Source organism: Chaetodon auriga, chromosome 17, assembly GCF_051107435.1.
Source record: "Chaetodon auriga isolate fChaAug3 chromosome 17, fChaAug3.hap1, whole genome shotgun sequence".
Taxonomy (NCBI): Eukaryota; Metazoa; Chordata; class Actinopteri; order Chaetodontiformes; family Chaetodontidae; genus Chaetodon; species Chaetodon auriga.
Genome location: NC_135090.1, coordinates 18,131,229 through 18,375,021, shown reverse-complemented (window position 1 = coordinate 18,375,021; position 243,793 = coordinate 18,131,229). Strand labels below are relative to the sequence as shown.

The window sequence follows — 243,793 nt, the reverse complement described above, 5'->3', positions numbered from 1 at the left end:
ACCCATGTTTTGCACATGAAGTGGCGTTCAATGCCTCGTATTGTGCTGTGTGTCAACGTACTGTATGTGCATAAAAAATCGATCTCGGCTACCTTTGGTTTCTGCGCGACATTAAGAGAAAACAACGTAGGACTTAAAAAAACATTTAAGAATTGATTTCATTGTGTTCAAAAAGAGAAGGAAGTTTTTACTTTATACTGTGTATCGTCCAAAATCAATAAATCAAGAAAACAAAGAGCAGGAGCAGTGGAACCAGACCCTACTGGCCTCTTATTTGGAAGAGACTTGCGTTGGATAATGGCCAAATATCTTCACCACGTTTCATCAACAACTGCTAACAACTCTGAGCATCACATGACTTTCTGTTTGATTTCGGCGGAAAGATTCGATGATAAGGTCAGATGGCAGAGGAGTGTGTGTGTGTGTGTGTGTGTGTTTGTGTGTGTGTGTGTGTGTGTGTTCCATGTGGGTGAAATGTGCTTTGCCCAAACACCCATGAGCCCTTTCAGTTTTACGTTACCGATGTTTAATGTTGACAACACACCCTGTCTTCTTCAAACACAGACAACAGGCTTTTTGTTTTTCAAATGTGCATGTCTTTAATCACATATCAGCAGGGTTCACTGCTTGTGCTCATCTCTACATCGTCACATCTCAGTGTTTGACTTTCGGTGACAGTTATTTTTTAGTCAGCCGTGAGGGCCATATACATGGGTGTGGGGCACTGAGTAATAACACGAGGTTGTGATGCTGTAGCAATCAGCTAAATGGGTCTAAAGGTTTAACGTGTAAAGATAAAAATGGTGGTTTATATCAGCATATTAGTGAGTTCACTTTGGCAAAGAAACAAAAAAAAAAAAGATCTGCTCTCTGTGCTTGAGAGTGAAACATTTAAACCTACTGCTAATAAACTTTTATTACTGAATATCTTATTGTAAAAAATGTGTGGCAAAGGTTACACAGCAACAGTAACGAAAATGAGATCTAGCACTTGTAAAACACATCATGCTTGTTTTTTGTTACAGTAAAACAATACTAAGCAACTTTAGCCTTAACTACCGGCTAAATATGAGTAAAAATCCCCACCTTGACTACATTGTAATGTTTTGTTTTGTTTTGTTTTTTTGATAATTTTGTTTGGGAAAATGGGAACATGAACCGATAAAGCTCTCACAATATCAGCTTAAAGGAATAGTTTCATATTTTTATGGATTAAATAAACAAGAAAGAAGGCGCTAGTGGGTGGATTTTGTTACCATTTCATAGAGCTAGGCTAGCTATTTCCTCCAGCTTCTAGGCTTTGTGCTAAGCTAAGCTAACTGGCTGCTGGTTGTTATATATATTTAAAAGACAGGTGTGACTCATGTAATTCCAAAGCAGAGAGCGAGTTAGCGTATTTCCCAAAATGTTGAATTTCTCCTGTGGATTCTCCTTCATTACTTGATCCTGAGACTGACTGTTTTAAGCCAATACTGTTCTTCCATGGCACCTATTCCTTAATCTTCTTTTATAATCAAATCACCACACAGCAAACCTGGATACATGCAACATTCCAGCGTAAGGAAACTGTACACAGTGCACAGAGGGGAGGAACAGGGGTTAAAATCACAGGCCCAGCGGCTCATTTTGACCTCTAAGAAGATGAATTCAGCCATGGGTGTGAACACATGCAGTGATCTGTCATCTTAAAGACAGAGTTTGAGGTTTGTTTTGGGCTCCTCTTATTTTTGTGTGCATCTGTGCACACCAGCTAATGGCAATTCCAATTAAATGTTTTGAATTTATCTCAATTTAAATCTTTATACAACAGAGTGCCCCGAAATAGTCGAGGAGTTTCCCGTACTGTGTTCCTGAAGGTTGCTGCAGGGGAATCCCATGCAGCACAACGAGGATATTATGATTTCACTTTAATTACCTTGCCTATAACAATGGCATCATGTGAGATTTCACTCTCTTATCTCTTGTTATCTCAATTGGGTGGCCCACATTGCTAAAGCAGTAAAGCAATATAACTTCAACTTTCATTATCAAGATGATGGAGTTTTGCCAAAATGCATGTGAATATTAATCTGGGAAGTGTTTTATTTATGTTAACAGGACAGTAAATGTTGACAATAATTTCTATAATCACCTGAGACGGGGAAAAAAAAGCTTGGTTTGGGTAATTTTTGACCATTTATTGCATCAGTCAGCTCATTTCTTTATCAGAGAAGTACACACTCACATACACACACACACACACACACATACACATACGCAGCAGCTTGTGGTTGAGTAACTGGTGGATTGATTGGATTGAGCAGGCTGGTGGCACCATCGTGAGGCGGAGTAAACCACACGCATACCAAAGTGTGTCTGCCCAAGTGTGTTCTGTGCGCTTACATCAGATCTGAGTTCAGGCTGCAAACTGCAGAGAGACCACAAGATGTCTCTGTTTAGCCACAGAGGCCGCACACTGTGGAGGGAAGCACAAGATGTTTCATAAATGTGAGCCATGTAAGATACCTAATGTGCAACATGCTGCCTATTTTCACATTTGCCTAGCTTTATTATTATTAGTATTGTTATTATTAGGCACATATAAGTTGAAGTAATTGTTTGTTATCCTGAAGGTTTCCGATTTGTGTCCTTTAAGGGCTCCCGTACAGTGGAGGACAAAGCTCTACCCTTATTTTTACTTAGGTAAAGGTAGAAATACTCCATTACAAGTAATAGTCTGGAATTAAAATTCATGAAAGTGAAAGTACAGAAGTATCATGTACTCAAAGTATCAAAAGCAAAGTGTCAGAAGTAAAGAATCAAAGTAAAAGTACTCATTATGTAGAATCCTTCATCACTGCTATGCATACATGCTGCTGTCACTTTGTGTAAGCATGCACATCATCTTTAAGTAACTCTAAGTGTCAAATATACACAGCATACATGCTCCACATCTCAGAGGGAGACATTACAATTTTTATTCACCTACATTAGCTACTACTATACAAAAAACAACAAAGAAATGATGGTATACTGTTATAGGCTAAGATAAGGTAAAGATAATGAGACATAAGAATAAGATTTTAACCCCTGGGGGTAAATTCATAAGCTACCCTGTGGTATACTGTGTAAAGCCATTACTTTTGACAGCTGCAACATTAAAGTGAAGAGCACATCGGTGCCTCAGTAATTATAATCCAATAACATGACATTCATTATTCTAAAATGGGTCTCTGCATAAGGAGCACTTTCACTTTTGGTACTTTCAGTATACTTTGATGCTGATACTTTCACTTATAGGGACATGTTGACTGCGGGACTTTTTCTTACAACATCCTGATCCATTAGAATATCAAAGTAAATTAAATGAATTATTTGGATTTCATATTATGGTGGACAGCGGTGGGAGGCAGTCTGGGTTAACTCTGGGTGTTACCTGGGGGGGCGTGTCGCCACACCTGAGCTCTGCGTGCTGCGCAGAAAATGAAGCGGCTGCTGTCACCTGTCAGCAGGTCCCATCCGTGCGCTTCTCCTCCACCCCTCGACTACTCCCATCAGCCTTTAATGAGCGGATCACCAGCGGAGAAGCAGCTGCAGTGAGTCGCGTCCGTGGCAGAGATGGCGGCGAAGGGTTCACCCAAAAAGTCTCTGAAGAGTTTCTTCTCCAGGAGCGACGCCAGCACGAGCGCTCCGGCGGAGAAGAACGTGGACAAGAGTGAGGGAGAGAAGAAGAAGTTTAAACTCCTGAATTTCAAGGTGAAGTCGAAGAAACCCCCCGCCTCCGAGAAGCCGGCCGCTGAGAAGCAGGAGGTGCTCAGGTATGCTCGCAGATTGTGAACTCTCAGGCTCCTCATGCAGCCGCTTGTGACGCTTTAAAGAGGCAGAAAGCTGCAGACAGCTGCTCCAGATTTACTGCTTTAAAGCTTTTCAGTGAGCCCACACTGTTGTAGTCCAGCTGCTGGCAAACACCTATGTTACACTACCTGTGTGCATCTTGTGGGGAGTTTGGGATTGATGCTGTTTCAGTTAAGGGCTTCAGCACACTTGTGTTGAGTGAGACATCAGTGCCCTTGTAGCTCATTAAGATCAGTGTTGACATTCAGCAACAGTGTTTAATTACGTTAATGATCACTGGAAAGAGGTTTTTCCTGCACCGTGCCATATAATCTTCCTTAGATGTACCAAGACTTTGAGGATGATTCGGCTGATGGTGGTTTAGGTGGTCCACAGGGACAGTTCTGTCTAGACAACAAGTCCTTAAAGTCCAGTCCAGTCATTGTGTAATTGTGCAAAAGAGCAGATGAAATATGCAGAAATGCTCTGAAAGCTGGCAGAATCCTTCAGGGACATGCAATAAAATGCCTTATGAACACATTGCAGCACTGTTAGGCATGTGATGTTGTTTTTAATCCAAATACTTAAACTCTTCAATGTCATACATGAAGGTAAGTGTTTCCTCGAGCTAAAACAACTACTGCATTGTTTAGTCCATTAACAGAAAAGTTATCAGCAGATATTTTGATAGTCTATTAATTTTTTTTTAGCCATTTTCTGTGTTAAGGTGCCAAAAATTCTCTGGTACTTGCTTCTTAATATGAATATTTTCTTAGTCTTCTATGAGTGGCTTTGGGAAACCAGTGTTGATATTTAACATAATGAAAATGACTGTTGCCTGCGGTGCCGGTGTCAAAGAGTTTAAATGTAAATAGGGAGACAAACGAAGTGACAACAACACGTGGTTCTGGATTTTTGGGATTCTTTTCTGTTAGCAGTGAAAAATGCGATGCCATGCGCTAGAGGCAGGCTGCAGGGCGACAGAGCCATCACTCCAAACAGAGCTGGAAGCACCATCTGCTAAACTGCGATCGGCCCCTTTGTCAACAGCACAGGCTGCTCGGCAAGCTAGGCAAACAGTGAGATGATCGACTTAAGATTAGGATCCTCAAACAAAGTGTATCTGAATGACGGCCATTATATATTTGTGATTAGCCAATAATGGCAGATAGGTGAGGAAAGTGTGGGAATCAAAAGTACTGATAGACCCACTCTTCATGTTGCTTTAGTCCATCAATGCAGCTCTCAGTGGGCTGTACTGATAAAGCTGATGCATACACCAAATCCATCATTTGCTTTCAAAGCCGGCCAAAATTGTAATTCCTGTTGATATATAATGCTCGCAAGCATTGAATACAGGCATTAGAGCCACAACATTCCAGAGACCAGAGCATTATATAATATCTCTACATAAGTGGAGCATTTTCAGGACTTTCAGCATCTCAATCATCAATCATCAGCATCAATAACATACATGCCATGAATACACGTAAAATGCTTTAAAGTTTCAGTTTGGAAGCGATCAGCGCTCTCAGCATCACCGTATTGCTCTGAAATGTTTACAGAGGAGTAAGGACACAGCACCCTATTTAATCCTCATGCAATATATAAGCAAAGGAGTGTGCATAAACACACAGGCGAGGCGGTGTGTTTATACAGACCACATGCTATGACAATGTAAGCGTGTTAGTGTGGTGTGGTTGTGGAGCAGACGGAGGGACGACTGGTGTTTGCACGGGCACAAAATATAAATGACGGGCTGACACTGCGAGACCCGCCTTTGCACAAAAGAGTGGTGCACAGGGGTTTGGAGGGTACAGCTTAGCAGGGCATAGAGGAAACACATTCAGTTAGAAAGATGGCTATTGATGAACATAAAGTTTCATGTTTTCAGGATAAAAAACAGGATCAATTAAAAGGAAATGAAAAGAATTATGTCATTTCTCTTTATAGCCTCTCTGGTTGTTAATCACTCCTTGAAATGAGCTATTGGCTGTTACAGTGCATGAATGCATCCTTTAAAGGTAAATTAAGCTTGATTTTCATAAAGAACAAAACATTTATGCTCTCAAATAAAAGTAATCCCTCTCAATCGTCACTTGGGGCCCACTAGAAGTGTGTGGCGGTGTGTTTTTTGCTTGTATTTTCTTACTTTCTTCTCATTTTGCTGTGGTCAGGACGTTTCTGGGCTGCAGCCTTTGAGCAGTGGGAGTGTAGCCCCCAGACAATAACACCACCAAAGTGAGGTTTGGACTTTATAAAAAGTTACAACATAAGCAACAAGAAACCAAGAGGAAGCTACGAAAATTGGGGACACAGCGTCAAAAACTCTTTACAAACAGTAAACAGCAGTTCCTGCGTGGTATGTCTTTATCTGCTGAGGCTGTAGATGAATGTCCTAGATCAGAGTTAAATCCAGACGTGGACTAAGTCTGTTTTTGTTGTTAGTTGAGGATTTAGATTTAATCCTTATCCAGGGTTTTATCTGGCAAAGATTTGAGGATTTCAGCGTCTAAGAAACATGTCTTCAAGTTATTTTGTTTCATATAGTTGAAAGGGATGCCAAAGTCACATTGGATGTATTTGAAGCTGCCGAAGAAACACCCAGGTTCCCTTTTCAAACATGTCAAACACACCCACCGTTCGAGTATCTGGAAAGGTCTGTCAGGCTCACGACTGGAGTTGTGGATTAATAGAGGTGCTGTGGAGAAACCTGCCTCTCCACATGCCTGTTGCGTTGTCATGGAACTGCTAATCAATTACACAATTGCACACACACACACACACACACACACACACACACACACACACACACCATTGTGCCAATGGATACAGGTCAGCAACATGTTAGTCACAGCGGAAGCTCAGATGTTGCAGCTCAACTGTGTTTTAGTATCTGACCTTATTCAGGACAGTCGAGTTCAGCATGAGTCACTGTTCTGTGGAACCTGTTGTCTTAGCGTAGGAAGTGCACACACACACACACACACACACACACACACACACACACACACCTCTCAGTTGGAATACTAGATGATCCTCACAGAAAACGTTATGTTTTTTGTATTGTTACATGCCAAAAAACCTATTTACCAACTGATAGAAGATTAAAACACCACTGAATTACCTCAAGTGATGTCACTCGAGTCAGCGTCAGCGGGGGCTGAGGATGACAACTTTGAAAATGGAAAAAAAAATCCAATGATGTGAAGTTAGACATAAGTGAAGTCTATAGTCTACTTCCCCGTTCTGCTTGTGATTAGCAGCCCGAGGCAACATTAGCTGCTACTAGACACTCGAATCCTTACCATTATTACCAAATACCACTGCGGTTAATGTAGGCCTGAGGTTTTCTGGTTGTGCTGCTTTGACTGTGATCTTTTTTTTCTTCTGTTCATCATGACTGACAAAGTTACAGACTTTGCTCTTTTAGTCGATAAGCATAAGATGTGTGAGCCAAGTCATGTGTCTTAACATAAACACTTAGCATGAACCACTGTTTTCGAAAAGGATCCTTTTAGTTTCTTCTTTAATGAAATGTTCCTGAGAAATGCACTAAGCCACTCCTGTCTCCTGCAAATGACATTTATACTGTTGTCAGGCCATCACTGGCAGCTCAAGCAGCAGTAGAGGAATCCATAAAAATGGATTCAGCAAAGTTAAAGATCGATTTGACTGTAAAATCAATGGTGGACTTCAAGTGGTGACACTGGAGTTCATTCTGTATCTGTTGCATTCAGTCTGTTGTTCTCGGTTAAACAGGGGCATTGATTTCAAATGACCACAGCCTAACTCACATGATTAACTTTCAGTCACACAAAATATATAGACAAGCCCTTGTTCAGTGGAGGGATCACTTCTTTTTCTGCTAACAGGATTTAGCAATTTCTTAACATAATCGAACTGAGGTTGTGAACTAATGTGTGTCCCCTGTGCATTTCACTGACTGAGTAAAAGCAGTATTGCAGTAGCTGAAGGCAAAATATTTCATTTTCTGAGTTCTGACATGCCCTCGTCCGTCAGTTCAAAGGTCAGGAGCAGTTAGCATTCATGAGCTGTTGCTGCAGGCATGTGCTTCTGCTGCAGGGGGCGAAGGTTAAAGCGGCATCAGTCTGCCTTTTGTTGTGTGTTCGGAGTGAATAAGTCAGTAAGTGAAAGCTGTGTGTTCTTAACGATGAAAATAAATGAACGTTTACTTTAAAACACTCCTTTCGGACAATAGCACTTGATAGCAGCGCTGGTGGAAATTCAGCACAAGGGCTCTTAGTAGATAACAGCAACATAGTGATACTGAAAACTTTTAATGACATACTTTTCCTCAACAGACTGTAAGAACAAAACAGAATAGAAGTACATGTAGTCTGTCCTCTCCCTTAGGTCTTATGCATGTCTCACATGCTTGAATATCAGACATAACTATACCCACAAAGGCAGCGCAGACTGTTTACATAATGTTAAAAGTCATCCAACAGGATTTTAGAGAAAGAGTAATCCACGTTTTTGCCAAGAGCGAAATGAGAAGATGGATGCCACTGTCTTGTCTGCACAGTAATGTAGCTGGTTAGCCTAGCTTAGCATAAAGACTGGAAACAGGGGGAAACAGTTAGCCTAATCATTGCGCACCTCCAAAGCTTACATCTTGTTTGTTTAGACTTAAACCAAAGTGAACAATAAAAACAAAGAAAAACTCATTATATGGGGAGCTGAAAAAAGAAAAAAGAGAGAGATGTAATGTGGTTATAATTGAGCACATTTCCAAAAATGTTGAACTGTCCCTGTAACCTGACCGAGATGGTGCCTGTTTCATTCCATCTGCGTAGAGAAAACATGTGGTTTGGCTCCAGCAAGTGTCAGTTTGCCAGTTTGTGGCTAGAGATGCAAATATCTGAATGTCTCACAGCTCTAGGCCTCACGTTAGCTCCCCCCGCCCTCTCTCTCTCTCTCTCTCTCTCTCTCTCTCTCTCTCTCTCTCTCTATCTATCTATCTCTCTGTCTTATGCAAACAAACATTCTCTCATTTTACTGCACAGCCAGCGAATGCACAGAGGCCACTTTCATCCCTCAGCTACATCCTGTTGAACTGCGTCCAAATCAAGACATTCACGTGATTGTTTTTTTCCGAATGTCAGCTAGTGTAAGTTTACAGAGAGGAAGGCTCTCCGTGTCCTGTATCCTGTGTGTTGGCATGTAAACACAACAAAGATACGACCCGTCCTCTTATCTCTGGACATCTTTTCTTACCACGAACCACATGCTGTCTCGCATGCTGCAGTGGTTAATAGCTTGACTGGCTTGGCAGGCTGCTGTTGATGAAAAATACACATTTGGTGGCTTTTTGACTGCAAAAAATGTGCATGTGGAGGCTTGTCTGTGCGCATACATGCATCTATATGAGCCTGTCATGTTATACAACATGACACGCTTTAGGCATTTAAACATCAAAGAGGGGTAATGGTCACCTGTCTGAGTTCAGGAAAATGTCAAGTTCCTACTTGTTTAGCGCAACAGCAGATGAAATGGCATGCATGTGCTGTGCGCTCATGCGCAGGTTTTGAAGTCACAGTGGCCTATAAATGATGGCGATGCCGCTAATGTTTACTTGTTATGTGGCTTCCTGTTTGGTATCCAATTGTGCAAAGGGAAACCCCGCCTTTGTATTTAAAGCAACCTTTGTACCATTTGTTTGGTTTGATGAAAGCTCGTGATTAATGATGGAGCCTCTCTGTTGACTTTGAAGCCCCTGCAGCCTCACACTGACGCCCACGTCCCAGGACACGAGCCTGATGACCGAACGAAGCCACTGCCTGCTGCCTCGCAACAAGAACCGAATTAAGCTTAATTAGAAGCCAGTTCTTGTTTTAAGTGGCAGCTAATGTAGCTCCCAAGCAAGTTTTCATGTTTGTTAACTTTGTCCTGATGACATAATTTGCCTTTGTCACATACAAAAGTCACACTTAACGTGGAACGTTGTTCTAAGAAACACAAACTGACTCTCTGCTCAGCCGGTTCTGTTCAGCATTCCCTAAGCAGTGATTCACTGCTTTATTTTGCTAAGCAGCATATTTTCCCTCTTTTTAAAGCCACTGATTATACTGCACCATCAGAATGACATATATGTATAATATTCTGCATGAACTATAGCAGTACAGTGCTGCACATGAGTGAAGAGATCTATGAAATGAGTTTCATTTGTCTCAGAAATTCACTTTTTTTCATCTACAGTAGATCAACCAAACTGTCCCCCCACTGACTCAGTTTAATTGTACTGCTTATTAACTCATTAACTCATTTTTCTGCTGTGGGAAACATTCAAAAATGATATTATAGCTGATGTATGCTCACGTGGATTCAGTCAGTGGAGACTTTTCTAATTTTACGTTCATCTTTGCGCCCCTCAGTGCTGTCGAGTCCAGTAATGCTGCAGACGACAGAGAGGAAAGAAGCAAGAGGTCTTCTCTTTATGGCACGGCACCCAGGTCAAAGGTCAGTCAAGCTGTTTTCATTGTTGATTTCTTTTCAGAGGGAGTTACTAAACCAGACAGGGTCAAAACCTCGTATATGGTTGGGTCGTGTGTGGTCAGTGTGCTCCTGCCCACTCCTCACTTTAAAAGCACCTTGAGGGCATAATTGATGGCCGTTTGTGGCAAATTCATTCTGGAAGAGCAACGGCCAGCTGGGAAAGTCAAAAGTCAAAGAGAATGTAAGGAGCCCCTACATGTGTGTTCGCTGCCATCTGGAAACTCCAACGCTCGACCAGCCAACGCCGTAACTTCATCACTCGCTCAGTCGGTCAGAACTGTCCATCAGCCCACGTTTTTTCAGCTTTTAAGTGTTTCAGATGGTGCGGGCGAGCCAGAAAGACTGGATCTGTGTGTGTGTGTGTGTGTGTGTGTGTGTGTGTGTGTTAAGGTTTTAAAAGTGAAACAGACGCACACTCTGTAAATCACCTCGGCACTCTTTTCCCTGTCATCAAACTGGTCTGCGAATGTCTCGAGGCTGGACCAGCTGCTGAGCCCAGTTCCACTGCGCATGCTTTAAACACCAACAGTCCCATGGTGCTCTGAGACCTTGGTCTGTGCAGACTTCAGCTAATAGGCCCACTAACTGCACACCTAGCTGAGCTAACTAGCTAACAGCAGCTAGAAGCCACAGCCACCATGCTGGTGATATGCTGCCCCCTGTTGTTTGGAGTGACGTTTGACAGGTGGCCGGTACATTTTGCACTTTTAAGTAAAAAAATGTGCTGCAGGCATGAAGCCACTCATCACTCTGTCTGTGTCCCACTGTGCTGGGTGAATAGTGTGAAAGAGGAGAATAAAGTGTCTTATTTTCATAAACAAACTTGAAGAATGTTGTATTAGGTTGTTCCATCTCAAAATTCATTGTTTACACTTTGTATTTCAGTCAACAGAATCCAGTAAGTTTAATTTGTACAGACTCATCTCACCTGTTATGTCTCAATAGGCTTCATATACCCCCATCAGCACTGCTTTCAGACCAAGATATAAACAAGATAAAAGAAAACCAAAAAATATGGTAGAAACCTGTGAGGAGACATTTTCAAGAACGGTCCGTCTCCCGTCTGATGGCTGGAGAATGAAGAACTGAAGTTTGACCAGTTACATATGAACATATATGAAATACAGAAGGATAAAATTAAGTTAAAAAGGTGAAATGGCAACAGTGGAACAATAACACCTTGCAACATATTGACTGTTCAAGAACACTTTTCTATAAAATAAAGTTTTAGGAAGGGATTTAAAAGATGCTAATAATGTGGCCTGTCTGATCTCGGTAGGCAGAGTGTCTCCGGGCTCTAACAGTGAAGGTCAGGACAGCTTTGCATCTTTGTAAGCCAGGATCTGGGAATAACCAGCAGAGCCACCGATCTGTGGGAATGGTGGCATGTAGGGAGTCATAAAAATATGTTTTGTCAGCCTGGGGATCATCATTCAGTGATAAAATATGGGCTTTAATTACACAGTGCTATAACAACCACAATTATAAGTGATATAAATTTGTCATTCGTCCTGTCAAGCTTGGCAGTCAGAAGATGATGACTACTTGCCAGACTGGTAACCAGTTTTAAAACCTACTGCTTTGTCCTGCCCTGAAATGACCTCTTTGTACTGACGTATCACCAGTTTCCTCATCACTGTAAAAGCCAGTAAAATGTGTTTGGCACAAAACTGCCACCTGATTTGACTGATCCAGAAAGGCTTCGAGACAAACATGTTGAAGGACCTGGACGTACTGTCGATGAAGCGTCTGAACACTTTGTCTTGTCTTTCCGTGCTGCCTGGGAGGCTAACAGGATGACATTCCTGTTGAAACCTGATGTGAGCCCCTGTGGCGACAAATGTCCAACAAGATTTGGCAAGTTTCGGGTTAAATTCTCAATTTGCATTTGTTCCTCAGGTGTATCACATCTGTCTAATGATACGCATGGAACAGAAACCACGCAACAGAAACCACTCGGGGTGATTTATTTCTCGTAGATTCATTATTTTAGTTGGTAAAAGTAATTGTGGCAATTTGTTTTTCAGGCCAGAAAAACTTGTCTGATACACAATATTCTTGGGGCTAAATTTTGCTTGTGATGGCTGAGTTAAATTAGATATTAGATACCCGTGATTGGTGGATTCTCGCTTGGGTTCTTCATTACACAACTGTGACCCCCTTAAACTCACAAGCGCACACTCTCATATGCACTATGCAAATAAACACAATCATGTTTATCCATTGTCATTATTCAACCATACTCAGACTTAATAACCACGCTTAAAATCCAAATTCAAGCACATCCACAAAGGGACATGACTGCTGGGCTATACAGGGCTCCCCTCTAGAGGGCGCCATATCACAAAAAAAAAAACACACATACAACACAATCGAACTCCAATTCAGTCACTTGTGGCACTTTATATCCACAATGCAATGGTTTGATTTTTTGACTCTCTGGCCTTGTCTCCTATATGTGCCTGCAGAGGATATAATATATAACAAATATATAATGTATAATAAACAGAGAAACAAGTGAAATACACTAAAGGCTTTTTATTCTGTCCAGCAGAGGGCGCCAGTGCTTTACTAAGCAGCCGCAGTTATAGTGAAGATCATTTACGAGCTCTGTCTGTAGGACACACAGACTCATCCTACTCGTCTTTTTTACTTCTTAAATTGTAATTCACTGATTTGGAAGATGCTACATGCAGTATAGATGGATAGATATGATATAAACATTACGTTCAGCAGGTGAATGTGTTCAGTATATGGCGTCTGTGTGTTTAGGACCTGCCAGCTCTTACATGATGCAAACTGGGTTGCGTTATAATTTATGGCAGCTGGGTGTGTTTAGTTTACCAGTGGACCCAAACAGATGATACCTTATCAAAACTTTGTAACTGTGGAGGCAAGATTCATGAAGGTGGTTTGGGTCATTAAAAGTAATTGACTGTTCTCATTGAAACGGTTTACATTAAAATACAAGTGTGGAGATGCATACATATAAACACGTAAAGCAGGTCACTGTGCAGTCATGCAGGTTAAATACACCACCAACCCTTCAACTACAATCCTTCATCAATGGCCTTGAACACCGTGGGCATGAACTCAAATGCACCAGCAGCAGGAAAGAGCATCCCAGTTGGCTTTTGTTTAGCTGCATGATCCACTGATGGTCATCGTTTGACACCGGTGTTTATTATTCCATTCATCTTTATTATTATTATTATTATTATTATTATTATTATTATTATTTGCTATCGTCCTAAACTTTCCTTGGTTTTCTTCCTTGCATCCATCCATTGAACACACACACACACACACACACACACACACACACACACACACACACACACACACACACACCTGCACACAACAACATCAAACCAAAACAAACACACAACAGCTAACATGACCCTCTTCTGTTATTCCCCATGAAATTCAGACAGCTAACCTGCATTTACTGTATTTACTGTTCTTTTCATCCTCTTCTGTTTTGTTTTGATAAATAGATAAATAAAGACAGATCAAATTATTATTTTTTTTACTTGATCTGCCTTAGTTGTTCCACTTATGACCTCTTTGTTTCACTTGTAAGACATGACTATTATTTCTCCTTCTTTCTTCTTCTTGACTTCACGTTAAGATGGACGTGCAGAGATAAAGTACGAGCTGAGCTCAGACCAGATCCTTTGAAATGTTCAAGTCGATCAAAGTATATAGCCTGGGTGGCAAATGCTGCTCGTGGCTGTTTATCTTTGTATCGGTGTGTTTTATGATTTCTGGTTTAATTTTGTGTACTTATGCCCTGACGCCTTAATACATTGGCTTTAGAGGAGTCTAATGCAGCTGTCCACCCACTACAAACACACACTAAAACTCCACTTTGAATGTTGTCTTTGCTTCTCGTGCTTTCTAAACGATCTAGCTAGAGGGAAGAATTCGAGCAGGCACACCCAGTTAAAAGCCTGGCAGATGGCAGTGACAGACGGCCTCATGTTCCATTGTCCTTCGTCATGGCGGCTCCGCAGAACATGCGCACATCATCACCATCAGAATATCATCGCCTCCATCGCTCCAATCGTGTCAATTAATGTCATTTGCTGATGAACTGTTTCTCAGTGGCTGCGTATGCTCTCTCCTGTAAATCTATGATGCACTGTAGTCCACATGTTACAGTACACTGGAGTGATTTAAAAAGATCTGGAAGTTGCATTAACTTGTTTATTTTTACCAAGCCGTCCAAACTGAGGTGTTTGAGCCAGCAGCTACCAGCTTCAGCAGATCGTGTTCTACTAGTCTCTCATTTTTTTTAAGGGTGGAGTAACCTTTATAGCATGGAACGAAGCTGGCGTGTCAACTCTTTTTCTTGTTTCCAAGTGTAAGGAGTCACAGTCTGTGTGGCGTAATCATTTTTCATCGTGCCATATCCTCATTCTTACTCCAGTGTTTGGAGGTTTTCAATTAACTTGTCTCACAGACTTAGACTTAAAACACTTGGGTATGTTTGGGATGTATGGTATGTACAGTACCAGTGAAAAGTTTAGACACACCTTCTCCAATGGGTTTTCTTCATTATTTTTATTATTTTCTACGTTGCAGATTAATAGAAGACTCCAATTATGAAATAACACACGTGAAATTTCGTGGTACACAAAGTAAACAGAGGAAAATATGGCTTACTTTTCAGCTTCTTCAAAGTAGCCACCTTTTGCTTTGATGACAGCTTTTGCACACTGTTGGCATTCTCTCAACCAGTTTCATGAGGAAGTCACCTGGAATGGTTTTCAGTGAACAGGTGTGCCTTGTCAAAAGATGATTGGTGGACTTTCTTGCCTTCTTAATGCATCTGAGACCATCAGATGCATCATTTTGGTTCCAACCGCAATGTTTTTGTGAGACATAGAGTGAATGGATGGTATCTGCAGGTGTGGTTCCCATTGTGATGCGACCTTAGGACCATCATCATGCTGCATCAGATGACCTCCACAGTCACCTGACAGATTTTTATGCACAGCGAACCATAAACCCCCCCAATTATTAATCATAATATAGAGTATTGGTTCGGGAAATAGATTTCTAGATGCTTTTAGTGACAAGTTGTGTTTATTTTCTTGAGTTAGTATTTACCTTTTCTTTGCCTTGCTTTTTCATCCTCTCTCTCTCTCTCTCCCTTTGTCACTCTCCATCCCTCTATCCTTCTGTTCGCCTCTCAGAACAAAGAATTCAGCTACTCAGAGATGGACCTGCGCAAGCCCAAAAAGTTTGCTTCCTTTTCCCTTGGTCTAAGAAAGAGGAAGAAGACTGATGAAGACAATATCTTCAAGAGCGCTGTCATTTTTCAAAGCTCGGACATTGAAGGGCGGAAGAAGGTAACTTCATTCCCTGAGTGTTGTTTCCCTCAAATTCATGTGCGACAAATGCTGTTCAACATATACACCATCATCTGTTTTACCATTGCAGGGTTAAGCATTTGTTTTTCTGAAAAATACACCCAGAATGACCTTTAAAAAAAATTCAGCAGGTGGCCAGAAACACGGCTCAAGACTAATGATAATGTTGCCTCGTTACTGCTGGATGTCAGTGTTATGTTATTTCAGGTTCAAGGGTTTTACAAAGGCTTAAAACAGCAGTAAGTGTTGTTGAACAAGCCTTCAGGTTTGCTGATTTGTTGTTCAGAAAGACGTAAAGCTTGGCCCTGTGGCTTGATTGTGATGATAACACAAGAGAGGTACAACTGTGATTAACTAATCCATTTTTACAAGTAATTATTGTCTCTGTAAAGGTACTGAACTGCAAATTCTGACTGTAAATGGTCTTTTTCTAGACTCTCCTGGACCCCAATCAGATGGAGTTGGATCAAGCCAACAAGCAGAAGATGTTCAGTATGTCTCAGCCGGAGCTTGACACCAGCAATACAATTGACATCCCTTCTCCTGTGGCCACTACAGAGTCAGAATCATATTTCAATCTCATTAATGAGCCGCAGTCATCTGTCGCTGTAAACGGCCAACTGAAAGCAAAGGAGCCTGTGACGAACAGCTCCAATCTGTTTGATGTACACAAGGAACCGCAGAAAGCGCCGATTGCTACCATTCCTGAGCTGCAGCTGGATTATTCAGCTTCATCAGAGGAGACAAAGATCGCTCCTGTTCATGATAATACACCCAAAAGCAATCCAAATTCACCTGTCCTCATGACTCATCCAGAAACCACGTCCATTGTTGATCACCAGACTGCACCGATCCTTCCAGATAGTCAGCTTCCAGTCATGCTTGACACTTCAGATCACAAAGCAGAAGTTGTTGACTCAGTGTGCACAAGCAACGGCCCGTGCGACAGCGACAACCTCCAGCAGCCTTCCACAACAACAGGAAGCTCTCTTGCTGACTCCACCAAAGATTTACTATCACATCATCAACCTGATGCCCCTGACGCCCCTGATGATGACATGGCTGACGGCACAACTCCGAATGACACACCCTCCCTGGCAAGTGTGGACTCCAAAACTGACGGAGCAACCACCACCGCAGCCTCAGCTGTTAGCGGTGAAAATAGTACTCGTCCTGTTATAGAGCCTGCAGTTTATGGAGCGTTGTACGACTCACTTTTCCCTGAGAATTTCACCTCAGAGGTAACTTCAGCCCTCTTAAATCCTCCACCTCCAATTCGTACCAAGACAAGAAGCCCCACCGCCAAATTAGAACCTGTCATGGTTAAAACCCTGAATGAATGCCACACAGAAACTAGTGTTACATGCCCTCGCCTGTCACGTGAGTTTGACTCAGCTGCTGGCAGGGTGGATGATGCCGCAGGTGCTTTTAATAACATAAATGAAGCCCTCGGCGAGAGAGAGCTGATTTCATCTAGTGAGAGCGCCACATTTACCCCTGACCAAACTTCCAAACCAACTGACAGCAACAACATCCATTACTCAGAGTTGACCCACTCAGTTTCCGAGGTGAAGTCAGACAGTTCAAGCCTCAGTCAAGACACTGTCAGGTCAGTGCCTGTGGTTCAAAACTCTGCCCCTCCTGTTTCTGACTGTGTAACATCCCAGGGGACAGATACTCAGGTTGCAAACTCCATACGGAGAGTGATCCTAGTCAAAGAGCTAGTCACAGACGAGGCGAGCGCTGATACTGGTCGTCCCTCTCCTGTGCCTGAGAAAATGAGCGTGACGGAGGCCCACGAGTTAAAAATTGAAACGACAGCTCTGCCTGGGCCGAAGGACGGACATGAAGGCCTTGTGAGTCCAACATATCTGAGCGTAGGATCAGATGATGGCAGTGCCATAGAGATCTACTACAGCGCTGAGGAGGACAACATAGAGGACAGCTGGGATAAAGAAACGTGCACGGTGGACAAAAGAGAGGACATTTGTGTGGTAGATGGTGTGACAGAGGTCGTCGGGCTGTGTGAGGAGTTTCCTCAGCATACAGAAAGAGAGATAAGTGAGGCTCAAGTGCCGGAAACTGGAGGCTCTGAGTTTCTTGTAGGCACCGATGCAAAGAGTCAGGAGAAAGAGGTAGCAATCACAGAGTTTCCACAGGTGAAAGAAGAGGGGCAGGAGGAGAGAAAGGAGGAGTTACCGGCCACACCGGTTCAGCAGGTGAGCACACTGATGGTATGCAGCGTTGCTCCACCCTCCAGTGAGCTGCAGGGGCAGGGGGAGGGGTCAGAGGGAGATTGGACCAAATTGGAAACAGAAGACCACCCTAATGGAGAGAAGCAAATCCCAAGCCAGGAGATAGAATATCTGTCTTACAAAGACAGTCGGAGCTCTGAATGTGTACACACTGCCCCCAGTAACACAAGAGAGGAAGACGTGATCACACCCAAATCTGACGAGGCAGACGAGCAAGTTTCACTCACTGCAGAAGCAGACGAGAGAGGTGAAGTGAGCGAAGTGAGCACAGAAACCAAAAGTGCCATAACAGACGCATGTGGTGGCGCAGAGGTTGTCTCTTTGGAGCACGGCGCTGAGCTGCAATCAGATGCCACAGAGATTGAACACAATAGGGCTCTGCGGTGTAGTGAGGGGGTGGATACAGTTACTCAGGGCACAGACAGAACCTGGACGGTGCAACAACAGGTGACAGTCGAGCTGTCAACCCCAGAGGACGCGGACACACACGGTCCTGAGCTCGAAGCTGCAGACAAGCTTTCAGCGAGAGGCGAGCATCCGGCAGAAGCCAAACCTGACCTGAATCAGGGGTGAGTGGGAAGCCTTGTTATCTTAAAAAAGGAAAAGGCTGATTTCTTTTTTTGTTTAAATCCATGGCTGCAGGCTGTATGTGAATGTACGGGTGCAGAGAGTTTGCTCTCCATGGTGCAACAGGTGAGAGTTATTTTATAAATTTGTCAATGCTGTCATTTAGGAAATTACAGCTCTGCCGCGACTGCGCTGATGTGTGCAGCATGCCGCCTGAGGGGTGTGTTTGCACATAAAATAACATTGATTTATTGTTCATGTAAAGCAACGTACCTGTGCAGCCAAGACGATCAGCTTCAAACGCGTAACCTTAACTTTCTCACCTTTGCATGTCGTCATCCGATAAGGGCCTTTAATGTGTGTGATGGCGAAACATTTCCTCTGATAAGGAGGTCGGCACTGGATGAGCTGCCCTGTTTACCAACAGAGCTGCTTGCATACCTGAGTGGCTTTCAACCCACGCGTCTCAGTGCACCACATGTTCAGTGATATAACGCCCAGCATCGTGTTTTGAGCTCTGGCTGTCACATACCCTCAGCTTGGGGTGCAGTGTTGATGTGTGGGGGTGCAGCAATGCAGTTAGTTCACAGTCTGGTACAGTACACAACGCAGTGTTCACAGTTCAATTCACACTGCGTTAAGAAAACATGCAGGCTTAATGTTTGATTAATTTCATCAGATCTCAAGTTCACTGAGCTTAAGTTGATGGCTTCTTCTTTCTGACCAACTTAGGAACACTCTGAGATATTCAATTTCAAAATCACCTCTTACCAATGAACCTGTTTACCTGTGGAATGTTCTAAACAGGTAGCTTGTAGCTCTGGGTCTCACGCCAGATGGCTCATTTGCTAATTAGCATATTTATGTAACGCAGTGATGTTTTGGCATTTCAACTCTTTTATCCAAAGCTGGCCTTTGCCCAAGCATTTGGATTCACAGGAACACATGAGGCTGAAGGTGTTTTTACAAGGAAAAACACTGAACATGTTTGACGTTGCGATCACATTTGGAAAAGTTGCTGTGTTTGTTTTAGCAGGATGAGCAAGTGTTTTTGCAAGAGATGATGGAGAAGATAGATTTCTGAGCAAGACGAGATTTTCTGAGGAATCTGTGGCTCATGATTGGACAGGTGCAGATTTATCATCGCTGCTACATTATGTAAACAGCAGGATCCGAACTCAGTGTACAACACAAAGAAAAGCTTCAATCTGCACAAGATAAAGGAATCTACTGGCTTCCTGTGTGTGACTAGATGTATTATGTGTAAACAACTGCTTTCTACAGTATCTGAATGGCTGTGCAAGTTTCAGGAATGTTTATTGTCAGATTGGTTTCAGTACACTCCTAAAAATCCTGGCAGGCTTCATTACAGAGAGTAAATACATGTAGGTAAGGCATAGCAATATGAAAACACAGCATAATAATATAAAAGGTTTAAAAAGCAATAAAAGGTGCATATGCAGTTGTTAATCTGATGTAGTATGCTCCTTTTTTTATTCAGTATCACATCCTCAGAGGAATGTGCTCATGTATTTGGTTCTTGTATTTTTCAAACCACAAGATGGCAGCAAAGGCTTGTTTTTTTGCTTCAGTGGAAGCGACTGCCTCATTACTACACAGAGAAACGAGATATTGGGATTCATCAGATGTACATACAGAATGAGAAAAGTGGCTCCAACGACCCTTTTTCGGTTAATAAACAGTTCATTTTCCAAGCTCCGACTTTAACACCTTTTATTTATGTATTCAAATTAAAAGGGGTTTTATATGAAAATATGTATAAACAGGTTGAGTGAAGGTGGGGAGCTGAAATATAACACTTACATTATGGCAAATAGTGTAAGAATCTGTGTGTGTGTGTGTGTGTGTGTGTGTGTGTGTGTGTGTGTGTGTGTGTGTGCGTGTGCGTGTGCATGTGCGTGTGCATGCTTTTGTATCATCAAGTCCATAGAAGTTTTTTTTTTTTTTTTTTTATAATCTGCCAACAATCAAGTTGTTTCCTCCTACACTTCAAACACCTCTCCTGAGCAGGCATGCTGAGGCGTTTAGCCAGCCCCACCTGTCTTACAGGTAGCGTGAAGAGTCTAATGTATTGATACTGGGAAGGTCGCCCACCTCCGAGGGTCCAAAAAAAAAGAGCATTTTTTTTTTTTTGGCAGCCATTAAAATCTACTTTTGGCTGTAACATGAGTGAAGCTAAAATCACGTCTCTGTTTCCTCTTTAGTGTTTATTCTTCTGCTGAGGTCTGAGAGGTGCAGGTGTTTGGGCATGTTTGTGGTAGGATGAGATCTGAACCCAGTTGAGCCACTTGTAAATCTTTGGTCAGAACGCTGCCACTGAGCTTTTCGTCTTTTGTTTTCCTTTCATGCGTGACTGTTGTTTGACAGCTTACCTGAGACACATGTGGAATGACAAACTTGTAGAGAATTAGCTCTGTGTTAAATCACCGTCTGTCAGCGGGCCATGAGGAGGGAGCAGATCAAATCCTACTTTTTAACACGTGGCTTTCACGTAAAAAAGTCTGTTGGGATGCGCTTTTTTTTTCTTTTTACTCCATTTAGCACGTGTCTCTAATCAGATTAACAGACTCACATCAGAGTCAGCTTTAGGCTGTTGTTGGAGTCTTGATAGTTTACCAAATCGTAGGACAGGGGTTCTGAAATTGCGGCCGTGGGCCAATGATGGCCCCTGAACATGGCGTGAAACGCCTACATTATATTTCAGTACGTTCACTTTCAGTAGCCAACATTTAATAAACTACTGGGCTACTGCATCAAACTGCACCCCCTTAACAAACAAGGTCAGCTCAATGACAGAATACGTCCTTTGACTCCCATAATGACGTATATGACCATGGCTCATGTATTCATACTGGAACTGGAGTTACATCCAGTAACTATTATTTAACATCGTGAAACAGTCCTGGTCGGGTTTAGGCCACAGAAATACTTCATGGCTTGGATTACATTTTTACGTACATAAGTTCACTTATGTGTTGCATGTGATGTACATTAAGTACGTCACATCATTTTAAATAAGTCAGTGTTGACTCTTGGTTTTGGAAAGTGTTTTGTTTGACCCATCCATCCATCCATCCGTCCCAACTCCTCCACACGTGAACTTTACAGCTCTTTGTACTACGTCACCTGATTTCCTCCTTTACTCCTGCCATGATGTTTTCGTGGTTGCCCTACCTGTAACAATGATAATGACGGTGATGGGTAAACCACTCGTAAACCCTCCTCCTTGAGCTCAGTAAAGCTGCAGGGATTGCTGGTGTTTGACAGCCAGACAGATGGAACTGTAGTTTTTGCCATAATCCAAGTCACACTACTGTACACTCAGTGAACCAGTGCTTAATCCACTGAAGATGTGTAGAAAAAAGGGAGGCTAAATGAGAAAAACACGCTCGTGGGATACACATGCAGTCTTTTCCTACTCATAGACTTCCATGTAAGCTGTATATTTTTAGACGGATCCTCGACCAGATCTGAAAAGTTTATTTAGTTTTTTTTCATCCTGTAATTATGGAAGGAATCCCACCGTGCCCGCTGGCCTCTTGTGTGTCTTAGCTGCGGCCTACATGTGTTCAGCTTGAGTTTATCTATTTACGCCGAACTCCATCTGGCAACAATTCAGAATCAATATTAACAAAGGCTCCACCCTAGCTGCAATGTTGCCAGTGTTTTTCCAGTCCGGTCTTACTGTATGCTGGCAGCGCCGTGTTTTGAGTTTGCAGCAATGTTTCTGTGTTTGTGCAGTATCATAAGCATTCAGCTGTACCTTTTGTACATGCTTTTGCACATGGTTGTCATTCTAAGACCCAGATGCCTTGACAGAGGAGATTCAAAACAGCTATTGTTATTGTTTAAAGCTAAATCTCCAGAGTGTAGGTTGACTACGCCTCCAAACATCTTTCTTCGCTTAGATGATCAACACTGGAGTATTTTTAGGATGTTAATAAGTGTGTAAAGAAGAGTATTTGCTGTGAAGAAGAGTAAAACATTTAGTAAGAAATGACACGGGGGCAGATGTTATTCTTTAATCCTTAGAGCTGAATAACCGGTAAGACCGAGAGCTACAAATTATACCACACTCATACATAATTACATGGGACCTTTTGCTTTTATGTGCAACGCTCCCAAACTGAGTGTCACTCCGTGTAGCAGTACATATAAACTCAGGGTCCCCGCGGAGGCTGGTACATACTCAAGCACATATGTGTGCATGGATCCTGATTTACAGGTGTGTTTGCATACACAGTGTGCTCAAAGAATGTCCCCACGCGTGCAAAATACTATTATTAAGATAAAGATGTACCGTGTGTGCCTGCCATATACCTGTCTGCCTAATCACCTGTCTCCTCGGGTCTCAATGTGTCAAATGTGACTTAATTTGCGTGTTACAGTGAAGTCTGAGAGGAGCTGTAGGATCGCTGCCAGAATTTGCAGGTGCCCTCAGATGTAGGTGTGGCTCCGCGAGTAAAGCAGCAATGTACTCGCCATGTCCCAGTAGGAGCTCTTTCACCTGAGTGATTAAGGGTACAATGTCCGCTGGGGATGATCTCCCTTACTTTTAATACTCCAGGTTGGATTTCTGACGTAAGACTGTCTGAATATTGTTCTCTTACCTCTGAGTCTGCATTCCCCGGATGAGAGAAGATCCCAGTTGATAAAAATCACCTTCAGTTATTGCCAAACACTCGCAGCAAAGAGCTTAATGAGTGAATGCTTGCAGAATTGTTTTTTGTTCCAAGTCACCCTGCATACTTTACAGGTTGCCCCACCTTATTGGTGAAGGTTGTTGGGCTGTATGAAGCATGACAGCTATACCTGCAGACGCTGCTCAGGGCTGCATAAAATGTGCTGACGCTAGAATGGAAAGTCAGTCAGGACAGCTCCTTAGAGGAAAGATGACATTAATGGGAAAACTGAAATGATTGAGGATTAATGCATTAACAATATAGAAGTTTATATAGCATTTCAGTTTTAGGTTATACCGAAAAAGGCATTATTTGCTAGATTGAATGTTTAATGTCACTAAATGTGTATAAATAGCTGCTTCATGGTGTACCCAGCACTTCTGAAACCAAGTCTTTGCTTTTGAGAGAGTAAGAGTAACTACGCCCTGGTTTTTATGTAGATCCATTCCTGAGTTTTTGAAAAGTTACTGTAAACACTGCCTCTATTCATCACCTTTTTTTGAATCTGCAGAACCAATAGCTAGACAGTGACTCATTCTGTGTGGTCAGTGTGTGGAGAGGAGTGTTCAGGGACACTGATACTCAAATCATTTGCATCCGTGCTTCTAACGATGTTTTGCATTTCTGTGCACAGTCGCTAGGAAAGACACCTGCAGGTATTTCAGCCCATGTTTCACATGAAATTCATGGTATTTACTACTGTTACTGTACTGTACTGTACTGTACTGTACCTTTACTGTGTCCAAATGGAAAATCTGACAAAAGAAAAAATAAAAACCATATCGAGCTGTGACTTATTTGCCCACGTAAAGTAGCAGGAAATGCATTTAAGTAATTCACTTGTGCATTTATGTTCTCATGACCTTTTGAATAATCCGGTCCGGGTGTTGCGCTCATGTGTGTCACCTGTTTGATGACAGTGAGTCACCGTGGGCATTCTTTGTCTCGCTTCACAACCTTTTACCTTTACTGGTAGTCACCCACACAGTCTGACAAACCCTTTCATCATCATTTAAGAACGAAGTTTCTAATCTAACCCCTCCTTGAAACTCTCCTGCAATGTCGAGCGTAGAGCTCTGCTCAAGTATTAAAGGTCAAATGATTCACTGATGGTGTATCAACTCTAAACTATTGCTTGACATTTGACGGCTTCTTGGCATCCAAGTTAGTGTGAATTTTAGTGCAGCACCCAATACGTATATACGGTGATGAGGACGTTTTTTTATTATTGCTTTATATTTGAAAATATGCCCATGATTTTAAGGCTTTCATGTCTACAATACAATTAATATGTTTCAAGAATAGCAGTTTAATGGTGCAACTGAGGATCTTCAGGATATAACATTTAAGTTAGGATCATGTTTTCTTAAAGAAGAATTCAACTCATTTAGTATTTCATTTTCAAGTCAGGAGATTGTGAGCGAGTGGTCATAATTAAAGCAGCAGAGGCCATGATATCCACACCTTTAGTTCCTAGTATAAGTCAAACTCCAAAAACACTACAATTCCCATGATTCAACTGGGTAGTGTCTGCCATTCAAACTCTCCCTGCCTGTTAAATGTCTGCTTCTTTCAAAATGTCAATTCCAGTTTGTAACACAGATTTTCTGCAAGGAATTTGAATTCATACCCCAAACCAAACATTTTTTTATAGTTCATAAATCCTCCTGCAGAGCTGCAGATGACCTAATGTGACACTGCACGCAAGTCAAGATAGTTGAAGTTGTTTCGTGTAATTTGCATTGTTGACATTGCATAACAGCCACGCCCCGGAGGCACTGACATTAACCAATCAGACCCTGGCTTCTGTCTTTCCTGTTTTATCATCCTTGTCTGTTATTTCTTCTCCTCTGTTTTTATCCAGGACAGCTTCAAAGACACCTGCAGCATCTTCGGAAGTCTTCGCCGCAGATAATCAGACCCCTGAAGCTGACCAGGAATCAGCTGACAAAATGAGCTCAGGCTACAGCAGCCTAAGCACCAAACTGTCTGTTAAAAGCCCCTCTTCCCCTAAAGAGGATGAGTCCAAACTTCGTTTCCATAAAGTATCTCTGGTCAGCGAGGCTGATGGCACTGAGGCCAGCCAGGACACAGTGGACAAAACAAGCCCCACTGCGACTGAAGTAAATGGAGCAGATCTGAGCTCAGAGTACAGATGGAAAAATAGATTTGAGGGGGTGTCTCAGTATAAACCGTACAAAACAGAGAATTCCTCTTATTCTGATTCTCTGAGTTACAGAGGGTTTGACAGCTACTCCAGTAACAACTACTTGTCCTCCTATGCTCTCCCCGAGGCTGCAGCACACAATTATATTGGCTACGCCCTTTCCTCCCCCGCTCCACAGGAACGTATGAGACTTGGCGACAGACTGAATGACAGGACCAAAGTTTATCTGAGCCACAAGGGCGAGCCAGTGGCTGAGGAGAAAGGTGAGTGCGGGAGAAGCTCAGCGGAGCGGGAGGAGCCTGCTGCACCTGCAGTTGAAACAGAGCAACAGAGAGAGGGAGAGTCAGTGAGGATAAAGTCACGCTGGGAGTTAGTGCAGCTCCCCGAGTCCAGCCTGTCCTCAGCACAACAAACCAGCTACGACAGCACTGACAGTTCCAAAGAGGAAGGCGACGACTCATCCCGTTTTACCGGAGTGTTCCAGGCCACACTCGTGGAGCTGGTCTCCGACCCCGCAGCTCCACCCTCCACTCCCCCTGCCTCCCCAGAAATAGAAGCAGAGTCGCCCTGTCAGTTTGAAATGGACAGCCTGGTGGATACCCTGAAGAGCATGGGCCCTTCCCTGAGGCCGAGGAGCATGGGCCCGCGTGCGGCTCCACCGGCCCTCATCTCCTCCCTGCCACCAATTGTGGAGGATGCTCCCAGCACTGTAACCACTGACTCCCCTGCCTCCTTCACCAGCCCCATAAAAAAGGTGGAAGCCAAACCTACCGAGTCCCTGAACGGACTTTACACCCTGCCTGCTGACCTGGGACTGAAGAGGAGCACCGCCAGAGACACTCGTTCACCGCTGGAACTGATGAAGCAGAGCCAGCAGGTACTTTACGTTCAGACACAAATTCAGTACAGTGTCTTCTGTTTGTGCAAACCTCCAAAATGTAAACTTTTCAGAGATTTTAGCATAAATTAATGCAGTTTTCATCATTATTGCAGCCTGCAGGAAAATCCACATGGAGGTTTAGGATTTAACTGCGTTTATTTACATCATTGTTAAATGCTAGATCATTTTCAACATGGTTTTTCATTGCGTGAGGTTTGACTGGTGCTCTTTCTTCTTCTGCAGCAGGCTGGAGGATAACCTCCACCAACTGTTTATCATGATGTGTCCAACTCTTAATCATCATCATAACAGTAGTGAATGGAAATGTGCATTCATTTGAATTTGCTTTTTCTGGATATTCAGTTGAGATTTGCGTTACACCAAACTAAATGAAAAAACTAAATCGGAAAGTTGGACAAAAATGCTACAAAAAAGATAAAAGAGTCGTCGATAATTTTTTAATGCAGTTTTCCAAAGCTGTCAGCCTCATTAATATAGAACTCAACTCAGCTCCATTGCATTATGGTGGAGGCAGAACTCTTAGAGACAAATATGTCCAAGCTTGACTGGATAACTCTTCTTTATCTCTTTTTGTGTGTGTGTTCTTTTTGCAACTTAGCTGAACGAGCTCTTTAACTTATTGCTGTACCAACTGTGTTTGCTCAATCACAGCAGGACCAGAAGCCTGGAACAAGAGGTCTGAACTCGCCGCTGAGATCCTCTGCTACCAACAGTATTGTAATGAGAGCATCCTCTTCTTTTGAGGACTTACAATCGCTGCCGCTTAACGGAAACGGATCATTTCTGCCTCCCAGCGCCAGCTCTCGCCTAGACAGCAGTGTCATCTTTGGAGGCCAGAGGTCAGCATCCATAGATCAGACGCTGGAGACCAGACAGGCCCAACGCCCCCTCTTCCACACCTCCTCGCTGCCTGAAACGGGGCTTTCAAATGATCGCATGAGTGTGGGAACGAAGGAGGTTGAACTGGGCACTGGGACAGACCCACTGGTATCCCGCTTTGAGCGTTTTTCCTCCCTTTTGAACTCCTCATCCTCCACTTCTGGCTCCTTGACCGGGGCTGAAGACTACAACAATCGTATGAGTCGGCCACCACCGCTGAGCATTAGCTCGCCACCCTCCAGCAACAGCCCCACCCGCCTCCTCAGCCCCACCAGCTCCATAGACCTTCACAGGTCATTCACCCCCACAGACTCCCCCCTGTCTATGTTTGGCCAGACACAGGGGGTGGGGAAGGGTGTAGGTTCTGGAGGACCGGGCACTCCCATCCTGCAGAGGACCTTCAGTGGTGAGGGCACCGTGGGGGTCCAGCAGACATTGTTCAACACACAAAGTGTGCATGGAGGAGGGTCTCCAGGGCTCCAGAACCAAGACCCTGAGCCTGAGAAGAATTTAGCCTCAAAATACAGAGCCTTCCCTGATGCCTATGTGAGTATTACTGGAATAGGGTTATGCTTACTAAGTGTTATTATTATTGCTTGTTAACATTTAAATATCTTAGATTTCAGGTGAGAGATTACTGAATTACAACCCTGATTCCAAAAAGGTTGGAATGTGATAATTTGTTGGGACAGGATCAACTAAAGACTGGGAAAGGTGTGGAATGCTCCAAAAACACCTGTTTGGAACATTCCACAGGTAAACAGGTTGATTGGTAACAGGTGAGAGTATCATGATTGGGTCTGAAAGGGGCATCCTGGAAAGGCTCAGTCGCTCACAAGCGAGGATGGAGCGAGGTTCACCACTTTGTGAACACATGATTGGATGATGACACTTTTACACAGCATCCCAACTTTTTTGGAATCAGGGTTTTCGCTGAATGTTGCTGTGGAAAATGGGGATGTTCAGGTGAATAAGGGATCTTGCCTCTCCACCTTTATGGTGATTAGCTTGTAGAACAAATTTATGCAGGAGCAGGCCTGAGTTCTGGGAACAGACGTGTATTAATAACACTTTCTTCTGCACTCCAAGGCAAAGGTAAGTGGGAGAATGCAGTTCACACTTTGTTTAACAAAGGATAAGCCCACTGTGCACAGTATAGACACGTCTGCAGTCAGTGGATTACGTGTGAGGCCTGAAATGGTTGTTTCGTCTAAGGTAGCAAATTCAGGAAGACAATCCAGCACATACATTTCTGCCTTTGGCCTGTATCCGTGTCTGCTCATTCTGTTGGCAGCTCTTAGCCTTCTATTCTCCTTGGTGTTGTAAACAAGACGACAAGCCCAGGGTCAGCTTACAATAGGTGAGATGACTTCATGCGTGGTTTGTGGCGCACACAGGAAAAGTCCCTCTTTGTGTGGCTTGTGTTTGTGTCTGCACCTTCACACATTTATAGAGCTTCGCAGTTACGCTGCTCCCACTGAGTATCACAAAAATCACACAGAATAGGGTGTGTATCCAAATTCCCGTTCCCACACGTGTGCACTTGTTCTCACATGCAAGCATTCATGCGGGCTTAACTGATTAGAACATGCCTTAAAATTATTTTTATAGGCGAGCGAGAGAACATCGATTCACATGTTAGCTGCACACAAGGCGCCGGACGCACTCTCCCTTTCCGCTGTCGTGTTTCTCTCTGTCAGCGCACATGAACTAACTTTGGACTTCTTCATGCATCACACCTGAGCAACCAAACCGCAAATCGTTAATTGAGCGTCGTGATTAAATGCAGAAAGCGAAGTTTTGCCAACGGTTAGGAAACACAGCAACCACAGAACTGACCCCTGAGGCGAAGGCTGGGACGTTGTGACAAGTAGTAAAACTAGAACGGTGCATTCCGTTTTTAATGGTGCTGTTCTCTGCCGTATAGCATTCGTTGATCATTTTTTCCACCACTGAAGCATCATAGTGCTTAGGGCTGCAGATAAAGATTTGACTACATTAATATTATTATACTACTTGTAGGATTAGATTCCAGTGCAGGCTGTGTAGATTGTTTCTCATCCAATTTCCAGTAACTCCGGATGGATCTTTGTAAGGTCCAAAAGTCCAAATGTTGATGAAACTGTTAAGTTTTTTAGGGTGATGGTGCCATAGAATGTGACAAAAGACTTTTGAAACTCAAAAACCTCAGTTGAAGCTTCACATCCAGTACAACGCCAACAGTGCCGCTTTGCAAACACAAAACTGGTGTCAGCTACTCATTAGACTCCAGATGTCCTGTGTAGTTTAAATACAAATGTTTGCAAAGGATGTTTGTTCATCTTGAAACAATACTTCACCTGCCTCCTCAAAGTGCAGTAGTACGGCTCGAGCGGCTCCTTTTTCCAGGCCAAAGCACACAGCATGACCACAGCTCATATTACTGACCGGGCCACTGAGACAGAGACTAACTCCAGATGATTTCAGCCTCTAAAGATCCACGAGGGGAAATATTACTGCAGAGGAACTCGTTTTTCAACCAGAACAGCCGTTCTCTCGTCGAGACTTAAAGCAGGGCTAATGAAGAAGGTACGGAGAGGTGGCAGATAAATAGTGTCATCACACTTACCTTACAAAAACATTAAGTTGCATTCCTGCCTATGATTACTTCAAAGGAAGCAGCCGAGGCGCCAGTTTGATTGAAGTGGTTATGATGCTATTATTGTTCTTTAATGTAGACTGTTTAATTGTGTGGATTTTTCCACACTGATATCATCAGAGGCATGTTATCAAAGGAAAAAGTATCAAAAAAGATGGCTTGACTTTTAATAGATTCATATGATACCACATAAGTATAAACTATAGTCTTGTGCAAAGTAGAGCTGCAGCAGTTCATCGAAGTCAAAATTCTCTGATCCCTGCGTCTTAAATGTGAATGTTTTCTGGTTTCTTCAGTCCTCTGTGACAGTAAACTGAATATCTTTGGGCTGTGTGACAATACAAAACAAAGGAGGACACCATCTTGGCCTTTTGGAAACACCCATTTTTCACCACCAATTGGCACAATAATGGACAGTGAAAATCAGCTGCAGTCCTAGGTCAGTAAGGGGAGTCTGTCAGTGTCCTGTCATGACATGGGTGTGAACAGGGATGTGTTTTACAGCTCCATCCTGCTTTGCTCCTGTCAGCTGACAAACAGAAGAAGTGGGAAAGAATGGATTAGGTGTTAGAAACACGTGACATTAAGGGAAATTTGAATGCGCGGCAGGACTGATGCCTATCTCTGTTTGTCAGTGGGGTTAAATGCCATAAACTCCTTCATGCATTTAAACAATCAGCCAGCTGGCGTGAGGCCTGTCAGTCATTTAAAGCTGGCAGAAGACTTTCTGCTTCTCAGTTTTTTTCTGTTTCTGTCTCCACTGGGCTCCCCACCCATCCCAGCTATCTGCCTGTTCCTGCAGAGACACGGCCGCACCTCGCCTTTTGTGTTCATCCTCACATTTCTCTGCTCGTTTGTTTGTTGTTTGATGAAGCGGAGTTGACGGGGGGAAATTTGATGGTGAAGGTGACAAAGCGATTATCGGTTCCCTTCCACGAGGCTTCATTTGCTTTGTTTGTTCATCACAGTCGGTGCATGTTAGTGTTTTTTTTTTTTTTTTTTTGTGAATGCATCATTTGCTGAAACGGCACATTCCATCTGTGGTAACTGATTTCATGGGAGAGCAGATCTCGTGCCCAGGCTGCTGGGAGGGAAGGGAACAGAGGGAGAAAAGGGGCTGTCGGTGTTTATGTTTCAGTTGGGCATCAAGGCGACAGTGAAGGCATCGTTCCCCATGGATGATGCAGTTGTTGCTCTATAGTGAGAATGAAATGTATACATACAGAAAAAGCCCAGTTTTTGGATTGCAAGAGCAGCAAATCGAAGCCGGGGACTGTTCGATTCATTCAGCTCTTCCAGTGCTGCTCAGGGGATCTGAGGACGAGTGATTTACATGTTTAGTAACCTCAGTTCTCATTACATCAAAATGTTACACAAACATTTTAATTTATTCTTGTTTGCTTTGTTGTTTCATGTGGCTGACACTGTGATTTATATGCACTGCGGTCTCATTGTTTTAACACCTTCTGAAAACCAGCACTAGCCTGTAAGGAAAACCTGTGAGGCCGACTCCAGTGTCGCAATCAAACAGGTTATAATACCATGTCAGCCCTCCTCCATTGTCTCAGCATTCGAGCATTTGTCTGTCACCGGATCAGGTTGTTCTGCCAAAAAGCATCAACACGTCGCGCACAATACATTTTACATGCTAGAGGATTGTAAATGTTGACTTTAGCCTTTGCTGCGTCTGACAGCACGTCCCCTGGCTGCTTGTTTAGTCGAAACTGTTCCACCCATGGTTGCATTTGGATGTAAAGACGAGTGTTCAAGAAGAATTAGAAGTAATACATGTGGATTTGCTGCATGGGGGCCATTAACAGGCATTAACTGTCAGTGAAGGATGAGCGGAAAGAGGAGGGAGTGGAGTGTTTCTTTGGGGGGGGGGGGGACACACTTTACTTTCAATTCTCTGCATTTTGGCATCTTGCATAATTATCACTTACTCACCAGCAACAACAAAACAACATGATGAGGTGTGCTTTACTAAAGATGCATCAATACGTACTTCACTTTAATTACTTACTGATGACACTGCTATTGCATCATACTATGAGTCCTTTATACCGTTTATCGTTGAGGTGTGTATAACCACAGCCTCATCCACCAGCCACTGAGCAGTTAGCGAGCAGCTGTTGGGGTTAAGGGCCTCATGCCAGAGCACCTCACAGGTGGTGATCAAGGAGGGGCAAGTGCTGCTTTTTCGCTTTCTCCACCCAAACTTAACCTGCCAGTACGTGGTATCCAACCTGCAACCTTTCAGTCACAATTATAGTTATTGGTACTCATAATGTATTATAAGCCCTGTGAGTCAACCTCTAGTTTCTGACTCGTCCAGTGCACCTACAAGACACCTGAAGCTATAATTTATTATAAGCCACGTTTATAATGTTTAATGACTGATCATAAGTGCATCAGAAAGCATTATGAATGCATTATAATTCACCATGAAGGCCTTCATAATGCATTATAGATGAGCAGTTACCTATAAGATAAATCACTTAAATCAATGTTCTTTGTCCACAAAGGCATCTTGGAGCCTTTAATATTTTGCCTTTAATATTCAGGGTAATGTTAAAAAAGAGGCTTGCATCGACTAAATGTTGCAAGAACAGTTGCAGGGAATTGACAGATGGAAGGAAGCTGCTTTTGTCGTGCTGTATGGTGGGGAAACTTTTTTCTTGTTGCTGTATGATATGTCTGGGAACAGTAAGGAGTCACTCTTTTATTTACTGGGTCAGTGCTGAAAAGGCACCAGGCGGCCGTCCAGCCCCGCGGCTTGCTTTCACTCCAAGTGTAAAAAGGTGTTCTGTTGCAGTTTAGAAAAGTCCAAATGCTCGTGTGTCCTCAAAGGTTAGTTCAATTGAGCTGGGATTGGTCGCTTTTTCTCAAAGTGTACCTAATGAAAGACTTTTCCACATTGAGTTAGGGCAAGGACGAACAATAATCAGGATGAGTTGAAATAGAAGCCTCTGTCTCAGACCCTCTTTGTTGGTAACATGAGCCACGTGATAACCTGTTTCCTACAGAGCTTCCAGAGAGTAGAGACAAAGTGATACCCGAGACCATGCACACACACACACACACACACACACACGCACACACACACACACACACACACCAGCCTATCTGGTAAATCTATATGCAAATTACACAGCTCCAACCCGCTGCCACATTCCAAGTTGCACAAGTCAACATCCTAAAATTCCAGCAGCATACCAGCTGAGACTCAGAGGCCCGGAAATGACACCACACACGCCCACGCAATTCATGACTTGCTGTCCAGTTTTCAGGCAGATCCCGGGTGAGCTCATGCTGTTGTTGTCAGCGGGGGGAGTAAAGCATCAGGTTGAATAGGTACAGGGGAGGAATGTAAGCCCACCTGAAAAGGAGGCGCTTTAGCATGTCGTGAAGGATCTCCTCTGTCCTCGCTTCTCCTCTCTGATGACCCCAGAACCTGTCGAACAGGCCGACAGAAGCATCAGCAATGTTTGGATTGTCTGGCATGTGTAAATTCACAGGGTAGAAACTGGGTGTAATCCAAATGATTGCTGAGGTTGTTGCATCAAGACATTTTTTCGTGATAAATTCACTTGTGCTGCTCTGTTGTCTCCTGCACCTCCTCTGTCAGTAAAGACTACTAAGCTGATCTTAGCTTTTGTCTTGACTTTTCTTTCAGGTGGTCAGAGATGGGGAAAAAAAGCTCTGAAGAAGACAATCTTTAATGCATATATTTACTAAAATGTTGTTTTTCCTTTGTCCGTAGCTCACCAAAGAGAAGGAACATGGGAAGCTCAATCCTCGTCCTGGAAAGGTGAGTCTCCGCACACCTTCACCGTGACACTTCAGCCACATGCCGCTGATACATGTTCAAGTTCACATTCAAAGCTGACAGCTGCTTTCACTGATTAACTTCAGCCTGCGATCAGGAAGTACTCTCATCACGGCGAAGGCTGTGTTTCTGTGGAATTCGCTCTGACACCGGTTTGATGAACAATGAGCTCTTTCTCCTGCTGCGACAAATGGCACAGACGGGACACATTCTTTTTAGGGTCAGGAGAATAGAAAGGAGACGACATAGAAAACAGAAAGTGCCTCTGTTATTGTACCCATCTTAAGTTTCTGAGGCACTTGTGGCGTTCTGTAAAGACGCCTTAGCATTTGCATTTTTAGATTCCAGATTGCCATCAAATTTGGTACAAATATTCCTGATCCCCACAGGATGAATCCTACTGACTTTAATGGTCCACTTGCTTCTCATCTAATGTTATCATCAGGCCAAATTTTGGGTCTTAAATCCTTGCAAAACGCCAATCCCATCAGCCCCAGCTGTGCTGTGTATTTAAAGCTAACTGGCAAATGTTAGCATGCTAACACTCTAAGATAAGATACCTGTGAAATGTCAGCGTGGTAGCACTGTCATTGTGAGAAGTAATATTCTTCTTAAAACAATATACGTTTTAGTTTCAATACCATTTAAACTGCATCAGCATGTAACTGATGTCGCTGTAGAGTAGTTTGATGTAAGCAGACTGCACAGGTAGCTGTTGTTAGCGAGGCTTTCTGCTGGCTGTTCATGTGGTCTGGCTTTACGCCGTCACCCATTCATTCACAGCAGTACTTTGTTTTTCTTTCGGTTAACATGTCTAAGTGCTATTTCATAATCTTTTTCCAATCGACGTAACAGACTGGTTAAACCCTTTGTTCCTCACCAGATAACCAAAAACCTCTGTGGAATTTCAGGCCGTGATTGATGCCGTTAAGCCCCGTACCTACGGTGCACTTTTGCCTAGCCTAGCCCGCGTACGTTAATAGCTTTTAAATGTCAGGCCTGCTCGTGCATGCTGCTGACGAAACTACGTCTTCTCATTGAGATTGTCCATGAAGGAGCCTGAATGCTGGAGGTGGAGTTGACATTTAGTTGAGCTGGGTATTCTTCCATGCTGCAGGGCCTCAGACCTGACTGGACCAAACATGTCAGCACTGTGAACCGGTTTTATTAGGGACTGCTCCACTCAAATTCAGTCTTAAGAACTAGAGGAAGAGAACTACTCTTTTCAGACGTAGACTGATGTTTTTGTAGCATCGATCCACGTTTGAAATATAGCGAAATGTTTTTTCATGCTAATGATAAATATTAAGGACGAGTGCTTCTGTGCAACACGACTGCCATGCTGTTACTGTCTACCTTGTACAACCCCTGCATCAAATGTCTTAAGGGGATTAGCATGAGATTTAAGATACATGCTCAGATATGAAATGAGAGAATGCCACTGGGTGATATTGCTCCATTCTTTAATTTTCCATAACCATATGAAGGATTGTTTAGCAGCACACGTTGAACTCTTGCCTGCAGTAATTCTTTGTCATGACTGTAATTTTATCCAGTCTGCTGCTCCATCCTTCTCCCTGTCCTAGTAAAGGGCTTCTAATATTAAAATTCACCTTCTAATCACCAGATTTTGTTTGATGAATGTCCTCCTGCAAAGCTTTAGATCTGATTATCATTCCGCTTAAAGAACTTAAGACAAAGAAATGTCTTATTGAGGCTGCAGCACTGCGTAAAGGGCAGGGAAACGCCCTTCAGTTGCACTACCAGACGTCACACGTGCGTTGGCAAACATCCGCTGAAACGTGCAGAACAGTGAATTAATCCCCGTTATTATCTGTTCTTATGTCTGTCCACGTTTTCTCTAGATGTATATCTTCGACCGGCCAGGGATGTGCGGCCAGAGGATCGAGGTGCGCAGCGATGTCGTCGATGCCACGCCATGGGAGCTGCAGGAGACCATCTCCATCAGGGTCGTCAGAGGAGGGTGAGCGAGTGAACTTGTGTGTGGTGTCCCAAATTCAAACAATTCAAAACTGCATGCAGTATGTATGCATTATACACTACTTGTCATAGTATACATCATTTTTCTAGTTAGTATACAAAAAAATCTGTGTACTGTAGCAATCGACATGTACATGTACAATACATGAAACCAGGCTCATGTTTTCACAAATCACGGCAGTAAACAAGCACGTCTGTGTCTTCTCCTCTCGCCACCTCTACGTATTTTTCCTATTTTGAACCTGAAGCTTCCTGAAATCTATCCACTCAGAGGTAGACGGATGGCAGCTTGTTTTTCTTGATCTGTTAGATGTCTAATTAAACGCTGGTTTTTCAAAATAAACCCTTTTCTCCGGATGTACAAAACAAAACAGCTGTTGATGTGCTGCAGACTTGCAGATGCCTTCAATAGCGAACACACCCACACACAAGCTTAAATACACACTTGCCTCAGATGTGGAATGCTTCATGAACCACAGCCAACTGTGTGAACCTGCTCTAACACTGATGGTACTGCTCTGACCTGTACTACTAACACCAGGCTAACACTTGCTTGGCTTCCTATAAAGAGGTAATTATACTGTGGGCTCATGCATCACTCTCTGCACCACAGCCCAAACCACAGCTAATGCTGTAATTAAAGAGTTTCATTGTAAGTGGAGTTTGTATCCGATTAACCTCAGACTTAAGCTAAGATCTAGTTTATTTTATTACAGATTTGTCAGACAATCGCAGTGCAATTTTAAAGGTGATGGTATTTTGCTGTAGTGTTTCCATTATATGATACTTTCTACAGCATTTCAGTCGGATATTCTTTCTTTTTATTCCACTACACTACTTATTTGACTTTTTGGCTGGTGGCTCTTTGCTAAAAAATCATGTTTCAGATGTTTATGACTTATTAGCAGTTAGACCAAAGAGTGATTTCCCCTTTAAACACCTTAGACGATTTCATTTATAATTCAAGTTCTGCTGAATAGCGGCCACAGCCACGGTCACAGCTATGGCATAATGCGAAAGTGTGCAGAACAGTCACAGTCGCTGACCTGATTCAGTAATGTCAGCTGTACCTAAGGTTGTCAGCTAACACTGGCCACTTTAAGCTGCTGGTCATACCAGACCAAAATGTCATGAATTCATCAGTGGTACATTTTATTTCCTTGTAATTCAACTTTTCATTTGTAAGATGGAGAAAGTGTTCATGCATGTAGGTACGTATATATATATGTAAAATCCTCGTCTCTCTCCTCTTTCTCTAAAAGCCTTGATTTAGCAGCACAGCAGCAGCCGTGTGAAATGACAGCTCAAACAGCAGCATGATAATGACAATTGTGGAATAACAAGACACTTTTCTCCCTGTGTGTGAAAACTGCAATGTGATGCAGAACAAAACGTTATCAACACATCAACAGAGTCTGTGACTTCATACAAACATGCAGAGAAGAACACAGATCACATGTAGGAGGTTGTAACCTCGCGTCCTTTCATCGCCCCTTCCTCCCCTAGATGGGTGCTGTACGAGAAACCGAACTTCAAAGGGGATAAGATCGCTCTCGACGAGGGCGACATCGAGCTCACGTGCCCCTTCAGCCCTCCAGAGGAGCAGCAGCAGAACGGACAGAAGGAGGATGAAGAGCAGACAGGGAGCAAGCCGGCCAGGAAGTTCATCATCGGATCTGTTCGCAGAGCTGTCAGGGTAAGTCAAGTTCAGCTGCTCTGCTGTTGTCAAAAATAGCTTTCACACACCCTCCTATAAAATCTGATATGATTTGAATATTATCAGTTGTGATTAAGTATGTGGAAATCTATTTCATCATAGGTTTGAGTATTATCACCACAGGATTGTTATCTGACGCTCAATAAGAGGCTGAACAGCTCTCGCAGATGTTTTGCACTGAAGCTTTTCAGGGACTATGTGCTATTTGACTCAATAGCTCCATCTAGTGGCAAAATTAGGAGCGAGCAGCTGTTGCTCTGACCAAAGTTAAACTAAACACTCTCTTTTTTTTTTAACCGTACTTCTTCCATCTCTGCCATCCATCGTTGTGGCTGCTGTAGAGGTCACAGTTTTTAAAATCACTGAACTTTTCAACACAAAGCTTTTTGCAGGATTTATTCAAGGCTGTATGAACAGATAATTCAGTTATGTTCAGATCTCTAAGAGCTCAGTTATGTATTTCAGGTACACTCAGATTACTGATGAGTGTGGCAGTCTTCTGTTTTTAATTGAACATATTGAACATATTGAACATATCGACTTCTTTTATGGTTACATTTCAGTACGGATGTAAACAAACTAGATCCAGGCTGATAAATGAGCTGATTTTAGCTCTTCCTGTCGGCAAAAATGTCAGCTGGAACTGCAAATCATGAAGGCTGTTATGTTTATGTGAAATGAAGAATTCATTTCAGTGGATCTGTTGCTCATAATATCATGCCCTCAGCTGATAAATATCTGTATTAGCCTCAAAAATCGAGTCTTGCTTGAGCTAGAAAACAAACTTTAAACAGCATGACAATAAATGAACAAATAGTCTAATATTATTCTGTGTATTCAGAGATCTGTCAGTCAGTGTGAGGTTTAACAACAGGCTGAAATCACCTGTGTTGAATGTTTTGGATTACACGTGTCTGTAACTCTGTGTAGTTCCCACTGAGGCTGCAGCTGCATACGTAGGACTGTAGCGTTACAAACTGTTACGTTCTCCATCTCATAGCATTAATGGCCGCTCTCTGTCCTCCCACAGGACTACAGCGTCCCGGAAATCAGTCTTTTCCCAGAAGAGAACGCGGGGGGGAAGAAGGTCATCTTCAGAGATACATCTGAAGACGCCAGGATCTTTGGCTTCCCCATCAAGGCCAACTCTATCATCATTCACGCCGGCCTGTGAGTTAGGAATTATGGGAGCGTGCATGGCAGTATTATGATGACATTGTTAATAATTCAGAATTTCCCATTAGTGGTTTAAATTGTGTGATTTGAACCCCCAGATTTTTTTTTAGCACATCAGAAGTTGCTTTCATCGTGTTCGCTCATGTTACCTTCCCTCCTGCTCAGGTGGCTCGTGTACGCACATCCCTTCTTCCAGGGTGTACCACGTGTCCTGGAGGTGGGGGGCTACCCCACCCCTACAGCCTGGGGAGTGGAGCAGCCCTATGTGGGATCACTGCATCCACTCAAAGTCGTAAGTGGTGCTGTTAGAAGCATGTGCAACCTGTGTTCTTTACTAACTTTACAATTGTTTGCAGTAAGCGAATTTATTTCTTTTTGTTTATAGGGCGAACCAAGAGTGGAAAATACAAGTGAACCAAAGGTGAGAAAGCACTTTCTGCTAATAAAGTGCTGCAACTTATTGATACAGTGGATTCGCTCGTCCGACAGCGTTGATGTGATTGTAAATTACGCTCTCCGTCTCCAGATGGTGGTCTTTGACAAGCCGTACTTCAGTGGCAGATCGAGGACCATAACGACCAACATTAAAGACTTCATGACCAGAACAGACAGGCAGCAGACGGCCTTCATGTACAATGTCGGCTCCCTTAAAGTATTGGGAGGAATGTGAGTGCTGCTCTCCAATGTGCGTTCGGTGAACCTTACAAAGACGTGTTAGTGATCACTAATGAGCTCGGTTATGTGGCGCTGCCGCATACTTCAGGTGGGGTGGAAAACACGGGGCAGACAGTGTATCAAACTGCTCCCAGGTCTAACTGATCTCAGCATAATCAGATAAGTGTACTTTTTAACCACATGAACCTCTTTGTTGCTGCAGCTGGGTGGGCTACGAGAAGGAGGGCTTCCGAGGTCGCCAGTACCTGCTGGAGGAGGGAGAGTACCATGACTGGAGGGTGTGGGGAGGCTGTGATTCTGAGCTGCGCTCTGTGCGGGTGATACAGGCGGTAAGTTGCAAGGAATATTTCACTGCACTTAGTGTTTGTTATTAAGTAATAATTCAGTCTAAATGTACAATCCAAGCAAAGGTGCGGCTCCCACTGTGTGCAAACCGAGCATTAAATGGTCTGGAGATTGTTTTTTCTAGTGAGTGAAGGCTGAGTTAGAAGAGGTGCAACCTTGACTAAGCCAACAATGACATTGTTGGTTGTAAGGGAGCGTTTGTAGCTTGAATGTGCTCATGAACATCAGTCATTTTGCAGTCAGACCTCAAGTTGATGAAACAATGTGTTGACTCCTGGACTCCTGGAGTCCATTCTCACTTTAATGGCTTAATTTGATCTCATCTCGTCATTAAAGTGTTATCTAATCTCAAAGTGACTTTAAATAGCCTCTGTAAGCCTCTGTGAATAGATTTATTAGATCAATATTTGCAACGCATATACATCACAGTAATGAAAAGACAGTGGCACCTGCAGGAATGACTTGCAACATAAATTACTTAAACACTGTTCAGAAAGACGCATGTGTTATGTATTAATGGTGGCTTCTGCAGTATGTACTAACCAAATCATCTTCAACATTCAGTCGGTTTAGATTAGTTATCTTAGAATTCATGTCAAAATATGTCTGAAACAGACTCCTTCCAGCTGCCTGATGTAAAGGATTTCATCCAGAGGGGGGCTTTAGTGTGATCTCTGTTTTCTTGCTCTTCTGCAGGACCTGACAGATCCGTTGATGGTGATGTTTGAACAGCCGGAAGACCAGGAGGGCATGCAGGAGGAGAACACCTTCGAGGTGACGGAGGCCATTCCTGACGTTGAACTGTTCGGGTACAAAACCTCCTCGCGCTCCATCCACGTCCTCAGCGGGGCGTAAGTTGAAACACTCCCTTCACCGCAGTGGTTACATCACTTATTTAAGGTGTGCTGTAGGACAATAATCAAGCTTGTTCTCCCTCCAGATGGATTGCCTACTCCCATGTGGACTTCTCTGGGAACCAGTACATCTTAGAGAAAGGTTTCTACAATAACTGTGCAGACTGGGGTTCTCAGGACAATCGCATCTGCTCAGTGCAGCCCATCCTCCTGGTGAGGACCGCTGGGGAGGGGAGGACACGAGCCATCAGCAGGATTTCATGAGTGCATTGTTGTTGTGATGGTACTCACGCATTTTTGTTTGTTTCTTTAGGCTCCAAGTGACAGCTCAAGGATCAAGAATGAGGTGACTATTTTGGCTTGAGATTCTCACTTTTAAGCTCTTTAATGCACCTCAGTCAGCTCATGAGTCTGTGAAACTGTTCGTCTGATAAGTAGTGCACAGCATGCGCAGTTTTACCTCAGATGAGATATTTGCCGTACTGGGCTTTCTGCTCAGTTCAGGGAACGTATGCAGGGTTTTTAAAACAGATGCATGTGTCTAAAGCCTGCAGATGGAGTTTTATAACTTATAACCGACAGCATGGAGGAAATAATTTTCCCCGAGTTTCCCTTTTCTCTTCTCTGCCTGGCGTGTGTCACAGCACACGATGTAAAAGTTTAACTCGGCAGGAGCTGGTTCGTGTGCTGCATCTGCACTTTGCTCCATGCAGGGAAAACCACATTTGTGTTTTCTCATTTGTTCGGCACATGGACTTCTTTATTTAAATGTGGCAAGTGAAATATTAAACAGTAAGTGTCCTGGATTTTAAAGTAACCTGGAAGCAGCACTTCTGCATTCAGCGCTTAAGAGGCTAGAATAAAAAAAAAAAATAGAATCATTAAAAGAACAAAAGGCTTCAGGCTATTAATGTGTTAATGTGATCTGTGATCTATCTCTGTCTGCCAGGTGATACTGTACTCTGAGCCAGACTTCCATGGCGAATATCACATCTTTGACTGCAACCAGGAAGAAGTGGCGGAAAAGTTTGTGACCATGTCCTGCAGAGTGTCGGGGGGAAGGTGAGGAGGCCTTACCAAAGCATTACGGTTATCCAAGGAGAAAGCAAACAAGGGAAATAGAAAGAAATCAAAGAATATTGTGTAATAAGGCTGTCAAAGCAAGGATGAACATCAAAATACGCACAATGGTGAAGTACAGGTGGTTAAAGAAGCTAATATGTTATGAAACCTGATGAATTTCTCTGTGTTTCAGCTGGGTGGTCTACCAGGAGAAACAGTACTCTGGAAACCTGTTCGTCTTATCTGAAGGAAATTACCCCAATTTAACCAGCATGGGGTGTCCGCCCGACTTCACCATCCGCTCCGTCAAGGCCGTGCCAGTGGTGAGAAAGCACTCATGTAAAAACAGCGCGCTGTATTGTTCCCTCTGTCTCGCTCTGAACCTCCATCTCTCTCTGTCTAGACGTTCTCAGTTCCCTCCATCTCTCTGTTTGGCCTCGAGTGTCTGGAGGGCAGAGAGATCACCACAGAGGCCGAGATCCTCAGCATGTCTGAAGAGGGCTTCAGCGACCACATTCTGTCTGTCAGAGTCAACAGCGGCTGGTATGTGTTTGTCCCTTTGTGTCTGCGAGTGTTTGGGGAAACTGTTTGGCCCTGCACAGTTCGTGCGTTTGCATTTGCACAAGTTTATTTGCATTGATGCACGTTATGAAGTAGTGAAGCTTTCTGGTTCTCCTCATGAGCTGCAACTTCTCATCTTTCTATGACAGCGAGGTCGATAAAGTTGGGATGCTGTGGAAAACAAAAACAGAATGCGATAACTTGCTAATCCTTTTCAACATATACTCAACTGAAAACAGCACAAAGACAGTACATTTAACGTTTGACCTCACAGACTTCATTGATTTTTGTAAATATCTGGATCTGGAGGATGGAGCGAGGTTCAACACTTTGTGAACACGTGATTGGATGAAGGATGTTACTGCATGGGCTCAGGAACACTTAATGCATTCTGTTTTTATTTATGTTTTATGCAGCGTCCTAACTTTTTAAAAGCTGGGTTGCAAATAAAAACACAGTGAATTGATTGAAACTGTTAAAGCACCTTAAAAGTCAGCTGGTATAGTGGAATATTAATTTAAATAATGCCAAAATGCTTGCTTGCGATGTCTTATCTTAATCTTACTCTTTCTGTACTTCTCTCTCTCCTTCTTTGCAGTTGGGTGATATGTGAATACAGCAACTACAGGGGGCGCCAGTTCCTACTGGAACCAATTGAAATCACCAACTGGCTGAAGTTTAGTTCTCTACAGACTGTTGGCTCAATGTACCCAGTCAGACAGGTGAGTAAACATTTTTTTCTAGCCTCTTTTAACCCACATAGTCATAAAGCAGACATGTAGAAATAGAAAATATGCACCTGGCCGTCTCTGTAGTAAAATTTTATTACCGGCCAAAGCAGGAAGCACAGTGTGTACAGTGTTAGTTGATCCTGAAGAGGTTAAATTTTAACTTTAATGAAAGTTGAAGATCATTTATTTAAATGATAGAATTTGTCCTACATTTGTAGAATAGAATAAATTAAAAGGGCATAAGCTTAAAGTGCTATGATTGGCTGGCTGCACTTGGTTCCAGACCTTCTCTTGACATGATTGGTGGCTGATTAACCAAACATTCAGGCCTTATCTATAGGAAAACCAAATTTAGACTGTGAGGGAGAAGACTGGGATGTTAAATGTGATGATGAGCTTGAAGTGCCAACTTTGGATGGCTTGTCGGCAAAAGAGTGTTATTTCACCACACAAACGTGTTGGTGAGGCAGTGAAGGAGTTTCATGCTTTCACAGCACTTAATTAACATCTTGTCAGCGGCAACACTGACAAATCACATTTCCCATAATGCACTTTAAAGGTGGCAATGATGTCAAACTGTTTCAAGGGAAAAACCAAACCAGTCTTATGTGTTATTCCTTTGATATTTGAAAACATGATTTCGCTGCGTAGGACCTTCTTAAAACCTTGATATGAAAACAGCCAAGGACTCACTGATAAGCACAGAAGCTGAGAGCGGCCGCAGTTGTTATTTTTTTATTATCTGAAGATCACAAGTTAATTACTTTGTTATCATGCGAAAGCGAGATAATCAACCAGTTATCACTAGAAAACAAAATGGCATTTCCTCTCATTATAATGTTTATCAGAGATCAGGAGTGCCAGGCCAAGCTTGCATAGACGGCGTCTGTAGCAACTGACTTGAGCTAAAACAAAAGTCAGATCAAGGAGTTCCCATTGTTAATCAACACATCAGATGGATCCATTTTCATTTGAGTACACATGCCATCATGCAACAATACAGCTACGCCATAAATGTGTTGATAAAAGCCCGAGGTCACAGTCAGCAGGTTCCTGAAAAAAAGCCATTATAATGGGCTTTATTTGAACAGCTGCTGGCTGATGCAGAGAGATGGGAGTTGGTCAGCCGCTCATTATGGCTTCTATAAAACGAGATTGTCTGCTCTAATGGCATAACTCAAATGAGTCGGACTTTCGTTTTCGAGTTTCATGTTATTATTCAGTCGTTTTGAGAGATCAGCCTTTTGTTTTTTCGAGATAACAAGATAATTTCACCCGTCATCGCGAGAAAACGAGCATTGTTATCTGAAAATAACGGCGTTAAAAAGAATAGTTACAAGTACGCTCTCTGTAGATCTGTGACGTTTACGTTTTTGGTGTTCTTGCCTCCCGCAGAAGCGCCGCTTTTTCCGCATCAAGAACAAAGAGCGAGGTCACTTCATGTCCGTCCAGGGCGGCGTGGAGGAGATGAAATCAGGACGAGTGGTGGTCGCCAAAGAAGTGGAGCCAATGAGTGACATCTGGTTCTATCAGGACGGCTTTATCAAGAGCAAGGTAATGCATCACGCATGTGAGATAATGCAAGGCTGTGCTGACGCTGAGCTGGTCTAATCATGTACTGTGTGTGTGCTGTAGTTGGCCCCAACCATGAGCCTTCAGGTGATGGGCAACATAGAGCCTGCAGCCAAGGTGGTTTTGTGGACAGAGACCCGGCAGCCTATCCAGACCTGGACAGCCCAGATGAAAGGCCTCATCACCAGCCTGACTTTCCCTGGCATGGTGCTGGATGTCAAAGGTATGAGCAGAAAACGTTGACGATGAGCATCCATTCGACCACGGACTTCTCTGAATGTGCTCAGAATGAATGCAGAGACTGTTGAGGTGGACATCAGGTGGCAAGAACATCGGCAGGTCATCAGTCCTCGCTGTCAGACACCTCTGATCGCCAGGTCTTAAGAAAGGCTGGATTGGTTTTAGGGAGGCCAGACCATGTTTGAGGCATTTGATCTTCTCCCTTTAGGTCATAAAAATGCATCTTTTTGTAGATGTTATTGTCATCCTGTTACAGGTGTGCTGTTGCTGTTTATCTGTTTAGCCTTTATTTACCGACTGGTAGTGTAAAGTAACTAGTAACTATCAAATGAACAGCACTTGAGTCAATGTACTTTTGCTTTTTCTTGATGATCTCATGTTGACTCTTCCTTTTCTTCAGGTGGCAAAACTTACGACAAGGACCACGTGGTGATTTTGCCAGAGGATGGGGAGAGGCCGAGCCAACAGTGGGACATAGAGCTGCTGTAAAAACCTCACGTTTGTCTTGACTAAGCTTTCCTCAGCAGTGCATCAACAGTGCTTCTCACTACGACTTTAGAGTGCTTCCTATATATACTGGGAACCAACACTGATCCTGCCTTATGCCAGTGCCTCCACCTCATTTTAACTAACGGTAAGAATGCAATGAAGCAATACAAGCCCTGTGAAGCTGCACCAGACAGTTTAATGCTTTCCAAAGTCTTGTTAGTTTGTGCTTAAGCCGTGAAATTATTCAGTTTTCTCCAAGTCTGATATGATTTTCTGTGCGCAAGGACTACAAAGAAAGAAAACTGTTGATGTTCTGCAGTGACTGGGTTCAGCACACGAGTTGCAAATCAAGAATGAATGTATTCTTGAGGATGTAGTGAACTGCTGTGTACAAACCCAGCACCGAACCATTCATTTGTATGTGGTGTGATCTTTCCGCATCTCTGACTTTGACCTTCATCCGACGTTATCGTTTGACTATTCAAACTAGTTTGTATGATTCCAGGCTCATGCAAACGTCCTCGCTTTAGAAGCGCTGTAGTTGATGCTTTCATAACTTTGTTTACACTGGAGCAAAATCGATAGCTGCATCTGGACCGATCAACGCATAGCTACCAATGCTTTACGCCTGTCGTGGACGAATGAAGCCAAACGAGTGTGAAATGTACGAGAGATGTGTGCTCTGCTTTTTTAAGGTATTTTTTTATATGTGTGCTGTTTGCATCAGTGTTTGTTTTGTGGGAAATGTTGCCGTTATGTATGCAGTATATCACATTACATTGTGCAGTGCCATGAAAAGGGTTGTGTTTGTCCAGTTACTCGATTTCTTGTATTTTTGTCAGATTGTTACAGGAAAAAGTACGTGTTACCCGCATCAGCTGTATGTTGATATTTGATGCATAAGACATGATGTAAAATGTTCTGTAAGAGGGAGTGGTCTTAAAATATTGAATAAAATTGTTAAATAAAACAAAGCTGACTAAATTATTTCAAAAGAAGCATAAATAATATTTTCTATGTGTAAATACATCCTGTTTTCCGCTGTTTTTTTTTTTTTTTTTAACGATATCCACGCACTAAAAACCCACTCTCTACAAACTGTTATCCTATCCTAAAGTTGGGTTGAGTGACACATTTCTTATTCTAGCTTCTTAATTAGCGTGCTCACCTTCAGTGATGCAGTCTCACACTCTTTGTTCATATCATTCATAGTTTTTCTGTAATCCCAGTTTAACTTTTCATCACTATCTCTGACATTTCAACGGCTTTTTAATCTTTTAATTCAACAGCCTTCATGTCTTTCTCTACGAATGATACTCAGCACTTGCACTTTAACTGACACTTGAACTTCCTGGGGGTGGGAGGGGGTGTTGTGATGTGATGTTTGAAAAAAATGCAGCAACGGTGCCCTGTTGGATATATGTATGGTAGGTAGAACATGATAAAGCGACCTCTGTGGAGGCCCAATGTGCAAGGAAACATCATTTTTTTGGTCCTGGCCCTCAGACAGCCTGAGTCAGCGACTGACCAACAGGCAGAAGAGCTGTTATTGTAGATCAGCTTTGTTTGTAATAACCACACAGGTCTGCAGGTGAGCCGCAGGTAGAAGCTGAGGATTGAACAGGACTGGTTTCATCCTGCTCAGGTAACTGATTTCTATTGGAGATTTCTTTATCAACAGTTAGATTCTTCTATGAGACTTGACCTGTAATTAGCACCTGCTGAGCTTGAAGTGCGTGTGATACGTCTGCCTGTGTCTCTCTCTCTTTGCTTTCTGTCCTCCTGACTGAAGGAAAAGGGCGGATAACAGTTGTGGCGTATCAGATCACTATCACTGGCAGCTGAAAAGCCCTTTTGTCAGCTCTTGTGACACAATTTAGTGTCACCCCTTTGCTGACTTACAGAGATGGCTCGCGTGTTGGGTGGGTTTGTTTTGGAGATCTGCTCCATCATGTTGAAAATGAAGTGAATGAATGAATGAATGAATGAAACACTGTGGAGGCGCAACAACAATTCCTCACTCATGATTCAATTTTGGGCAAATCAGCCACAAAATCATGGTGCCACGGTCACGGCGAAGGTCACCTGTAAACAAACCGGACTGTCTGGATTCCACCTCTGCCACCAATGTCAGTATTTTACAAGTGGGCTGTCATAATAACTCCGCTGGCCAATAGAGTTGACATAGCTGTGAAGATGCTGAGCACCGATTGGTCAGGTGGTTGAACTGCAGCACAGTGTGGGTGGGACTGAGATACAAAGCGTGTTCGGTTGTAAAGAACTCCACTACCTCCACACCCTCCTACAGCTGCCACCACATACTGTCACAGGTAGGACATGTGAGTATTCTTTAAAGATTTTATAGGAAAATGCTGCACGTGTGTTTTACTTTCAGGTGTTTTGACATGTCGGGCGTTCCAGTTTCTTGTTTCTTGAAGTCATCTAACTGTCATAACAAATTTTCCCTTTTCCGCTGTTCATATCAGCAAATTGGGTGTAATTGTATTTTTATTTTGTGCCCACATGTCTGTTTGGTTTATTGTCATTTGAAGCATGTTTCTGCATGTGTTAGACTATTTATTTCTTACTCGCCTTCTTTTATTGCAGTTAAAACAAAGCCATGGACACTGAATACTTAAAATCTTTTGTAAGTAGCCTTTTTCTACCCCGTCTATGACTCTGCTTACTGAGACGTCACATTTGTAGATAATCTGGTGTCTTGGTTATCTGCATACCTTCTTACCTTATCTGAGAAAAAAAAAAAAACCACTATGTACTTGATGACTCCAGGCCTGCTGGAATGCTGCAATGTGAGCTCATGTTTCAGTTTAGACTTTAATGTAAAAAACCAGGAATTAAGAATTAAGTGACTCAACTCAGTCCTGGTGCTTCATATGATGCTTGAGACTTAGCTGTTTCCTGTTGAAGCAAAGGTTCAACACTCACGTTAAAACTTTGGATTTTTGACATTCTTTAAATTCAAACAGGATGAAAACTGACTTATAACTTCGTCGTCTTCTGCCAACATCTTCATGGCATGTTTGTGTAAACCCGTTATCACCTCGATTCTTCTCTTGTTAAACATTCCACTTGTTCCATGTCACCCACATTTTTGGTGGAGACAGTCCAGTGTCAGGTCTGATCTTCCTTCTGTCTTAGTATTTTTTTTGTCAATTTTCTTGGTGTCCCTGTCTCTCAAACAGGAGATGTGCTGGGGAACTCTTGGAACGGTGCGACGTTTCTCCAATTTCCACCCTGAGCGGGACGCTATAGAGGTCCAGGCGGCGCTGGAGAGGAAAGGTACGTCTGGTAATTTGCTGGTTTTGAAAGGTGCTGTCAACCACCAGCGTTGCATAGAGCTGCACTCAAGCCCACCATGTTAAATACTCTGTAGTGTGTCACAGTTGAAATCTTGTCGTTGTCCACCTTGTTCAGATGCCTTGACTCTGGTGAGGATCCTCACGAACCGGAACAATGCTCAGAGACAAGTGATCGCCCAGACGTTTGAAGAAATAACACAAAAGGTAAAGACACAAGTGATGGTACTGAATGTTGGGAATGTGTGTGTTTGCTCATCTTTAACTTCCAGTTGTTTGCTGATCAAACATCATTTAAACTGGTCTGGTGTGATCACACCCTTGTTGAGAGAGGGAGTAGGAACAGTATAAGCTAAAATGATGTCACAGTGTGAGGTAAGGGTGGAATTAATGGGGTGCTGTAGACTTATGTATAAACGGCAAGGGAACGTTTTCTATTTCATGGCAGGAGATCATTCTTTATGGGTTTAATGGGCATATTTTGAAAAACAAAAGCGGTTTCCTAGATACTATCTGACAGACATACTTTCACACTGTCACCCTGCGGTCACACAAAAAGGAATCTATTTTCAGTTGCATTTACACCAGAGTCTTTTAAAGGGAAACCGTCTGTAGCAGCTTCAGGGTTTATCTACCGAAGACATCAGCACAAATTAAAACTGAGGTGCAAAATGTGTAAATGATACCAGGTGACAGGATTACTTGTATGATGTGGTTCATTAAGAATCAACAGAGAAAACCAGAGACAACGTCTAAGATGAATGACAGAACGAACGTGTTTCACCAGGACATGGCAGCCGGGGTGAAGAAAGCTCTAGCTGGAGAACTGGAGACTCTACTGCTGGAGCTGCTGATGCCTCCTGTGGGGTATGAGGCTCATCGCCTGCAACAGGCCATGGCAGTGAGTCAGTGTGTGTGCATATTGTGGGAGGCTTGAAGAGGGTGTATGCATGGATCCTTTGAGAGGAGGCGGGGTCTTTACCTTGCCCGTCGGTCCTGTCCCAGAATATACAACGTGTGTGCTTGTGTGTGTGCAGGGTTTAGGCACAGATGAGGAAACACTTCTGGAGATCCTGTGCACACGATCCCGAAAGCAGCTTCAAGAAATTAGTGCTGCATACCAACATTGTAAGTCGCAGACCTTTCCAAGTCAAAAAAAGCTTTGATTGACTGTTGCGGATATTGAAACCTCAGCTGTGTCCTGATATTTGTCATATTGTTTGTTTGTCTTTCAGTGTATAAGAAGGACCTGGAGAAGGAACTGAGAGGAGAAACCAGTGGAGACTTTGCTAAGCTGGTTGTGGCTTTGCTGAATGTAATTGAGGATATACTTCCTTTAGCAGCACCTTTAAAAATGCTACTATTTGCAAACACAACCTTCAAAGTTGGCCCACCAGAAACACGCTGCAAGCTATGATTGTAGGAACGCTGCATTTGTGTATTGGACAAGCTGATACTTAAGCAAGCTAACTAAGCTAACCCCAGCACCTACCTGTCCAACAGAAACAGACCAACTCTGCAGAGTTAACTACTGCCAGGAAATCTATAGTGTGTGTGCCAGCTATGCTTCAGTACCATTGTATTTGAGAGTACTTGGGTTTTTACTTGTTTTTAGCTATATAAGTAGAAAACACAGGCAGTGGGCAGGGTGTCCACAGATAAATACACTGCCACTATGTGATGACTGAGAGCGATTAGGTTTCTGTGATTTTTAGGAAAATTTGGCCGCAAAAGTAAAGCAATTTTCCACAGCAGAATGTAAAAATAGTATTTTGGGGACTGGTGACTAGCAAATATTGCAATTTCTTATGCCTTGAAATTGTAGTTAAAAAAGTTTTCTCACTCCCAACAGAAAGAAAACGTTGCCGGTGTTGTTCAAAGAGACATTGAGGTATTTTTTTCCATGACACTTTTATACACAAATGTTGTGGTCTAGCTGGCTGTGAGCATCTAACATTAGTCTTCCAGAGCATCACTCATTTTAGCTGTTGGCCTTCTGCTATAACTTTGTGATTTCTCCCCTCTCTGATATATTGTTTTATTCTTCCAGTATCTTTCTGTGTCACTAAATGGGAAAAAAGCTGATGCTGGACCTTGGATTGACATACTGACCTCGAGAGATACAAACCATCTTGATAAGGGTAATATATTTTTCTTTCACAGCTGTTGCATATTTGCTTCTGTGAGGCAGTGCCCGCCAATCCAAATATGGGCAAAGAGGTGGAGCATGGGTGGAGCTGAGGGGGGCCAAATGAAGCTGGGTTCCTGAACCTAGTCGTGTGCATAATTACACATAACTTTAAGCCTCTATATTATTCAAATGGCTGAATTATATGAAAATTCTCCCCCTGTACAGTTGTCGTGAATGAGGAAATTAGCTATAGAGACCAAAAGAGTTTTTGTACCATGCTGTAAACACATTAGAAAATTAGGCATTTTAATATGGAGGTCTATGGGAAGCGGCTCTGAGGTTGGCGCTTTCAGATATGAATATGTTAAATCCCTGGACCTTGTGCATTACTGACAGTGCTGATGGGACTGGAGCTGGAGAGCGGACAGACGGTGGAGCAGGCTGTGGAGAAAAAGTTTACAGGAGACCTTCGACTGGGTTTGAAGGTTCTAGGTAACGACTGCTTTACATGCTGTGTGAGATATTAGCGTACACTTGTCTGTGTTGATTAGTTCCTGATGTTTCTTGATATCTGTGTCGTGACAGTACAGTGCATTCAAAACCCCTATGACTACCTCGCCAAAAGACTGACGACCATGAAGGTAGGAAGCTGTCATCAACAATTTTTCATCCTCGTTTATTCAGATTATTCCAGATTTCAAACAGAGTTGTGACAAATAAAGTGATAAATGAAGTCACTGATGATTAGATTTTTCATTATAAAGACAAGATTCTTTAGCTGTATATATACACTTCAGCTCTTGTGCTCATGACAGAGTTTTAATATGTCTAGAACACCATTTACCTGTAATTTAGGCAAAGGGTTCCTGGTTAAAACATGTCTTTATGCAGTTTTAAAAAAAAAGTTGGGACACTGTGTAAAACACAAATAAACAGAATGTGATAACTTGCTAACAATAATTCAATCCATTCATTCATTGAGCATAATTGAGTCAGCCTGCTGATTTAACCCCTGATTTTCATGTACTTTAACACGTCTTGTGAACGCAGGATTGTATGGAGGATATTACTGCATGGGCTCAGGAGCACTATGTAAAACTGCTGTTGGTAAACACAGTTAGTTTGCAAATGATTGCATTCTGTTTTTCTTTATGTTTTACGCAGCGTCCCAACCTTTTTAAAATCAGGGTTGTAACTGCAGCTATAAATGGTGCATGACCTAGTTTGCTATTGTTGCCTTGTATGTAACATGTATTTTGAAAGTCACTCTAAAGTTTATATCCAGTTCCTTTGTACATTTAAATGGCTGAAATGCATTTTGAAATTACTTCATGTATGAATTGTGCCATATAGATTCATTTGCATCGTAGACCATGGAAAAACAAATATCCAGTGTGCAGATATGCAAAGATGAATGTCCCAGTGAACGTAAACCTGCATGGAATAAGAGACATTTTATACATGTAGGAAATCCTCTAGTGTCCGACGTTAAATAACAGCTCACACAGGAAAGATTTCACTCTTTCAGACACCAATAGTGCAGGGGATTATGGTGTCTCACTGTGAGGTAGATCTGCTGAGTATCCGAGCTGCTTACCTGAAATTAACAGGCACTTCTCTCTACACTGCTCTGCAGGTGGGTCACACACATAACGCCGTGCTGTATACAAACATGTCCAAATTGAAAAGCATGTGATTATTATGTTAAAGGAAAGGGCAGTAATTTCTACATGTGAGCTTCATTTTTTTTTTCCACAGAAACAGTTCAAAGGAGATCATCTGCAGGCTCTGCTGGCCATCTGTCGCTCTGAAGATTGAACAAAAGCCCTAAATTGTGATTTATTCATTTATATTGTCCGTTCCTTTGGAAGTGCAAAAATAAACTTTATTTTCTAATGCTCCTCGGTCCCTTCTGTGAAGTGCGTTTGCATTCACTTCAGCTCAACCTCCACTTACACTCAGACACGTTGACAGATTTGATAACAAGAGTCTTTTAGCCCTTTAGGCCAGGTTTGCCTTACTTCTCAGAGAGCGTAGAGAAGCAATGACACAACAGAAAGCAGCAGAGAAGCTTTGACTTCTGAGCCTCCACTTCCTGGGGGAGTGGTTGGAGAGGTGGCTGTAGTGACGGTTGGGGAAGTGGTTGTGGTCGTTGTTGAAGGGGTGGTCATAGCATTCGTGGCAGTGGTTGGGCCAACGTTTGTAGTGATGGTCGGAGCAACAGCTGTAGAGTTGGCTGTAGTGACGGCTGGGGAAGTGGTTGTGGTCGTTGTTGAAGGGGTGGTCGTAGCATTCATGGCAGTGGTTGGGCCAACGTTTGTAGTGATGGTCGGAGCAACAGCTGTAGAGTTGGCTGTAGTGACGGCTGGGGAAGTGGTTGTGGTCGTTGTTGAAGGGGTGGTCGTAGCATTCGTGGCAGTGTTTGGGCCAACGTTTGTAGTGATGGTCGGAGCAACAGTTGTAGATGTGGCTGCGGAGGTTGTTGTTGGCAAAGTGGTTGTGGTGTTGGCCCGGGTGGTCGCAGAGACAGTTGTAGGGGTGGTTTGGGTGACATTTGTGGATGTGGTTGTAGAGGGGGTTGTAGTCGCTGGCATCGTGATGTTGGTAGAACCATCTGTGGTGTTGGCTGTATTAGCGTTTGTAGACGTGAACACTGCAGCAGCAGTTGTTCCACTGATCGAGTTGGCAGGTGTTGTGCTCATTGTTCCAAGTCCAGCACCAGAAGTAGTGGATTCTTGAGCCTGATTTGGAAAAGAATGGATCATCATTTGAATCAGTGTTAGAAACAAAAGCCATTGTGTGCTTCAGTACCATCCATCTATGAACACAATTTACCAACTTATTACATTAGAGACTACTTGGTTTTTCCTACAAAACCAGTCAAATTATAATACATGAACTTTTTTGCAACCCAGATTCCAAAAAAGTGTAGTAATCCCCTTCATCCAATCATGTGTTCACAAAGTGGTGAACCTCGCTCCATCGTCGCTTGTGAACGACTGAGCCTTTCCAGGATGCCCCTTTCATATCAATCATGACACCATCACCTGTTACCAATGAACCTGTTCACCTGTGGAATGTTCCAAACAGGTGTTTTTGGAGCATTCTACAACTTTCCCAGACTTTAGTTGCTCCTGTCCCAACTAATTTGAAACGTGTTGCTGCATCAAATTCAGAATAAGCAGATGTTTACAAAAATCAATGGAGCTGATGAGGTCAAACATCAAATATATTGTTTTTGTACTATTTTAAATTTAATGTATGTCAAAGAGGATTAGCACGTTATTACATTCTGTTTTATTTATGTTTTACACGAAACTGTTTTGGAATCAGGGTTGGAAATAGAGTTTTTAAAAACCGATTCTTCATGTTCAAATGATTTGCTCAATAAGCATCTGTGCCTATTACAGCAGTATAAAACACCATGATAAAGAAAGGCAGTAATAGTCGAAAAAAAAAAAAAAAACTTTCATTATTCTTTTCTTCAAGAGCAATTTAAAAACGTACAAGTACCTTTCCTAACGTCAGCAGAGCCAGTATGCAAATTCCCAGAGCCAGTGTGTTCATGGTGGAGAGTAAAGAGGACGCAGAGATGCACGGAAATGTTTCTGAAAATGTCCCGTTGCACAGACGGCAGGCCGATGTCTTTTATGGTGCTGCGAACGTTCTCCTTCTGTAACCTGTTCAACTTCCACTTTCTTCTGGGAAACTGAGAGGAAGCGTTTTGTTCTTTGCTTTTATACAAAAATATCACGTTTCGGGAGGGGTTAGGAGTGAATTTATGACGTGCAGTATAACCTAACCCATGATCCAGGAAGTCTTTCACAATATTTACCATTCACACTGACACACTGTTCCTGCTTCACAAAATATTAATTTGTTTCAGGTGATTACACTGGTGGGTTATAAGGAAATATGAATTCTTATAATATCATAGCAATCCTCTTTAGCTTGTCCTTCAATGACTCCTCATCTCCCCTGAACCCAAACTCAAATCCACACTTACCGTGCAAGCTTTATATATTTACTGTGTTCTGCTTTTTGGAGGGTAACAATGATGTAAATCCTCTGCTGCCTCACTGTGAGACCTGCTTTTAATGCTAAACACCCTTCCCTAAACCTATGTATTCACATATTGGTGCAGTTCTGTTAAAGCAGTTTTACAGCAGTTTTTCAGATTATTCATGAAGAGAAACTTATTCAACCTGCCTTGTTCCTCCTGGTGGATGATTGACAAATGTCAAAATAGGTTACGATACTATTTCCTTATGTGTGACTGCTTGAGTTGCTTTATTACCAGAAAAGTCCTTGAGAGCCTGATTTTCCATATCCAAGACAATCTTCTCTGCTTCTGGAAGATTTTTATCGGCTCTTTGGTTTGCACATGGCCTGATAAACAGCGCCAATAAAATGTTTGTACAACATCACACTGCACATATGTTTGTGCTTTTCACTCAAGGAAAACCCCACTTTGGCTCTTCGGCCTCCTCACAACCTTTCACAACCTTTCACAACTATTGCACATGTTTGCTGTGGACAAACATTTTGAGGCTGTAGAGGACAACAGTGTCCAGGAAGTCACAGATTTCACCTTAAGGTCAAACTCATTTCCATAATAATGCCTTTATACATGGATTTAGGTGTCATTTTTCTGCTTTTGCAAAGCTAATTGATAACATATTGTAAACCAGGCAGCTGGAGCCTCCAGTCAACCTTTATATGACCTCAAAAGACCATTGAGGAGCTATCCCCCTCATTAACACTCGTGTCAAGTAATATACAGGATACTAAACATGCAATGGAGTAAATAAGAAAAAAAAAGGGAGCTGTAGCACAAAAGCATGCAGGACACTTTTGTGAGTTAGTGATACCATCTTTGTCACTGCAGCTGCTGGCTCACTAAGTTGTAATTCATGCTGTTTAATCTTTTATCTTGTTTTTGCAGCATTAACTTAATAGGCCATCAGATTATATAATGTGTGATAGTGGTGCTTAAATCCACGTAGAAACTAGTCCAGTAATACGTAAGCTTTAAGCTGAACAGATCAAATAAAATGTTGCTGTTTTAAGGGAAATATGAGAAGAGTTGTTGTGGTTCAGTATTTGGGTGTTGGCTCAGTATTTATGTCAAATCCTCCTCATAACAGACAAAAGCTTGTGAGGAGTGTTCGAAATATTTTGTGTCAAAAATGTACGCCTTGACAGAGACAAAGAAGCTGTTTTGAATTTCATATTTCCATATATTTATTGAAATAATGCTCTCTTTATTACTGATGCATAGATATTTTGAATGGACATACTACACACTAGTAATATACAGTTAATTGTAATATTTTCCACTCTGATTATCCAGTGCTTATTGTTTTGTGGACATAACAAGCCAACCGACCACCCACATAGGACAATAAATAGGCCAACAGTATATACAAATGTAAATGTGGTTTAGGATATGCCACCTTCAAATACAGATGAGGCAGCAGTGAGCTCTTAAAATGCAGACAAACATGCTTAAAGCCATTATGATTCACAACCATCTACTTTTCCCTTCACATGCCTGTTGCCTGTAAGCCGGCTCCGTCGCTGTGAGTCGATAATCATCACTTCATAATCTCATGAACCATATTTTTGTTTCACACAGGCAACTTAAAATGCATTTGCCAGCAAATATTGTTAAATAAACTCACTTGTAACTTGTAACAGTAGTTTAAGACTCACTCCAGCTCTGAGCCTCAAGAGGGCGCTCATTGCCAAAGTGCATGGAGAGCAAATGATCCTAACAGCAGGCTGACAGAGGTGAGGATGTGGCCCTGTCCGCTCTTTGTAGTCACGGTGCTCGTGACAGTCCCGTCGGCCGTGCTCACTGTGGGTCTGGACCCTGGCTTCCTGGTCGTGGTACCGGAATTCTGGGTGTTGATGGGATTGGTTCCTGTGGAGATGTTAGTGTAGTTGGCAGTGGTGTTGTTAGAGGCTGTCCAGGTCATATTGGAGGTGCTATTGGAGGTCGGCATTGTGACACTGAGTGACGATAGATTCTGTGTGATTTGGAGAAAACCAGAGATTTATGATGCAACATGGAACTGCATTTGCAATTTTGTGCATCACATCATGAAAAATACTTCATGAATACGAGTGTCAATTTTGGCATTGGTACAAATGATGAAAATGCTTTAATAGTGAAAAAGAGCATGGTATTATAAAATGCTGAATCTGACTTACTGGAGTAAATTTGTTCACAATATGAAAGCTTTTTGTGTTAGAAGTTGGGTCATTTTTAGCATTTCACTAAAAGGAATCCATAAAATCCATCTCCTTTTCTATCTACCTGACAGCCAGTAAAGACGACTTTTACCTGTGCACAGACAAATCCCAGCAGAGCCAATGAAAACAGCCCCAGGACAAGGTACTTCATGACGGATGAGAGATGATTTCCTCTTGAGGACAAACACGCAGCTCGTGAAAACCTCCCTGTTTTTCTTAGCTATCTTTTCTTTTTGAGGTTTGGCCCCGTCACACACGCTTCCAGAGAGTCTTAGATTTGTAAAATGTGTGTTTCCAGAGACTAGCCTTTTATAAGGTATTCAGATTTTTCACCTGATACCTGTTTCCATTCAGGAAGCCGGGCCTCAGTCTCCACCCCAGATATGGACCACAAATGCAAAACCTCACACTGAGCCGATTGACATCAGTCCAGATAAGGGTGTAAGAGATGCTTCATCCTGCCGTCTTTGTTCAGCAAAGTGCCTCCAGCTACTAACAGCTGCAGCTATTTTTATCCTTTTATGGCTGTGATAGTTTGTAGAATTTAGAAAGAAATTCACTGATTAATACTTAAAGATGAACAATATCTTAAACAGCTCCACCTTGCTGCATTGCTGCATATTTAACTGTAATTTGGTTTCTACCTGAACCACTTTTAAATTATAAAACAATATTTTCCCAAAAAGATCTGCCCTATTGTGTGCCAGGCCCACTGTTCATTGACATCATACAACCTCATGCCATTCAACCCACCTTAAGACAGACTCTTCATATTCCAAATCCCCGATTTCCATCAGTTTTAGTGGAATTGCAGGATTTGTCCAGTTCTGTCAGGAACCCAAGAGGTTCCCAACATCTCCTTCCCAGTTGCTTACATGTTTTATTAGGGTCTAAATTAAGTCAGTTTTTAAAAATACATTAAAAATGCAGCTCAATTGCTTTTTTATTTGCCAAAATAAGCAGAGAAATGTCATATCCTTTGTTTGTGTTTGCTCTTTTGATTAAATTTTTGACATCTGAACGATGGATTATACATCATTTATTAAGGTTGTGTGGAACAGTCTTGGTAAAAAGTCATAAAGAGCTCAGAGCAAGCAAAGCACTTCATAGCATTAACACGATTCATGCCTGACAGCCTCAGTACGAGCCGTTAAATAAGAGAAAATCAAGTATTTCCGTTGAGGAAGGTTGAGTCAGTGATTTTTCATTTTTCTTGTTGTTGGTTGCACTCTTTCAGTCCTACGCGCCGTATATGAGAACAGAGACCAGAGGCACCAGCAGCTGACTGCAGGACCTGAACAAGGAGGCAGACCCTGACTTTGTTGTCATAGTTGAAGCAGTTTTAGTCGCAGTTGCAGGATGCCGAGTGGTGGATGCCGTCGCTCCAGAGCTCTGAGTTGGCCTGCGGGACGTCTGGGGCTGCTGTGATGAAGTCTTGGCAGCTGAGGTGGAGGAGGCGGGAGGCGCTCTGGTGGTTACAGTAGTGTGGTTGTTTGGGGCTTCGTGAGTCGAGGTGTGGCCGGACAATAGTGTGGTTGCTGTTGAATGCTGGGTGGTACCAGCTGTTTGTGCGCTGTTGTTGGTCACTGCTGTATTTGTTTCCTGTAAAAGAGGACATGAATTTGCATTGCACCAGAGATGTGATGAGAGTCAATTTCTATTTTAGTATAAGAATCATGGCCAGTGTCTGTGTATTAAAGGGTCAGTCCACTATAATAAAATTGAGCCAACTGATTTCTCACTTACTTAAAGTGCTATCCAGCCTTCTAGCTTTGATTTTATTTGCAAGAGATATGCATGATGATCATTTCCACCTCCGCCCAGTACAATGGAGGTGAATAAAAAGGCATTTTTGAAAATTATATTTAAACAACAGCAGCAGCATCTCCATGCAGCAACAAAGTCCCAGTAATCTACACAACTGTTAACAGCTAATAATCTCAATCTCAATTAATCAATTAGTTGATCAGTGTTTCCCAAAGCCCCAGCATGACGTCCTCAAATGTCTTGCTTTGTCTGCAACTGAAAGATATTCAGTTTACTGTCATAGAGGAGTAAAGGAACCACAAATATTCCTTTTTTTCATTTAAAAAAATGACTCAACCCGATTAACCAACTGTCAAAATAGTTAATGATTAATTCAATAGTCGATTACTAATCAATTAATCGTTGCAGCAAGGAAAAAGAGCACAGGCTAAATTTCCCCTCTCGGTTCTCTCCTCCACTCACTGTTTTATTTCCTGCCATAGATAAAGCTGCAGCACAGTGCATCTCTGTTGGTGACAAATCCTTCGTAGCCATCCATGCAAAGGTCAAGCACCTGCTGCTCCAGCTGAGTCCATGAGGCATGAGCACATTAATCTCACTTTGCATATTTCTGTGGTTGGTGTAGAGGCCAGGAGAACATGCCTGCCCTCCACTAATTGTTCCGTGGCTGCATTTGCATCTGTATCTTTGTTGGATTTCACTCTCCTCTGGTACAAACATGCACTTTCTTTTTCCTGATGGGTCACAACCAGTATATCTGGAAAAAGGAGCACTCCTGTGTCTCCATCCAGCAAAAGAAAGGGTTAGTGAGGGCTGACGAAGTTAAGTAGGTCTAATATGATCAGAATTATGCCAAAAAGACTCAGTTTTTAAAGTAAATTCTACAAAAAGTTAATTAAATTCACTGACTAAGCCTCACAATCGCAATTTGACATACTTTTCAAAAATCGAGTTACGCTTAATGAGACGATTTTTTTCTGTTAAAGGTTTATTAAACTAATAATGACAAAAAAAAAAGAGACAAACTCAAATCAAGTATAGTTTCTGAGGTTAAGGATGAACTTTTGATTTCCAATTTTAAGCCAGAAATGTTGGGAAATCATTAAAACACTCAAAAAAAAATCAAAAAACCAAAAAACAGAGCAGCGACATAATGGACCTTGAGATGGTGGCTGCTGCTTACTCTTAGGTGTTACAGCTGTGCAAGAGAGATCTTTTGTTCTCTGAAGAAAACAAAATCGGAACAGAAAAATGTGTTCTTGTTTACCAAAAACACAGCTTTTCAGTGTTTCTATTTACCTCCATTTGCCTGTACTTTGAGTTTCTCATTTACTTCTGACTAATTTGACTGCAGCCATACTTAAACCAGAAAAACAAAAGGCAGCTGTCCTCTGAGTTCGACTTCCAGATAAATCAGCTGTCCAACCAGCGTCCACTGATCGGGGAGACTGAACTGTTTGGTCCATCACAGTCCTCCGAATGTGGACGCAAACTCAGGTCGCTTGTCCAACAACATGTTTAGCAGCAGGAATCCAAAGTGTGCCTTACCTGAGTGCAGCCCAGCGACATGAAGGTCAAACAGACACAGAGGACGAGCATCCCTGTTTTCTCCATCGTGGTCATCAGCTGTTTCCTTCGTCCTTTATGGCCGTGCCCACCTTTCTGTGTGCCCTTTTATACCTGCCAGCCTCCGCAACACTGAAGCTGATAACTGTTAGTCGTCAGCCGAGCAGGAAAAAAATCACACTCCTCTGGAGCATTTCCAATTTGACCTGCAGTGCTCATTCTGAGAGAGAACAGACAGCTTTATTTATGTGCAACCCCGATTCCAAAAAATCTGGAACGCTGCGTGAAACATAAATGACAGAGTGTGATAAAAACACCTGTTTGGAACCTTCCACAGGTAAACAGGTTGATTGGTAACAGGTGATAGTATCACGATTGGGTATGAAAGGGGCATCCTGGAAAGGCTCAGTCGCTCACAAGCGAGGATGGAGCGAGGTTCACCACTTTGTGAACACATGATTGGATGAAGGAGATTAATACGTGGGCTCAGGAACACTTGTTGCCAGTGGACTTTTTGGAATCGGGGTCATAAATGAGATCTATGGCACGAGGAAATGCATCCACTATATTTTGTCAAAGAAAGGCTGCACTGAATGTCTTTTGTAAACTCTGGAGATTAAAACACCCTGATTAAATGATGTTAGAGGTACTGTCCCACATCATACAGTAGTGCCATATTACAGGATATATTATATTACCACATTTTTGCCAGCTTAACTTGATTGCTCAGATTCATGTTAAGAGGGCTGGGTGTGCTGCGTACGCCTTTATTTCACAGTAGTTAGGTGTAAAACTGTTTTTCATGCCCCAACATACAAAATAAATGTCCCAGGCAACAACTGACACTGACTTGAAAGTGAACATGTAATTACACTGAGTTCATTATAAAAGAATAATGATTGTGATATTATTTAATACAATGTAATCTCTGGAGCCTGTGGGAAGGTAAACATGGAGTAAGCTCAAACACAACTGAAGCACACAAAGAACTTTTTCGCTTGGCAATGAATCACAGTTCGAAGGTTAAAATTTGTCAGGACTCGACGGCCTATGTTCAAAAGACAGACCGCAGCATTTTGCATAGCGCATTTCGGTGGAAACGAAAACTGATGTTTCCTCTTCATATCGAACTTTTCACTTTCGACCACGCTCGGATAAACTCAAGGAAAGAAAAGGAAAATGATATGATAAGTTAATTCACCTAAGAATGGAATGCAGCCACAGGAACTCATCACCAAAGACTTCCAGGTTTACTGTGATTACGCAGGAATCTGATGAATGTTTTCCACCCGGGTGAACATTATTTTGCTGAACATCTGGGGAAAAAGGCACGTTTGATTTCACCATGTCTGTGACCAGCAGGTGAAGGATCTGCAGGAGCCACTGAAGCAGTCAGAAAGGAATGTGACCCTGTGATGTTTAGCTTTTGATATCAATACCCTAAACTAACATCTTATCACGTTCTATTAAACAAAGCTATGATGTGTACTGGGCTTGAAAATAATAATTTTGGTATAAGGCTTTATTTCAGCTGCCACTCAGTATTAGCAAAACAGTCGATCAATGGATACAGATGTTTGCCGTTTTAAGCGTCACAGTAAGAAAGAAACACCAGCTTGTACCTTTGTTAAATCCAATTTATCTTCCCATGAAACCTCAGCTTGTCCGTTTTTAAGGAAAAGTCAACAGACAATCCCACTCATTTGGATTTTACTAGGTTTAAGACGACAGAGGGAAGGGTGTGACAGAGAGGCTTCAAGTGATAATAAGTTACACAATTCTCACCTGGAATTATTTAAAGGTTAAGATGGACATCCGTAAATTTAACCCACAAATCCACTTCTTAACATTCATGTATACAGTATAATTAAAGGTGTTTGGACTGAGATATACTGGGACCACTTTAGCAACAATTCAGTGTAAAAGATTTAAACCATAACACATGTTTATCTGATCATCACCACACAACCTCAAGGACAGAGAAGGAAACCAACTTGTTCCTGTAACAGGTTGTTCTGGTGGCTGTGAGATCACAGGCAAGCCTTTGTGGGGCTTTATCAGCTGTGTTATCACCGTGCTTCACATTTCCTGGTATCGGTCATTTTAATGTGTCAGATAACCCGGTGCCCACTGATGACACAATCAGTGCTACTGGACACTACTGCATATTTAATTTGTGTCCCTGTGTTTGTAGGATGAGCTCAGAAGCCGTCCCTGAAGGTCAACAATTAAACATTCTGCTGTCGTCATCTTCGTCTTGCTCTCATCTATCTTATATGTTATTGACCCCTTTTGTGCGACATGTCTTATCTGATGAGTTACTGATTGCAGTAAGAGGCGTTTCATTGTTTTGCCATAAAGATGAGAGAATGGCATTACAAGACGGAGGGGAACATTCAGATCCTGTAAACTCAAAATTGCAAAACTCTCGAGTACGTTGCGACAACACTGAGCCATGGATGAACCATGACGTGAGGAAGGATCCTTCCTTTAAGTCCTCATGGGTGTGCTGCCTCTGAAGGTGAAAGGAGAACACGGATTATGTTTCATTCTGCAATATGCAACTAAACAAGCTTAAACAAGCCATTGCTGGCGGCTCCATCAGGCTGTTAGGCACGGTGGAGCTTTGAGCCGAATGCTAACATCAACATGCTAACACGCAATACATACATACGATGCTATCACACTTATTTTAGCTTCAACATTTCCTCATTAGAAAACAATCTGCATTCTTGTCCCCTCGAAACACATTTGCAGTTGCAGATTAGTTTTATATAAAGGCAATTTCTAGGAGATGGAGCTGGGTTTAATGTTTACCGTTTTAGTTTAGCATGTTAGCATGCTAACATTTGCTAATTGGTGCTACACAAAGTACAGCTGATGTTGGTGCGAAAGTTTGGGAATATAGTTTTGCAGGTTTATTTCATAAATCAAAGTACTTGATGTGAAGTTGGTGCTAGATATAAAGTCGGGGGATCACCAAAAGTTATTTAAGTATGTTCTCAGGGGACTGTGACTGCTGGCACCAAATGTCATAACAATTCATCCAACAGCTGCTGTGACATTTCACTCACAACCACAAATGTCAACCTCATGCTAGTGCTAGAGTTTAAGTCAGGGGATCACCAAAGTCAGTCAGATTCATCATCTGGGGAACAGTTGTTAGACCAGTAGAGCTACTTTTCCATCCCTAGAGCTACTGTACGCTACCAGTGTCGCTAAAAAGACAGTTCTATAGAGTAATATCAATTATTGACAGAAATCAGCTGACAGAGTGTGATCTGGCCTTATACTGTACATGCTGTAAATAATAAACGTTATCTTTAGGTCCTACACTCTTTGCACTGTTGGCCTATTTCTGAAACATCCACAATAAAAAATGTCCTTCCGGTGTTGTTTCAAACAAGCAATAAAAGCAAAGAATGCCATGAGGAAAGTAATGTTAACATTCACTGCAGTTACCTTGTATGGTATCAGTAGAATTGCATTTGGACATTATGTCTAGTGGCGAGGCTTTGTTCTGAGTATTTCTAACACAAAACCATCAAGTCAAAATGTGTTCAATGTGCATCCAACACGCTTAATTCTTTGATTGTCCCTGCAGTTCATTGCCCTCAGTGCCTCAGTAATGCCAACCTGCAAACCAAATCTCCCTCAAGACACCAGTAAAGTTCAAGTTGATGCGCTATTAGGAGCCAAATTTATGAAAATAGTGAAGTGGAAAAACAAAGTGATGGAGCAGAATAGAAACATCTCAAGAGTTCAGCGTCAAAGCAGGAGACAGACAATTTATTGCAGCGGCACAGCGCAGGGAGACGAAGAAGAACTCTGCTTCCAGCTTCACAATCAATTTAACATGTTTTTTTTTCTTGTTCTTTTTTCTGTTCTCGTCAGTTTCTCTGCGCTCTGCTTAACTTCTTTCATTCTGGCCTCGGAAGAAATTGAAAATATATGCAAATGGAGACTTTTTTCTCTTGGACACAGAAATGAAACCAAACTTCATTTAGTTTTATCTACTGATACCTATGCCGCCTTCTTACACATGTTTGTTCAGGTCAGCAAAGGGCGTTTTAGGCCATGAACTGCACCACATGACAAACAAAACATGCTTCCTTAAAACTTTGGGTCTGTCACAATGTAACCTTTGATCTTAAGTAAATATGGATTAAGTCTGTCACACTGATTTAGCCAATAAAGAAAGCAGGCATTACTGAATGTCACTGGGCTGGCTGGGCCTCAAGGAAAACAAGTCTCACTCATGTGACCTTCATTTAACCCTAAAAAGTATTATTACATGTTGGTGCAGGCTTCATTTAAAGTATTTGTACACTTTAGTCTACAAAAGAAAGTGGTTATTAGTTTCATGTAACGATACCTTAGTTGATGCAGGGAGATCTTTTATGCACTTACCTTTTAAACAGTAATATTTGCAGGATATGTGTCAGTGTCACTAACTAAAGGAGCCATACTCAATGTTATTCAGTACTTCCCATGCCATCAGTAATACAGCCTTGTAATACTATTCTAAATATACCATAAATATAAATGTGTTTTGTAATAAGCACATAAACTCAGTTCCTACTTTTATTTGAGGCACTGCAGTACATGTGCATTGCCTCAAGTACCACTAACTTGTGAATACTTCCAAGATTGGTGCGTTGTAGTAACTGAGGCGCTCTCTTTACTGAACATCTACTGTCTCCATCTAGTGGTGAGAAACGTGGCGTTCTCTGCCAGGAAGTGACGCAACGACGCAAAAACGTGCAGCACTTTTTGAAAGAAATCAGTGGAACGAGCTCAACATGTCTCATTTAAGAGAATAAATCAAACAAACGTTGTTTGTGGCAATTACTACAGCAAGCGGGAGATATTTGGACGACATTTTCACAAAGGAAGTTTATTCAGGTAAGCGGTTTTCTGCACTCGCCGCCAGCTAGCTAGCAGGCTAGTGGCTAACTAGCATGCCTCTTTTCGAGTCCTTACATTAGCTTGTTTAGGCTAGGCTGGTTAGCCGCCAGTGTTAGCTTTAGTTAGTCAGTAAAAACGCCGTGTTTCTTTAGTTCAGTACGTACAAGAATGGATGCTTTGACCTTGTGGGTTTTGCTATTGATAACAGTGTATGTATAGTTGGTGGATTGAGTATCGTTACATCTTCAGGAAATGTATGCAGTATTGTCAGTTTGAAACTCTTTCAGCTATTCTAATGAACTAACGTCAGCGTTAGTGTTAGCGCTCGTGACTTAGCCCCATTTGTGACATCATCTTAAGTCAAGTCTGGGGGACTCATGTTTATCGAACTATCACCTTTGTGTTCTTATCTCAATCTCATCCCTTAGATTTGTGTACTGATGGCAGCCTCATTACCTCAGAAGCCAGGGATGGCGGGAATGCCCCCTCAGCAGCAGCCTCACCTGCCCCCCAGCGCTGCCTCAGCCTCAGGCCAGCAGCCCATGCCCCCTCAGGGCGCCCTGAGGGAGATCTCCCCAGTGTTCCTCTGTCGGATTGGACAGGAGACCGTCCAGGACATCGTCACTCGCACCATGGAGATCTTCCAGATCACACGAGCCACACAGGTACTGGACACAAGACTGTTAGACAGCTAAAGAAAATGTTTTGAATGAACAGGTGGTGTCCCCACATCTTAAAGTGTGTATGATATTATGGTGTGACTGCCACAGAGTAGAAACTAAAGGCATTTGCAAGGTCTAAATTCTAGAGCCTATGGTTTCGTTATGCAGTTGCTTAGTTTTTCTGGACAACAAAAGGTCCAGGAATAAGTTTTTAAATGTCACAACACTGGAGAAACTGGAGAATTCAAATAATAGATATTAAAGTTGTATATTCATATTTCTTTGTTAGAAACTGTCCAGTCAGCGGTAGTTTTGTTCACCTTTATCGACATAGACCAGTGGGTCAGAATATTGGAATTCGGTACTTTAGTGCTATCATAGATCACAATTTTAGTTTGACTGTGAGGAAACTCCACTAAGTATCCTGCAGTCTTTTCTGTCCCCCATCAGGTGTGTGTGCATGTCAGTTGACTGGCTGCTGTTTTTCTAGCTTACGGGCTTCCTCTGTCGTCTGTCAGTCTGGATTTGTCCCATCCTCCCTTTTGGCGTATCTGCTTGGCATGCTTGTCAGCATCTGTCCCACACACCCTCATCCATCTCCACCTGATCTGTGTCTCTAATTGTGTCTCGCTGTGTTTCTCAGTGTGTAAGTCACCTCTTCCAGCTTGTCCTTGTTCATTAAACTCTCAGCAGCTACGTTACCATCCACATGCGCGTATATCTAATACACTACAAATATGACGGAGAGAGAGAAATTCTGGATGCTGTCTCAGAGTAGCAAACTTTTATTTAACAGAAAATTAAGATTAAACATGAAAAAACATGGTCTGCCCACCAACTATTCTGATACCTGCAAAACTGATCAGCGATGCCGTGTTTCTTTGACTTAGCTTCCTAATGGCGTGACCCAGAGCCAGGCGATGTACCAGGACCGCTTTGGGAAGCTGCAGGAACACCTGCGACAGCTCACCCTGCTGTTCAGAAAGCTCCGGCTCCTGTACGAACGCTGTGTGGAGATGACCTCTGACCTGCAGGAGGGGCCCGCAGAGGTCAGGAAGGAGCCCAAAACGTCTGTTTAGATATTAGTTTCACATGTTTGTTTCTTCAGCTGTTCAGCTTTTTTAGGAAATAAATGATAAATACTAGTTGCGACACATACTGTACTGACAAGGACTTTTAGTCTCTCTGTCGGGGCTTGATTTAATCCTTTGCCTTTTCAGCAGGTGGAACATCTCTTTCTTAATGTGTTTTGTGTCCTCAGCTTCTGCCGTATGTTGGTGAGGAGCTGGTTTCTGTGAAAGTGGAGCCGTGCAGTCCTGCTGTCAACCAGGAGAGAAAAGAGGTTCTGGAGGCAAGTTCCTCTTTGCTTTTTTTTTTTTTGGTCAAAATGTATAATTAGCTGTAACTTCACACATCTTTCTGCACTGGAGAACTGAGTGAATACAGTGACACCTCCCTATGGTGTTGTCAGATTGCAATACAAATAGTACTGCAGCAGCTAATGCACTAATAAATAAAAGGCATGCTGTGAAGTGATCCCAGATTGTCATAATATGCCTCATATTGGCAGGTATTTCAGTGATACTCAGTCTAGCAAAATATCAAGATTTAAAGTCCAACACTGCTGCAGCTTCTTAAATGATATCAATAGACTGCAGCTTAACTAATCAATACATCATTCCAATATGATGCAATATATATGGCGGCTCAGGCTGTTCCATTTTCTTGCTATTAAAAATGAAAGTGGGTCTCCCATTAGGCTTTTAAAAACACTTGAGCGTGACAAAATATTGTATTTTAGTAAACAAGTCCCATGTAAATGCCTCTAGGTGGCAGTACTGACACAGACCAAGGGTACCCTGTGGTGGGAAATGGGCTGCATGTATCCAGCTCTTTTTTAGTCTACTTTGATCACTCAAAGCGCTTTGCAACACATGCCACATTCACCCATTCACACACACACACACACACACACACACACACACACACACACACACTCTCACACACCCACACACCAGTGAGTTCAGTACGCTTCAGCATGCGGCCTGAAGGAGCCAGGGATCGAACCCCGCTCTGCCGCCTGAGCCGCCGCCCCCAATGCGTGATTTGGGTGAAACCATGCACCATGTGCAGCTTCAGTAAATGTTCACAATCAGGGTGTTGTTTTTGTAAACAGTAGAGCCAGTTTTCCTGTGGGATGAAGATTTCAGGTCGGTTAGGAAATCGCCACCAGGCAGCCAGTGGCAAATGTTGCTTGAGGCTGGTAAACCTGTGTGTTTCATCAACATCAGCAAACCAGTTAAAAGCACACATATATTTTATTTTCTCTCGAAATCCTCCAGCAGGTATCATGAATATTCTGTAAGATGTAAGGACGCTTTTAAGGAGTTTTACTAATCGGTGACACGTGTCTTTCTGCTTCACCTGCAGAAGGTACGTCAGAAGAACCAGGAGATGAAGGTTCTGATGGATCAGATGAGGAACCTGCTGTGGGATGTCAACGCCATGCTGACGCTCAGGAAATGATCCACTAGAGAGGTGGAATCCTCCACAGATGAAGGACTGCATGATGGCTAAGAGAAGGTGAAATAAGGGAATTTCTGGTGGATTTTCAATGTGGGACCCCTCACTTAGGTACACCTTCATCACTGAAACTCACAGTTCTCTCAAGAACTTCTGCTGTTTATTATGTATTCTGTTGAAGTTGTTGAGGGGGAAACTATTAATGAGATGGGATGAAAGCTAAAAAAAAAAAAAGTAATAAGCTTGTGTCAACCTGACACACTCCTGCTCCTCTTTCGGTACAAGGCAGCCGACAGCCCAGTTTGTGTTTGCCACGTGCTCTACACCTGTTACTCCGTCACCCTGTGTTTGTTCAGATAAGTTATGGACCCGTGTTCTCATCCAGTTTAATAATGAGTTGAAACCTGTAATGCCACAGTGGAAACAAAACAAAAACTTATCTTAAAACACCATATTCCCGGTGTTTTGCCCCCAGGTGCTGACTCGACACCAGGCACACTTGAATTCATTGCAGGTAATTCCTCCAGAAAGCACAGAAACTGATCTTACGGCAGTGTTTACAGCAGGAACGGTTTCCCTTATTACACTCTGCCAGTTGTAAAAACACTATGGGTTCAGAATTTAAATTAGCCCCTTGGCAGCTATGTATCTCAGGTGCTTTGTACATAAGTGTGTGTGTGTGTGTGTCTGTGTGTGTGTCTGTGTGTCTGTGTGGGCATGCGCTTAATGAGATTAGCTTCCTGAGTGTTAGACAGCACACCTGTTTACCCTGAGGGTGCTGACACTTGCTTGCCTGTGAATTTATTTTTGTAAGCTGTGGGACAAAAGGCAGGCCCACTGGGTCATTTCTGTTTCGTATTAAATAAACATTTTTTTTTTTAAACAAAATTTTGAACATATTCTTTAAAGTCTTACTTCTAAAAACAGCATCGGCCAGCTCAGTCTTTGCTGTGTGTGCTCCACTGTGTCACTTCAAACCCTGAGGGCCGGCGTGGGAATGCACAGTCTCCTTCACAATGGAGATGATATATAAATACATCAAGGCATATCCTCCAACACGTAATGATGCATGTTCTGACCCTGAACCTCTGCATTCAGCTTTCTCTACACACCACCAGCTCATCAGTGTAATGCTCCTACACTACAACACGGATCAAAGACAATGAGAGTCCCAGAGGCACAAAAACACAGAGGACATGTGATGGAGCGCCGCTTTTGATTGCTGTAATTGTATTTGGAATAATTTCACAGCTAATTCAATCTGCTTGTCATGCTTGTCTCGGTTTATATGAGCAGCGTATGTCTGCACAATGTGAAGTGGGCTCCTAGTAATTATCGAAGAATTGTGCGAATAGAGAGTACGACCCCGATTCCAAAATAAGTTGTTTAGAACATAAAACAGAATGTGATAATTTGCTAATCCTTTTAAATGTAAACTCAACTGAAAACAGTACAAAGACAATAGATTTGACGTTTGACCTCATCAGCTTCATTAATTTTTGTAAATATCTGCTTATTCTGAATTTGATGCAGCAACACGTTTCAAACCAGTTGGGATAGGAGCAACTAAAGACTGGGAAAGATGTGGGATGCTCCAAAAACACCTGTTTGGATCATTCCACAGGTAAACAGGTGATTGTCATGATTGCATTGTGTTTTACGTTACACACAGCGTCCAAACTGCTTTGGAATCAGGGTCGTAGGAGTGCAGTTAATCGCGGAAAACTGGAACAATTGGCAGCAGAGGAAACAATTTAAATCCATTTTGATAGCAGGCATCAAAATCGTAGTGTGTCAGTATTTCCTCTGTTTTGTGATGGAGAATTAAGTACGTTTTTGCACTGTCGGTCAGCAATTTAAAGATGTCATTTGGTGATGAGCATATTTCACTATTTTCTGGCATTTTAGAGAACAAACAACTAAGTGGGAAAACAGGACTTTCAGTGACGTTTACAGGAGCAACCTTTAGTCTGGTTTTTCCTGTTCTTGACTAAATCAACATGATTTTTACTTTACCACGTTTTCCAAGAAAGTGGGTGATAATGTCATTCTTGGCAGTGCAACCAGATTATTCCCTGTTGTCTTCCTGGCACATGTGGAGTTCAGGATCCAGATATGGGCGACTACTATTGGCCCCACTGGAATGTTTTTCTATTTCAGTATCCTAAAATGTGGCAGTCTGGCTGCTTCATCTCTGCTGAAAATAAACGTCCTGGACTTGTTTGAGTAGAGGGTGTGCGCCAAGCAGGGGAGAAATGCATGCAGCGCCGTGAGTTTGCATTTATAAATCATTTTATTGGTTTTACAGTTAGCATTTTGATGTGAAATGATCTGTTTCCACGGCAACAGTCCCTGCACAGTAGCGCTGAGACACACACTGACAGCTGGAGTGCATGGCACCAATACCAGTCCCTTGGGTGCTTCTGGCATGAGCTCGCCGTTCCCCTCTCGCTGTCACAGCAATAGCACCGACATCATCGAAGTGTTCACACGCGCTTGTGTTTTTGCTGTCCAATAGAGATTGTCCTTTCTCAGCGAGAGGCCCAATCACAGGGACTCTTTGAAGGCCCCCAAATGTCCTCCTCTGTTGTCTCATCAGACTCATGGAGGTAGGAGAATCATCTGAAGCTCCTTTCAAACTTGTATCAGCCATTTTCTCCCATATTTATATGTATACAGTCCACCAGGGTCTGTCTGATGATTGTACTTTGTCCATGTCACAAATGGACCACGCTGCCGCTTTGTCCACATCCTACACAGTCTTGATCGTCCCATCCTGACTGTCCACCACTGATTGGTCCATTTGTCTGTACAAAAGGCCACTAGACCAGACCTTGATGCTTTGCTGCCTCTCTGCCCGTCGGTTTCATGCTCTCTCCAGGTCTTTGTACTTCTTGCGCAGGACAGACACTTGATCTTTGAAGAGCACGGGGTCCAGGCGAAACTGAGAGTGGACCAGGGGCATGTAGCCAAACCAGTTGGCAAAGGTGTTGACACACTCCTGCCGCTGGTTGAAGTGCTCCGGGTTGGCCCAGGGGACACTCTTCGTACCCTGGGAGGCAGAAAAAGACACTGTCATCCACCGCCCAGCACTGACCTGACAGCACTGAACACACGTGACACTAACGGTCGCCTACCTGTGGACTGGGCAGCTCTTTGTACTGCTTCCTTTGGGCCACTTTGATTGGTGGAAGGTGGGTTACAGCAGAGACCAGGAAGTTCATCAGGATGTCCTCACAGTTGGAGGTGCGATCCACCAGAGTCCGCAGAGTCTGGGGCAGGTAGTGGGAGAACAGGTAGTGGTAGTACCTGTAGGGCAGGTGTTAAACAGACAGGTGCATAATGTTATTAGAATAGTAAAAAGTGGATAGGACATCTGCATTCTGGATATTTTAATGAGAGCAAACAAGTTACAGAGGATATTCAGCCAGTAGCTGCTAATCGCTTCGTCCACAGCAGTGAGGCACAAAGCAGGAACTCATTATATCAATGCAAAACAGAAATTAGAAGAAAAACGAGAATGCGAGTTAAAACAAAAAGTGAAGCTAAATTATGAATAAAAATCGAAATTTTGTCCTCTGCTTAATTTAGCAGCTTTTTATTATACAGAGCAGGCTTTTCTGTTGACTTGAGTAGCAGTGATTTCACTGCAGACATTCAGCACACTGCTTCATTTTTCTGTTTGACAACAAGAGAAGAACACCAACTGATTAAAAAAAGAAAAAAAAAGTGAGTACTGAGTCTACATCAAAGACGCTTTGACATAAACCAGCTTTCACAAACAGAAAAGACGCTGCTGGGTTTTCTTATACAACCCCGATTCCAAAAGAAGTTTGGATGTAAAATATAAATAAAAACAGAGCGCGATCATTTCCAAAGGAACTGTGTTTACTGACAACAGCGTCACGAAGTGTTCCTGTAACATCCTTCATCCAATCATGTGTTCACAAAGTGGTGAAACTCGCTCCATCCTCGTTTGTGAGCAACTGAGCCTTTCCAGGATGCCCCTTTCATTCCCAATCATGATACTATCACCTGTTACCAGTGAACCTGTTTACCTGTGGAATGTTCCAAACAGGTGTTTTTGGAGCATTCATCATCTTTCACAGTCTTTAGTTGCTTCTGTCCCAACTTATTTGATCAAATTCAGAATTAGCAGATATTTACACAAATCAATGAAGCTGATGAGCTCAAATATTAAATGTATTGTCTTTGTGCTGTTTTCTGTTGAGTCTGTGTCAAAAACCATCAGCACGTTATCACGTTCTGCTTTATGTTTTAAACAGCGTTCAGGGTTATAATTTCTTATTGGACTGTGACACAGCTTCTACCTCCTGATCACAGTGTTTCAGGGTTGAGCGGTGACGTCTAAAATCTCTGCACATTCTAGTTTTGGAAAGACGAAATGGCACCAGCTGAAAAAAAAATCACCTACAGGATGGTGATACATTTCAGCCACGTGCTTTCCACGATCACCCAAATGTAAAGAAGAAGAGGAGAAACCACGGAGATGTGAAGAAAGTAGGATTTAACCAAAAATAAGCTGTTATTTTCACATGTCGCGCCTTACACGTTGCTCTGTTGTTGCTCTCGCAGGAATATTTTGTCACATCTGTCACCGAGGACCTGATATTCTGTCCCACTATTATTAGTCTCCAATTACAGTTTTAGCCTCTTGTGCTGCACTCACAGTACAGTAAATCTCTTTTGACAGGTACATCAGCTAAACACCTAAAATAAAAATGTAAAAATCATGCGGAATAATCGTCGGTTTATCACAGGTGGAGGCCAGACGAGCAGTACCTGTATGGTATCAGACCTGGAAACATCTACGGAAAAGAATAGATGGTGTGATGTATGTTGATGATATGTATCTGGGACAAGTTAACCATTTCACCACCAGCGGGATTTGATATTTTTAGTGCACAACAAGCTAAAGCCCTGTGGTACAAATGCATATGTTCTCCACTCCTTCAGCTTTCAAGGCTGGAGGTTTTAGTGCAGTGATTTCTCAGCTGGTAATTCTGCATTACATTTGTCAGACATAGCACCTACCACTGTTTTCTATTTTGTGCTAAATTAACAACAGTTAACTTTATGTGGGTTGTTGGAAGCTGTTGCTTTTTCCTGTTGGATCTTGTCACATTTAAAGGACCAGTGTGGAGGATGTAACAGTGAGAGTGTAGATTGCAATGAAGTGAATCCGCCTTCCCTCACCCGTCCCTTTGCATGCATGTAGGAAAACCTACGGTGGCCTTCAGGTAACTGAAAACAAAAGGTCCTCTCTGGAGCCAGTGTTGGTGCAATATGGTGGACTCTGTGGAAAAGGATCTGCTCCCTCTGTCGATAAAGCTCTTTCCAAGTTCTTAGTTTCAGGTGATTCTGCACTAATGAAAACATAATTTTTAATATTATGTTCCATTTCTGCCAGTGGATCCCCCCCGAAATCCTACACTCAGGTCCTTTAATGTTTTAGTTTTTTCGCAATGCAGCCTTATTGTGAAAAAGCCATTTGGTGTGCTGTCACATCGCTTCACTGGTAGAATATACAGTAAGTAATTAGAAAATTTGCATGTGAAAGACTAAAGCGTGGGTTCTCACAATGAGAAAGGCAGGTTTTAACGGGCTGCTCATTGTCATTGCTCTCTTTAAGTGGTGAAACGGGCATTCGAGGTAATGCAGATGGGACTTGCAAATATCAGTGGGCCTATAACCAATGGGCCGTAGCTAAAGATTCAAATTAGCATGACAAAAATGTGTTTCCAAAGAAACTGCTGACAAAAATGACCACTTTGTCTCAAAATGTTGCAAGGTTTCAGCAGCTTTTAAAGTGCCCTGACTGTGGAGTAATTACATTCATATTGTATAAGAGCTCACAGCCCTCTGCAGCTGCACATATCGAATTCAGGCTTTTTCAAATTAATCAAACTGCTTGAAGTAATCCCTGAGTAATTCATCCTCTGCTTTTCTTTTGCTCTCGCTGACACACACACATAATTTTCCATGATACTACTTTATTCTGTTTGATTGTCCCTTTTTGCTTTTCATGTTGAGATCCGTGTCATTACGCTTGCTGCCGCTGCAGTTCATGAAGTTGTGCCTTGTTTGTAGCTGCTGATCTCAGAGAGGCAATCTGTTTTGATCTCCGTTGTACGAGTATGTGTGCGCGTGTCTACATTTAGTCGGGCATGCTTTGCATGCATGCTTCTTGTAGTTTAATAATGAGAACATATCTGAAGAACAGTATTCAAAGAGAAAGCCCGTGGGGCATTTCCTGTTTTTAGCCAAAGCTAACAGTGTGGCTAAAGGGACAGCAACATTGGTTAGTCGGTCAGTCCGCCACTTTGGTTCAGCTGTAATATCTCAACAGGATGGACTGCTGTGTAATATTGTACAGGCATTCATGGTTTGATGAAGCTTCATGACTTTTCATTAAGTTCACATTTGTGGTTTTGAGTGAAACATCTCAGCAGCTGTTGGAAGCGAAGTTTGGTACAGACACTCATGTTCCTCACAGGAGAAGTGAGAAAAACTTTCTATGATCTTTGACTTTAACACCATCATCAGGTCAAAACACCTGCAAATGTTAGCATGCTAACACGCTAAAGATGATGAATTATGATAAACATTATACCTTGTAAACATCAGCATGTTGGTGTTGTTACTATGAACATTTTAGCACACTGCATTTAGTATTTAGCTCAAAACACCACTGTTCCCTGCTAGCGCGTCTGAAGCACACATTTAGTCTTTTTCAGATGTTGTTAGATAACATTGAAAAAATATTAGGAGGTAAAATATTTAACAAAAAAAAAAAGAAAAAAAAGTTTCTGGAGCTCCAAATGGCATTTTCAGTTTAGTTTGTGTACCTGTGGTAGAAGGCAGCTCCAGTCAGGACTATGGAGTAGTCATTGGTCCATTTAGAGGTGTAGCCCCAGGCGCGCTTCAGGGGATCCCAGAAGTGGCTTCTGGGAGGGTAACCCACGATCCGCTCGGGGAAGCTCCGCCACACCAAGAAGGCAAAGTTCACCTGAGAGTGCACACATGGAACACTTGGACACTGTGGCAACTTTTTCACGAATATTGACTTCAATGTGTGTGCAGCTCTGCTGTGTGTTTATTAATAACACGCGCACACACACCTCACTGGTCAGCAGGACCGTGTCCTCGTCCAGACTCAGCACTGCTTCTGTCTCTATGGCAACATGAGGTAGGAACCGACTGGTGGTCTGAGAGAGAAATACGACAGGAAGTCTTAGTTCTGGCACTGTAGGCTACATGTTGTCTGGCCTGTGCTTCGAAAGATTACGAGGATGAGCGAGAGATGATCATGTTACAGTAAATCATGCTGACTGACTGAGATGAGTGAATCACTATAGATTTTGCCTTGGGAGTAAAAAAAAAAAAAAAAAAGGCAGTGAAACGAAGCCTGAGAATGAGAGTGAGTGACATTTATGAAAGCGAATGCCACACGGATCGGTGGACATGTCAGATATACGTGGATAGGAAGAAAGACAGAGAAATACATATCAAGCAGAAGGAGCAGAGTAACAGACATGGAGTGAAGGAGAGAGAGATGCATAAACAGACTGAGCAAGCGACAGTTTGTCATGCTGTCAGTCAGACGTCAGAGCAGACTCCAGTCAGCGGCGCTGGTCCTCACCTTCCTCCTGCCGTCTGTCACAGTGAGGGGGACGGGCATGGGGGGCCATTTGCTCCGACTGGGCGGCGGCTTCTCGCTGTTCCAGAGAATGATGATCTAGAGCAGCAGGGGAAGGGGATTTTACATAACACACACACACACACACACACACACACACACTGACGCATTAGACTGAGTGGAAATAGCAGCTCACATCAATCAAACGGTATGTTGGTAGAACTACGCTTTCGCTTTAACAGCACATACTGTGGAGGACCGCACGTGTGGCTGCATTACATCCAATTTTATCATCGTCTCTTTTCTTATTTACCTGCGAGCAGTATTTTGACTTGGAGACCACCTGCAGCAGCTTCATGATTGGCTGAGACTGGGAGACCAATGGGGAGACGGCGTGGATGACAGCAGTGAACTCTTGACCCGGACTGACCCCTGAACATAGTCATGAAAAAATAATATGAGGGTAAGATGGAGAGTCTCACCTGTTTCAATATTTATGAGGTGCTCTTTTATACAAGAGACAAGTGTATCTGTATTATCCATTAAGGATCGTTACAACTATGTAAAGCCCCCTCCCCCCCAATGGTGGTATCAAGAAAAGGCATTGTGATAGAGAGCTGCTGAAAGCAACATACAGATTGCACCAAATTTCACCAGGATTGTCCGCATTTTCCCTCAAACAAAAACATGTGTCGCTGGAAAAAACTGAAAAATGCAGCTTTACATAGACTGAAATAATAAAGATCCACATTCGTAACATATATTTTAGCATTTTAGCATTAAAGCTAAACACAGACAAATAAATATTTGATTAAGATTTGATGGCCGAGTGTTGATTACTCATCTCTCCCTCCACAGCTCTCACATAATCTTCTCATCACCTTCCTGTGAAGTCAAGATTTGCATGTTGTGCAGCCTTATTTAAATGAAGGGTGTGCTCACCTAATCCCAGGTAGTAGAAAGGGAAATGTGCGAGGTGGGTGGAGTACTCTGGTAGGACCAGCAGGCCTCCTGGCAGCGAGTTCCACATGTACTTGTTCCTCGATATGTGAGAGAACACACGGTCCTTAATGATCTGGGGAGGTGAAAAGAAAGGATGCAGCGTCAGAAGCAGAATGCTGCACTGTGAGGTGGCTGTTGTGCCCGTCTGGTGTAAACCTGCACTGCATTCAGTTTACCCTCTAAGCCGGTGGATGGGAGTCTTCGAGCTTAACGTAAACTCCAGTGCAATTTGAGACCTGACAGACTTGTGTTTGCATATTCCGGCAATCCCCAATAACATGCTCCGTGTACTTCCTGTTTGGCACCAATAGGAGGTGTCCACGCTGCAGCCCTCTGCCTCACTGACCTCAGGCTGACTGCACAGCTGTCTCCCATGAGGAGAGGTTCCCCTCTGCATGTTGTATGTATATAAGCAGCTTATCACCAACCTCCAGAACCTCTCCTTTATTATCGCTAGTGTAAATCCCCAGAAGAATATACACTAGGGGCTGCCAGACTAGCTTTTCTAAACACCCCGTCCAAGGCCTGCTGCTCACTGTGTGATTCCTTCAGGTTTCTGACGGGTTAAGTTCTTTGTTTCCGCACGTTTTTTTTACGTGATAAAAATTGCCAACCAGCAGCGTGTGCAAAAACTGCTCATATAAGGAGCTAGTTATTTCTTTTCATGCATCGTCTCACCCTTGGGCTAACCTTCAAATGACATTCTCTTAGCTGGAGCAACTCCTTTGAAGTACGTTTCTTCTCAGCGCGTTCAAAGACAGAGGGGTAAAACAAAAGACGGACAGATGAGCAGCACTTGACGCTAGAGCTGCGAAAATCAGGGGAAATAATCCGGCTCTCTGTTTCTTCTGGATATTGCAAAGACCCTTTCAAAGATGAAACATTTTCTGAACCTCTGCAATCTGATCACAGCGAGCAGGTTGAGACTTATATTTGCAACGTAATGATATATCATTTCTATACATTAGGGGATTTCTGTGAGACTTCAGGATCGGATGTGGCTTTGAAATGCTCCGTAGACCTACAGCACAACACACAGCTGAGATAGTAAAAGAGTAGAAATGCAGAACGTGAGCCAACATCCAACCCCGTAATCATAATGATGGAGAGGTGGTTCGATTCAGATGTGAAAACTCCGTCGGAAAGCGAGGGCTGATGATAGCACACGGGCAGCAAACCGCTGAGAGGTAGGAACTGTGGCTGTGTGTTCAACAGAAGACCTGTGTTTACAGCAGTGGCTTCTTTTTGGAGATGTTTTTACTGGATGTTGCTGCACATTCCTCAACAGAATGGTACGGTAGGAGTATAAACATTTCAATGGAGCTTCTAACCAATACTCAGCAGCCAAAAGCAGCACTTGCCGTTAAGTGTTTGTGTTAAGAGAGACACAAGGGGGTTAAAGCTGAGATTTGATATGATACAGGCGACTAGGCGACAGACTTGTGTTAAGACCAGTGTTTAAAAACGCAGAATTTTCCAGCAAAATCATTTATTCTGCTGGAATTTTTCACAGACTTCAGCTCTGGTTAACTCTGGTTGACAAAGAGCTGCAAAATCCAAAATGGAGGAAGCTATCGCACCTTATCCACTTTTCTTGAAGCCTCCATGATTTTTAAACAGTTACCAGGAAGGAGTCAATGGGACAAACACGTTTATTCTGTAAACCGTGAATTTACTGTCCCGTTAGCAACAGTGCTAACAAGCTTGCTACCTGTCAGTTAGCTTTTATTCCCTCTCCACTAAAACTGTATTAAATAATCTACAATACCAAGAAATAATGTCAGGGAAGGAATTCTGGGAGCTTTTGACTTACTAGCACTCGCATGTTAACAACTGGCTAGCATGTTAGCACGTAGTCCACCAGCTACAGCAGTTCACCAGCTAGCCCTGTCGCTAATACTGTGTTCATGCAGTGTTGGAAGGATGAGAGTAACTCATTTCTGAATGATATAATGTACAATCCTGAGAGGAAAATGTCAAAGTACAGACAAAATAGAAAGCTCAGGAAGCTATTGTGATTGATTAGCGCTAGCATGTTCCTGGCTGGCTAGAGCATTATAGGTTAGCTCACCAGCTAGCAACTAGCCCTGCAAGTCATCACTACATCGCAGATCTCCTCGAACTGCATACTTCGCAGAGACATGGATGATGAATTTCACTGTTACTTTATGCTGAGTGTGTTCAGGCCGAGGCTGACCTCCAGCGTGGTGAGGACGATCTTGTCCACAGAGGAAAAGTAGGCTTCCCACAACATCTGGGTCCTCTGTCTGAGGGCCAGGACTCTCTCATTTCCTACTGCTCTCACTGTGGATGGCACCTGAGGACAAAAGATGAGACGAGTGAGAGATCCAGACAGAGAAATTAAGCGAAAATAATTAAAAAGAACAGAGAAAAAAAACCCACAAAGAGCTCAACTTGTTTTTAAAGCAAGTTGCGTCTCTTAAAATAGACGAAAAAACAAAAAGGCATTTAAGCGATCAAACTGCATCAACTAAATCAAATAGTTGTTTAATCTGGCCCTAAAAACAAAGGAAAACAAACTGTGACACAGAGCTGATTTGGGGTCTGCTGTTCAGATAATTAGACCTTAATTAGTAAAGACTACTTTGGGGGTTTTTGCGTAAATCACCAAATTGATTTAATCACTTAGAGAGTTAAGCTCAGCGGCTCAAAGTGGAAGAAAGCCATGTCGAACTGAGAAAAGTGAGCAGTTGACTCCTCTAACGAGCGCCGCTTAAAGAAGCCGGGAGGCCGCTGAATCTCAGCTGCTCCTCTTCCCCTACATTTCACTGTTTCACCTCGCTCCCCCTCTTCTCTTTCCCCCCCATCCTTCCCGCTTTCTGCTTTTCTTTCCACTAAGCACATCTGAAGGATGGCTTCACTGTAGTGTCGTCCTCAGTCTGTCTGAAGTCTCTGTCCTCACTCAGCCTCTTCTGCACAAGCCCCACACTCCTTAACCTCATATCACAGACAGTGTGAATGTGTGCATTACTCAGTGTGTGCGTTTCCATGTCAGAGTTTTGCAGGTGTGCAGAAACACCGCTGATGAGGTCAGCTCATTCAATCCAATTGTGCCATAATTTGAAAATGTCTCTGCTCGCAGCTCTCGGGGGCTTGCTGCTGCTCATTAGCTGAATGCCAATTCGTGTCCTCTATTGGCCGAGATCGAAGCGGATCAATGCAGAGGAGACATGATGTGATTTGTGTGAGGGAGATAAAGGTTGTAGCTGAGAACGAGCCGGCTTTGCTTTCTCATTGTGTTTATTTATGTGGATGTGTGAGGAGACACACAGAGGATGAGCAAGCGAGCGCTTTTGAACTGAGGACGCATTAAGGCCTGTTTAATCTCAAAGGGCCCCACCCTGTAACCACAGCGTTTGATACAGGTAACAGAGAGCCGAAGTCATGCCGTCACGTCCGGGCCGGCTTCTGTAACTCGGTGCAATCTCTCACTCTGCATTTCTTTTATGTGTCTTTCTAAAAGTTTACTTTCCTGAGAGAAATCAGCATCCAGTGCAGCAGTTAAAGCTGGATTACTACTGGAAATGGACACCTTGGTGATTTTAACAAAGTTAACGCTCTCGGCTAAAGTCATTTTCAACTTTCTAGCTGTAATTTCTGTCTAAAACTTTGACAGCGTTGGGTTTTCTCCGTCCTGCTGTCATTACAGACGTGTCTGAACTAACTCAGGCTCGCTCACAAACTCACGTCTTCGGCTGAAATGTATTTGATACATGAATAATATTAAAATGCGTAGAAAGTGCCGACAGGACGGGAAGGCGTGTTTGTCAGTGTAGACCAGCTGAAAGACAGATACCGGACTTGTTTAGAACTTGAGACTTGTTTGCGTTGACTTGGAGCTTGATTTCGGACATCACAGCTAACAGCTAGCAGCAGCTTCAGTGAACACACGATGCGTTCAGGTACTGTACTGAGTGAACGTCACCTGACTTTTGGCAGCGCTCAGAGCTGTATCATTATAGCTGCACGCGCAAAACAGAAGAAAATAGACTTGAAGTGTAAAGCTACGCTTCGGGATGTGAGCCGAGTGAAACACAACCAGTTAAGCAGCCCGTGTAGCCAAGTGTTCGCCGCACTGGTTGAAAACAGAAGCAGATCTGTTCTGTCAGACTTCGTTCCACCTCTGGCAGTTTCATTTTTCTCTAATTCCCTGAATTTACTCTAATTAATTTGGCGCACGGCCAGCGACTCATTTGCATTTTTGGTCCATTTTTTTCGATTACTGAAAGCATCTGCTGAGGTTTGCCCAACACAAGATGACCTCATTTATTGAAGCACGGCTGAAACACAAAGTTTGGGCTACGTGACAGCATAAAACCTGACTTAAAATCGCTTTTTAATGAATCTTTCAATTGGTTTTATGCAGATGTTACAACAAAAAACATCATAAATGCTGAAACCTGTTCGGATGGACCAAAACAACCCATAAACTTGCTCTGATCTGTTGGACTGCTGTTTGTACCATCTGCTGGCGATGGCACTTTGCCGATTGATTTTTATCGCTGAAAGTACAGTGATGGCCTCGTGGCCTGCCGGAGCCCTGGACGCCTTAATGGTGAATCTGGCCATCAGTGTGGACGAGTTGCACCTGCAAAATGCCCCCGTGTGTTACCTGGAGCAGTAACCTCTCATCTCCTTCGATGACCGCCTGGTTCCACTGTATGACATCAGAGAATGGCAGCTCCCAGCCGTTACTCAGCAGCACGGGGATACACGCCGCCTGGACACACACACGAATACAAAAGCATTCAGAGCAGACAGAGGCACTGACAAACCAACTGCTATCACGCAGAGCAGGCTAAAAAATTCCATACATATCACTTTAATTTTGATCAGCTGCAGCCTGACTGGGTTCCTCCCTTGCTGCTGGCTCCTCTTTGGCAGTAAACAACATAACATGACATACTGCAGCTGCATGAATACAACACAGCCTGTATGAGTTCAGTCCCAGCTGCTTGGCGCTGTGATATCCCAGGCTGAGCAGATAACATGATCAATGCTCTTGTGTGTAAATGCATGTGCAGCTGAGTGTGCGTGTGAGACCCCCATAGGGTGGCTGGAATGAGTAACAGCTCGTATCTCTCCTTTCCCAGGAAGCCCTGGAGGTTTGCTAAAGACTGTCACTCATACACAGATGTGGCTGACAGGGCCAACTCTTTGTGTACTAATTAGGTACAACCACTGAGGGGACATCTGCAGAGAAGGAGGTAAACCGAGGGAACAAGAGCCGGATGAGGGGATGTGAGGAGCATGAGAAGGAAACGGCTGATACGTGGAGGCATCATGCTTTATTGAAGTGGATTTTTGATGTTGCCTTATCCCCTCGTTCGCTGACAGGTTTTTGATGTCGTTCCACTTTTTTTTTTTTTTTTTTGTGGCTTTCCTCACCCTTCTTCTGTACTCCTTTCTTTTCTTCTCTGCTGCACTCTCATCCCATCCTGCTCCCTTCCTCTTTGTGCTCGCTGTGGTCTGGAGTGCTGATAGGCCTGGGTCTTATTTGTTTTTCCACTTTTTTCTAATTAAACCTCCAGAGAACAGCAGCCGAAAGTGGTGGAGATCAAACGCTCTCTCCGGCCCACCGGGGCTCCCGACGCTGCTGCATTTCATCTGAGAACGGACCTGCTGAAGGACACTCCGGCAAACAGGACGACTCGTACGTGTGTGCATGTGTCAGAATCAGCCCCGGGTTACAACCAGGTCACGCAAAGACTCCCAGAGTGATAATCCAAGGCCTCGAAATTTGAAATGCAGCCCGAGGCTCGCCTGAGTCTTCTCCCTGAGAGATGAGGCACTCTGAGGGAGAGTTTCAAACATTTCGAGCCCTCCCTGCCTGGAGGTAGGGTAATATGAAAGCCGATGTGCTGTGTGGTTGCTTTTGGTTTGTTTGCGTTGGGAGATGAAGACGGGGAGGCTTTGAGTAAATGTGTATGTGGAGGAGTGTGCAAATGTGTGTCTGTGTGTACACTGGAAAGCTGGCAGTGAGTTTCTCGCCACATTGGTAATTGCCAGTTCTTTTGTGGGCTCGGCTGGCACCAAAATGTAAAAAAGAAAAAAAAAACCCCACAGCCGAAAAATTCTCCAAAAGTGCCTCGAATGGAAAAGAGGGAAGACGACAAGACCAAGAGAGGACAAAGCAAGAAGACAGGAGGAGAAGGGGGCCGTGACTGCTGCCTGCTGCCAAGCCAAGTGGGCTGTGTGTGCATTTGTCCATTCAGCAGACATCAGCGGTGGGGCAGGCTGCCACTCCTATGGATGCTTCCGGACCATTCATGCACACACACACACACACACACACACACACACACACACGTAGCCCCAGAGAGCAGTGCAGCCAGGGAACAGCGAAGCAGCCAGAGAGTTCAGTGTTGGCAAATCTAAAAACAGCCACTACTGCTTCCTGCACTGGTGTGAGACTGTCGACTTGGGTGGCAGAGGGAGAGCTGCAGCAGCCCGGCTGGTTTAAACCGTTCTCTCACTCCGTTGACTGCGGTTTCTTCATTGTTTGTATACTCGCACATTTCACTGATGGACTTAAATGAACGAGACCAGTGTTTGTACGAGTGTGTGCGTGCGCGTCCGCGTGTGTTAATGGACCCATTTTAGTTTAAAAGGCCTAGCAAATAGCAAATAAAGCCTTTATGGCTGGATCTGCACTCAATACAACACAATGGTCTGGGGAAAACACTTGCAGATGTGACCATTAAGGTGTCAATAACCAAAAGACTACATAAATGCCGGCTCTGGAACATAAACATTCTGCATCCTGTGCACTTCCCTGTTGATTGAACTGTATACGAGCTGGATCTCACTGAATCGCAGCTCTTTCCTGTACAAGTGTAATTTGGTCAGCGTGAGCTGTGCAGAGGGAAATGCTGCAGCTAATGTTTTGATGATTGCTGTGTTGGCATGTAGACATTTTAGCTGTTTGTTTTTGTGGACCTCGGAGTCCTAAAGTACTCAGGCGGGATGAATGCAGGACAGACAACAACATGGCTTCACACAGAATATAAATCAACATTACTTGCCGGTGTTATGTGATTATATTTGACACAGCCTGCCCATGTGTGAGGGAATGATTTATACTCGTTGACACATCCAGTATTTTAGAATATCAATGATCTTGTGCAGTACATGGCAGATGTTTTGCATCTTGACTTTTGTGCAGTAACATTAAATATAGACAAATCTGCAGCAGATTTATGTGTTTGCGCTCACAGTGGATGACGAGATGTGTGGGTTGGTCGTCCTCTGCACGGATGACGGTAAATGCGGCAGTTGTTCACTCTCGAAGCACTAATCTGAATATGGTGATGGACACAAAGCTTTGGGGAAAAAAATGAATGCAGTGCTTCTGTCCGACGTCCACAGTGCAGATGTTAACGCGCCGCGTGGAGTAACGTTAGCGAACACGGGCTGTAGCAGGAGTTACTTGTTGCTTTTTGTTTGGATCAACAAACTCCAGGATTCTTTGCGTTGCAGTCATGAAAAAAATGAAGTGCCAACTGTGCCATCTGTATGTGACCCTGCTCGGCCTTTTGTCAGCATGCTCCTCAGAAAATGATCAAAACACGAGGACTTTACAGAGATCTCTGAGAGCAGGACTCATTTAATGCAGCAGAGGCTTGGGGATTTTTTTTCATTTTCACAAGGTTTACTATCAGAGCAGCTGAACGGCATCATAAATTTGCAGTAAACATGTGCAGTGACCAGTTCTGCAGGATCTCCTGGACAGATTTCAAACGCGCTTAAAAAGTGAAATCCTCTCCATACATTACAGAGTTACACAGGGGTTTACGAGCGAGGCGCCACCAGCTTGTCTACTTAGTGATTATCAAGAGTTTAAGAACAAGTTGATTGACAGTTGTAGCAGCATAAGTAAACAACCTCTGACTCAAATATTGCTAAATCCTGATTGGTGCTTCATGACATCAGCTTTTCCCAATGGAGCCCCACCCACTTCAAACCAGTGAGAAGAGCACATACAAAAACGCAAATAGAGCAATACAGCCTGATTATACTGCTAAGGAGGCTTGAATAACAAATACTGTTTCGTGGTGTGCGCTGCAGTGAGTAATATTTACCTGCAGCGACTCCAGGAAGCGGAAGGAGCCCAGGCGTCGACCTCGAGGCACCAGACAGAAGGTGGAGTTGTGGAGGAGCTCCTGGTAGTCAAACCTAAAAGAGAGAAGAAGAGTTAAAATACATTAATCTACATAAAGAATACAGGACTTAACAGAAAGTGATGGAGATACACTTAATTCAGAGGGACTGAGGTGAGAGATTGAAAGGATTTTGATTCTGAAGACGGTAAAATCCACACAAATGTTCTAAAACGATGGGGGATTTTATTCCAAACTATAGAAAAGGTGCAGAAAAGAGACCTCGAGCTGCAGTTAGGAGAAAAAGCAGGTATGGGGTTAAATTCCCGTGCGATGGCTCTGGGTAAGACAGAACACAGTGAAGAAGGAGCTGTTATCTATGAGAGCTGTTATAGAGAGCCAAAGCTTCAGACTGTGAGAGCGCTACACAAGGATGCATCCAGGGACAAAGTTTAAGATGAATCTTACAAAGTCTCCCAGAGAGTCACAGTTCAATAAGTTCTGTGGCTGTGGGAGGCTAAATTGGAGGACAGTCGAACATTTTCAGTCTAACTGCATGAAATTATGTATTAGAGACAGAGATATGACCTGACCTGACTGCAAAGATGTGGTTTTCTTTTCAGCCTCTTTATACATCTCTGAGCTGAGACACCGAGATATTATTCATATTCATACTGTTTGATTTTATTTTGTATCTTTTCAACTATTGTTGATTTTGTTTTGTATCTTTTTTATTGGCTATTTGTTCTACATGTTCTATTTAGTACCGTCTTTGCTGTCTGTAACAATTTACAATTTACAGTAGTGAGCCTCTGGTTAGCCAAATCTGTGGGTAAAGAAAGAGCCTAGAGTTTTCAGGGAGGATGGAAATAATACATTCATTTGATTAATTTCATGATTTAATTGAAAGTTTGGTTTGTTAATAATAATATTTTATAAATTCCAGATCTCTGCAAAGCGAAAAGAGGGTTGTTAAACCAGCAAGAAAAGCTCAACAATCAATATATTGATCTGTGGAGGAGGGCACCAGAAAAGCACAGACCTCAAACTTCGTGAGATAGCTCAGCGATAACAAACAAATCTAATAAACCGCCTGCCGCTGCGCCGACGCACGCTCCTTTTGATATATGACACATGACATCTGTCGCAGAATTTCTGTGGCTTTCCATTTCTGATGTTTAGTCATAATGGCTCAGATTATGTGCAGTAATAAATCTTCGGTCTGTTCTCCCACCCTCCTCCACAGAAACGCTGGCACCACCACAGACAGCTACTGTACGCTGGAAAGTATATCCATCACTGAGCTCATGAGTAAATACGCCCTAATCTCTGCTCTCTATTGATTTGTGCTGTAGACAAGAGGGCCTGAACTCGAGCCAAAGTGAGACATTTGGAGTGGGCCGCTCCCGCTGACTGCTGCCGCATCACCGCGGTGAGCTGCGCCGCTGCCCGTGCTCGTATTTCACGCCACGAAGAGGAGGAAGAGGAGGCCACGTGGAGACCTCTGCATCAATGCTCGCCTTCATCCGCGAGTGGGACGGGCGCTGCAGCGGCCTCACGGTGGAGTGAGTCTCATCGGGCTCTCTCCTCTGCGCTCTGCCGTCGCTCCCCGCACCCAGCTTTCCGCTCCTTAGCTTGCAGAAGAAACAGTCAGTGTAAAACCAAACCTGCCATTAATCTTCTCACCAGCCCAGTCGTTTATTTAACCCTCCATGACTGACGAGAGGCAGGCCTCTCCCGCTCCCTGGATGAGAAAATTGGGATTTCACTGCTGGTGTTGGCATCATTGAGCGCCGCCGCACTCAACCCTGGACATCAAGATCTGAATGGATGTCCCTGTGCGAGCGTGTATATTCAATATGGATGTGTCAAAACACTCACACACAAACACTGGCATCAGTGTCCTGAAAGGCAGCCTTGTTCGGCGTTCGCCACGGTTCTCCTCCCATACTCCTCCACCTGTTGATAGCGCTTTGCCATGGCCGCTGCCGCACATATATACATGCGTGCGTGGGCGTGTGATGGATCCGTGCGCATCTGCAGCGATATAAATCTCCAGCACGGAGCGTTGGCGCACACTGGAAATCAATCTCCGCGCGAAAATATCCGTCACGACGTTTAACGAGATTTGCACGATGTATTTCTGAGGGATTTTGTGTCCAAATCTTGTTCTGAGCTCAGGATTTAGTTAAACGCATTCATTTAGCTGCGCCAGGAGTTCATGAGTTTGGAGATTTCATGCGCAAAAATGTGCAACTCTGTATATATACTTAAAAGTAGATATATATGTACTTCTCCTTGCGTAAATATACTGCGTTTGGGCGTGTTTGCGTGACAATATGTTCATATTTTCCTGCTTTTGTGTGTGTGTCTGTGTGTGTCTGTGTGTGTGTGTCCGCATGGATAGTATCTAATGTCAGGCAGTGTGACTTCTTGCACGCTGCAGATGCAATGAGACTGATCTGGTTGGTCTGACCCACTTCTCTCTCTCTTCCTGCTGTTTGTGCGCTTGCGTGCGCGCTCGTGCGTGTGCGTCAGCGCGTGTTCGACGATGCATAGCTTGCAGCCAGCGCGTGCGCGTGCGCCAGTGCGCGTCGGGTCCGTTCGGATCCAGCAGTCTAGTCGACCAGTCTGCTGTTCTTTAACGAGGGAGCGTACTTTAATGCAGGGAACAAGTAAATCATTTAACAGCACTTTGTTTCCAACAACAAACAGCCAGGCCTGCTGTGCGCCTCCTTCACTCCTCCTTCTCCCTCTCTCTCTCCTTCTTTTCGTCTTCTCCGCCCTTTGTCTCAGCTGAGTCTGCATGTGTTTGTTGCTGTCCTCTGGTCCATACTTTCCATCAGGAAACCTAAAAGGCTGCGGTGAAGGTTTGCATATGCGAATGGATTTGTGCTGCACTGCTGCTATATGACCTTTCTCGGTGTGAGTGTGTGCCTGTGTGTGTGTTCAAGGATCGGCTCGCCCACTTTAGAACTGAAACAATTAGTCTATAAATCGCTTGGTAGAAAATTCATTAGCAACTATTTGGATTTTCAACTGGAGGAAAATGTCAAGAATTTGCATGTTCCACCCTCTCGAAACTGAACAGTCCTCATTATCTTGGTGTTGTATGATGTTAAACCAAAAATCTTTGAGATTAAAACTGCTTCTGAAGCCATCACTGTGAACGTGTGATGGACATTTTTCACCAATTTCTGACACTGGACCAAAATATGAATCCAGTAATGGACAAAGTGATCAAAGTAATCGATCAAACAGATTTTTTCTCTTGCATCTACTGTTATCTACAAGCAGATAGAACTGCTTTTATCCGCCCCGTCGACTCACTGGAGGTAAATGAAATGTCTGCGTTGCTCACAGCTTTGAAAAACTGCATTGCATAAAAAGCAGTATTTGCAATCTCATATCACAGTATCATCATTTTGTGTACGAGCTACAGAAAGCTACAAAAGTCAACTGGGAAACAGTTCATGGATACAAAACCACACTGGAACGGCTGTTTTTGGGAAGTCCAGTGAATTAAATACTTGACGAATTTCATGTCACTGATGAAGATTCATGTAAAATACCAGTATTTCATCAAGCAGTCATACAGGTTTTGCGGCACTGCAGACGTTGAGCAAAGTGAGAAAAATGTTTTTTTGTAATTTGGGGGAGCCGTCCCTTTAAATCCCTCCTCTGCTTATCACATTAAAAACTGAGCTTTTGCATGAGCGAGTAAGCGAGTCTGTGCGTCTGTGACTGGAGGCCGGTAGGTAAGCCCAGCTAAATAACAATGACTCACTGTGTATTCATGTGTATGTGATTGCATGCATGTCATTTCATATTGTGCCTGGCAAGGAATGCACCGCGCTACACTCCCTGCATGCTAATGTGGGAAAGCATGCATACAGTATTTGTACTGCAGTGTACATGTATACTCTGCATTTACACTGTAATAAGGGAGGGTTCAAATGAACGCCGCGTGCACTGGATGGCAGTTTGCATGACTGTTATCTGCAAGCCCACACTGTTAATGTGCTCGGATCTACCGTCTGATGGATTACATTTAATTACAGAACAGATATACTAGTAGATTGCCGCTGTGTCAAAGTGCATATGTGAATGAATACAGTGGAGTTATTGTGTGAGCACACAACCAAAAACACAATATACTGTATACTGTGTACCTGACGATTATGTTCACTATCGATTCATCTGTAGACTCTATTTTGTTTCACTGTTGTCTCTAAAATTACAGAAAATAGTGATTTTTTTTCAACTAATCATCTAAAACCAAAAAATATTCAATCTATTTTGATATTAAAAGCAGCAAAAACCTTAAATCTGAAGCTGCTGTAATCAATACTCTGCAGTTCCGCTCAGGTCTATAGAGCTTTTTTAACTGTTTCGGTTTTCCAGCCTGCAAACTTTAAAGATTTGGTTCACTCATATTTAGCATTGTTTCCAGATGTAGCAGGCAGCTGTTTTCAGCGAAAAGGTTCTAAAACTCAGCGAACACCACTGTACAAACAGAAGGTAGAAAAAGTTAGCGACTAGCCAGTGAACACAGTGGAGCATTTGGCAGCTAGAGACCTAAAGACCACGGGTGAAGACCAAAACTGAGCTAAAAGGAGAGCGAATATTCGACTTATAATCCATCAGGTGGACACAAACACGTCTCCAAATGAATGTTGCTCCGTGTTTGCTGGATGTTTAAATTAAGCTACTACCAACATATGCTCCTGTTGTGTTTACAGCTCGTTTCTGCTGCCTCCAAGGGGCCAAAAAAAATCACTTAATGCAGGTTTAAGACGATGGAACCAGCATATATTTAGCATAAATAAAAGGGCTAAATGACTCACTGATTATCAAGCCGCTCTTGAATTAGTTGACTAATTGTTTCATCGCTGATGTCGTTGCATTCAGGCTTTTTTACAACCTGCAGAAACATGGCGTGCTTAACGCTTTGACACGAGGCGCTATCTGGATGCTTCTTCATCTCATCTGTATGCCTCCGACTGCACGTTAAGTCTGCGTGTTTTTCAATGAAAATTATGATTATGTGAACACTCGTATCTGTAGAAGTCAGCGCTGCTGTGTGTGTGTGTGTGTGTGTGTGTGTGTGTGTGTGTGTGTGTGTGTGTTGTTTGTGTCTATGCACACACTGCTGCCTCCAACCTTTTTCCAATCACCCGGCCTCCCAGGAGGACAGATAGTTAAATATTAAACATCCAGTATGGAGCCAATCTATGTAGAAGGATAAGAGAAGTTGATTTAGTAGTCAGGACACACAAACACACAAATACACACACACACTCACAAACACACACTTCATATTACTATGCTTTTTCGTATTTTTGTCTCAGATAGCCACAGTCTCATAGAGACATAAATAGAGACACAGGCAACAGAGTCTCTCACACCCACCATGTCTCTCTCTCTCTCCCTCTCCCTCTCTCTCTCTCTCTCTCTCTCTCTCTCTCTCTCTCTCTCCCCCTGACACACACACACACACACACACACACACACACACTGCTGCAGGCTCTCTCTCTTCATGTCAAGGCATTGGGCTCAGTGTGACACCACTATCATCAAAGCTGTGTTTGCTAAGATGGCACCATTCCGAGTCGCCGACCGTGTGCGCGCGTGTGTGCGTGCGTGTTTACGTGCATGCGTGCGTGCGTGTGCGTTTTGTGTTGTCTGATAAGCAAATCTGCTTCTCCTCCACCCTATCATCTCCCAATCCCTCTCTCTCACTCACAGACCCATCGGCTTCACCCTCCCTGACTCGATTCCGCCTTACATTTCTTCTCACCCTCCATTTTGTATGTATGTGTGTGTGTGTGCGTGCCTGCGTTTGTGTGTTAGCTTTTCATTCATTTCTGTGATCAACAAAGCTGCCCGTCTTCGGCCCTCTCCTGTCTGCCTCACCCCTCTTTCCCTGTGTGCTAAACACTGACTACTGAATGAACATCGACTGGGTGAAGGCGGGAGGGAGGGTGGATGCTCATTGACTGACAGCAGCTTCTGGTCAGTTGAGCTCCACTCTGCTTCCTGTAAAGGTCAGGTGTCAGCGGAGCGTGTGCGCTTGGGTGTTTGTGTGTGTGTGCGTGTTTGTCCCTGTGCGCGAACACAAGTGTGTGGTAGACCAAGGTTATGGATTAGCCGCCACAGCGCTAACAGGCCAGTGTCAATACTTTTCATTCTCGTGTGCAGCTCATCGAGCACAACGGGACCCGAGTGGCCGCAGTGACCGTCTTGGTAATGTCAGCGCACACACACACACACCTCAATGCACACGTGGTCAAAGCAAGAATAAGCTTCGGCGACAACATCTCTGCCACCGTGCAATGCAATGAAATCATTTCAAGCATTTTAAACGCACAAATAGAGAGAAACAAGAGCTGAAAGCACACCAGCATTAATACTGCTGCTGCTTCTTTCTCAAAAACCAGAAGTAACTAAGTACTCTTACTCAAGTACTGCACTTAAGTACAAATATGAGGTACTTGTCCTTTACTTGAGTATTTCCATTTCATGCAACTTCATACTTTTACGACACCTCATAGGCAAATATTGTACTTTCAACTCAGCCACATTTGTCTGACAGCTTTAGTTTTCAGATTATGATTCACACCCCTCCTGTCCACTGACAACCACGTATCTCCAAATTTGGTGATTCTGCATTTGCATGTTTCTGATAAAGTGGAAGATTTAGCCAAATAACCCAAAACTATTTAAGAACTCTCTGGGATTAGCTGGAAAATGCATCGTCACAAAGCTGAAAACAGGCTCACAGTCCCTCCTGCAAGGCTCCGTTCCTACATGTCAGCCTCCTGTCCCCTCCAGCGAGGACCGTGGTCCTCCTTCAAAGCCCCCCATCCCCTCGGAACAACTGGTAAAGTCTCCTAAAACTCACATCTGCAAATCAGACACTTGATGCTCATTTTAGCACTGTGCACAACGATCCTTCGCTTCTACTGTGTTTCTTTTTTAGGTGCATATTTTTCTATCATGTCGACACTTTTCATCCATTAATCACACACAGGACGCCACAGGAATGTAAATGGGGATTTACATTAAAGTGAGCATTATGCTAACTGACATCATAGTTAGTAATATGACACCGCACTGAGGCCACATTATGCACAAAATAAAAGACCAGCGCTGCGTGCGAGATGACGATATGACTGCAGCTGGCGGCATGTCACTGGACAGACGGGATGTGAGACACGGGGTGAAAGATGGAGGACAAAGAGATGATCTGAGAGCAGGAGACGATGAGAGGCCGAAAGACGGAGGGAGGGAAAGGACAGACACGGGATCAGAGGAAGGCACGGAGGGAAATGTGTGTGCGGCCAGCTGCTGCAGCCTCTGGGACGCAGGCGGAGGAAGGGAGGGGCGGAGGAGAGAAAGTCACAAAACTACAGCTTTGACTGCAGGCGGCGGGTCAGGCGCTGGGCTACAACCCACACTCAACACGCCATCGCACAGGCAGGAACGAAACGTACGATTGCTGCTTTACGTTGTATGAAAAGCACAAGTGAAAAATGGTAAAGATTAGAGGGAAAGAGAAAACAGACAGCTCAGGTTTCAGCGCGCAGAGGAACCAGGTCTTCTAGTATCCACTTACATTAAACACAGAGAGACAGCGACAGAGTGAGGGGGAGAAGAGAGGAGCAGCACTGCCCGTAATCTTCACTTCTCCTCTTCATCATCTCTTATGTCTTCATCTTTCATTTCAGTAATCTTTGTGTGTGTGTGTGTGTGTGCGTGAGACAAGTCAGCAAGAGAAGAGAAGGTGTATCCAGATGTTAAATCCTTTCCTGCAGCTGTTGCATGTACAAAACTGTGCACACACACACACACACACACACACACACACACACACACACACACACACACACACAACCTTAACGTCAACCCCTAAATATAATGATTTACGCTATGGGGACTTGCATTTCGTCCCCATAAGGAAGTCGAGTCCCCACACTGTGACTGTGCATGTAGATTTATGTCCCACCAACATGAGTCACACACACACACACACACACACACACAGCCTAACTGACTATCTTAACAGCAGATGGACAGATAAGCCACCTCCTTCAATCACTCCTTCTTACTCTCCTCCCTCTCTTCGTCTTCACGGCCATCTACTGCAACAAAGGCTCAGAATTCTTCACAAAGCTGATGTGACGTGTGTAGCATACTGCACGTACAGACAGAAAATGAATCACAGCGAACTCGGAGGCGCTGCCGTGCGGCGTTCACGGGGGTTTATATTTAGAAAGAAACAAGGAGCTATTCTGCTTACAGATCCGCCAAAGACTCGAAAGAAGCCAGAGAAGAATCACGAGGAACCACAGCGAGATGTTTCAGTTCGTCTGCAGTGTGACTGAAGTCGTGTCAAACTTTGAGCCCCATCCATCCCACCACCTCCACCACCTCCACCACCACCACCACCACCACCTCCTCCACCTCCTCCTCCTCCTCCTTAAATAAAATGAAGTAGAATTAAAACAACAAGTTAAGATAGAAAGAGATAAAAAGAGATAAAAGACACTTTGGGACAAAAACAACACAGTTACTGGTTCCTTTCAGGATTCACATTATTAACAAGAAAATTAACTAATAAATGATGAGGTACTATTATCTAGTATTATTCAATGAAATTACCTTTAACAGCAGCTCCCTTTAACAGGGATGTTTTGCACATTAACCCCATCCAGTAATATACATCATTCTGAAATTGGCCATTCTGCACAATGAGCCCTTTTACTGTTGGTACATATCGGCTAATGCTAATGCTTATATGCTAATATTTATGTACTTTTACTAAGAATGCAGGACTTCATTTCAGTATTTTTACATTTTACTACTTCTTCCCTCTCTGACGAATCTGCTGTAAACACATTCAAGTCACTGATCCTTGAACTCTACAAAGCCTGAAAGTTTAAGTTTGAGGGTCTCAGATCAATTTTTCACCCCTCATACTGATAATTCATGATGCTGAATCTGCTGCTGCCGTCAGCCTCATCACAAACCTCACGTATATCCTAACTTCTTTTGATTACTGTCGTGTAACGAGTTCTATCTGGACTTTTCGCAGGTGAAGTTTCAACACGTAAATCCACCTCAGTTTGCTTAAAACTCATTATCTCAATCAGCTTCGTGCTGTGAGTGCTGGGATTTGGCTTCAGAAGGTTTCTTTTCTCTGCGCTCGTCTCACTGGTTTGAAGTCGGTGTTGTTTTTTTTTGTCAAACTCTTTATGAAGAATACCTTAAGATGTTTCCTTAACTTCAATCACTGCTTATGCAGTCATGAATATTTAACGTTATTGAGAAATGCCTCAGTTTTTACGGCCTTTAAGGTGCTGACGGTGGAGTTTAACTGCAGCATCCCTGCGACCTTTTGCTGCGTGTGCTTCCCAATCTTTCCCTTTCCCCTAATTTCCCTTCAGCTCTCCACTGTCTACTTTATAATTCAGATAATCTATAAAAGGAACTAGTGACATCAAATGCTTCTTCATCTTCAAACAGCCTATCTGCTTATCATGGAAAATAAAAGATGCATACATTTATATCTGAAGCTAGAAGGAGACTTTAAAAGGCGGACAAACGGATGCAGTCCCAAGCATTTCTGTCCAGGAGCTCAGACTTGCTGGTATCCAGTCCCAAAATCTCACCCCTCCTTCTTCCCTCCGTCCCTCACAATTACAGTCATGCCCTGACCTTAACACACACACACACGCACGCACACACACACACACACACACACACACACACACACACACACCTCAGCTCCACAGGAGTGTTTCAGATATCAGTCACCCAGCGGGGTTCAGACACGGGGGATCACTTCTGCCAGCCGTCTCCGACTCTCGCCGAGAAAAAAAAAAAAAAAAGACAAGGCCGTTATTTCCGATGCCTCCAGTGCAGCCGGCCTCGCCATATCAAAAGCCACCATTCCTCTGTGTCTCCTCGCTATCTAGCAGCAGACTCGCTAATGGATTTTCTGCCACGCAGCTTTGTCTTCCTCAGTTACCGAGAGTCATTACCGTTGAGGGCTCGAGTGCTGGGCTAAAAAGGAGTTTCTCCCTTTGCGTTCGGGTGCAATTGCTTTCGCTGCGTGACAGAGCGTTGAGCCACCGTCTCCTCCGGGAGTGACAATTAAACTCCTCGGTTACAATAACGGAGCATTATGCATTTTGCTTTACAACATGGCGTCCTGACTGACACTTTTCTTGACCCCTTTGACCTCAAGAAATGTTAAAAACCTCTGAGTTCCTTTCAGAAAGTGGGATGAACCCAACCTCCCTCCCTGTGTGTATTATTACCCATCAATTAACGACGTCTTTTACACCTGCATCCGCTCACATTTTCACCTTTTACATTAGCACTAATTAACACCCCTCACAGCATAACAGGACCACGCCCAGCCGCCGTCACAGTCGAGGCTCGTCTTGCGTCACGGTAACACTTCTTAGATGTGTTTTCCTTTCGAGATTCACCAACCAGGTCGACACGCGCTGCTGTGCTAAAACAAGTAGATCCCAGCGGAGGGTTAACACGAATCCCAGGGGTCACGGGATGATTACAGAGACGGGAGAGGAGAAGGGAAAAGCATTTCTGCTACACAAAACAAAGTTTATTTGTCTGACTTTACAGACTTGTTAAACACTTTTTTTTTTTCTATCAGTTTCTGCTCAGGCGTTAAAATGATTCAGATAGTTTGCCGCTGTTCACGTGTTATATTCAGGGTTGAAAGTGAGCATTTGACCTTGAACGCTTCGTCGGGTTCGTGCTCGTTAAGTTATTCTTTGATCAGACGTTTCCTGATCTACAGGAAGTCGTCATTTCTTAAAAAACCTGTTCAAAGTTCGTGTACCATGGCAGGATGTTGCCGCCACCTTTTAGTGAGAAGAATTTCTTGGTGTTAAATGAGATTTTTCAGGCTATGACGGCACATTACTCTCATGATTACCGGATAATAGACCATCAGTTTTGTTTAAATTTAATTTGGGACTGTTTATCATTACATCTCGTGCTGTACTGTAGTTTTCATACTCCTGTCTTTTTCTATTTTAGCTTAGCTTCGATTTCATTTTACTCTTTTAAATCCTATTTAAATGTCCTTTAACATTTTCTCGTGCTTCTTTTTATCCTGTATTAGGCCTTTGATCACTTTATTTTTCTATATGACAGAATCTTGTTATTATTATGACACAAAATCAGTTAATCTCGTTTCATTAACCTAAATCATTTTAACATGATACTTTTTTATGTCTTTAAAATGATTTAGTTGCCATATATTTGCCATATTTTGCAGTTCTGTTGAAAAACGTAACAGCAAAAGTGCTTGCTATTAGACACAGCTTTATGTTTGGGGGTCAAAGGGCAGAAATCCTGGAAACCAAATGTGTGTTTGCGCGCCTGCATCTTTGTCCGCGGCTTCATGCGGCTGCATTCCTGCCATCCTGCACTTATTATGCCTGTTGACATTGCAGAGGTCCTGAACTCCGCTAGACGCAGCACACATCCAGTCCAACCCTTTAATGTCCTATCTGCTGTTGGTTCTGGACTCAGTGCTCTGCTGCACACACGCTCGTCATGTACACAAATACACTGACCACCAGGCACCCTGTCATTACACACAATCCCTGCTCTGCTGAGTGTGTTCCTGTGTGTGCGCGCCGGCTCCTTTTAATACCACTCTCCACGCATACTTACTCTCCTCTCTGCCGCTTTGTCTTTATCTGTTTCTTGCCCTCTGTCTCTTGTTAATTACACGGAGACGGGGAGGATTGAGCTCTTTAATCTGAAAGGATATGACCCCACTGCCAGTTGATCCCCTTACACTGTTACTTATACCTCAATCCAGTACTCACACACACACACACACACACACGCAGCATGTAAATACAAAAAAAAAAAAGAAATAAAAGGAGGCTTTGTATTCTTAATCGTGGGTCACAGAGAGAGTCAAGGTGCCATAACAAGCTTCAAACTGTGTGTTTCCTCAAGGTTCAAGGTAAATATCTCTGAAATCACAGATACTACAAATGCAAAGAGGTTAGCATTTCTGCATTTCTGCTATTTTTCTTTTCGAGAGGGCAATCTGATGAAATCACAGAGGCTGAAAACGCTTTTTTTCTGTGTCCTGCATCCATTTAATAACAAAATTGCGGTTTTATGCAGATTAAAGCTACATTAAATACCGTATTTTAAGTAGTTCCAGCTCGGCTTATCAAAGTGCTTTCCACTAAATCTATTTAATGTAGCTTTATTTGTACATAACACCACATTTTTACATGTGTGGCTAAAAACGATTAAATGAAAAGCAGCAAAAAAAGTGCAGGTTCCTAGCAAAAAAAAAAAAAAAAAGCTGAAAAATGAGTATAAAAAGATTGTAGATTAAATGTGGGGTATTTCGGCGTTATCACTACAAACCCATCTGAGCGCACACACACTCACTCATAGAGCATCTCCTTGGGCATTAACACAGTGGTCAGCTGCATGTAGTGGCCAGAGAGACGGTGTGACAGACTTCATCATGTGGGGTGGTTAGTTATATATAGAAATGGGAGCACAGCTGTCTGTCCATTAGGCTAAAAGCACAGCGGCGCAGGAACACGACCATGGAGTTAGCCTTCGCATGACAAGGAGGAGACGAGGAGGAGCGCGATGGGATAAAGAGTTCTCAACATAGCTGCTGAGAGAGCTGAGGGGCTGGAAAAGGGAGGGAGGACAGAGGAGAGATGCAAGCTGAGGACAGCGGACAGAGCTGGGAATGATTTGAAGGGCTGCAGGAATCTGTGCAACGCGCTAAAGATCAGACCGACCGTGCAGGATCAAAGGAGAAGGGGAGCAAAAGAGGGAAATACAACTTGTGTTTTGGCAAGTTGGTAAATGATCTTTTGATGTTTGCTGAGACAGGAGCCTTCATTGACTCAGCGTGATGGAAAAAAAAAAAAAAAAAACAAGTGTGGATTAGCATGCAGGCAAAGTGGGCATCCCAGATCCTCCAGGCTCCGAAAGCCACATTTTCACTGCATGCCAGATGGTTTTTGGTCACATGATTCATTGCAAAGTTTTTGGGGAAACTGCACCATTAAAGCACAATATCAATTAAGGCCACCCCTCCAGTTTTACTTCATCTGGATTACTGAAGAGAGACCCTGTCAAAGTACGCAGTTCGACAATATCTGCTTTCTTCCTGAGTGTTAGATAAGAAAATTGATACCACTGATCACGTCTGTATGGTAAATATGAAGCTACAGCCAATTAGCTTAGCTTAGCATTTTTTAATGCATTAATCATACAAGTCAATTAGGAGCGTTAAAGGTGTTGCTAGGTGGATTATGTGAGCTAACATAATCAAATCCAAATTTATGCGAAGATTTTTGGCTCCTTTCATGCAATGCAGTATCTCTTCTGACTCTTTGCATGTTTTAAACAAGAAAAAAACAACTTCGGCCCTCCAGAGAGGTGATTTAAAGTCCCTCCATTTAAACGCAACAGGCTGATATTTCTATCCTGTTGCTAAACCAGAATCAGTGTACTGCTTTTTTTGCTGCCTGGGGATGCAAAACAAATTCAGTGTAAACTGACAATAAAGTTGTGTCAGGTAAGGACAGAGCCAGGCTTGCTGTTTCCAGTCTTAATGCTAAGCTAAGCGAACAAGCTACTGGATGTAGCCTCTTATTTAACAAGCATGAGTTGTAAAAAAAACTAAAATAAGCTGTTGCTCACTTATTTTATCTTTTGATGCTATATGAGTGACCCGAGGATGTGCCTTTGTGGATGCTGTGCACAAAGCAATCTTATTTCATAGATTTGAGTGTCTTTGAGTATCGTAAGACGCTGCACTGTGATCAAAAAAATGACCCCCGATTCTACATTTTCAGGTTGAAATGATCTCATCGCGCTGGCAGGCTATCAGACAGCAGACGAGATGACTTGATAAGGTTTTTGCAGTGTGAACAAAGTGCACTCTCTCCGTGTTTGATGGGGAATATCAATAGAGCAAGAGGTAAATAAGGATACACAGAGACAGAGAGAGAAAGCCAAGGTATATAGATGGAAAATAAAACACAGCATGGACTCTTTGCAAGAGAGGATAGAAAGAAAGAACTTCACTGTCTGCCTGCCTCCCCCGGCGTGCAGTAGGTGTCTGCTGCAAGTCTAGCGTGACTGATCTGAAATCAGGTTTTCTGCCTATAAATATAGAGCTGAGCAAGGCGAGGACTCTTCCACTTCTCCTGTTTTTCACACCGCGCAATGCGGAGGCCACAACCCTGCTTTCATTTCCCATTACGGCTGGATACTTTATCCAACGTGCCCATCGCAGAGCGAGGACGGATGACGGAGGGTCTCCGAGAACACTGAAAATGAGACTCTTTCATTACTCTGCTTCATAAGTAATGATGCTATGAGGGATGGATACGGGAGGGAGGGAAAGAGAGACAGGCGTAAGCAGAAGGCAGCGAGCACACGTCAAGACGGTCTTTTGGGTGAAACGAGAGAGGAATTATTTATGGTGAATTTACACATCAATGACAGTTTTCTCCCCCTCATGATTTCTCTGCTGCATGCTGAAAACAAAATGTGTTGGCAAGTCGTAGGGATGGTTGGAAACGCCGCTTTTTTGGGGCCTGCGCACGAGTATGCATGTATGTAAGACAGACAGAGAGAGAGAGACCAGAGCGTGTTCGTCATGTGTGCCTTAAATTGTTAAACCGCAGGAAGGTGCCAACGAATGTTTTGTTTATTTCCTGCCTGACTGAGAATTACCAGATTTTGGTCCTCGTGATGAGTCAAGCCAACTGGCAGCTCACCGGGTAGTCGTAATAAAACACACACATTCAGACACACACACACACGCACGCACACACACACATGCACAGTCAGACAAATCCCATCAACTGTGCCACTGCCACTGATGGACCACCTATGGGCCTGTAAGCCGACCAGACAACAGCAGACATTACATCAGTGACAATGGGGCTGCTTTTGACAACACGGTGTCAAACACGCTGTCATTAAAGCTATTTCAGGTCAGAACAAATACAGCCGTATATAGACAGGCAGCTGTACTAATAGCGGCGGCTGAAACGCCCATGCACAGGTGGGGCTACAATAGGTATGGCTGTCATGTGGCGGCTCCTTTTGAAGAGAGAAAAAGTGAGAGGGAAAGTTTGCAGAGACTACAGGACCATTAGTGTGTGTGTGTGTGTGTGTGTGTGTGTGTGTGTGTTCGGTGTGTGGCCATCAGTCACATATATAAAAGCCTCCTTTCATGTCCTCACAAAGCCCCAAATAGCTCTTCTGCTGACATAAAGGTCGTGGCACTGTATGTTCTCTGCCCTAAAGTACATACGTAACGTTAAAACAACCACTAAAGTTTCCAGACGCGGGTTAAACACTCGTCCTACTTATTTTCTACCTTAATGAACATTATGTCACAAGAGATTAACTGCCATCCTGCAGAACTCGGGAATGAATCTCGTTCCTGGACTTCAAACGGCACTGACCTTAGGTTTTATGATGAAACATAAAACAGTGGACGGCTGCTTGTTTTATGGAGCCATCTCTAAATAGAGCCGCCATTCATAAAGTCGGCCCATTTATCATAAACCTTCACGGTCAAATAAGTGGGATTGACTCTTCCAAGTGGCTTGGCTAAACTTATGATTGAATGTCTATCGCCTGTAGGTGTCCTGCAAAGAAGTTTTCCACAGAGGGCTGTGTGTGTTTTGCGTGGGAACTTTCCTCCTGCAAACTAAAAAGTGAGAGGATTATTTCAATCTATTGCAGTTACACTGTAAAAGACACGTTTAAAGCTGCTCTGATCAAAATCTCTACATCAAAAGTGGATAAAATGACTATGTGCAATGCTCAGGTCGCTCTTAGTGATGAACCCACAGGGATTTATCATCCAGCTCTGCGGTTCGCCTCTACTCTCTGCAGCGTTAGAGCATCTTTCAGCTCATTATTATAATTTTATGGCCTGAAACTTTACTGTTTTGGTTCACTCTCAGAGGTACCATCAGTGTTGTTTCCTGGTACAACAGCAGGCAGCTATTTTAAGCATGAAAGCTTTGATAAAACCACTACATGCTTCCTGCACAGCACCAAATGGCACTCAGGCAAAGCGAGCTAATAGCTGGTGAACATAGCGGAGCATTTAGCTGCATTTAGAGATTTGATGGAGACCAAAACGGAGCTAAAAGGAGAGTGAAAACTGGAATTAAATACATCAGGTGGCCAAAAACACTGGATGTGTGAGCTAATCTGCAGCTGACTGTAGCTTTATATTAATCTTAGAGACATGGAAGTGGTATCAAACTGTTAATCGAACACTTGGCAAGAAAGCAAATTACCTTTGAGGTTGAAGCATCCAGCAACCGTGTTTAATCAGGTTTATCTGTTCCTTCATTTTTTTTATGCCTTTGTTTTATAATTGTCATTTTGTTTTGTACTGCTATGGAGATGCTAAAGGAAGAACGCTATACATTAGTTTGTGCGTACATATAGAGGATTTATCAAGAGCGAAAACCTCAAAACGTGTCTCCTTCATACTTATTCTCTGTGATCGTCGGCTTGCGAAACACCAAAATGAAACATATGCACTGTAATTGCATGACATTAACCCAGATTGTTGTGGTGGTGGTGGTGGTGGAGAGTTGTAATGCATTGTTGAGTGGGACGACTCGAGATCGTTGAGGAAAAGTCTCTGCTGAGACTCCCTGCTGTGAACATAATCTGTCTCCGTGATATTTCACCTTCTATTAATAGTCACACGGTTTAGAGGGTTTTGCATATTTCAGAGAGCTGCACCGAAAAACCACTGAAAACCCTGAGTCACGATCAAGCCTGGCTTAACACCGATCTGCCGATGCGGACTGATATTGTTAAGCATCCTGTCTGATTAGCGCGCAAGAGAGAATAACAACATAACGTGTAGCCGTTCCAGGACGGCGCAAACTTTAAATGACCTCCCCCAGCTAAAACAGATATCTCAGACAGACAAGAAACATATTTCTGTTGACACGTATCCAACAATTTTCTGCTTGACAGGTTTCACCTGTGGAAGATATACACTAGATATCCACAGCCCTTATTTTAGAGAGGCTTTAGAGGATATTGGAGCTTGAGGTGACCCTTTCACCTGTGAAGGATATTGAATGGACAAAAGACAGTCTGAGGCGCGCTCGCTGCAGACGTGTGCAGACAAGTGGAGCAGAGAGGAGACCGGCAACGGGGAAACAGACAGCATGGGATGGGCACAGAACAGATGTGTTCCTTTGTAAGGGTCATAAACATGAGTCATTCAACTCTGGAGATGGCTGGAGGGCACAGACAATTGTAAAGAAAAGTGCGAAGACGGGAGGTAAAAGGAAAGGGAAAAAAATCGCAGCGCGGCAACAGGAGGGTGGCGAATGCAAAAGACAAATAAAGCACCGTGTGATGGAAGAAGAGAGAGAACAAGGTAGAAGTGGGAGAATTAAGAGAGCGTGCAGGGAGGGAAGAAGAGAGAGCGCGAGGGAGACTAAATGGTCTGTTTTCAGCAGCAAATGTGCTCGCGGTGAAATCCATCACTGGAGGTACGGCTGGCAGCTCATCTACACTGCAGCCTTTGTTTTATGGCGTTGACACTGCCACCGCCGCTGTGTTTTCATCAGTCAGGGCCCTGACACCACCCCAGGGAGTCGCACATGAACAGGCATACGTGTGGGCGAGGGGATCTGCATATCTGTGTGTGTGTGTGTGTGTGTGTGTGAGCTCACACTTGTTTGGTTCTACCTGTACGTCCCAGAGTAGTGACTGATTTTACAGATTAGTGAGCTAGACGCCGCTATGGAGGAAAAAAAACAAAAAAAAACAGACACTGCAGCGTTGTGGGCCCCTGATTAAATCCTTAAAATACTCAAGTAATCTACATAAGAACCTCAGTGCGAGGCAACCCTGGATATTTCTTCTTCTTCTTCTTCTTCCACTGTGGCGGATTATATTTTTCTTTGTGGCACAGGCCTTGCAGCTCCTAGCAGTTTGTATTTCAAACACTAATTCTTCATGCTCTAAGGACAGCAGCAATATTTCCCAAAGAAACTCCCACGGGTGTTTATTTAGGCCACAAACACAAGTGGCGGGACTGTTGAGCACTTAGAAAAGCGCAGAGTTACAGTTGAGACGAAAACGACTTTCAATCGTGTGCGTGTGTGTTAAGACCAGATGAGGCAACTTTTAATTCTTTGTGTGGCCGTAACTCCTGTTCTGCTCTCTTTGCTGTTTTTCGTGGACTTGATGAATGTTTGTTTTGGTTGCTACACTGAAAACTACATATCACTGCCCCATTCTGTCTCATTGGTCTGTCCACCAAGCAGAATGAAGCAGAAACATCATAAAATATAGATCTAAAAATACCCAACTCCTGTAGACTGCGGCTCTGTATGTGCTCTAAATCAATAGAAAACAAACACAACAAATTAAATTTCTATGAAGGCCACTCATCAAAGTGCCATTGTCATGACGGCACTTCAGCCTCCATCTTTGTCCCAAGAGCCCTGCGTTTGTTCTGGAACTTTCCAGCTCATTGCCGTGTCCTCACTCCAAACTAAACACAACACACAATATGTTCTTTATATTAGTTGTCATGCTACACTGTTTTTGTAGCGTGCACATAAATCTCCGTCCTTCACTGTTTTGTACAAAGCAGATGGACGTCAGTCAAAGCGCGACAGTGGAACAACACTGACACTAAGATTTAATACTTATTTTCTCTGTGCATTGCATTGTGGGAACATAATGCACATCAACAACAACATACAGACCTTTTTGGACACACTTTTCCAGAGTTAACACACTATAATGATGAGTCTGCATTCTGATGGAGCTTTTCGCCGCTGCAATCCCACCGGCCGCGTTCGGTCTCCATGTCAGAAGTGTCCCAGAAGCGACGAGCCTGCCCATCCTGGATCCTTAATCCTGGGCTAATTTCTCTAATTCTGACAGCCTGTAAGCCTCTTCATTGACCATAGATTCCACTAAAGTGAAGACTTCTGCATTGGGACCTTCTGGCCTTTCACGAACCTGAGCTGCGTTGATCATTCTGTTCACTTCGTCTGACCCTCCGACGGCGTTAAGCATCAAAATGAGCAAAAACGAATAATTCAACAGCGTCTGTGTGCATGAACGCAGGCCCATGCGTGCACTTTCAGACCCAGACAGCAGGTTAGGAGGTGATTACCTGTGGTCTTTGGGGATGAAGGAGGCTATGACCTTTAAGGAACGGCTCAGTGTGAGGTGAGGAGGGCTCGCCTGATTGCTCCTGTGGATGTGTGTATGTGGAGCATGTGTGTGTGACTCAGAAGACCTCCAGCGAAGGACAGTGTTCTGTCTTTGCCTGCATTCATCAATCAAACACCGTCTTTTTGGTGATTTTTTTTGGTAGGATTGCATTTTTTTTTTGCTGCTGTCCTCCTCTGGTATGTGTTTCGTGACTCCTCAGATTTATCTCGTGACCCCTCGCAGGGGTTGCGACCCCAGGTTGGGAGTAGGTGCAGTAAACCCAGTGAGGCGTTTAATCTGGGTTTATCTTCATGCATCTTTTGGCTCACTGAAATTTAAGCATTCTTGAGGAGCGGGCAAAGAGCACTGAACTGCCGCTGTATGTGTGTGTGTGTGTGTGTGTGTGTGTGTGTGTGTGTTTAAAAGTGTGTGTACATGTAAGCATTGACATATGGAGTCTGTGTGACTGTGTATGTGACACCTGCATAAACACAGATTGCTCAGATAAGTAGCAGACCCAGGAGGTCGTGTCAATAGAGGCAGTTGCATTTTATATATGTGTGTGTGTGTGTGTGTGTGTGTGTGTGTGTGTGCGTGTGTGCGCTGGAGGGCAACAGTGATAGGTATGTGCATGTGTCTAATGGCATTCATGCTCACTCAGACAGTTTTACTGCTTCCAGGCACAAACATTATCGACTACTGACTCTTACGGAGTCGCCAGCTTATCTGGATCACAACAAAACACGCGCAAGCTCAAAACAGCGTGACCGAACAGTCCACACACACACACACACACACACACACACACACACACACACACACACACACACACACACACACACGCAGGAGTTATGAAGTAAACTATGAAGCACATGACCTCAATCGAGCTCAACACACAGCCCGACGCTGTGACCTCACTTGTTTTGCAATGACCCATCCATATATCATCAGCTTCTCCACACACACACACACACACACACACACACACACACACACTTCTATGGGAGGCATTCATGGAATGACGAGTATTTGCCTGCAGTCTGCTTTTCCGTGGAATCCCTAACAAATCTCTGTGAATGTGTGTGTTGTGGATGTGTGCGTGTTGGATGTGTTGTCATCCTCGTGCGTGCGTGTGTGCGTGTGTGTGTGTGTGTGTGTGTGTGTGTGACCTTTGCCATGATCTTCTTCAGCCTTGTGATTTACAGCTCAGACTGTTCTGCTGATGAAGGTTCTGTTTGTTTCTGTGCTTTCTGAGAGTGAGATGAGAACATCGGTGCCACTCTCACGTCGGTGTGATGAATCTGAAGCTGGAGCCAGGAGACAGTTAGCTTAGCTTAGCATAAGGACTTGAAGTTTTGGGAAACAGGGATGTAGATTTTACAGCAGTTAAAAAATAAGTAAGATAAAAGGAGAATCCTGCTTGAAAACTAGAATCAAAATATGTCGTTTTTACACTTCATGGATCAAACAAATAAAGCAGAATGTGTTAATTATGAAGCTTCAGAGGCTTAACGTCACACTATCCTTTAATGTTGAACTTTCTTTTGTGAGAAACGGCTATTTTTTATCCTCCATTTTTATAACAAACAGTAAATGTAATAGCCAATTTGTCCCATTTAGGTCACTAAAATCACACAGATAATCACTTTTTGGCTGATTTAGCCAAAACCCAGAGACACGGGCGACCGTTTGCAATGGTTCTCCAGGAGAATTTGCTTTACTTTAATGGGTCAAAAGCCAGAAAGGTTGGGAACCACATCCTTCAGCAATACTGTTTCTGCTTCCACGATGTTTCTGCTATTTCCAGTCACATCACTTTAGGGTCACCTTCTGCCACCTGACTGAACCTTTGCTGCAGGGTTCAACCTTCTCTGTGTGTGTCCGTCCCATTACAGAGAGCAACACCCCCTCTAAATACAGCTATAATGGACAGTCTGTGGTCAAGCTTTGCAGCTTTATGGTGGACTTTCTCCTCAAGGAACATCGTCAGTGTCACTGGTCCATGAGAAACAGCAAAGGTTAGCGAATGCTAACCAGCTCCCTGGTGCGACACGATCACTCTGCCTTTGAAGGCTTGTCCGACCATGTTGTCTCCTGGAGGACAGCGAAAGGTCAGATCCCTGGACATATGCTGAGCCTGGTGCTAGCACAACCATATGCTCCACACCGCCACACGGGCTCCTGTGGCACTTATGACATCCAGAAATTATTTTATAAAGCGTTTCAAAATGAGATACGTTTTTAAGACAGGACTTAGGTTTGCATCTGTTTCTGTATCATCTTGCCCAGACTTGGATAAGCTGAAGAACAGTTGTTCAGCTGTAAAATACATGGTAATTTTCACTGGCAGAGGGGGAAAAAACTGTACTTTCTCATATCACCGCCATCGTTTTCACGTGCACTCAAAGCCTCCCTTCATACGAAACCTCAGCTCACTGCAGGTTCAGGCAGCGTCAGCCAGTCCAGGCCAAATATTCAGGAATTCACATTTTGCCAAAAACAACCAACGCTCTGCACTCATGTGGTTACCTCAAACAACAATCCCTCTTCTGTAGGTTCAGAAATGTTTGAACTTCATTTCAACTACTCTTTGAGGCTCCCATCATTTTTAGCATGTGAGCCCTTAAAGCAAAGCGTCGACTGGTGACTACCCAAACTAATACAATAATATGTTGTAATACACAAAAACAGGACACTCTGGCCACTTTTCTTTACTGAATACTTTAAACCTGCAGTAACTTTAGCCATCTGGGGACAGTGGACACAAGTTGTGACCACAACATTCACATATCATCACCTTCTGAGCTGATATAATGAACTTATTTACACTTCCAGCAGTTACAAGCCGTAAAGCTGAAGCCAGCTGCAGATTCGAGTGATAATACAATGCTATAATACAAATATTGATTACAGCTTGAAGTATTTTTTTTTTTGCTGTTACTCAAGTAGCAATTTCAATGCAGGATTTATTTCTAAGGGGGCATCTTCACAGGGCTGCAGCGATGCTTTTCCAATCACAATCTTGAGAGCAGTGGTTTCGAAAGCAGTTAAACAAGCGCGGACCCTTCAGGAGTCTCTCACACATGTTCACGCACACACACTCTCGGGCTTCCTTATTGGCCGTGCCATCCTCAGCTTGTGCAGCGAGACGAGCAGACAGCGGGCGCAGTGTGGGGAGACTGGCCTCGCTCCAGAGACTCTCCAGAACATTCCATTGAGAGACCGCTGGCTGGCATGCTGGATGGTTGCTGGTAAACAAGCCAAACAACAAACAACAACACCGGTGCTGCATAATTCCTGCAGAGAGGGGAAAAAAAAGCACCCATTCTGAAAGGGGATTAACCCCTGTCATATTATTCCTGTGATCTCTGACAATTCTGCCTCAATTTGTGAGGACAAAAAAGGGCTTGATTATGCTATCAGCGGAGAGCTGCTCTGCTGAATCTATTACAGTATTTGGGATAATTTTACAGGGATAAGTGCTCATTTTATGCCTCCCGACCATGAGCATTGTAATGAATGTTATGCTTGTTTTAATGGTAACACTCCTCTATTTTAGGGTAGATTTTAGCGGGGAGATACTTGGAAAAGCAGAACTCGCCGTACAGCTGTATTCCTGTCAGAAAAGGCTGCTCCACGCAGCCACCAACAGAATAAATTAGCAGTGTTTTCCACAAGCGCCAGCTGTCCAACAGACGGCATCTGACTCCTTTCCGGTTCGCTTCTTCTTTAATAGTAACTTTTTGTTTTTAAAGACAAGCACTTCTTGCAAGTCTGTTTGATAATTTGATGATATAGCGGCGGGGGTGAAATGAGGATTCGCCATGTTGGGGGGCTGTGAGTTAGCGGGGTTCACAGCAGTCTGCAGCACTGACAGCTTTTGTGACAAATGCAGGCTCGTGGAAGATGTAATGAGCAAGACGATGAACACAAACAATTAATCCACTTAAAAATAACTTGCTTCATGTAATTTGATGGCTTGTTGTTGCGGTGCAGTCAGCAGATTTTCTCAAAAGTAAGAGACTTCATGTCTTTATGTGCTGAAACTGCACAGAGTAGGTGGAGACACTCTTCAACATGTATGCAGGCACGCAGGTAACACTTTGGCCTCCATGAAAGAAACATCAGTTCTATGTTGACGGTAGATATAGCGTGTCACTTCATTAGGTGGTTTCAAAGACTTATGCATTGATATTCTTCTGCTTCCCTGCGCTCTCATGTCTCTACATTAAATATGAAGCCACAGCCAGCAGCTGGTTAGCTTAGCTTAGCATAAAGACTGGAAACAGCTTGCCGGTTGAAACCAATCTGCCCACCAGCTCGTCTGAAGCATCGCGTTTGTTTAATCTGCACAAAAGACAAAGTTCTAGGCCTCATGGGAAATGGGGTTTGTTAAAGGCTGCTAAAAAGACAAACATCAAATACTGAATGATGTTAGATAGTTTTTTTTTTTTTTAAAAAAGCTACCATCCAACATACGAAGTGAGCCAGCTGACAGACTGTTGAGTACGGCTCTGTTCAAAGGTTGTATCTATAGTTAGCGGTGTTGTTATTGATGTAAATGGGATTTTGAAAGAGGTTTTCTTACTCTTGGATTCTGGATTAGCTAAACTACGCCATCAGGGTGCCAACTGTAGCTCCACATTTACAGCGACATGAAAGTCTTCTCATCTCTATTAACTCTCAGCGTGTCTCCCAAAATAGCTACACTAATGTATTCCTTTAACAAATTAAGGGAAAACTGTCATCATTTCTCTCTAATCAATTTAAGTTTGTTACGCATCTTGTTATTTTCATGCACGCAATTAAAACAATATGGATAAGACACAGAAAGTGCTGGTAAACACTGAACTGTGCGGTGTGGGTGGACCAGAGCGCGTGCGGCCATGACTGACTGTGTCTTAATGTGTTGTTTTCCTGCCATCAGTGTGCAGCCGGGACGTCGAGCTGTCACGCTGCTGCACGTCTCCTGCAGGAAACTCTGAGAGATTAAACATCGACTGAAAGTTGATAGAGATTGAATCTTACATTCATTGATTCACCAGCTCATGAGCCAGAGGTGTGCGGCGCACACTGAAATCACGCGTTCCTCAGTGTGCGTTTGTATATCTGTCAGTATTTTCCCATGCATGTCTCTTGTTAGCGTGCGTTTTTAAAAGCTTGTGTGTATTTCCTTGTATTTGTATGTGTGTAAGCGTGTGTGTGTGCAAGTGCATGGAAGACAGCGTGTCATTTACATTAATGCAGGTGTCTGTATACTCATGCATGTACTGCTATGATTCTGTCTGTTTTTGCTTTTGTGTGTCTGTGAGTGTGTGTGTGTGTTGTTGTGCTGCAGACTCAGGTTGAGAGGTGCATCGTGAATTCAAAACGGACATGTGATTAATGAGCAAATACACCAATGACAACAGGAGGCGCCACAGAACGATTGAACCCCACTGAGTTTGCTGTTGTTAATATAAAGCCTGTGTGTGTGTGTGTATGTGTGTGTCTCTCAGGAATACTGAGGATATAATCCCACTCAGCGTGATCCCTCCATCGACAGACCCCCCGCTTGCACTACCACAACAATGCACACACACTCACAGATACACACACTCAATGCAATTATCACGTTAACACATCCTCCTCGTTACTGCTGTTGCCTGTCAAACATCTGCTCCTGTCTGACAGTTAAGTTCACATTTAGTGCATGCTTGACACACACACACACACACACACACACACACACACACACACACACACACACACAGTCAGATAATTCCAGTATAATGAGACTTGGATCTTCTTTGAGATTTGGAAATGCGGCGCCTGCACTGAAAACAGACGGTGGAGTAGGAAACAGAGCCGCAGACCCACAGGTTGGACCAACATCCATCACAGTTTGCAAGCCGACTCCCTGGTTCACCTTTGACCTCCCTTACTGGCTGCGGTGCTTCTGTACTGAGGTATTATTGCTGACATCTGTGCACTTCATATAAATGGTTCGATAATCTGTCTTAACTGTCAGCCTTTTTACAGTCTGACTGTCTGACTCGTGTTCCTCTCCCCTTTTATTTTAGCCATGTTCCCAGATCGCAAAAAATAACAGCAGGAGCATTTTCCAGGTTTATCAAATCACAAAATGCAGGACTTTGGTCATGTGACAGCAGAGGGTCGCACATGGGGCTGAATTAATAACCCTCTGAGGTGACACCTGAGAAACAGTCAAGTCCACTTTATGTGATAGTAAATTAGATGTCTGCACACGCAGATGTGCTCGCATTCACACGGATCAAATCCTGGTTTTATTTATGTTTTACACAGCGTGCTGAAACATTGCACATTTTACTACATTCATCTGACAGCTGGAGTTAATAGTTTAAGATTCCACGAACAAAACATGATAAATTTATAAAATATGATACTGAGTTACAGATTAAATGATCCAACAGAACATAAACCATCAGCTGTAACATTAAAATATTCCAGTAACATGACATATATGTATATATGTAAATAATAATACAACTCTCTGAACGTGACCATAAGTGCTTTTACTTTAACAGTGCTAAGTACTTTTGCCATTAATGCTCTTGTAATTTCACTTGACTGTAGGACTTCTACTTGTAACAGAGTATTTTCACTGAGCTGTTTTGCTATTTTTACTTAAGTAAAAGATCTGAGTACTTCTTCCGCCACTGCAGCATTGTAGTAAACCTCAAATACCCTTAAAACGCAAGTCACACCACACTCACACCTGGTACACCCAAGAAGAAGCGGCACACACTCGCACACACTGTGATAACCGCTTTCATCGGTAATTCTCTGCAACTTCGCTTTGACATTCGCATCAACATCCCACAAAAATAACAACCCCCCAGCGCTCCCTCTCCCTCTCTCTGAACCCAGACGATCACACACTCGTCACAGCTCTCGCCACTCTCCTGCTGAATCCTCCGCCTCCCACCTTCTGCGGCAATACCAGGCCAATATTTCAGTCTCCCTTTAAATATTTCACATTCATTTTAAATAATTCGCTCTCATTTTTAGCACCGGCAAAAGCCACAATGTGCAGCCGAGCCCACACACGCGCGCTGCACAAACACACACAAAATGAGGCGTAAAGTTAATTAGACATGGAGCTGAGAGAGAGCCTCTTCCTGCTGTGACACAATCATCGACACAGCACCTCAAGGGGAGTGAGGGCTTGGGAGTGTTTGTGTGTTTGTGCCTTAATATACACACAAATACTCCCACACACACACAAACTCACATACATCTAAACACACATCTGAATGCATGCGGAAACAGCAAATATAAAATCAGTATACACGCAGACAGATAAACAAACACACACGGGGAGAAAAAAAAACAGTGATTCAGAGTCTCGGTCTCAGTTCGCTGCTGTGAAACTGCCTAAATTACAACAACACGCAGAGTTGAATCATTATCAGACTTCATAAACTGCTCTCAGATGATGAATAAACATTGCAGCGAAGATATTCCGCCGACTGCTCCCTGCGCCTCCTTCTCTCCAACCTGTTATGACTTCCTTTGGATCAAGGTGAAGTGAGACCAAAGCAGGTCTGTCGGACAACTTCCTGGTTACATCTGAGCGTGAACTCGCACACACGCAGTCCGTCAGAAGTGCTATCTGGGGATGCTCCTCTGTTTACCCTGCTCTCCCCCGGCCGAGTGCAGCCTCAGCTCGGCCGCGCTTTAAATTCAGAGCAGATTCCTCTTGTCCACAAACCCCGCCGCCCTTTTGTGTGTGTGTGTGTGTGCGTGCGCGTGTGTGTGTGTCTGCGCATGTCCTTGTTGTCAGACAGTAACACTGAGGAAAGGGAGGTCTGAAGTTTGGCGCAGGACTTTCATTTGTGCTGCACAAAGGTTTGGAAAATTACATCTGAAACCTTCGACGGTGACGTATCTCTCTAGGAACAATGTTACTTCAGGTTAACTCGCAGTCCTTACTGCAGTCAGTTTTCAGTGGAAATAGCTTTTTCTGAAGAAATAGTCCCACAACTTTAAATTAAAAAAGTGAGTTGAGTGAACTTATCCAAAGAAACACTGTTTCTGGAAAGAGATGCTGCTGCTGAACATTTAAATGTGATTTTTCAGCGTAATGTAACGCATGGATGGACACCACCGCAGAGGAAAGTGAGGAAAAGGTTTGCCTTTTTTTTGCCAATTTGGGATTATTACTAACTTTATTTATACATCACTTTGCAAACAGCTCTAAAATGCTTTACGACCAACAAAAAGTAACAGATTAAAGTGTAATTGAAGACACAATTGAAGAGAAAGCAGCTCCCGATAATGTGTTTTTAAGAGGCATTTACATAAAGAAACAGAGCCGACTGAGCTGATGACAAATCATGTCTCTGTGTAATGGCAAGGGGTAATAACTGTGTCATAATTTGCATTCTTACTTATTGGCAATAAGCAGTGACTTGTATTGTTCCTCTGTGCCATAGACTGTTACAGCCGCTGTTCTTAATGAGTTTGTTTTTTTGAGTCAATTTGTATGTACGTTTTGGCTTTTTTATCTTGAATCTTCATCATCTTCTGTTTCTTTTCTCAAATCCTTATTTTTCATAATAGTCTTCGAGGCATTTCACTCGACATATTACCTCTGTGCGTCACACAGAAACATTTCAGTCCTCCTGCTGCAGTAAATAATCACCAGAGAACCAACCGTGTATTAATCCGCACCTGAAAATAGTCCCCAACAACTGCCCTGCTTGCTTATTTTGCTGAAAAACGACAAAGCCCTGCAGTGTTCGGGAAATACTTCGCCTTTTTTAAAAGCGAGATCTTTGCTCTGACTGAACAGGCTTGGGGCTGAGTGTCACAGACAGGCTGCGGAAGTTGGAAAGTACTGAGAAGTGTGCTAACACACTGTTGGTTTTGGTCTTTTCCTGGGATTTGCTGACAATAAGAAAAAAAAAACAGAATAACACAAGCCTCATCATTTCAATTTTACAAGCATCTGACAAATCTACAGTTTAAGTAGCGCGCAGAAATGTGACTGGCGCACACACACAGAATTTTCATGGCTATCTGGGAGAAGACAAAAGCAGCACATTATGTAGTTAAAACACCTCAGACAAGCAGGAACAGAAAGAAAAAACACCTTATGAGGCATCAGCTGCCATCTGCTCCGGAGACACTGTTTCTGCTGATAAATCTCTCTCTCCTTTAATCCCCCCGTCTCCTACTTTCTTCCTCCTCTGCCAAGACTCTCCTTGTATGTAAAGCTGCATGTTTTCCCTTGTTCCATTTTTGTCTCTTTCAACCGTCTAATTTTATTTCTATAGCGCCCCTTTTTGTCTTACACTCAGACGGTCAGGGTCACCGAGAACGCAGATTATAATGGAGCACGAAACGCTTGCGTTGTCCTTGTGTGAGGAGAAAAATGGAAGGAAAAGAATACAGCGACGAGGGAGGGGCTCTGGAGGGAGATGTCCAAATGTTTGTTTATGCCTAATTGGGCCACAGATGAGCCAGCGGCCATCTCAGATAACGGTTTGTCCAGAAGGAAGGAGGAGACGAGCGCGAAGGAAGGAAAGGAGGGAGTAGCGTCACTGCGGAGGGGAAATGAGGAAGCAGTGGCGGGGTACAGCAGAAGAATAGACGGAGGAAGTGAAGAGGGAGGAAGCTACTGAGGGTGTTTGGCTGTGAGGAGAGAATATCAAGGATTGGACTGAGGAAGAGGGGATGAAAGAAGCGAGGAGGAGTGGCAGTGGGACCTCAGGGGAAGTGGTATCCAGTAATTAAACAACAAGACTTGTGCAGCATGTGTGGCCGCACTACAAAAGTCCTTACTGCTCCCTGTTGAGCACATTCAAAACAGCACATTGCATCTAATTAGAGAAACATATTGGAGCTAACGTTCTCACTGAGCCTGCCTAGTGGGCTCGTAGAGGGCCAGAAGTAACGCACAAACATGGTACATAAAAGGGCATATCCAACAATATGCAAATACATTTCACTGCGCTGCTGCTGAATTAGCCCGAAGCTAGAGGACTGATATGAATATTAAGATCAAAGTTGGTGACGAAATGGAATTTAAAGGAATTTTAAAAAGGAAGCGATGGCGTGAAATGAAGTCGTGCAGATGAAGTTTGTGTTGGAAACAAAGCGAGGCAACGCGCGCTGTGTACAGTAAATACAGGCTGAACTCTCCATGTGACCTCCTGAAATCAGCGCTGATGAGCGTCAGTCTGCGGAGAGATCAGAAAGGCGCCAGTGTGAAACAAAACACGTGAGCAAATAATGAGTTTACATGCAGCAGTAACTGAAAGGGACACAGCGGCTCATGCACCTTATTCCTGATTCAGTCTGGACTGTGACTGGAACTGAAACTTGACATGTTGAATTCTAAATGAGGAAAGAATGTGACTGGAAAAGGAGCTAAAAGCTGAGACAGTACTGGAAACATGACTCCCAGTGGACGCTATCGTTGCTGCTGCTTACATTACCTTTAACAACTTTAAAAACAAGGTGATAATACATTAAGTTTGTGCTTACGGCAGGTTCTGCAACAAGCAGCACAGCATTAATTATCACTTTGACTGAAGTGTTAATGCATTATATTGAAGCTACATCAAAGACTGATGGCACAAACCGCCATACTGACACAGCCGAGGTTTGGTAAATTCAAGCCCAACCAAAACTTGAAGGATAATTCGGCTTTATAAAACTTTGGTCTTGGGGATCTCAGCAGTTACTGTGGTGACAGACTGAAATGACAACCGTGTCCAAAATAAGATCCAAATTGTTATGTGGAATTATTCTTGATCTCTTCTAAATGAACAGGACGACAGGCAGGGATTTGGAAACGCCCAGTTCAACCGAATGTGACTGATTCTTTGAAAGTCCACAGTAGACAGAAGAAAAACAACGCAGCGTCCTTTTCTATCATCAGCACGGACAGTTTGAGGTCTTTCCCTCTGGACACAGATTGAGAGTAACAAAGGGCCGGTCTGTCATTGTGGGAAATTCTTTTATCTCTTTGTTAAATGATTTTTCATCTCGTAGAAAATAAGTGGGTTGTGATGGCGAAGCCTTTTTCACCACTGATGAGAAGTTAGATGATGACAGCGGGAGGTTTTTTGTTTTACGACAGCTTGAGTAGTGGAGTTTGCATATTTCTCTTACATCTTTCGTGTATTTTAGTATATTACTGTGGAGCATCTTACGCTTGGATCTGCGCTTTTGTTCTGCGTTTCACCTGTTTGCCAGACAAATTTCCCCTCAGGTGCAATAAAGTTGAAAGTTGCCACCAAAGAGTGTAAGCGCATCCATTGTGCTGTCATTTTGAAGGCTGAGCGGTTTTGTCTGAGAGCAACATGTAGACACGCCGCTGCGCCTTCATTTAGCACCAAACATCGCTCATCACTCACTCTCAGCGAGCAGACAAACTGCACTTATTTTGTGCAAAATTTGCCAAAAGCAACATGGAGAGAGAAACAGGAAAGTCGGGGATTCTGATTGTGGGTGACGTGTGGACTAACTCTCCTGCCTCTGTAACAACCGCTGACATCAGGACCCCTCCTCCATCGGTCCATCGGAGAAGAATTCATTACAGTCCTCTCCAGCTGTCCATCAACCACTCCCTCCCGGCCGCGGTGACTTGTCTTGCCTTTTTTTTTTTTTTTTTTTTTCTTTCCACGTTATCGAAAAAATTACAGTGCATTTTTCAGCTTTCAGTTTCCTGTGGGTGGCTGACGTCTGCTGGCTGTCGAAGCAGGATGAAGCCGGGTATTTGATGTCGGCTGGTTTGAGCGGGGTGGGCTGGGTTGGGGGTGCTCTCTACGGGGACCTTAAAGCTCTTGGGAGAAAGTACAGAGGGGAGCGGGAGATTGAAGTCACTCCAGCTCCCGCCTCAGAAGCTGACAGCTGAGAGATTAGTGGTTAATTAAGTCAGGCGAGTTGACTGGCATGCTGGGAACAGCCCTCGAGCCAATCAGAGTTTTGGTTTGGTCGGAAAACAAGAGCAGAACTACCGCAGCCTCTGGGGAGAGCTCACTGGAAGACACTCGACTGTCGCCAAAAGCAGCACGAATACTTCCTGACTCCTCGGTTTCTCATCCCTCTCGCACATCTGGAGAGGCTAGATAAGGAACATGTAATGAAAACAAAATGGTGATTGACACCGAGCTCGCTATGTGCATATTTAAAGCCATGTAAATTTACATTTTCAGGTGCAGAATGATGCAAAAAAAAAAAAAAAAAAAAAAAAAAGAGGATGAGAGGATGAGAGGAGAGGGGAGGAAAGGAAGATACAGTATGTGACACTTGAGAATATTGAGTGAAAGAGGAAAGACAGACGGGGAGATTTGCATGGAGCATTTTTAAAATGTCACGCCTCGGTAGGACCATAAACACCATTCTCCAACACACACACACACACACACACACACACACACACACACACACCTCAGTATGTCTCTACGGGGGGTAGAGAAAGACAAGGTCCAACCACACACTGACCACTTCACAAAAACTGCAGCTTTTCCCTTTGATAGCTCCATCAAACAGAACTTTCTGCTGTCTAAAGGTGTGTAAACAGCCCTTCAGTAGCATCAAACGGGTCATGGAAATCACATCAAAAGCACGGAGGAGTGGAGGGTTTACTTGAAGCGAGGTCATGGCGGTGAAACTGTTTTCCTTTTGCTGTTTGGTCTAATTATGCTGCGCTCCAACAACACATTGAGGTAATCTGACATCTTCTGTTCAGTCGAACGTTTTGTTTTAGGAAACACTGGACATTTGGGGGAATATATCATTTAATTTAGTTGAAATTAGCTTAATGTGTGCTAGTGCTAGTGCTAGGCTAAGCTTATGCTCTGAAACGACTACATGTTGTAAGGTAACGGATGCATTTGTGTCTTAACTAGCTCCCACGTTGGTTTTGGGATTTTCAGTAAATCTGAAATCATCAGTCAAGTGTCAGAGCATCTTTCGTGGGATGTGCTACAGGTTATTCATTAATGACCTTTAGAGTCCTGGTAGGCTGCTACCTCTTTCCCGCCGTTTTCGGTCTGTGCTAAGCTAAGCTAACTGCCTCCTGGCTGCAGCTTCACATTATCTGCACAGACATTAGAGCGCTATCAATCATCTCATCTCATTCTTGGCAAGAAACTTATTTTCCAAAATGCTGACCTATTTCTTAAATATTTTTCTCAGTCACTGCAAGCTGCCAAAGCAGTTTAGTCTCTGCTTGGTGTTTATGAAATGTGATGGACGATAGAGCGTGATGGCAGCTGGAGGAAACGTGATGCATTTTCGGGCCCTTATTTACTACTCTGATGCACACAAGATAGACCTTGTGCCGTACATTGAATAATTCTGCCAGAAAATATATAATTTCATCATTTTTGATTTATCTGCTCCCCCAGTGCTTTGTGTGGACAATTTTATTTTTCTTGAAAGCAAATATCATTACGATCCAGCCGCATTGTACCCAAGGCTTTACGGTCTAAAGAGTCACTTCCTTTATCTCTTGATTTTCACGTTTCAATAAATGGCTGAAAAGCAGCCTTCAGAGAGAAGCTCCTTTTTTAAAGTCCCAGTCTGCCCTTGGCGAAGTTATCACAGGCCCAGTTCTAATGGGTTTAGCTTAATTGTAGCCACTGTGCTTCAGAGGTTTTCCCACCTGGCATTCGGATGATGAATGAGGGTACGAATGAGCATCCTTATGTTGCAGTGAGGGAGCAAGGGACAGGAGACACCCGAGAGGACGAGGGAGCATTGAGGCCAAGAGAACTCGTTGCAGAAAAGTACATACACATACAAAGCAGAAAGCTAATATTTGACTTTTTTCCCCCCTCTGGACATTCATTATATCCTTTCTTTTATCTGTGCGGTGTTATTTTTTAGTTGTTCTCACCTCTAGCTGTTGTCTCGTTGGCTCCGTTTCCATTTCCCCCTGAGTTGCTGGTGTCAAATTAACTTGGCAATAATAACCTCCATTCCCTATTTTTGCACATTTTTATGGTTTGCTGCATCAATCACAGCTTTGTTGCAGCTGACGGATTATAATCAAGAGCTACCTATGACTTAATGAGCAGCGTCACGACTGAACCCAAACCTCATTTGATATTCATACACTTATATGATTCCCTGGATGAAAGCGCAAAAGAACGAGGAGGGAAAAAAAAGCAGCAGTTCGGAGTCATCGTTAAATTTAATTTGTCTGTACTTTATCATTTCTCAGAGTTAAACTGCTGCAGAAGTTTCCTCTACAACTTTCACGCTGCTGAGAGCGCCGCTCGTCAAATCGTCACTTTTACCAACTCGGTTCACTTGGCACTTGTACTCTGGCGCTGTCATCATTAACGCCACTTGCTGCAGAGACGAGTCTGCCTCGCCATTAGCCGGCAGCCACCCTGCAGCAGTAGAAGGCTGAAGGGTTAAACGTGTCCGGCTGAGACGCTGGTTAGAGCTGAGGGAAGCAGAGTGAAGGCTCAGAGAGAAAGGGAACATTAGGGATGAACGAGTGCAATCAGCCCAAGGCAGAGCAGAGGCTGATCAGGGTTCAGTGAATTAGCAATATCTTTTCCCAGCATAGATCAATGGAGCATTACCGTAAGAAAGAAGGGCCGATGGAAAGAGGGAGGGATGGTGGAGCAGGCGGAGGGAAAAGACAACGAGAGAGACAGTAACAAACTAATAATTTGTCTCTGCCTCCGACACGCTTTCTCTCCGTGGATCTCTCTTTTACTGTTCAAATCAGTGATGACTTCAATCAAACGAGGCCATCTCAGAACCAGGATGGCAGGTTTCCAACCAATAATCAAACAGCAAAACTGTTCCAATACAAATGAAGGCCTGATTGCAGGCTTAATGAATAAAGAGGCTACTGGCGGCTAATAGCACGATTCTACACCCACAGTCAGGTAGCACCCACGCACACAAAATCAAATGGGATCTTCCACAGTTGCAGCCTAATTTCCATTAAAATCATTTCGTGTTGTAACTGTAACCAAAAACTCAGGATGCTGCTGCTGTTTTTTTTTTTCACTGAGCTGCCTGCACACCACTGCACAGGCCACTGCAGGTATGACACAAGCCTAACGTGTCGTCCAGACCGCTTCACACAGAGTCTAACTCACTTACTGCTGATATCTGATGAAAAACGCAATCTCTGCTGTGCTGATGCTGAACTTATCAATACAGCCTTTTTTTTTTTTTTTTTTTTTTTTTTTTGCATAATACGCAAAGTTTTGCTTGGTCTAGTTGCACCCCACTATATAATATACAGAGTGTTTCATTCATAATATAATAAGCAATAATCAGCTTGTCGTGCAATGATAAGTACGGTTTCTATCTGACTAATTAATCCTCGTATAGAGATAAATCCCTCAGTATAAATTAAACCAAGCATCCAATCAAACACATCTACACCACCCAGCTGTAGAAGCTGTTTTTCATTATGTGCTGTGCTTGCAAAGTATTCCACGGATGAAAACAGGCAGAAATAACATTAAGAACAATAATAGCAGCAATAGCTGTGCTGTGCTGAAACCCAGAGACTGGATTCCACCAGCTCCGACACCTGTCCCGTAGCTCTTCCTGACCTCTCAGTGAAGTGGATTTTTCTGCAGGGATCAATAACCCCACATGTTTAATCATCATTGCATTAACCTAAGAGGCGATGTGGCAGCGAGGGCACTCTCGTGGGAAGTTGCATTTTATGGGACACTAACGTTGTTACTCCCTCTTGCTCATCTGCTGCAGCCGCCCTGTAGTAACCCGATAGCCGCAACACTGGGAAAACAGAGGCTCATTACCGAATCCATTCTCTCTTTTTCTCTCTCCGACTCTGTCGCTTTCACTTAGTGGCTCTCTGTTACGCACAGGGCCGCTAATGCATGCACACATGCACTAAAACCTCCACTAAACCACTGGACCTCGCGCACCGACGGACACACAAAGACACGCGAATAAAAAATTACCACACACGGATGCTCAGCCAACGCAGAGAGCCGTCCATGCCCCGTGGAGTATGGATTGCATTCAAGGGAGGGTGCCTCAATAGATCACAGTGCGTTTATTGGCCCCACGGATTCCCTTGAGTTCATCAGGCTCCGGAGGGGGAGGAGGAGGAGGAAGAAGTGCAGAGACTGAATATAGATTCACTCCACCGCTGTCTGCTGAGCAGGCCCGGCTGCTCCATCAGCCTATACCCTATTAGAGGCTATGATGGAGTGTGACAGAGTGTGTGTAAGTGCTTGCATGTGCATAGTAAGCGAGCAGCGGCTGGGTGGCTGTGAGTAAAGGCAGAGTAATGCCCTGGACATGCAAAATATCACAAACAACTGCAAGTGCTTCTGTGGGTCTGATTTGTTTAAAACGCTTCTTTACGTCATCGACGTTTTGTCTGCCGCTCTTGTTGTTATTGGGAAGTCAGGTTTTTTAATAATACGGCTGTCACTTAAGCGCATTCGATCAAGTAATATGTTTAAAGTAAATTAAAATTCATGTAAAGGTACTTGTACTTTACTTGAGTATTTCCATTTTATGCTACTTAAATTGTACTCCACTATATTTCAGGGTAAATCTTACCCTTTTAAAGCTGTAGTTACTGGCTGCTTTAGAGATAAAGATTTTACATCAAATGCTCATAACATACAATAGATTGTTAAAGATTAAACCACAAGCCTCCAGCCTGTTTGGCTTGTGACCCCTCACAGAAAAGCCTAGTCTAACTGAGGCCCACATGTCACATTTCAGATGCCTGTGAGTCCCATCAGATGGTTTCATTTAAATTAACATGTGAACAGTTTTCAGTCTCTAAGCGAAAACATCTGAGGGACAAAGAAGCCAATATTCACATAGAGCAAAGATTAAAAACAAATAAATAAATACAAAAATGAACAAGTCTGTACGGCCGAACCTTCTTTCCTCTCCCATTTATCATTGCACGACCTCTCAGATTGTATCTTGTGACCCTCTAGTGGGGCTCTGACCCCTGCGTTGGGAAACATTGAGCTAAAATACCTTCCAGCTCCATCACAGCTGCAACAGTAAGAAGTAATGCATCAGTGTTGATAATCTAAAAAGGTCAAACATAATAATATATCAGGTACAATGGATGTTTTTTGCAGTATAACAAGTATTTTACTTTTAGGATTTCAGAAGTAGGATTTTGAATGCAGAAAGTACTTGTACTGTTATGCAGTGCTGTTGGTACTTTCACTGTTTGACCCTGCTGTTCCTCCAGCAGAGGAGAGACTGAGGAGAGGAGAGGAGAACGAATTACATGAGGGAAAGAGGAAAAAAAAAAAAAAACGGAGAGGACAGAGACATAATCTACTTTTTGAAGTGAATATAACCAAGATGGTTCACACACACTGCACCTGATCGCATTACATCCTTGTGGGTGGAAAGGCAGGAGGGGTTTGGGGGGGGGGGGGGGGGGGTGCAGCAGAATGACAGACAACAGTGGAGCGAGAGAATGAAGTCTGGAAATAAAAGCAAAGAGGCAGAAATAGTAAATTCCTTTTCCTGAAGGATGTAAGACAGAAATAGAGTGGAGGACAACAAAGAGAAGGAAAAAAGGGAGGTATGCGAAGACTCATCTTACAGTAAGGGAGGGAAGGTCGCCACATGGAGACGGAGCCTGAGCGCTCTGGTTACTGGCAGCCAGTGGACAGAGAGACAGAGGGAGTGATAACCGGGAGACAGCTGGAAACACAGGAGCAGGGCCGAGCGAGCGCGGCGCTGCCGGCTGGGCACACGGCGAGAAACACGAGCAGGGGCGTGTGTGACGACACCCGTCTCGTGTTGAGAGGACGATCAAGCGAGAGAAAGAGCGGCGGCAACGACAGGAAGGAGGGAAAGAGTGCGTGAGGGCAGACGAGAGGCATGCATGTGTGTTATCTGGGGTTGGCACTGGGTGAAAGGTTGGGAGTGACACTGAATGCCTCTGCCGGACTGTTGGAGGTCATTATAGTAGATGCCAACAGCGAGCTGATAGAAGAAGTGGTATAAACATATCACAGCAGGGAATAAATACACCAGGCTACAGACGAGCGGCTCCGAGACAAGTGGCGGAGTGTGAGTCTGACGGCTGTAGGAAGTGAAACTTCGGTCTGTCGAATTCTGCATATGACTTTCCCATCAGCCTCGACCGTACTTCGTGTGTAGCACTAATTGCCCAAATGTTAGCATGCTAACATGCTAAACTATTTTTCCTGCTAAACATCAGCATGTCAGCGGAAAAAAGGTAAAAGGCCTTCTTCAGAGGCAGCGCTTGGTTTGTCTGTTCTGGGCTGCTGTAGAAACATGGCGGTGCAACATGGCAGAGTCTGCGGAAGAGGCTCATTGTACGGTAACAAAGACACAATAATTCATATTTTCAGGTGATTATACACTAATGAAAACATACTTATGGTCCATTTCTATCAATGGATGCACCTACATTCTCCACACTAAACCTTTAATCTTTTCAGTTACATTACAATGCAGTTTTTTTCTCTAACCTGTCCTGGCGCACCTGCTTGCTGAGGAATGGAGATGCACGCAGATGGCTATATCATTAAGAGCATGGGACAGCGCAGTGGCAGGCATTGAACTTAATATGCTTAATGGTGTGTATAATGTAAAGGAAATGAGGACTGAAATGAGCGGCGGATTGGAATGTGTCGGGGCCCGCTGTAGTGTGAAGGAGCTCAGCGTGCCGAGGTTTTAATCTAGAGAGGAGACTTTTAGGTTGAGCAGGCGGAGGCAACACAAAGCCCATTTTTCACACGCCGCGCAGACCTGACAAAGTGTGTGTATATTCGGCGCGGTGCCATTTGGAGGAAGGCTGTTTTGTAGTGTGCTGTAGGTGAGTGTTCAGAGTAGTAGGCCATCTGACAAGGAAGTGCAGCAGGCCATACATCATACGCTCTGAAGTGCGACTGTGGCTCGTAGGGTTTGTGTCTATGGTGCAGTTTCTGAGAGACTAAAGTGCGAAAGACATTTTGAGAGCAGCTAAGGGGAAGTTTTGAGTCTCCCTCTCTCTCTCTCCCTCCACTTGTTTCTCATTCATCAAAGGTGACGAGGGGGGAGACGGGCGAGAGGTACAGAGCGGTCCCGGCGCGGCTATCATTAAATAAGAGTTCAACAGCAGAACTCATGAGTAATTCATGATCTCATACGCGTTCTGTATTTGCTAGGTAGCACAATAAAAGCCCTTATCTGGGGCACCTGTACTGTATTGTGTGCGGCGGGGCTTGGCAACAGTAATCCACACAAACACACACCCATGCACACACTTTCCAACACCTGATGACGACATTACATTGGAAAGGGCGTAAGAAAACAGGTGATGCTCGTGGAAAGCTTCATTATTATTCTGACTGTAACATGTAGTAAAACTGCAAGTATAACAAGGTCTTCATCAGCACGGTGGGTCTGATTTCAAAACCTGTCTGACAAAACCCCCACAAGTCAAGAGGTTGAGAGAAACGCTGCTCCACTTGCGCACACGCTGCTACAACAAGTTCCCTTTCCAAGCTGCTTACTTTTTAATTTAAAAAGTACCCAGTGTACTCCTTTGATACTCGCACAGGAAGCACAATAAGTACTCCTCACATAATGGCACGAAACACAGGTCAGGTTCCAACAAAGTCTCTGAACAATCTGTTATCCGCTCCTAATGCCAGCTAAAGTGTCGACCGAGTGGAACCCAACTGTTTGCTCAAACGCGAGCGAGAGAGCAGGAGACAGCCTGCGCGTGAGCTGTCAGTCCCGACTGATCGCGAAGAAGAGACCATGAGCTGAGGACACATGCTCGCAGAATTAAAAGGGAATGTGGACGAGCGGCGCCACAAATACTCCAATAAAGGGTGATGTACGAGTGAAAATAATTAAGCAATGTACACGGAGGGTTACAGAGCAGTCTGCATGAAAAATACTAGACGTTGCTTAGACACGCTCTCATCCAAATCCCAGTTTAACCCCAATACCCCACTGCGTTATTAAAAAACGGGGTACACAGATCATGCTAACGCTGCTGATAGTGCAGCATACATTAGTGAGTCCTTTGAACCCTCCAGTGGTCGGGATTATCACTATGTATCAGTCATTCATCTCAAGCCTCAGCCAATCGGAGCGCTTCGTTCTACATCAAAGAAGGAAAAAAAAAAAAAAAAAAGAAGCCGTTATTAAAAAGCCTTTTCATCTTATTGCAAACTTACACTACACAATATTTTCTGACCTAATTTTACACCATATATCTCAGGCAATTTAGGGGTCCTGTGAGGAGGCTCTTGAAAAAAGCCTCAGAGTGTGTTTGGGACAGCCTAATTGAGGCGAAATCTGGTCTGAAGGCCGTGTGTCTGTAAGTAATGATTTGGCTGCTGGCTTCTTCTCCACATTAATGGTTTGAACTTGTAAACTGTAACAGCTTCTGCATTTCTTTCTTCCTGGTGAGGTTGGGCCATCTTTAAAAAAAATATATATTCTGAAAAGTTAATTAGCCCAAAACAAATGTGCCTTTCACTTTTCCCTTACATTCATTATTGTTTCTCTTGACATCACAGAATTCCTTGAAGATCAGGAACCCAAGAAAAACTGAAATATCACTGGTACTGCGTGTGGTGGTGAGGTCAAAGGTCAAATACATGCTATCCAAACCGAGTAAACAAGTGAAATCCAGGCCACTCCGCGGAGGTTCGGCTCCTTAACTGCATAAGGAATGAAAAATGTCTCCCTCCACGTCTCTCCCTCTTTCTCTTTCCCAACTGCATTGTCATTGTCAAAGCTTTTACGCTCCAGTTGGCCCTGACAAAAGCGGGCAAGGTCGCCAGAGGCTTTTCCTGCTATGATCGCTGTAGTGTTAGCCCGGGTTGATAAAGGGCCCATTAGGGCGCTGAATGGGCACCCATTAAGAGGACACCCACACTAGTGAGGGAGCCCCGGGGCCAAACGGCTTTCCTTAAGAAACCTGATAGGCACCTGACAGACTGGGGCCGCCCATTCAATATATGCTGGAGTTTAAAAAGGGGCACAAAGCGTGAGTTGAGGTAATTGAGAAACGTGGAGGTGATGGTGAAAAAGCTTTGCCAGAGTGAATCTAGTGTGGCAGCATCGGTGAATTTATCAGGTTTAGTTATTCAACTGCAGTCCACAAACAGTAAAGAGAGAAAAGCTGACATTCTCTGCACGCTTGGCCAATCGCTGCATGAAGTGGGTGTCGGGTTGTCGGTTTTGGAAAGCTAGAAAAATTGTTGGACGCAGGCGCCCCTGATTTCAACACCAGAAGGTGGGGCCCTGAGTTTGACCCAGCCTGATCCATTACAGCCTCGCCTGAGCCTGACAGCTAACAAATCGTTGAAGCCCAAAGCCGGCAGGAAGCCTGAAGCCAAAGTTTTTTTTTTTACAGCAAAAACAATCACAACAATCAACCATCAAATCTGGCTCGTCACTTTGCACTGATGTGACAGGAACAGGATCATGAAAGGCAAGCTTGCAAAACGCTCTCTGAATCTTCACACGCCAGATGAATGGGGAAAGAACAGAACGCCCAGCCTCTGATAACCTGGCAACTATTAAAAGTTCTCCTTCGGCTGTTTTATTTTTGTTCTCCATAAACCCACAGCACGGACTGAAAATGTGCCTAAATCCGTCCCGAATGTGTCAAGCCCATCAGGCAGGGTCAGGGTGCACACATCACTTTGGAATTTGTATCCTCATAACCTCGCAAACCAGATCTGAACCACTGAAACTCCAACAGTTAATGCATGTATCGATGCCTTGTCCGGCATGTTTTCACATTTGGCTTTGGTTAGCATTCCACTCTGCACTACTTCTGATGAAAAATGTAATACTCACACACACACACACGGCCATAACCACTGTAATAACGTGGAGCCTAATCTCCCATATTATCAGCGAGACGCAGAGCCCCTTCTGTAACTGCACGGCACCACTTATACAGTCTACCTTGATTAAATAGATCCTGAAATCCTTTGAAAGAAATTGAGGTTATGTCTGCCAGGATTTCTCACTAACCCTGGTTTGTTCCTGCGTGACCTGCGAGCCACTATTGCATCCATATTCCCTGAGACGATCAGCCGACAGTAGATGTATTTTGAAACGGTCGCTGTTTTCACATGTGTCTGATAAGCGAACACGGCGAGGTCAAACAACAGACGGCGGATATCACAGGTAAGGCGATCTCCTTTGAAGCAGCTGGACAGTATTAGCTGCACAATGTGGCTGGATTTTATGATTATGATGATTTGTTGGATAGAAAGTGGGGTGAGGCAGGCATGTTGTTTCATCCAAAAAGTAAATATCATGCATTAGCAGCTGCAAAGCATACTTAGAAGATTATTACTAGCATCTGAGCATTCGTTGCACAAACTATCGAGCCTAGTTTTAGCACAGATAGCATTTTGTTTGATTGTTGGGTATCACTTCTTAATGAGGCACCCTTCATAAAAGGCTTGTAAGCTGTAACTAATGGCTTTGTTAATGATCAATAAAGCTTTTATTAATGCTTTGTAGGTCAGTTATAAGCAATTAATAAGAAAAAGTGGGTTGGCACCTTTCAAGGCGTAGTTAAATAAGAAGCTACAGTTAGCAGTATGTTAGCTTAGCTTAGCACAACAGTTAGCCTGGCTCTGCAAAATCCACCTAGCAGCACCACTAAAGCTCACTAATCATCCATTTTAGATCGTGTTTTCTTAATCTGTGCGAAAACCAAAGTGTTCAGAAACTTTACAAACTTTCTGGAGTCTCTGCTGGTTGCAACTGCTCAAAGCCAACAAATAGCCTATTTCCCAAAATAACAGTCAACAGCTGTTATTATTAATGGCTTATAACTGATCTATAAAGCTTCAGGTAATGATGTTTATGTAACAACAATTAATAAACCTTCTATAAAAGGCACCTCACTGAGAAATTGTTACAGTTTTCTGGTTTATGGTAAATCAATCCATCCCTGCACGGTGTAGGGACCGAGTCAAACACGCAGCTGTAAGGCTTACAAATAGAGGGCAACATGCTTGAGACAGGCTCCTGATTTGTCACTTCTTACGGAGAGGATTAGATGAAACCTTGTTTGACACTCTGAGGCTCATGCACTGTAAGACCTCTCCTCTCCTGACCCTTCGCATGTCGTCCGGCTCATCAGAACATGCATGGAGGGTGAGCGGCGGGGGGGGATGGGAACCGCGGCGGCGGAGCAGGAATGCATGAAGAGGAGGCTGCTGTCGGTGTTTGTGAGCACGCATAGGTGCATTCATGTGCATGTAACTAACACAATGGCGTGCCAGACAATAGTGTGTAGCTCTACAGACATCTGTGCTGTCAAAAAGTTTGCCTTTGTGGAGAAGCAGGATGTGTTGATAAATTATGCATACTCCAGCTCAGAAATATGGAAGGACGCTTGCAGTCAACTGTAGGAGGACTTTGTACTCTACAGTGTGGAATAAAGTGAGAGAAGGAGGACAAGATGCTGGGAGGAAAGTTGAAGGGTTGCGCAGAGGATAAACACTAAGCTGCAAAGTCCTTACATGTGCATGTATGCGCGCACACACGCCGCGACATGTTTACCACAGCAATTAGATCTGCAGGTGTTTTGAATACAGGGATTAAAATTAAGACTTCCCAAACGGAGATGAAGCCTAGGTGTGGCAGATATGTCCAACGGGCATTTTCTCTTGTTGTTTTTGCAGAAAAAAACATTGTTTTCCAGCGTGTACGACACAAAGCTGTTGAGACCTCGATCGTCTCATGTGGTGGTGTGGTTCCGGTGCCACTGGTTTTGCCAGTGTGACATGTAAACAACAAGCTTTTGTCGCGTTGAATGCCCGCAGCCTAGACAGATAAATTATAACCTATTTTGAAAAATGGACAAGCGAGACTGACGAGAAGCTGAAACAGCAGCATTCAAGAAGTGGGAGGCTACCAGTATGACTCAAGTTTTTCAAACAGGGAGCAGCGGTTGGGAGAACAATGCTGGGATGAAGATTTGACCTCAGACATTTAATGAGAAATGACAAGCAGGCTGCGGCTGGCTTACGTCTGACCAAAAATACAACATTTCATTGTCACAGGACTAAGGAATGAAAAGTTGTGGTTTCTCTGCCTTTCAGATGAGCAGCCCGGGGAGATGCGGCAGAAACCTCCGCCAACACCGAGCGCTCTTCCAAGACAATGTTACAGCCAAAGACATCATTCCCATCAGTTCAAGTGAAGTTAAATTGATTTTCATGACCTTGCAAACATGCTTTTTGGACGTGAGATCGACAGTCTGCCTCTCTCATAGTTGTGGCTGAAACATAATAATCATCTAAATGCTGGAATTTCAGATTAGGTCAGACCCAAAAGCTAACAAATATTTCCTTGGCGTGAGTATTATCTGTCCACCAGAACTCACGACGGTCGGATAGTCAGGAGTGTGTGTTATGATATCTTGCAGGAATAAACAAAATGGCTTGGCAACATAAAACTGTGGTCTGGATGTTATAAACTCATGCAAATTCACTCTGAAATCAAGTTCATCACTGTTGCTTAACATTAAAAAATGCATTCAGTTATATTCCCTTTAGTCCTGTGACCACATTTAACCTGTGATTGATGTAAAACCAATGAAAACTGGTTGTTTTTAAGTTCTACTTCAACTAGTAACTCGGTCGTGGATCAAAGCAACAATCAATGATTGGTTTTCTCTCATAAGATGCCAGATAGTAGCATGAGAAACACAGAAGACGACCAGAAAAACAAGTTTATTTGTTGTTTAAACTCGATGTTTTTGTGGATATGATGAGCTTATCGGCAGTCAGATGCCTCTCAGACATCCAAAATATGTGGAGCAACATTAGCAGTGATTTAGAGCCACCTGAAGAGTGTAAGTCCAATATTTACTCTCCCTTTAGACCTTTTTTGCTCTCCACCAACCACGCCACGGTTATTTATGCTATCTGTGGGCAGGCAGCCAGTTCCGCTCTCAGATCGTTGGATGCAGTATATCTCTCTGCATTAATACCGATTAGTGGAGATACTTATGGGACACGCCATTGTTTGCTTCACCAAAAAACTGTCTTGCCTGCTCAGGCAAAATGAGGAGAAATCAGCGCTTGTTTTTATTTATTTATAAAGCTTTTTTTTTTTTTTTTTTTACAAAAGCTCCGTGTCTAACGCTCAGCCCTGCTTTCTGGGAACGTTCGCAGGTGCCAGAAATTCAGAGAGAATTAGGAAGTTCTGCTTTCTGTCACTGTGCCCCACTTATTTGGAAAAAACTTTAAGCTGGCCTCATTAATACGACTGGGACAGTTCTGAGGTTTAAGATAAGATAAGATAAGATAAGATAAGATAAGATAAGATAGGACTTTATTGATCCCACACTGGGGAAATTAAGTCGTTAAAGCCAGCAAGTATTTAAAAAAGTGGTACAAAAGGGTCAAGATAAAAAATAAAGTGTACATATTAGCTAATTTCATTAATTGCAAACATTTTTGCTTTATTCTTCTTTATTTAGCGATCTCGTTGTTAATTCCTGCACCCTGACCTTTAAACATGGTTGATTTTACCTCGTTTTAGCCATGCATCCTTCCTTTGCTGCTACCTAGTTTTCTTTAATGACAGGGGTTGTGTCTACCCGTATTGCACCTTGGCACCATTGTAAATGAGCACGGCTTAGCTAATTAGCTAGCATCTAACTTGCAGCAGGCAGCATGCGTTGGATTAATCTGAGCATTTTGTTGCTGCCGCTGGAAACGACACTGATGAGAGCCATGAGAGTGAGCTAACCACATAAAAACTGCAGGCTGTAAAAAAATCAAACAATGAGACGTTAAAAGCTCTGGAGCTGAGGGGAAGTGCTGAGTCGGGGGACGATCCCCTGCACGTTCATCACTACAAGCGACCCCTTTTGGACTCCGTGCTGTTATTTAATCCACTGCTAATACAAAAACATTGATTATAGCAGCTTTAAAGAAAATTAAAATCAATCTGCTACATAAGCTAGTGAGAAAACATGTTCTTTTCCAGACCCCGGGTGAACCTCTGCCGCCCTGTTAAATCACTCTGCGACTTTATAAATATATTTGACCAGACTTCACGGAAGCACAGTGAGGGAGGAAGACTGATGTGTGGGATTAGAAAGATACGAGCTGGAGAGGAGGAAAAAGAACGGAGGATGGAGTGAACAAGTGCCAGAGAATCACAAGGCTGCCTCTCCTTTCCAAGTATTCTAAACAGAGACAGCAGAGACGGACCACACAAACCACACACATACACACACTCAGACCACAGCATCTTCAGAGGTACAATTTCCCAGGCCCTAATTACAGTGGACTGCAGCGTCTCTTATTTGGTTTACCAAAATCTCAAATCGCACACTCTCCTATAGCGTTTACGGACCCCGACACACACGTACACAGCCGTCCATGCACACACCCACGTATTAATCTAAACTGTGCTTGTACGGAGGTGGAAGCTACGCGACTACGAGAGGCCTTTTTAATGTTTCCCAGCAGATAACAATGACACTGTTTTCCTTTTACGGTGCTGATTCGGTTTTCACGCACCGCGTTGAAATCCTTTACAGTTCAGCGTTTACAGCATAGAAGTCTGCAAATTTCCCGTCCGCATTACGTATGCATGAGAGCATTTCCAAAGCATTTCCTTCTAACTTTTGCCAATATAAAATAAAATAGTTCTCTCTTGCAGTCCTCCGGTTGCGTTTTGTCTGCTTAGTATGCTGCATTCATCCTGAGCTGCTACCCAGGTTTTAAAGTCTGATTGCTCACTCTTTCTCTTTCAACAACCTTGAGCTCCTTCAAGGAGGGTCATGAATAATGACCCTTCGGTTTCAAGCAACAGGCCGGAGCCATTTAAGACAAACAGAGAGGTAGAGCGTTTGGCCGTTGCACATCCTCCCCGTCACGTCAATCTCTCCCTCCCGTCGCGTCCATCCCTGTCGGCTCCCCCCTCACAAACACTTGGTTCTCAGCTGGTCCGAAAGGAACCTGAGAACTTAGTGTTCCACCTTTTGTATCTCCTAAACGTCCCTCTCTTTCTTCCTCCCGCTCTGTTTTTCACACTCCTGCTCATTTACATTCACTGTACAATGCACGTTTCTCTTCCCTTTCTTAGAGAATTCTCTAAAGTGAGGGAAACTAGGCCATTAGGCTGCAGCACAGCTTCTCCCTTGCTTTAAGTATCCCCTCTCTCCCAATTCCCTCTTTCTCTGCTCTGTCTTTCTCTCCCACTTTGTCACCCTCCTTCCTGCCCCGTCTCATTCGCGCTTTTTTCCTTAACTTGCCTGCGGTATCCCTCTGTCTTTCCCCCGTTTTTTTTTGTAATCTTTATCACATGACGTTCTCCTTTTCTTCATTTCTGTCTTGCTGCTCTCATTGCCTTGGGTACCACTGTGTCCTACCTCCAACTTGTCTCTTTGCTACTTCGCTCTGTTTTCTCTCCTATCATCCATAATCCATGCACACACACACACACACACACACACACACACACACACACACACACACACACACACACAAACTTCCACACTAATTCAATAGACCAGAAAAGTATTTCCAGGCACCTTCTGTTCCTATTCAGATTTCTTTTTCCCTATGGCAGATTTTAATGGGATTTTTTGGGTACCATTTACCAATCATTCTGTACTTTGAAAGACTAAAATTACATTAATAGAAATGGCAGGGGCAAATGTATTTAAATTTAATCTGCTTTTTAAAAAGGATTTTCGCTAACGACCGTGGAGATATTATTATTGCTTCAGAAACGTGTGTTATGCAACTATTCAGCAAAAACAAAACATGTCACATACAGTAAATATTTAGGACAGCAGGATGTCTGTACACTTTAGCAGTGACTGGCACGGTGAGGCACTTTAAACCTGCACTAGCGGTCAGTCCAAACGGGTAAATGTGCGTCTCCCTGGGTTCTGGTTTGAGGACAGTGTTTTGTTTTGGTGAATAGGTGTCTTTGTCAGGGATGATTCAGGATAATCCACAGACCCCACTGTGAACAGCTTGTGTTTGGGCTTTTTCCAACCAAAGAAATATGTTGTATGAAACCTGTTGACAGCTCGGTCTGTGGATCATAGTGTAACAGGGACGCTGCTTCTAGAAAAACAGACGCCGCTGTTTTCAGTGCTGTGAGGACCACAAAGACATTTTCCTCCACGGCATCGGACTCGAGGCGGAAATCAAAACCTCGGCATATAAAACCAAAACTATCTGCAACCAACCCTTCATTTTAACTGGCACGTGTGGGCATCAGCTGTTCAGCAGTGACGTGTTGGGCACTGCAGTGGCAGACTGAAGTCTCTGTGAAGGGTTATGGCCAGACATTAATTCATATGAGGTGCAACGACATGCCGTTAGCGGGCCGATGTCTCCCTGACCAGTCGGCCTGCAAACAGACCTTCATTAAAAAAAAACGTGAGGGGATGCAGAGGTATGGGCACGTTGTTATCAGATAAATACATTCCAGGAGGGCCAGTTTTAAGTAAAGGATCCATGAGTCTGAAGGCTTATCAGACACCAAAACGCTGCACAGCTCTCTATAATAATATTCTCAGCACAAAGTACTCTTACAGGAATCTGCAATCGCTCTTATTTGATTGGCCGGAGGAGCATCTTTCTGGATGCTTTGTCACCTCTAATGCGTCAGCTGAGTAGCTTCATTGCCATGAATGAGCGCTGAAATGATTAATGGAAATCATTTGGAGACTATTTTGACGATCGATGAATTGTTGAAGTCGTTCATCAGGTAATCTGCTTCTCCACGGTGACGGTTTGCCACCTTTCTTGTTTTGTAAACTGAACGTCTTTGAATGTCTTTTTTAGACCCAACAAGGAATTGATGAATTGGAGAAACTATCAGCAGGTTAAGTGTTGATGAAAACAATCATTAGTTGCAGAGTCGCTGTGTCCTCCTCCTCTGAAATGGTAGAGAAGAATGTTTGCCATCAATTTTAATTCTATTATTGCTGTGCAATTTAAGCCATTCTATCATTTCAGTCACTTTACAGCTTAATTAATTTTCTTAGTCATGAAGACGGGGGTTGAGGGGGCCGGAAAGATGATGTCACGACGGTCTATTGATCTGTCTGAGTCCCCCTCCGTTGTACTTCCTGCTCCTCCTCCTCCTCCTCGTGCCCTTTGTCTGCTGACTGCCGTCTTGTCCAGGTCCCTCCGGGCTAATCTGCCGGTGTACCAGATGCATGCGCTCATTAACCTGGTGCCACCTTCTAAGAGCCTCGTTGACCGTGACACCGTCTCACAAACACACACACAGTCTCACGCTTGTACAGCAGCGACAGTCAGACACACAGAGCCACGCGCTCGCTTAACACACACACACACGTATTATTATTAGTAGACTGGTTTTTAAGGTGCGGGAGTTTTTGGAAACAGAAGAGTGAGAAACGATTGAAGGGAAGACATAAGAGAGAGGGGGAGAACGTGTCAGAGCAGCAGACAGATGGAGAGGCGAGGGGACGTCTCTACCTGGCCCCGGCTTGGTGTTCACACACAAACCTCGCTCATGCAGTTTGTTTATTGTCCTCGTTTCTTTATCTTTCGTTCATTTGGATCCACGGCTCTCACGCTCTCCCCTCTGAAATCCACTTCTCCTCTCCCCAAAGGGAGAGTCAAAGGATGCAGAGAGAGAGAGGTGGATCCCTCATCTTCCCTTTCTTCCTTTCCCCTCCTTCACACCTCTCTCTCCAAGGCTAAAAGCCTTGTGTTTCCAGAGAAAGAGACTTTATATAAAGGGGAGGGGGGGGATCATGCAGCTTTTTGTGTTTTTCTTACAAACGGCAGCTGTCTCTCACATTGCTTCCCCCATTCACACCCTTACAACCTCAGAGCCTTCGCCGTATCCAAACCTACCACAAATTACCACACGGGACCTCCCCCACCATCCTCCCCCACACACCCCCTGCCCACCCGGGTGTCTGAGTAGCGGGCTGTGCGGAATAAATGAGCTCATTCATACAGTCTTGAACAGCTCCATCCCTCTGCTGCCCGGCCCAATGTAAACAAGCCTAAGGTAGCTCGTCGCAGGCCACAGCAGCGAGGAGCGTGCCTGGATCAGAACCGCCGCCTAACCGCCGATGTTGGGGTGAAGTGAAAAGTCCTATTGTACAGTTGAAAAATATTTGCTTTGAGCATTCATTCGATATCAACCTTAAAACAGCTTCCACCTCTCAGGGGCTCAGAGTTGAACCGCAGTTTAGCAGTTGGTTTCTCGTACGCCAGAAAAGTTTGGTTAGTCCAACAGAGGAGAAACATTTCATTGATGCAGACACTGAAAAACATGACAGCTCGTACAGTCACATTCCATCAGCTACATGTAAACCTGCAACTAACGGATTCAGCCGTTCATTGACAGCAATTTTGTTGAGAAAGCTAAAGTTATTGCTCAGTTCTCTCCGTCCGTTGAATAATCGGCTAAGGTTGACTCAACTTAACTGGCCAACACACGACTGGCTGCAAAACTTTGTAAGGGAAAACACAAGATACCAAACTGTTTCGTCTAATTTAGTGGAGAATCAGACGCGGGCCGAGGCTTTAAGTATATACTGGATAGAGATAACCAATCTGCTCGCTGATGGTCTCTGTCTCAGTAGGATGAATCAGACGAGGGATTACTGCCCCTGGACTTAAATGATCTTTGTCTTATGATGGGATAAAGACAGCGTTGTTAGTTCTTCCAGATTTTGCTTCGCGGTCTTGTTCTATTCATCACACACTGTAGAGGAGACAGATTTTAGCAGGCAGCTTGGTGTGGCTCTAACTCCTTATTCTCATTCCTTCTTTATTCTCTCTTTCACTGAAATCCATCTTCTCCTGTCTACGGATGTTCTGCTCCATCAGACTATCCTGCTCCTGGTATCTGTGTGCGAACGGACAGGCTCAGACTTTATAATGAGCAGCTCTGTCAGCACTTCAGCTTCAGAGACTTTTATTGCAAAGTGTAAGTTAAGCAAGAAGGAGTGAAACAGAGGGGCTGGGATAGCGGGTGGTGCACGTCCTCTATATCAACTGTGTGATTACTGCTGCATCGAGTAACAAAAGATAATGACTGACGAAACTTCAGTAGCCCTTCTTCATCTCCTCTGCCAGCTTCTCGGACCTCCACCCTCAACATTAGGGGTCTTTAAGTTTGGCGGCTTAACGCTCGGCATATCTGACGCAGCAGTTTACGCCACGCTGCTTTTGCAAAAAACAAACAAAAAAACTGCAATGAGATAACAACAAAGGTTTTTCCTCTTTCTTACTTCTTACATGAAATCCCAGAGCGTATGATTGACAATCTTTACAAAAAAGTTCCTCTTGTGTGTTTTGAGTACGTGCATCTATTTCCATCTGGTTTTGAATCCCTGTCTGAGCGATAAGTCAGTGGGGGAAACGCACTCGGAGGATGAGACATGTTTACCAAGCTGCTGCTGCGACGTGTATTGTCGGCAGATGGGCGTCTCCTCGAACATTGATTAACTCAACAATGGTGCTCGCATACTTGAAAACCGCTGTGTGAAAAGGCCTGTGGAGCACATACATCCCCATGTACAAACTGTTTTCAAACCCCAGAAAAGGTCACATGCTGAAATTAATTGGTTTCAATGATAAATCATTTCTCCAAGCACTGCAGATGTTGCTGGAATCCAATTTCTCAACGTCTTGTATCTACTCCACCCACCATCTAATCTGCGAAGTCCACAATATCATTTAAATTAGCGTGGAAATGGCAAGCTTATCTCCCATGCAACAACAACAGCGAGAAAACCTTTATGAAAAATGGACGGACTGATTAAGAAAATAATAATCATTTACACCTTCCACCCAGCAGCGGTTTATTCGCTGAGCAAATCAGGGATTTCACGAGCCCATTCTTTGTGGTGACCTTTGCTTTGGCTCATTACACAGTTTAGTTTCAGCTGTAATTAATTAGCTGTAGCTATGTTTCTTTGTTTGTCTTGAACACCCAACTGCAAAACAGAAATAAATGGATGTGCGCTTGCTTTCTTTCACAATTTTGTTGAATGCTCTTATTTGTTTATCACTCTGAATAATAGAGGAGCTCACGGTCATTTATTACCGGTTGAGTCCATCACAACCACTGTTTGACTGTACTTTTAACAGCGAACACACAAGAATGAGAGACTTGCTGCAAACAGTGACGTGAATCGAAATTTCCAGAGACCTGAGTCTGCGTCTTAAGTCCTTGATCTCCAAAACAACTGCCAAACATCATAAACCGAAATAGTCAAAAATTGTGCAGCCATAAAGGAGAGACAGAAATAACCAGTGGGACCCAGAAGCTGCCACTGAAGCTGCTTGTAGAAAATCGGTGACATCTGAAAGACCAATAAAACTGCATGTAAAGTTCAAATAAGAAGGCGAGCGGAACAGCACCACTGTGCATTTCCACTCTGTTTCCTGTAAATCCCTGTTCAGCAGCACACGGACTCACACCTCGCCTCTCGTTTTAACATCGCCTCATTACCGCGCTCCCCGCTGGCCACGTTGACCCCTGTCTTACCTCTCATATTCCAGGTTGTCATGGTCGCAGCGGGCGTCTTTGTGCTTCTCCCAGTCCTTCCCGTGGCGGCAGGTCGTCAGCGACACGATGTCCTTCCCGTTGTGGATGTGATGAAGTGCGTTTCTGGTGTCTGAGCCGATGCCCGTCAGATAACGCTTCCCTTTGAACATCAGCAGGTACTTTCTCCGAGGCGGTATGGTGTTCCTCACCAGCCAGCCCCGCTCTCCACCCTTCTGCGGGTGATCCTTTGAGAACAGCGGGATGGAGACGTCAAAGCCTGGCCTGAAATGTTCTGTATTGAGGCTGGCTTTGGCTAAGATGGCCTGGCCGATATTGAAGCCCAGGTCCTCTGTGTAGTTAGGCCAGGTGCCTGAGTACAGGTTGAAGATCAGGTGGTTCCGCCCGTCATTCCACAGCGGATAGCCACGGATGCGCTCATCCACATTGGGCACGAACTGTCCTGACAGCTGGTCCCGGTCCAAGGTGTCGATCCCGAGCACGAAGAGACACGCTTCACGGGGGTCGGACGTGTAGTACCTTGACTCACCTATGGACGTCAGGATCTTCCTGTAGCTTTCCGACACGCGGTCGTTTTTCTCCGATGGATATATATACACCCTGAACCCTTCCCTCCCTCTACGGCGACACCGCGAGAAGTCAAAACAGGTCTCCATGCGGCAGCGACTGTCCTTATAAATAGCGGACCAGGCCTGACGGCGCTGGCGGGGCGACTCGGCCGTCCCGGGGTCCGTCTGGAGCTCATCCAGGTGGGCATAGCGGGGCAGGAAGGCCCGGTCGGTCCAGTTGGGCCAGGGGCGCACCACTTCACCCCGCTGCCGCGTCAGCAGCCGGAGCAGACGTAGCTGGACTCCTCCACCCCAGTAAAAGAGGACCAGCCAGCAGCACGCACACAAGCCCAGCAGAACATACTTCTTACGCGCCTGCATGGGGGCCCGTCACAGTCTCTTTCTTCTGCTCTGTCTCTCTCTCGTCCTCTGTTTTTCCTCTCCTCTGCCCCTCAGCTCTGTAGCCTCACAGGGGCGGGGGACTGATTTGTGAGTTCTAACAAGGAGCTTCTAATGGAGGACAATGTGTTAACAAGGACATCACTGCCTCTGAGTGTGGCCCAGTCCACTCTGCCATTTAGGATGACGCAATCTGAGTTACTGACTCCCCTCTCTCAGTCTCGTTCTGCCTTCCCCATTTGCTCTCCGCTGTACGCTCAGATGTGTGTATTAGCCTGTCTCGGCTGTGGTGTGCGCTGCTGCTGCTGCCGCTGCTGCCGCTGCTTCTTCTCTGTGCATTTCTTCTGCTGCCCAGCCCGGTTGAGAGTGATGAAGGGTGATTTCTCCGCTCTCTCAGGCCAAGCTTGCTGCCTCATGGTGCCTGGCGCGACTCCTGTCTGCAGGGCCCCTCCTGGGGAGAAGTAAACAAACAAGAATACAGATCAGTACACAGACGGAGCTGCCGGTCTGAAACCAACACGGAGACACACTCTGTGATTTAGTCGTGAAACGGCTGTCTCCAGAGATGTCATAGCCAACGCTTTTGATAGTCCAGCGGGGAGAAGCTTTCATTTCCTTTTCATTTTGGGCAGACGTATGTATCCTGCAGCACCGATCACATCTAATACACAGAAAACACATATATAATCAAATGTCTATTAAGTGGCACCATTGGGCAACGCTTCACAGGCAGCAGAGGATTTTAAACTGTCAAAATCCCTCTTCAGATCGAGCTCATGAAGAGAAAATTGAGAAAAGTGCAACTCAGTGCACTCTCAAAAAGGCGTCCAGCCCTTTAGCCACACATCAAAGCCATCTCTTCATGAACCTTCACTCCATCTACTCCTGCGAAAGAGATGGATATTTACGGGCCCGTGTGAGCTGCGATGTGCACAGACTTCTGGAGCAGCCTTTTCCGAGAGTATGTTAAACGCGGAGAGCGGCAGACGGGACTAGATATTATCATGCTCTTCAAGCTCCAGTTGAGCTGAGCCAGATACAGTTGAGGTGAAGTGGAGGAGAAAATAAGAGAGCGTTTAGCATCTGAAATGGAGATTTGGAAACGCAGAAGGAAAACAGAGACACTTTATGGCTCTGAAACATCCCCTCACCTTGGAGAGACTGAGTGAAGGCTTTTTTTTTTTGTTATATTTGCAAACTTGCAACGGTTTTTCAGCCTCATATTTTTGCCAAACATCCCCCCTTAACTCCCCAACATGTACAGTTCACTTGAGTGTGTGTGTGTGTGTGTGTGTGTGTGTGTGTGTGTGTGTGTGTGTGTGGAGAGCACAGTGAAGGGCAGTGTTCGTACTGCCAGCTGCCACACAAAGGCAGCTTTCAGGTCTCACCTGGCCGCTCTCTCGCTCTCTACCTCTCATTCACATTCCCCAGTTCTGCCTCTTCTCCAGCCAAGCAGAAGTGATGCCTGCCTTCTCTGCTTGCAATAAAACAAACGGCGCACTGGCGACGTGGATAAACAATGCGACCTCTGATTTCCCGAAGAGGAAATGAAGAGTTGTGTGTGAATTGAGTTGCTTTTACTCATGAGTACAGTGTTTATATACAGTATGATGTGAAGTGAAAACCTCAGCTTCGGAGAAATTAAGAAAGACGGTGTTGCTTTTAGCTTGACCAACGTGCAACAACCTGTTTTCCATATATGTGTGTATATATATGCTAAGAGTCTGTATGCATAAGGAGCAGAAAAGGGTCTTTATGAATGTTTTTGTGTGTGCAAGTGTTGCTGAAAGAATGCCAGTCCACAGAAAATGACTCAGAGTCTTTATCCAGCAAAAAATGACAAATGTGTTGATTCAAGCTTCTCAAATGTGAGAATTTTCTGTGTTTGAAAGTGTTGCAGATTAAATACATTTGGGTTTCCAGCTCTCGGTTGGGCGAAACAAGAGATCTAAATATGTTGCTTTCACATTCATGTCAGTTTCACAATCCAGTTTAATCAAAAAACTCAGATGAATCGGTACAGATAAGCTTACATTCAATAGGGCTGTCACTTTTCATTCAGAAATCAGACAAATGTTGTGATCAAATTCAACACTGTCAGTGTACCACAAGCTGCGCCTTGTTCTCCAACAGGGGGTTTTCTAAAATGTCACTCTGATCTGCTTTCTTTGCTAACACATAAAAAAAAACAAAAAAACGAGTGAGCTGTGCTGAACACACAATCATAACACCAAACCAGCTGAGAAGTAAGAGCGAGGAAGCATTTTGGATGTGAAACCAATAGATGGAGGAATTGTGGATAAAGGTGGTGCGGCCCTCCGCGATGCAGACGACTAATGGAAGAAATGGGAACAGCTGTAAAACGCAGAGTATCGGGAAATTCGTCAAAATGTGGATGTAATTCATAAAAATCTGTGTTTTTCCGACCATTATGTGTTTTTTCACAGCGCCTAAGACAAATGAAGAGAGGAAGCTATGCTGCTGCTATGCTACACACACACACACACACACACACACACACACACACACACAGAGTCATGTTGAACAGGTCCTCTGGGAGAGAGGCAGTGTGCTAGCAACAGCTCATCACTCTCAGAAGTGCAACCACATCAGCAGCAGGAAGACGCGAGCTCGGTGAAGACTTTGTGCCATGCGTGGAGTCAGACAGTCAGAAAAAATTAAAAAGCTTCGTCCGTTTCTGGTCAAACACTGTGAACGAGGATGAGAGCTGCCTGAACGTGAGAGCAGCCTCCATCAGAGTTTGAGCGGCGTCAGTGCAGCGTCGTGTCACGTCAGATTCACTGACACTCATCACATTTTGACTCTCTTAACGAATTGTTGATATTTCATTCATCCACCACATTATGAGGCACTCGATGTCACGCTTAAATTGTAAAAACACAGAAAAAAATCTGAAAGGAAAACATGAAATTTGAGAAAAAATAAACCAGAATCTGGACAGAATTAAAACGGATTTCAACTGCTGGTTGAAGGACTTTCATGACTTTACCGTAATGAGAAGCAGCAGAGGCACCGGAAATGAAAGGAGCATTAACATTAGCATTAAAGCTCGAAGTGATTCAAACTGTCTGAGAGGGTGACGCCTTTCTGCGTGGCCGTCAGCGTCCGCCAAACTCTGGCCAGCCAGTCTGCCCGCGGATGTTTGTGGGCACCTTCCTTGTTTTCGCTCCTCTGGACGGTACGACTGCAGCAGCCCAAGCAGCAAGACGTCCAAGTTGGGGAGAAATAGACACTTGGGATCCCATTACATACTCCTCATCAATAATTCACTCGCTCCTTTAGTTAAGGCATTGATTTCCCCTTCTTTATTTTTTCCGCGCTTTGTATCCCCAGCCACCAACGCACACAATTACACCTCAATCTTCGTCAGGACTCTGGTGAGGGATCTGCGAGCTCTGTCCTGGTGATTTGTGGCTGTGGGGATAATTGATAGCGATGGCAAGAAGGTGTAATAGGAAAGTGATGGAGGGTGTCATTATGATGACGGTAATCATGATGGGCATGATGAATTTATTCCATCGCCTTATCTAATCTAACGCCATTGCATGACACTCCTTTGCAAAAATAACAGCCTGCTAAGGGTATTTACATTGATTTAAGTGCACTGAGGTCTCTCTGCTACTGCTCGATCAACAAAGGGACTTTCCATGCTTTAAGTGCCATTTCACAACAAGACCCGATCATTTTGAAAAGCGCTTCACTCGACAGCCTTTATTCTTTTAACTTAACAAATAATAGCACCACAGAGGATTTGAATTGATTTCAAAATTACTAGACGAGCAGAAAACGCTGAGGCAATGCGGTATTACAGGTTGAGAGGAAGGATGGAGGGTAATATGTGAACTGAACACAATGACTGAAGATAACAGAACAGGATATTAGCACATGAATCTGCCCATTTTTAAATTACTAACCACAGAAAAATCCATTCCCTCATCTTAAGGCCGGACAGCCTCAGGTGTGTGAGAGCCTCTGTTGATGGCTACGTTGCTGCCTACCATCCCGCTTTTGTGTGCAAGGACGAACCGCACAACAGCAGCGTGTGGCCGTCAACCAGGAGCCACGATGATGAATGTAAGCCAGTGAAACTCTGGGGCCTGCCCAGACCTGACCGGGCCTGACAGCACATCAGCAAGAAGACACACACACACACGTATGAATGCGCGCATGCACACACACCTAAGTGGCTTTAAGTGGTGAGAGAAGTCCCTCTGTCATGGATCAATGATGGATCATTATGGTTGGGTGACTCGCACTGGAAAAAGCCACAAGGCTCATTGAATAGAGGTGCCTGAAGGTGGAAGGACAGGGTTCAAGGAAAGGTGAGAGCAGGATTCAGGGCCCTACATTTCCACCTTTCATCATTTGTTTCCCATCGACCCCGTCTTCCTTCACTTCCTGCCTTCCATCATCGCTACCTTCGCCTTTCACTACCCTACCTAAGCTGACTAGAGGGTCTCACGCAGAAACAATACCAATTTTTCCGCTGTTTTCCTTTTTCAATTATTCCTGCTTTGTCCACAAAAGGGGGCTGCGGGAGGCGGGCTGAAGCAAGGGGTACACAACACAACACAAAATCACACACACGAGGAACACACTCTGCAAGGCCAACAGTTCTTTGATCATCCGCTCGCCTCGAGTGCAAAGAAGCATCTACGAAGGTTCATTTAGAGTGTACCGAGCAAATTGTGTCAACACTGCAAAGAGGGAAAAAAATCTAATAATACGCACTGCATTAAAACCAGTGGAAACACAGCGGCAGGTGGATCAGGTATCATCAGAGCAGAGCAAAACAAGCTTTTCTTTACAATGGGCCGTATCCTGCAAAGACAGCACCTCTCAGCTCACCTCTCTAAAGTCACACAGTGTTGAGGAACATGCTCGGATTTTAAGTTCTGCAAGATTTTCATGAAAGTAAACCCATTTTTTTTTAGCACTGGCATTATGTATTTACAATCCATAATTAGCTCTTTCTGCTTTAGTGGCAGACTCCGCCATTCCCATGATGCATTCAAGTCTTCACACGCGAGGGACTCACGGGAAAACGCTGCACGTCATCCAGACTTACTGTTTTAATTTTTCCCACCGATCTCAGCCTCGCCGTTTCCTGCTCCCTCTCCTACTGCTGTACCAGAGCTGCATTGAGCTACCGCTCACGCCGACCGAACATTTCCCCCTGCGTTCCCAATCACGTAGAAAGGATTCGACTGGTGAAACATTCGGTGGCTTAACCAACTTTGTTGTGCCTTGAGCTAAAGTCACAGATACAACCTGCTGATTCCACCTTTGATCGCGGGTTGAGGGTTACAGCTTTAACGAGCTGAACCTGAAGCTGGACTCCCTGTTGAATGTAATTTGGAGGACAAGTTCAGTATTTTAAAAGGACAGGAAAGGAACAAGTCAAGGGAGACACAAGGTGAGGATGAAGGACATTAAAGCAGCATGGAAGGACGGAATTACAAGGGGGAGAGGGACTTAATGATCAATAATTCATGGGTGACAGCCGGACCCAATCCCTCCACTTCCTGCCCTGGATCTCTCGCTCTCTGGGGGCCCTCAGGGCTTCCCCCGACTGCTTCTACCTGCCGCTGAACTACACTATGAAGTCATTCAGGGGAACAGAGCTGAAAGTTGTCATCCCATCTGTCTCCCTTGAATTGTGTTTACACAGCAGCTCATTCAGCTGCGGTTATGCAGGCTTTGATAGAAAATGAAAACCGACGTGCTCTGAAATGGATGTCACCGATGATGGCCTTCTGCAAGAAATTCAGCATTTGTCAATTTGTGCTCTTCTTCCACCAAATGGGATATTTTTATAGAGAGATTTCAGGGATAGATTGGCTCCCCCCTTATTTGTTCAATTTGCTGTTTTCTGGCCGCGGCAGCAGCGCGGAGCACAACTGACATTGTAAACGCTCAAAATGAAATCCACCACCATTACCGTCATTCTCCGGGTAGTGGAGTCGCTGCCAGAGTAAGAGAATCAGCAGCAGCATTATTATGTCTGAAATGATTTGGGTAGTGACATAGAGCAGGTTGTAAATTGGCACTGGATGGGCCAAATGCCTGGCAAAATGAGATCTCCATTGCTTCCCAAATGATATGGTTAGCTTGTAAAGACAGTCCACCTGAAGGATGGAAGCCTTCCGTACACTGACATAAATCCTGGATGATTGCACTGTACAAACTGCAGCGTTCAGCGGCAGCAGCCCTTTCAGCGGCTTTTTGTGGCCGTGTGCGTCTGAGTGTGTGTCAAACTATACTTAAGCACACATCTGGCATGTGTGTTTTTGCTGGCCTATGGCTGGCGACATATTAGTTCAGCAAAATGAAGCGTTCTGGAGAAAACAGAAATCTTGTGGTGAGGTGAAAGGCTCGGCGGAGCTAAAATTAAAGCCCGGACTCTGTCATTACGGGACCAGATAGCCGCACGGCGTTGTTTGTGTTATTTCAGTGGTTCCAAATCGTCTTCGCTCGTGACCCCTTGAAATGTCTACGTGTGACCCCTCAGCACAGGTTGCACATGTCGCCGAACGGAGGCGTTTTAAATTTAGATTTCCGTCCTGGTTGTTTTGTTGACACCACCAGTTATAACGATAACACCAAGGGCCCAAAATTAAAGATTAAATCTCCTTGAGCTGCTACTTTGTCAGAAATATAATATCTGTTTACAGTGCAGCCAAACAAATTCAAATTGTTTTAATAGAGAAGTCAGTCAGAATCTGCCTTTTTTTCATCCAAACACGAACAACCGGGATCACAGCAGCTGCTCACTGCGGCTGCTGCTTCCTGCTCCATTACTCCCTCGCAAAAATTAAACCCAATCTGCAGGAAAAGACAACTGTTGATTCAAATAAAAGTCAAGGAGTCAAAAGGTTAATGTGGAGCAGCAGCAGCAGGATATGTTGGCTTTGGATTAGCAGTAACTGAATGCAGCTCGGAGTCAGGTGGACAGTAAGTTGTGTAGCTGTTATGATAATAAAATTACGCTGGATTGCATCCTGCAATTGATTCCGGTGAGTCTGCTCTGTTGAGGTAGGATTAGAAAACGGGGCATGATTTCATGAAATTATTCCGCATAATAACTTTAAAGGTCTGAAGATATGAAGTTACATACACCACAAAGAAAAAGCGAACATGCATTACGCTTCAAAAGTCTGGAATCACCCGTTGTTTTCTTCTTCCCTTCAATAACAGCTATTTTAGTGTAACTCAGACACCAAATGTGTGATTTACATTTGAAATAGTTTTGGCCCCAAAAGAAGGATCGTTAAGTGATGAAAAAATCCATTTAGTCGACGTCCCCACTGTTTGCGCGACAGGGGAGAATACCGCCGTAACCGTTTTTCCCTCCAAACACCATTCGAGTTTAAGTTTGTCTTCCAGCCCAGAAAAGCGTGAATGACTCGACATCATTATTCAACCACAACGGCGCAACTGGACCGAATATTTTGGGAACCTGTTTTTCTTTGGGCCCTCTGCAGTCCACTCAGTGGTTAGACTGAGTAGGTTTAAACTGCGATTTGTCAGTCCATCGTGTGTTCGGCTGATATTCCAACCCCGGACTAACCGTCTGTTTCTATTGTGAAGTTGTAAGAACACTTTTCCTGAAGCAGCACGTCTGTTGATTCCAGCTTGTTACTGTGCACGTGAAACGGGAGCCTGCTCCGAGTCAAGCCTGCAGATTTTGATGCTACGCTTCCAGTTTCTTTTACAACATCTTATATTCTCATTTAACTGCTGCTCAGAGGTGTCTTTGTCTCTTTCCGCTCTTTCAGTTTTCAGTCTGGTCGAAGCACCGTACAGCATTTTGTTCTCAGTACAAAACCTTCATACAAAATAACATCCATTTGTAAAGACTCTCTACAACCTAAAAGCACGAAAGACCATTCAAGAATACAGAGCAGTCCTCTCAGCCATCTGACCGCACCAAATCAAGCTTTTGTGGCAGCCGATTCCAAACTTTTGAACTTTCCTGCTTTCCTACCTTGTTTGTCATGTCATGACCCTTCAAATCTATCTTGTGGCCCCTTGGGGGAATGGTTCGGGAGCCGCTGTGTTAGTGTCTGCCTCTTTGTTGCAGTGAGCAGAGGGGTTGCTCTGGCCAGGAATTCTTGTGCTCATTAAATGTGTGTGTTTTCGTGGATGTGAATGGGCTGCATCATAGCGTGGGTGCGTTTCTATCTCCCTCTGACTGTGCACAACGTGAGCAGGAGCCGCTGAGTGTGTGAGCTCTGTGTGTACTCGTATCAGTCAGTCTGTGGTGAGCCAAAGAAAACCTGCTGCGGTAAAGAAAATAGGGGCTGCCTCCCCTGACAGACCTGCATTAAAGGCTTACAACCGGGATGTGATCCATGTTCTATTTTCTGTCCTCTCCTACAAGTTGCCCTTTGAAATCGAGGTGCTTTTTACACTCCCACGCACAATATGCATATATAAGCAGACCCACACGTATTAGTGCATTTTGGTCTAAGCCGAACAAATGGCTTCTTAGAAAATAATCTCTCTTGCTCGCAGCTACCTGGGTATTTTTCCATTAGCTCGACCACTTCTGAACCATAATGACCACAAACTTAATCAAGGTTCTTTTACAAGGCAATTTTTCTGAAATGGATAACAGCACGTTCTTCTAAACCTTAATAAAACCGTATTTGCTCCACGTGGGCAGAAGGACTCTGACACGGTTAATAAGATGTTTACCTCAAGCTGAACGCCCTGCAACGCAACCAGCCTCCCAACCGCGTTCGCATTCCAAATCCAGCATAATTACAAGCCGGGTTGATTAATTATGTCTCAACAATATGCTGCACTCCAACGCCACAAGGGCTAATTAACAGAATGAACAAGATGGGTAGGAACAGTTATTAGGAGGTTCAAGCTCGCGCTCTGAATTTGGCAAAGCTGTTTACAGTCTGAGCAAACGGGGATAGAGAACGCACGGATCAGGCTGCATCAGACACAGAGCCAGATCACAGGTAACGCTGGCACACGGCTCCAGCACATACAGCGGAAAAGCTCACTGAGGACGCCGATACACTACAGCAAGCGCACCGCTCTGTGTTCAAAGCACCTGGCTGCGCACCTGACAACACACACAGCAGATACGGCATGTAGTGAAATCCATCTGCCTTATTAACCGGTCCGGCTCACGCTGCATCCTACCTGCAACTCATCTTATCTGTGCAGCTTCGGCCTGGAGCCGTTCCTATCGCACAACTCTGATCAGATCCACCCATGAGCAACCTGACCTTGACAACGCCGGGATGATATACGATCTGACCCTGGGATAAGGAAGACGAGGCACGTTCCAGACGGGGGTTCAATTAGTGGAGTGTCCCTGACATCTGAGATTATGTCTTTGCAGAATAATAATGCAGAGAATAAACTGATTTCAAAGCTTTTCCTCCCTTCGAATGTATTATGCATAACACTAATGGCGTCCTTTACTCTACAACTTCATTCCTATTACATATTTTTACACAAGCTCGGTAAACTGTGCGTGAGAATGCATGTTCATCATGCGCAGTGACCCATCAGGGTTAATAGCTCTTAGAGGTTGCAGGGATAATCACAACCCCTCTGATGAATGCCTTGATTATGGAAATACCACCACCTCTGGAACATGAACATTGTCTGTATTGGCCAATGCTTTTACAAGACAAGATTTGAGCTTCTCTTAATCACCAGGGAGGGTATTACAGAACCGTCATGAATGCAGAATCTCATTAAGACGAGGGGGTTGGCATTACAATAAAGTCATCTCATAAATCAGATGAAATCCATATACAGCTCGCCATCAGGATCCACCCTCCCCCAGAGAGCCTTTTCTGTGGATCTGTGATAATGACAGCACTTTACTGGGGACCACTGAAGTCACCATCATTTTTCTTCAAAAAAATAACCACAGAGTTGTAATTAATTGCTGCAATGAACTCGGGCGGCCTTGTTTGTTTCTTTGGGATTCATTAATACATGGAGCACTTAGAAGGATGTGAGAGCAGGTAATTCTCTCCTCTTTCCTGAGCTATTAGCCACTATATCTCGAATGCAAGAGAGCCATCCAAGACAATCAGAAGCCAGAACAAAGCACTTTCTTATTTGGACTGCATCAATAAGACACAGCCCTGTGGTGCATTTCTTTTTAATATGAAACGAAGGTGTTAGACAGGCTTTGGAAGCAAAACAGCTTTCAAGTAAATGGAAATTCCTTACAGCTCTGAAGGGATACTTTATATTATCAGAACTGGATCTAATTTTGTTATGCTGCCTGACTGAGCACTTTTCAGAGGGGGTCATATTCTAAGATATGTATAGTCCACTGTTGTACTGTCACCGTCTTCTGTTCACTATCTTCATCAGTATATGCCTCTGCAAAGTATATTAAGACTTCACATTCAGTGCACTTTCAGATTAAAGTGGCTCTGATCTCACCTCCCAGTATTTTGCACTCAGACACAGTATGACAGCTGAGCTAGTGGCAACATTATTTAATATTCTTGGCTGGTGGCGGAGAAATGTGCAACCCGCAGCCCATCTGTCCAGTGAGAGAAGCAGATCATCCGCCAAAGGATCCCAACGTGTGCTGAAGATTTCCCCAAAGCTCGCAGAGTTTGTGTAAGGCTTAGACACGACCCAGAGAAAGCGCAGTTATCTAGAATAGCCTTAGAATTACAGTTAATCACTAAGGTCCACAAATGCATCACTCATACTGTCACACAGCTACAGTATTTGAAAGCTACTTAGTCTACCGTGCGGCGGTCTCTCCGTCAAAACATGCCACCTATTCAGCCTACCTGTCACAAAATGATACTGAGATCCTTTGCAGGTGGCGGCAGCAGGTTGATCCAGTTCTGAGCTGGGAGCTTCAGACTCTCCAGTCCCCCTGGAGCGGAATCAGCACAGCACTGAACTGTTGAGCGTCCTGCTACGGCGGCGCTTCTACGGCTCAGTCCGCCGACGGCACCAGCTGGAGAGGCTCAAAACACCAACTTCTTCTCGGGGGGCGACCCCGCTCTCGGTTTACGGGCCCTCCGATATGATTAAGTTACCAAGCTGGCATAGCGCAAACATACGCACCGTCCGGGCGCGTCCGTAAAAATAATCTGAGGCGGAGTGTCCCGCCGCCCCCTCGCGTCTGTCCTCCAAATTTCTAAAGATCTCTCACTCGCCGGTTCTCCTTTCTTCTCCAGCATGCAGCTCTCACATCATCACTGCCTGCTGCTCCGACAGCCCCACACATCCACTGAAACAGGCTGTGTCTGTCAAACGGGCTCAAGGCTCCAAAGACGAATTAAAGCGCCCCTGTTGCACTTACAGTGAGTTCATCTCACAGTGACCCCCCTGCCGGTGTTTCATCTCTGTTCAGTCGATACAGTGCAGCTAAAGGTCCTCGAGTTTAGCTTTGTTTTTGTCTGATCGTGAGGGCCGCTTTCAACACTTGTGATCCCAATCTCAACATCGGAGCAGCGTGAGTGACAAAGGTGCGCTGCTGAGCGCCGCGCCAACAATGTGGGTTACATCAGGAGCCGAGAGCAGTTCAGGCTGCCCTCAGGTGGAAAAACGCACTTTACAGGGACAAGATCCTCATTTTACAATCGCAACCAGTCGTGCACCACATGTCAGAGGGCAATTAAACGTTTGATTGTATTTTTTATGAACATGAGCTTGCAATGGTGATTGCTGCCTTTGGCCCAGAGGATAAGATCCATACGAGCCAAATGAGGAAACATCTATGAATCTGAATGCAGAAAATGTGACCTATAATCTCATCAGAGACATCGCTTTATCCGTTGTTACTCAGATGCATCAACAATGAACACAGCCTCTAAACATAGACAGCAGAAATCACCCAGTACGATCCCCGCTGCGCTCCGACTTCCCCCCCGACAGAGAGCTCGCCCTTACCGGGTGGCGGTACCACGCTCTTCCCCTCTCTGCTGATTTTCCTTTTCACACCACGGCCGGGCATTTGCGAATTAATTCAGTGTGCAAGCGCAGGTCTCCCCGTCGGGATATGAATGATGAATGTGCGTGTTAAATTGTCCATTTTCCATATCCACAACAGTCCACACACGACCCGCCCCCGGGCGGTACTGATTGGTTGAGAGGCTCCTCGACGTCCTCGTCGCACCGTAAAGAAAAACACACACATCTGGATGCGACCCAGCGCAACTGGAGCGCTTTGGAAACCCCGAATTACGCACAGGAATTGAACCGGCATTTTCACGGCCCCTTTAAATGTAGTCTAGTGTTTATTGTGACTGAAGATAGCAATCTTGCCACCTTTGCGGAAAATATGGTTTCAAGTGCATCACTGTAAACACCGTCCCTCAGACAAAATCACAAGCATGGAGGCTATGATGGGGATCTTGTGTGCGGGACACCAGTCTGAGAGGATTTTGTTGTTTCAGTAGCTTAATTCAAGCCTATAAAACAAGAGTTTTCAGCCGATAGTAATAAGCCACGTTAGGCGTCATTATTCAAAATTAGAATTAGAAATAAGTGACGGGCTTCATGATTTTATGAACAGACAAACACGTTAAACGCGCTCCACGTATAAAGGATCTGCGTGCAGCTCGAGGAGCCAATTAGATGTGAGGAATCAGGTTGGTTTTAAATGCACCACGAGCAGCAGCAGGTTTTCAAGTCTACATACTTTATTGACTAGATGCAGCGAGTGTCCTGTGACTGTCTATCAGCACGTTTAATGTGGTAAAACGTGATAATATGACGGGAGACAGCCGAGAGAGAGCGCGCGCCTCATTTGCACAGTCAAATCTGCATTTCTGAGTCTCTTGCGCCGCTCAGTGTCCGGATAAAGACCATCCTCCTGCCTCCCCTTTCCTCTCCTATCTGTGTTGCTTAGGGAGAATATCTAATCTCCGGATCCGTCTCCAGGCTCCGGCGGAGCGCTGAACCGAACCCAGCGTGGAGAGAGGCATGCTGGGCAGGCGAGACTAATCACTGAGCGACAGCGCGGAGGCTCTCCGAGGATTAGTGACAGCTGTCCAAGCCTGAGCCACTGAGTTTCAGCGTGTTACCGGAAAATGAAAGGAAAAAGAAGAGTGCATTAAGGAGCAAAACTGACATAATTGGTTAAAGAAAAGGCTAATTTAATAAACTGTGTTAAACCACGACAATATCAATGAATGTTTGTCATTTTTTTCTTACAAAAAAAATGTAGTCAGTGAACTTTGAGTTAATTTCTTATTTTTAGTAAAACTACTGTCCTCAAGGTCAAGAATGGACTCTGACTCTATTACCCAGAGTTGTTGTGAAGGTCAGTGTGGTCTGGTGGATGAACCAAGTGATTCTTCATCGATTGTGTAATTCTTATTGCAAACTATGGATTGACAGGATCTGATTGGAATTAAGCCCATTATGAGCCGCGTTTTATAGAGTCTGAAATTAAATTAGGCCTATAATGTTGCTGGCAAACCCGCAAGCACCCCTTCACAGACCACTGCTTGTCCCTATAGACAACATAAGTAAAAGAAAAAAAACTCTAATAAATACATCGTGTGCGTGCGTGTGTATCCTACTTAACGAAAGGAAATGCTATGTAATATTACAATGAAAGATAATAATTTAGAATCGGTTGGCATGAGGGTAAGCGTTTAAAAGTGCTGACAATATCAAGTAGGAAGGGGGTGTCTCCTATAATTCCATGTACCTGAATGCAGCATCAAGCTCCTCCCAAACCAGAAGTGAACCCGGGTCTTTTTTTTGCTTTGTGTCCCAGATTTTGGTCTGTCAGGCAACACCTTAACCGTCGCTTCAGCCGTCAAACTCGTAGGAAACGGGTCGCCTGACAGACCAAACTCAGGATTAAAGACGCTTTACTTTATCTCGTATCAACCGAAACGACTGCAGATCAACGCTGCTGCGGCTGCTGCTGTGCTGCAGAACAAATACGATCCGCCGTCGTGCAGAAAGGTACGCTCCTGGTTAGAACTAACAAACATGCGGGATTCAGAGTTTCCGTGTAAAGTTGTGTGGCTGGTTTTGTGCCAGGCTGCTGCTGCTGCTGCTGCTGGGTAAGCGTGGACTTTCAGTCTGTTAACGCCTCACGAACATAATGACGTCTGTTCATAGTGTGACATAACTGATTGGTTTCATTCTTCACAGCACAGCGGTAAAATCTGACTGATTTACAGGAGAATGGACTTTTAATGTTATGGAAGCCGTTTGGTAACTCCCCTCTGACGTCAGACTTTGGGTGCTCACGTGACAAATATAAATCATTTCATTTTAGGAAGCCAAACCAGTCACACCTGAGATAAAATCACGACGCTAAAAGCTGGAACTTTATACTTTAGCAATGTGTTTACACGTGAGAGGACTTAGATCACTGTGCATACATGGACATGACCTTTGACCTCAGCTCTGTTCGTTTTGGCTACAGCTGATTCACTGGTAGAATCAGCTGGTCCGGGGTCAGTCAGAATCAGAGTTTTGTAACCCTGTAAGACTTGTTTTTTCACCTCCACACTGCAGGAGTCTGAATGCTGTTCTCTCAGTTTCTCCCTCAGCAGTCGGAGTCAGGCGAACATCTCCAGCATGCTGGCACCGCAGGCGAACCGGGTCATGGTGCTCGGAGAATGGGAGGAACGCTGGAAGGAGGACAAGATTGGCTTCCATCAGGCTGAAGTACACCAGTAAATGCCCCTATTTCAACTACCTCCTCGGTGCAATAGGGGAAAATAAAAGTCCTCCAAATGCATTTGTGATTTAACCAGATTACACTCACTGTAAATGCACATTCCCGCTCCAGTGGTCCCATAAAAATCACTTGTTTACAAGGCACATACGGACTATCAGCGAGGCTAATTCAGTCCAAACATGGCCACCTCATTCAGATTACATCATTTTAAGTGTTTTTCAGAAAGTTAGAAGCATGAAGTGTTTTGCTGTTAACAGTATTTTGGGGTTTTTTGACAGGATGCTGGAGAAAAATATTGATAAAGTTCTTGCCGGGCGGACGGGGGTTCGCTTCTTCTTCCCTCTTTGTGGGAAAGCTGTTGACATGAAGTGGTATGAATGATTTTCAGTGGTAATTTCTGCTACGCGTGGACACCCTGTGATGACTGCATGCTGTTAAATTCCTTCTACTTCCTGTGTGTCTCCCAGGCTAGCAGACATGGGCCACTCTGTGGTTGGGGTGGAGATATCTGAAAAGGCTATAATACAGTTCTTTAAGGAGAGCAACTTGACCTACAGTGAGGAGCCTGTCCCTGCCATACCTGGAGCAAAGGTCTACAAGGTCAGTCTCTGATAGCCATATCAAAGCTGTGCTAATCCAAGTCCCTGCCACTACATGAAGCAACAATAACATCTGAGACAGCAACCCACACGCAGAAAATGGCAAGTTACCCTAACCTGGTAGCTAATGGTATAAACGTAAACAAGCTAGCAGCGGTTACCTTTTCTTTTGCAGGTATTTAGCTATTTAAATGCACGGGCTCACCTCCTCACATGCAATTATTCCACCAAAACAAGTTTCCCCTGACACATTTTGCAAGGCCACCATCACTGCATCCTGGGCTTAGCCCCGCCCAAGATGATTGTGATTGGTTTAAAGAAATATATTATTGACAGAGATATGGACAAAAGAGTTCATCCATGTGGTTTTTGTTCCACAGAGCTCAGAGAAAAACATCTCCTTGTATCAATGTGACCTGTACAACTTCTCCAGGTAAAAAAACTGTTTTTGTCCCCTTTAGAGACATTAAATAACTTGAACAGATTAATGTTTAACACAAACTCTGTTTCTCTATTTCACAGTTCCATTGAGGGTCAGTTCGGGGCCATTTGGGACAGGGGCTCTCTCGTGGCCATCAACCCAAAAGACCGAGAAAAGTAAGATGAGATTTGAAAAAGGACATCTTTAATTAAAACCTCTTGAAACAATGTATAGGTAAGGTAATTGATTAGATGTTACACAGTTTACATTGGCTTCATGTTGTCTCACTACATTGTCTCTCTAACAATACCACAGGTACGCTGCTCTCCTTATTTCTCTCATGGCCAAAGACTGCAGATACCTTTTGGACACTCTGTTGTACAATCCTGAATTATATGCAGGTAACTGTCTGTATTTTGTGTAAAACATTTTTTACTTGAATTTGCATTTTAAAACGTCTGCAGGGTGTTTGTGCAAATTTGGTACAATAATAAAAGATATTTTTGACTATTTGTCTTTCAGGTCCCCCCTTCTTTGTACCTGATGAGCAAGTACAAAGCCTGTTTGGTGAGTGCTTTTAAGAGCAATCATGTACCTAATCATAAAGCTTAGTCCTGTAAATTAACCACAGTATGAACAGCCCTGTGATACCGGCCATGGACCTTTTAATGGGACGTTTCTTTTCCTCAGGGAACTGCTGTGATATGGAACTGCTGCAGTCTCAAGATATTCTGACGGATAGACATCGAGGCTGGGGCCTGGACGCTCTGACTGAAAATGTACGCCTCATCACTCTAAAGGCCATTTAAAAACGAAGTTTAGACAGCTTAGAAAAGCAGATCCTGGGAATTGTTTTTGCTAATGCAGGATATAGGCAATTTCTGCTTAAACCCCCTTTCCTAATGTTTAGATATCCTTTTGTTGGAAATTAAATGTTAAGAGACTCCTGTATTTTCATAAAACCTGTAAGAACAGTGATTTAGACAGTGATAAATGACTGTCAAAATAAAATACTTTTTGTAACAAGATGTCTGTGGCTTCATTGAAACCAGCTGGGTAGCTGTTGTGCTTTTCTGGCAATATTAACAGTTGTAAAAAGTATGTATGTATGTTGAAAAAGCCATTGGATAAAAGTTAAGTGAGAAAACAAATTACAACAAAGAGACACAGAAAACAGAATGTAAGCTATACAATTATGATGATGATGATGATGATGATGATGATGATGATTATTATTAACCTGGGTAATGGAAACATGCTTGTAAGCGGACGCCATTTAAAAGCGTCACATGACAACGCGTCATTGGGCCAACTCCTTCCGCATTGGCTGTTGCCTAGATACAGAGCCCAACATTAGCGACTGGCAAGGAGGAAGGAGCGCGAGCTAACCTGTGGAAAGTTTTGTTCACAGAAATGCCGAAATATCCCGAGGAGGCGAAAAACGTAGGTTGCCACGTTGAAACGTGTTTCGAAAACGAATCGAAACGAAACGAATTTCCAAAGTTTTAAAGACGTTATGTGACAAAAAAAAAAAAACCCTCAAACGTTGAACACCATTAATAACTTTACCGGTAACAACTCTACCAGTTTGTGCTGCTATTTTAACTTAACGGCTTAAAATGGCCGCGCATCTTATTAGTCACGTTAATGATGGAAAAGTTACACACTTAAAAAAGTATGGCTGACGTGAAAAGAATACCTTTCAGGTGTGTGTGTCGCCTCCAGGCCGCTGGGTGTGGAATGATGAAGCTCAAACTGTGGAGTTTGCCAGGTGAGGTTAATTAGCTGGGCTAAATTACTATCATGGTGCACCTGCTGGGAGTCACGAGACGTCGCTGAACCATATTGTCGTAAAATTCTTCCGTCTTTTCAAGTTGTAGTCGAGCAGAGGAGGGTGTTTCGAGGACAAGGAGGCACGCTGATGTCCATTTCAGTGATCTTCAGCGACGATCAGAGTGGTAGACCTGGATATGTTCATCAGTGGTTACAATTATTAAAAGGCAGCCGAAGATGTTACCGTCTGTTTGTAACTCATGCATGATGTTCTGCACATGGTCATCGCTGCTGTTTCCTCAGGCTGGCTGAGATATTCACGTCGAACCGTAGAGGGCGCCAAAGCATTAGAAAGGGCCTCAGCCCTGCTCATCTGGCTGCTTACAGGTCCTCGGTGATGAAGAGGCGAGCGGACAGCATCACCACCGATGATGTTAAACGCAAGTGTCAATATGTTGATGAACTCATAACAGTAATACTGCATGACTTGAGTCAGCTGCTCCTCTGTTTCCTCTAAGAATATTGATCATTGGTCATTGGCATTTATGATGTATTTCTGTAGCGAGTGAGCGCTCGATGACCTTTGACCCTGTCCTGACAAAGCTCTCTTTTGTAGAGGTGGCCGTCGGTTTGCTGCAGGACAATTATCAGCTTCCCATTCCGCTCTGCTTCTTGGCTGTATTGAAGTGAGGAACAAAAAAGACATGATTTCATACATACAGGTTTACATTGTTGTACTCTGTATGATGGAGTGACTGTCTGTGTTCAGGAGTAAACAGCTTGACGAAGTCCTGACTGCCCTTCTCCTTTACCTGTCTTGTTTCTTTGAACACAAGTCTCTGGAGAACAAACCGAAGCCTTTAATGGCGTAAGTATGCTAAGAATGTTGCTAACATGCTGCTGATTGCTGCTTTTATTGTAATGTGTTTATTTATCAGTTGCTATCTGTGTTTCCTCCTTTATCTGCCAGTGTCAGTGTCCTCTGTTTCTTAGTTTTTCCCTCTCCTAATCCCTTTTCCTCTCTTCCTATCCTGTATTTCCACACCCTCGCTCCCTTCCTAACCAACCTGCCAGTGTAGACATCTTCACGGAGCAGCGGATCATGGCGGAGGCTTTGGCCAAAAAGGAAATGGCTCAAAAGAAGCTGGCTGTCTGCTACTTCACCCTCATCATGGAGCTGGAGATAGAACAGCACCAACACACATACCACAAGTGAGTTCATATTCAGAGCAGGTGTTAGAGGGAGGAAGCACGATTCCTTCTCCAAGATGCATCGCTCATCATACCTTTTCAAAATACCCGCTGGTGTCAAAGTTTTTTTTTTCTGACCTGTATGTGATCAGCTGTGGTCATGGCATCTTGTATGCTGGTTGTATGGTTGTATCTGACTTTGAATGTTGCTCCCTGGTCTCGTTTCGGTCTCATTAAAGTAACATACTGTTGAAATATCATGTGCTAGACCTACAGTCAGGCAAGACCCAACACTGAACGTGTCATGTCATCCACAGGTAGTCAACCAATCACAGTTTGCCACAACGCACCAGTCTCTTGTGTGTTTTTTCAGGGGTCAGATGTCATCAAACAGTACAGAATGGCTGCTACGTGCGGTAAGTGCATAAGAATCCTACAATGTACTAGAAATGTACTAATCACCTTATTTACAAATGGCCTGATCCAATGGAAATGTTTTTAAGCTTGTCATGAATGTTAAGAACTGGTTGGTGATGCTAATCTGTCGCCTCGTCCGTCCCCTCATTTTTTAACTTGATGAATTTGACTCATAGCTGACCTGAAATGTCTTTCCATGCAAATCCAGCTTGTTGAAACATTCAGAAACTATATTGCCTCATCTGCACCGAGAAAAATTGAGCCTTCAGCTGTCAGAGTGAAGGCCAGTTCACCATCTGTGAATACAGACGGCAGCGAGCAGAACAGAACGACATTGAGTGCTGGTTGTGCCTGGTGGCCTTAATGAATTAGTTAGTGGTTGGAGATGTTGACGCAACACAGGTGCTTTGCTTTGACAGGCTCTATTCAGTATTTAGCCAGGTGGGTGGATGGGGAGGGAAATATCACGCTAACAGCAGCAGCTTATTGCCTGCTCTGTATGTGACCTTTTTTGGACAGAAATAGCTGTTGTGACCTTTTAAAAACACAGAGGAATAAGTGGCCATCCAGGTTTTCAGTGAGAAAGCTGACATGTTGAATGTTCACTCAGTGAAACCATGAATAAAATACATGAATGTCTATCAAATGAATTAAGGACAGAATTGAGTATAAAGGACTCCAGGTGACCCTCTTCACTCTCATCTGTTTTCTAGTGCCTGTACAGCTTCTTCTGCTATGTGGCCTGGGTGACGTTTGAGAGGAAGGACCTGAGGGACATCCAAGAGGAGGTGGGCCACCTTTTGTACTCCGACACCTTCAACACGGCAGTGAGGAGCAAGACCGACGGGGACTCAGGAATGACCTTCGCTACCGTTCATGGTTCAGTGACGACGGGAGAAGCTGACCCCAAGGAGACGGGATGTAACGGCACATTCAGGCACAGGTACGACAAAGTGAAGTGAAGGTTGGGCTGAGGTGGCGTGTGACAACATCACCGTCACTATTTATTTATAAAGAGTAGAAGTTTTGCCCTTCATTTACTGCCTGTTTCACTACTGCTGAGTTCATATCTCTATGAACGTCTGCTGCAGTGGTGGAATGACTGTAACTAATTAAATTTACTGAAATTCAAGGTACTCTTGCTCCAAACATATGATGATCTAAAAGAAAACTGCTTTCTGTGACTCTGCCATCCTATTTCATATAATATATGCTTTGCTAGCAGCTTTTCAACCGCTAAAAGCTGCACTGTGTGCATCGGCTAGTTGTTAATTGACATTTAGCGCTGCACAGGTAGCATGTAGTGGGTTTCTAGAGCTTTTTTCACTGACAACAGCTGCCTGCTGCTGATGAGAGAGGTGATTAGTCGTGATTGTTGTTAATATATAAAAATATTTAATGTTATCTATTGACTGGCCATCAATGCCAACCAGGCTCACTCTGACATATTATAGGGTAAATAACTTAATAGCTCCGGCAGTAAGTTGTCTGGTTTGATGGATGTCATGTCAGACCTCTAACTGGAATATGATTGATGTAGACAGATTCTTAGCTTTGTCCGATAGCAGGGACTATCTGACAGCTGGTTTTATGTTGCGCTGCTGTGTCTGACACAGGATTGGCAGTTGTGTAAGCTGTCTGAGGCCCGGCGCTCCTTCCTGCTGTCAGGTTGAGACCAGACAATCAAAAGCTGGGCTTGAAGCTTGCTGTCCTCCTGAGGGTGGATATACATGACATGATTTGGACGAGCTTCAGCACAGCTTCCAGCTGTCTCGCAGACACTGAAAAGACTGTGATAAAAGGGAAATCCATGAGATTATATATTTTTTTGGATATGTTCTGGGATACCACCTGGATCTTGAGAATGTGGCTACGACAGCAGCTTTCCTGATTAATTACTTCTGGATATTTGTGTTCCTCCATGAGTGCTATATATGTATGATAACAGAATATGTGAGGAATGTCTCCTTTTCAAAATGTTTATACAGCTGTCGTCTGTGCATGTATGAACTGCCATATAGACAGATCTTTAGTTTTATAACATTAGTTTCATTAATGGTGTAAAAGACGTAGAGAACGTTTCTCTCTGTGTCCAAGGTTACAAAGTGTCAGTAAACTTCCAGAAAAGTTCTCGGGAAGTTAAGCTTCTTGATTATTTTACTGGAGTGATTATGTTTTATATCTTCTATGATATTTCAGTTAACCAACAGACAGTAGCCTACATCCTGTCAAGCCTACATCCCACAGCTTGCTAGCTAGCTGTGGGATGTAGGCTTGACAGAGCATGCTAACTGAGGAGTTTAAATGAACCTGTTTCCATTCATTTCTCTTAAGCAAATCAACTCATTTAGTTCAACCCAACTACATTTTTTATTTTTTATTTCTGTTTGAGGGGTTGCCAGTTATATCTGCTTATGATATGATAAAAGGTACTAGTCTGTGCACATAACCTCTGTATTTCCCCTTGATTCCTTGAATTCCCACTGGAAAGTTTCCACCTTGAATATTCACAGAATTTTGCAACCTTATCTGTGTCTCTTTTTTTTACATCTGCATGCTTCTTTGAGGTGTTTATATATAATACATTTATTGCATTTTTTTTTTAATCCCTGCTCCTTTGGCTTCTCCCTCAGAGCGTCCCAGAGGCGTCCGTCCCTCAGCAGCACAGTCAATCAGCGTTCCCCACTGATGATGTCTCTGCTGCCCTCGCCCAAAGAACGGTCGCCCCATCTGTTCCTCGGCAGCCGGACCAGGAGGCCGAGCCCGCCGCAGGCCGAGCTCTGCGACACCAAGGCCCTGACGGAGGAGCTCAACCAGCAGCTGGCCAGCGTCAGGTGGTGTAAAACATCTTTTGATGTCACATATAACAGGAGGATGTGCTGTGTATTGATCAAGGGTATGATGTGTTTTTTTTCTTCTGCCACCCCCCAGAATAACCTACTGCTATGTGCAAGGTCATACCAGCAAATAGTCAGAGACATAAAGTGGTTTGTGACACTGAAACACACCACTGATAAACTACTAGCTTCTCAAATGTTTATAGCTAACTTACTAGTGAGCAGACACTCACCCCATTTACACCTTATTTCTGGTTTGGTCCACCAACCTCCAAGAACCATATCTGGGTTTTTCTCTTACTATTACCAGCTATGTGTTGGTCAGAGCCTGATTTCTGGTGGGGACTGCCTGTGGTTCTATTTCATGTGGGGAGAGTCTGACATACCACCTACTATCTATGTGAAGCTGAAAAACCAAAACCATGAAAGCTGCGTAGATCTGCAGGGTGAGGTGGGTCAGATACTGCAGTGACCTTGTTGAGTTACAAGGACTCATTTGATTCTGTGTTGATGGAAAAACATTGTGAAGCTTTAAAGATATATTTGAATGTTTGCTAAAAATTTGTTTAAAGGACTTTTAGCTGTCATGAGCTTTCTCCAGCCTGTGTTTTAATTTCTTAGAAACTGGGAACCAATATGAAAACCTGAATCCTGTTGTGATTATGAGCAGTCATACCCGCTCTACACGACTCTGTTATCCCAGTTCCCCAGTGCTCATATTGTATTGAAGAACGCTGTCAGATTTAATATGTGATGAGTCTTTATCGCATCGAACCTGATTTTTAATCAACTGAAAGAGTCTCATGATCCGTAGATTACTGCTTATCACATATGTAGAGAGACTGTTTATTTCATGCTTTTGTGCCAGGATAGCATAGAGGGAGCGACTTATGTTGTGGAAAACAAACCGAAATGAGTCCATCGTCCGCCATCTTCTCTCTCTCCCCTCATTTGTTTATCAGCTTCGGGATTCTCGGCAAGCCATTGAGACAGTTCAGCCGCAGCACCCTGACACCCTATGGAGACCGGAAAATCAACAGAGAGGATGATGACGACCATGAACCAGGGAGCGATGTCAATAACAACCGCGAGGATCGTCCTGGCTCGAGCCGTCAGCCCGTCCTTCATGGGACCCAGGTGGACAGTCGCCACCCACATGAACCCTGACGCAGCAGCTACCACAGAGGCGGCGGCCTCACACACGGAATGACTTGTGTGCGTATGTGTGAAAGTGTGCGTTTTCATTGGCATGACACAGACATAACATGTGCAGATGCATTCCTCAGTTTTCACTCTGCTCTGCTCATGTGTGGCTCGTATTCAAAAAGCGCCTCCCTGGACCGTCATCACACGCCATATTTGTTGGGTTTGCTTGTGAATTTAAATCAGTGTCTCATTTGCCAGCTGGTGGTGCTGTTGAATAAAATATAATGAAATCCATTACGACTTTGAAGGTCTGCGCTTCCTATAGAGTCTGAAAAATATTCAGTTCACATGTGAAAACGGAGGAAGTCCAGCACATTGCATGCATAATTCCCACTGGATAATATGTATCAGGGAAATCAAATTATACAGTCCTCACACAGAGGTTGTTTGTCATACTGATCGGTTCACCTTTTTTAAGATCATTGAAGACTTCCTACAGACCACTGAGTCATTCTGTGTCCTTGTGCTGCCTCACAACAGGCTGACAGTAATGTGAACTGGTGCCACACACACACACACACACACACTCACATTCTCACACCCTCTCTCAGCCAGGATTGGTAGCAGAAGGGGCTTTGCCTTCGCCCTAATTGGCTGCTTAATCTGGGACACCAGGAGTAGAGTTAAGCCCTCTGAGGAGGAGGAGGAGGAGGAGGAGGAGGCCTGGTAAGCTTGTGCATTAGGACGGGGGATGGGTCACAAGATGTTTTTTAAATTACTTTCAAAAATTTGAGGCGCTCTTGGTTTAGATTTGCTCTGTTCCACACCCAAAGTGATTAAGTCAAGCACTCCCCTTCTGATCTGGCTCGTATCACTTGTTGTTTATAGGCGACAGAGGATCAGAGCGTTCTGATCCAACGGGACCCCCTCTCCTGCAGCTGCCTTGTCTTCATCCCCCGATGGCTACTCTCATTTTCTCCAGTCTTCCTCCTCCAGTGCAGTGTGGCGAATACCAGGGCAAGCAGTCAGATACTTGACAGAGTGAAACCTGCCTTATCAGTTAACACGTCCTGTTCTCAGGCCTGACTGAATAATCAAAGATGTGCTACAGTGGCAGCGGAGCAGAGACTACATCCGTAATCAATGTACATTACAGGAAAAGACTGGCCGTAATCTTGACTACCACCTTCAAGAAATAGTTTGACAATGTGGGAATACACGTATTTGCTTTCTTGCTGAGAGTTAGCTGAGAGGATCAATACCGCTAAGAGGTGTGTGTGGCGAATATGTAGCTTGAGCCAGAAGCTGGTTTGCTTATGTTAGCATAAAGGCTTTGGCTCTGTCCAGGGATAACAAAATCCACCTATCAGCACCTCTTAAACTCACATTATATCTAGTTTATTTAATCCAGGCAAAAAACTGATGTGTAAAGATGGCAGTTTGATGTTTACAGGGGCCTTAGTGCCAGACGGGCCTGAGCCCCTTTCCAGGCAAACAGCAGGGAAAAATCCTGCGCCAAATCTCCCATAAAACTGCATTTTTTTGTATGGATTTCAAAAAACAGGACATAACTTGTGCGGTGAGCTTCAGAAGTGCAAGAAGTAAGCAGATGTTTCACCTCTGGACCGAGCCAGGCTAACGGTTTCCCCCTGTTTTCAGTCTTAATGCTAAGCTAAGGTCACCACTACATAAGCTAACAGCTACATATCTACCAAACAGCTGCGAGCGTGGTCGCTATCTTCTCATCTGACTCTAGGCGAGAATATGAGTGTTTCCCAAAAGGTCAAACTATTCCTTTAGTTGTCTTTTAGATACTTTTGTGTATTTAAAGTTGTGTAATTCTAGTTATATTCTCTCAAATCGCCAGTAGTTTAAAAGAAAATGCTGGATTTAATTCTGGTAGAGTCTCAACAGGCCGTTGTGATGAGACCTGATGTTACCGCCTGGTTTTGTCCTTACAGCTTAAATGCTGTGTTTCAAAACATTAAAACAGTCAGCGGGGAGGAAGCCGGTGTCATCGATCGACCGCGCTCCCTCTCGCCTGTGAGAATCACGCTTCAACAAAGCCGAACTGAAGTGAACCCTCCACATGAAACATGCACAGAGATATTCTTGTTCATCAGAACGACCTATGTCGCCTCTCAGAATCCCGGGAAGTCTTTCTTTTTGGAGATGAGAGACCCAGCAGAGGCACTAATTAGAAAAGCCTTGTAATGTGAATCACATCTCTTTGCATCTGAGTGTTAAAGGTTAATTGGTTTAACTGTGTCAAGGGTGTGATATTATGTGACTGAACCCAGCAGTTTGCAGATGTTACAACGAATATCTACATCTGACTTGTAGTATAAATGCGGCAAAGATGGCGCCTGAGGAATTTATTTGTCAGTACTTGTCATGAGGAGAGTTGTAGGGTTTACGGAGCACAAAGGACAGACTATTATCAGGTGGGATTAGTGGTCTCCAAAAGCATCTGAAAATTGCTGTTTTCCACTGTTCTGAATGGATTTTAGCGATCTGCAAAGTTGACTGCGAGGTGGTATGTCGTGCTGGCGAGTGAAGGCTGCTGAGTGGAGAAATCACACCTTCTGTACAATCACAGTTCAGTACAGTAATTCTGCAGTAACATTCAGCCAAATCACAGTGCTGAACCAACGGTCTCATCAGGCCAAAGAAGAGGAACACCTCCGAGTTGGATCATGGGTGGAATAAAGCTGATGAAGTGAACTCTTGGGAGCCATTCAGGTCAACAAAACAGTGCAGTGTGTGCAGCCGGTGCCCTTTTTATCTGCTTCACCCTCGACCCTCAGACAGTCTGAGTCCACCGCTGGGGTAGGACATTTAAGAACCAGTTAAAATGGCCAAATCAGTTACTGAAAACACTTCAAACGCTTAACCTGCGACTCCGTAGAAACCCCTGGAACAGATTAAAGGTGAGCAGAAGCTCACGTTTGACTGGAGGCACGAATTTGCAGATCAGGTTTTAGAGGAAGGAAAATAAATAGTCAAAAATATGAAACTAATCCTGCAAACACAGACCCCAATAGAAAAAGGTGTTTGCAAAGTTGTATAATAAATGTAATGTTCTGTTAATTATGGGTAGATTTCTTCATTTTTACCAGCAGGGGGAGACTTTGCCCATAAATGGCTGAGCTCAGTGGGACCGACCATAAAACTGATCCGACTCCTTTTACTGCTTATATTCCACCTCTGGTGCGTGTCTAACGGGACGCTGTGCGCGTGATTCAGACGTAAAGAGCGGTGCATTGATTTCCTCACACACTGAAACACAGCACGAACAATCAGATGTGTTCATAATGTCACCGCCGCATAATAAACACCGGGCTTGATTGTGATTTAGCGCAGTGGCCAAAATTGTGGAATCCTCATTAGGGAGCAATTAATGATCGTTATCTAGACGTGGAGATAAATGGCTCTATTAGCTGTGCGGCTTTCTTTTTTTTTTTTTTTTTTTCTCACGCAGTTTGTTATCCGACCTCCCCCGCAGAGAAAAAAACCCGAAATAAATAATAATCAGTAAATTCCTGTTAGGAAAAACAGACAACTCATTCGGTTTGTTTTGATTGCCGTCTTTTAATTGGCTTCCTTTTTTGGCCACTTCGTCGCAAGTTCTCCCTCCGTCTCGCGGTGACATGGCCGAGCGCAGCGCACGCGCTCAGCGGAGTCGTTCGGCCGCGCTCGCGCCTCTCTCCACACTTTGTCCTCGTCATTTCAAGCGAGCGCCGGGGGAGCGAGAGGAGAGCGAGCGAGGTGTCTCGTGCGGATTTCGCTGTCACAGGGCGCGTGGAGGACTTTGCGATTGAAATCGCGCTCGTTCGCACGTAGAAAGAAATATTTTGTCAGATTTAAGCAGAGAGAGGGGGGAAAAAAGAGAGAAGAAGAAGAAGAAGTGCCTGGAGAGAGGAGGGGGAGGAATAACCAAAAACGCAACACGTATCCGGTGGGATCCCACTCCTGAGAGAGAGAAGCGGCAGGAGTTGGAGCGAGGGGTGCGAGAGGGAGAAAGACGAAGAAGAAGAAGAGGGGGAAGATTTGACATTTCGCTCCTAACAGCTCGGTTTTAATTGATAAAGAGGAATAATGAGGAACGTTTGGATAATTTTGACCCTCGGGCTGACCGTCTTCCTCACCGGGGAAACGGTAAGTTTTTGGAAACTTGAACGTTTCATCTGCGGGGGGAGAAAAGCTACTTGGGTTCGCTGCTTTTCATTTTCGTTTGTTTGAGGAGACACTCAGAGCGTTTGCTGATTTCCATGTAGTTTTTTTTTTAATGCAAACGCCTGCTTCACAATGATGGAGTAAACTGAGAAACACTGAATTCGAGGCTGTTCGTTGGCTCAGACAGGCCTGAGCGCAGGGACCTGACCGCCACCGCTTTTCTTTATATCATCTGAGACACTGAGACGTGCACGACGGGCTCAGACGGAGGCTGCACAGGTCAGTGTGCTTATCACACTGTTTGCCTGTAGCTTTCATTTTTTGGGAGATGGAGCAGTGCTTTAAAGGGACCTGCTGTCTGAGCGCGTGAAGTTTATTCAGCAGGCTTGCGTTTGCTGCTTGAATGTCTCTTTCAAAGCTGTGAAGTTATTGCACAACCAGTAAAGACAGATTTTGGAGCGCCTCTTTAAGAGTACTTCAGCTGTTTAACTGATTTTTTTTTTGTTTAGATGTTAAGTCCTTTGACAGACGCTCATTGAAATGGATCCATGATTGAGTAAATGTCATTATTACTGGAGCCACGCAGCTCAGTGGACACACAGATCTTTGCTTTCTTCTTCTTTGTCGGTGGCAATCATTGACTGTTCGTGTCTTTCAAATGGGAAAACGCTCACCTGAGTCACACTTAACTTCCAGCTTTCATTTCCCCCGTCATCATCAGAGACAGTCTAGCTGTAAACCCCACACCGCTGCTCATCCCTGTCGACTCCTTGATCCATTTTCAGGTTCAGGGCAGTGTCGTGCCTCCTAACTGTGTGTGCATCACCCTGCAAATTGGCCGGGTTGTAGGAATGGCAGATTTTGGCACTTCCACGCGCAGCCCCTGTCATTATTGTCCCCTCCTGTTGTTTCTCTGTGGGTTGTGACTTGTCGCTTGGCGCAGTGCCTCCTCCTCTGTTGTCCAATTAGCTGATTCAGACAGTGTTGTTTTAATGACTCATTGTTTTGCATGAGGTCATCCTCAAGAGTTTTTTTTTTTTTTTCTGCGTGTTTTCTATTATCTGTTTTTACAGCAGGGCCATCTGTGCACAACCCTGCATGCAACCCCCATTCCAAAAAAAAGTTGAGATGCTGTTTCACACTTAAATAACAGACTGTGATAATTTGCTAATCCCTCTTGCCACAGACTCGATTGGAAACAGCACAAAGACAATATATTTAGTGTTTTACATCATCTGTTTCATTGATTTTTGCAACTATCTGCTTATTCTGAATCTGATGTTTCAAACAAGTTGAGACAGGAGCAGCTAAAACACCTGTTTGCATTATTCCACAGGTAAACAGGTTGATTGGTAACAGGTGAGAGTACCATCATTGGGTCTGAAAGGGGCATCCTGGAAAGGCTCAGGTGCTCACAAGCGAGGATGGAGTGAGGTTCACCACTTTGTGAACACGTGATTGGATGAAGGATTTTGCTGGTTGAACACGGTTCGTTTGCAGTTGATCGCATTCTGTTTATATTTCTGCTGAACACAGCGTCCCTTTAAACTTTGAGTATAATTTCCACCTTCCTTTGGCAAAATATGAGCTAATCCATTACAAGCATATGGCAGGTTTGGCGCACTTGACCGTCAGGATCTAGATGACTTTACACAGTCGTACACACACACACACACACACACACACACACACACACACACTTTAACCTGATCAATATCTGCCTCCCCTTTATCTGTGTGCCCTGAAGGCCTCACTGGAACTTGACATGTGACATCGATTCTCAATATTGGCGCTGGTGTTGACAAGTGGCAGTGATAACCTGCTTCAGGCACATCTGTCTGTGCTTTAATTACGCCGTCACATCACAGGGGTACAGCGGTACATCTCTCGGCTGCTTTTGGAAACTCTCAGATAAAACTCGCCGCCGCCGCCTTTCAGAAACTGATGATTGCGTCACTGAACCAGAGAACGGAAACGCACAGAACTGTACGGTCATGTCAAATAGTTGGAGAGCTCGTAACGCAACATGTGAGGTCCCTGCTCACGCTGAAGCCTCCAGCTGCAGGAAAATGCTGTTGTAGCAGAACGTGCTGGCGAGCTGCGACCACGTCTCTCATTAGATGAGGTCAACGCAGCGAGTGTGGAGCCGTCTGCTATCTCCTGCAGCTCTCCTCCCAGACGGTGACGTCCTCCACTCCTCTGCGTCCAAGAACTTCTGCGAGCTGGGGAGGAAGAGTTTGGCCGTGTGCGCTCGGTTCAGCCCGCCCCGCCGTGTTTCAGTGCACGCCACTCAGCAGATGTTGTGGTCTGTAATTTGTGTCATGTTTTGGTGGGAAGCGTGGGTGTTGTTCACCTCCCTTTACATCTGTGATTTACAGAGGGGCTCTGAGTGCCGTCTCGCACTCTGACGCCGGACTCAGAAGAATCACTTGAGCAGGAGGGCTGGATTTGGTGCTCCCAAGGACGGTCGAGGAAAACTGGAGTGCGGCGGAAGGGGGAGGGTGGGTGGGGGGGGTGGGAGGATGGAGGAGAAGGAGGCTCAATGGAATGTCTCCTTTCAAGTTCGAGGGATTTTTGAGCCAACAAAAGGAAGATTTCACATGTCTGTTTGTTTTTTTTTCTCCTGGGCGGCTGTCATGGACTGACCCCACTCATGAGGATGATGCAGGGTGAAAGCCGCCTTTAGTCTTTCCTCAGAAGGGCAAGTGAGGTCGGATCACTGCGATAAACTACCCTCAAATAGTCAAAAAGACGAGGCGCTAAGCCTGAGAAAATGCCTTACGTTTATCTCAAGGGTGGAAAGGTCAAGGCACCGAATACGAGATTCTACTCGAAGCCTTTGATGGCTTTTCAAGGGCAGGCAGAAGGTGCAGGCTGTGTATTATCGAAGGTGTCTGAGCTTCATTTTCTGGCTTGAATGCTACTTTTTGTGTCTGCCGATTTGCTGGTGATGCAATGAACAGCACAGACACTGGAGCTGACCTTCCTTCCAACTTAAGGCCGTCTAATGCATTTTTCCAGACAAACACTCGTAAAAAAACGCGCATCTGCACTCCTCATTCGCTCCCAGGAACGGCGAGAACAAACAGCCCGCGCCGCTGTTTTCTTTTGCGTAGACTGATCTGAAGGCTATATGAATCCTAAAAGCATGTTAGTTTCAACTGCTCTTCATGTTTTTTAATCCCCCTGACAGTCTCTTCAAGGCTGCCGAACTGAATGCGATGCTTCACTCGTTTTGTTGCTTTCAGAGGCTGAATGAGGAGTGCACGCTGCAAATTTTCCCTTGGTTCTCCAGCGATTAGAGCAATATGCTTCAACTTAAATGCTGCATTTCCAGCGTACTTCGGGATGAATAAGTAAAACGCCTGTCTGCTGTTGGAGAACAAAATATTTATGCACTCTTTTCGTCCTGTGTGCAGGAGGAGGGGATGTAAAGGGAGGAGGGCAGGGAGGAACAAAATGCACAGAACTGACCGAATAAATAACATAGCGAAGGTGAAGCTGTGAGAGGGTGACGACGCAGCGGAGAAATGAAAGGATGTGGTGCCACACAGAAGCAGAGGCCAGATGCTGTGCTGCTGCCACTGCAGCTTCTCCTCCTGTATATTTAATGACGCTCTCTTATTTTTGCATTAACCTAGAATTCGTCAAACTGAAAACACAACCCGGCTCCTCTGCACGAAGCCGCCCGTGTTCAGTCCGGCTGTGAGAAAGCTGCAGCTTTTCTCTTTTTTTTTTTTTTGAATTTTCCTTATAAATCCGCCGCTGACACACATGGGAACACCGAGTTTCTCGCTCTGCGGAGCAACCGACCTCCTCGCTGGTGTCCGACCCTTCGGGGGGTGCATTCACTCGGTCCCTGTCTGCCAAGCATTATGCAATCACTAATGGACTCCACAGAAGGCAGGAGGCAGGGGCTGCTGGACCACTGAAAGCACAACAGCGAGCGCCACCCCCCCCTTTTTTTCCCCTGAATCCATCTGCGTCCACGCATGAACTCCTGTTTTGTCACCATGCAGCACACACACACACACACACACAGACACACACATAGATAAACACACATGGTCTCCGGCCTCCCCTGTGCTGTTATCCTCTGCCCCCCCTCTGCATCGCTCCCCTGTTGCCACATCTCTCTGCCAGCCTGGTCAGAGATGCTGCCTGTCATGACCACAGTGTCTTGGATTAGCCTGAGAACAGTGGCGTTATATTTCCCTCTCAGGCAGCTGCAAGGGATGAAGAGAGAGGATATATTTCTCCTTTTTTTTCTCACATTCACCCCCTTCCTTCAAGATGGGAGTGCTCGCGTTGAGTTAGCGAACATCTGCAGAACGTATGTGTTTGAAAGGAGCTGCTCGCCTCTCCTCCTCCTCCTCCTCCTCCTCCTCCTCCTCCTCTCTCTCTTGTTGACGAGTTGGAGGAGGCTCTTACTTTGGCAGGGACTTGTGCATACTAGTAAAGACTCACAAATAGTCGACCTCTGTCGGCCGTGCGTGCTGGTGCGTGCAGCCGTGCCCTTTTTATGCCACTCTGGGTGTGCGTGCGAGTTTATAGCCATGTTTAAAATACACCGTCTTCCCAGCCACCAACGAGTAGGGAAAACACATCAGGGAGATGTGGCTGCAGCGAGACCAGCGACAGCAGCGCTGGTTTTTGTTGGGCCACAGGCGCATTAGCTCGCAGACTGTCAGAGGCTGCGGCAGTGGACGGCAAATGCATTTGCATGCGCCTGTGGCGGTCTGGATGAAAATATTTAGACATTGTACACCTGGAGCACTACTCTGTCTTTCTTCCTCCTTTCCCACCCTCTCTCTTTCCCCCCTTTCTTCTATTTAATTAGCTTAGCAAATGGAAACTGGCAGGACTGAGGTGGAGGGGATTGTGGTTGTGACAAGGAGAAATGGGAAAACCCCAGTGTCAGGACGTCTGTTTTCTTCCTCTCTCTCTTTTTTCTTTACTGCCTGCTGCCCTCCAGTTTCAGCAGAGGAAGAGGGAGATGAAGGAAAAGGAGTCGGGGGAGAGTGTGAACCCTGCCTCCCTTTTGGTGTCCAGGTTTTCCCAAGAGAGACGGGACCTGTCTGGAGCTTTGCTGCGTGAGGTGTGAAAAGTGTCTAACTTGGCAGGGGGTGAAATGACGGAGACAAACCCATGCGGTAAACGCAGGGCAGCTGATATATGACTCCTGGACTGGTCTGCTGTGGTAACAGCTTGTGAGAGTTTTAGGAAGCTGCCCACACTGTGAAAGATACGTTGTGCTTTCCCCTTTTTCTTATGTGCTTTCAAAAAGAAGCATGTTTTCAGCAAACTGTCAGCACAACTATGAGATGTGAGAGCTGAAACTTTTTATTGGAAAATGAATGCAAATAAAAGAGACATAAATGAAACAGAACGTGATAATCCTTCTTGACATAATCAGCTGAAAACAGTCCGAAGACAATACATTTAATGTTTGACCTCATCAGCTTCATTGATTTTTGTAAATACCTTCTTGTTCTGAATCTGATGCAGCACATTTGTTGGCACAGGAGCAACTAAAGGCTGGGAAAGATGTGGAATGCTCCAAAAACACCTGTTTGGAACATTCCACAGGTAAACAGGTTCATTGGTAACAGGTGATAGTATCACCTGTTATGAAAGGGGCGTCCTGGGAAGGCTCAGTCGTTCACAAGCGAGGATGGAGCGAGTTCAACACTTTGTGAACACATGATTGGATAAAGGATTTTACTACATGAGCTCAGGAAGATTTTGTTGGTAAACATGGTTTGTTTACAAAGTTTGTTTGTGTTTTTGTTGCATACATCACTTTTAATGGCTACTCATTTCCGCTCACACCTGTTTGCACTATTGTTTGGTGGAGTTTATGTTTTCCAGAGACGTCCCTGCAGTGTACCGTAGGCTGAAATTCTGACATTTGGCCGCTTGCCTTCTCGCTCCAACTGAGAAAGAAAGGAAAATGTCCTCTATAGCTGTATTAAGTATCATTAGCATAGCTGTGGGGGCTTCAGGTTTTGTTGGCCATCGTGTCAAAGGATGAAGTGAAATCAAATGCTGCGGGTGAAACTGTCTTGCTTGACTTTGTTCTGAACAGTCGGTGATCTTGGGGCCAAATGTCTTACATCTGTAAACTATCCAAAAAAAAAAAAGTTAGATATTTGAAGCCATGACGTCAGCGAGGTTTTTCCATCTAACTCCCAAGATTGCAATGGAAAAACGGCACGGCACATTTAGCACATCTGTGCTCACTCATATTTACGAGCGCGCTTTATCGTCTCTAAAAGGCGCCAAATTGATATCTGCGCTGGCGTTCCTCCGAGCAGAAAAACGTACTTAGGATGTCTGGTGTTTCCATTATTTCCCCCAGTCTCGAGTCAAAACAGCACCAAATGAGCTAAAGCGTGTAAATCATGCTTTCTATGCAGGGTGTATCACCAACCGCAAATTATACTCCACGCAGTCACTTAATTTAGAGCTGTTTTCATGAGAAACCTTTGAGACTCCGGAGGGTATTTGGGGAAGCTGATGAGCTGGAGAGGGGAATTCATTAGTGATCTCCCCACATAGCACGTAGCTCCTTCTGAATGCACGCTGGTGTGTAAACTCATCTCATTTGAGTGACAAGCAGTGACTTTAAAAGCTCCAGCCGAGCGCTCATGAATATTCATTATGGAGAGATGGTGAGAGACAACTCGGAAAACCAGGAAGTGGATGCGTGTTCTTGCCTGTCTCCACGTGGTTCGGCTCCGTAGGCTCCTGAATGCTTCCAGCCTTTCAGAGTTTCCTCTCAGCTCACAACCTGTAATTTAATAATAAGCCAAGTTTTTTCCATCCTGAGAAAAATGTGCATCCATCTCCACTTTCCTGCAAAAACAAACATGTGAGTCTTCAGTAGTATTTTTACATCCTCGTTTAATTCCTGTCAGTGCTTACCTTGCTTCATTTCCTTATTTTGATCTGGAGGAACCGTGATGTCAAGGCCGTAGATCCGCATCCAGATGTTCTCGTGTACTGTTGTGGCAGACGTCCGATGTTTGAAAGCCTGAACTGTGACCGCATCATCAAACCGGTCCAGACGGTGACTCACGCTGTAAGACTCGATGAGCTAACGGCGGTGAAAATGGGAGCAGAGATATTAAAGGACGTCGCGGGGCACGAAATTAAAAAGAAAATACTCCGAGCGGAGTTTCATCTGCGGCTGGGGATCAAACTGACGGCTTTTTCGCAGCAAGTCTGCAGCTAATTTAGAGTGTGAAGTCTGAAAAACAGGATTTTTTTCCCCACAAAATGACTTGCAGTGGAAAGAAGTACAACCTGTCCTCCACCAAAGTTAGGACAACGTTAACAGAGTGGCAGTTCTTGAGTGACCAAGCTGCTCGTCGCATGATCTTTCCCAAACATATAAGTCAGAACAGCATGTGGAACATATCCTGGGTATGAATGTGCTGTATGTTCTCAGTTAATCCATGAATGTTTTACAGCATCAAACGTCAGAAAAGAGTGAAAAATGCCCGTCATCGTTTCCTGAAACCCAAAGTGACGTCTTCAGATGACTTTCGTGGTCAACCAATGGTCCAAAACCCCCAAAATAGTCAGTTAACTCTCACGTGAGATGAAGAAAAGCAGTTCAGATCAGTGAATCCAGGAGTTGTTGCAGCTCCAGTCGTCCTTCAGGAATGGAAATTGAGTAACATATTAATATGTGTGAGTTAATGGGCTAAAACAACTTTATTGTACCCACCTCAGAATCACATCACTTGCCTGCACAGTTGGCATCCTTTCAACATCTTGACTGCTGTTATTAACTCCGCTGGATACTCTACGTTGCATGACATTCTGATATTGCGAATATTCCCCAAAAATGCGTTTCTGAAAGTAAATCTGACACACACGATTAACTGCGCAGCCCCAGGTCAAATTGCGAGCCTTATCATACGGCACGCTGTCTCTCTGCCGTGGTTGTTAACATGATCACAGGCACTAATGTGGCGATTCTACCAGGCGAGTTAATCTTTACTAATGCACTCTGTTAACAGCCATCTGTGTTCTCAGCGCCGACTGTAAACCCTTTCAGCAGAGCGCCGTGCGGCATTCAGCGCCCCAGCAGTCACTCCTCCATTACGCCGAGGGATTGGGTTTATTATTCAGCCCAGAGAGGCTTTAGACCAGAGAAACCGTGTCAGATGGAATCCATTTTGATTTTAAATGCAAATACCGCTGACACGCTCATTGCCGGCGCTCTCCTTTCAGGCGCGACCACACAGCCCTCTTGATGGGTGGAAAATTTCAGGGAGAGGTCTGTAGACAAACAGAGGCTGCCAGTCAGAATGTGTCATGTCCACAGTCAGGTACATGGTTGACCCGTTGACCCCTTTGCCAGAAGTCTATTTTTGCATGCTTGGCTGTGCTGCAGGCTTCGCTGTGCTCTGGGCTTGGAAATCTGAAACTGAGTATTCCCAAAGTTTTCAACATGTTATCAGTGTCGAGTTAAAAACATACAGAAATTTAAACCAGCTTTCATGCCGTCTCTCTCTTTTTGCATTTCTCTATCTTCGTCTATCGCCCGCTCTCACCCTTTCTCTCTCCGTCTTACTTCCAGCCCTCCAAAAATAAGCCCTCTTGACAGTCACATCAGCCAAGGTCACAGCTTCACTTATAATCCCCATCGTTTCCATGCTATGCTTAAACCAGTTTTCATGGTGTAATGGAAGCGGGCCGGCAGGGTGCAAAGCTTGATTACTTTGATGATGATAATTTGTTTAATCAAGCGATTGGGTGGCTGAGTGGGATGGCTGCATGACCGCTGCTCTCCAGACTCGGCAGGATATCCTCTCTGTCTGGGCTGACAGCAGACAGCGGAGCCTCCTGGCTGTCCAACGCGGTCTCTGCAGGGTTTCCAGCTTCATCACGAAGACTTACGTCATGGATGTATAGAAAATGAGGGATCTTCACCAGCTTTAAGCCGCTTTCAGCCTCATAACATTTTGGTTAACTTAAGTGATTTTCTCCTATATTCAGTAGTGCTGCTCAGTTAACCCTTGAAATGCTGCTAACCTTGCTAACAGGACTTACATAATATAAACATACTGGTACTTTTCCACTATGCTGAGGAACAGAGAGGACTACAGAGGTCACAGCTACATAAACGTCGCCGGTTTTAGCTGAGACTCGATTAAACCTCTGGTTGCAGGAAACCTGTTGGTAATAGCTCTTTTCAAGCTTCTGATTGGCCCCCATGGATTTAGGGCTAGGGCTATGTCCCGCCCTGTTGGTTTGTACTCTTGAAGGCACTTCAGCTGCATTTTTGTGGTTCATCATAGACTGTATAAAACATGGATGTAGTCTGAAGCTCGGTGACAGCGGCTGGCAAACTCCAGAAGTGGGCAAAGTGGTGGAGTGTGGGTGGAGCTGAGGTGGGGCGAATGAAGCCTGGTTGCTGAAACCTAGCAGCTAGCTGTCACTCAAAGCAGTCACGCCCATAGTAATGCAGAACTTAAAGCCTTAATTTAAATCGAGTTATATGAAAATTCATCCTGGTTCAGTTGGCATGAACAAGGAAATTGGCTACAGAGACCAAAACATTTTTTTTGTGCAAGGCTGTGAAGTTGTGAATTTTAGTATGGGGGTCTATGGGGATTGACTCGCTTTTGGAGCCAGCTTCAACTGGGCATTCGAGGAACTGCAGTTTTTGGCAGTTCGGTGTTGGCTTCATTTTTCAGCTCGGAAGTTGATAGAAGATATTTTTTAAAACACGGGAGATTATTGCGACTGAAATTTTTTGTACTTTTTGCTTGAAAAAGTAAGTAAGGAAGTTTTCGGTGTTTCTGTGAGCTTTGGTGAAGTCTCTATGACAGTGTTGAGTCAAACGTAAAGAGGAATTCTGCTGATTTTCAGTGATCAGTTGAGATTTACTCAGCCTGTGAAAATAGTTGTGTGATGTTTGCTGTTGCTCTGGACGAGCTTTGTCAAGTCTGAGGAGATCTCTCGGCTTGGGCTGCGTTACAAACCTGGGCCACGGAGAAGGAGAAACGGCTGTTTGCAGGCAGGAAAAGTTGAACAAAACAATGCTGTTCAGTCGCATTGTGTGAAGAAACCCCAGAACATCTCAGCCTCAGCTGCTTCGACTTTCCTGTCTGTAATCTTTGTCCTATGGGCCCCAGCGTTTTGGAAGTGGAAAAATAAATTGCTGGAATACGTTTTTAACTAAAGGTCTGAAAGTGCTGATTGCTGCTTTTGCCATATGATGACAGCGATGCACAAATTGCTGATTGTTCTCTCTCTGACTGCGGTTACTTCAGCTCTCTGCTGCTTTAGAGGCTCATTTTTTACAGTGACGTTGTGGCATCCCGCTTTTACAGTGCGCATCTGATGAACTCCGCTGACCTCGCCACATCTGTGCGCGGAAGACCGAGCCGCCTACACGTTCGCTGCATCCACACACAGCTCTGAGGAGTCGACCCAAGACGCCTTTTTGAAGATGATCGCTCTTTGTTGCAGCCTCCGCTTTCCTTAAGTGTGGTTGCACTTCACGATGTGTGACACGGTGACCACAAGAGGCTCTGTGACAAATTTTATCAGTGCAAAAGCAGCTGGAAACATCTGGTGGGTTTTTGATAGTGGCTCCTCTTTAGTGCGGGATGCACCGCCACAGCCTCTGGCCCCCAGCGTTCACAGCATATCTGTTCTTACTTAAAGTTTTTATGTGCACATACCATCGATAAGAGCTTCATCTCTGATTGTTTTCAAAGGTTGCTGCGAAAAGCTGTCTCTTAACTTGCCTTTTGATCTTCTTACAACCACTCGTGATGCCTCTCCTGAGACCCCGGCAAGGAGGTGGTAAAGTAAAACCTGGAGCGCAGGGTGGAGCGCCAGTCGGCCAGCATCTCGTGTTGTTTCTGGACCTTTCAGGAAAGCCAGACTGCAGTCTTCAGAAACCACACATTCTTGCAGAATTACAGCACAGGGAAAGAATTGGGAAAGGCCATGTAGTGAGGAAGGGAGCAGAGGTTTGGCAAACACATTAAAAGCCATTTTTAGCTGCAGGAGTTTTGTTAGTGATCTCTGTCCTGCATCCAAATGATGTGAAAGATTGGGCTCTTGCTAATTGCGTGTTCTCTCAGTTGAAAGTGTGTTTTATGCCTCGACAAACTGGCACTCTTTCAAAGTCTCAGCTTATTCTTCCACAAAGTCATTAAAGATTGAAAACGCAGCCTAGCTGTGGTTGCAGTGCTGGGCCTATTTTGGTTGCCAGAATTCAATTATTTACATAGGATGGAACATGAATAAGAATTTCACCCCAGCATTTTCAAATATGAGCCAGAGCCTATCACACGTTTCCTCTTTTTAAAAGAAGTCACACAAAATATCAGCAGGAAACCAAGACGGGATGGTTTTGCTGCAACATCCTGGACGCACACCTCAGCCTAAAAAGTGTGATCTTATGTTAATTTAGCAGAAAACGCAGGAAAACCTCAGAAGAGTCTTTCAAAACTGAAGTGCAACACGTAGCGCACCCTGGAGGATGTCGTCCACAACGATGGGAGTTGTTTACTCATATTTTTCGAGCTTACTTGTGGGCTCTCTGTTGTCTGCTTGATAAGAGAAGAATGCATCTAGCATCAAGCAGCTGGCCTGCATATGTAGGACATGGAAGCATTTTTCTTTTTGTTGTGGAGCAATTTGTTTCAACAAGCACAGGAACTGAGCGGATGGAGCTGCGGTGTTCCTGTCACTCATCACTCACACACGGAGACACACAGATGTACGTTACAATGGCTTCCTCTTTGTTTGCGTGATTAGCGTTTGATCCCCAAGGCGGGCTGTATTCTCCAAACAAAATCACATCTGTTGTTTCACACTGGTGGAACGGCCGGTTTTTGAACTGAAGGAAGTTCCACAGTTGGGCCTAGATCGCTGCAGGATGTGCAGGCGAGCCTTTTGTTCAGCAGCCCCAGAGTACACCCCAGTCATTGGAGTTGTGCTGTTGATGGTGTGAGATTGTTTCTTCTTTTGAAAGCCTTGAAATGACTAGCAATTTTTCCATTAGTTGAACCGCTGTTTAGTCTGTGAAAGAGTCCAAGATGATGTCTTTAGATTGAATGTTTTCAGATTAAAAGTCTGGAAGTCTTTTGTTCAACCACCTTCTTGACAAGGTCGATGTTTGTGCACATATCCAGGTGTTGGATAACGTGTAAAGTCGCTGTGTTTCTCCTTCTGACCAGAAATGTGGGCTTTTCCTTTGTGTGTCTCTACCTCAGCGTTGCAAACTGTTAGCAAGTTGCTTTGTTCACCGTGCACAGAGCTGACTGTAAAAAGACCCTGCCATGCAAAACACACTAAAAACCCCAATTAAGACTCTATATTATTCTAAATAGGCCGTATACATGTCCAAGAAATGCTTCTAAAACCACAATAAGATCGACGCATTCCACGTCGGAGTAAGGCCTAAATCAGGGTATCCAAACGGCATACGCAGCTTCCATGACCCCCCGCAGGTCGTGTGCGCTCCCACTGTAGCTCACAGGCAACGTCTAAACTGGCACTGACGCCATGAAACGGACAGACCTCGTGTCGCAGTCAGATTTACTTTGGACCACAGCAGGCTAATCTTCAGCATCTGCCAGCTCAACCTCAGGTGACTCTCAGACACCGTTAATCCACACAGGTAACCGTGTCACAGTCCGCTCTGTGCCTGAAATCTGAAGCAGGACTTCAGGATCCACATCAGCGTGACCATACAAGCAGAGCCTTATTGTGCGACCTATACTTCCTTTAAAGATATTTTAGGTTGAAGTTTTGGTTTTGACGGAGGCATAAGATTAAAAAACCTGTGTGGTTGCGGACCCTACGCTGAGTCTGGCAGGCAGCTCAGCTCCTGCACCCATAATTAGGAGGTGTCATTAATGTGCAATTACATGAGTCACGCTTAGCCCACATTGGATCTAGTCAGCGTTCATGCTGGAGCCCACCGAGAGCTGCCCTTTGAATTGGTCGTGATGTTCGACTCTCCCCTCTCTGGAGGAATGTCCTGCTGTAGAAATGCTTAATCAGCTATCAGAGGCTACATTTCTAAAGGATGGAACAGTTAAAGATTTGGCTACACTGTCTATATTCAGAGCATCAAAGCCTGCTTTTAACCCCTCTGCACTGGCAGTTTTGACAAAGAATAAATTAATCTTCTCTAATCCGTTATCTGTGCTGTTAACTTGAAAATACACTCAGTTTACCCCCCCCCCCCCCCCGACACTAAATAATAGCAATTTAACAGAAAGCCTTTTAAATTTCGCTGATAATGTGCCACTAATTTAGTCGTCAGTTGCTGTTATCACATTTTGTCTCTGAATAAAGGAGGATTACGCCGTCTTTAGATAGACGTTTCCCCCCCTCAGGCTTATCTTAGCATGACACTAATAATGACCTGCACATCTACATCTGCAGCAGTCATCCGACATAATCATGTGACATGGTGGCCCAGACTGGATTAGAGGCAGAAGATAAAACCCTGTTCAAACATAACAATGCACCGAGCGCAGGAGTTGATTTGATTTGATTAAAGCAATAATACCCTTATTGTTTTCACCCGTGCTTGGAGTTGATCTATGACCTCATTTTCGATGGGGCCTGTTGTGCAGAGAGCCGAAGCCCTGACATCGTGTCTGGAAAGGCCTCTGTTCCTCTAGCTTCTGCTACTCAATGCGATCTCTCATTCAGCTTTTCCGCCCTCGGTCTTCCTTCATGACCTTCCTTGCAGCTCCTGTGATGAATTACCAGCGTGGGAACAGAGATTCCTGCATCGTCTTAGCTCTGTTTTTACCTGTTTCCATAACACACTCAACTCTGTCTTCTAATGGCATCTTCCGAACTCTTTACCTGCAATCTCTGCCGTCTAAAAACACTCAGCTCTCACACGAAGCTCTTTCGTCAAGCTGCGTAACCCACAGTACTTATGAGGCGAGGCTCATTTGGCTCTCTGTTTGTTTTATTGTGGTGGCAGCATAACAGGAAAGATCTGATTTCATCTAGAATTAAAACACAGCCAGACATACTGGCTAGCTGACTATTAATACACCCTGTGCATGCTGCACCGAGGGTGACGACGCTCCGGACTCTCGCCGGCGGCTGCCAGCTCTGGCACCTCGAGCCTCAGACTCGGCTTCACCTGCTGTTTTCTCAAACTCTGAAAAGTTTACTTCTGAGTTTTATTATTTTGTGGAGGCAAGCCGAGACATGCACTGTTTCATCTGACAAGCAGCGAGCTGTCAGAAGTCTGCCGCTTTGTGAGTGAGGGTGAGATGGAGAGCAGACAAACACAAGAGAAAAAAGTAGAGAAATGACAACAAAATTGCTTGTTAAAACATGAGGGAAAATGTATACTGTACAGAAATAGCCAAACTTTAGTCAAGACTCACAGTATTGGCAGGACTAAATGCCGAATATGTTTCACTGAATAGCTATAGTGAAGCTTTTAACATGAAATTACACAATCGCCGCTTTGATCTGTCGTTGCTGTTCATTTTCCTGTTGAATTTTCAGGCTTTTTATCTTATTTAATTGGGATCCTTCCTTTCAGTTGCATAATGTGCAGATGCAGGCTCTCTGAAGAGCCACACAGCGCTGCTCTGAACAACCCTCTCTGCACACGTGCTATTTAACACGTTTTCTTCATTAACCTTTGCCGCATTTGGACAGACCTCGCTCAAATATGGCTGCAGGCTGACTGGCAGACCCGAGGCGTCCGCGAGCGTCATGCCAGCAACACACTCACGCCGCCAAACACCCAAACACGCTCACTCCTGGTGGGGATTAGCCCTGGATAATGGGATCAGAGATCACCACCTGCCGCTCCTCTCCCGATGCCTCTTTATTCCTTCTGTTTATCAGTTCCTCAAACTGTCCCCTGTCTCTTCCATCTCTTCTGTCTCACAGTCATAATATGTGTGACCTCTGTCTTCTCTGACCATCTTTGCTTCCCTCCTGTCTTTAAATAGCGAACACATTATCCCCGCTAGGAGCGATAACAGGTTTGCTCGAATGAGAGCAGAATTTATCCTTGACCTTGGCTTTTTTTTTTTTTTTAAACATCCTGGTTCTTATTTATTTTTCTGCAATTTCCCAATCCTCCTCTTTCTTCCTTCCTTCCTTCTCCATCACTCCCATCATACCATCACGGGTTCCTCCCCTCACACTGGAGTCCTGTGGCCCGCCGACTCCCTTGAGGCCAAATCCTCTTAAGGAAAAGGCTTGGATGGGAATTCAATCGCTGCACCACAAGGATTGAACCAGATCAGCCAACAAAGCGGCAAAATCGCTCTCCTCCTCCCTCCTCCTCCTCCTCCTCCTCCTCCTCCTCCTCCTCGCATGCCTCTGCCCCATCTGCTTCTCTCCCTCTCCCCTCTGGCTTTCATCTCAGGTGATAAAGGCCTATTTGTTAGAGCTGGCAGCATTGCGAGACTGGCGTCCTGGATGGAGGAATGTAGCACGTCATCATTTTTTTGTTCTGCACGCCGATAAGTGCATAAATGACCGTATGTATTAACAGGCATGAAAAAAAAAGGCTTATTTTTTTTCACTCTTTGAGTTGAAGGTTTATAATCCGGCGGCTGATTCGTGTCATCTAAAATGCATTAGGTGCACGGATAAAAAAAGACTGCAGCTGGAAACAGGGAGCCAATTTAAAGTTTTTGGTTAAATAATCAGGATGACTTTAAATGACTTTTGAGTTTGAGTTTGTCTTTCAAATTTTCCTTCATGGTGGCCCCAATGCACTGTAAGCCCGAGAATCCACCGTGTTTTCTTTAGTTTTAACACTCTGGTTGCATGATTTCGATATTATATGAATTGCTTGGCTTGTAGTTAGCAAAAGGCTAATGCTAGTTTAACAGCAACATACGCAATCATATCTGAATCGTGCAATCACAATCTTAAAATGCATCATCATCATCAACACCGCTGTCAGGTAGTCATAGTAGCAGCAGACAGTTGTGTTTTCTTCCTCTCTTAGTTTTCTAAATGTCTTCATTTACTTGTGTTTTTCTTCTGTGTGCATCTGTTTTCTTATGTTGCAGCGCATTGAGCTTTAAGGGCCACCATCCTACCTCCTCCTCCTCCTCCTCCTCCTCATATCCATCCTTTTATCTGTTGCATTTTATGTGGTGAGGAAGACATGAGGCAAACTTTGACCCCCGCTAGCCTCGAGAGAGCTTTCATGTTGTGGTGTTAATGATCTGGCAATGAAGAGCTCGGGGTTGGCAACAGATTGGTCGGAGACACACCTACAGCTGACACACCAAGAGACGCCACAATGGAGAAAAGAGCTGGGCTGCATTAAAATTTAAAACTGCTGACGTAGTTCACGCGTAATGCAAACACACACACACACACACACACACTCTCTCTTGTGCATGTACAATGCAGCATGTGAACACAGACATATGCGTGCACAGATGCTAAACACACACACACACACACACACACACACACACACACACACACACACCCTGCCCTGGGGGGTTTTATAACACCAGCGAAACACACAAGCTTTTAAAAGGCAGCGTTGATGGAAACCATGCCCTTCCATTGACAAAGTGACAGAGAAAAGCAGGCTGTGTGAGGTGTGCGAGACGAGTTTCGTGACACAGAGCGCTAGTGGGCTGTGCGGCTAGCAGCAGACGCTAGCAACAGAAAGTGAGTTTTGATGCCAGGTTATCTTTGTTATTTAAAGTTGTGTGCACGTTAAGTTTCCTGACAAGTGATTGACTAATTGGCCTCTCTTGTGTGGAAGGACTTGTTTTTAATTTACACTCTGGGTTGACTGAGCTGAAAGTGAATTGACCCTGCACCCTGACTGTTAGAAGACAAGTTGATTAGCTTAGCTCTTAGTCTGGAGCACATGATCGGTGATTAATGACATTCACCCCTTCTTGGGCCAGAAACTGTGCATGCCATTGTTTCAAAGATTAAGGCCACTGAGTTTAAAACACTTAGCGGTCCCCCTTTACGTTAGACATTATGTGCATGCCGGAGTTGGAACGGCCAACAGGAAACTGAGGACAGAGCGTCTGAAGCACCTCGGCGACGTTGTTTCCATCAGATTGAACTCTAAAGACGTTTGCGGTGTTCCGCATGTCGTTTACATGACCGCCATACTCGAACAACTGCTCAGTTCAAGAACAAAGAGTCGAAGTGCAAAGCATGCACAGCCATCATGGAACAAATGCACACGCATACACAAAGCCTAATTATAGTGATAGGGTTCAAACAAAACACATTCCTGCAGTGTGTGTGTGCTTTGTTGACAAAGTGCAGTCAGCAGTGCAGAACACGTGGCTTCGACTGACCCCACGGGCCTCTCAGGTGATTATGATACTTATATATTATATATATAGTGTGTGTGTGTGTGTGTGTGTGTGTGTGTGTAATGTGTGCCATAGAGAGACTGCCTCACACACACACACACACACACACACTTGTATATCTACTATATTTGCACGTGCAAACAAATGTTCATTTCAGTTGACTCATCCAGCAGCAGCAGCAGCAGCAGCAGCAGCAGCACCTGTGTTAGTGCAGGAGTGGTTGATATTGCATGCCTGCTCAGCCTTGAAAGACGCCATTGATCCCTTTCCAGAGCACTGAGTGACACACTGACAACCTGATGGTGGAGCTGTACGTGTGTGTGTATGTGTGTGTGTGTGTGTACGTGAAAAAAAGAGAGGACTGTGTGTGTGTGTGTGTGTGCACGCTGAGGACGAGTTGATGCCCAGGTCAAAACAACACATTCTGCACTGTGTGTTCATGAATATGTGGCAGCTCATGTGTTAACATGTACAGTACATATATATGTATGTATATATATATATATGAGGTGTGTGTGTTTACGTAGCCAAGGCACACCGCTGAAAATGTGTGTTTGCCTGTGGCACAGGTGTATATGTGCACAGCAGAGGTTTATATAACAAACAGCGTGCGAGATCTCAGCTGGGAGCCCCGTGAAGCTTTTGAAGTCTTTACTGTTGTTGAATAACGGCGCCTTTATTTATGTAGGAATGTGTTTTCTAATGCAAATAAAATATAATTCCAATCACCTGATGATGCGTGTGATATGACAGCATCCGAAACGCTGAAACTAGAGATGTTCCACACAAACAGCAGTAGTTCATGCTGCAAGCTTGGAGAGCTGAACGCTTCCAGAAACGAAGAGGAAGTGGTCAGATATCGAGGTCAAATGCCGAGAAGTGCAGAGAAAGATGTGCACAAGCGAAGCACCGTGTCACCGGTGTGGGTCAGAGGACACGAGCATCTGTGAGTGGAGACTTTCCACACATTTCACTGGCTTTCTATCGCTTTCATGCAGCGCGTCCGTGAAGCGAAATCACTGCTTAGGCCTGGATATTTGTTCTGAAGGTTGCTGTGAAATTTGATCTCGACTGAAAGTACTCCCACAGCGTGTTGAAGCGTTTGTACACATGGGTCAAATTACTGCAGATGTAGAGACATTTACTTATCCACTTTGTTTGTATCCCACTGTTTGCAGCAGAGAAGACCATGCGTACTGTAAGTGAGGCATGTCTGCATCCAAACATTTACTGTACGGCGTTGCACTCAAAAACTGAAAGATATTCAATTTACAATGATATAAAACAGAGAAAAGCAACACATTTTAGGAGAACAGTCCAGCAAATTTGTGGCATTTGCTTTGTTAATGTCTTAAATTCCTCTCAATTATTAAAATAGTTGGCGCTTCATTATCTGTCAATCAACTAATTGGCTCCTCGCTTCTGCATTAAATCTGATACAACTCATTATTCCAACAGCATCTACAGCATACTGTACCATATGCTTGATTTTAGCCTCCATAAATAATTGTAGAAAGATTTTCCATCCACCCCGTCCTCTTAGCAGGCTGGTCCAAGGACAGGCGATAAAGAGGGACCTGTTTTCTCTCCTGCGCTCCCTTACAGATGGTCTTGGCACCCTCTCTAAGTATCCCTCCTTCCCAGCTTTTAAACCATGAGAGTCTGTCCGGCTGTCTGTCGGCCCGCTGACGGCAGCTGAACACAGCGGCGCTTCAGCTCTGGGCCACATGCTCCTCAACCGAACCCTGTACGTTTGCATCAAGGGAGCAGGTTGGTCTGTTGGCACACGGCGGTAGATAATAGTCACACATGCGTTTAAGTAGAGGTGAATGTAAATGAGCACATTCCTGCACACTGAGTATTACACAGCAGGCCTGAAAGATGAGAACTGTTGTACAGGGATGTTATACAAGCTCTATATTTTCCTCTCTCTAATATGCACAGCAGCTCCTTTGGGAATACCTGCTAAGTTTGCAGCATAACTATTAATTTCCTGCTCTTGCGTAGACGAAAGGCGAGGGTCTGGTATAGTGTGCACCTGAGGGCTAAACGTGAGGCGAAGTGAGTATTAATGCGATGCAGGTGAAGGGCTGAAAAGCTGCTTTTCGGGGGCGAGAAAGAAATGAGAAGGCTGCAGCCATGGAGGGCCAGATGCCCGATTAGTTTCATGTTATATTAAGAGTGAGTGAATGGAGGAGGGTCACTGAGACCTTTTGGAGAGAATAAGCTTTTGTCACAATGCTAATGTTCTCCGCAGGTAAGTGGGCACCGCAGGCTCAGTCTTTTTCAGCCACAATTTGGTGGGATGAGAGAGGAAGGAACAGAGGGCCTCTTCAGTCCCGCTCTGTGTTGCCACGAGAGCCAGAGGCGGCGGTTAATTAAAGGTAGAAAGTGGCGATGTGATGTGAAAATTATATCTCAGACTGTGTTTGTGTGGTTCTGTTTGTGTCAGCTTTACCTGAGGCGTCCGCTCTTGTTGGTCTTCGCTCGCTTCATCCTTCGGTCTGTGAGCTGCCGTGAAGGCTGACGGTCACACGAGCGCAGGTTCCCCCATCTCGAAGATGCGACATGTCAGCGCAGTGCTCGCGTCTTGTTTCTGCCGCCCTCAAAAATAATGTGTAAAGGTCTTAAATGCATAGTTTAAACATCAACAAAGGAAGCTCATTTGTTAAAATTAGTGAATTAAAGAGCCGTTTTCCAGATAATAAGACACTTCGCTCGTACCTAATGTGGATAAAGGTGAGGACGTTTATGGTTCGAGCAGTGATTGGTCAGCCTGGGACCAGGGAGGGATCTTCCAGCAGAGGGTTAAACAGTTCGCGCTCCCATTTATCAGCTCTTGTTAAACAAGCGCCGTCTTTTATTCATACAGCTGCTCACATTTGTGTGCACCCGGCTCGGCTCCATTTTGAGTCCCCGCGAGTGCTTTGAGCCTCTGATATGTGGTATTCATGATATGGGCCGTGCTATCACTTCCAGCTAAATGGAAAAACTCCAGATTGTCCTCATGCTGCGCCTTAGTGCTTTCGGGTTATTTGAGTCTTTGAGATACCGAGTATGAAACCTGTTTTATATAACACACTTAAATCTCTCTTACTGCATTTGCTCTTCTCGTCTCGACACTGCTCAGCTTTTCTCTTAAGCTTCATATTTCTCTCCTGTCTGGGGGGAAGAAAGCTGTTGTGCTGCAGCAAATGTTTCTCCTCAGCACCAGAGATGACTGGAAGGTGAAGCCCATTTCCCAGTGTCTCGAGTTTCACAGCTGACAAAGAATCTAAGCTTTCCCGTGCGTATCAGAAGCCGTTTAACGGAGCTGAGGAATTTCCCCAATTCCCAACCGGTGGACGGGCGAGCAGGGAGGGTGCGATTCGTCAAAGGGCGCAGCAGAGCTCGCTGGGCCTGGGAATCTGCACAGCTCCTTCTTGTGCAGAAGGCAGAAAGAAAGCCAGTTACGGTCCATGAAGCTGGATACCACAGCTCTGAGGTATTCTCTAAATAGGGCCATGTTGAAGCCACATGAGCTCCACATTGTTCCCTCTTTATGAGGTCTGGCAGCACTGAGGGAGAAATTTCACAGTGAGAAGGTTTACATTAACTTTACGTTAAATCTGATCGGGGCCTCTAGAGAGCCACTTGACAGGATCAGGCAGCCTTTAATTAGCGCGGTGAAATATTTAGCGGTCTGAGATGAAGTAAATCAGCTGTAATGTGTTGCAGCGGGTGAGAAAATCCATATTCTTACACGGACGCACTCGCGGCGATGCATACATGAATGTTAGCTCCTGCTTCACTGGCCGGGTCGGGTGGGAGCGAGACGGCCAGCATTGTTCGCTCCTCGCCCGTCAGTGGTCTGTCTACATGTGTGTGTTGTTCTTGGAAACCATGAAATTGACTTTCTTCCTGTTGGGAAGCAATACTGCAAGGGAGGAAATCATAGCCACTCCATGTTGTGTCTTACTGGTCTGTGGGAAGGAAAAAACATGTGGTGCTGGTTCAAAAGCAGCACGCTATCGTAGGCAGGGTTAGGATTCTAGCCATGTGCACTGTTTACATGGGATGAGTTGGAGTTATATACAACTAGAGGTGACTCAGTAAGCCCCTCTTAAGCTCTCTGTTTTTCCTTGTGTTAGCAGCGCGAGCGTAGCTAAAAACAGCCTGTGGATGGGTCTTTAGTTGCTAGCCTGTCCATCAACCAAAAATCCCCCCAACAGCCGCCAGTTTCAGCTCTTGATGCGCTCTCTGGGGCCAGAAAATGTTGAGGTTGTGCAGCGTAGAGGCAGCTGATCTGTTATATATTTCAGAAAGTCGGTGGATTTGCTCAGCAGAGAGAGGCCTCAGCTGACGCGTCCACTGAGCAGCAAAGGTCTGCTTGTCCTGCAGTCTTAGACCGTTTACTTAAATCTTTATGGGGACATAAAGTGGTGCTAATGCACCCATAAAAGGCTGGTCTCATCCTTTTAATAATGGTGTGCAGGGCAGTGTCAGAGGAACGAAAGGGTAACTCATCTTTTCACCTGCATTCTCACGCCCATGTGAAAGTCAGACATTGAGAGGACTGGAGGAAGTGCAACTAAAACTTCCCAATGCTAACATGCTAGCTTCCCAGCTGTGAGCACGAACAGCAGCCATGTTTGTTGTTTACGTTCATCATGTTAATGTCAGGTGTTTTCTTGCATGTTAATGAGACATGACGTAGCTAGTTAGCGACAATGCTCTCTCAGCAGTAGTCAGGCAGTGTGTTCGTGAGATTTTGGAGAAGTGGGATTGGAGGAAGGCCTGAAGGAGGAGATGTGATTTTTCAGTCAAATGCTTTCAAAATCAAGCTCAATCATCTCCAATGATACCAACCCCAGATTTAATTCAGCTGACTATGAGAAACAGGTGATAGCAATCAAGGTAATTTAACCCTGTAATGTAAAATTACAGCTTCCCAGCATGCAACCTGAGCGTGCACCACCTGCTCAGTGCAAAACAGTAGGGAGCCCAAGTAACTGAGTAGCTGGTGGAGACGTTCAAACATCTAGCAAGTCAAGAGCCCCACATGTTTGGACTTGCATGAGACAGGACGTAAAAGTGGATTCCTGTCACATGCTGCTGATGGTGTCTGGAAACATTACAGACGAAATAAGTTAACAGGTTTTTCTGACCACGACGAACTTTCTGACTTCTCCTTGTCTTTAGGTGCAAACCTCTTAAAACAGTTCAAGAATATATGCTTTTATTTTTAAAAGGAAGCTTTCCTCAAGCCGTACTCGAGTTTCTAGCATCGGGAGTAAACAGTGCTTTTGTTGGCGACTGTTTTCAGCTGCGGATAAATACACATAAATACACATTTGGTGCTTGTGAGTATTTTCGGCGGCAGGATGGTGTATGTGGGTTTGACTGAAAATAAACTACAGAGCCCGTGTTTATTGTAATGAAGGAACTCGTCAGCCCGTGTTCCACTGCGGCTCGCTCATGTGTTTGTAATAGTTTCTGGTCAACAATGGCGCTCTTTGGTACAGAAGATTAAGCTTTATCAGGCTTTGGCCACACAGTCAGTGTTAGAAAGATCAAGTCCAGGCTGTTTTTTTTGGTCTTTTCATGGGATTTACCCGCAATAACATAAATACATAATGTCGCTCGGCTTGTCTTTTGGTTGCGCACCTCTCTGATAGTGCTCCACCTTCAGCTTTCCTTGAAGGGCCTTAAGTAGCACACAGCAGAGTATGACACCCCTGGAGGCTTGAGCTGGAAACCCCTCCTGCTCCTGCCAACCCGCTTATGGAGGGGCTTGAGCCCTGTGGAATGTGGCGTATGCCTTTCTGTGTCAGACGGCCGTTTGTTTTGGAATAGGAGACGATATGAATCTGAGCCGAACGCACCCACATGCTCAGCTTGCGCTCAGGTTGTTGACGGCCGGGGGGGGCGAGGGGGGCGGGGGGGTTTGGGCCTTTCACCTACCGAGGCAACGTGATCTAATCCTTTCAGGAGCAAGGAGAAAATGAAAAGAGTCCAGAGGGGGTGGGATGCAGTGTTGAGCCTCTGTATATCAGGCATTGTATAATTAATATAAAGCTGTCTCGCCTTGTTAGAGATCTGAAAGCTATTTGGACATTTACATGTAAGATATGAAGGATATTGTATCATATAGCTCGGATGCACTATTTGAACTCTCTTCATCGTACTATCTCTTGCTAACTGTCTCCAGGTATTAAGCCAAAAGCGGAAACTCGTGTGGTTAAGCGAGGAAACGACATCCAGAGCGGCAGACAGTAAATGTCAACTCCATCCTATCGGTCTCTCTTTATCTCGGTCGCACTCTTTCGTATTTCCTCTCTTTGCTTTCTGTCTGTGTCACTCTCCCACCCACACACACACATGCACACAGTGACTGTTACCCACCACAACTCAGCTGGAGTGGCTCCAGGCCTTAAGGGCTCAGAGAGAGTTTGATTTGTGTTGACTTCCTGCAGGAACTCCCCCTCTCCTCAGCCCGCGGCTCAAAGACTATCAATTAGTTCCTTATTATGATCCCTGGGAGGGCAATAAAAGTTAGAGTGGGTTCAAAGAGCACAAAGACAGACACACACACACACACACACTAACCTTTTCTGGCCTGTTAGAGTTACAGTTTGGACATCCTCTGCGACAGTCCTGTAGGTGGCTGTTACTTCCTCCTCTTCCTATTTACATTTTCCAAACAATGCTCACCACCCGTGACCTTTTTTCTGTCTGTCTTGCGGCCAGTTTGTTGGGTTACCAGCAGGTGTTGGTGGGACAAACTTAATGTTTGGGTGTCGCCAACTCCTTCTGTCCTCTTTCTTTCTCTCCCCAATTACGACACCGTCACAGATCCGGCTGTTATTCGTAATTCTTCCGCGAAGGCAGCAGCTGACTGCGCTGTTTATGGCCGATGCCGCATGAATTCAGGGAAGCCAATTTGTCTCCCCGTATAGCCATCAAACTCTCCCAGGATCGTCTCCTCCTGTCACTCCTCTCCTACTGTCCACCTCTCCGAGCATCAGGGAGGCTCTTGCTCCCTTCCTGTCCTCCTCCTCCTCCTCCTCCTCCCAGTCACAGCAGAGCTTCAAAGTGGGAAGAAGTTTCTTTTTTTCGCCACTTAAAATCCCATTTGAAGGTTTTCTCCAAATGGTATACTCAACATAAAAACACGAGAGACTGCAGGATAATTATTTCAACTTTGTTCCTGAGGAAATGAGTTTTTTGTCAGGTTGGTTTGGTGGATCGCTCTAAATGTCATACTAATGAGCCTCAGCCAGTGTGCAGCTATGCTTAAGAAACCAGACAGAGGTGCGAAATGACAGCTGCAGAGATATCAGAACACTGTCAGAGCAACTGAGAACAAAATGCCAGACCTGAGTCACGAGATTAATCTAACATTAACCAAGAGTCAGACATTTAATCCACTTAAACAGCCGAATGTACTCTCAGGTGTCTTTACTCTCAGCCTCACTTCATTGTTGTGCACACATCATTTTCACCTTGTTGACTGGATGTTTCTTCTTCTGCCCTCATTATGAGTGTAGGTGCTAGCTATGCAGCGAGCTCAACACATTTACCGTTTAATTAGACAGCACTTTGAAGATTTTGCCCAAAGGATTTGGAAAACTGAAAAGAGTAAAATACATAGAGCACAGTGAGCCCAGCAGCTGTATTCACAATACATTAGCTTCAGGCAGCTAGCGTGATGGCTAACTTGGTTAGCATTAAACTCAAAGCAGATTAACTGAATTAGCAAAACTCAAATGAACAATTACAAAACAACTATCATACTAAGAGTTCATACAGGTAATGTTTTCACAAGGTTATAGGTAAAAAATGGACATAATAATATCAATTAGACTGAACTCAGCTGAAACCAACTTGCTGGCGGCAGAATATTTCTCACGCTGAACGGTACGTGGAAGTTGAACTTCTTTCTTACGTTTTTAGGTGCACGGTCTTACATCTTTCTTATCAAAGGATGTGTTCCTCATCACCTTGAAACGTGCAAATGAAACTCTTGAAGCATCATCGCAAAAGGTGAACTACTGCATTAGAAAATAACTGATGAGAAGTCAACTCCAACTCCCATGGTGCAGTTTGACAAGAAGCATCCAATCACAGAGCTCACTATTCTGTCACGTGTGCTGCTAAATTATGCTGTCTAGAAAACCAATAATACTATCTGCAGTTTTGGATGAATTAGGTAGCTGCTGAATCAATCTGCTCAGTGTTCACAGAGGAGACAAATACATTCAGAGTCAGCAGCTCAGCCCACTGTATCTCCACATTTCTTCTTCTTATCCCTCCAGATGGAGCAGGAAGACCTCCTCTAACGCCCCTCTCAGCCCATATCCCCTCTTCTTCTCTGCTGTTTCTGAGTGTCCTGTCTGTTTTGCAGTGATAAAGTCCAGGTCATGGAGGAGGCGGTGGGAGGACGGAGGGCTTGGGCTTGTAGAGGGAGCCGGGTTTGTCGACAGCCGAGTGAAACGGGGCACAGCACAGTCGCTGCCTGCTTGGCTGTGTTGCTGTATTGACCTTGTGTATGGATCTGTGGCAGGCCAAGTAGAACAGATAAAGTGAAAGCCAGCAGGCCAATCTGCCACCTTTACTTTGTTAATTAGGGATTAACAAGCTCTGTCTATGTCTCCCCTCACTCTCACACACCCTCCCCCTCACATATTATTGAGTTCTCTCATAGGCACAGATATTTGTTTGCCTGGTTGTGATAATGAGAACTGATTTCTTTCAGGGGACAGACAATACGCTCCTCAGAGTAAAGCTATGGCTGCATGCACACGGAGAACCTTGATGTTATGAAAGTTAATGGACAGAGAAAGAGGCAAAGGAAGGACTGTAGTAAACTCTGCTGCAATCAACAGTAGTTTTGTTAATTAGCAATTATTTATTCAAGTAACATTGCTAATAGCTTGTTTCGCCCGATTGCCGACCCAAAACCCACAGATATTCATTCGACAGTGATGGAAAACAGAGAACAGCAGCGCATAGTCAGACATGTTGGGAAATACGGGCTTTTAGGCTATGCTCTAGACGTGGTTAGCGTAGCTTAGCGTAAGTCACCTCTCGTAAAAACACAACTTGTAATTATTGCACTTCAGTTGCTGTACGGATTAAACAAATAGATAAGTTCCACTTTTTAGCATTCATAAGAACGATGGAAGCATTTCATAATTGGTTTCTAACACACTGTAATGTTCATGTACAGTAAGACTTTCAGACTTAATGCTAAGCTAACCTGCTGCTGGCTGTAGCTTCATATTTAGCGAACAAATACGAGAGCGGTATCGATCTTCTCATCCAACTCTCAGCAAGAAAACAAATAGACGTATTTCCTATAAAATATCAATCCTTTAAATGTTTAATTTAAATGGAGACAGTTAGCTTAGCTCAGCATAAAGAGTCGGAGCGGGGGCAGAGAAAAAGGAGGACTGTCCGTTGTTTCGACTGCCCATTATTCCGAAACCCTGTTAGTCTGACAATGTCCCATTGGGCCAAAAGCCCATTTGTCAGACAGCCTGTTATCCTGAAATGAAAGCCCACTGCTCCATAGGCCAGTTCTGAAAATACACACTGTCAGTGGGTTTTTTTTGCCCTAAATATCTTAATAATAAACACAACATTGACCAAATAAAATGTATGTTAGTTACATCAGTTAAGTTTCCTAAGTTGGCGATACCAGATTGTTTATTTATGAAGCAACGGGCCTTTGGAGCAATGGGTTTGGACTACTGGGGTTTCGGAATAATTGGCCGTCAGAACAATGGCATTGCACGAGGCGAAGTCTGCACACACCCCTGTGTACAAACTGTAATTTGTCATTTTCACACTGCTTTTATACGGGTTACACAAAGAGACATGAGGTGTTAATGCATGAGCTTTAGAGGAGGATACACCAGCTGTTTCCCCCCGTTTCAGTCCTCATGCTAAGCTAAGCTAACTTGCGTCATACTTGACATAAAGCATTGACCTATCCCTTTAAGAAACTCGACCTAGAAAACATTTAAATGAGTCAATGGAAAAATCTTTTGTGAAAATGGCGTGTTATGATGTGCGTATTCATCTCACGCCTTTCAGATGTGAGAGCTGGATAAGGATTCGTGTGTGTGTGTCTGTGTTGGCACATATGTGTGTCCCATGGGTGCTTTCATGGACACGGAGATGTTCAAGTGTGTGTGTGTGTGTGTGCATTCCTTTGAGGAACACTGCTTCCCCTGGTCTGAGTTGGAGTTGAGCTAATATTTGTTGTGTTAGAAGTGAGAGCGGTGTGTCAACAGTAGGAAGTCAGCAGCCCAGCGTCAGTTCAGATGACTCCATTTTCCTCCCATATGCATCTCCTCCATCCATCTCTCGCAGAAAGGAGGCAGAGATGCAAATATTACACCGGCACAGACGTGCAGACCCAGTGCCTTTCAAGCCCCGCTAGGCATGGACATGGTGATTTTGACAGGCTTTTAGCAGAGCCTCCTCCAGGCTACAGGATTGTCTGCAGCGGTGGGTTATATCCCCCCTCCTTCCCACTCTCCTCTCCCTCTTTTTGTCCATCCCCACTCTCCTCTGTCACATATGTTTGTCCAGTATCGGTCTGCAGCTCCTCGTGTCTTCTCCGGGTCCACGGGTCAAAGCAGACACAGTGACGGGGAGACTCAGACAGACGGACAGAGACAGCGTGGAAGCTGCTTTCCCGCTGGCTTATGAGTTCATTAGCAGGCAGAGATGCCAGTAACGGCAGCTCTTATCACAGCTAATAGAGGGCATACATCGCTAGCTACTAGCTCATTATGGCAGCTCACCCTCCTTCTTGCTCCCTTTCACTTGCTCTCTCCATCCTTCTATCTCTTTCCCTTTCACTGCCTCTAAGCTTGGTCTCAGACTATGTAGGATCTGCTCGTTAAGGTGTCCAAATGACGCTGTCTTTGTGTGTCTGTGCGTCCTTCAGTGTGACTGAGCATAGGAAGCTTTTACCAGTTATTCACCCTAATGATGAAAAGAGTCAGAGTCCAACAAGGCCGTGCCAAAGCCGACTGTGACAAGAGTAAGAATTTAAGTGAAGACTCGGGAACTCAAAGCTTTGGTGTCAGAAGTATGGTTTGATGATGTAGGGGGTCAAATTTATTATCAGGAAAATCAATTAGTTAAATCAATGCAGATTTAACTGCTCACACCCCTACCTTTCCAAGAGTGTAGAGGAATCTACGGTGGTTTCTAGAGTCAGTGTTTGGTTTGTCCATTCTGGGCTACTGTAGAAACATGTTGGTGCAACATGGTGGACGTCGGAGGACCCACTCCCTCCGTAGATACAAAGAGCTCATTCTAAGGTAACAAAGGTGCAAATAAACCCCCCTAAATCTTACTCACTGGTCTTTTAAATCCAAATAAAGTACGCAGCAAAACCACTGTACTGAACTGAGTAGGGGTTTGTTTGATTTCTTTCGAATTACTTTTCATTCACGAGAGGACGAGTGTGTTATTTCTTCTTTCAAATGTCGCGTCGTCTCGCTTTAAGGTTCAAAACATCTCTGATGTGTCTGCTAAAGTGGCCATTCAGATGGAAATAAAGCTGCGTTAGTGGAGGCGTGCTGTAGATCCATGAGTTTGAATGTTCATCAGACGCCAAAACACTGCACAGCTCTTCTTTAATACTCTGAAACAGGATTTTACACCTGTGTTTAGGTTTTCGAGTGTTTACGAGCCGACACGAGGAAAATTTCTCTGTTTTCATATGTACGTGTGTGTGATCTTTTCCCCTCTTTTGTCATTTATTCTTTCTGTGTTGCTGCGCAGCGAGGCGACATGTGTCCTTTGTGTATGTATGCTGTACTGCACACGGGCTGTTACTCAGGAGATGCTGTGTCTCCTCCTCCCTCTGCTACGACGCTCCAAGGCCTCCTCTTTCTGAAGCTTTTTTTAGCCCTCTGCAAAGTGCGTGGCTTCAGCTCGAAGAATGACACTTGTCAAAGCAGCACTAGTGGAAAGTTCAGCCTCATTTGTGAAGAGCGGCCGAGTGTGTCTTGTTGTGCGAAACTCCCCCCAAAAAAACATTCTGTATTTGACACTGGTTGTCATAGTGAAGCATTGCGAGCGTCTACATCTCTGAAGTGTGTTTTTCAGATGATTTAACACCGAGACAACAACCAGGGGAAATCAAACAAGCCCCAAAGATCAGTTATGAACAGTAACTGATTATTGATTTACACGTGAGCAGATGGTGATGTGACTCTGACATACTACATACAACAATGGTGGGCTTACTATCAATACAGCAACTCGATCAGCCCTCAGAAAGCTCCGCCACAATTATTAAATTACATTGACCGTTGGCTGCTGTAAAAAAAAAAAGATTCAATACTAATTCTTCATTTTCACACATTCCCTAAACTTTAATATCACATCAGTTTTCAGATATAGTGAATCAGGACATAGACAGGGAGGAAAAAGAGCCCTGTTTTGCTTTCTAAAGAGGGATGAGTCAGTGGACTTTTGCTGTATAATAAATTGTTCTGCGTCATAGGAAACCTTCCAACATTTATATTTAAAATGAAATAAGCTGCTAAATTAGATATTTCCAACTTGATCCATTTTGCAAGCTTTTCTTTCCTCGAATCTATTCCACAAGTAACACAGCAGGGTTTTTTCAAATAATTGCTCCTGAGACTAGAGCAGCCATCTCTTAGAGGAGCAGCCTTATAAACGCTGGACCTCGTGCAAAAGGCTGCGTCTGGTGCATCTGACCGGTTGTCGGTGTCCAGTCTGCTTTAGCTGTCAGAGGATTGATGTCTGGTTCAGCTCAGACTCTGTGATAAGGGCGGAAAGCAGGGACCACCTGTAAATGTCACTGGATTGATAAAGAGAGAAAAGTTTATCAGGGCTGCTGTGTTTGTGTACACACACGTGTGTGTATGTGTGTGTGTTGGTGATATAGAAAAGCCAGCTTTATCAAGTGTCTATTGTCTACACATGCTAGCTAGTTCGTGTGTGTCTGTGTGAGTCAGATAAAGTCAGTGAAGTTTATTGACTTCAAAAAAAGCCATTTCCTCCTCTCGGATCTGCTCTGATTGGGCGTTGCAGTGTTGTACAGTTGGACCTCTCTGATCCATAAGCACTTTGTTCAAACTGTGGAAACATGGAGATTACAGAGGAGTCAGTGTCCCCGCAGGTCAGAAATGAACAGGTCCTACTTGTGTGCTCGTCTGAAAGGAAGTGAAACGCTCTGTTGGATTTGGCCTTGTTGTCACTTTCAAAGGAAAAGTTGTTCTTGCAAAGAGTTAAATGTGTCTGTGGTAAATAGAAGGAGCCGGTTAGCTTAACAGCTTAGCACCAACACTGAGAACAGGTGGAAGCAGCTAGCCTGACTCTTTAAAGGGGTAACGACACTTCCTGCACCTGTAAAACTCACTAATTAAAACAGCAAACCTGTTGTTTTTACGCACACAGATACGGTTATTTAATGAGCTCCTGAGGTGCTGGTATGTGGATTTTGTTACGTTTACAAAAGAGCCAGGCTAGCTGTTTCCAGCCGTTGTGCTAAGCTAAGCTAACCAGCTGCTACATGTAGCTGTTTTTCCTGCTTAATACCAGTTTTCCATCTCACTGCCCAGTAAATAAAAGGGGTTTTCTTGCAGAAAGTTGTGCTCTTGCTTTTAAAATGTTTACTTTTTGGCAAAATAAAAAACAAAGATACTTTATAGAGCTAATTAATAAGAAACTGCTTTGATTGAAAATGACAACAGTTCACTGGTTACAGCTTCTATAAGGTGAACACTTGGTTTTTCTTAGTCGTCTGATGATTGTAAACTGAGTATCTTGGGTTTTTTAACTTTAGCTACGGCGTTTTAAGATTAGCATTGCATTTTTCACTATTTGCTAACACTCTATACATCAAATAATGAATTGATTTAATGAAGATATAATCATCACATGATGTTGCAGCCATTATATTCTATCTTAAGTTCTTCTTGGTTGTTCGTCATTCTGCATATTATTCATCCATTTACTCAATGAATAAGTCAGATGAAGGAGTTTGTTACAGTAATGCTGTGTCTAAGAAATCCATGTTAAAGAGGCCTGAAGGGAGTTAAAGCTTCACTCTTTGTACATTCCCTCAGACGTTTCCATGCATGTCCGTGGGGTGTCATGTTCTGTGCTCAATTGCTCACTCATGTCTGTGTATGTATAATCAATGAATCAATGAAAGCTTGCATACATTTGTAAAACATGTCTACTCATGCATGCGTGTGTGTGTGGCCTCTATCTCATTAGTGCCCTTTGTCACCAGTTGATCTGTGGCCTTCCTCCTTTTGGTTCATTGTGCTCACGTCGCCAACGCATAAAGACCTGTGGACCGCATGGGCCGATGAATTGGTTTGCAGGCTGTTGCGCCAGAGGGGTGGGGTGCGGTTTGGGGGGGGGGGGTTGTGTGTTTGGAGGAGAAGAAGGCAAGAAAGGTTAAGATAAAGTTGCTTTGAACAAATTCTCTCTTTGATCAGGAGGCTCAGCGGTGAAAGGCCTTTTCTTCGAAAAGTCAGAGCCAGTTGAGAGAGGAGAGATGGAGATACGTATTGTTCTGATCCATCTGCCTCTTCTTTTTTCCTCTTTCTCGCTGTTGTAAGCTTTGTGTATTCCCGGCTTCTTTGTTATGGAGAGTGCCAGGCCTCTCTTTCCAGACTCCACACAAACACACATATGCATATACAATGACTTGAAAGCACTGCTGAACACACTCACATCAGAATACTGGGTGTAATTGGAAACGCTGAGATGCAGCAAGGATGTAGCTGGGAAAAAAAAGGCATTTTCTCTGATCTCTTTTCTGGCTTTTGGCACTAAAATGAGTTGTTGGGTCACCAATTAATTGATCAGATAGTTCATTGAAGTCATTCATCAAGCAAAACCAAGTGTTTTTTATGTGTTTATCTCTATAAATTGAATATATTTGGCTGCTGGTCTGACTAAACAAGCAGCCTGAAGATGCTTTGTTGCTCTCGTGGAACTTTTTCTTAGGTTTTCTAACTTTTTCTTTAACTTCAGCCTTAACTTCATTGGGTAAATTGCAGCCAGGGGAAGCACCATATATACCCTTCAACATAAAACATGATAAAATATAGAAAGCACTGACTGTTCAATAATGAAAACAGTTGCAGTTGCTACAAACCCTGTCCAAACAAAGACTGCTAAAAACAGGCGTTAATGAGGAGCAGAGATCATTTCTCTCCCCTGGTTTTCTCACAGCATGCCTATTCTTCGCCGTTAACAAAAACACTTATTTCCTGCTAAGCCAATTGATTATTTACTCCAACCCCACTTCATTCACCCTCGGGTTTATCAGTGCAACATCCTCGGAGCAGACCTGGAACTGTAACAACCAGCTTAATGGGTGCAAGAGACACAAACACACGGGGATGATATATTGTGGGGTCGCTCTTTTGTACTCGTTGTTTCTAAAGCAGGACTATCAGTATAGAAGCTGACCACAGATTGGTGAATAGGGGGCTGAATGGATGTTACCATGGATTCGTTTATAGCTATTCCAGTCACACACTCAACACAACACATGAATAGTTATGTGTACCGTGCACACACTTGCACAGCAGCTGCAATACTGAAGTACCCAGCATGTGCACATCTGCCTCTGCAAGCCGCTTCGAGTGAAAACTCCATTTTCTCATCTTATTTCTCGTTAAAATACCGACTCGCAGAGCATGCGAGGAGGCGCTTTCTAAACAAACAGGCTCTGTTAAACTGTGCTCTTTTCAGCCAATCACTCCATTAAGCCGGAACACAAACATTCCCACCACTCAGGCTTGTTGTTGAGGCAACGATGAGCTGGGAGGGGCTACACGTTCTGATTGGACAGTCACCTGTGCATGTGTGCTTCATTTAAGTCATAAAAGCAGGACTGTAGCAGTGTGGCTTCGGTCTAGACTGAGACACCTCAGTGATTATTGGACATGTTGTTGAAAATGAAATGATGTACTGACAGTCACGATCCCCAGAGGATCGATCATAATGGTGCCAATCGATAGAGCGCCACCATGAGGTTGGCATTATGACCTGCAAAACTAATTCCCATCAGTTTCACTTGTAGTTTGGTTTATTGCTAATTAGCAAAATTATCATGCTAGCAAGCTAAACTAACATGGTAAACATTATGCCTGCTAATGGTAGCATCGTCATTGCACGTTGGCATCCCAAAGTTCTTCCTCTCTTCTTCTGTGGTGGTTGTAAAACATGGGGTGATCTGTTGATACTACTCATCTCTCAGGCACACTCTCAGCTCAACATTTGTGCCAGCACTGCGCACTTATTTATACTTTATAGCAGGTTGAATGTTGTTTTGTAGACTGTCTCGACAGCACTTCTCTGTTTCAGAAAGACAAATTTGCAAAGATTTGTGCTATTTAAAATGCGCCAATGATATGAGCTTTGAATTGCCACCCAAGAGGATTTTATGTTTGCCAATGAGAGAAATAATCACCAAGTGAAGTGTCGGCCTCAAAGAGAAGAGGTTGAGATTAATGATTTAAATGCTGGAATAAATCTTAGCCACTAGACTTCCTGAGTCACATCTAGCTGTCCTCCACATTCAGTAAAACAGTGAATGTGGGCTTTGTGGAAACACCAAATGTGCGGAAACAGTCAAAGGTCTTAAATTGCTGCCGTGGCGCAGAATGAAAACTTTCACATGGATTTGTGGAAACAGAGATGTGTAATAAAACCGACGTTAATCCTCGACCCCTTGCTATCTTGTTTTGCAGATAGCACAAGCAGCCAAGCCTTCCTCTCAGGCTGATGACTTGTACCTGGATGACACAGGCTCGGGAGGCTTCTACCCTGAAGACGATGATGACTTTAACTCAGGGTCTGGCTCAGGTAAGACATATTTCCACACGCACACACTCACAGATTTGGGTAAAGACACACACGCGTGCTTGCATGCTCGTCAGGCTATTACCCAGAGGTCTGATGACTTTCATTTTCAAGTCTGCTGCAGGTAAGTTTTATGAATGCTAAGTTTTTCCAAAGTTGTGCCATCACTTCCTCCCTCTTCTCCCTCTTCTTTCTCCTCTCTTTGTCTATTCTTGCTTCCTTTCTCTTTCTCTCACTTGATTTCAATTGAGATTGCCTTGTCAGCCAGTCTGCCGTGGGCAAGTGTGCAAATTTTTTACATGTCTTTTTTTATTAGCTCCTCTGCTCTACTTGCTTTAAGCACCTTTACAACACTCACTCCTTTGTCAAAAGTAACTCTTCTTTCTGAGAGTTTTATAGCTGCAGTGAGGGAAGGTCACACCAGGTGAAAGGAGACAGGACGGTGATCGATAGCCCTTCCAATACTGTATATATGCCCTATTACTCTGCTCTGCCACTCTGTATTCTATAGGTTCGGACTGTAAATAATACATTACAATTAAATGCATCGAGTGGGAAGTTAACTAAGACAAACTGTATAACACGCATGCCCATATTGTACACATTTGCGCATTGTCCCAAGATGTGCTGTAACAGATTTACCAAGCAAACGTTTTACACTCTGCCCGTTAATGGAGAGACATTATTTACCTGTCACCCTCTTTCTCCCAGGGGGAGGTGAAGAAGTGATGGCGGAAACAGTGACTGTCAGTATGGTTTATATCGAGCCCAATGCAGCAGAACCCACCCAGGACTCCACCAAAGACTTCACCCCAAGAGTGGAGACAGCCACGGTCAGAGAAAAGGCCCGGGACAGCACACCCAGGAAACCACTCAGAACAGAGGTAAGAAGCATCCCTGATACAAGATGCAATGAGCTGATGTCGCTGCTTGAGCTTTAGTAAGAAGTGCTAAAAGGACTACAGTGATACAGATGGGACACCATAGAAGAGCTAGTTTGGACAAAAGTGAGCAGGACAAGAGGTGGCAGACAGTTTTGACTGTGTAAAGTCATAGTTTGACATTTTTGGAAATAGGCTAATTCCCTTTCTTTAGATGAGAAGTTAGATGAGAAGATCAACACTTTGCAGCCTGGTGAATTTGAGGCTGGACCCAGGAGATAGCTTAGCTTAGCTTAGCTAAGCTTAGCATAAAAGCTAAAAACAGTGGAAAACTGCTAGCCTGGCTCTCTCTAAAGGTAACATGAGTGTGCAGACTTGCTGGGCAACCAGCAGAGACTCCAGGAAGTCACGCTTGTTATATATCAAGCTACAAGATGTCCTCTAACTCTTGGCAAGAAAGTGGATAAGTCTATTTGCCAAAATGTTGAACTATTCCCCGAAGCAGACATTCTGTGTTTGACGTCTTGTGTGATAATGCACTGATGTATTTTGGCGCTCTGAGCATCTTAAAAGTCCACAATCACAATTTTAAAGAACATTTAAGGACTAAAAGTATATGAGTCTATTAATCACATCCACGGGTATTTTCTACGTTTCTTCCAGTCTAAAACGCTCGCCATGTGCTTTCTTGTAACCAGGGATATTGTGACACGTGACTTAAAGTCATTGATAATGATGGTGGCTCATTTGTAACTGCTGACTCAACGGAGAGCGACACAGAGCCTCAGTATTTCTTTATCTGACCCAGCATGTCATCAAATCTCCTGTAATACCAGGAGCCGCGAGGTTGTTTTCAGGATAAAGATCAAGTGCTCACGTCAGTTCTCAGTGTTTTTCGCTCCATTGCAAATTATGGAGGATTACATTTCTCTCGGACGTAATCACATATTCTGGAACCATCCTAGATCTCACTTCTGTGTTGCGCTCTTACTGTACTGTACTGGATACTACATCTGTTTGGGATTAGTCGTCAAGGTCTCAACCCCCTAAGCCAAGCCTACCTGGCCCTGTCCCATTTTTTCCCTCTTGCCTCTGTCACTACTCCCTTAGCCAAATGCACTGGCTCAGTTCCATTTTGGTCCTTTGCACCCCTCTCCAGTGTTACTGGAAAAAGCATGGGATACATAGGCCCGGATCCATTCCAGATACTTTGCTTCTTTTCCGAGACTCCCACAAAAACCATGGGGTCACTGGCTCTGTTTTCATTGCTACTTTTCTTTAGTCTTGCACTAATCTTTTTGGGAAATCTGGAATCGTTCCATTTTCTTCTCTGGCCTGCCTCTATAGGGTTCACTGGCCACGTTCCATTTTGGTCCCCGTTCTGGTCCTTTGACTACACCTTTTTGCTAAGTGTTCCTTAAAGGAGCAGTTAAACATTTCTGTAAACAATGCCAGGAGTTAGATCAGGAGATTGATATCCTTCACGTGTCTGCACGATGAATATAAAGCTCGAGCGAGCACCTTGTTAGCTTAGCTTAGCATAAAGACTGGAAACAAGGAAACAGCTAGATGACAAACTCCACTTACTACCACCTCTAAAGCTCACTGATAAACACAGTATGTCTCTGTTGCGTATTTCTTGTTTGTTGTGGGATACTTTCTTGGCCGGGTCCAGTTACTCACTCGAGTCTCCACTGGTTGCTTTATAACCTCAAAGTGATGAGACTCCAGGGAACAACTGCGCTCTGCCAAGAAATAGTCCTGCATGTAACCACACGTAAAACCATAAATTGGCATTTATACACATCAATTTTTGTATAGTCTAACAAATGTGATATCGGGGCGCCCCATGTGTTAAAGGCAGAGTCCTTACCACAGCGGCCCGGGTCCCTTTGCTGCATGTGATCCCTTCTCCTTCCCATCTCTCTTCAGCTGCACTGCAAGACACAATATGAAAGTCAGCTGTCAATAAAGCAATCTCTCTCTCGCCTCTTCCCCCTCCCGTCTTTCTTCTGGTCATACAGGCACCAGTGCCAGTTACAGAGGACACACAGAGGAACCAGATGACTAGTACGACCAGTGCCCCCGGCTCACCCCAGGAGGCCATTGAGGTCCGCACTGAAAACCTCTTCCAGAGGACAGAGGTGTTGGCAGGTACGTGTCATAATAAGCTGCAACAAATCACTTAACTACACAGAGACACACGTATGTGCTATTAATTTGACTCCAGTTTGTGTTTCTGTATTTGGACTTTGGTTGGGTGGTGCAGCGGCTTTTGTTTTCTGCAAAGCTGACTGCAGATATGATGAAGGTTATCTTGTAATAACAATCGCCTTCTTGTTGAGAGTTCAATGACAGGATTGATGTCACCGTGTCTGTATGCTACACATGAAGCTACAGCCAGTTAGCTTAGACTGTAAACAGGGGGAAACAGCTAGCCTTTATGCTAAGCTAAGCTAACCGCCTCTGAGCTTTAGCTTCAAATTCATTGTACTGAGAGTGGTATCAAGTCTTCTTATCAAACTGTCAACAACAGAGGGTGTTTTCCGAAATGTGGAAGCATTCCTTTTATATTCCAGCCCATAATAATACTTTCCCTGTTTGTTGTGTTTACTTAGTTTGCTGTCTAATGTTTCTCAGATTCATATACGTTACAACATGTCGGCATATTTCTGGTAAATAACTAAGTCTTGGAAATCTCTGAAATTTTTTCCCTAATGTCTCCCACCTGATCCACTTCTCAAAATAATTACTTTTAATAAACTCCATCTGCGTCCCTCTGTGGGACCTTGTAGAGTTCACAGCATTGTGGGTGTTTCAAGTGTGTGTGTTGCTCGCTTTGAATACATGAAAGAGGGTGGAAAGGAAATTATCGGACTCTAAATCACTGAGCTCTCTGGTGCGGTCTCTCTTTCCCCGCGTGTCTGAGGCAAACATTGATTGGCACCTCACTTTTACTTTGTTGTGATACCCATCTGGTGTTGGCAATATGCAGAAATAACATCAACGAGGACAAATCAGGACAGCTTCAGTTAGACGAGAAGCTCAGATCTCTCTCCTATTGATAGCCTCATTTCATCTTCTGCAGACAGTTCTTGTATTGTGATAGAGAAAAGAGCGTTGCCTGTAAAAAGCCTTTGGATAAGGCTTTAGAAAATGTAAATATACGTTCTATACCTGGGTCACGTCCGCTCATCTCTCCGCTTCGTTCTCTTTACCCTTCTAGATTATAACCATTACTCTTCATCTCCCGGATGACTTCAATAAAAATAATTGCCCATAATCTAATTTTCATTTATTCACTCTGCACTGCGTCTTGGAGCCCAGCAGCAAGGCGTGTGCCATGATTTTTACCCATGGGGCCATGAGACCAGTCAACATGTGAAAACCTAAAGTGGAGCAGAGGGGAGATTGTAGCACCAGCAGAGACCTTAAACAGATTAGGAAGCTATAAAGAACCTCATACAGGCATAATTGGGAGGGAGAGTGGAATAAGCCCATGTGGTGAGTTGGGAGCATTAGTTCTGAGAGTCAGGGTCAAAGCCGGGGGGGGGGGGGGGGGGGGTTCTGAATACAGCGTGGGTGGATTTTACTCAGATTTCCCTTGATGTTACACCACTGCTGGTTCACAACGCAGGTTTTATTTTAAGGGTAAAAGAGTCAAAAACAACAAATCAAACAATTGATAATAACAGTAATAATACTGCAGTTTATTTCATGGCACTCGAGGTCACTTCACATCTTATGATTCAACTCAGCGTTTTATTTTTTGCTCCTCTGGCGTCCACCAGATGTGTTGCGCTGACCCTCCAGTCTCTGCCTACACACCCTAATTTACCAAACTCAGGCTCATCATCACACGATACTGGGAAATCACTCAAGTTAATTTGGGAACAGATGGTGACTTGAGTCATGAGAAACGACGTGAAATCTCAAAGATTCACACAGAAAATGACAAATGATATTCAACCAGCGCTGCAGTGTGCAAAGTCGCTTGAAGTCAAATGTTTACAGAGTCTGGATTAAAGGGGCGTTCCATTAATCTTCCTCATGAAGATCCTTTTACTCGTCCTGGTAAAAAACTGTATAACTGTCAAATCTGAGAACATACATGTAATTATTATCCATTATTGTGACTTGGATGTGTGTTAGTGCACAAACTGGGATGTCGGATCTCAAAGGTGTGTTTCGCCATGGAGGTGCATCGTGGGAAGTGTGGGATCCAGTGTTTTTTGATTTGAGCCATCATTTTTTAGGTTATTTTGGCCTTTAATTTAAAAAAAAGTAATATTTTTTCAGTGTAACTGACCAAAAATACTGTTTCAGAGAAGACTTCTCACTTCTAACATCACAATGTCAACTCTACCTACAGTCCCAAACTACAGAAATTCTTGGTTTTTTTGGTATCATTCAACCACAAGAACTCATAAATTTAAATGCCAACAGCGACAATGTTTAAGTCTTGCGATGAGATTCATCAGCCAGTTCGGGAACAGAGAAGAGGTTTAGTTCAAGCCATGGCGGACTGGCTGCTGTTCGTTTGCCCCCATTGGATTTATTCGCCCGACTGTTAAGCGATGGAACCAATACCATCAGCTTCTCCCTCTTAAGCCCCAGTTAGCGGTCACTGATTGGAATACAGACCATGTCGAATCAGCCAAACTTGGAGCGGCAGGGCTCAGTGTATCAATCAAGGATCGGAGCCTTAATATCCACTAAATGGAACACTAACTTTTAAACAGGACACGCGTTAAAAGGAGGGAAATGAACCACAGGAAGTGACTGACTTGAGACAAATTGAAGGTTTTCCCATTGATGTGAAGTTAACTGCACTGGTTTCTACATTCATCTGCGATGGTTGCCGCTTGATAGGGCTGCTAAAATTAGCCGTGACTGCGCAAGATGAAAGACACGATTCACGTTTGACTGACAAGCTCTTTGTTTAGGACAAATTCACTGACTTGTCTCTCCGAGCATTGACGGTTACCTTCCCTTTCGCCCCTCTCAGCTGTTATTGCAGGTGGCGTGATCGGCTTCCTGTTCGCCATCTTCCTCATCCTCCTCCTGGTCTACCGCATGAGGAAGAAGGACGAGGGCAGCTATGACCTGGGAGAGAGGAAACCCTCCGGCGCAGCCTATCAGAAGGCCCCAACCAAGGAGTTTTATGCATAAAAGCCGGCCCCTCCCGTCATGAGAACGACAAATCGCGGGTGACTGTGAAAGGCGCAGTCCAATGACAACAGCAAACCTGTTCAAACACAACAAGAAACAAGTTGAGTAAGGAAAAATAGCATAAAGGAAAGCTTTTGCATAGAGTATTGTAATTAAGACCTTTTCTCTCTTCTTTTTTTTTTTTTTTAAATGAAAACCAAGCATTTCTCATTTTATGGCAAATCTCAGTGTATTTAAACATTTTGTGTATTATTTGAAAAGGCTGAAAAAAAACAAAAAAAAACAGGATCTGTAAAGGCGAGGAAACTAATCGCACCTGTCTTCTGTCAGAGGAGCTGTTTTAAGTCGCTGACTACTTTTAACTGTAGCAGTATGTTATTTGTAAAGAAAAAAAAATTTAAAAGTGGAAATAATTGAATATAATTATTCTGTATCAATCCTGCTTTCATTTTTTTTCTTTTTATTTTGTCCTAGCATGTCTGATGTTGATCTCTAAAGGTGTATTACATTAATTTATCTTTTCTCTGATGTTAAAAAAAAAATGCCTTTGTAGTTTTGATGAAGCTCTTTGGTCTTCATATTAACGCTGTTAACGGTCAATGTAAATGTTCTCCCTTCAGGTTACAATGTTTATTATTTGCTCTCACACCAGTTTTTTTTTTAGTCAAACGTGAGCGTTTTCATCATGTCTTGTTTATTTGGTTGTTCTCTTCTCAGTGTAGCCTTTCTCTCTCTCTCTCTCTCTCTCTGTTCGACGGCGTTTTATTTTCATACCAGGTCTTCAAAAGAGTAAAAATAAGTGTGTCAGGGCTTGAGAAAAAAATCACCTCGCTTCTGTTTTATGTCTCGCTGAACTTCTTCTCTATTTAAATGCATTCTCGTTCACATTGCACAATCACTGCTTCTGCTTCCCACTGCTGTGTTGCAGCTTTGCGTGTATGTAGAGTGTTTTGGGAATGAAGTTTCTTCTCCGTGGCTTCTGGTGTTTTTGGCCCGTAGCCACCTCCCTCGATGAGTCCCTTGAGTTTACTGATGGCACCCAAACCCCGCTAGCCTTCCTCCCTCACATCGCCTCCCCCCCTCTCTGTTTACCCTAACCTCCCTCACTCCCACCTTGTTTCAAATCGGACTGGAGCGCGGCCAGTCGAGTTGCCAACCGACCCCCCTCCCCGCTCACTCTCTCTTTCAGCTGTATGGAGCCGCCCGGGTAGCCTGGCGCTATTGTCCGTGTCCCAGTGTTGATGCTTTAGGCCTGAAGATCTGCTCGCTGAAGGCCTGCACACAAACACACCAGGCCGGGGTTGATAAATAGGGCTGCACAGAAAATTTAAGCCTCCAGTGTGATGTCTATTGGGCTATTCATGTTTTTTTTTTTTTTAAAGTGGTCAGCGCAGGTGTTTCAAAAGAGCTTCTGTCGAGAGATGAGGTTGTTTACCAGGTTTAAAACCTACACAAGACGTTTGCTCTGATGCCATTTTGCATCCTCAATCGAGTTAAACCGAAGAAAAGGCCACAAAACAGCTGTTACAAAAGAGGCACCAAGCTGTTTCAAATGAACCCACTGGTTACAGTCACATGACAACAAAAACAGCTCCTGTACCCTCCTTTTTTAAAACATTAACTTGCTCTGAGGAGACGCACGTTTTGTCTGGCAGGCTTGTGAAGTTGCCTTTTTCGGCTGTGCGGTAATGTGAAATAGATACAGTAGATGATGCTGTCACATGGCCTGAACTCCGAACGTCACCCACATGCAGCTCTTCATCCCTCTACCTCTTCATCCCTCGTGTTCCCCTCCCATCCTCCTCTCCCTGGCTCTGCTGTCCGTTCTCATCATAGGACTTAAGGTACTGAACTATACTGAAAAACCCAAAGACTCACAGTATTTCTACTCCCGACATCCTCTCTGATCGACCCCCTCCATCATGGCCACATCATGTTGTTTCCTCTTCCTCTTTTTCTTCACTCTTTTAGTTTCTCCCTCTCTATTAGAGACCTGACCTTTGAGTCCAATTGCTTATTAGTATATGAAAAGATATATAAATATATATAAATGTATATTCACAAATGTTTTAAACCTTCAAAGTGCCTACCATTTGGAAATGTACTTGCTCAAGGTGAGCATGTGGCAGGTGTGTACACAAAGGACGGGTGTAAACGACTTGACTGGCATTCTGTGAGCATGGATGACTGTAATGGTAACTTTTTTTTAGTCTTACAAAAGCTGACAGTATTGTACCTATAAGTTGAAACAACACTACTGAATAAACATTGTGGCCTAATATCCAACTGTGTCTGCCATCTTGTTTTAAAGGCGTTTTTTCCTTCCTGGTCTGTGGACTGAACTTTTTAATCAGATTTTGGTGAATCGACACTGAATCACGCAGAGCTGGAAGCATATAAAGCACCTCTGTTGCTATTCTGCAGTTACCAGTTTGACTTCAGGGATTTGGGTGAAAATTAAATAAATCAGTGTATACAGTTAAGTCATTAATCAAGCGAAAATGCCAAACATTAATTTGTTGCAGCTTCTCAAATATGAGGCTTTGCTGCTTTTGTCAGTCTTATATGACTGTAAACTGAATTATCTTTGAATTTTGAACTGTTGGTCAAGCATGATCAGCCTTTTTCGCCATTTTCTCCCACATTAAAGCAACTCCATTAAATAAACTGATCACCAGATTAATCTGAATTGAAAACAGCTGGCATAAGCAACATTTGCACTCAGTAGTTTTACACTCCAATGTGATTCAGAGTAGATTTCCCCTCCAGGCATGTCTGTGTTAAGTGTGATTATTGTAATTTTGTGGTTATTAGTTCCTTGAAACAGTTGCACATTTTGGGAAACAGTCTTATTTTCTGTCTTGCTGAGAGATGAGGCCATCAATATTACTCTCTATGTGTTAAGTACAGCTTAAGCCAGAATTAGCACATTTAGCATAAAGACTGGAAACGAGCAAACTGTTTATTTGTGAGATTTAAAGGTGCTATAGTGGGCAGCATTTTTTGAAAGTTTTGACAGAGCAAGGCTAGCTGTTTTCGTCTTTGTAGTTTCCATGTGAGGCAAACGCTAAGCTAAACTAATAGACTCCTACAGACAGAGTGCTATCAATCTGAGCATCCAAGCTAACTCTTGGCTATAAAACAAGTACACATATTTCCGAAAATGTCTAAAACATCATATAATTATCAAATTCTGTGTCAGTCACGTTGTTCTGCAGTAGTTAAGAGCTTTTACTTTATGTATTTCAGGTTTTTTTAATACTTTTGAGAAATGTTTCCTGGGACTTGTTAGCTTGTGCTGCGTTTTGTGCTAACAGTTTAGAGCTTCCTCTGTGGTTCATTAACTTTTATTTTCTTAGCCTTTCTGTTTGTACACAGGTTAGATAAACAAGATACATCATGTTAATTAAACTTTAGAGATACTACTGGGCAGATTTTTTAAAACTTAGGACATCTGGCTGTTTTCCCCTGCTTCCAGTCTGTATGCTAAGCTAAGCTAATCGCATCCTGCTCCAGCTCCATATGAACAGACATGAGAGTGGTTCTCTTCTAAAGCTCTGCAAGAAATGTAGAACTGTTCCTTTAAAATACTTGGAAATACAGTCTCATATTAGTATTACCATCAGTCGTGCTGTTCTGTTGTCGTTACAGAGAGTTTGTGGCTTTAAGTTCATCTGCTTTCTATTTTCTAATAAATACATTAAAGCAAAGGCTTCTCCTGGGATCTATTACCAAGTGTTTTTGTCTAAAAAGTCAAGAGCAGACGCCTTGCTTTACGGCTCATTAACTACTTTAAAAACATCTCCAACAAAGCGCTCATTTGGCTAATTATTCAAAGGTAAGCCTTTCTTACTATGGTTACCCTAAAGGCAAAAATACCCCACAGCAAAGCTGTCCTCAAAAAGGGGGTATCTCTGTGGCTATAAATAGAACACAGAGCATTGAAAATGTAGGGCTGCCTTTAAAACTCTGCCACAGATTCGCTCTCTTAACATTACTTAGTCGAAGGGGATTATAAATGTGCAGATGAGTAATCTTTATGTGGTAATGTGCTCCACCATATCATTTTAGTGCCCTAATCTCACCCTGTTACAGAGGGAGATTAGAGTAACGGTTGGGATTAATCTCACGCAGGATTGCACATCTTGAGTGGTGCCATGAGTGGATTGAGAAGCCGGTGAGGCTGACATGAAGCTCTGACACAGCTCTCAAAGGGCCAAGGTTATTCTCATTAAGTGGTTTATTTATTCGGCGTTATCGCGTAAAACACATCAGGGCTAATGTAATGGAGTCAGTCTGTTAATCCCTCTGAAGAGCTGCAGCGATACTCGTTAAGAAAAGATAACATGCGTCGGATGTCTGTTCTTTCTTGACATTTGATCCATATGGACTCATGATTTTACAGGCTGCTTCATCACAATGGCTTTATTCATACTCAGGAAAGCCCCAAAAGACCTTCATGTGTGCATAATCCACCTTGTGATGTTCTCTTTGAAGAGGAGAAAGGAGAGGAGCTGAACATGCATGCATCAGTGCATACTCCAAAAGTGTGTGTGTGCGCCTGCATGTGTGTGTTGGCGTGCCAAACCGGCTGCGTCCATGTGCGTGCGTCTCGTTTCCTCTTGTATCTAACCTGAGGGGAGGCGGATCATTGGGGTCAGGATAAAGCCACCTCTGGTTCTCGATATGTTGTTTTAAGCGAACACTCCTCTTTCTACTCTTTCCTAAGGAATCGGGTCACTATGTTCTAATATGGTATGTGATATTTGCCCAGAGGCAGTTTGTACAAGACATCCCACCAGGACAGGGCCCATTCAGGGAGGTGGTGCAGCAGGGGACCAATAGGAGAAGGCATTTATGTTGAAGCTGATGCAGAAACCAACATTTCCCAATCTGTCTGTTCCAATCTGTGCAGCACGTGTTTGCCCTTTAGTCTCCAGTTTGTCTCAAAGTGCAACCAGGATTTATATGCTGTTTGCGTTGTGTTTAGGTTAATGTGAGGGGCCAGTGTGTGTGCATGTCGGGAGGGAGAACGTGAATGTAAACCACACTTAGACAAAGATAAAGGTGCATGGCTTCCAGGCTGTTTCTTTCTTTCACTCTTTTGCTCATTTTCTATCTTTCCCTTTGTCTCTTTCTTCTCTCTCTGCCTTTGTAGCTGCAGAGCTAATTCAATAAAGCCGCCGGCCATCAACTGGTAGTCAGCGCTAAACCATGCAGAAACGTCAAGGAAATGGCGTCCAAGGTAAACAGGCTGTCAGGCCTCATAAGAGCTCATGGCTGGAGACTAAGCCTGGGCCCGACGAGGGTGGACACGTAGCACCTCGCTGACCCAAACACAGGGTACAGCAGCGAACAACAGACACTGCACTGCATCAGGCCAGTGCATGTGCCCCAGCCCCGCAAATACAACTGTGATAATTATACTACGATGAAGCTCAAATCACAGTCCAAAAGCCAACCTCAAGTCTATATTCTTGGCAGGCGTTGGTCATTGTTGTCATTGCCACAAGCCTCAGTCTCATCTCTACCAGCTGCAGCCACCTCTGCAAAGTGTTTTACAGCAAACAAAGCAAACGGCTCTGACTCCTACTGCAATAACCGGAGGTATCTATAGGAATCAAAAGAGACGCCAGGCTGAGAGGACAGGAGCAAGGTAACATTAAAATGACAGATGTTTGATTCCTGTATGTATCTGGGTCTCGTGGTGGAGAGGAACAGTTTCAACACACCTCAGAATAAGGTGCAAGACTCAGAAAAAGTGCTGCTTTTCAACACCAAACATCAACAAAGCATTTTTATTTTGACTTTATTCTCACTTTGAAGCCCTGATAAAGAAAAGAATAAAGAAATACTGATAAAAGGCAAGACATTAAAAGCAGCCCTGAGCACAAGACGAAGAGTCGACAGCTATGCTAACAGTGGTGGTTTGAGCTAAATGCTCTCAATGCTAACATGCTAATGTTAAACAGATGTAATGCTCACCATGTTCACCATATTAGTTTACTGTGTTAGCATGCTAACATTTGCTATTTAGCACTAAAGTCCATCTGAGGCTGATGGGAGTGTCATTAGTTTTTGCCATAAAGTATTTGACATTTTTGACTTTTGACTCATCAAAGTTGGTAGGATTCACCCTCTGGGGACCATGAACGTCTGTGCACAATTTCATGGCATTCATCGGATAGTTACTGAGACATTTTAGTCTGAAAAAATGTTGAACTGACTGAGCCCTGCTGGAGCTAATTAGATTAAGTCACTGTTTTCTTGTGTAATTGTCATCACATGTAAATGTAAAGGAGTTTGATGTTGTAGTTTTATTATTACCTGACACCTTTTATCTCTGCCAGGTGCTGAAAAACCTGTTTTATTGACTGCTGACTCCTCACTCCTCTCAGCCAGCCGGTCTGCACTAAGTGCACTTTTCTAGTTTTATATGTACAACCCTGATTCTAAAAAAGTGTGGACGCTGTGTAAAACGTGAATAAAAAGAGAATGCAATCATTTGCAATCAGACTGTTAATAGACAGTTTTAGTGTTCCTGAACCCGTGCAGTAATGCTGGATTTAAAGTCAGACTGGTCAAAGGGAACAGAGGAGCTAACAGCATGGACAGTTTGTCTTCCACCAGTCTCAGAGCTGCTGTAATTGACCCCTGTGAGGGCGGTGAGCTCGGCTGTGCTTCTTAGGATCAGAGGTTTTAGTGCTCGAAGATGCTCAGAAGGTAAATCATGTCTAAATGTTGTGAGAAACTGCTACAATGTCTTGAATTTGTACCAATTTTGTGTGGGCTTAATCTCCCTCCACTTTAATATCGTTCCACTTTTTAAAAGCTCTGAGTCATGTATAAAAAAAGGTAATTTGGGTCTTGAGGTTTTAAAGCTTAATGATGCTTTTTACATTAGGCAGGGACGCATGAACTAATTATGCAACAATTTTTGCTTAGTTGGGATGATCCACCAGGGAATTAGAACAATTTTAATTCCACAGTTGAAAGTATAAACAGAGCTGGTCCAGGTTAGGAGAGCGAACGCCTGGTTGTTATTGTGCGCTGGTTGTTGAGTTTGTTTCAAACATTAAGCACTAAAGTCATCGCGGCTCCATAAAGAACAGCACATTTGGGATGGAAGAAAAATGTTAAGACTACTGCTAACACGTCCTGATGATGAGAAAAGCGACTCTCTGGCACTCTGCTAGCAAGCACAGAAGCGAACATGATGCAGAAATCAATCAAAGGCTTTTGTTTAGGAAAATATACAGTATATGCAGTGATGACCTCTACAACAATAAAGGCTTTTATACAGAGGACAGACAACAACAGATCCTTCTCTCTCAGAGAAACATACATCTTAATCTTCTTCAATAAGCACACGTTTCAAAGAGCAGAATTACGTCTTGATTCAGTTTCATCCAATTTTGAGTCCACTTTGATGGAGGTCAGCGTAATTTAACAGGCTAGATAAAGGCCTGAAGGAACAAGACAGTATTGTGAGCCCTTGTGGCCTCGTTTCATGTAGTATTCAAGTATTTTGAGCTCATTCGGTACAATAAAAACTGATTTCACCAGTGTCGCTCTCTGCTTCTGCGCTGATTTATTTTAATAACAGCACATTTTGTTGAGTCAAGACACTGATCAGCCCTTTGATTCAGTAATGAGATTATGAAGATTCATTACCAAGGTAAACTTCTTAGTTACTGTGTGCACACAAAGCATATTGTGAGCACATAAAAGTATGCTTCACCCCAGAGGATGACCACTCCCTCCTCAAACAAAGCAGGAGTATCATTTTCAACAATGTTTGGAGAACATTAAGAACATCTGAGCCAATACAATCTAAACATTCTGCTCCCAAACCTCCAGCTGTCCCACTTTTTCTGACATGATTTAGGCTTACTGGCATGAGTCAGAGGTGTAAGTATCCAGGCTACGTTGTTGAGCTCCCAACAAACACTCAGCTCTTGTACCATTTACCACAAACTTACACAACATACAAATGAGGACAAGCTAAATCTCTAATCATGTGCGCACGTGTCCTCAAAGAGACACTGCACAACGCAGTGAACAAGACTAGGAGTCCACAGTTCATGCTCGCAGCTCTGCGGGGCCGCACAGGAGGACAGCGACGCTTTGACCTGAATGCTAATGTCAGTATGTGATCTTGCTCGCAGCAACAAAGCTAACAGGTTGATGTTTGGCAGGTATAATGTTTATTGTGTTGACCATCTCAGTTTAGCATGCTAACTTTTGCTAATTAGCACAAAACACAAGCAGCTGAGGCTGATGAGGATGGCATAAGTGTTGCAGGTATTTGGTCATAAACCGAGGTATTGGGCAAAGTACATATTTGACCTGAGTATGGCAAGAGGCCAAAGATACTACAGTTCGTCCAGAGGGGGAGCGTGAGTACCAGATTTCACAGCCATCCATTCAAAAGCTGTCCAGACATTTCAGTCAAAACCACAAACTTCATGGTGGAAAATCCAGGTCATCACCAAGCCATTAAGATCCATCTACACCCTGAGTGTCTGTACACATTTGTGCCAGTAGATACTGATACATGCAAAATGGTGGCAGAAAGGGGATGAGTAGGATTTATCCTCTGGTGATCAGGAAATTCCAAGACAAACCATCCAATGGTCAATGAGGTCAATTTCAAAAAAAAAAAAAAAAAAAAAAAAAAAAAAAAAAAAATGCTATACAGGAAAAATCAGGGGATCGCCAAAACCAGTAGGCTTCATTCTCTGGGGACCATGACTGTCAGGACTAAATTACACTTCAATTTAATGTATTTTGAGATATTCAGACCTGTCAACCCTCCCATTTCCCAGGATTCTCCCATATTTTACCCTTCTCTCTTGCTGTCCTCACATTTAAATGTTTTCCCATAAATCTCCTGTAATTTTAACCTTTCGAAGAAAAAAAGGGTTTAGCTGTAATGTTCATGGAAGGTCTAACTGCCAGTTGAATGTGTTTGCTGATTCCGACCACCTCATCATCACTTATTTTAGGAACTAGTTAACCCGGTCCTTGGCCTAGTGGTGATTTTAGGATTCACTGTGTGGACCGCCGTCTAAATGTAAGGAGCATGTGGACATTGTTACAGGTGGTGGCACCTCCCAGGGTGGCGTGCAGGAAAATCCTCCTTATTTTCAAACCCCAGTGTTGACAGGTGGATGGATGTTTCACCCTGGACTAAAGCGATGGACCAACCAGCAGACCAACACTGCCATCGTAAGGTCACGCTGCTAAAACGGCTGAAAATATATGCTCTCAGCAACCACCAGAAACAAAGGGGATAGCTCTAAAACAGGTGGGATAATGCATGTTGGAGAAGTCTGACTGGAACAATTTAGAAATGGCTAATATAACCTTCCACACGCACGACAAACTCAATTTAGAGTAACGGCAAGCTGCTCACTTTGCCACTTAATCACTGAGTTTCTTGATTAAACGCTGTCTGACAATGAATGCCAATGCGCCACCTTGCTTCCTCTTGATAGGATTTGGAAATCATTTCATTCCCCGAGCACCCTCATATGAACACACACACACACACACACACACACACACACACACACACACACTTCCCATTGCTAGACGTCTCATCTTCCCCGGCTACAGTCTGCAACATGATATTATCATCATTTCATTTAACTGTATCCCGCTCATAGGAGGCCCATTGAGGGAAAATGGACGTTTTGTGTTTGATTAGAGTGCCCGTTATGGGAACCTTTAGAACCATTATATACTAATTAGATCTGAAGCTACAGGGAGAAAAAGTCATATGGATTTGTGCTCAGAGGCCATGGGAACGCTCCGTTTTCTGGGGCTGGAATACTTATTTTGGTGATGGTTTGAATTATGGGTTTCAGCAGTGTTAGAGCCCTGTAACATAGACTGCTGCCACATTCATGCACTTTTCAATACACTTAGTATTCTGCGTAGGGTTAGGGTGAGGATTTCAGACACATCTATACTGTTCCCATGCAGATCAAGGCCAAGGAGGAAAAGCTGAGTTTTGATGTTGAGAAATGTATGATTACCTTATAATAAAACACATATACATTTCAGTGAGAAGGTCACTACATGCTGATCCCTTCTTTTTTATGGTTTGATTATACATTCATCGCAGAAAGACGATACTTCTCAGCCACTGAACTCCAGCAGACCTTTTCAAAGACCCGGCTTTGCACTGCCGCCTTTGTTCTCATAATCATTGCGGCGCTATATGATGAAAGCTTCATATCTCCAAATAAATCATCTTTCCAGGATGTTAAGACCAGGGGGCAAGGAAGGGGATGCGTCTTTGAAGTCAAATCTGGATGGAGAAAAGCGGGGGATGATGTACACTAGTGCAGCTGCCAGACTAAATATTTGTTAATGCTTAAATATGTTAATCACTTATTTGTACTGATGTGGAGAAACTGTCCTGACGACAGCAGTCGGTGGCAGCTGGGCTGCAGAGAAGTCCCGTCACATTAATCTGCCGGTGATGGATGCGGTGACGCGTGTCAGACACTGCAAGCCACTTCTGTGAGGCAGGGATGTTTTTGGTGAAGACAGACTGGACAGATCATTAACCGCCAGGGCTCCCCTCCGACTGTTAATGATCTGTCCAGTCCTCCCTGTGGTTAACAGCTGCAAACAACCTGTGGAGCTGCTGGGCCTCAGAGGCGCTGCGCTCACTGAAGATCTTCCCCGTTTCAGGCATTCAAATCGCATCTGACGCCGTGCTCAGATACCACCCGATGAATGGCGGCTGGATCCTGGTGTCATCAGCCAGTCAGTGCCAGTGGTTTGCTTTTCTGGTTCCCCATCAGCCAGCACTGGAGCCCAGCCTTGGTAGTCACTTGTTAACACTTGCAAACCTCTTTTATTAGCTTTGCTAGCATAGTTCTAGAGATGGCAATCCATCTATACACTCGGCCTACAGTTCTTTCAATGCGGTTCACTGCCATGAAATTTGTTTGCCAGATGATGAATCCAGTGCTGAACAATGAAACACCCACATAAAATGATGGATGTGATATTTACTCCTATATGGACTAACTAACATTAAAGAGAGGTTGCAGCCATACTTGATAAACAGAACATGAAAATAAACCATCTGCTGTGACCTACTGACGAGCTGTTTGTAGCCCCGAGCTGATACGTTTTAATTGAAATTGTTACCTGAAGAAGCTCTAATGATTACATCCATATTATATGTTGACAGCAGCTTTGATGCCAAAAAGTGCTGTAATTCTGATTAGTGGAGCTGACAACCGCTGCGATTGTATACCCAGAATGCTACTGATGTGACAGCCTGAGCAAACATTCAAGTAGTGATGCAAAAATTGGCTCCTGGCAATTCAGCTATATCATTCTCTCATTAGATTTTGTCTCCGCTTTTACATTTCTCTGTCACTGCTTCCATCATGGCTACTGATGCATTTTCATCAGTCACGACAGCCAGGGTCTCTGTCTGCAAAGGAAGCTTGTTTTTCTGTCATTCTGCCTGACAGATGTCCACGCCTGCATGCCCAATCGCAGTAAAATGACACTTTCTTTTTTTTCTTTGATTCACTATCTGGAGACTGGAGTGGCTTTTCTCAGGGGAATGCTCTATATGTGTAATCTTCATCCTGCTAATGATCAGCTGCTCCGTGAATTTGTCCTCAGCGTGGTGTATATTTCATCATGACGCTGATTGGACCTGATGCGATCCGTGCACGTCTCCGAGCTGCGATCAAACAAGTCGGCAGCATCAAACACATGTTATCATCTCAGATTGGTCACGTGCGCAAAATCGAATCAAAAATCGTTATTGAGTCAGAATTCTAATGATGGGTATTAACATTATCGAAGTTTCACATCAAACGCATTGACAAATTTTACAATCTTTATGTCCTGAGACCGACTTTTCGGGAAGGCTGCGTTTTCATGTGACAGCTGATAAGTTATGTGACACATCACCCGCCACGGCGGGCTTCAAACGCTGTGAAGCACTCGCCTCTGTTTCTATTCTGATTCTTCACTCAAGCCTGTGCACACCTTTTCATCCGTCTCTGCCTCAACCATTCAAGCCAAAAAGAAGAAGGGCATGACAACACCGCTGATTGAGCTTGAGCAACAACAAAAGGAGACAGATTCTAAGAAAAGACATCGCCCATTCGACTCAACAGACGTGGCTTTCTGTTGCCTGCACGGCTGATCTTTCTCCCTTTGTGTCCCTTTGTCTCCTCCTCGCTCTTCTTCTCTTTCATTCGCTTCTCTACCTGCTGTTTTTAATGGCTGAGTGGAGGCAGGGAAGAAAGAGGGAGTGAGTGAGACAGACAGTGAAGAAAAGAGGGATGAGGAGGATGAGGATGGAGGGGAGGGAGGGCTCCCGTCTCCAGGCAAGGCTTTAATGAAGAGCCTTTGAAGTTTGCAGTGATTGAGCAGCGCCCAGATCCTCTTCAAAAAGGGACCGGCACCTCTCCGAAGACACGCCGTCGTTTCCTCTCCCCTCTCCATCTCTCCTTCTTCATTTCCTTCTTTTTGTCTCCGTCAGTTCCATGTGAGATCCTCGCCTCCTCTTTCTCCCCTCTGACTCCTTGTACCACGTCCCCTTTCACCGACCCCCTTCACCTCCTGTCCTCCTCTGTGATCAGGACATGGATCGTGTCTCTACTTAACTAACCGTGGTGGTCCCATCCCGTTAGCTTCAGGACTTTGAAGCCCGTGACGGAAGGGGGGGGGGGGAGGTATGGAAAGACGAAATGAGCTTGTGTGTGTGTGTATGTATGTACACACATTCAGAAACACACATGCATGCCCCCAGCGTTTGGGCAGAGATAGTGATTCCCCTCCCGAGCCTCCCCTGGCACTGATACCGCTCTGTTATCTCAACAAAGTGGCTCCGTGGGCGATTTCGCCGCCGTCCACCCATCAATCCAACCCTCCCACGCGTCCTCCTCTTCCTCCTCCTCCTGCAGGTCATCTTCTTCTCTTGCTTTCTCCTTTGCAGTGGCTCTCCATTTACCCCTCCCCCAGCTAATTGATCTATACTCCACTGTGGTGGGCTCCTGCCATACACAATCTATGACTCCCGCCTGAAGCCATCTATTAAGGCCATGTGTTATCAAAAGGAATACTGTGCTGCACATGGTTTGCATTTGAACTGAGGGGAAGGAACTTAAGACTGCAATGCTTTCTGTGTGATGTAAACTATTATTATGTGATGTGTATAGCAGCCATTTAAAGGACCAGACTACAGGTTTGGTATGTTTTATGCCGGGATCAGATAATACAATTTATTCATCTTTGACGATGGTCACCGTGTCAGATATAACATAAACTCATGCCGTGTCTTGGTTGAGTGACTGGCAAGACTTCATGTATGCAGTTTGAATAGTTCATATATCCAAAAATCGAAGCATTATAGTATTATTGATATGTAAATACACGGGCCTTTAATGCTGTAGTTGGTTGAGGTGGAGCTAATTTTAACTAATTTATATACTGTTGAGTTGTTTGAATCTATCATAAAGCATCAGATTTTATAAAGAAATCATGTTTTGTATTTAAAACATTCATCTGTGAAGTAACTAGTAGATACAGCTGTTAAGTGAATTGTACTTAAGGACAGTACTTGAGTAAATGTACTTAGTTACATTTCACCACCTGAATCACTGAACGTAAAACTGTACAGAGCCCCTTTAAAGTCAAATGAATTTCACATCAAAATGCCATAACAAACATGAAGTTACGTACGATCAGTTTAAAATGTGACTTTAATTACGCCGTGCCGGCGCTGGACTTGAACTCCTGTGCTGCTGTGTTTGCTGGGGCCGAGGCTGGCATGCGTGAATTTAACTCTGGATTTCATGGAGCGGACAGGAGGCCGGGGACGGTCAGTCAGCCACTGGCAAGCTTAGTCTGTGTGATTACAGCCCCCTTCTCATCCAGGCCCTGTTTTTGCGGCGTGGCCAGCGAGAGATTAATGGGTTGAAAGAAAACATTAGCGCAGCGCTACGGTTCACACTCACCTCTCTGCTTCTGCCTGCTTGAGCGTGCCGCCCTCGCACTTTTCTCCCCTCTCTTACTCTATCTGCCTTTCACGTGGAGCCCAGAAAGCCTGCCTGCACTTGTCTTTTAGTGTGAAGGAGATCTCTGAAGGACGTCTTAATCACAAACTCTCCAGGTCTTTTTACTTAATGTGAAGCTAATTCAGCTGTTCAACATGGGATTTGACACTCACGTACCTGCCAACAGTGAGCTGCAAAGAAGTGAATGCATAAATAAGCAGATTTCCATTGCAGTTTAACACTGTTTTACAAAACACATATCAGTTGACATTAACATTTATCAAGTAGGTCTACATGCATCTGCTTCTGAGTTAATGTGTGTGTTATTGTATGCCCGTGTGTATAAGTGAGTCTGAGTATGCATGCTAAAAGGTCTCTCTGAGGAGGTTTTGCTGCACTGAATGCACAGCACTGCCTTCATCAGCCAGCTGATTGAGCCCCTCATCTTTCCTGAGAAAGCCCCAGAATCGGTCCACTCTCTCTTCCTTCATCATCTCCTCCCTCAGTCTATCTGCAGCCTCAGCTCTGGAGACACGCTGCATGGACTTGCCGCTATGCACAAACCTCCAAAACATTTAGAATTAGATTAATTCGAAGCGCTGAGTGGGTGCCCTTATAATAATGTGATAATTTCTAGGCAAAAACAGGGTAGCTAATGTTACACCATTTCCACCATTATCCGACTCGTCTCTTCTCGAGCGCAGACCGTTAACAAGCCATTTATTCCAGCTTTTTTCGGGCAATTTCTTGCATTTTTCACCATTTAGAACAACAACTCTTGGTGCTTGATAAAAGCTCCTCGTAGTTGCTTGGTGTTACAGTGCTTCCTATGCAGAAAATAACTTCCAGCCCTCCATCTGCAGTTCGCGCCACAACAGAAGAGTGATGTGACATCTTATGGAAACAACCTATTCTGACAGAACGACATAACTCAGAGACAGATTCATGTAAAAAATCAAGGAGGGAAGTTCTTAAACTTTAACGAATGCTGTGGTTTCAGCCCTCATTCGCCAACTGATGTCCTTGTCCACGGGAAACCTCGCCGAGAGGAACATCCACAGTGCATCTGGCCTGAACAATGTCACCTCTTATCCTTTGTCTTTTCTGTCAAACATGTCAAATAAGTGCAGAGAAAATAGACATTTACACTTTTCATGTATATGTAATGCTCAGTCTCCCCATCATTCATCCTACCTCCCTGAACGGCAGTGCTGGAAGCAACCGAGAGCTTAAGAGCAACACTCAGAAACATAAAGCAGAATTTATCTTTCATTGTTTAGGTAGCCTGCCAGGTCCTGTATTTCAGCACCGCTCTCTTCATCTTCATGGCTGAAGTAAGCCTGCAGAGCGGCCCATTGATTCAGCATTTTGTCCTGAAGTGCCTGAGCAGCTTCAGTTTGTCTGTCAGTGAACTCCACAAACTCATTATAGATCTTCTCTTTGCACATACTGAGAACGTACACTGGGACATCATACTCTGTAACATTAGCAATATTAGCATCAACTGGGGCCTGGATGGCCTTGATGCCACAGCCTGCGGCAGGCTGGGAAAGACGGCGTATGCAGCTCACATCCTGGACACGAGGCTGACTGGCTCTCAGTTTGCTGACTGAATGGTGCTTTTCTTTCATCACGCTGCAGTTGTCAGAGATGAATATCACCAGGTTATCCCATGAGATTCCTCTTTTTCTGTCATAATCAGACAAATGCATCTGCTGTAAACAGACAGCTGTAATGTATCATGTATAAATACACTCACATCAAAGCTGTTGCCTGCCTCTCGTAAAGATTTCCTGCACTGCAGACCAGCAATGCAGACTTTGTCTCTCTGGATATGGTTGAACTCACACAGTATCACAACAATCTGGCAGCTGGTACACATGTGGGTTTGTCAATCAGGTCCTGGTCAGGTCCCGTTCTATTACCACTGGTCCCAGGTCAATGCTGTTTGTGTGTGTGTGTGTGTGTGTGTGTGTGTGTGTGTGTGTGTGCATTGTAACTTGCAATATGCATGACGATTATTCATAATAAACTTTGAGGGACGTGGAAATTATGGAAGATTCCTGAGAGAAACGACACAATGGAAGGACCCTGAAAACAGGAGCGTTGGCAGGTCTGATACACAGTCAAACTTTTGTAATCAATAATCAAATCAAACGAATGAAAAATCTGTTTTGCTCTCTGCAGAAAAAATACAGCAATTGATTTGTGATATAGAAAAAGATGACACCACTGCGAGGTGTTTTGATTTGTGCCTCAAAAGTCTCCGATCATGAGACAGCAGTCAGTAACGGCCTGAACTGCAGAAACACCTGCTGAAGCTGAAGATTTTCGTAGTAATTTCTTTTTCTCTTGCCTCTCTTCTCCATCAGCTGCTCATCCAGACAGTTGTCTGAGGTTTCGAGTCCTGCCGTGCTGCCTCATGCCTGGAGAACAACTTTGATTGTTAACCCATAAATGATTCACTGAGTCACATTTTCAGGCTGCGGCCGTATTAAATGATGTATTTATCAAGTGAGCTGCTCAGCACGTGTCCATATTCTGCATGAGATCTGAACTTTGGCCGCTTTAAAATGCTTTGAAATATTCATTTTACTGCCTCGGTTTTGTGGATTTCTAATTCTTTAGGAGGTGGTGGTCGTTAAAATAATGGATTTGAATGATAATACTATGTATTAAATATTTAAATCGAGCTGGATTTTCAGTCAATCTTAAATTTCTTTCTTTCTTTTTTGTAATTACCAAAAACAAGATGTTAAAATTCTGTTTATTTTTCCACATTGACAGGAGAAGAGTGTCATTCTGTGTTGTGGGCAAGCAGCAGCTTCTGGGCCATGTGCGGTTGTGGGTGATGTACAAAGGTACCCAACCTCACGACTCTAAGTCTTTCAAAAGTCTCTGCTGTGAGACAGTCTGGTCCTCACAACTGGACCAGTGAAAGACAGCTAACGCTAGCTAGACTTGTCTTCTTTGCACTTCTTCTTTGGTCTGAACATGATGCTAATGAGAAGGAGCTGCCAATGACTTGTAATAACAGGAAGGAGAAAATAATATGTAGGAGTCAACGCTAATGTTGGTGAGCTATGCTAACTACAGTAGTTTGCACTGTTTACATAACCAACAGTATTTGGGCTTGTTGAAAAAACAGGGGAAATGCCCCATATCGTCGGCCAGCAGACCGAATCCTGCACTTGTTTCTGCTTTTACAGTTTTGACCTTCCTTGATCTTGACAGGAAGCTTCACAGGAGAAATCTACAAAGGAGACACGACTTGGGAAACACCATTTCTCTGAAATAGGACACACAAAGGACCAAGTGATTGAGCTATTCCTTGTTTGGTTTCCCAGCCTGGAGCCGGTATGTGGGCGCTAATGTACCTGTCACCAGAACTGCAGACCACACTGAAGTTAGACGTCAAAGAGATGACTTTCAGCACAAACAACACAATTACCTGCCTCACACACATGCACTCACGGCTGACATGTGTAGACCTGTGAGACAAAATGAAGCCTTTTACGGTGAATGGATGCCTGCGCGAGGAAAAGAAAGGATTCCTAACACAGCTGGAGAGGAGGGATTCCCTGCTTAAACCTTCACATAGACTGTGAAAAAGGCAGATGTTGCATTTGAGGCAGGGAAACCATTTTTTGTTTGTCTCCATGTCAAAGGCTTTATGTTGCAATGAGAGATTGATGATTAGTGTCTGAGGGAAGGTCAACGAACCTGTCCTGTCCAAACACAGGCCTGTCTGCCTCCCGATTTGACAGAACTGTGTCACATTTCCTGATGCAGATTGATCTCAGACGATTAGGTTTTTACGTTTCCCGAAGCGTTACTTAAGCCTGCGTGTGCATGCCGTTAAGAGCTGCTTAACACTCAGCCTTCATGGTGCTCAAGAGGCTGCTGAATACGCTTTAAAGTGACGCCTTGCTGTCTACTAAAAGTACATTCATTGCAACGCGTAAATGCTGCAAACGACATAAAGAAATGTTTTAGATTCGGGATCATTCATCTAACTTTCAGCTTGCTGCCCTTTTTTATTCATGTTACCGGGCAGAAGTAAACTGATGACATTATCTTTTTTCCCCTTGTTAGATTATTTTCCTGTTTTCTCACTCAAACATCGTCGTTAATTGTACATCAAACTTAACAGAGAATTTAAATGCATCAAACACTGGTGACACATCATTTTCGTGTTTTGCAGGAACTTCTTGGACAGCAGCTCCTCGTCATATTACGATCATATCCAGCGTCTTAAATTCTGATGCTTTTGGGAAACACCTGAGCTTAATAAACTTCACGAGGTGGATCATCTTGGACTTAATATGCGCTGTGGAAACGAGGCCTTATATCAAAGATAAGGAGAAAAAAAAATGGCACTTTAAAGCAAAGGTAGGAGCTGAGCAACATCGTCTGAGGATCCACACACACACACACACACACACACACACACACACACACACACACACTCACAAGCACTGCTGTTTTCCTGTTTTGACTTATTGCTTTGCGATGCACTTTTCACCTCCAAAACATCATGAAAAATAAATACATCCACCTCTCGCGCGAGACAGACACTGCTGATAATCCGGAGCGCCGGAGTCCCCCCCCCCCCCCCGCGCACCCCCCACTTCCTCCTCTCGTTGGAGTATATTACTCTTTTTTCGCAACAATTACTCTGACGAGCAGCAGTTGTTGTACGCAGTGACACATTTCATAAAGAAGAGGAATGAGAGTTGAATGTGCTCCTGGCTCCTCTATTGCTAGTTATTCAGATCTGTCGTGGAGTTCACACGCTTTTTAATGGCACTGTTCTGTGTTTTCAGGTACGGAGCGCTCCTCTATTTATGATAATGCATTTCTGAGCTCCCCGGTTCTCTTATTACCCGAAGCTAGTGGTAACGACTGACTGTAAATCACATTTGTAGTGTGGGAAAGAGTGGGTGTTCGAATGTGAGTAATGTTTTATTCCTCTACCTCCGTGAAGATATGAATACATTTTTTCTTTCATTTCACAGGAACATCAGATAATCTCCTAATGCTCTGCTTTGTCTCTTTGCCTCCGTTCCTCCTCTCTCGGTTGTAAAATCAAGGCGGAATAACCAGGTCTAACACTCATCACTTGGATTTATATTAGGGTGCCAAGATATTCAAAGAAGCGATAGAGACCTCTCGCGTGTGATGCCGGCCTCTTATTGGTAGGAGCAGTGGAGGAGCTGCAGCGCAGTTCGGGATATGAAAGACGAGCAAATACAGGATTGTTCTCCGAGATGTTAAATCACAGCATTAGAGTCATACGTTTATATTTCTTCCCACTCATAATGTTTGAGGAATGCCACCATGATGTGCACAGGTGGGCTTATTACAGGCCTGACAGAGCATTTGATTTATTGATTGCTGTCTTGGTGTTTAAAGAGATACAACAACAACAACAACAACAACAACAACAACAAAAAAAAGCTTTTAAAATATAACCTTAGCTTTAAATGTAATGGGAAAGGGGTCATGAAAAATTAGCACCTGGCTGCAGTTTAGCATCTTTCAGCTCATTATTTTAGTTTTCCTCATGTTTACTGTTCTGGCTCACCCTCGTGACATTGTTTTCGGCTGCAGAAGGCTGCTGTTGGCAGCCAAAAAGCTCTGAAGACACACTATGCAGCACCAAGCGGCAGACAGCGTTAGCGGCCAGCGGGCGAACATACAGCAGTGGAGCTAAAGAGGAAGATATTTCCCTCAGGAGGACAAAAAAGAGCTAAAAGAAGAGTGACTATCTGACTTCAATTCGCCGCAAACCAAGTCAGAGACGTCACAAAGGTCGCTGCAGCAACACGCAGGAGAGCTCACGTCCACGCTGAATCAAGCACAGTCACTTCACACAATGGCTGCTCTGAGCTCCACCTCCCTGTTTATGCTCTCAAATGTTATGTTTGGGCCTCGTCGCAGATTACAGTTTGTTTTTAGTGGAGAATTGCTAAAGTGGTTATGTTTGGACCTTGACTCCACCCTGAGCCATAGCATCAAATCAACCCCCCGCACCCCCTCTGCCCTCACACCCATCTAACTATACCCTTCTTAGAGAAAATTGCATTTCTTGCAAAGGCACTTAGAGAAAACCACTCCCTTGTAAAGTTCTAGTGGTTGCGTGCAACTGCTTATAAAAACAGACAGTGGCCTATTAGCACCAAATTAGGCTTTAACACAGTGTTATGAAACGGGAGGCAGCGCAGACGGTTAGTTTGGTGAGCTGAAGTTTAGAGGCAGGTAAATGATGGTCATACAACACGGCCATGTTTAAACTGAAATTTGTTCCCTTTATTTCCTCTCTTCACCTTCATCTCTCCTCTCTCTGTCACCGCCGCTCTGCTTTTTGATGAATGATGTTTAGCTTTCGTGTTGGTGTAAATTTGAGTCCACGGGAAAAACTCGTCTCATCAAGTCATTTTTGTCCACGGTTTGGTCCTAAGAGAAAAACAGCTTGTTTTTAGAGTTCAGTAATGGCCTCTCTCTCTCTTTTTCTGGTTAATACCTCCCATACATTTCAATTTCAATAAAAAGGTGTCATTGGTAATACTGAAAGTGATGAGTCATAGCAACAGAAATCAGCTCATGCCCTCAATCAGCACTTGTTTTTTTTAAGGGATTTTTGAATCTCTAAAACATTTTTCAGATATTTTGGTAAAGTTGAGTCGATTTTTGTTACTCTAAGTTGTAAAACATACAGATTTTTTTCACTTTTTCTAAAAGAAAATAACTTTAAAGTTAAAATCCTGAAGATTTCAGTCCTTTGGAAGCTCCAGAATTCTATCAATGAGATAAAATTACAAACTGCATGCTGCATCATTTCCTGTTAATAACTTGTGTTTGTGCGTGTGAAGGCATTTGAATCCAGGGCGGGAATGGCGGACTCCGCCACTAACAATGAAAACTGCTATATAGACAGATAATTACCAAATGTAAACACAATGACTGGTTATTACTGGAAAAATGGCATAAATACTATCAAAACTGGGTTTGATTCTTCACAGATCTTAAGATTTATAGTAACTTTAACGAGCCAATAACTGAAAAACACTACTTCATAAGTCTTTTTCGCAGTGCAGTTTTTGGGTAAGTAAAACCTGAAGATATCTTTATATTTCTTACCCTTCTCCTGGTATTGGAAAAAAAATCTGTCACAACTACTTTGATCTCTAAACAAACATAACCTCCAACCTCTTTCCAAAGAAACCCCTGGTGTTAGAACACCAGAACCAATGCACTTTAACCTTCAATCCAGTATTAATGTACCAACAAACAAGCAGGATCAAAGCTCACTGCACGTCGGTTTCTTACAACAAACCAAAAAGTAGACCAGCATATTTATTAGTCTGCTTAATGTGACTTCAGCTGTTATCTCACTGCTTGTTTGATAGATGTACCTGCTCTCTAGTTTTTCACATCCAGGCTACTTTGTGCATTTCAACCAACTTTCTGAGGCCCACCGCTGAGAGTCAGGCCTCGTATATACACAAATAGACGAGGAGCGTGGTTCTATTGTTACCAGAATGGGGTAAACTGCCCAAGGAACAGAAAGGCTCCTTTGTTTCTCCTCTAGACAAGAGACGTGGGTGCGCCATCACTTGAAACACTCCTCGTCTGGGCTGCACACCCAACAGACCCTAATAAAGCTCTCAGGTTTTGTATTACAGCCAATCAACATACCATGAGGGCGTGCTTCAGACACACTCGTGTGGAGCAGAGGATACACGATGAGTCTGGGTTTCTGTTTCTAGTCTAAAAGGGAGATTCCACTCAAATTAATCCTCTTTCATCTTTGCGTCATTGCGTCGTGTGTGCAGAGCGAGATGACTGTCTCAGGGAAAGTGCAGCGAGCTGTATACATGCAATGCACTTCTTATGGTAAACGCCATAGCTGCATTTACTGGAAGAGAAGTGAGGTAATGTGTTGCTGTAGTGGAGGCGTCACACTGAGCATCAGTTTATTTGATCTATCTGCGTACTTTCACATAAAGCACAGCTGAGTTTTCACATCGGGCCAAGAGGGAAGACTTCAAGTGTGTAATTGAGAATCGCTGGTATTCATGACTGTATGCAAGGATGAGATGCACATTAATCAAGATAAGCATACAGCATTAACACACGCGCACGTGCACACACGCACACACACACGCATGCTGGTTTACAAAGACACGCGTAGATCTCTGTGGACAGCGTTTTTAATCACAGCTGTGTGACAGGCAGGGCGAGGGCACCAGATTTGTGACATTTGTTATGTCACACAGAGGCGCTTTCTAATGAGGACGGATGTGATGGCGCTTTGGATCGAATTGGAATCTACAAGACTAATGAAGTCTGACATCAGCAAAATCAAACTGATGAGATTATTTTTCTCTACAGGTAACAACACAAGGTGTCCTAAAATTCCCTTCCCCTCCCTAAAGACTCTACATCCAATGGATTTCTGGGTGTTTTTGGTGTATTTCTTACCTGACTAGTTGAAAAATCTTGCAGCTGCATTTGAACCTGGAACATGAAATACTGCATAGTATCTGAATGACTGTACTCACGTTGAAGGTGCAGTTTCAGGTACTCAGAATAAAAAAGGGCAAATGCCTCACAGTTTCTAAAAACTACCTAACAGGAAACACATCATAGTGAAGGAGCTGGCTAGACTTGCGCCCACGCTTTCTTGAATGCATCGAGTTCACGCCGCGTCTCTGGAGACTCTCACCAGTCATTTCAAAAGTGGCTTAATGCAACTTTAAGTAGAAGTAGATGAGGTGGGTTGAGGGAAAGTGGGTACACCGAGAAACATTAACTTCATCATACACGTCCCAAAATAACTCCTGGAATGCACTACACGTCTCAAATTGCAGATATATTACATGGTAATGTAGGCGCACCTGGGAGCGGAGTTTTCCTCTAATACTTCATTCTAATACAAATCGCAGCGAGGACCCACAGTTCATTTTGACAGCTCATCAAAAACCTTCATAGAGTTGGTTTGGAGTCGTTTCAGCTTACTGTTACTGGCTATGAACTTGTCATAGATGCTAATACGAATCTGAACATGCTACCCTTATTCCAAAAAAACTGGGACGCTCATCAATCATTTTCAATCAAACTGTGTTTACAGATGTGATGAACGTCGCTCTATCCTCGCTTGTGAACGACTGAGCCTTTCCAGGATGCCCCCTTCATACCCAATCATGATACTATCACCCGTCAGGTCAGCAAACTGACACAGTTAGTGTGCAAACATTAGCCAACATAAGCTACTGGTCATACCAGACCAAGGAAGACTGCAGCAGCCAAACTGCTGAGTGTATTTCAGTGAGCAGGGCGGCATTTTATTGCTTATCAATTCAACTTTGAATCTGAATGGGAAAAATTATGCTATTACCGTTTTCAAAAGACAGTTAGTGACGCTTTAATCCCACCAATCAAAACAACAACCTCAACTTGCTCCAGTGGAAACACAGTGGTTGTACAAGGCAGCCAGTATTAAATGATGAAGCAGGGCATTGCTAAGAAGGAGCATGTGTACTCAGACATTTTAACTGGATAAATACAGGTTCGAGGCACTTTTTCCCCCCGTCAGCACGCTGCACATCCAGTCCAGCATTTACCACAAATGTGGCTGACTCACTCAAGACTTGTTTTAAGGTCTGCGTCTGCCAGAAACAGCTTTGTTTTTACTGCTTCATCTGAGAGGCCTAGCACGTGAATTCCTTGTGCTTTAAAATATTTCAACAAAAGATCATTAAAAGCCTGATTTTAAAAGCTTCTCGTGTAAAGTTGAAATGTGCACGGTGGCCCTCCGATCCAAACAAATGGAGAAGAAGCCAGTGCAGTAAAGACAGTTACTCGCTCTGCTGTAACTGAGCTGATTTACTTCTGCTGTTTGCCAAAGAGATGACATGTTGACAACGACAGTGACGGTGCTGACGGCGCTTTGCCTCACAAGTTTTTGTCAAAGATTTTTTTAGACGAAGGCGTCATCTGGACTTCTGGAGAAGCAAAGCCTCGCGGTTGCTCAGTGGGTTAAGGAGCAAACCGTGTTTCTGCGATGTTAAATTCATTAAAAAATAAAGTGAAAAAGGCAGCTGCTGGAGCCAAGAATAAATCGGATCCCAAGAGGGTAGCTCTTACCATGCTGCTGTCAGAAAGAAGTGATGGGCGGGCAGTCACAAAGTCAGGACTAACCAGCTCTAATGAGTAAAAAAGACACCAAATCCAGAGTTATAATGTCTTGTGACTTCCAGCTACACATCATAAAAACGTTTCTGACCGCTTCTCTTTATAATAACCGAACATTTAAGAACAGTTTATTGCACGCCTGTGATCTATTTCCTGTTTATTTAAAGGTCGGTGCTGATTACGCCTTCCTTTGAAGGAAATAAATGCATTGATGCGGAGGCAGAAAGGACGAGAACACGACTGATTCCTTACTTATTAAAACAGTCAGAGATACGCTGAAGGAATGAAAAGGAACATGTCGTCTCCCTGTCCTCACAGGACGATGGAGACACATGTAGCACGCACACACCATCTGCAGATGAACAATAAAAACACAAAGATTCACACACACACACACACAAGCGCACAACCTCTCGTAACCCCGTGCCTAGCTCCTTTCCACCCACACACGCACAGTTATACAGCAGCAGGCGTGATTAGAGCAGGATGTGTGTGTGTGTGTGTGTGTGTGTGTGTGTGTGTGTGTGTGTGTGTGTGTGTGTGCGGCTGAGCCCAGCTGTGGTGAGCCAGCCAGTGGATGTGGTATATCAGTCTCTCGGCCCGCTAAATGAAAACTAAATGAAAGGCTCTCAGATGGTGTGAGCGTTGCGTAAGCGAGGCACCGGGCAAGGTCCCGGGATAAGCTGATTACGTGGCAGACTCATATTCATTTCAACATCCCTTACAGAGCCGAGCGGCGTGGCTTAGCAAGACCCCGTTCCTCTCTGCTCCAGCACCCAATCTGCTCCTCTCTTTGTTCCACATCTTCCTCCCTTTCTTCTCTTCTTCACTGCTAGTGTGCGTGTGTGTGTGGTCAGTGTGCATCTACGTGTGTGTGTGTGTGCTGCAAGTAATCTCACACATGACCGCTGGAGCTAAAAGCAACTGCTGAAGCTGCTCTGGAAAGCTGCTGTAACAAGGCTGAAAAACATGTGTGCATACATGTTCATGCACACACGCACGCACGCACACACATGCACACAAACACACACAAGACTTCACATGGCTCGGCCTGATGTGATGTCCACAGCGAGGCTCTGCAGCTGTGAAGGTGAAAGCGATGGGACAGCTGGGGGTGTTATCCGATTGTTAGCGTATGTCCCGTGTGTCGCCTCGCACATGCTCGCGTGGTTGGTTCAACAGTAGCCGCGCTGTCAGGAGGTCGGAGCTGGCATCACAGGAGGAGTGGGCGCAGTCTGGGAAAGTCTCAGAGCTCACGGTGGGCTGGTAATAACTGTTTTTGTCCATGTGAGGAGGGAGGAGGAAGAGGGGCTGATGGGAGATCGAGGCTGAGCCTGGAAACGATCTTTAACAGGTGGCAGCACTTCATCTGTCCTTTCCTCTCATTATGGGATATGCCTGTGTCATGCATGTCATGTGTATCCCTGTGTGTGTGTGTGAATGTGTGTGTAACAGAGGGTCTGTTATTGGACAGCTAATCCTCCGCCGAGGCCTGCAAACGGAACAACTGTGCTCTCCATGTGATGGACTCGCAGGAGCAGGGAAACACCAGCGCTTCCTGGTTTGCATTTAAATCACAGCGTTCAGGAACAATGTGTCCACTTTAAGCACAAACCGTCCTCTGGAGCAGACGCTCTCACTGCATGGATCACCGGTTAGTATGTGCACTCAGAGGGACAAGAAAGCACAATCTATGATAAAGTGTTTGTGGCCATGTGATGTATTCATTTCATTCTGCTGGAGCCGGCTGATATTTAACAACAACACTCTCTTTGTGCCATTAGGCTGCCTCATTTCTCTCAATCCCCTCGGCAGCACTTCATATCTATAATAGAGGAGTTGCACTATCATGCCTACACTACAACATTTGGCAAACCTCAATTTATTTCAAGCATTTCCTCCAGTTTTATCAGTAGGCTACAGTATAGTGAGCAGGATGCTCATAACACAGTTCCTCCACAGCTGTACCCACGCTGCATCCTGTGCAGAGTGAATGATTTCAGAAGAGAAAAGAGCTCCATTGAGCTGCAGATTAAGACAATAAACGCAGCAGAAACACGAAGCAACAACAATCGACATAACACAACACATCAGCGTACGTGCAGCAGCTCATATAACATCATGCAATCTCCAGGCATTCAGTGCTAATTCATCATTGTACTGATTGCATATGTTTTTTGTTTTTTTTAAGGAAAATTCTGGTTTGTTTCTATTTTGGTGCTAATTTTGTTGATTTTTGCTCACCAGAGTAACTGCTGAGATCTGCAAACAACAGCAAGTCAGCAGCTCAGACGGATCATCTGAGCTAGATTAAAACTAAAGTGACAATAAAAATCCCGAAAAGTCAAAATTTGAACAAGGACATGTAAACTGTGATGGATATTTATAACATTTAGTTTGCATTATACACTTTATCCTGCCTATTATCTCCCAAAAACGACCGGGGCATTTCAAATAACCCGGTGAGTGCACTCTTATTATTACCAATATTAAGTACGTTAACCAAAACCAGATGTATGAAACTGTCATTTCCTCTTTTTCTTAGATCATCTGTAGTTCCTGTTTTCTGCTGCTGCCACCGTTGTGGTTTTAGCTTCTGTCATTTATTCATGTTTTTCAATGTACATTCTGATTTCGGTGGTGGGCAAATACTTTTCCGCTTCCTCTTTTCAGTGCACCTTTCTCTGTGACTGACACTGTGTGTGTTTTGTTTGTTACCTGCCAGCTAGCCTATTATCAGAGCAGTGGCAGCAGTGTCACAGTAACTGCCCTTTATCCACACATACAGATCCACATTCCCGCCAACCTCTGTCTATTACCGCTGCCCTGGTCCAGTCCTGTGCCATCTGTGTCCATAGCAACTGGACAAAATAAGTTACTTATTATAGGACAGGGGCTCAGCTGGCAGGTGGTTTTCAATGAGATTTGTCATATCCTCTTCCAAACCGGTCGACAGCACACGAGGTACAGGAAGTCAGGGTTTGAGGCTGTCGGTTTCAGGGAGCGAAAGTCTTTGTTCTGCCTGTGAATCGTATTATTTCCCTCGAGTTTGCTTAAATGTTTCAGTGGTGGCGATCTGTTTGTTCATGCGGTTGCGAGCGGTCCCAAAATCAGAGAAATGAGGACAGCGGGCAGTCAAACAGCGTCGTTTTCCACAAGCTGGTGTCAGAAAATCAAACCAAGGAGACACAAAAAATAAGCAAACGTGGATGTTGTTGAGGCGAATTCAACTGGAGCATTTTCCTTTAAACAGACGCCATGTTTCCAGGCCCCGGTGCACAGCGCCGCCCGAACCAAAGCAACTCCAACTCATCAAGAACGTTGGCGGGAAAAATAAGCTGCAGCTGAAAGCGCTTCTGCTTTCTTAAAACATCTAAAGAAAGAATTTGACATTTCTCTGCTTATTCTCTTTCTTGGTGAGGATTAAATGCGAGGGTTGACACCGCTCTCATGCCCGAGTGTTCAGTAATGCTGCAGCTGCTGGAAGGAGTTGATTAGCTTAGCTTAGCAAGTCTGGAGGCAGGGGAAGCAGCTGGTCCTCTCCACAGTTCAAAAACACACTAAGTGACGCCCGGGATCCTATTTGAAAAACCTGTACGCAGGCAAAAATGTGGTTTTACAGAGAGTTAGATGCTAAAGTTTTGGCTGATGCTAATTAGCTAATCTGCTCTTCTCGCCCTGCAGAGTGACGTCTCTGCAATAAAGGTGAGTAATCTGGCTTTCTAAATCGTCCAGCTAACGCTTCGCAAAACTATGGTGACAAAGTGCTTTACACATAAAACGTAACAAAATAACCAGCATGTTTGAATAAACACATGAGGAATGAAACTTAAAAGCAGCGGATTATTGCTTACTTTGCACGTCTGTGTGCTTTGTTCTCACCGTGTCCATTGACTGACACTTCAAATGGCTCCACGGGCGCAGAGGGAGCGAGGGCAGGAGGAGGGACGTCGGCTGGGAGCAGCTGCGGGTGAAGATTGAGTGATAGCGTTGCACATCGACAAATTCCTCCCCTATCCCCCTCTGTCCTCCGAAGCACATCTGCACGGAGGCCAGCAAGCTGGGACCTCAACAATGGAGGACATTCAGTGGCTCAGATAAACTGTTCTCCCGCTCCCACAGTGTACCACCATCACCGCTGTTATCTCAACAGACTCCCTCACCTCCGAGTACATTTTCTCCTCCCGCCTCCTCTGTCCTCCAGATCTCACCACCACCTCTGTATCGCCTCAGCTGTTCCCCCTCAACCCCTGATAAAGACTGCCTGCTCTCCCCTTCACCACAGGCAGCCCTGTTATCACCCTGCTGTTAACCTGAGCCATGAGGGCATTTCCAGATGTGACACGAAGCAGCAGCAGCAGCAACTTTCTCTTCAACACTGCTATTTATTTATTTAATTATTTGCAAATGTCTCTCTTTCTTAGATGACGATACACAATTCATGTGTTTATATTAATGATTTTCTGTGTTTTGTGAGGATGACTGCATTGTTCTGCATGTGTCTTCTAAAAGCCTTCTGATGGCCTGTTAGGTATTTCCACAGGAACAAATCTGATTTTCTTTGTAGAATATATGTGATCTCTGCTGTTTGAACCTTTGTAAACTGACTTCTAGGTTTTATTTTAGCGTCTTTACGGTGTTTGAATACCTGTTGGAGTTTGCAGACGTTTGCTAGTTGGCCCCTTTTCACCATTTCTTTACGCAAAAGAGGAATAAATTAGCAATAATCAATACAGTGCATCTTTTAGCTTTTTGTTTTTTCGGGTTTGCAGCTCAACTATTTTGGTTCACTCTCACCTCTTTTGTTGTATTACAGACAGACAAAATTAGCGACTAGCACCTAAAAAGTGAGATATTTCCCTCGAGGTGGTAGAGACCAAAAACAGAGCTAAGAGAAGAGTGAATATTGGACTTAGCATCCGTCAAGTGGGCAGACACACAACTCCAAATGAATCATAATGTGACTTTTGCTGGTTGTGAATATCGTCAACATTTGCTAACATGTTAGCCATGTCTGCTTCACGTCACTGAGACCACATACATGTTTTATACAGTCTCTGCACACACCCTGACAAACACAAAGACTCTAAAGCACAAAGTCCAATCAAGAGAAATGGAAATTAAATGAATCCATCACTATTAAATATTTGTTTTCATACCTGTTTAAGGGGAGAAGGAGCCTATCCTGGCTCACACTGAGCTGGGGCTAACACAAATACGGGAAACCTATTCACACTTAGACCTACAGGCAGAGTCTCTGATTCATCACAAAAAAACAAACAAACCATTCCAGCATCCCCTGTATTGTGTAACGTCATTAGTTAAGTGAAACGGAGCGATCAGTACGTGCAGTACTTTCTCCTTCTTCTTCGTGGTTCACACACTGACTGCATCCCTGACTGTTGACGGATGCTGGATACGGACTGTCACACAGCAACAAGCTTCAGGACACGACAATTCTGTCTGCTGTTCTGTCACAGCGATTGAAAACAGCCAATCAGGGCGGCTGCGGCTTCATTAGCGGAATGCTGGATCACATGTATCAGCGTCAAAACCGTAATAAGACGAATCCGTCCCATAACGAGCTCATTAATCCAGCACCCCACCCCATCTCCCCTCTCTGTGTTTGCAGATATGACTGTCAGACTGCCCACCGCCAACTGGAAATTAGTATTCAATTATGGGATGTTTTGTACAGATCACAAACTCCCGTCACAGCATTTTCCCTCAAAGTTGCACTTATTTTAACATTTGTATTAACGCAACATGGAAACAGACGTAATCCATCCAATGATCCTGCCAATAAATCAATAATCAGTCAATCCTGAAGGGCGACACGCAGGGGTTCACACAGATGTATTTAAATTTACTATGTAGGTTATTCATCACTTATTATTTACCACTCACATTCATTATTAATTGATTATAACCAAACAGCTAATCCAGGTTTATCTATTTTCTGCTGATACACTCTGTGGAGAGGTGCAGCTACCATGGAAGCAATGCCAGAAATCTTCCTTCATGCGGCATGTGTCGTGTTAAAAATAAAACTAATGAGTTTGTTATTGTACTACAGATTGTGACAGCAGAAAAAAAAAACCTTTAAAGTCATTTTTACCAGCATGGCAAAGTAGGACAGGCTTTTAATCAAATGATGGCATAATTACAATCACAAATACGAATGATTCGAGCGCAGACCACAGGGACAAAAATGGCACACAGCTAATATATTTCTCCTTCTTTCCCCTCTTTTCCTGCATCTATTTGTGTGCATATGCTGCACGGTGTGGGCGTACTGTGAAAAAAAAAAACAGTTTGTTTACCTTCCTTATCACCAGGCACATCATTAACAGGAAGATGGTACATATACAGGTGTGAAAATTAGGCAGATATAGACATACAGTACGACAACTGAACACATTCACATAAAAAAAGCTGCTCGTGATGAGTTCAAGAGACGTCTCAATGAAGCGTCACTTCAATTAATGGAATCAGCAGCTATTAGTGCACACGCCTCTATATAAAACTCACAGAACGAGGAGGTATTTCATCATAATTCCTAACAACACAGTTATTTTCTGGAGGTAAACAGAGCTGCTCTTTCGGCCACTTCACTCATCGACTGCAGAAAGCATGGGAACAACGCAATTACTCCATTAAGTCAAACTGGCTAACAAAAACCATGCCCTTGAACACGGGGATGGGGAATGATGCGTCCTATTAGGAGTGCTGTCAGGCCTATTATGCTGCTCCCCTGACAACCTCAGGGTTACGCCGCAAATTAAAGCCTGATATACAGCATGAAATACATGTTTTGTCCTATATTAAGATTGAGATAAACATCATCCTTCTGTGTCACACACAAGGAATAATGATGCGGAGTTTGTTTGGAACAAACTTACAAGCCAGCGCGATTGAATTAAATGCTAAATGGTTAATGAGAAAACAATAAATCACTCACATTATGACCATCAACGGCATGACCAGTAATTATCAAGGAATGAGTGTACAGTTAAAGCATGTGATTGAACCAGCTGTGTGTGAGAACAATACGTGTTTTGTCAAGTCATTTTCAGCTTTTCATGGATAAATGAAATGGTGATGTTCTGTCTTCAGCCCGCTGACACGTGTCTCCACCCATTGTTTGCAATGGCTGTGCATGTTTTTACTGCGGTGCTTTGCAGGTTTGCTTGAACTCAAAAGTTCTGATGTTGGTTGAAACTTTTTTTTTTTTTTTATGCTGGAGATGAAGAGAGGCTGTCTAAATCCTCCCAAGACCTCCCTGTCACAACAGATCAGTAACAGTCCTCTCCACAGATGTCATCAAAAGTACCACTGCATGCGCAACAAAATACTAAAGAAAAGCTGTGATGCAGGTTAGAGTTTGTACAAGAAGGCTATTCTGCTGCCAAACAGAGTGCTAAAAATATAATGACAAGACTGACTGAGACTGAGTCTGCAGACGTGCCAGCTGTTCTGAGTCTGTACTCACTTAGCCACATGCTAACGTCAGCATGCCAACATGCCAAAATGCAGATGCTGAGCAGGCATAATGGTTACCATGTTCATGTTTTTAGTTTAGCATGTAGCACGCTAACATTGCTAATTCGCACTGAACCCAAACTGCAGCTGAGGCTGATGGGAATGCTTTTTGTAAGGTATGAGCAACGACAAATGAAATTAAGACCTGATGATGGTGCTTGACGAAAAGTCAGGGAATAACTAAAGTTATATGACGAGTCTGGAAACAAACTGGAAGTACATCCACTTGCAGTTAAATTTTCAGTCTTTAGTGCAACTGTCAACCTCATGATGGCGTTCGAGGAAAGGTCAGATGATTACCAAAGCCGCTGTGAATCATCCTCTGGGGACCATGAATATCTGCACAAAACAGAAATCCATCCAATACTTGTAGAGATATTTCAGTCAGAGTTGAGGACTGACCGTCCAACTGCCGTTGCCATCCACAGCGCCACACTGCTAGCATGGCTAACAATCAGTATAAAATCAGGCTCAGCGTCAGCGGATATTAAAAAACATAATCATCTCATCAATCCTGAGAGTTTCCAAAAATAAAAACGTGTCAACCAAAACATATTTTTCCACAGCTAAATATTTAAAATCTCGAAACCCATCGGCTATCAATTAACGACGATTTAACCTCTGGGGGCGACGACCAATTATTCGACGGTTCCGGTACAGCCAGCGGATATCTGCGTAATGGATATCTCTGCCAGTTCTTCCTCTGCTGTTCATTGGTCACTGTTTACAGTCAAATTAGCAACGTGAGATGCAAGAATGGAAGAGAATGGCTAATCCCTTTAAACAGATATCTGTGTATGACTGCAGATCAATTTAAAAATGGCTAATAAAAAGATAAATGCTCGTCAGTCGATGGCTGATGGGTTCTGAGATTGCTTTTCGGCCATTGTGCTCCGCCTCTGCACGGACCGTTTACCTGCATGCAACCGAAGCCCGCTCAAACGTGATTGGTCGGACTGCAAATGGAAACCAGAATGCCTCCAATAAGAAAGGATCTCGTCCCTTGCCTGCAGCTCCTGCATTCATATCAGTTTATGGAGATCAAAATATTTACATATGAGCTGAATTCAGAGGAGAAAATCTGTATGTAGTGTGAGTATGCAAAAATGGAGTGCTTGTTAAAGTGTGTTATATCTTATGCCTTCAAATCAAAGCCAGACCTTTATGGCCCTGCTGTGTAAGAGCTGCTTCACCCTGGATTTTCTTAGCAGGGGTCGTCGTGTAATGACAGCACCTTTCTTATATGCACAGATCTAACACTTCCCCACCTCTTCCTCTCTTTAATCCTTTCATCCTCTCTCCTCTCCTCTGCTCATCTGACTCTGATCTTCCTTGCTTATCTCATTCGGAGGGGGAGGGGGGGGTCTCTGAGAGATGGGGCCCTTTTGTAGAAAGAACAGATCTGAAGATAAAAGGCGAGTTTAAAATGCCGGCGACTGAGCCGAGGCGCTGTCAGATAAATTGGGACGACACCTCGCTGGTCCCGTCAGACGCTACCTGCTTCGTTTTGATTCCTGGATCAGATGAGTGAGCAACCGCTAACGAAGGCGTGACGCTTCTCTCCCCGCGGTCCTCGCAAAGACTGATGGTTGAACTCCCTCGCTCTCCGGCGTCGTCCATCTGTGTTTTTTCTCTCAACCTCTCGCCTTTAATCAGCTCTTGGTGTGCTTATTTAGAGTAAGTGATTGCCTCTAATGTGCTCTGGCAGTGAGAGGCCAGAGCCCAGGCCCTCTTTGAAAACCATAGATCTTCTCCCACCACTATCGCTAGGTGTGAGTGATGATCTCCATATGCTCAGGCTTACCCCTATTCCCACCAGTAAGGCTCTGTGTATTAGTCATGCCTGCATGCTATTATCGGCAAGTGTCAAGTGCACACCTGGTGTGTGCGTGGATGTGTGTGTATGTCCGAATACAAACATGCTTACGTACAGTGCGGCTGCGAGGGCCAGGGGGTTCCATTATGTGTGTGTGTGTGTGTGTGTGCTCCGTTGCTGCGATGCGACTCGCGCTGGCGCCTCACCACGTCATTGCCTCACCTTCTCAGTCATGTTAGCTTTTCGCCACAGCTGCTCACTGGCTGTTTATGCTGACCTTGTCCGCACCTCTCAGCCCACCTGCACATCCCGCCACACGCAGAAATGGCATCTGTCTAAATGTCACAGCACCACAGATACATGTATGTAGTGGAGGCGCCACACACACACACACATACACACACACGGCGACTTAGCGGCTGGTTTATTAGGTACAACATGTTAACACAAAGTCTAATTCAACAGCCTGCAATGAGCCTCACCTGCATGAACGTTACCGTGTTCGGCTTTTGGTTCGCAGAGGTGTTGATTCAACCTCACGGCCATTTTGGAGGCTGTTGTTTGTGTGGTTGAATTGTACTGCGTCACAGTGTGAGGTGTTTCTAACATTTTGTCTACCCCATTTAAATCAATGGGGTGGACTTCATGAAGGCAGGATTTATTATGGGTGTATTAGAGTTTAGCAAGCTGTACCTAATAAAATGGGAACTTTGTGTACTTTAAGACAGAACTGATAGATACACACGACTTTGAGTCCTTGAAAGCGACACTTCCTGCTTTAAAAAGTAAATAGTCGCCATCTTGGATAAATATCCTCTGTGAAAACACTCCGCTGCACAGCACAGTGCATTGTTCTATTAGGTATGAGCATCTCTGATGAGCATGTGCCAGAAGCATGTCAGACTTCATGAGAGGGATTTCTGGCTATTAAAAGACACTTCAGGTTAAATTCAACATTTCTTCTTTTCAAGGGGCTTATGTAACAGGTAACGTGTCCTCACTTGTGCTATGGAACACTGGTTTTAATTGGTTGATATTAAACACGCTCCCCTCCTAAAACAATGCTGGTAATATGTGATAGTTTATTGTACGGGAGGAAAAAAAAGGCTCATTCATTGACTTGTTTGAGAGCAGGATGCTGGCGGGGATTCAACATCTTTCTCAATGATACTTCAAAAAGGCTGCTAAATCACAACAAACCCGCCTGCCTGTTATTCCAAACAGTCGTGGAGCTTCCTCCCGCTTCATGACTGCAGACTAATGCGACTGATCGTGGAGACGAACCTTGTGCAGAGACACTGACTTTGTAATAACCTGACATTGTCAAGGAGTTTCAGCTACAGCAGGAAGAGCATTGTCTCTTTGTCCTATCTAAATAGTGTGTGTGTGTGTGTGTGTGTGTGTGAGTGAGTGTGTCGCTGTCACAGGCCAAACAATTTCTTGCTGTGTGAGAGCTTTATACTCTGCTGCTTCAGACATCACAGGCCTCTGACACCCACGGCTGTGGCTCTACTTTGTCAGATGCTCCCAATAAGTAGCGCCGGAGTGGCAGTCTCCACACCGACGCACGAAAAATATGAACTTCTACCGAGGTGAACCAGCCGGGGAAGGAGGGATGAGAAGAGGGAGGGAGGGAGGGGCGAAGAGGAAAATGGGACGCACAGCGGTAGAGACGAGGGAGAGGTTTTCAACAGACACAAGAGGGAGGATAATGCAAGAAGAAAGCGTGAGGACGGAGGCTCACAAGCAGGAAGAGGATTGTGTTAAATAATAACAAGGCTTCCAGAGTCAAATCACCTTGGCTGCTTTTTCAATTTCTTTCTGACAACACTGCTTTACGTTAACGTCCAGACTCCCCTTCAGTGTGCTGTGCATTAGTATGGAAAGACCTGTACACATATAAAACACACACACACACACACACACACTCATGTCAACATGTTTAAAAGAAACTGGGTCGTGAGCATGTTCAGGTTAATAAAACCAGAGGACGTGTTTGGTGGACGGCCAACCAGTGGACGGTTATGGGATCAATCAGAGCGCAGAATGGCATCTACAGCTAATAAGTCGAACACATGCGCGCGCACGCACACACACACACACACACACACACACACACACACACACACACACACACACACGCAAACACACTCATAGAAATGTGAAACTGAAGCCAGCACCACCACACCCTGAGAATGTGCAGCACTGCGCTCGCTGCCAGAGACCACATTTAATGAGACTGCGAGGGACCACTAGCTAAAGAGAGGCGGCACACACACACACACACACACACACACACACACACACACACACACAAAAAAAAAACATTCATTAAGAGCATAGATAATTCCTCCAATGGATAATTACTCAGGGCTGCACGCACATCACTATAGAAACGCTTGTACACAGAGGCTCTGCGCAGTATTCTGCTGTAGAATTGAGGGAGCAGGTGGGAACACAGCGTCACGTCATCATCCCCGAGCGAAAGCATCTAAACAAGAACACGAAGCTGCACTTACAAGAACAACTGCATGTGCTTTAAATTATCCTGAGGGGAAAATGGATCCTGCTGCTGGCTGACAGCCGTAATTGTTTATCATTTTTGCGCAAGAAACTTCCACTTGCATGCCTGTTTGTATGTTTGTGTGTCTTTATATGTGTGCAGCGCAACACATCGTACGTGCATGCATGCTCATGTGCACCGTCTGTCTGTGCATTTGTTAACGTAGGATGTATCTGCAGCCGTAAAAGACACTGTGCTCCATCTGAGATCAATTTAAGGGTTGGTTCACTCAAACTGCTTGGAACCACTTTCTACCGAAGAAGGAATATAAAATATAAACAGGGAATTTGTTCTGAGAATAATCCAGAATAACATGGAATAATACCACTCACGGCACTACGACATAATTCATTCTAAACAGCTTTTGAGTGTGTGGTTAGTTAGAAAAGTGACAAAATGAAGTAAAAAACATCAGCATGCACCCCGTAGTGGTTGAGTTTTGAGTGTGCTCTGATTGGACACTGTTCCCCCACAATGCAAAGCTCAGAGGAAACGGAGGAGACCCTCACAGCTGAAAAAAAAAACCAAAAAACTCATTGTTGATGGTGGGGATGAGGCTCCAGGAACACCTCAGAAAAACAAACATTGTTTGGAGTATTTTATCATTTCCTGTTGGTATAAAAGTGTAGATTCATTGAATGCTGTCAGTCCTCCGTGAAGATGAGCATAAAGCACAGGCTGCTAAAGCCACGCAGCAAGTCGTGACACAGCGATGGTGTGGAAAAGAGATGCTGCTGTTGATTTTGGAAAAGGTCACTTTGACGGAAACAAAACACCATTCATCTTTAATGTACTCCGGTGGGTGGAGAGGAGCAGTGAAGGAGGTTCAAGATAGAAAGAAGGGTGCGCTTCCTCCTCGAGCGAGGGGAGGAGGAGGAGTAGGAAGCTCACTGAGCAGAGAGGAAGGACAAGAAGTGAACATTAGCGTTGTCGCTCTCGTTCAGTCGGCTTTAAGCTTCTCTACAAAAGCAGCACAGCGTTACTTGACTTGAACGTGATGGTCTGATACATTTACTGACGGCAGGTTGACCCTGAGGATGGCTGTGACACCATGAGCCTCATCCAACAAGAAGCTTTGAGCTGCTGATTGAGTGTGTATTATCATTCTCGATACTGTGATCTTGAGTTTCAGCTGCCAGAATTTTAAGGAGACACTTTAACCATCGATTGACTATAATGGAGCTCGATGGCTCCACATTTGGAAAACCTCATCGGCCAAGTCTCTTTCCAGGAATCACACAGACCTTGTTGTCAGCAGTTTCATGCGGGAACTATTTTCTCTGAACCGAGCTACATCCGCCAACCGTGTCACTGCGCAGAAGAAAGCATGGAGGTGTTCATGGACGTGAAGCTTGTGCTCATGACAGTGTGAGACGTAAACATTAACGCCGTCCTCCTCGGCCGAGCTGTGACCTTAGCTAGCGGTATCGGTTAGCTATAAACTCTACATGCTAGCAATGGCAGACCAGGGTTAGGGTCTCTACAGATGATATCTCAGAGTATTTTTGATTTTGGGGTGAACTGTCCCTTTAAACTCTGATCAGACGCTTCGTCCTGAAATGCTCATCATAGTTTGGTCATCACCTGTACGTACCGTATGTACACAGACCTCAAATGTTTATCAGAGAGCCAAATCATTTCCAAAGCAGCCGTTAATCTTCTGCACTGATGACTCATCCAGGAGCACAGTACAAGTACCATCAAGCGCACTTTTAAGCCTTTTCGACCTCGTTTCCGCTCTCCGTCATCCCTCTTGCTACATCTCGTTCACCTCGTAATTCACCTGGCATTCATCCCCCCCTCCCCTCCCGTTCTCCCACTGTCTTTATCCTGGGATTTTAAATTCCAGCCCCTCCAGCCATCCGGGGGTTTGGGCAGTCGGCCAGGACAGTGAGCAGTGTTTAAATCTGTCTATTCTCTTCCTGAAGACGCCGTCTTCTGGATCTGCCCTGTAGGCAGATGGAGAGAGACGGAGAAAGAGCAATAAACAGTGCAGAGGGGTTTGCGGGGGTATGACAATGAGTCAGGAAATGGCTTTGTGTACTGCCAGCATTATTCATAACGTACTTAAATTGTTTGGATCTTGAATATTCATATACCTGCACCCAAATCTGCAGCTTGGGGGCTTTTAAGAAGCACTGAATGTACAAGTGTACGAAGGAGACGAAGCATTAGAGACGCCCGAGAATAAACAAAGCATTACTGCAAAACTGCATCTTCTCATGAGATTATTATAGATAAACTGCCATTTAGTTAAGGGATGCATTCATGGGCATTCTTACTGATACATATCGAGTGACTACGGCTAAAAAATACAAAAGCTTTTCAACACGAGCGCTCTGTAAGCAGGTAGGGTTACAGCCCAGATGGCTAAAAA

At 44.1% G+C, this 243,793-nt stretch overlaps 8 protein-coding genes across 13 annotated transcripts; 7 read left to right on the top strand and 1 right to left on the bottom strand.

Annotated features, from left to right (window-relative positions):
• The first annotated feature begins 3,565 nt into the window (after positions 1–3,565).
• LOC143335290 (uncharacterized) lies at positions 3,566–17,435 on the top strand. The gene is made up of 5 exons (XM_076754588.1): positions 3,566–3,797; positions 10,212–10,296; positions 15,534–15,689; positions 16,145–17,365; positions 17,430–17,435. The coding sequence occupies exons 1-5, from the start codon at positions 3,598–3,600 to the stop codon at positions 17,433–17,435; spliced, it is 1,668 nt and encodes a 555-aa protein (XP_076610703.1). The 5' UTR covers positions 3,566–3,597.
• Positions 17,431–46,050, top strand: crybg2 (crystallin beta-gamma domain containing 2). Its single transcript, XM_076754960.1, has 21 exons — positions 17,431–18,534; positions 25,100–26,279; positions 26,955–27,728; positions 33,584–33,631; positions 35,515–35,633; positions 37,157–37,346; positions 38,398–38,537; positions 38,709–38,835; positions 38,929–38,964; positions 39,070–39,209; positions 39,421–39,547; positions 40,260–40,414; positions 40,504–40,630; positions 40,731–40,763; positions 41,367–41,479; positions 41,673–41,802; positions 41,883–42,022; positions 42,639–42,762; positions 44,167–44,325; positions 44,407–44,566; positions 44,984–46,050. The coding sequence occupies exons 1-21, from the start codon at positions 17,489–17,491 to the stop codon at positions 45,070–45,072; spliced, it is 5,157 nt and encodes a 1,718-aa protein (XP_076611075.1). The 5' UTR covers positions 17,431–17,488; the 3' UTR covers positions 45,073–46,050.
• A 1,300-nt stretch (positions 46,051–47,350) lies between these two features.
• Positions 47,351–52,430, top strand: anxa14 (annexin A14). 3 transcript variants are annotated; one of them, XM_076755120.1, is made up of 13 exons: positions 47,352–47,402; positions 47,680–47,719; positions 48,276–48,372; positions 48,508–48,596; positions 49,177–49,290; positions 49,427–49,517; positions 49,625–49,704; positions 50,242–50,280; positions 50,440–50,530; positions 50,917–51,012; positions 51,106–51,161; positions 52,049–52,156; positions 52,279–52,428. In XM_076755120.1, the coding sequence occupies exons 2-13, from the start codon at positions 47,693–47,695 to the stop codon at positions 52,336–52,338; spliced, it is 948 nt and encodes a 315-aa protein (XP_076611235.1). In that variant the 5' UTR covers positions 47,352–47,402; positions 47,680–47,692; the 3' UTR covers positions 52,339–52,428. The 3 variants fall into 3 exon arrangements, with proteins under 3 accessions (XP_076611238.1, XP_076611235.1, XP_076611237.1); XM_076755122.1 differs by having other exon boundaries at positions 47,368–47,411; XM_076755123.1 differs by lacking the exon at positions 52,049–52,156 and having other exon boundaries at positions 47,351–47,402; positions 52,279–52,430.
• Positions 52,431–64,843: 12,413 nt separating this feature from the next.
• On the top strand, positions 64,844–69,081 carry LOC143335494 (mediator of RNA polymerase II transcription subunit 30). Of its 2 annotated transcripts, none has more exons than XM_076754965.1 (5): positions 64,844–65,016; positions 65,448–65,684; positions 66,572–66,730; positions 66,943–67,032; positions 68,112–69,081. In XM_076754965.1, exons 2-5 carry the CDS (start codon positions 65,460–65,462, stop codon positions 68,205–68,207), a joined length of 570 nt encoding a protein of 189 aa, XP_076611080.1. In that variant the 5' UTR covers positions 64,844–65,016; positions 65,448–65,459; the 3' UTR covers positions 68,208–69,081. The 2 variants fall into 2 exon arrangements, with proteins under 2 accessions (XP_076611080.1, XP_076611079.1); XM_076754964.1 differs by having other exon boundaries at positions 64,877–65,016; positions 66,943–67,026; positions 68,106–68,326.
• A 1,397-nt stretch (positions 69,082–70,478) lies between these two features.
• On the bottom strand, positions 70,479–149,828 carry ext1c (exostoses (multiple) 1c). 2 transcript variants are annotated; one of them, XM_076754961.1, is made up of 12 exons: positions 149,660–149,828; positions 136,770–138,185; positions 84,969–85,062; positions 81,500–81,607; positions 79,064–79,183; positions 76,807–76,939; positions 76,178–76,296; positions 75,868–75,963; positions 75,347–75,433; positions 75,074–75,234; positions 71,342–71,513; positions 70,479–71,256 (listed from the first exon to the last, which is right to left on the bottom strand). In XM_076754961.1, the coding sequence occupies exons 2-12, from the start codon at positions 137,714–137,716 to the stop codon at positions 71,071–71,073; spliced, it is 2,223 nt and encodes a 740-aa protein (XP_076611076.1). In that variant the 5' UTR covers positions 137,717–138,185; positions 149,660–149,828; the 3' UTR covers positions 70,479–71,070. The 2 variants fall into 2 exon arrangements, with proteins under 2 accessions (XP_076611076.1, XP_076611077.1); XM_076754962.1 differs by lacking the exon at positions 149,660–149,828 and adding an exon at positions 148,549–149,266.
• Positions 149,829–151,578: 1,750 nt separating this feature from the next.
• LOC143335343 (putative thiopurine S-methyltransferase) lies at positions 151,579–154,461 on the top strand. Of its 2 annotated transcripts, none has more exons than XM_076754696.1 (9): positions 151,579–151,690; positions 152,275–152,412; positions 152,696–152,788; positions 152,885–153,017; positions 153,397–153,449; positions 153,539–153,613; positions 153,753–153,838; positions 153,960–154,004; positions 154,128–154,461. In XM_076754696.1, exons 2-9 carry the CDS (start codon positions 152,315–152,317, stop codon positions 154,244–154,246), a joined length of 702 nt encoding a protein of 233 aa, XP_076610811.1. In that variant the 5' UTR covers positions 151,579–151,690; positions 152,275–152,314; the 3' UTR covers positions 154,247–154,461. The 2 variants fall into 2 exon arrangements, with proteins under 2 accessions (XP_076610811.1, XP_076610810.1); XM_076754695.1 differs by having other exon boundaries at positions 151,609–151,791.
• Positions 154,462–154,816: 355 nt separating this feature from the next.
• ppp1r36 (protein phosphatase 1 regulatory subunit 36) lies at positions 154,817–160,865 on the top strand. The gene is given in 12 exon segments (XM_076754587.1): positions 154,817–154,880; positions 155,144–155,208; positions 155,312–155,395; positions 155,514–155,650; positions 155,827–155,896; positions 155,980–156,078; positions 156,285–156,422; positions 156,775–156,817; positions 157,532–157,761; positions 159,452–159,652; positions 160,618–160,758; positions 160,760–160,865. Coding segments are annotated over 12 exon segments (1,344 nt in total). The 5' UTR covers positions 154,817–154,850.
• A 3,628-nt stretch (positions 160,866–164,493) lies between these two features.
• On the top strand, positions 164,494–207,528 carry sdc2 (syndecan 2). The gene is made up of 5 exons (XM_076754963.1): positions 164,494–164,959; positions 199,083–199,197; positions 199,906–200,078; positions 202,100–202,229; positions 205,084–207,528. The coding sequence occupies exons 1-5, from the start codon at positions 164,900–164,902 to the stop codon at positions 205,245–205,247; spliced, it is 642 nt and encodes a 213-aa protein (XP_076611078.1). The 5' UTR covers positions 164,494–164,899; the 3' UTR covers positions 205,248–207,528.
• The last annotated feature ends 36,265 nt before the right edge of the window (positions 207,529–243,793 follow it).

Bases quoted from the DNA above. Each gene is read 5' to 3' on its own strand.
- crybg2 (XM_076754960.1), top strand. From the start codon at position 17,489: ATGAGCGTGACGGAGGCCCACGAGTTAAAAATTGAAACGACAGCTCTG. The intron at 39,210-39,420 runs GTGAGTGCTGCT...TTGTTGCTGCAG, and splicing joins CTTAAAGTATTGGGAGGAAT to CTGGGTGGGCTACGAGAAGG. The intron at 42,763-44,166 runs GTGAGTAAACAT...TGCCTCCCGCAG, and splicing joins CAATGTACCCAGTCAGACAG to AAGCGCCGCTTTTTCCGCAT.
- anxa14 (XM_076755120.1), top strand. From the start codon at position 47,693: ATGGACACTGAATACTTAAAATCTTTT. The intron at 49,291-49,426 runs GTGAGTCAGTGT...GTGTGTGTGCAG, and splicing joins GCCTGCAACAGGCCATGGCA to GGTTTAGGCACAGATGAGGA. The intron at 50,281-50,439 runs GTATTTTTTTCC...TTATTCTTCCAG, and splicing joins TTGTTCAAAGAGACATTGAG to TATCTTTCTGTGTCACTAAA.
- LOC143335290 (XM_076754588.1), top strand. From the start codon at position 3,598: ATGGCGGCGAAGGGTTCACCCAAAAAGTCTCTGAAGAGTTTCTTCTCC. The intron at 10,297-15,533 runs GTCAGTCAAGCT...TTCGCCTCTCAG, and splicing joins GCACGGCACCCAGGTCAAAG to AACAAAGAATTCAGCTACTC. The intron at 15,690-16,144 runs GTAACTTCATTC...GTCTTTTTCTAG, and splicing joins ACATTGAAGGGCGGAAGAAG to ACTCTCCTGGACCCCAATCA.
- LOC143335494 (XM_076754965.1), top strand. From the start codon at position 65,460: ATGGCAGCCTCATTACCTCAGAAGCCAGGGATGGCGGGAATGCCCCCT. The intron at 66,731-66,942 runs GTCAGGAAGGAG...TTGTGTCCTCAG, and splicing joins TGCAGGAGGGGCCCGCAGAG to CTTCTGCCGTATGTTGGTGA. The intron at 67,033-68,111 runs GCAAGTTCCTCT...CTTCACCTGCAG, and splicing joins AGAGAAAAGAGGTTCTGGAG to AAGGTACGTCAGAAGAACCA.
- ext1c (XM_076754961.1), bottom strand. From the start codon at position 137,716: ATGCAGGCGCGTAAGAAGTATGTTCTGCTGGGCTTGTGTGCGTGCTGC. The intron at 85,063-136,769 runs GTAAGACAGGGG...TCTCTCTTTTAG, and splicing joins GACAACCTGGAATATGAGAG to GTTTGACTACCAGGAGCTCC. The intron at 71,514-75,073 runs GTACACAAACTA...CCTGCCCTACAG, and splicing joins GGAGCTGCCTTCTACCACAG to GTACTACCACTACCTGTTCT.
- LOC143335343 (XM_076754695.1), top strand. From the start codon at position 151,718: ATGCGGGATTCAGAGTTTCCGTGTAAAGTTGTGTGGCTGGTTTTGTGC. The intron at 152,789-152,884 runs GTATGAATGATT...TGTGTCTCCCAG, and splicing joins AAAGCTGTTGACATGAAGTG to GCTAGCAGACATGGGCCACT. The intron at 153,018-153,396 runs GTCAGTCTCTGA...TTTGTTCCACAG, and splicing joins CTGGAGCAAAGGTCTACAAG to AGCTCAGAGAAAAACATCTC.
- sdc2 (XM_076754963.1), top strand. From the start codon at position 164,900: ATGAGGAACGTTTGGATAATTTTGACCCTCGGGCTGACCGTCTTCCTC. The intron at 164,960-199,082 runs GTAAGTTTTTGG...CTTGTTTTGCAG, and splicing joins TCTTCCTCACCGGGGAAACG to ATAGCACAAGCAGCCAAGCC. The intron at 200,079-202,099 runs GTAAGAAGCATC...CTGGTCATACAG, and splicing joins GGAAACCACTCAGAACAGAG to GCACCAGTGCCAGTTACAGA.